The sequence below is a fragment of the Lonchura striata genome, chromosome 3, assembly GCF_050655825.1.
Source record: "Lonchura striata isolate lonStrDom1 chromosome 3, ASM5065582v1, whole genome shotgun sequence".
Lineage (NCBI taxonomy): Eukaryota > Metazoa > Chordata > Aves > Passeriformes > Estrildidae > Lonchura > Lonchura striata.
Genome location: NC_140705.1, coordinates 48,683,121 through 48,951,466, shown reverse-complemented (window position 1 = coordinate 48,951,466; position 268,346 = coordinate 48,683,121). Strand labels below are relative to the sequence as shown.

Sequence of the window (268,346 nt, the reverse complement as noted above, 5' to 3'; positions counted from 1 at the left end):
AATTAGGTAATGCATTATATATACATGGTAGACATCACTTCCCTTTTCTCCAGCATTGTGACTGAAGGTTGCATGATGGGCTTCTAACTCAATTAAAAACATTTTGTGCCTTGTGTAAATACATGCAACAGGCTGCACAGATGCCAGCTTTTCCTAGATTGCTGAGGGTCGCCTTTTGTGAGCTGCTCAAAGTCAGGTTTTGTTTCAAAGTACAATGACTACACTGCTAACAACAGTAGTGGTAGAAAATGTTCTGTTGCCTTTTATTCCACAAACAAAATACAACTCCAAATGTGGGTGAAAATGAAGCCTTAAACAAGAACTCTGCAAGTAACACCGCAGCATCTTGAATGTGTACAATTTGCAACAGGTAAATCTGGTAGATTGCCTTCCTTATGTAAATTAAGTCTGCATGCTGGGTAGTTTGTTTGTCAATGAATGGGTTCAGTATCGTTGGAAAATTTCCAAGTGGCAAGGGAAGTGGGGAGTATGAACAATGCTTTTTAATTACATTTTAGTATGTGCATATTTCTTTTCCGGCTTTGTGTCAGTTACTCCCCCTTTGGGGACAGCTGCTGCTTTCCTCCTCCTTTTCATGGTGTCACAGGTCTGAATTTCATGGAGATAAAGGCATGCTTCAAGTCATGGAGTTGGAGCCTGACTGTGAGAAACCTGATAGGTTCAGCTAATGTTTTGTGGTGCTTTGATGAGCAGTTTGGCAGCTCCCCTGAAAAATGCAACCTTGTAGGTATTAGTAGACCAGAAAATGGATTTAATGGCCTGCGTGCCAGCGAAAGCATTTGCCTGAAGGAAGGCAAAAGGAAACCATTGTATAGCTCTGGTTGGGAAAAATGGTGTCTCCTGCTGAGAGACTGAATTGTGACACTAAAGGTGGTTGTAAGAGAGATTTCTGGCTGAAAATTCCTCCTTGTGTGGGACCTGAATAGAATTCAGTATCAAAAATCTTGTCTCCCCTACATTAAAACATGGGAATACAGGTAGCCCCTGGCTGCTGCCAGGGAGATGCCAAAACCCGCTCCCAGACGGAAGGGGTTGTGCTGAGTTTTGAGGTGGCCCCAGGTGCCAAGGAGGGTGTTTCTGAGCCCCACTGCTGTCAGCCTCTGTTGGGCTGGGGCCAGCTGTATCCTGCCCCAGTGCTGGGCGCTCGCTGCCAGCCCAGCTGCCAGGCCAAGCTCTCCCTGGGGAGCATCGGGAGCCGCTCCTGGCCCCAGGGCCGGTCACAGCGCTTCCATGGGCGCTGGGCCAGAAGCCAGATTGTCCCGGTGTCTCAAGAAGCTGCCTCACCCTTGGCAGCCCTGCTGAGATGCATTCACAGGAGCCAGGCAATGGGGACAATAGGACTTAATGGACCGATGCATTTTTTAACCTTCTGCTATTTTTGATCTCATAATGGTTAAATGAGATGACGCCTAATTTATTGTAAATTAATTGGGGGCAATCCAGTGGCAGGGAGGGAGAGAGCTCTAATCAGAGTGAGCGATGACACAAACTTTAAGATGATCCATCTTCCATGAACGCAGAGACACTCGAGCTGTTCAAAAAGCTCTGTTTTAAGGTAGCCCGAAAGTAATGCTTGTTCCTGGGGCAAGTCCACACCTGCAGGGCAGCCTGCAGCAGGACAGAGATTATCTATCCTGCTGCAAACAAATCCTGGCTGTGAGATGGTCCTGGAGTCTGACACACCCCACACTGGTCCTTGAAAGCCCCACTCGGGTGCTTTGAGAACAACCACCCAAATCTGCATTCAGCTGAGCTACTTGAAAGCTCCCATGGGATTTTAGAACTGAGCTTTCTCCTCAGGAAACTCTGGCACAGCACTTTGGCACAGCAAGTTTATGGCTGTCACCCTCCTGTTCATCTGGACAAAGCATGGTTATCCTCTACATCAGAGCTGAGATGGCAGGACCCAGTTTCTGGAGCCTCCTTTCCTCAGTAACTTTTTTAATAAATGGTTTGCTGGCAAGTTAAAAGTCACAAAGCAGCCACCTCCCAGCAGAATCATCCCTGAAACACTATAACCATGTGCAGAAGATCATCAGCAGTTTTCATCCCTCGTGGGAGCTCCTCACTTTGGGAAGAGACAATAAAGGTTACAGTGGGGAGGGAGCTGGCACAGGCATACACTGCCCTGCTGAGAGCTCTGCTGCAGGAGGGAACTCTGCAAAGGGCCTTGATTGATGGCACAATCCCATCAGCCCACAGATACACCTCATTATACAAGCCTGTGACAATCAGATCATTAGTTACATTATCACCTACTGCCTTGGTGCCTAGGAAGTAGTGAAGATAAGTAATGGGAAATTTTTAGTTTAAATTGTGGTTTGAACATTTTAATTAAAAGCCTATTATAATCAATCTGTTTCTAGCATCCTTTCCCTCACCCTCATTCATAAAAATTAATTATCACCGTGGAAGGCCAGCAAGTGCATATATCCTGCTCCTGCCCAGTGGCAGCTTCAGAGCCTGGATTTCCACTGCCTGGGTGGCTACACGCACTGAGCCAGCCCAAACTGTGCAGTCACCAGGGCAGTTTGCCAGCCCAGTGCTGGCCCAGTATGTTGGCTGCTGCCAGCCACTTAAGCAAAAGCGATGATCTACTCAGACCTGGCTCTCTCAGACTTCCATTTATATCTTGGAGGTGAGAGCTGAAAACTCATAGACTTTTAAAAAGAAAATTGTCTTCTCAAAATACTAGCATTTTAAAAATGTCCTAAATCTTCCCCAAAGTTCTCATGCAGTGGCTATAAAGGTCAGCACAAAAAATGACCCCCCCAAATGGCTGAGAGAGCAATTAAGAACATGGGGGTACTGGGCAGCTTAACACTATGTATTTGCAGTGTTGCTCCAAAACACAATGGGTGTGTAAGAATAAGTACAAAATTGATCATTTTAAAAAAAATTATTAGACTTTCCCTTGACTTTCTCAAGGCTCATCACTGATCCCAGCCTTTACAAACAAAAGGAGACTTAGGCCTTTAGGCACCTCATTTGGGCATTGAACTTCTTCCAGCAGCTCTGGAGTTCAAAGCAGAAATGCTCCCCCTGCCGAAGAAAAATCAACAATTTTAACTGAGGACTTTTCTTAATTGCTAAAAAAAAAAAAAAAAAAAAGAATATTCAAAAAGTGTAATTCTATAGTGTTATTATCTCCTGGGAAATCCACACAGTGTGGTGTATCTATGAGCAGGGCTCATACACTTACAAATGGTACAGTTTTCTGAAGTCCTAGGAGATTGGTTTGTGTGACGTGGAGTTGGCAACAAACTATTTCCATAAAGTAAATAATATCAGATTGTTTGTACATTGCAAGTGGTAACTTTACAAAACAAAAGAGTAAGTCAAAGACCTCAATCACATAAAGTAAGAGCGCCTAGTTTGGTTAAGAAATACAGTCTCCAATAAGAAAACAACTACATTGTTACAGGCTATCAGATAAATGAACCAACAGCTGCAACAGGATCCATAATTAATCAGTTTGTGTGTGAGGATATTACAGGAGACAGTGCTGGAAGACTTCCTAAGCTCAAGGTGATAACATCCACTGTTCTCCCCTTCTCCACCAAGCAAATAATTCTGTTGTAGAAGTCTATCATGTCAGTCACACATGGTTTGCCCTTCATAAATTCATGCTGATTGGTAACCCTGCTAAATTCAAAGAGCTCTGGAGGCTGGGCATGCCATTTCTGCACCTACTCACTTTTCCCTCCCCATTTTGCCAGCTGCCTGTTTGCTCCTCTGTTCACTCTGTTCACTTTGCTCAGCTCAACGCTGGAGCAAAGCCTATCTGAACCTTTGAAGGAGGCACACTGTATTGTGGGGCACTCTGGACATGATTTTAAACAACTGTGTTTCTCCAAGAACTTTTCTTCTTTTAAGGGATGGGAGTTGTGCTTATGAGGCAACATAAAGACAAAACCAAACCCCAGTGTCACCTTCCACTGCTGGGTGCTCACAGCAGGCAGCCCAGCCTGCTAGGCTGGATATACAGGAATAAGGTGAATTGCTGCTTCTCACCCCCAGCCTGGGGTGGAGTGATTAAGGAAGCAGTGAATCAAATGCTCCAAGCACATTTGATTGTTCATCATGACCTTGTTACACAGTTCCTTTTGGAACATCACTTGGTGGCTAGAAGTCACACACACAGAGTCTGCTTTGCAGCTGGGCTCCCCACAGTACTTGCATCATTTGCATTTTGTTGGTGCTTAAGCTAACATTTCTCCACGTGGAAGAACATTTCTCCATCTCTCATCTATGGCAGGCTGAGAGAAATCCCTCATGCTGTGTGGCAGAGAACAGGAGGCTTGGATGGATGCTGAAACACAGAGCCAGGGGAGCACAGAGGAGCTGGCAGAGTCCTTACCCAAGGAGAAAAGGGACAGGGAGAAGCCTTCACTCATGATAGATGGATTCCAAAAGAAGACCATGGCAAGAAGTCAAAGCTGAGCCCTGCCTTGGATATTTGGAATCAAGCAATTTATGTGGCAAGACAGTCTCAAATGATTAAAATGGGGATAAAAGGAGCTCTCATGGAAGTGTGAGGCAGCAGTAGTGACATTTTCCGTGTCTTAGGTCTAGGGTTTCACACAGATGTCCAGAAAGAATATCTAAAAATATCACACCACCATAGTGCAATTATTTATGTGCACATTAATACAGACCACAACATGGTCTCTGTCTAATTAAAGCAAAAAATCTATTACATAAGCTGACCTTCAAATAAAGAGATTTGTTAGCTTTACACTTACATGTTCTGACTTTGGAATGTTTTGAATTGTTTCAGCGTACACAGTGAAGAATTTGTTTCTTCTTGACAACCTTGCATCTGTGGCATGCCTGAAATGTATTTCAGAGGCACCATGTCCTGGAAAATAGGCACAAAATGTGTAAATGCTGTTCTGGCTGATCTGTTTGGGCTGAGCTGGACAGTTTTGGGCAAGTTGCTCCTCAGTGTATGTGTATGTCAAGTGGCAATTACACAGGTTTCCCTGGAAAGCACCTTGACAACCCTGGATGAAAACTTCCATGAGAGCTAGACAGCATCTCCACTAATGAGCATTCACACACTAGTCTGTGTAAGTGAAATGATAAAAAATTAGATACTAAAAAAATTAGTGGTTTTCAATCTGACCACAAAACTGAGATACTCCATCTCCTGTCTTGAGTCCCCTACTACTGCACTTTAGTAATCCAGGAAAACTGTCCCACTTCCAGAACTGAGGTTACTGGAGTTGCACAAAACTAAAACTAGTACCTGAAAAAAAGTTATTTCATTTACCTACAGCATGATTTTCCTGAATTCACAGGTTCTTTTGCATGAAAACCTGGGATTTTTTTTTTTCTCCCGCTGTAGAGCTAACACAATACTCCAATTTTCCTTCATCAACTACCCTCCTGTTAGTCACTCAAATCTCTGCCGGATTCCCCACATTAGGGTCTGCATAGCCGTGGTTCAGAGATCGTCACCCTGTGCTTGTGCACCATGGTGGAGTGTTTCTGCCTCCTGTGCCTGCAGAGCAGTGGCCAAGGGCGTGGAAACAAGCCGTGCTTTGCTCGGGCACCTGGCTTTTTTGGGAACTGGCCCGCTGGGAAGGGAGCATTGAGGGAGAGAATCACTCAGCATCCCGGGGCTGCGGTGCAGGGATTTGCCTCCCGCCCACTGCAGGCAGCTGCCACTGCCTTGCCCACCGCCCTTTCTCTCCATCCCCCCCTGCATTACAGAGCAGCAGCTCCCAGCTGCCAGCACCCACCGTGCTGCTTTTCCCCCCCATCCTGTGATGCTGCAGCTCCCAGTGCCAGCGGTCACTGAGGCAGGGCCAGAGCAGGGAGCTCCACCACAGCCGTGGCTGCTGCTGCCCACTGGTGCTGTCTGTGATTTAATTCTCCTGTTTGAAAGGCCCCTGCTCACGTGGTCCACGGTCTGGCAGTGCTTTAGACTGGGTATGTGTAAATGGAAAATTAACTATAAGATATTATGAAGCAGAATTTAAAGAATTACACTGTGCTTCTGATGTGAGATGTCATCAGTCAAAGATTGACAGCTGTCCTATTTTTCTTGGAACAGAGGTGGCGTTGGCTGGGAGCTCTATGGCAACTTTCAAAAGCTCAGGCACAGCTGTTTGATCCCTGACAAACAGTGGACAGATTATATTCTTTCATTCCCAGCCAGGAGAAGAAACATCAGGATAGCAGAAATACAGTAGTTTCACAAGGAAAAGTCCTGGCCAAGCAGAGAGAGATATGCAGCACTGATGGGAAGAGAACAAAATGCACAGAATTAGTTAAAGTGGAGAGATATTGGATCATAACAGTCACAGGTGTTTTATTTGCAGCTCTATTTATTTCCCTCAGATTAATAAAAAAAGAAAAAAAGCAGTTGGCTTTGTCTGGCTTTGTCCCTTTGTTTCACAGCTGAGCACCAGCTGCTTGGGATATTATCCCACTCCATGGGTGCACAAGATCTAGCAGGACGTCCTTCTACCTGTGTCTCTTACTCCATTTCAGGGTCCAGTCTTTAGCTGTGGCAGATGAAGAATTCTGCCCCTATTATAAGCTAGATTCCTGCACTCCCCATGTAAATGGTGTCTGATGCACCTCAGCAGCAGCTGCAGAGGCTCCCATGCATCAGCAATTCCTCACAGTGCAGGAGCAGCATGAAAACAGGGGTTTGGCCTCAGTGCAGGCAGGTGACACCCCTCATCTTAGTCCAACAGCCACAGTGAAAATATTCCTCAGCCATGACCTAAAGATTTTTATTACTACTTAGTAATGCTTTTCTTAAGAATTGGCACCCTTCCTCTGACTCTGTACCCTTGCAATGCTAGGGAATGTTGCAAAGCCTGAGGGCACATCCCATGTCTCACCTGCTGTCATGTGCTGTGCCCATGCTTGGCACAGACAAACTGAAAGCAAGGGTTGAAACCAATCCTGACCTAAATCCCATTTTGCTCTCATGCACCTTCTTCTTGTCCTATCAATCACTCTTTCCACCACTTGACATTTTGCTAGCTAATGAAAAATATATCTGGCCTTCTCCCAAGGCAGACTCAACAGCACAACCCTTTCCATTTACCTTATGCAGAGGGAAAAGGTGACACTTATTTCAGAAACATCCAAATGTCTCTGGCTAAAGTGTCCCTTCACAGAGGGGTAGCCTTGAGGAGAACACCATTTGTTGGCCAAGCTAGCCATGAACTGCACCTTCAAAATGGAGATTTTTAGTTTTGAATGCTTTCAGTTCAGCATTCATCATGGCACTCTTCACTGTGCTGCCCAGCAAGGAGTCTGTCCTCACTGAAGACCACACTTCTACCACTGCTTGTTAAAATGTTGTCAGTACTGATCAGGAAGACGAAAATTTCCTTGGCAAAACAGAACCTGGAGAAATGACTATGAAGTCTTGAAGACTCATGTAAACTTGTAAGCATCTGTAACTAACAAGATCTGTATGAGCTGGTGGTACTGCTCTTTCATTCACTACTACAGAGTTTCTTTAAAGCAAAACAAACAAAATTAGACTGGAGAAAAATGTTCAACAGTACTACTAGTGAAATAGTGGATTGTATTCAAGAGGAAATAAATCAAATTCACCTGAGGAATAAAGACTATCCAGTCAAGACAAGACAATCCTGTGCAGTACAGATTCCTCATTCAAGATGCAGGCACTACATTTCTAACAAGCAGATCCTATTTCACCAAAGGGAGAATGGAGAAGCCTACAGACATTTCAACAAATACATCAACAACACAGATGTTGCTGGTTCAGTGCATGTCAGAATTGCTCATGCCTGGGTGCTTCTGTATGGCTCATGAAGAGCTTTGAAGCACCAGGGACTTTATTGAGATGTTCTTTGTTCAGGGGTTATCACCTGCAAATAAGCACACTTCAGGACAGGAAGAGAGATTAAACAAAGGAAGGAAACCCCCAAAACACCCAGTTTCAAGAAGAACCTTGAAAATTAAAAACCTGGATATTATAAGTCTGATGTTTGGAAAACCCCAGACTAAGGCTGAATGTGTGTGTGTATATGTAACTTCCTTTCTGCCTTTCTGCAATTTTCTCTGAGTACCCAGTAAAACTGTTCAGAGGCCTGGACTTTGCAGTAAGAAAAATAGGGATTGGATCACCCCAGTGGCTTTTATTGTTTTCACTTAATCTTAATCTTAATTTTATATTTTGTTTTTAGAATTTCATTTCTTCAATTATTTTTCCTGTCTCCTTTTTTCTCTGATTCCGGAATTTTAGTGGGAATAATTTTGGCAAATTTCAGTCCTTTTCACTGCACCTCATTTCATCTCAGTACATTTAGTTGTAGTCAGTCCATTTGCAAATTTTCTGTGATTTTTCAATCTTATCTCCAATTTGTTGTCACTTTGTCCAATTTGGAAGAATTTCCTTTCAGGAAAGGGAATGAAATCTTGCCATTTCAATGAGGATCCGTTGGGATCACCTTTTAACTTGGGTGAATATTGCTCTTTATCAGGGATTTATCACCAGTCACAGTTTAGTCACCAACAACTTTTACTCTACCAATGAACACATCAGTTACTTCACTAATTTGGGAAGAAATTTGGTTCCTTCACCTGCTATTCTGTTTCTCTTGCAAAGACAAGGAAAAAAAGTGTTTAAACCCAATCTTTTGTCTTTATTTATCTCCATAACAAAAGCTGGAAACTTATTAATCCTGGCAGCAGAGAGGGGTGCAGCTGGCCAGGCTGGTGTGCCCCATGCAGTTCCCAGGCCCCTGATTGTGTCTGGTGCAGAGAGGGGATACACAACTAAAGCTTTTTCGTGGTGACAGCAAATCAGCACTTCAGGCTGGGAATTTCTCTTGGCTGAAGATGGGCAACACAAATAGTGAACACATTTCACTAAATCATATATAGGAGAATGGTCCCATCTCAGCTCTCCATTAGGAGGTGCAGTAACTTCTAGAGATGTTTGGCACCAACCACCATCCATTCCCACCACACACACCACAACCTGTTTTCTGCAAGGATGTTCAGGGACTGCTATTTTTTAGCAGTACTAAAAAAAAAATCCACATTTAATTGCAGCAGGCTATTTATAAACCTGTATTTTCAAATCTAGGGGCGCAGCAAAATAAATGATGGTGGTGGTCACTCTTGTTCCTGGGAGGGTTCAATCTCTCCTACATCACACTTCTGCAGACAAATATTTGGAAAGAAAGCCACACCAGCCTTGGGAGACCTTGGAGAGGGCAGGAGCTGAACATCCCACCCATACTTGTGCAGCTGCTCCTCATGCTGCCCTATTCCCCAGTGTCCCAGCCACCCTGCCCACCCCTGGGCTGAAGGGCAGAGCCCAAGTCTCCATCACCCACCCACAGCACCACGGGGCTCTAGGAGACACTGCCCCTGGCTCTGGAAACAGCCTTTTGGGTTTGTCAGGAGGGAGTGGAAGAAGGGATGAGAAGCAGCTTGTGAGGAGTAGGCACAGCTCATATACATTAGTATAGCAAACAGCATTTCTCCCTCACTCAATTTTTGACCCCTCTGATGAGGCAGGGGATGAAGGATAGAAAGTTGTTCCTTCCATGGGGGCAAACACAGTGCTTTCTCTAAAAAAAAAAAAAAAAAAAAAAAAATTCAACATTTGCGCAGGATGACCCAAATTTCTCTTTTAAAATATGCATGAAGCTTTAATCTTGTTCCTTCCCCTGACATATAATTTAAATTCAGAGCAATGAAGGGGTCTATATCCTGGCAGACACTCAGCCCATTTCATTTCAGGTATTCATAAAATATTTCACACACTAAGGATGGTTGACACTACAAAGAGCAATTCCTACATAACTGTAGAAGGTGTTATGATAGCACTGACATTTGTATATTATTTGGCAATACTTTTATTTTACTGCCAGGGCAGAAGATGATAAAAGGAAAAAAAAATAATATTGAACACGAATACAACAAGTTCACGTGAAGTTCCTTAGCCTTCACCCTGTAAGCTACTGACAAAATATAATCTGTTTGCTGTACACATTCATGACTGACATTTCTGTTTTTCAGGCACCACTTGACTAGCCCCGCTGGGGTTGCAGTAGCCCACACTGCCTGTCTCAAAGCACCACCAAAGCCACAGAAATAACTTGCCATAAGATAAGCCACAGCGGGACCATGAGATAAGCACAGGAGGGAGGAGTTTGCAAGAGGAAGGTGCTGATTCCAGGCCTGATGGTGAGATCTGAGGTGAGAACATGAGGCTCTCCATCAGTCCTCGTAGCTTCCAGGAACTCTTAATTTTTTCCACATACTACACACATTACCTGGGCAGCATCCACATTTCTAAAGCAGAGGAGAGAGGAGCTCTGAACTGGTAAGACTGTCTTGACAGGTCTAAATCCAGTCCTTCTAGCCCCCATAACCATGATCAAAAAGGCATCTGAAATCCATTAATTAAAAATCTGCTCTCTTGCCTCACTGTCATTGAAATGCAAATCTCAGCAGAACATGGAGGCTAAACTGATGATTTCCCCTCTCAGTCACACAATGATGCCATTCTTAGAGAACAATTTGTTTGACACAAAGCACCCAGGCTCTGGAGACCTCAAAATCTACCAGTGCTTAAGCTTATGAATGTTAAAATTGTCACATCAAAACATGAGAAATTAATTGCTACTAACTGCAGGACTTGTCTGATGCACTCAATTTAAATATAATGAATTGCTCATTTAACAGAGTTTTACATGGGGCACCATTGTAGCAACACCTTTATGATGGCAAATATTCTCAAGAGCTTCAGTAAAAAACACACCACTGCTGAAATAATGTTTGGCACAGCACAGAATTTGTGAGAGGGGATAATCTTAAACATAATTTCCAGTCCAAAGAGAACCAGAAATAGCCAACTATTTCATATTTCAATGCATGACACCAAAAACTGAAATATCTGAATTGCTAAATATCAGCATTTCAAAAAGTCCACTTCAAATAAGAATAAAATTCTGGCATGAATAATACATTTATAATTGTAATATATTATGTACAAATATGTAATCTAAGTGCATATATATGTGCACATATATAAGTAATTATGTAGGCATAAAAATGTCTAATTTTAAAAAAAACAAACCAACAAACCAACCACTTGGGACATGTTTTAGAGATTTCTGGCAAAAAATATAAAGATGTTTGAGTACCTATACAAAAAGCACATTCCAATTTGATCTTTGATCATTCTGCATTTGTTATCTATATGCTTATATCTAATAGACTTCTTATTATTTTAAGGATAGGATTTCTAATGTTCTTGAGTTTCTCCAGTGCAATTTCTTTACACTTTATCTTATAGAGGACTGAACCACATGAATTAAAAACCTGAAAACAAAGGCCCTAGGCCAGTGTGCTTCTTATCAGTTTGGGCCTTGGAGTTTCAATAAGCTATTAAAGTGTCAGGAAGCACCACAATGTGTCCTACGAGCAGGTTGCCTGCTTGACCTAATGCTCAGTCACTTTTTGTGAGGACAGGGATGAAGCAAACAGATACCAGTAATTCCAACCTCCCAGAAACAACCTGCCACAGCAACAGAGAGCTTCTGAGTGGAACTCTGACTGTGCTAAAGAAATACAGAACAAGACCAGGGAAAAGTTGCCATAGAGTTCCCAGCCAACGCCACCTCTGTTCCAAGAAAAATAGGACAGCTGTCAATCTCTGACTGATGACATCTCACATCAGAAGCACAGTGTAATTCTTTAAATTCTGCTTCAAAACTTCTGTGACTTTTTTTGACTTCTGAAAAGCAGGATCAGGGCAAATTCACCTGTGGAGTAAACCTATTTATTTCACTCGATTTAGATTAGATATGAAATTGGTTCCTACCAGGATTTTAAATTATGATTAGATTTGAAATGTCACTATCAGGCTTCAGAAAAGAAAGTAGAAAGGAAGTGGTGCTGAGCCACCTGGAGAGCGGCCATCTATCTTCCTGAAAGAAAATCATTAAATTCTTCGACCAGAAACCTATCAAGGTAGAAGACTTCTAACAGAAGGACTTCTAAACTTCTGGGTGTCATACTTTCTCTCCTTGAGAGTGGCAGGACTTGCTAAATTTCATTCTGGCCAGGATACAAAAGTTGGACCGTGTGTCCAAAGATCTGTGGCATCTGTACGAGACCTGTAACAGCCACTGCTTGGAGGGGGCAGTAATTTCTCTCTTTGGTGCTGCAGCTGGCTGACAAGTTTGTGTCACCATTCCAGCTGTTCAGCAGCTCTTCAGTTAGTATAAAATGTGAAGAGGTTCTTGTGGCTTGAACATCTAGAGCCCTGACACCAACCTTTGTCCAGTCTCAACCAGGTAGCTCTCATCACTTCAGTGGTGCTCATCAGTGGCACCAGTGGGAAGGAAATGCAGTTTTGACTTATTTAGAGAGTTGCTCAGCATGATCTAGACTGAAACATCCTTCTTTGCATTGTAAAGGAATCATTGTAGGGGGAGGAAAATATTAAGACCTAGTGACTGTGTCCCTGTGCCCCTGAACCTTGTCTGCAAACATGTTCTACTTTAACAGCAAACAAAACCAACGATAAATCTTTAAAAATTTGATAAAACTCCTAGCTTTAAAGTCCTATGAAACCACTACACACCCTAAGCTTTTCTGACAGGAGGTATTGGAAACTTGGTTTCAGCAACTCCTTTGACAAAAATCAAAATTAATTGCCTTTCTTGTGCCAGCAGACTGTTACATTTCCCTCCCACACTGACAAAGATTAGAGGTGCTTTGGTGTGGACGCCTTTCCCCCAGGTGATGTCATTGTGGATTTGCTCCATTTTTCATTACCAGTGCCCAGCCTCACTCGCAGCACTAAATACTCAAGTGCCCAGCCCTGATCCACCTTCCCTCTCCCACAGAAGGGCAGCCTGTGCTGCAGAGCAGCTTAATGAACTGTGGATTCAGATCTAAGCTTACTCACAGCTGGCTTGTGAGCAACAACAGGGATGCTTTTCTTGCCTGAATTCCACTTTAACCTTGCAGAGTGCTGTTCCGGGGAGCATCTTCTCTGAGTGCTGTGTGGATGGTAGCGAAATGTTTTGGAGGCACAACTACCCCAGAAGGCCCCCAGTGCAAAATGGATTGTCTGGAAAAGAGTGCACAGTGGGCATGTGGGAATGCTGGGAGAATAGCAGTAAAAGGGGAAACACTGTTCCATCAAAGTGTGGGTGAGTAAGTTTTCAAAACATATTTAGGGACTGACAAATTACAGGATCAATATTTGGGCCAGAGGTTTTAAAGACTACTTCAAAGTTTTCCAATTTTGCCTTCATAAAAATGAAAGCTTTCCCATAACCCATGATAGGAGAAAATTTTGAGGTTAGTGCTTAGATCTGTTTTGAAACAGTTTAGTGGTGTTTTGAAACAGTCCAGCAATGATATCTAGTACGCTGAAAGAATATTATCACACTCTCTCAAAGAGAGTTATGAATTAGTTAAAAGCAGGGATAAATCCATATCTGGATTCATGTGCAGCTTTCCAGGGTGGCCAGGAGAGCAATGGAAAAGCTAAAATCAAATCCACAGACAGACAAAAGACAATTCTATTCTACCTCATTACACTTTAATTTAAAGGAATAGAATTAAAATATTCACCCAAAGAGTCAATCTTGCCAGTAAAATAAAAAATCCTATTGTCTCCTCTGGGCATCTGCTTCTAAAAGCAGGAAACTTGGCTATATGTGTCTTTGTTCTTTCTGGCCAAGAAAAGAATCTCTGATTAGTCTAGCAAACAGGAAGAAAAATACAGACCTGTCCTAAGAGGAAAATTAGAAGATGCCAGGTCAAGTTAAAGAAGTCTTTTATCCAAGTGCAAAACAGGAGTTCCTATTGCACCTGGGTATGAAACACCATGTAGGCAGTTTCTGTTTGCTTTTAATCAGATCCATTTTCATCTTTCACTTTGGAGTCTCAAACCCATTACTAAATTTCAGACAAGGTGCTAATCACTGGAAGCAGGCACCTGTAGGTTTTTTTTCCCCAAAAGAGCACAGAGAAGGCTAGAAGTTAGATGCATTAATTAGTCTTTCCAGTGGCAACCTTATCCAGAAGATGTCACCAAAGCACAAGTAGTGCTCACAGTCCCTAGAACAACGAACATAAATGGAAGAACTTTGAACTTGTACCAAAACCAGTGAAAAATCAAGAAGGATGTTGAGAGAACACCTCAAAATGTGTGATAGCTGGCCCCAAGCCACAGCAAAAACCAGGTGGCTGGGCAAGGTGAAACCAGTGCCTGGAGCAAAGGCTCTCAGTGCTTTAGAGAGCTTGGTCTAGATTAGCAGCAATGTGAACACTGCTGCAACCTCAAGCAGATCAGCAATTACCAGATGATATCTGCGAGGTTTATTATCATTTCACTTCTTTGTGAGAGCTGAATGCAGGTATGAGCCAGCATGACTCATCCTGATTAATGCACTGTGGCTCAAAGCAGGTCCTATTGTGCGAGAAAGTTCAACCTAACACAGACCAGGACATCAGCCAGCAGGAATTGTCCTGAGTCTTGAGCCTCATGTTTAAGGGTTTTCTTGACCCTCTCTGGCAGCAGGAGATGAACCCCATTTCATCACTTTTATCCTTCTCTGAGAAGAAACCCAAACAAATCCACCTGATAATGGTAAAATCCGCAGGTGCTCCAGGACTGACAATGTGTCCCTGACAAACGTGTTCTAGGAGCAATTAGAGCATGAACAACCCAGCTTTTAAACTCAACAGACCTTTATTCAGATCTTGCTTATGGCTGCCCAAATTACACCATTTTGAGCAGAGGGTTAAAAGTGAGACTTGCTTCAGTGGTATTTGTGCTGTCATGGGAAAAGATTTTGTAAGAGGTACTTCTAGGAAATTGTGCATAATAGTTACATAATATGAGAAATCACATTCTCATATCATTTGGCAGGTTTAGCCTTATTTCTAGGAAATAGGCTAATGGAAATGGTGTCCTTTCAGATTCTGTATTAATCAAAACAATGTAATGAGACCAGGTCTACACTAAAACTTAATCTGAAGATATATCTATATGGACTTCCAGTGTTCTGAAGCAAACTGTAGTCTAAATAAATTTTGTTATATGCATCTATATTATATACACACACACACACACAGACACATACACAATTAGCAACAATCCATATCCATAATTAGATTTTCAATCTACCCAATGCTGTAAGGAAGTCTTCCTTAAAAATTAATGCTGTATATTAAAAAAAATCCATAAAAATTAAAGTCTGTGCATCTAGCCACTGCATCAAAAACATTTTTCAGTCTCTAAAAATTTACAAAAAATAAATCAACAAGGAATAAGGCGAAAAGAGAACTTCTTTAAAAGCAGAATTAATTTGAATTTCAAGAAATGAATAGCATGATGCTTGGCTGAAGGAATTCAAATTACAGACAGGGATCTTAAAAAAAATCAATTTGTGGAACCTAACCTTGCTGCTCATGTCTGAAAAATCAAGCCACTTCTTTGTTTCAGATAAAAAGAAACAGTTTCCTTAGCAATCTCAGAAAGTTAAAAAAAAAAAAAAACAGCAACAGAAGAAGAGGTTTAATTGCATGCACATGCTTAAAGCAGGACAAAACTCCTGTTCTACTACCATATCAGACCCCAAGTCATGACAGACATACAAAATCAGCATCTTAGACACCATATAGTCCTGAAGTGCCCTACAAGGTTTAGTCTCAACAAGGTAAGAGGGTCAGGGAGTTAAAAGCACTCCTGGGAGAAGTCAGCTGTCTGGTAGTTCTCCAGTCTTGTGGTTAGGACCTGCCTGCTTCAGAGAATCCTTTCCAGAAAGCTCCTCTGATTTGCCTCGCTCTGTAAAAAACAGGATTTGCTTTCTACTTCTCTAAGTGAGAATAAGCAGGAAGGGAAGGAGTGGAGCAAGTTGATTTTTTTAGCATAAGCTAAAACTGGACATCAGGTCCGGTTATGAACAAAGATCCTTCTTCTTGTCACACATTCAGAAGGTCATAAAGCTTTGCATAAGGGTAAACTGACATCAAAAGCTAATGCCTGATTAGGCATAATTTGGGAGATTAGGCAATGTAAAGAGGCATCCAGCCTTTCTGTGTAGAGCAAAATCAGAATTTCAGCCTCCGGGAATCTCTGTCTGCAGATCTACCAGGCAATAAATCACTGGAAATACACAGACTTTTTACTACTACAATCCTCCTTCATTACATAAACTCATTTCTTGCTCTCTTTGTCATAAACTAAAAGAGGATGCTTGACAATAAACAAAATTCTCATTAATTTTCTGCTGTTTATGCAAAATCTCCCTGGTTACACATAGACCTGGGCAACCAAGATGATTAAGAAGTGAGATGACATTAACCAGGCAGAACCAGCATGGTTCAACTAGGTGACTGAGGAGATATTTACACTTTTCAATTTGAGTGAGATTTCAATGTATATTTCTGTGATCAAAGATACAGAAAAATTAAAACAAGCCAAATGATGCTGAAATCCACTTTTCCCTCTTTTGGTAATTTGCAAGTAGATCCAGATCCTATTCTGTGTAGACATCACAGATGGTAGACCCCAGGACCAACTTTCTTTTTTTATGTACTTCCAAATACATCTGGGAGCTATGAAACTGTGTGGAATTGAAAAGTGCCATTTTATTTCACATGCTGATCAATTACTCTACTGTATTTTCAACCTGTGCTTAGCGGAGTTTGCAGGTTGTCATGCACACAGCAATTAAAAAGAAGCCCTAATTAAGCGAAAATTACTAGTTCTTTACAACCAGTTTTATATTTTGTTCTATGCTATTGTCTATATTCCTAGAGAATACAACATTACCTACTACTCCTTTATGATGTTTTATCATACATAGCTGCCTGTTCAGATTTCTCATACTCTAAGGAGTTACAGTCTTGGAGTTTCTGTAGCTGGTGTACCCACAGGACAGACTGCCTAAAAATGGCAAGGATAATATAAGTAAAGAAGTGTACCTTTGATTTAACTCAGAGCACTCCTTCTTGAGGAGGATACATTAGAGCTGATCTCAGTTTCTTTTCTGAGTGCAAGTGAAATCTCATTGCAGGCAACAAAAGAGACACTTTAGTTCAGAAGCCACACTATCGTGGTGATGGTGATCTACTGCCAAATTTGGCACCGGTGCCAGAAACAGAGATTTGAGCTGACACTAAGTCACAGTGTCTTTTATATTCATTTGGCATCAAACATCAGGAAGATTTGCCATCACTTTCACAAGTATAGCAGTCTGACAGACACAGTAAACCTGTGTCAGTCTGGCTTCTCAGTGTTCATTTTTTCAAACATACTTCCATTATCTATGTTGCCCTGTTGGAGCTCTTGGAGGGTACAGAGACAGATCCTGCTCAAAACACAGTAGGTATGAGACTGGGTGAGCTCTGCCTCCTGGTCCTGGCTGTAGAGAGTGCTCCCTTAGCTGAGACATCATAGCAGTGATCAGAAATAGCAGAATTGAGGGTGATATGAGAAGGATCTCTCTTTTGCTGGTGAAGAACATTGGCTGTGTCTCTGATGAGATGTGGTTCTGAGAATTGTCACCCCAACTGCAGCACTCCACCCCAGAAGTACTTCTTACTCCAGCCTTTTGTTCCTAAATCAGGAATTTCTCAGGGACAGGTAGGCATTTTCTCTCAAAATTCAGTGAGGAAAAAGGATTCTGAGCAGCACCATAACTAATTAGAGACTACTATTAGGAAAAATGGAAAAGATGGTTAACTGAGTTCCTGTGACCATTCAGATGCTTAAGGAGTGGTAATTAGGATTGGCTGTGGATAACTCACAGGCTTAACCTGAAGTAAATAGTTAAGTACACAACTGCATGGAAGCCTGTATTGTCAGCCACTGAGACACTGGATCATTTTGGTATTTAAAACATTTTGTGGTACAGAATCCTGTCTACTAAAAACTGGAGTTTTTATGGGTCTGAATCCATAATTTATAAGCAAATTTATGAGGAAATTTATTTGCTTTATAAGCAAATCAATGAAGAAATTTAGATTTTCATAATTTTCTCTTAGCATGCATGTAGGATGGTTAGCAATAAATCACGGTAAGCAGGAGCATACTAGAAAACCTATAGGCTTTGATATCTCAATTTACACATTTGTCTTTAAAAAAAACCAAACAACGAAGCAGAAATATGCATGATTGTTACTTTTTTATTTGGTAAATGACAGCATCGTTTCATATAAAACAGATAAAGAACCATGCTGATCAGCCACCCACACACTTTCCTTAAAGCTTTCGTGAATTGGATCAACATTTAGAAAGCACAGCGAGTACTGGCATTTAAGTGATATTATAAAAACAGTCAAGCTGTGATAGTGAATGCGTATCCAGCCTTTGTACATTAGCTTCCCTATGCACACACAGGGTTATGAAACACTGCTCAGAAATACAGGAATATGATTTTCATGGTAATTTCACAATTAGAAATCACCTCTTCCTTTACATACATCAGCAAGACAGTTAAGTTTCCCCTCTCCCCAGCACCAGCTATTCATGGAGCTGCTCCCTCATCCTCTCTCTGATTACACAGTTGTGCTCCAAGCTCAGCATCTGCATCTTCCAATGTGAAAGGCTGGCCCCAAACTCCTGTGCACACTCTACTTGGTCCTCCCACACCTGAATTTAAACTGAATTGAATCCTGACATAACTTGGGAATAGCTACAGCTATTGCCATGCTGTATCCCTGCCTCTGCCAAGGTTCATTTCTTTTTAGGTGATATCTTCTGCTTACAGAAAATGATGAACTAAATACTATAAATCCTTTGCAGGATTTGCTCAACACCAAAACATAGAGTTGCCATTTCATTCTTTTCCATATAAAAGGCAGCTGCATGAAAACAAGCTTGTGTTGGTTTTGTATTCCAGGTATCTCCACAGCCATTGCCGGTTTCTCATTCTGCTAATCTGACTCTTGTTTAAAATTTGTGTAGTGTTTACATTCTTCTACACTGATTTTTAATGTAGTTTTATCTTGAAACACATACATACACACAAATTCAGCTTTTAGGCTAGTTGAGATGCATTGTTATCCTTTGCAAGAACCTCAAGTGTTTAATGTTTACACTTTTTATTGCCAATTCCTCTTTAGCACCAGCCTGATCTTCTCCATTTGATGGGATGTTGTGGAAGTGAAGAGGAGGAGGTTTTGCCTTGAATTTTCAATAGAGATTAAATTTAGTCAGTTATTTTGATTTGTTACTGGTCCAGCTGGGCCTCTCTGAACCAGTGAGGGTAACCCTTGTTATATGCATGGCCCAGGAGTGTGAGCTGGCTTGCCTGCTTCTGAAGCACCCCAAGGAGGGCACAATCTTCCCAAAAAGCCGCTTCATGCCTGGCCCAAAACCTGAGCAGGAAAGCTTAATACACATACCAGCATTAGCATATGCAATCAACTTGTGTCTTCAGCTCCCTCATATTTCAAAGCTGGGATACTTACCCTAAAAAATGGACTTATTGCAATTGTTTGGGTGGTCAGCTTCCCACTGACATCCTTGTGCTCCCCTCTGGAGCACACTGGCTCCTAATGCAAGGTAACTACCAGGCTTTTTTAGTGAAATCAACCTTACTTTCAGTTTGCATCCCAGTGTCATTAGCATCAGAGCTGTTGTTGGGCTGTAATTCTGATTTCTTTGATCTGTATTGTTTGCCTGCATAATCGAGAGACAGGCAAACACATGCTTGGTGAATGAGCAATTGCAACATATAACTTTATATTTTATTCCTTCAGGGAATGCTGTGGCATGAAGCAAGTTCTTTGTAGCCCCTCATGCCGCCAGGATGTGGGAATAGCACACCCTTGGCTGGCTGAGGAAGGAAATGAACCCACCTGATGCTGAGGCTGGGAGAATGCCCAGGAATCTGCAAGGCTTCTCAGGGGACAGAAAGGAACCCCCTCTCCACACTCCCCAGGGTTGGCCAGTGGGTCTGAGTAAGAACATTTTTCCTCCCTGCTACCCAAAGAGGTGCACAAAGACTTACATGTCTTATAAGCACATCTCATGGGAGTTAGGGAATGGCTATGGCCATGGCATATTCTCTATTTAAACAGAAGTGGTGATGCCTTTGGTGGGACACCAGATCCTATCATCTGCACTCAGGGCAACATCCATCCACTCATTAGGTGACCCAACAGGTTTGATCTGCTTGAGCTAAGCAAGGGCTATGCAATTCCTTTTGCTGAGAAGCAGAATTTAAAGCAGAGTTTAAAATTGCAGACCCAGAAAATTGATCTTAAAAAAACCACTCAGCTCTGTGAAGAGCTCATAAACCTAAAATTAAAGCTTTAAAATAAATGCAAAAGCCATCATCTACTGCATTATGTTTCTCAGTTATACCAATTTAAAATTTTCACACCGAGATAATCCGAGTAGCCCAATTCCATGTCGGTAATATCACCTACACTAACACCCTGCAAGCACAGCAGCAGACTCTCCCAGGCAGGAGGCCAGGTGCCAGCACCAGCCACTGAACTTGAAATCAATTTTGTCTCTCAAGTGTAACTTTATTCTTGTACTCTATGAATATATCACTGTGTTCAGGGACAGCTATACACACATTTCCAGAGATAAGTAAGATGAAACCACTGACTTAATAAATTCATTTTTATAGACATACCGTACTTCTGTGCAGCTGTGTAACATGGAGTGGGACTGAAGCAAAGTACTGCAAAGCAGGAAGAAAGAAAAGATGAGGAGATCTTTAAGATCTTTTAGAGTTTCTTTCTCTGAAAAGGAAATCTCATTTCTGTCATGTGAGCTTTATTACCTCATTGAAGGGTTGCTTTGAGGGTTTTAACCAGTGCTACCTGAAGGGGGTGGCTACAGGCTTAATTTCTCATCTGTCCTCTTAGCAGGCAAACCATTATTTGCATCCCTGGTTCTTCCATGTCACAAAAGTTTAGATTTACCTTCTTCAAAGTGTCCCATGATAAGTTGAACTTGGAATAAATACTCTTTGCAGCTTCCACAAATAGAGGAAAATGACCTTATCCTCCTCTGAGTTAATAGATGTAACTAATTGTTTCTAATATGGCATATAAGTTCACTCAAATATTTACTAGGAATTGAAAAAGAAGACAATATGGAATTAAAACAATTTTCAGAATAAAGATAGCTGACTGCAGAAGACAGAAGGTACTACTCAGGTGGAAGCAGGCTGAGGTATTATCTGCATTTATTCTAAAAACTAGCAAAATGGGAACTGCAAATTTAACATAGCACTGAAGTAGTGGAAAATGCCCTCTCACATTATTCTGTTTACAGTCACACTGTTAATAATCTGAACACCTCTTTTTTCACCCATATTAGACATTTTCTAATTCACCACAGGAGTTGGTTAATGGTTCCCTCTAACCCTGGGGTCACACATCCCAGCGCGAGATCATGCTTTCAGCAGAGGCATCCCTCACACGAGGCAGACCCCTCAGCATTTGCTGTGACCATTTGATGCTTTTAGAACAAGCAGAGGTGTTGTTCAGGCAGAGGTGCTGTGGCCATCCTGCTCTAATGGTGCCGCTGTCTGGCACCTTGCCTGGCATCTTTTGATGCCTCCTTATCTTGTAAAAGCTGAGCAGCCACACACGTGGTGCAGTTTTTCCAATGAACAAGTCACAAGACTTTCAGAGGTACAACTGGTGAAAGGCTGTTGAAATGCTCTTAGAATTATAGTGACAACTTATCAATGCTTGGAACAAAATCGTCCTTTTACTGATTAATTTGCAGGCTCCAGGAAGAATGTTTGCTTGTGAAATCTCTTCTGGTTTTTTAGTGTAATTTCTTCTTTATTTTCTACTGGTGGTCTCTAAAAGAGGAATCTTAATAACAGCAGAGTGCAGACTCTTCTCAATTTAGCTTGTTATCAAAGAGTTTTCTTGGGACACTAACATATAAGGGCAAAGCATGACTTTTCTCACTAAATAACAACTGCTTTGACATGCACAGTTTGAGAGATGAGCTGCCTGTGCGTGTCATATCTGCAGACCTGTGATCTTTCTACTGCAACTCTGCTGCCCAGAGGGTAGCCAAGTCTAAAATGTGGGCATCACCCCCACTGTGGCCACGCAGAAAAGGAAGCTCTTTAGGTATCTTCAGCTGAGTAGAGATTCCCTCATGTGAGAGCTGGTAATAAAGGAGAGCTCCAGATAAAACTGCACCCAGCTTTTTTCTGCAAGGATAAAACTGCACCCAGCCATCAATTAGAGATCCCTTACTCAGTGCACTCAGCCTCAGGAAAAATATAAGGTCTGACTTGTGCTGCTTGTTAGCAGATGCTTAGCTGATGGACTACTACCTCTAAAAATCACATTCTAAACAAAAAGACATGATAAACAGAGAACACTCAATATTAGTCAAATTTACACAAGGAGAAGAACTTTTCTGACGGGCCTGAGTCACACTGTCTGAGGACAAACAACAAACAACTCCACATCTTTTCCAAATAAGCTGCAACACAGCTTCAAGCAGAGGAATGACACAGAGGGTGCCACTGTCACCACGTCTGGCTGTGAGTCCTTCAGAAGTCACAGTGATACCCTCCCTGGCTTTGAACTCTGGATTTTGAAAGCCGGAGTGAACTTCACACTTCAGGGTGCTGGACAGCAAATTATTTTCATATGTATTTAACCCAAGAGGTACAACAACAGAATTTGTATATGGTAATTAAAAGGTCCTCTATGGTAAACCAAAAAATGCCCAGAAACCACTCCTCTCTGTTCAAAACCCAGGATATGGAGTTGTTGCAGAATAACTCCCTTGTTAGAAAAATCCTGTATGCTGAGACCTGGCCAGTGCCCAGGCTTGCTCTGTTTGCAAACAAATCATTGACAGAAGAAAAGGACACAGTGACGTGTTTCTTGGAAGTCAGATTAGGGGCTAGGAGCACTGAACCAACATTTGCCTGGCTGGAAGAGGAGGTGTGCCCTAAACACAAGTTGCCAAGTTTTATCTGTGGCACTTGTGTCGTGCTAGGGGAAGACCCTCAGGCCCCCACTTAATGATAACACCATGGTGGCCACGAGGTTATCACAAGTTTCTTGTTTTCAGGAGTGCTTTTCTCTCCAGGTCTGGCTACAAGGCAGGTTGAGGGCTGGCAAGAGATCACAGCTTCTAGAGGAACTCAGCTCTTTGAGGAAAGAAGCCCAGCTCACAGTTTGCCAGCCTTTTGAAGATACATTTCTAAAGGGGACAGAAAGCACTTTTCACTGTCTCCCCAGTATTGTAAATGCAGGCGAACCCAATGGGAACAAATGATGATGTCTGACTCATTTCAGAAGGCTGAATAATTTCTTTATTATAACTATGCTAAAATACATTAATATACTATATAAAAGAAGAATACTAAAACTACATACTACTTTAACTCTAGCACAACTCATGACTCACTCTCTCTCTCTCTCTCTCTCTCTCTCTCTCTCACCAAAATCCAATCAAGCAATCACCCCAGGTAAACAATTCTCCGAACACATTCCACATAGGAAAAACAAAGAGCAGAAATAGAACTTGTTTTCTCTTTCATTTCTCTCTGTGCACCTCTGTGAAAAATCCTGAGAGCGAGAGAAATGTGCTTGCCACACCCCAGGACAAGGATGAGCATTTCTCAGTGTTGAAACCTTTGCACCACTCACTGCTCTGGTTAAAACTTTCCACCTTTTACCATATCTGAATATGAAATCATCTCTCATCTTCACTTGTCCTTCCAGTTACAAATATTGAACCTTGCATTTTGGTTTCTCTGCAGAATACCTTCTGCTTACTGACCATTATTTATCAATGGTGAATTGTCTGCAGATGCCCAATATGATTATGAAAGATTAAGCAGTATGGGCACAGCTTGCAGAATCCCAAATACCAGTGCTGATGATAAACAAAGTCATGGGTTTATCATTGAAGAGGGCACATCAATAATGCAGCTGGTACAACTCAAAGATTCTCTGGTAATTAACAAATCCTGGAAATATCCTGGAAGTTTCAGAAAATAATAAAAAAACTCTCTAAAGATCTTTCTTGATGATACCATTTCCTAAATTTAAATGTTTCTTTAATTTCTAAATTCCCACTAATCTTAAATAAAGTCAGCATCTTTCTCAAAATCCAAACCATGTCCCTAAAACTAGAATAGCACTCTCAAAAAAAAAAAAAAAAAAAAAAATCTCCACTCATATATAAAAATAAGCAAGAAAATAGCTCTTCCATCTCTAGGATGAAGGACAGGAGTTTTCCCTAGCTGGTTTGATCATTATCTTTCCTGGCAGCCACGTAGCATGGGAAGCACAACCAGGTTGCTTTGTGCTGAGTTCTGCAGCAGGTGAGTTTTGACCCACTGCTCACCTTCCACTGGTTTCTTTGACATTTTGGCCAAGTTGATTTTATGGAGTTGTCTGCAGCTTTTTTTTTTTTTTTTTGCCTCCCTTCTCCTTAACCTTCCTTATTCAGCCTTTGAAAAGACTATGATAGAATGATGCCACACTGGTAACAACTATTCTGTGGTTGTTAGCTGTAGTGATCTCTTTCATCTCAAACCTGTTTCAAAGAACTGAGGTACATATTGATTAAGAACATAAATTGTACACTCTCATTTGAACACTGACTGTGCAGTTGAGAAGACAAAGAATGTACTTTATATAGTGAAGATTGATTTTGTTCGCTCACACTGCAAAATATTTTACTCAAAAGGATGTCTTGCCAGTACCAGTAGGACACTTATGCTTTTAGTCCCATTAGATCAGGCACTGGCTTCTTTCTAAAGAGAGAGTGCTGGAAGAGTCCACAATGAAAGGACTCAGCTGTGTAGTTCCAGAAGCAGCTCCACACACTGGACAGATTCTTACTAGAGTCTGAGCCTTTTTTTCTTTTTAGCAATAATTGACCTCAATTAACTGCAAGAGTTTTCCAACTTGGTAAAACTCAGAAAGAGTGAGGTGGCATTACTAATACAGGAAGGCAAATATTACATTAGGATATGAAATACAGTGAGCACCATACACATAATCTGAAAATCACAGCTCAGTGCTGACTTCTAATGAGATTTTGCAATTGTGCCAGAAGAGGCTTCCCCAACAAGGGAGTAAAAACCTGAGCTGTTTATAATTTACTAATGTGTTCTACAACTGTTAGAGACAGCTACTTCAAAATCTAATATTGCCATATCTATTTTGACAGCTGTAATCTTGGGTAAACAACACTGAACATAATGTGATTAGCAGTTATAATTTCCATTTGATGTGAATGTAATAACCCTAATTCAAATCTAAACCAGAAAATGAGGAACTGTGAAATTTTCACCCTGACAGCCCTGGAAATAAAGTTAAAGACACAACCCATCTCCATGGTGGGAACTGTCTAGGGCTCTTGAGACTGGATCACTTGAACCTCAAGAAATACCACTTCTAATAAGGCAAATATAAACATCTAATATAAATTTGACTGTAAATTGCAAAGGGCACATGTGTTAACACAATAATGAATTTTTGTACACGACATTAATTAGCATAGGAAGAACTGTATTTCCCGAGTAACAAATGTGTTATTATTGGCAAGCACCACTCTTGGAAATCAGAAACAACAGATAGGTTATTGACAGTGTGGTCTAATAAAAAATATTTTCTTATTCTTTCTTTTATTCCACTTTCTATTTTTGACGGTTTTGCTTGTGTTGCTTTAAACAACCTATCTAAGTAAGTCAGCTTCTTCATAATGTTTTAAGAAACCATTCTAATTTGATAGGTAATAATTACAATTTTACCTGAAGGCTAAATTATTTGCAAATTAGGTTAGTGCTGCTGTTTTCAGAATCTCTCCCTCTTTGACAGTCAAGCCTTTCAGACACAGTTATGGGCAGATAATGTTATATTACCTACTTGTATAAAGACTTCTTTTTTTCAGAGAACCAATCTTTCCACATTTCAGACATTCCTGACAATCCCTCAAAACTTCTTACCCTTCCTGCAATTACACAAATTTTCCAGAACCAGTTCTTTGTAAGTCAGAGATCAGAGCCCAGTCTTAGTGCAGTAGTAAGTAAACCAACCCTGCCTGAACTCTTCCTAATCACAGAAGGCAGCACACATCTGAGGAAGACAAAAACCTTATCCGAGATTTTTTTGTTAGTATTCTTCTTCCGAAGTGAATAACATTTTTCCCCTCCCTGTTTTTTCAAACAATCTGAAGTTAAAGAGCAAATTTTACTCTCTGAAAGATGTAGTTGCTATTGGAGAGTGAAATAAAATAAGCTCCAAAACTGAAGGGTGTGTACTGGAAAAGAAGATAAAAGGTATGTGCAGAGGTTTTCCAGTGGTCTTTGATTTATTATACATGTAATATAAGATTGCAGATAGAAGTTCAGCCCTCAACTTCAGAGGTCCTGTGAGAGCATCAGCAAAAGATAACTCCTCCATGATCTGAATATGCACTGTGGGAAAGTGACAGTAATGGCTATGACAAATTGTTATCTGAGGAGACTGTAAAAAAACCTGACACAGGACAAAAGCCCTACATAACCCTGCAAGATACTCTGTACACATAGGATAAATTAATCTTTATTTAATAAAGTCAGACAGCTCCACTAACACCTCATTCCTATGTGTCAGTCACTGACCTTTGCAACAAGCCACGAGCATAGTTAATTAAAAGAAAAAGAGCAGCATAAAAATTTAGGAAGAATTCAACTGAACAGTTCAGGTAGCAGATGTGATGTTCTAGCTCCTGCCACTGTTCCCAGAGCACATATCAGGTATCTCTTGCTAACAGTGGTGTGCATGTGCCTACAACTTCTGCATTGCACATTATGTCCAGTTCCTCCCCTTGCTTGTAGGGGCTCATTGTACTGTGTTTTGCATATCCCATTCCTTGTGACTCAGGAGCACTTGTAGTATGACATGTGTAAACCACAGCCAGAGAAGACTGGTGCATCCCACATCTTACATTGGTGTGGAGTTGATGTGTAGGAAGGGCATAAATGCAGCCAAAGCCCTTCTGACTCCCAGACATAGTCTCTATACCTTCCACTTCTTCCCTTCCATCTCTTTTTCCACAGCATGACTCCCTCCTCTCTCTCCTTCCTGCTCCTTTATAAACAGCAATGTGCTGTTTAAAGTGTCCATGTTGAGCATGTGGGATGCCACACATCCGTGCATGACTGCAGTGAAGCAAGGGAGATCTAGATACACACACTTTTTTGTATAAAGAATATACTTGTCTTATAAGAACCAGGTTAAAAGCTGGACAAGAGACCTTGCATCACATATAAATGTAGCAAGAGGCTACATTTTCAAGAGGTGTTGTGTAGGTCTTAGGTTTTCGTACATATGTAACACTTAAAGACAGGCAGAAAAATTTTTGACACTTATCAAATGTCAGTTGTCTGAAAGGTTCTAGCCAGAAATGATTCTGCATCTCAGTATTTCAGTTTTCTGTTACTTTTCTTTTAAAACCAAGTCATGTCTATAGGGCACGAAGGCACTCATTCATGTACTTCTAAAGGAACAAATCCTCTGTTTGAATAATTGCAAATGAAAAGTTAAATACTGAAATTCAATTGCAATCTGAGTTTTCACTGCAGGCCAAAATGTCCTAATAAGCTAAACATTAGAAAAATGGAAAATCTACATAGCAATATAATCTCCATGGAGAAAGAAAATACCAGATTCAGAACAAGTGCTTTTCTCTTAATATTGAGCACATCTTATTGGAATTTGTAATCCCCCATCGTAACCCTATGTTAACTATTTTGACAGAATGAGTAGTGTTTTCAAGCCATATAATTTTGACATTAAAACAAAACTATTCAACAACTGCAACAAATAGAAAGCAGATGAAAAGCCACCATTTGATTTCATAGTGAAGAATGGTGCCCTCTCAGCCACTGTGAGGTAAACAATTAGAAGTGAACAGAGATAAATGCAGATTTAACTGTCACTTGTCTGCCTTTAATCACAAGCAATGTGAAAATGCTTCAGGCTGAACAGCTGATGGACAGAAGATTACAGAATGCTTTCATTAACCCACAACAATGTCCTCAAACTATATGATTTCCCAAAGTGAGGTAAGGAAAGGAACTGAAAGCTATTTTTTCATAGCAGAAGCAAGAAAAATGTTTTGGATGGAGTAACTGCAAGAAATTTAAAAACTCAGTGTTGCTGTAGAATATAGCTAAAGAGTAGCTGCACAGTAACGGCCCCACACATTACAGCAATTTCCCCCCCCCCTTTTTTTTTTTTTTTGGTGGGTTTGTTTGTTTGTTTGTTTGTTTGTTTGTTTGTTTGTTTTTAAACCCCCAAACAGTTATTTCAGGTAGAAATAGAGAGTTCTGGGAAGAGAGGTGAGCATGAAGAAATTTCCTGTATTAATAATTTTTGTTTTTTAACTGTTGGAGTCTAAAATGAAGATGTTTTATTGCTGTTGAGACTGGAATCCAGTTCTTTCACTGTTTCAAAACAAATGCAGATAGTTTTAAGTTTGTTGTTTGTTTGTATTTGTAACCCCCAAATCAGTCTAGTAGAAAGGGGCAGAGAGTACTCTAAACTGATTAGTTGAAGGTGTATAGGATTTGTGATGCAAGAGACTTTAAATGCTTATGCTTTTAATATTTCACTTATTTCTTGCTGCTGTGTTAATAGCTGGAACTTCAGGTTTGCACTTTAGTACAAGGTAAGGGTAAAATAATCAGGTCTTAAGACTCATGCAAACAAAATTCTTCTAAGTCTTGGAACATTTAGAACTAAGGCACACAGGAATGAGGGCTTTAAATGATCTTTCAATCACTATGCTTTTCATCTCTTGAAATGCATATTTATCTATATATATATATATATATATATATATCAATATATATATTGATAATATATATCGATTGATCTTCCAATCAATATGCTTTTCATATCTAAAGAGCAATACTAGAAATTTTGGGCCTGAGAGAAGACTGTACTGTCTTTACAGAAGAACATCTTAAGGAAGCCAAGCTGGAGAGAGACCCAGAATATATATTTTCCACCAAAAGCAGCAATCAAATGATTTGTTTATTGTCGAAAATAATGTCAGAACCAGACTTTGTTGGAGGGAATGCGAGACTAACCCTGCACAGGACAGGATGCTGGGTAAGGAACATCTTCCCCACAGGTCTATTTTTGGTGGCAATTACCTCATCTGTTTGAAACAATACAGCCAAAAACTTCACCTATTTGAAACAAAACTGTCAAAAAAGGCAGTTCCTGGGAGACCCACCCTCTGCTCAGCACTAAGAATATGGTCCTCTTCTCCAGGCAGACTCAGTGTTGTGCAACTCCTGCATACAGACAGTTGCAGCTGATATTCTCTCAAGGGATACCAAGCACTTCACTTCCAAACTAGCTATCTACATAAATGTCTCTCTGCTTTCATATTTCAGGAAAGAAAAATAAATAGTTGTATTGGAAAATTGTAAAACAAATGTTATAACTATTTCTGCCCAATAAATAACTTCAAGCATTTCAAATTTCTTGGCTGTGGTGATTTGTTTCATGTTCATGTTTCCATCTTCAAATTTTTTATAGGTCTTTGCAACCAGGGAAGTATAACCCAGTCATGTAAAAACCCAAACAGAACTGAAACTCTGTATATCTGGTTTATGTCCTATGGTTTAAATATTCACAGACCATCAAAAGGATAAATAACCAAAATAAATTACCATAATTGCAAAATTCAGCTCTATTTCTCCATTCAGACTTTAGGTACAGAAATATTTGTAGCAGAGATACCAAGATTTTTCTGAATGTGTCAGCCCACGTGAGGGCACCAGAAGAAAATGAAGGGTTAAAACAATTGGACACAGCACTCAATAACCAAGTACACAGACACACACAGAGCAGTCAGCCTTGTAAACATACAGAAATGTGCTGCTGTTGGGATACAGGTCTTCTCATCTAGGTATAAACAAGATGATGGCAACAAGGCTGCATCACATGTGCCATTCTCACCCCTCTCAAGCAACCAGAAATTAATTTACAGCCAGAAAGACAACCAAAATGACAAAATAAAGGCAATGGGTAGCAACAGTGCCTAAGAATAATTGAAAACAAGATAACAAAGTTCAGAGGCAAAAGCTGATCCCATAGTCATTGCTGAGCTCTCAGAGGCACATCAGGGCTATCCAGAAATGGGTTTTCTTTCCTAAGAGATCCATTGAGGAAACAGAAATCCCAGCTTTTGGTGTCATTCTGTTATGATTGTAGACAGCCTGTGAACATCTGGGTGTGAATAAGTGCAGCCCACGAGACACTGAGTGAGACTGGTGACAGTTGTTATTTAAGGTATCTCTTTCCCATTCTGTACAGTCTTACACAAACTTGTCTTCCATTAGTTTACTGCAGGATTTCAGGTACTAGAGGATTGCTCAATTTGAAAGGAAATAAATTACTACCTTCCTTTAAAAAGAACCCTAAAACAACATCCATTTGTCTGATGCCAGTTGAATACACAACACTTCAGTGAAACACAGTGAGGAGCCTCTGCTGCTGGAGACATTTGTGCTAATTACTTTCCCCCCTTCTTATCTGCAGTGGAAGTGAAAAAGAAGTGGAATTGATCTCTTAAATACTGTGCCCAAAGAACAACCTTTAAGGAGAAACTACCTTAATTAAAACAAGATGAGCAGCAGCACTTCAGAACAAAACAGCACAGCCATCAAACAGTGGCTTCAGGACTGCAGAGCTCACAGTAATTAAGAACAGAGATGAGCAGCTCCAGTGGGAAGAGCGTGAGCAAGGCTCAAGTCACATTGTCACTTACAAAATTATGTTAGTGAGACACACAGACAGTTTAGTCTGGACAAACAAATCTGATCAGCACTTGAGAGAAAGGATTGGGAGTATTAAGTTGGCAGAGAGTATATGAACAAGTTTACTCATGGATAACATGTAGAGGGAAGAGAGAAAGTGACCAAAAATTTAAATCCCCCCAGATTTAGAGGAGAGCTGAAGGAAGTACAGTTGAGAGCATTCAGAGGATAAGTTGTAAAGCTGAGAAGGGTCAAATCAGAAAGACAGATTTCTAGATCTCAGGGGAGCATACAACTGCCAGGCTGACCGATTTTCAAGGTGTTTGCCAGTTAAATCAGAGACGTGTTCATGAAGATCTTCCCAAGGGCTGAGCAGGAGCCATCCTGAAGCTTCAGCAACATCTGGCAGCTGGGAAGAAGGCAAGGGGATTTGCTACTGCCCAGCAAACATATCTCCAGAAAAGGTCAGCATTTGAAGCTGTTATCGAGTAGTTTCCTGTAGAAGTTTTTCCAGGTGTACAGATGCCTGAAGGCATCGTCCATCAGGGGATTGAAATGGGATGGAGGCATCCAAAATGAGGGAGCTCATTTAAAAGAGAAACATTACTTGACAGCTCAAGAGAGCAATGCATTTCAAGAATAATTTGTCTGCATATTTGGCACCGTTCTCTTTTCTGCTTAAATGCAGAATCTATCAGGTTGCTCCTATTTTTAAATACATTACACACAACACCATACATTCATCGGAGAAATGGGTATAAATATGGAAATGTCAGTAAGAGCAATACAGCACTTTTAGCGTTAGTTTGTACCTCAACAGCATGTTTAAATTTTAAAGCCTATGTCATTTAAAATAAGGAAAAGGACAAACATATTTCAAATACTTACTCCCTTTGACATTTTCAATTGTGTCCTTTAGGGGCTTTTAAAAGTGTAGGACTTTTAAACCTCGAGTATATTCCAAGCAGAGATGTAAATATACAGAAAAAAAAATGGTTGTTAAGTCATGGCAGGTTAAATTATTAAATCATCTCAGTGACAAGACCCAGAACAAGACTTGGCTCTGCCATCACCCAGAATTAAAACTGGTCACTTCCATCAGCAAAAAGATGTATGAAGGCCAAACAGGGACACTACAAATGCCACCCAAAAGATACACGGAGCAGTACTTTATATACAGCTCTGCAAGCATAATAGAAGCATTCAGATCTAGTTATGTGTTTCTCCATGTGAAAATTCAAAGTCTTAGCCTTTACAAGAAACAGAGAAAATACTCTCTCTCTTGAAGCCCTGTTGGAAAGCCCAAACATTTGCAGAATGCAAATGAGTACCACTTGCTGCAGCCTCAACAGGCTGAAAAAAATTCTTCTTGTCTCTAGTTAATATAAATACAAATAGTTGTATGTTAAACTGCTAAAGTGAAAATCACTTTTACATATAGAAAAGGCAGGTTCAGGTCACCAGCTGTAAGCAAGAGCCCTACAGAAATATTTGTTCTGTGGAGCTGTGAATAAATGCCTTTGCCTCAGAACTGCAACAGCTCCCAAGGAAGATGTGTTATCCCGGCAGGTGCTATTGCAACCTGAGGACAGTTCTGCATCCACATCTTCCTTTTGGTGATTACACCTTCTGCCTTCTTCAGTGTATGGCAAGTTCATCTGGGTCATTTTCTGTGCACCACACCTTTCATTTCAATGGAACTCAGAATGCCTGAGCATTTCTGCTGCTCTATTCTTTCAAAATGCATTAGCGACATTTGCTGATTGGAGTAGTTCTTGGTTAGTGGCTAGAAGTTTTTGATCAGTGTGTTCTAATATGTTCTGCTTCATTCTTTTTTCTTTATTTGCATTATCAAATATGAGCATCCTTAGGCTCTGGTGTTAAACACTCTGATGCATCACCAGACAAATGGAGAAGAGATCAGAGAAATTGAGGCTTTACTGCTTTATGTACTCACAATTATAGAGGTTAAGCCATCACACAAGATGCCCACAGAGCCCCAACAGTTTTTTTCCCTTTATTTCTCTCCCCCCATCTTTTCTCCTTCCTGATAAATGAGCGGTGAAAGAAGTGACATGTTTATTTCCTAGCTCTGATGCAAGCCAAGTATGAGGCAAGCAGGGGAGAAAACTCTGCATTAGATCTGGGAGTTATTTTTTGTCCAGAAATGTTGATGTAACAGGACTGATTTATTTTATAAGTCTTAAAATTCTTCCAAACAAAATATTTTTAAATAACCAACAGAAGGTCCCTGGCATTTCTCATTAGATTAAAGTGTCAGTGTAAAACTCCAGACACTGCTCTTACAGTGCCACAAACACACTTACCAATTGCCATTCAGCTTGTGCAAAGAGCAGTCAGAACACAGCCAGTATCAACACTGGGAAATACAGAAAAAAACCCAAACTAGGATGGGTTATTTTCTCTCTGCTCAGACAAATTAACCATCTTTCATGTTCAGAGACTGAAAACTCCCCATGTAGCAATAATGTTCCCTCATACATTGATAGACTTTTTAAAAGTCAGTGTGGGGTGGCGGCTATTTGGGAGGAAAAAAAACTCAAAAAGCAAGACAACAACAATGTCTTGTCTGACAACAAAAATGAAGCCCTTTTTCACACTATCATTCTTGCTTAGGGAGTTTTTCTTCCATCTTGAATATCTGGACATGGTTGATCATTAATGGGCTTCAGCAGTGTCTGCTTTAGGTTCACACACATCCAACACAAGCACCCCAAGGTTCAGCTCCTAAGGAGAAGCCACCTATTCTATTTTCACTGGGCTGTCAGAGCACATCTCCCTTGCAGACTCTGCTGATCAGGAGGAGAGCTAAAGCCTTGGACTCCGCAGGGTTTTGGCAGCAGATGAGGTGATGAACCCCTCTCCCACCCACCTCTAACCTTTTAAATGACCCTGGATCCAGGCCATGGTCCCCCTACCCCAGCCTTTCTTTCCTTCACAACTCATGTTCCTTCTCCATCCCAAAAGACTTCCCTCTGTTTCTCTCCCTCTGTCCAAAATCACCACTTTCTTTTCTTTCCCATTGCCACATCTTTATCTTTCACAACTGTGAGTCTTCTCCCTCACCACCACAGGAGGATGTAGGACACTGCACCTGGCCTTGCAGACACCTTCTTGTCTAGGACACTTCCATGTGAGCAGGGTGTAAGGTGAATTTCATGTGACTGAAAATCTCTTGGGCTGCCAAAGCCTTTTTTTGGCTTTTCTGTATCTGCATTTTGCTCCAAGTGGTGTATCAGCATTTTGCTCCAAATGCTGATGTGGGAAAAGTGTCTTGGCATCATGTAAGGGCAAAAAGAATGGAAAACTCTCAAAAAATGCACAAGTTAAAATGGGAGTGCTATGGTATTTTTTAATGAATGTGTAGTTACACATACATTAAAATGCTCCCTGGTATTTTATGATGCACACTCAGAGTGAAATCCATCAGTATTCCCTTGCCATAATGAAACACCCATTCTGTAGCTGACAGGGATGTTTACCCCTCTACAGCAGCAGAGAGAAGCCTTTGCTAGTGCAGCTGCTGCAATTCCTTTCTTCAGATCAATAGCTTACCACAGTAGCTCCAATAAAGTAAACCTGTGACAGGTGCCAGGCTGCTGGCTCTGCAGAGCACAGCCCTGTATCCAGCAACCAAATCTGAACTCAAGTAGCTGTAGCAGGACAAGCTTCCTCGTTCTGAACTGAGCACGCATCTTTCCTCCTACACCCAGGGGAAATAAAAGGAGCTCGGCTGGATCTCTCCATCGTCTCACAGAAATGAAAGTCTGTGGTAGAAGTGAAGATTGAGGTTTGGGGCTAAGGACTCACAGTCCTCCTCCCAGCCTGTGAAGACAAATGGCCAGTTCAGCCACAGTTCATGTTTGCACCAAATGTAGCTCAAAGAAGGCATTCGTACAAGGAGAAAGAGAAGCAGTTATACTTTGGATAAACACGTCCCTTTATTTTTCTCTCTTTTCTTATATTTTTAGTGGAATTAAGCATTTCCTTGGTCAGACCAGATGCAGAGAAGCTGGAGAGGAAAACATGAGCTGCAGAAGAAGCCAATCACTATATATGTAAATGGATAATCAATGCCATCTCTGTTAATAATTTAAATAATTACAAGCTAGAGAGATATTTTGCTTTTTATGTTTGTCTTTTCCATGAGGACAGAATGATGTGGATTACCTTCACTTGCTCAATCCAAATAATATAACAGCTTTTGTTGCTGACTTGTTAGAGCCAATGACCCAAAGGGTACCTGTAGCTCATCCTCCACCAGCCACTCTTCTTTCACCTTCACTGTAAATCAAATGGCAGACAAATGCACATAGTTATTTGAATCTCCTCTGATCGGTTTCATACCAGACAGGTATGCCATTGCCTGAATATCATATACTAGAAGAGCAGGCATTTCAGTTTAATTTTTTTTAATACCTCCAGTTGCGATGGAGTGGGTCTGAAATCTGACATTTGTACAGAAACTGAAAGAAACTACTGTTTAAATATTCTGTGACCAGTAGCCCTCATGTTGAGGTCAGGAGCCCCTTTGGCTGGACTACACCAGCAATAAAGCAGCAAGATGTTGGCATGCAAGGTCAGTGAGTAGGCAGAGGACCCATACTATGGGCCTGACTGGGGGGGAGAGGCAGGATAGCTAAGGACCTCGAAGCTGTGAATTAATTCATTTAGGTCAGTGATTCAGAAGAGAGTGTAACTCAGACAAAAAAGGTGAAGATGAGCTTAGTAGTTGTTTTGGCCACATGGAGATTGGTGGATGGTGACCTGGGGAAAAAGACTGTCAGACAAACTGGGTAACGGAGAAGTAGGAAGTTAAGTGCTACCCTTTTAATATATACCTATTTCACTTTAAATCCCTATTTGCTTTTGTTGTATGTTGTATTAAAGCTCAAGGCTAAAATAAAGACTCAAATTTTGCATTTCCTAGTGCTTTGCTGGCTGGTGTAGGAGTACACATCATCCAAAGAGGTGGTGTCACCTGAGGATGCAAAGTAAAAACACATCCTACAGCATCAATGTTCCTAGACAACTTAAGTCACTAAATCAATCCTGCTGCAACAGTTTTAAATGAACAAAACTGTGGGTACTCTCCTTTCTTTTTAATTACAGTGTAGGCTCACAAACAGTGTATGGGGACATAAAGGCTCATAAAATATGTGGCTGCATACATGTGTGACCTATTTAGCACCCAGAAATCTCTTCAATGCCAAGAACTACATTAGATAGTTCAAGTCACTGCTCACAGTGCGTCACATAATGAGGTTCTTCAGATTATTGTTGTTTTCAGCCCATTCCCTTCCCCCTTCTCACTTAGGAAGTTTATTTAGGCAAGCAGTCATTTTAAGAACATGCAAATGCTGACTGCTGATTTCTATGGATCTGGCAAGCAGCCAGGTTTCTATGATGCTGGTTACTATAGGCAGTGGGAAATTAAATATGCATGACCTCACATAACGTTGATCCATGGGCTGGCAGGCGTTCTGCACCTGTAAAAATCCCAGCTATTCTGCATGCAAAGTGTCTCTGGTGTTTCATTGAATCACTTTGTGCTTCAGTGCTCAGTGATCAGGTAAACTCAGCACATGCTCATTATCTTTCTCTGCTTTGGTAAAGTCTAAAATAAAAAAAGTCATCATTTAATTGTGGTAAATCCAGTATTTTACTCCTGACAAGCATGTACATATTGCACATGGAAAGGAGGAGTTGAATTCATACTGATAACTTTGCAGTTATGTTAAAATCTGATGAGTTCGCTGCTATCAAGGTGTGGGGAATAAAATGCAATAGCTAATATAAATAATGTATTTAGCAGTAAGGAATTAATAATGCATTATTAAGATCAAGGCAGCTCTAGGAAATTGCCTGAGGACATCGTACACAATAAGGAGTCACAAAAGAAGTCAACTATAGCTCAAGGTTATAAATCAGAATCTAAGTAGAATACAATTTATAAATCTAATAAAATCAGCTTCACCTAGTCTCAACCTACAAATATTTGTATAGCATGTAGGATTGACAATATCTGTATTCTTAAAGAGATTCCATACATTAGACTATTAATAAAGAGACAAATTTTTACCTCATGAATACCAGAGGAACTTGGGGCATAATTTCCAATTAAAAATGGTACTTCTAGGGTAAGGGAAAAAAATACCCCCAAATAATAGCAAATGTATGGTTTCACAACAGAAAGGACTGCTGACCTTTCACTTCAGACCTCAAGATTTGCTTTTTTGCTTTTGATTTTCTTTCCTCCACCTGGTTGTTGTATCATAGCAGTGGTAGCAGTGGCGCTTCCTCATGGAGGGAAATGCCTCTGTGAGAGGCAGCACAATGGTAGTGGTTCCTCCCTGCACCCAGTCAAGTGGCATCACTGGGATCATGGGGCACCTGTGGTGTTTTCTAAGGCTGTGGAAGATGCACTGAGCATCAGAGTGATTTTGTAGGGTTTTGTCTCCCGTTGGTGGCTCACAACCAGTCTGACTAATCACTAATCACTGACAGAATTAATATCTATAGAATTAATATCTTCCATATAGCAGGATTTTTAATAATAAATACCACAGTGCATGAGCCTGCACTTCAAACAGGAGGAGGAGGCTGACAAAGACAATGCTCTACTCCAGTATTGTCATTATTGCTGCATTGCTGGCGTTTGGTATCCACTTTGCAATTGCTGAGGGAACAGGTCAATGGCTGCACAACAGAGGTGTTCCCTTTCAAATGGTTTGGCTTTGTTATTGTTTATTTGACAATTTTTGTCTATAATTGCAGAGCAGGCATAACAAAACAGCTTTTCTAGCTGTAAAAGCACTGCTTCCTTGTTTGTATGCCACAACATATTGCTGCTAAGCATTCAGCTTTGGGTTTGTAATGTTTTGGAGAACTAGTTCTAAATAAACAAAAACAAAGGAAGACTGGCAGCTTTAAGCTGATTGAGTGTCCTTCAGTGTTAAAATGTGTTTTATTTAAGAACAGAAAGATTCATTAATGTCTATTTATTATCTATTTTTAGGGTAATTCCATGCAATTACTATTCATATGACTCAAGCACCCAGGCTGAATTCTAGCCAGGCAATAAAAGGATAATTTTGTAATGCCAGAGAGTCTCTTGAGAAAATTTGGAGGAAAATGCAAATCAACTCTTAGTATGATAAAGCTGTGCACACTAACTCAGTTTCTGGAGCTCTGTATAACTTAAGAGACATTCACAGTGGAATATAAGACATCAACCAATGCATGGGTGCAGCACTGCTGGCTTTGTAACATCTGGGCTCTGTGCAGTGCAGGGAGTGGTTGGAAATAAGCTCACCACTCTCCATTCCCTTTTATACTCCCAGCAGTGAAGTATGTGAGAAATACTCATGCAAAGTTTCCCAGGGAGTCATCAGGCAAGGAGGGTGGAGAGGTGCATGTGCTGGCAAACACTCTTAGAAGTGAATGAATACATGATTATAAAATGCCTTGCTCTCACATACTAAGGATCTTCCTTTCCTGTCCATGTGAACTTTCAATGAGTCAAAGCCTTATTTTCTTTCTTATCCTAATTCTGCTCCTCCTGACACTCCTTCTCCCCCAGTGTCTAAACTTTATCTCCATCCTTTCTTTTCAGAGCTCAGCTGGGTGTAGTGTTGCAGCATAGGGCAGCCTGGGAAAGGCAGTGGCAGGCACTACATAACCTCTGCCAGAGAAGCCCTTCAATATCATGCACTTGTCAGATTAATTCTACACTGATTAATTTCCCCAGATTAATTCTAGACTAATTAATAATTTCTGGAAGGCAGTGGAGAGAGTGGATTTGTCTCCAAATGAGGGCAGTGGCTATCAGGATACCAGAGGATACCCTAGGGAAATGGCAGGTTAAGACAGAGGGAAAACAGGAGTACTCTTACCCTTCTGGATGAGCGCTCTGGGGCCAGGCAAGATACCAGAGGATGCCTGATGGCATCTATTCTTAGACACCTTGGAAAGAGTTCTGGGTTAACACCTCACAAGGGGAAGAAGCCCTGAGCACAGTGAAAAACTATTCCCTGCAATTCAGGATTTAGACTTCTGAAAAATCCTTTTAGGCTAAGATAGCAGAAAGGAACAGTCAAGAAACCACTAACCCCGCTTTCATAAAGCATTTATTTTTTTACTTGAAAACATTATACAGGCATTACATTGCCACAGCCAGTCCATATAGGTGCATGCAAATATCAAAATGGAGAAAGATTTATTCAGCTTCTCAATGCAGGACTTGGGGTTGGGATTTTGTTTGCCTGGTTTTGGTTTTGGTTCATATTTCCATCTGCGGTGTCAAGATTAGTGTGCTTTATTATGGCATTTAACAATAAAATCCTACCCATGGGGTAAAATTTATATTTGTAGCTAGCTCAGGAATACTAAATGGTTTAAAAAAAAAAAAAAAAAAAAAAAAAGGAAAGGAAATGATACTACACGCTTGTCAAAATGTTAATAGCACAAGTTAGCAATCTCTACACTATACATTGAAACTTCTTCTTATGACACAGTGGTGCAAAATTTTCAATTGCTTGGTCTATCGTTGTGTGTTTCAAAACTTTATAGCTGGAACAAAGACCAGGTCTGTCTCCCAGTGAGGGTTTTCATCCGGTATCAGAAAATGACATCAGTCTTGCTAAGGGCTGCCCAGGGCCAGCAGTATCAGAGGGTTTCAGTTTGTTCAGGCAAGGAGCTGTGCGGAGCTGGAGACGTCCTGCGCAACACGGAGAGTAGCTGCCGTAGGTAGCTGAGCCTTTGCTGGTGCGCACTGAGGGCTCCGACTGCAGAACACAAGTGGGCAGAAGGAAAGATTTCCTCCACTGAACCTCAGTTTTTCAGTCAGCGCAGTTATTTGTAAGGACATACTACTGCTTTCCTTTGAGATCCACCCGGGACTAGCGCACTGGCATTAATCCGAGCATCCGCCTTGTTTATGGGGAAACACAGACAGCGAAGCGGCCCTGCTTTGCGCACCCAGCTCCTCCTCACAGGGGATGGTGGCTGGTCACGGAACACTCGCTGAAACATTCGTAACTTACTGCTGTAAAACAGAGCCTTTTAGAATCGCCTGGTGGCACCTCTCAGCTACCCATGGATCGCAGCCCCTTGTCAGGAGAAACTCCCAGCCCCGTGACCTGGCCGGGAGCTGCCTCCTGCCCAGCTGTTTCGCAGAAGACTCTAACAAACATCTACAAGTTAGTGTCAGAAAAATGAGGAGGGGGAGGCCGAAGGACTACAAACATTTGGCTTAAAAATAAATACTAATAAGGAAATTAATCAAAACAGTTATGCAAAAGGAAGGAACTGTAAACATGAAACACACACGCACACGATCCTCAAGGTTCTCAGACCAACACGGGGACTAATGTTGAGAGAAAGGTATTTAATTGGTACAAAAGGTAGCAAAAAAGACAGATGACAGGTGCCCACCAGTGTGCCTCTGGGTACCTGAGGGAGCCATGATTGTAATCAGACCCCTTCTCCTGGGGAATGTATGAAATTCACCTTAAGTCAAAGCTCTCGAAGGGCTTGACCCAAGGATCTTACCCTGAAGTGTTAGGTAATCTTTCTTGTGTGGTTTTTTTTTTTTTTTTTTTTTTTGATTTAGGCTTTCCTTAATATCCCCAGAATATAGACTCTGTTTTTCTGTGGGAATCTAGTGGTGGTTTCTTTGTGGTTTTTTTAATCCTCAATAGTTTAAGAAAAAAAAAGTTTGGAAACATTAGTGCTAAAAAGATTTAAAAAACAGAAGGGAAAAAAAAAACAGCAGGGAAAAAAATCATACATTTGTTAGTTTAGCACCAAGGCATCTTAACCAAAACTTTTGGGCTAGTTTTGGGCATGATTTGCCAATACTGCAGAACCTTCCCTTAGGTACAGCAGGGTTGTGGCAGACAGCCTAAAGACAGTGGGAAAGAAATCACCTCTTCTCCACAGTAAGAATAAGATACAGCATACTTCTGCTGTTCAAGAGCATTTTGACATTTGCCATTTCATGTCTGTTATGCATATATAAACTTCTCTCAGTCTGCTTCAGGGAAGCTCCTTCTGTATTAAAGCAGAACAGGACTATAAAAAATGAATGTTACCTCAGCAGAAATTCATCCTGCTTGGTTGAACTGTGTGACCTTTCTAATCTCCAATGTATAGATTGACTTTTTTCTTCTTTTTTATATAGAAATAGGTAAATTGTATTTTTCAAACATGAAGGACTACATTTTTGCTTGAAACAGTCTTTTTCAGAAGAATAACATTCAAATCAAATTCACCTTCTATGCCCACAAGCAAAATATTCATCAACCATGCCATAAACTCCATTTTCAAATATGATGAATGTATACACACTTTTACAGCACTGTTATGTGCTTCTTAAACTCCTTCTTTCTGAAGATCCTGAAGCATTTTAAAATAACTTGGTCCCATAGCACCTCTGTGAGGTAGGTAAAATGTCATTATTTCCATATATAGTGATTGGAAAACTCAGCCACACAGAAGGTAAGTTATGCCCAAGGATTCATGTAAAGATGTGGCATGATTGGTGAATAAAACCAAGATCTCTCCTCGATTCCTCACCTACTGTTAGACACAGGAACATCTCATCTTCCTTAATTTTAAATTACAATAAGATAAAGGATACTGAAATAATGATTTCCTTGTATTGGGCTCTCAGAAGAGCAAACATACAGGCAAAGATGGATTTTTCATGGTGGCGACTAAGATTTTCTCAATTCTGGTAAGACTCCTGAGGCAGATGTACAGTAGTATACAGAAGTGTGGAGCACACCCTTACTATTTTCACATGTTCCCAGGAATGCAAGAAAACTGCTGAATTTTTCTGCTTGCTTCACAGTTAATGAAAAATAATTGGCTGCACCCTGCCAGTAAAATGCCTTTGTGCTACTGCGGCAAGATGCTACTGCTACCAGCAGATGGTCCAGTCTTTCTGCTTGTGAATTCCTTCCTTAATCTTCCTGATTTTTACAATCTATGGGTTTTGGTGAAAAACTGACAGATCTCTAACTAGCTATTGTTAGAATAATGAACCACGAGAGACTAAGCAAACTGGAAGAGCAGAAGGCACCCTCAATGCACTGAGTATCTAAAAAAATAAGTGCCCTGATCCACATGATATGTCATCTTTCCGTGGAGAGGTACAATACATAGGAAACTAGAAAATGTATTTTTCTTTCTACAGGTTAAAACTTTAAAAGTAAGAAATCTGTGTTGAGTCTCGACTACAGTGAAATCGACTCCCTGTCACCTGATGCAGAACCTTGGCCACTAGGAAATCTGCCATGGATCATAGAGAGGTCAATGCTTGAGTACTTCACTTCTGCAAATATAGAAAGGCTAAAATTCTCACCTTATACCTATTCCTAGAATAGAGACAGATTTTCTAAGTTGTCCCTTCTCTGGATTCATGGATCAGATAACCTAGAAAGGGCAACTAGACAGATAGCACAGAAGAACTCATTGTATTTCCCTCACCAAATCCAAGGTGCTAGCAAAAATGTGTCAGGGTGTTGTCACCACGACTAACCCATCTGTTTTGCACAAACAAATTTTAGAGAGAAATTAACAGTGACTGCATAAAGTGTATTTGCTGTAAAAAGGCGTTTTTACCACAACTGGTGTGGCTTAGGCATAATATCACTCTGCATGTGTAAAACACCCTTCTATGAATTCCTTTTTTTGTAATTTCATCTTACCCATTGAATATCTTTCACAGGTAATGCTACATTAACTGATTCCTATACAGCAGTTTGTTGCAAACATGCTGCTCATTTCATAAATGAGGGACTGGCATCTCCTTGCAAGGAACATCCTGGAACAATTAATTTGTGTTTGTATGAGCTTTCCTTATTTGCTACCTTGCAGCTCACCAGTGTAACTGCACCTGGTAAATACCTTTCTCTATGTACAATACAGAGATAATGGATATATGAGCTCCACTGTCAATAGGTGATGAACAGCCCTGGGTTTAAGCAACCCTAACGTGAGGCTCCTCTTCTGTCTCCTGCCCCAGGCTGGTGTATGTCACCGAAGGCTCCATCTGGCTGGTGGCTGGCAGGTCTACAACAGGTCCAGAGGGGTTTCGGAACTGCTTGTACACCCGAGGATCCTGGGCTACGTAGGTGGATGTGGAGGAGTAGAGCATCAGCCCAACAAGGATCGTGAAGAATGACAACAAGTAAAGTCCTGAAAACTGAGCAGAAATAACAGCAGAGTTGTTAGACACAGCACCAATTACCCTGAGTTCATGAAGACCCAAAGACAGGGTTAAGCACAGATCCCTGTTTTGGTATGCACTGCACAGAACAAGCTCCCAGTCATTTGGATGTTGAATTTTTATGGGAATGGCTCTTTGAAAGTTAATTTACCTCCAGCAATTCCCCTGTCCTCCATAACCAAGAGCTAAATAGTTCCTTTTCCTGGGCCAGGCATGTTAAGTATTGACTATGTGGGACTTGGGAAGGATGAGTTTTGGTCACAGATCCAAAGCTGATTTTTTCATCCTTTTAGACAAGCCAGCTACTCCTCTGAGTCCAAGTTTCTCCAGCTCCAGTGTGAGGTACCATCATCTACACTTGTCAGACAGGTAGTGGACAAATCTGAAGTTAGTTACAGCTAAACCACATGTCTGAGAAATTAACATGGTGATGGAAATATAAAAATATATTAAATATATATTATTTATATTATATATTTTATATATATATATATATATATATAATATGTTATTTATACTATATATTTATATATATTTGCTATACAATACATTATATATATTATATATTAAATAATAATTTAAATAAGGATTAAAAATATGTATACACTTAAAAATATATTTTAATAAAGGCACTTAAAAACTGTCTGCAGAATCTCTTGCTTGTGAACAGAAAGCAGGTGCTAGAAGATCTAATGTGAGTTTCACATTAGATTGTGACAGGACAAACTTCACCTGTGAAATGTGCTCTGGGTCAACATCACGAGGTTTGAAAGTACACACAGAGGACAGTTAACTGAAAGCTCAAGTGCACATGTTTTGGCACACAGCTTCACTAGGTCAGAGGTCAGCCTGAATTTTTTGACATATACAGACTTGTGTCTGAACTAAAAATACAACACAAAGAACATTTCTGGCAACTCATTAGCCCTTGCAGATAACGCTAAAGGCAAAGACAGGGTTTCAAAAGCACAGACCATTAGGTACTAGATTTAGATACTGGGTCCTGGCTACAGGGGACACAAAAATGGCTTTAAGCCCATATGACTTGTCTGCTGAACATAGACTACAAGTTATTTCTTCATGCATGCTCTGTGTGAGAAACTATGAAGGACAAATTGCACAGCTACCTTGTTGAGGATATAAATGATTTGTATTCAGTGGAACTTCTAGGAGTGCCTGTGTTCTGCAGCTGTCAGGAATCTGTACCTGAACACCATCAGCTACTTGCAGCCTGCTACTAGCTGCTCCATGAGGTACTTCAGTATTTTATACAAAGGCATCTACAAGTCTGTTAATCCTGACTGACTCTGTTTTGATGGATGCCCCATTTGTTTCCTCTGGATCACCTTAGCACAGCACAAAATAGACAGAATGGACTATATTATCTTGGAAATTTTTGAGTAAATATTATTTTTATGCTTAAAGAAATAATTGTGGAGAAAATACATTTTACTTAAGCTAAATTTGCAGTGATGTTAATTTGCTACTGTTTCATAAACCTTCAAAATCTCCATCCAACCTCCTGCCTGATGAAGCATTTGGACTCTGTACAGAATCCTCAGTATCTCTGAAAGCTTTGTTCATATAACTCATGGTGATATGTCTGTGCATGTGCTTCCCACATCCAGTATGCATGTTTGACATGGATAGCATAATGGGGTAAGGTTTTAAAGCATGTCAGAATGATTACAGGGTAGGAAGAGTTTTGCTTTTCATCAGCTTTTAATTGTTTTTTAACATGTATGTCACCAGGCCCTCATGTGTTGTCTGGCAGCACAATTTGATGAAACCACTCAGCTGTCCCAGAGTCACAGAGACACTGTTGAGCCTCATCCAGCGTCTACTGAAAGAGTCCTTCCATGTGACACAGCTCTGATAGGACTTTTTAAGCTTAGATCTCCCTCATGTGGCTATCAAACACAAGTCAATAATTTCAAACTTCTGGTTGATTTACCCCCCTCCATTTTCAGTGCAATTTTGTTCTCAGCACTTTCTTCCCCTCTTTCACTTTGTTTTTGAACTTGAGCATCACTTTCCAGCAGCGAAGCTGACTAAGCTCAAGAAAATCTCAGGAGCCAAATGCATCTAGTTCCCCATCCCTAGTTTCCCACTGTCCCTCATTCCCACCTTATGCTTGAATTTCTCACCCCAGCCAGCCAATTGGCTTGACCCCGCATAGCCAGAGTGCCAGCCAGATCTGGGATTGCCTTGTGTCCTGCTGTGAGGAATCTGTGGGGCTTTCAGGAGTTAAATGTGCTCTTTTTCTTGTTCCAGGAGCTGCCAGACAAAATCAACTCATTTTTGCTTTGGTTCATGGCTCCAGCTCTACCATACCCCCTTTCTCCTGGCCATACCTCTCATTCCTCTCTCAGGGGTTTCCTGCCAATTCTTTTGCCTGACAATATTCTTTCCATGGTAGTGTCCTCCCTCGTGGCAGCTCTCCAGTCTGGGAGAAAGGGTTTGGACATAGCTTGGGGAAATCTAAGCAAAGGTCTGTGAAACATTTGTCTTTGGTATCTGTGCACAGCTAGTTCAAAGAAACCTGGACTCTTGATGATCCTGTGACAATTCCTTCCTTTTTACCTTCCTTAGAAACAAGGTTCAGGCTGAATTCATTTGTTCAGTAGATCTCTGCAAGCTGAAGTAAAATGTAGTTAGTGAGGTTAATATAGGAATGTATACTGAAGTACATGGCAAATCTCTGTTTTTTGTCAATACCCTGTCAGACTGATCCAAAGTCCTTTGAAATAAATGGGTATTTTCCTCCTATTAAAACAGCAGTGAATCCATCAGTGCAATGGGAAGATGCATACTTAGTTCCCCAAATACAAAATTTGTTGTTCACTGTACTATGCTACTCAGACTCCAGCTGAAACCTGCAATTTATGGAAGATAAGATTTCCAGGCACACGCTACTGCTATGTAGGTTTTGGAGTTTTTTTTTAATCTTCATCTGCAAACCTCATCTATGAGATTTGCTATTAATAGACAGGAAAAAGGAACACATTCAAAGCCAGAAGAAAGAGCCATTCCTAAGAAATGAAGTGAGGGAGGATCACTTTTCATTGCCACTCCCTATGCAGCTGCAGTACCAAATGCAGGTTCATGGGAAGTGGGTAATTCCTCTCTCTGCCTAAAAAGCTACTTGAGAGTGATATTGTGTTTCATTTTACTGAATTATCTCTTTCTACAGAAACATATTTCCTCTAAGAAATAATATTTTTTAAATATCCAGATTTGTATGCCTCTCCAAATCCTGTTCAAAGAGAACAACTTACTGGTGAAGAGAAACTGGTTAGCTCAAATTAGCTAAAGAGTGTCACACACACTAAACAGACTAAATGTTTCTGTTTCACTAAACAGACTAACTCATGTTTCTCTACCGTTAAACAGTTTTACTATGGATTTAGTATCTACATTTATAGGCCCATATGTATTACATACATAAACTTGCTCATCCATGAAGCTTATGAGACACCAGATGACTTTGTGGTGAGGTCAATGATCTGTCTTGAGCCCCTGGACTTGATTTTCAACCTGTGAATTTATTTTGTGAATCACATTGATTTTAGATGATTCTCAGTTTCTTACCAGTTTAAAAACGATAATAACACCTGGTTACTGAATAAAGATGAGTTTACAGAATAAAAATGGGGAATAGGGATCCTATGAGAAGAAGGCAGAGAGCTCCATTGCAGGGAAAGTGCCTTACTTACAACATTTCAGATATTATCACTGACATGAAAAGCATCTGCCAAACCTTTTTTGCCAGTCAAATCAAATAGTTTAATCAGCCCTGATCTGATCATGTCTGCTCTGCTCTGACATATGTGTCTCTATAAATGCTTCCCCAGTCAATAGTATTCAATATTGATCATACAATGATAACCATAAATGTTCAAAAATTATGAAAACACACACAAAAAAAATATTCTCTAGACACTATTTAGTGCCTGTGGTAAAAATAGCCTACACTAAACTAACATTACCTTTCAGCATGTAAAAAGTGCCTGTCTTTGGTGCCTGTCAATTTGAAGATAAACACACAAAGCAAATATAGACAAAAAAAAAAATAGACAAATATAACAAGATAACATGCTTAACAAGATTTGGTCAGCCTATCAAAACAAGCACAGATTCTGGTGAGTGGACATTTCTGGTATTTATCTGAGTTGTTCATTAGGAACACAGCACTGCAATGGATCTGCTCAGTCAGGTTCAGCAGATGAGCTTGTGGAAGCTGCTGGCTTGGCTGCAGGAACAGGGTCCTCATGCCAGAATGTGCACCTGCAGAATCCCACCAGGAAAACCACTGCAGCAGCAAGGTCCAGCTGATCACAGCAAATGTAAGGAGAAATACTGTCCATGTGAAACTTGTCTTTCATATATCCTGAAATCACTAAAACTCTTCTACTATTTCCTCTTGAGACTCTTATGCTTTAAAGTAGTCCACTCGGAAAGGTGGAAGAACAGCAAGCTTCTTAATATGGAAAGGAGTGCATCTGATTTCATTGTCTTGAACAGTGATTACGCAGCAACAGAAGAAGATAAAAACAGAAAGAAAAACTATTTAGAAGGTATTAGATTCATGCCTTGGTCTGGAGAGAACGAGCTGTTCTTCAGTACACAGGTCATGAATTTAGAAGGGAAAACCCAAAGAAACATGCATGGAAAAATCACATGGAAAAATCAGCATGGAAAAATCTCATCTAGGAAAGGCTGTGATGACTGACTGCTGCCGAGGGAATCTGCAGACAAGTAGTTCTGGCTTTCACAGATGTCCATGTCCATGTTACCACTGACACCACAACAAAACTGTATCCAGAGTGACAAAATGAGACAGATGTGAGTCTGCAGAATAGCCCACACACACAAAGAAATTCAATGATTTGCTAATTTTGGGTTTTTGCTCAGCCATCATGATAATGATCTTGAACATTATTGCAATGGTTATGAAAATGCTAATTCTGTTTTACTCAGTCCATTGAACTGGAAATAGTTGCAGGAGCAGACTATTTGAGCTGCAGCACTGCAGCGCTCCATTTGTATTTCAAAACAGCGACCACACACTGAATCTCTTGGTAGGTGATATGAACTGCAGCTCCTAGCCTATAGCAACTCAGCTGTGCTTTTCAAGTCTTTAAAAAGGTTTTTTTGTTAAAGTACTGACTGAAAATTTATAATTGTCATGTTTCACATATTCAGCGATAAAGTATGAAATGGAATAACTACCTTTTTCTCTATCTCATCTGGCAATTCTTAAATTAATAAAGAAATCAGGTCCATTAATTCAAGTTTTAAATCTCAGAGAAAAGTAACCTCCTCAGAATCACACTGATGAAGAGGAGTAAAAATGCATGTATCAGGTGGAATTCATCTAGTTCCATATTCTGCTGGCACAATCCATGCTCTCCAGACAGGCAGTTCTCCTTCCCATCAGTGGGTCTGTGCAGTGCAGTGAACTCTGCTTTCCAGAGTTGTAGTGTATGCTACATAATTCAGTTTGTAGCATATGCTGCACAGCCCATCAAAGTTAGGGCCAATAGGTGTTCTTTCACTGACTTATGGCTTTTTCCCCTGAGTAATTTCACACATGAATACCTGAGCAGGCAGAGTGAAGGGAGTTAAAACCAAATTTCTCTCATTATCTTTTATATAGCAAACAGATATTTCCACTCTGTTTGATAAATTGATCGAGAGGCTGAGCTCAGTTCCACAATTTTCTATTTTCGCCTCCAACATACCAAATACAGATCACCATGACCAAGTGCAGAAGTTGCACTGTGGGATGCACACACTCTTCAGCCAGCAGCAGTACCAGAAGGCTGAGGGGTCTGAGAACTAGGAATTCACACAGTGTTTTCACTTGCATGGCTGGATGCTACAGCCATATAACTTTAATAATAACAGGAGCCAGCATCCTAGTCATAGCTTGCAGCGCTCTTTGCTGATGGCCTTGGATCACGCCCACAAGATCTGCCTAAGTCTGTCTTGGATCAGCACTGAAACTTAAACTACTGCTGCCTATGAGGAAGATATCTCTTTGGGATTTAGAGCTTGATCCGCTTGTCAACAGAAACTGATTTAACCCCCAGCAGTGAAACACTGAGTTTTGCAACCCCAAATGGCACCACACATCAGAAGGGTTGCATGAGTTTTCCAGACTGGGTTGAAACAGAAAAAACAAATACATCTGGAGCTTTATGCATCCTGCCAGATCTCCCAGTTTTTAAGAAATCTCCAAAGGGACCCAAACCACTGAGGTATGGTTTAGAGTGCCTTCCCTGCTCACCAACTGCAGAAGATGGAATGTCTGAGCAGAAATGAGGCAGGACGGGAATGGAGAGACTCTGCTCAGAAGGCTGCTGAGAGTAAAACAGAAATTTATTTCAAAATGCATTGCTCTTTATACAGAGCTTCATCCAGACTAATTCCATTGGTCTTGAAGTAAAAACAACCCACAGCATTGGTGCAGAGTGCATGATGTACAGTGACAGAACTTAACTAAAAACAATGCGAACAACAAGGAGATAAAAGATTATTTACATTCTTTTCTCAGCACTTTCTCAGGCTTCTGCCTGGTTAGAAACTTTCCGTTTCTCTCTTTGACTGAATTTGAGACTGACAGACACCTTCAGTATGATAACTTCTGGATAGCAAGTCTGTCCACTACCAGGAGGATTGCCTTATCTTCACGCTTTAATGACCCCTAGCTATTTCTTAAGCAAACCATGAGGATAAAGCCTTAAGTGATGACTTAAAGCCCTATCTTGCCCTCTGAACATAGCTGGGATGAAAAGTGAAGTGTTTAGCCAGTTACTCCACATCTTTGATCCTAACTGAATGAAGGAGGTTTGTCTCAACATATCACTCATGCCAGCAGAACCCAAAGCAAGAAGTTTCTGGTTTGCCTAAGCAACAGTGAAAACCTGACACCGCCCTTGTTGCCATTTGGTGAAAAGAAAGAAGCCAAAGGAGGTTTTTCCTGTCATTTCATGCATGGCAGAACAGCCATACATCTCAATTCCTGATGCTTGCTTGCACCCTCAATATGACCTAACTCAGATGAAATGCTGTCCATTACTATGGCTTATGCTGAATTGCAAATGTTGCATAGAAACCATGATGACAAGGAACCAGATGACACATTTTCTGTATTTTCCAGTTGCTTCTGTTCTAGTGCTTGCATGTTTTACTCCATGTAAAACATACTGATCTATGCTTTCTATCATACAGCAACATCATCTTTTTCAATTCTTGAACGATATTTGCTGGTGGGTGCAGTTTAACTGGTAAAACAGTGGGAAACACCTAAGCTTTCTTACCTTTTAGATGCTGAGGTTACTTACAAGGGAGAAAAATGAGGAGGGTTTACTGGAAAACTGTCACCACGAATTCTATTAAAATTTAGGAAACTTAATAGATTTCCTTCTCAAATGGCATCCTTAGAAAAAATTAATAATAACCTGTCCTTTCTAAATACATGCCTGATAGGGCAAAATGTTTGTGTGAAATGGCTTATCTTCATTTCCTGAGCACCAGGAGAGATGGGAACACTGCTTTCTCTTCTCTTTCCCTTTGTTGCCTCTGACATCAGACAGGGAGAAAAAAGGAGCCTGTGTTCAGTACCCCTGCGGTATCAGCAGTCTGTCTAATTAAAAAGTGCAAGGTAGAGTGAGTCCTGCAATCTGTTTTAATCTTATCTATCTAGGAAAGAGATTTTTATGTGTAGTTAAAACACTTCTATTACATTTCTCTAATTTCCTGCAAGCATCCTTACTATGGCATAAGGGGGCTTCATTTCTGATTATTTTATATCAATTACTTGGCAAGAAAGTGGTAAAGGACCTATCCTTACAGATGTTCTTAATGCAAAAAGGAGGAGCACAACAGAAAAGCTTATAAAATCAATTTACCCTCCCTGCTTTTACCTTTCAGTATTCTTTGTTGGTTTGCTCTATCAGCTGCCAGTTGCCATGTGTCTTTTTGTGTTTGTGTGCAAGTGCTTAATATAGCAGCAGCTGTCTGCTGTAACTGATTCTCTATTACTGTACATGAGGCTAATTGTGCTCAGCATGTTCAAAACCACATTTACAATAACAATCTTGGATTCTTTGTTTATATTTTTCTGCTGAATCAAACAATACATTCCAGTAGAAATTCCTTCCCAAATGGTGTTCTTTTCTCCTGGCAATGCAAATGGAGGGCACTCCCACCCGGAGAAACAAGGACTATGCAGCTGCAGTTACTCTTGCCATGAGTGACCACGCCAGCTGTCTGGAGGGAGTGTGACATGGCTGTTTCATGTCAGGGTTCTCTGCAGTGTGACACATTTGCTGCTGGCAATGAGAGGCCAAACTTCAGGAGCTCCAAGTGCTCTCAATTGAGTTGACTCTCAAGGCAGGTGCATGAGGGAATCAGAACAGAGAGCATGTCCCAAGCTGTCGAATCCAAGCCCCCATTACTGCTTACAGTCAGATGACATAGTCCATCTGGTAAATCCTTCTCATGCAAGCATTATTAGGGATTTTTTTTTCACTTACCACTAACCTATTTGAAATTATCCTAGAACCTCCCCGCTGTGATAGCCAAAAAATCCCCCTAATTTCTATACAATCTCAGTTTCCACTCATATATTCTTGTATGATTAAATCAAATAATTCTCATTTTCTCCCTGTGAATTTATAGATTAATTAGTATATGTTAAGATTCCATAGTCTCTCCCAAACCACCAAAAGCTATGTTGCATACAATAAAGACTTTTTTAGGGGTCTGCATATTCAGTACATTGTTAGGGGCCATATGGTACTCTGTCAAGGCTTTGGAGCACATGAGAAGCTCTGCTTGGTGCTCTTGAGCTGACAAAAACCCTATAGCTACAACTAGAAAAGTGCTGTCTCTGAGATGGTAAATTGTCCTGTCCTATGGCATTAGCACTACTCTATCTACCAGAAATACCTAGGCAGCCTCATTTGGAAACAGCTTTGTCACAACCATGCTCAAATTCTTCCCATCTGTTGCCACAGACACTGCCTCGCACTTTGTGCTTCACAGCATTTCTCAATGTCAGCCAGTTCTAGTTGCCTGATTATTCTAATTCCTCTTTTCCTACTGAGGGTGCCAAATCTATTACTACAGTCACTACACAAGACTGGTCTTCAGACCAACTCTTTGGGACCTCCATCAGTGAGTTCCTTCAAGCATGCTGTTTCTCTCTCAGCACATTGCCTTGTCCTTTATCCTCATTAGCCAGTTTCTCACCTTTACATCACTAATCCTGTTCTTTAGCTTAACTGATAATTTTCTGTGCTGCACTGTGCACAAAAGCCTTGCACATTAGATCTACCATTTGACTTTTCCCCTATAAAAATCTGTTAAATTATCAGACAGATATCAGATTTAGACAGGATTATTTGTCTTGTGTGAACAAGCTTGCATTTCATCCAATTTTCTATTTATCTCCATATTCCTAATTACGTCTACTTCCAATTTTATTGCCTAATCCATATCAAATTTGATGTATTCAGAGTACTGTGCTCTGTTTCTACTTCTGACATAGTAATTTCCATTTCTATTAAAGATGGTGAATTGTCTTCACATTAACTCTCATCCTTACTGAATATGACAGAAGGTCCCAATTTTGTTTTGATGCCAAGTGAAAGGTTGTTTAATTTTTGCCTCCACTGGCCTTGCACAGCAAAATTATTTCTTCTCTTAATAATACAAGAACTTTTCGCTGCTTGTTTCACTTTCTTCTTCATTACCAAGCTTGGTTTCTATTTTACAGTAATTAGACTTCACTCCTCTTTTTTACGTGCACAGTATTAGTTTTCTTTTGTGATTCCTTGTTTTCTGTTTATTTCTAACAATTCTTTAAACAGATGATTTGTCCAGTTGCATCTGGAGTTCTTCCCTTACAACTTGTCCTCTGGTCCTTAAGATATAAAATTCAGATTACTATAAGTTAAATCTATGAAAAATTTCCTTCAGATTTATTATGAGCCTTTTTAACAGTGTTCCTTGTTAAACTTAACTCATGTAGGTGCTGGGAATAATTCCAGAAGTTTAGTCCAGCTAATAAAATTGGTTGTCAGGAGTGCTGACATCAAGCATCTATCCCATATCACGGGTTTGAAATCTTCCAGTTTAGTGGGAAGGGGAAATTTAGACAAAAAGAAGATGTTTTTGTAGATGTTATGGAAGCTAATAAAATACTCCATTGCTTAGACCAAAAGCGTGTAAAAGTGATGCTTTCTAACTGTTTTTTTGTTTGCGTGTCAATCCATTCCTGCATTCTGGTAAGAAAGAGAAGCTGATGTGGATGTTTTAACCTGGTATGTCAGCAGCATTCACTGATTTGGCTGGTAGGAGGCACAATCGGAATAAGCACTTCAATTCATTTGTATACCAAAACCGATTTTATATATGTTCCTTTCTGGCAGCTCATAGACCATGACATAATGTGTAGGCCACACATAATTCTTTGCACACTTCCTAAATAGTCTACCTTCTTTTCTGGTCACGTCTTGAAATAAAGTTTATTCAGTTCTATAACAAATCTCCAAATTTATAATGAAATTATTGCATTTAACCCTTAGCATTTTCTTTCAAAGATTATTCTGTCTACATCTCGGAGGACCTTCTAGTCGTTTCTCTATGCAAAGGTGAAAATAGCAGCCAATTAAAAGAATCATAATTTCAAAATCTTGTAGATTTTCAGTAGCTGAACCTTGTTTAAGCTTTTGAATGCATCTGCTGCCTTGCTAATTCATTACTTTGTTTTTTTTGGCTTTCTCTCCTGGGTTGCAAATTATTGCTGAGATATGTAACTCAACATATTTATTGTACTCCCTTGTCTTCAAAAACATGCTTGTCTTGGGAAATGATGAGGTTTTTATTTATGCTGATTTTTTCCTCCACAAGTAATTACCAAACTTAGCCTCTTGGTCTTTGCTTTCATATTCATTGAGCATCATTTAGAAAAAGTATGCTGTCAGTAAGATCCATCTCTTTAAATAGGATGACTTAATTATGTTTTCTCTGTCTGCACTTTTTCTTGTGCTAAAGAAAAAGATTGTTATTTGCTACAATATTTTTTGCTCTCTGCAGTTTACAATCCGTTTGCTAGTTCTTTGATATTATGCATCTTTATTGCTGTGATCCCCCAGCCTTTCCTTTTCCAGTCCATATTCACCATCACCTTTAAAATCAATATGGTTTTGTTGAAGATTTATCATTCAAGAGTTAATTCCAATAAAAGGAAGAGTTCCCCTAATATGTTTGAGCTCTCATACTGGGTAGGAATTAAAAGCTATTTACTTCCTGCAGATTGTAACAACTACACTTCACAATGTACTCTTGTGGTATCCTTAAGAGATTTCTGAACAATTCCCTAATAATTTCTTCACTAATTCCATAGATTTTACATTTCAACACTTGAGGTATGCAGGAAGGTGTGACGCTAAGAGATAGAAAGATGTGAGTCGGAAGTTACCCACAATAAAAAGGTGTGGTGTTTGCTTTGGAGTATTCCAAGATCAAGACGTGTTCTTAGCATTTTTGTTTTGATAATTAGGCATTTTCAACAAAAATGTATTTTCCTAGAGAGCTTCAAATCAGTTCTGTTGTGTGCAGTCTTTTAACATGAGACCAAATGAAAAAAAATCCCAAGACAAAAGCATTGAAAACAAGCTAAAAAACTTTACATTTATGATGAGCTCAAAGCTTTTATCATAACTTCTGCAATGTGAATGCCACATCATTTAGACCCTTCTTGAAGATTTCCAAAGAGTGAGTATCCATGTTTCACTATTCATGCTTTGCAACTAATGAATCTGTTGCAAGATAGCACTGTGAAAGGAAGACATCCTTTTAAAAATGCTATATTCTGAAAATGCTTTCATATCCATGCTGTGTTGTTAAAAATCTGTCAGGCTGTGTAACATCTTGGTGGGAGACACTTCATTTTCCAGCTTCTACTCTCTTCTGTCATTTTACTTTGTAGGTTTTTTATTGTATGCCATCCTGCACTATCACAAAAAGATGTGGCCCTTTCTGTCACAGGAATTCATGTCACCAAAGACACACCTAACTCTTTTCCACCTCAAGACAGCTCTTTAAATATAGATACCTAATTATTTTCTAATTGAGTAGCATTTGAAGGAGTAAATTCAAATAGTTAATCAATGAAATAAATAAATTTAAAGAAATTTGAAAACTATGCTGCTTAGATGAAAGGCATGTAGACAGTACAGCTTCATGGGAGCAGAGCTGTTTAGAGGGACTCCCGATATAAGAAATTTAGAACTTTGGAAAAGAAAAGGAAACATAAACATAGCTTTTTTTGCACATTACCAATGACATAAAAACTTAGCTAGTAATATGACTTACCCTCATTATTATCACAGGCTTAGAAGTATTCACAAGGATAAAAGCCCTGTGCAATTAAGTTCCATTGAAACAGAAAGTTTATGGATCTAGCAGCTTGCATACCCAATTTCATCAGGAAAATGCATATAAGTATATGACTGAGAAGGTGATAGTATAAAAAACAGCTTTTTAACCTGCACTGCCTGCTTTCCTAGAAATAATGATGCATCACTGACAGCACCACTGACAACACCACTGTCAAAGTTTAAAATAGGTAGGTGTTAGCTCCCTAACAAGTGCAAGCAAAGAATAGGATCTTGGTGACTTCAGCTTATACTTTCAGGAAGTTTAAAAAAAAAGGTGAGAATATAAACTGAAGTATTTGCTCAGTTAGGTCAGAGGCCTCAGAAAAGTCTCTCAGACGTTTATGAATGGTTGCCAAATAAAAATCAAAGTAATAAACAATCCTCCCCCAAACCAAGCTAATTTTATTTAACTCCTGCTATCAAACCACAGACTTTTTATCCATCATGCCCCAAGAAAATCCAGGACTGCCTGAAGCATATAGAGTCAAGGTCAAAAAGAAAGCTTTCATCTGCATAATCATGAAACTGTGAATTTTTTTAAAGATTATTCCTTGAGTGGCAGGCTTTCCTAATTTAGAAAAATGAAATGTAGCACACCAAGGACAGCAGAAAAACTCACACTGTCTTCAATACATATTTCTAACAAGGGTCAAATTTTCACTAAAGTGAAGACTAAGTAAATCCCAAATTCACAGGCATTGCTCAGGATCTATGCTAGCCAAAAAAAATCAGGAACCCCCTTTCCCCAGCCTTCACCCTCTCTTCTCCACCTGGAAAAAATCTAGTCTTCATGGTTTGTTTCTTGATGTAATGGGAAGATTGTCTTCCGATTGGATGGATACTGTTAGAATTAGCATTGAAAAGTGATTTTTAGAAACATCACTTCGTATTAGCAAATGAGGTTTCACCTAGCATAATTTCAGATTTCTGCTCCTGGAAGGTTTTGAGTATCATATTTATCTGTCTATCCAAGTCCTTTGTCACAGATACTCTGAGATTCTAAATCAAGATACATGACTTCCCTGATTCACTATGAAATACATGCATTTTCTTCATTTGGGAATTGCTACTATATCCAGAAATGCTGAATTTTTATAGCTGCATCTTGGATAAAGTCATGAATGAATTTGCCAAGGCATAATGTAATTGATTGTGCTTGGCTTGCTAGGCAGTGATATAATATAGTGTGACTCAACCTGCTGGTCCAGAACACAATCAGTATTCATGCTCTAGCTGCTGGAAAATATAAAATAAGCTGTTTAGATTATTTAGTGAGAACCTAATTTGCTTAGAATTACTAAAGACAACATAGAGCTTGGAAAGGAAAAGTAACAAGTCTAAAAGTTCACATAACAAAAGAACTAAGGCTGAGACTAAAATATAAAAAAATACTCCTATGAAAAAATGCCCCCATATTTATATAAATGTTCTAACTCTGCACCCAGAGAGGTGGCCCTGAATTTTTTAGCACCACTTGTGTGCATGCACAAAGAATGGCCAAGGACAGCCCTGTTACTTGTGCTAAAAAAGAAGGTAAAATGAGAACAGACCAGCTAGGAAGGTTTTGAACATAAAAATTGTATAATACATCTCAATATGGCGAGAATTTAAAAAAAAATATTGAAGATATGGTGTTGTATACTTAATGCTATGGCAATGGTGGATATTCAGCTACCAAAGAGACCAGAACACATTTCTCCATCCTCTGGAATATTTGAAATCAATTTTTGATTACAGAAAAACTAAAAAGACATTTTTTATTTGGGGGATGCAAGAACGTTTAAGAATGCTGCATTAAAATCTAGTAATCTATCTCCATTTGAAAGTGATATATTTTTACATTTTAATACAATAAAATCTTGGAAAATTGACATCTTGAATTACACATATATCATTAGAATTGTGTCAAGTTAACAGGCTGAATTTCCAGCTTCCATGGGGCTGGGAAGTCTGCAATGTGCTAAGAAGATAAATGCATGTGGGGTAAGACTGGAGATGCAGCTGTTTATAAACTCACTCATGTCCTGCATGAAATGATATTGCAAGGCTGTATTATATAAAAATGAAATGTTAATGAATCAAAACACTTCAAACACAATCTTCTCTTCAGTTTGGTTTCAAAAGCTCTAAATTTCAAAAGTTCAGTTAAACTAATTTCCTGCATTTTCCATGGATTTTCACAGATCTACTGCTACAGGTGCAATGAACCTGTCTGGTGACTAAAGCAGCAGCATAGGGAAAAATCACAACTGTTTTTCAACAGCCTCATAAAATGATATTCTGCAAGGGACACTAAACCACTCAGTTGATCCTACCTTGAGCATAAACCGATTTGCTTCCCAGTGAAGTGGGGCTGTGCCCATTGCTCAGTGCAGAAAAAAGCAGAAGGAGCTGCAGGAAATGTACAGCTGGGCTAGGAACAAAGCAACTCTTTAAAAGCTAGGAAACAAGCAAGTGTACATAGTCCTGGGTGGGGGAATTAATTCAGATCACTTCATGCCAACATATTAGACTTCATTACTGAGTGCAAGTCACACATTTCACAGTTCCACTTCCTCAGATAAAATGATACCTGATATTAAACATAAAGAAAAGGAGGAGTTCATCTGACTATGACAAAACATGATAACTAAAGAAGAGACCAAATAACTAAGTGGACTTTTAAATCTACATGATCTTTGCATATAGCCTCTCTCTTCAAATTTCATCTGCAATGTAAGTTTGTAGTGTGTGAAAGGAGACACTGACAGCTTGAGAAAATGATGTTGAATTTCAGGTAAAGGTCCTTTCAAAAAGCCCTTATAAAGGTCTTCTCCTTTTCATCACTTCATCTGGGAAGAAGAAAGGAGAGACACCTGAGTTGTACGGGGTGCAGGATGAATATAAATTACAAAAGAAATGCAGTGATGAAAAATCCCAGTGCTGGTTTGCTGTCTATGGGGTAACTGGTTTCCTGGAGAAACAGAGTAAAAAGCATTGTACCAGGTGCTGGAGGAACCAGGATCTCGAGCTGAAGGGGCTGGCTCAGGGAGGATGAAACCCAACCAGGTGAGGTGCAGAGAACAGTTTGCTCTGATTAGTGAACTAAGGGCTGAGAGACAGTATGATTCCTCTCTACTGATGCACCAATGGAGTAAAATGCCATGGAGATGGGCATTCTTGCTGCTAATGGATACTCTTGGTAGAAAGATGAATGGACCAAAACTAGGCACAAAGTAAGTTTATGCTGGAAATAAGGAGGTTTGTAACTGTTGGAGATATAATGTTCTGAAAGTCTTCCAAGGACAGCAGTGGAGGTAAAAAAACTGCATAGGTTTAAATAATTGTATGTTATGTGTTTATGAAAGCAACAGCATGATACATACAGTAAGCATAGGAGGATGAGACTTTCAGTTTTCTAATAATTAGAGAAAGGGCCAGAGGGGACCATCAGTTACTTCAGATGTAGAACACAACCAGTGTACCAGGACACAGATGGATGCTTTCAACCAGAAAACCTTTCCATTCTGAGCCTTCTACTCTTGAGCACTTTTTCCATACAGTTTTTGGAGGGAGACCAAGATGCCATTATGGATGGGAGCTGACGTGCACTTACTGTAGAAAGATGGGGGTCAGTAAAGCTGAAAATTCTGCCTTCCTGGCTCTGCTAATGTATCCAACAATTTGACACAGGGAAGAAATTAAACCTTTAACTTACCTTTTGCCTTTCAAGTGTCTAAACTTTAAAGTTTAAAGTTTAGTGTTTGCAAAATTGCCCTTTTTGTTAGGTTTATGCAATGCTGAGCACAGAGCTGTTCACACTCTGATTCCTTTGAGTCTTTCCCTCTATTAAAGTTTGATTTTGCTAGTACACCACCACCACTGTTTTCAGAACAACATTTGTCTTTCACTGTGCAATTTAGTAATTTTTCTTAGAAATGGTGGACTAACACCACTAAATGTATTTTTCTGTGTGTATCAAATAATATGTTTACAGGAGATAGTTTTTAGATAACACCTAATGTCAAACACTTCGGGTTTGGAGCATGAGGCAGAAAGAAGGAGACATGGTATCACCATGAGACAGAGCTGCAAAGCAGCAGGCAACCCCTACATTGTGTTTTCAGTCAAATTTTTTTTTTCTAGTCTTGCTTTTCTTGTGCCTGCAAAATTCTCAAAGCTAAAAACCAAAATAAAAGACAGTAGTGACAAACAACTTTGTGTTGAACTCTGAAGATTTGAACTTTCACTGTCACATTCAGATTCATGCAGGTACTATTACTATAACAAAATCTGATTTAAGTTGATTAGACACTCAGAATTTTAAGGTTTTCTTTTGCCTAACACTTCTAACACAATTTAGCTATCAAGTAATCTCTCTCCTATGAATAAATGATGGTAGGAAGCAATTGCTTCCAGCACTGCAATGTTATTCACAGGATGGACACTGGCAGTGGATACTTTTGGATAATGAAGTGCCACTCCTCATAACTGAATGTCAAATGTGGTCCTGTACCACATGGTGTTTTAAATATTAGGGGACCTGGGACGTCAAAGTTTAACTTCAACACAAATATGCTGCACATTTTGGCATTTACAATAAGAGGCAATCCACTGGTATGGCCAAGAGAAAGGTGTAATTTATTAACAATTTAATTATGAATTCAGAATCAATATGAATGAAGCAACCTTGTTCCCAGGAAAAAACGTCTGTGGGAATTTTGGAAGAGACCTTCCCTTCATGCTGCCACCTGAGGTCTGTTCACAGCGGTTGAAATTAACCTTTGACAAGTAAGATGAAATTAATGATACACTGTCTGACAAACATGTACTCAAAACTTAAAACTTGTAGCAAAAAGACCAAATGAGCTCTCTTAGAAAACAAGAAATCATAAAATAAAATTGTTAAGCCTGAAGTAAAAAAATCAGCTTGCACTTTTACCATTTAGATCTAGCAAAGCTTGGAGGCTCCTTTTGTTTCCTCATTCTTAGCTGACATTACTTGAGGCATACTGCTATTACCCAAACACATCTCTCATTTCCACATACCTTGTAGTGGAATAGGAATAATCCACAAAAGAGGCTGTACAGGTCAGCTGTGAGCAGGGAGAGGTTGACGGCAGTAGCGCTGGTTTTCTTTATGACCACTGGCATAAAGCTGTAGAGACCAAACATACAGGCACTAAAGCCAACGTACAGCAAGCCTGCAGAAGAGAAACAAGAAGGAAAGTGACCTTACAGCCTGCAGGAATGACTTTGTTGGGAGGAAGAAGATTGTGCTTTAAGGAAAAGGAAGAATAATGCTTTTTCAAAGAAAAATTCAAATTAATAATATACACATATATATATAGAGTGAAAACCATATCAATAGTGGTTCTTTGGGATCTCCATAACAGCATAGTTGTTTCAAATTGGTGTCTTATACTACCAGTGACTACCTCATATCCAGTATAGATTTGGACATAATGATGCATTTGAACATATCAAATCTAGTCTGCAGGAGTTAAATGTCCCTAGCACCAAGTGAGTTCAGATGAGTTGGACTGAGCACACGGTATTTTCTGGGACTGGATGCAAAATATGAATGCAAAGTTATTTGCAGAGGAGTTAATGAGCAAATGGATGAATGCATGAGGACAGCACTCAAGTGTCAGAGGTCCTAGTCCTATTTTGCCACCAAAACTGACAAATCACTTCACAGTTTTGCACCTCTGTTCCCTACTCCTTTTTTTCTGCCTTCCTCAATAAAACTTTTGTGAGCTGAAACTCTTTCCTGCTACACATTTACAAAGTGCCTCACACAAATTAGATTGTTAGACACTAATAGAATAAAAATACATTACAGTAAAAATCCAAATTAATTTAAAAACCTAAATAACATATTGGAAAAGAATTCATTGCTTCAGTTTATTACTTGATAAATCCCAAGGCAAATTAATCAATATGAAGTTAAAAAAAACAGCAAACACTTTACTCATCTATTCTCATGCAAATGATATTTCTTAGGCTGCCGTATGTCGCAGAATTCCCAGCTGATATGTGCATAAGCCTAAATTTAGACTCATGCCAGCTCTTCAGAACATGTTATTTACTAAAATTTTTAGGAAATCTGATTGCCAAAGTCCTGAAAGGGATTATAAACGATTAAAAAAAAGGGCATATAATGGCCATATAACTGCATGTGGATCCATTTAGTTAAAAATTCTTTAGAAAAGCTAGCTAAAGGACAAAATCAGCTGTGACAGATTGGGTCCTCTGGAAGCATACGAACTGAAGTGTACATTCAACTGAAACAAATGTAGCAGACACAAACTATTAGCATCCATACATGTTATGTCATGATAAGGAATGTGAATTTGTATTCAGAATATGGACAATTATGGTAAAAATTGCTTTTACCCATAGCAAATTTATAAAGTGTACTAGTAAAAAAATTACGTTTTAGGCAGTGCTTGAAAGCTGCTTTATTTAAACTCAGTGACTCTTCTGTAGCAAGCAAATGATTGCACAATATGGAGTGTAGTTTTGGTCAGTGGGAAATTTTTTGCATACAGGAACATTAATCCAGCTTTTCTTCCAGGCTTAAGAAGAACATTCTGGATCAGGAGTCAGCATTGTCAAAGTACAGTCTGCAAATCACCAGCTGGTCCACCAAACTTCTGGTCATCTGGATTTAACACAGCTTCACTGGTTATGCACTCAACTTACAGTATAATTTTATGGTACTGCCTTGCTGTTCACGTTACTTGACAGCCAGCTTCACAGGTTGCTTTCCAAAGGGCATTTCAGTTCCAGTGGAAAATTGCTTAAACTGTAGCTGTCCTAGCAGAGGTGAATATAAAGTGGCATTTCATTTACAGCTTCAAAATATATGTAATATCCACCAGCTGGGTGGCATTTAGTGGTGACAATAAACAAGTGAAATTAACATCACATGATTTTCAGATATTGCTTCTTAGATGGCCAATTTTGAGAGTGAAAATATATTTTAAGTCAACAGCTTGGAGCATCAGCCTCCTCAGGTACCCATGCAGTGCAAATAGAAGCCTTTGGAATTGCCTCTAGTGCTGCAGTCCCAGCAGGCTCCAGAACCTCTCTGAGCAACCTTCTCTGATGCCTGCCTGCCCTCAGTGTGAAGAAGATTTTCTTTATATCCAGTCTGAATCTGCCACTTGAGCTTCTGTGTGTTGTCTCTCATCCTCCTGCCATGCACCTCTGTGAAGACCTCAGCTCTGTCCTTTTGATAACCTCGTTGTAGGTAACTTGACAACCTAGGTGTAGGTAACTTCTTTTCCACAGGCTGAACGAGCCCCAGTCCCTCAGCATTTCTCCATTTCTCTTTACACTTGGTGTCTTCACATGAACGGGCAGGATCTGTCCCTAAGGACCACTCCAATACAGCCCAAGCAGGACAGAGCCAAACATGACAAGAATTTCTGATCTTGTTCCTGAACAAGCTAGTGGAATGTTGCATGGTGCAATGATGCATGAATGTTGCCTGTGTGCTTTTATTCCAAAAGCAAATGTTTTATTGGCATGAAATGGAATCAGTTATGATCTTCCATACTGTCTTGGAACAAAGACCATTCAGAAATATTCAAACCCCTGGTAACAAAGGACGCTTCCTTGGAGCTACAAACTGTCTTTTCTCTTAAATAAAACTGATGTGAGTTTATTTGTTATTTCATCTATTGCTATAAAGCTTGTCATAGTCTCATATGAAACCACTCTGTCAAAAGTCTAAAATCATCCTCCTTTCAGTCTGGTTGTCAGCAAGTATTAGTACATAAACCTTCAAGGATACAAACAGAGCTACAGTGATTCATACTAAGTGTGAAGATGATGATTTGTATCAGGGCAATTTCCAAAATTAACACCAGGAGGGCCACAGCCTGTTTTAAACATGATAGACATAACAGATTGGCTTTAGATCTTTATATTCAAAAGTCATTTGCATCAGTTAAAAGGTAGTTCATTTGATCTTAAAAGCACAATTACGGCAGATGGTAACAGGCCACCTTGATTTATTTATTAGGTTGCCTGCTGTGTCTTTATCACCACCATTCAGAAGGCTGATGATTTAACTCTGCTGGACTGCAGGCTTGAGTCTGTCACAGTGGATAACTACTCAGGACAAGGCTGTGAACTCCCTGATAGAGATTTGTCAATCACTTTTTGACAATCTTGTATCACTACCGATGCAATGGAAAGTACACCAGGTGCAGGGGAAGCCAGGGAAGAACTACAGAACTGTCACCATTTAATCCATGTTCAACTACACCACATTTCCAATTATTGCTCTAACAAAACAAGTACATACCTATGATGCTTTTGCTAAGATGATCTGAGTGTTGTGAAGCATAAGGACTCCTCAGAATTAGTAATCAAATTTCAGGGAGCAGCATCACAGATGAAGTAAGACCTTATTTTAACTGAACGCTTCACTGATACTGAGTTTGAACAGAAATCTCATGGAAGTATACATGACATTTACATGGACAGTAGATTAATTCACTATGACTGCTGGTACCATCAGTACCAGATGAATTATGTCCCTAAGCTCCTTCTCATGAAATATAAACAATCACTGATGCAATTATGCTAACTATCTCAAATTAAAGAAGGCCAATACACTTATAGGACACAGTTGAGTGTGTTTCTCCATGGATACTTTAAATTGATTTGTCACGTAGTTTTACAACTCAACCATCAAATTTCCAAGATTTCTAGGTGCAATGTTTTGTGAAAAATGTGCTGTATTTATCAAGGTTTAAGATGATGAAAGGAAATTGCTAACCAAGTTTAAAGAAAAAAACCGTATTCCACAGTTTGTATCCCCTCCCCTCAGGGATTCCCTACATAATCAGTTGTTTTTGCATACTTCTGAGTTGTCATTTTGATGTGCAGTCTGACACTAGGTAAAGAGCTATTGTCAATGGATTGCCAAAGCTTGAATCCTCTGCAATCAACCAGCTCTATGCTACTAGTATTCTTTTATTTCTTCTATTGTCATAAATGGTGAAGGAGTGATTATATTACTGCCCTAAGGATTAAGGACTCCCCTAAGTATTGATTTACTTTTATACCAAATAATTCATTGGACTAATTAGAAAGGAGTCATAAACTCAGCTTCTAAACTGAAATGGGAAAATGCAATCCCCTGCTTGGCAGAACACCATAACTGCTTCATTGGGCACGATGCTCCCAAAACTTGTCTAAAGGATACATCTGCTCTATTCCACCAAGATTATTTGGAAAGCAATTAAAATACTTCCACAAAGAAATACTCCTCCTGGAAGTGAATTTATGAGGCTATAATATGCACTGCGAGTATTTTTTTAGGTTATTTTGTTAGGTTCCATTTTCTTTCTTTGGCTTTCTTTGAAAAGGTTTGGCTCTTAATGACTGCCTCATTTAATGCCCCAGTGTTGCATTGAATCTTAGAACTGGAACCCCATTATTGTTTTACTTCACGGCTGTCTGAATGGTTCTATTACAGCATTCATATGCTTAACCTAATCGTGCAAGGAAAGCACAACACAGCCGTGGCGGACAGATCATTTAAGAACAGTTATGAGGCATGTAGCTCAACCTTTGGTAGTAACCAGTGGAAAAGTCACAAACATTGGAAAAGTCACAAACATTGGCTCCCCTTAAACTCTGTGCCCTCCTCCCCAAACACTGGCTGTCACCACACTTCCTTCAGCAACCATCTTCCATGAGGTAAAGTGTGTTCTTACCTATTTGCCAATCCCAGGGGACTTTCAACAGCTCTTTGTGTTCCATGATTGCACTAGAACAGAAGAGAAGGTAAAATTTGATGGAAGAGAACAGAAGTTAAATTACTTTCACTCACTGAATTCAAATGCTGGACAAAACATAAATAACCTTATAACAAAAAAAATCTCTGTAGGAACCAAATGCAATCAAGAGTTTGCTAATCTACTCTGGCATTATCCCTGTGCCTGTGTATTTGAAAGATCTTCAGGGCAATAATCAGATCTGATAGCATACAATTTCCCCTGGTTTATTTCCAGCTCTATATATACCTGCTCTACATGCCCATTCCCCTAAATGTTCAATCCTCTTGTATTTTTCTGACTTAATATTCTGAAAGCTTTTGAATGTTAATTATTAATAAGGTATCTATCAGTTAGTCACACTTCAGAGTAGCTCTGCAGTGTAAAATAAATAGATATCGAGACTGGTTTGAGAAACATACGCTGATTTATTACACACTGAGAGAAACCAAATAGTCACAGCAGTGAAAGTCAGGATAACAAGCAAAAGATGGGCAAACCTGCAAAAGTCCACTCTCAGTATCTTGTAAATCTTGCACTGTATATTAACATCAAAGTCACAGATCCATAAAATTCTAAGGTGGCAACAAGTCAGTTCTTCCCAATCCAGGTCAAATATGCCCTTGGAGATATCTCCCATGCTAGGTCTTTGCTCAGATAACTGCTTTCCCTGTCTCTGTGATTTCCAGATAAATCTGGCTGTGCAGAACTCTGCATGCTGGTCTGGGCACTATTTTAAACAAGCATAAAACATGGAATTATACAGATTGAAAAACAAAGTATCTATTAGGAAAGGTGGCATGTGGAAGACTAAATCTAATAGTAAAACTGCAGGAGCTCAGCACCTTCCAGATTAATCTAGTCTAAAGAGTTGCATCCTGGAAATTCTAATTTGCTTGCTGCTGATGTGAGGCATATCTAATATTGTGTATAGAATAATAAGACTATAATCTCTGCAAAATAACTAAATTATAGGTGTCTTTGCATGCATAAGGTATGTTTCTTTTATGAGTAATTCCTGAAGAATATAATGAAAACAAACTGCAACAGCTCTTAGTCTGGAAAAAGAATTTTCACGTAACTTAAACATAGGAACATTGCATTCTTATTATTGCTTAGCCAATACAATATATATATATATATAAAACAATATGCTATGGCTTGTGATTCCTTTTGATCTGTGAAAAGAGAGGGGTGAGAGAGACTTTGTCAGAAGTGGCCATTTAGTGATGCCAGAGGCACTGAAGAATTGGAATCACAATGATTTTGAAAGGTTGTGGTAGTTGGAGGACGTCTCTGATGACTGAAAAGAGACAAATGCAACATTCAGTTTAACACAGAACAAAAAGTATAGCCTGGCCAGCCAGGTTATGCTAACCTTTTGGAAGATTATGGAACAAATCTACCCAGAAACCATTCGCAGGAAATGAAGAAGATGATGCCACTGGGAACAGCCAGCAGAGTGCTCTCAAGAGCAAACCTGACACAAATGACTGCCTCCTATGATGAGGTGACTGGATCAGTGAATAAAGGAGAAGGAATGGATGAGAGGATGTGGTGGAACCTACTGTTACTTTAGCAAGGTTTCCAACATGATTTCCTTAAAGATCTTCAGAGACTCAAGAGGTATGGACTAGATGGGTGGACTATGTAGAATGTTGTCTAAAGAAAAGGGCAAGAAGAAACCTCATGAAATTCAAGAAAAGTAAGTATTAACTCCTGCACCTGGGGTGGAGTGACACTGTGAAACTGTACAGGCTGGGAGCTGACAGGATAGAAAGTTGTTTTCCAGCAATAAACCTTAGAGTCCTGGTGGACATAAACCTGGACACAAGTCAGCAATGTGTCCTTGGAGCAGAGGAGGGCAACAGCATCTTCAGCTGTACCAGTAAAAGTCTGGCCAGAAAGCAGAAGGATGTGATTTGTGAGACAGTAGCTAGAGTCTTATATCTAATTATGTCTTTTCCAGAACAAGACAGACAATAACAAATTCAAGGGAGTACAGTGGAATTCCATCACAATGGTCAGGCAGGCTGAGGACAAGATGTAAGAGGAGATGCTGAAACATGAAGAGAAGGCTAAGCTGGAGGAACGGAGGACACAACAATAAATTTTCCATCTTAACTATGCAATGGGTAGTTACAGACAAGATAGTCATACTTTTCTTGGAGGTGCACAACAAAAGGATGAATGACAATGAACACAAGTTGCAATGTGGAAAACTGATTGAATATCAAGGGGAAAAAAAAAATTGTCGAACACTGGAACAGGTTGCCCAGCATGACTGGCAGTTCCATTCTTGGAGATACCAAAAAATCAACTGAACAAGTTCCTAACCTGATGTAACTTTGAAGTTAGCTTTGAGTAGGAGCTTGAACCAGATGACCTTCAGGGGGCCATTAGAAAATAGGCCATGTTATGATTATGTGATTCCATCAGATAACCTTATCTCCATTTGCTGCGTAATTGTGACATCCCCAGCTCTTGTAAACTAATCTCTTATTCTTCCTCCCTGCTTTAATCATACTCAACATACTAAACTTCTCTTTCCACCATGTCTGGGTAATCAGCCAACTCATTAATTCACTGTTTCCCCTGACACCTTAGCTATTCCTCCTTTGCTGCACAACAGGCATTACGTTTATTTTATGTTACAGTCTTAGACTCCTTCAGTTTAGAGGATCTAAAGGTCCTATATTGCATTACAGTGGCCAGTAGTTTTTCAAAGAGCCTGCAAATTCAACATGAATAATTGGCTTCTCTTTGAAGTAAGTGTTATATTTAGTTAGATTAAATCTCTGTGAACACATAACTGCAACTTCCACTATTCATTACAGGTAAAGGTATGAATTAAGTGTGTGTGGTTCTCCAGAATGTGCCCAAAAAGCACCATCAACAAAAAGCTGCAGAGGCTGGTGGAGAAAAATAAGTTCACTGTTGGAGTGAACTTATGGGCCAAAGGTTGAATAGAAAAACCTTTGAGTTTTCAGCAAAGAAATGGTTTCTTATTGTTTCCTTCCAGTTGTGTCTTCTTTAGACAAGGATGCCTTATTCCAAAACCAGATTCTCACCAGTGGAACAGCTCACAGGCCCTGAATTGTGACTAACTGCTTGGGTCAAGATGGAGCAATGGCACGACGATTGAATTCTGGAAAACCAGATATTTACATGACAGTTTACACACAGAGTAAGACAAGGACATTGCTTTGATGTTCTCAGAATGTTAGCATCTACTTAAACACAAACATATAAAAAATGCTTTAGCCAAATATACTAGGCACATTTATATTCTCTTAAATTCCATATTATTAAAAGGGAACTTTTTGTATGGCAGCTAGTTAATATAAATAATTTTAAGACACTTGCTCAGATTCCAAATAAATATATTAAGCTGTCTAGCTAAAAATAATAGGACTATTGAAGTAGGAATTGATGGGCTGTGGTTTTTTGATCTGTTCTAAGCAGAGTAGCTTAGATCTGTAGAGAAGCAACTTGTTTTGGACTAATAATCAAAAGTCATTTTGTGTTACAAGCACCAGTGACAGACCTGAACAAAATGCAGCAATCTTGGAGAGCTACTTTTACATCAATCACAGTACTGAAACACTGGAAACCACCTTCCAACTATTAGGCTTGCAGTTGAGATGCTCATTAGGTACATGTGGATAGACCAGACTGTAAATCCTGAAATACATGCAACAATCTCCTATGTGCTAAATATTTTTGAAGTGAAAAGGCTATTTTCTTAAAGGCTTTGTCATGATTTCCACCATATCATAATGCAGTTACATAGAGCAAAGTGAACCAGTAAAACACCTTCTGACTGGATGTGCTTTCTAGCTCTTTAGAAATCAAAGCAACTTTTTAAAAGTATAAAACAGAACTAGAGGGAAGCTGTAGTTTTGCTATTCACAGTTCAGACTAACACATGGAGCATACACTTGTCCTCCAGCAGCAAGATGGTGCAAGATGTCCTCTCCCTCTTCATGTGACTACTCAAGGACACTGGTCCTTGAATTAGAGTACTTGGGAAAAAAATTGTGTTATTACTCAAATCATCAATTTGAACTATGAAAACCAATGCAAATTCCAAGATTGGAGGACACCTACTCTCCACAGGAAAGGGCTAATTTTGCAGGAGTGGTTGGTCTCAATGGAGCCCATGGATACCCTTATTTGAGCCTTAGTGATCTCAAACCTGCCCACTTACAGCTGAATTCCACTGAAGAAGGAGCCAAAGAGTCCAATCATGCCCAGGAATTCCACTCGACTCAGATTTCGGACGATGTACTCTTCACAGACGTTTGAGATCCCGTACAGTGTTGCTCCACCAAGTACTAAGAGGTCCCCTATCAGTTTATTTTCACCTAGGGATAAATGGAAAAAAATCAGAATGCCTCAAAACATCCATCTTTTCTCCAAAACATTGCATGCTCTTCCCTACAGATTTCATTCTTCAGTCACTACGTAGCCCTCATCTGGGTTAACAAAGTGAATGCAAATATTCTGTCATTCGAAGAGTTTTCATTCAATACATCAGCCTCAGACAGACAGAGGGAAAGCATATTCCTTGCTGTAGAAAAAAAGGACCTAAAAAATTCTGAAAAACTTGTAAAAAAAAAGTATAGAATCTAAGTAGCACTTTTCAGAGACTGGTCCTTTATACTTTATTATTAATACTTTTTTTTTTTCTTTGCGGAGAGAATGTGACTCAGCTCTATAGAGCAGTTTGCATCTCATCTTGAAATTTAACCAGTCTAAAACATGTTCAGTACTTAGATCTGAGGACAACTGAAAAATTCTGTGTACCTGTGAAATGAGTGAAGAAATCATTACAACCTAATATTGACCTCATTCTCACATGGAGCTGTTTGACAAGAAAAAGAGGAGGAAGGATGGGGTGTAGACAGGGTGATGATAAGGACAGAATTTTAAAAGAGGTTCAATTAACATAGCAGTACCTAATGCATGCAAAGAACAACAAGATGTATTTTCAATACCTCCAGGTATACAGAATCACTAAAACATTTTTTTATCAAAGACTGTTTGAAATCATTTTAAGTCTTGGAAGATTTTATTATTGAGTGTTGGGTAGAGCTGCAGTGACTTTTGATCAAGTTCAAGTTCCAGCTTGAAAACTGAGGCCCTACTTTTGCAAACTGGTGCATGCAATTCCCTCTGCACATATGGCTTGTTAAATTATTTCTACAAGAGCTACAGCTTCACAAAGCTGTCAGATATTGCTGCAGAACCATATTCTGAAATGCTGGATTATAATGGATTTTTCTTTGAAATGTTTCAGCAGAAATGCTGAAGTACTACACAGTATTTTTTTAAAAAAGGAATACCATTTTCTTTTAAAATACTATGGTTTTCTTTTTATGTCCCTGTCTTTTAAAGTTTTATTTTGATTGATTTGCAAAATATACACTGCAGTAAATAAAAATGGAGACCAAACAGTCTAATTGGTTCAAAATTGTCTTTCAACATTTTTCTTTAAGAAGTTCTTTTAAGCCTTCAATTATCATTCCAAACTGTAGTGCTGAAGTTTCTATGGAGAAGAAATTTATGATAATGAAAACAGTCATAAGAGGACAGACCAAGGGTTCTCTCCAGCACTGGCTATAAGCACCAGAAAAGTATAAGTTGTTTAAGAATAATAGGAATGGAGTAAAGTGTAAAAGATTCCTAGTAATACTCTCTTAGTTTCCAACATTTTTCAGCTCAGATGAGATGTGGCTTCTGTGTATTTAGCCAATACTACTAGATTTGTTTTTCACATACTCTTCCAGCCTTTCCTAGAATTTCTGTTTTGAATGTTCCTTGACTGGCAATATGTTAATATTTGACCATTTCTCTTTTTATGATTTGGTTGTTTTGTTGTTGTGGTTTTTTTTTTTTTTTCTTATTTTAGTCTTCTTTTGCAATCAGTAATGGAAGATGTTCTTAATTTAAAATAACCATCACGACTTTACAAAACTTCTTCATACCCCTGATGCATTTCGTATTTCACAGTGGCTCCATTGATTCCTCACTGAGTTCACTTTTTTGGTATTTATTACAGCTACTCATTGACACTTCAGGGAAGGATTGCTGAAAAAGCTTTTGACCTTACAGCTTCTGCTGGGACAAAAATATCATCCTTTTGCATCTGTGAAACAAAAGGAGCTCAGAGGCTGAGCATTTTCACACAGATGGGATGGCCTCAAGCATCACACCCTGATAGCTCTTCCCAAAGTTCTCTCATGCTGAGTGTGAGCCTCAGCCTTCAGGGCTTTCCCAGAAGAGGGAGCTGAAATCTGTTCAGAGCACCAGACTGACGCTGGATCCTCCTCTGGTACTCAGTAGCACAGGGTGACTGAGGAAAGCATAAACAAATAGGGAAGTACAGAGGGACTTCTATCAGCCAGTTCTCAGTAGATTAGGCATTTTCTGAGATAGAAGTTGCTTTAGGCCATCAAATTTAATAAACCTTGAGGGATTCTTAATCAATTTGTGTAAAATCTGTATATTCTCAGCCTACAATTAAGAAGTACTTCATGCTTTTAACTTTTACCCTAAATACCTCAAAATAATATTAGTCATCCCATAATTTTCTGAGAAATATTTAAAAATTACTCTTTATTGACCCTCTGCATATGACTGAAGACTTCATATACCTTTACAGTATCAGTCTCTTTCTTGTCTTTTCTGAGAGATGGAATGCCCCAGTCTGGCTAAGGTCTCTTCATCTGAATCCATTGTATACCCTTGAACAGCTTCCTCACCTTTCTCCATAGCTTATACAGGCTTATTTTCTGGTGACTTCTTTTTGAGATGCAGTGACTAGAGTAATACATAGTACCCAAGGATTTAGCACACCAAAACTTTATATACTGGTGTAAAAATGTTGTAAAATATGTTTTTGTTTTATTTCTTAGAAATTACTTTTCAGTTGTCAAATGCCTTATCTTTGCTTTCTCGAGAGGCTAGACTTTGTAACTTTCCCCCAGGAAGACTGATATATCCCTATAGACCTCTTTTCATGGATATAATATCCACATGCATCTACTGGTTTCACTGCTAAGGAAACATGTGTCAACTAACTAGAGACATTCTAAAGACTTTTAGCATAATAAAGTTGTATTTCACCAGTTTAATGGTGTAGGTCATTCTTCAGAAGGCACACAAGGCATAGCCTGGCAGAACAAGATTTATATTACTGATTGTTACCATGTTTAATATTCTGTGGAGAAGTCATATGGTCCAGAGCAGAGTTAGTGTTTTGGGAACTAGTTATAGCATTATAGTGTAACACAAATTTTTAAATGTGAGTTGTGTTCTGACACAATTTATTTTCACAAAAGGCTCCCAATAGGCCTTTTGTCACATTTTTGTCCTAGCCCCTGCCATTAAGAGGTGTTTCTCTTTGCTTTTGCTTGTAGTTACTGATTAACATGATACCTAAAATCACTCTCAATGTGTCCCATTTTAAATTGAACATTGATATATGTACTAGCAGGATTGACGTGACTGGTTTTCAGAGACTGTTGTAAGTTAAAGCAATGAAGTGCTTTGAAAAACCTGGATGAAACACCTAAAAAGTGTTTTGAAAAACCTGGATGAAACCCGTGTGGCTTAGACCTCTCTGTATGGCAGGAGCAGAAGTATAAAAGTAGCTCATGGGTGTTAGCTCAGAATAATGTTATTTTCAGGTATACTTGGCATGTAAGACGATAGAGCTCTAAATACTTAAGAGTAATGGTTTTCCCATTGAGTAATGTGCAAAATATCAGTGAGGATACAATTGAAAATTGAAAGCATGTGTGCACATTATACCTAATTCCTGCAAATAGTTTGGAAAATAGCTATTGATCTCTCAGTGATACATTTTAAATTCATGTCCACTTACTGTAAGAATTGGCAGGTTAAATTGTCTTATGCTGTGGCTACCTAGCAGAGCCTTATGGCTCTTCTAATACAGAAGCAATATGGCCAACAGGAGCACACAGGTATCAATAGTTCTTGTCCACTAAAATATAAGTAAAACAGAGACATTTACTGAGGACCAAAGAAGCATCATTGCTTTTGGTGTCTTCCTTTAGTTTGTCCAGTCCTAGGAAACATCCTATAAATGGTGTACAACCTCTTAATTAAGAGTTTCAATAATTTTGTTCTTTTCTTCCTGCCATTAATTCTTTTTATTTATACATTCTAATGTGTAGTTTTAGCCTTTCAAAGAAATTAAACTAGTTGATCTATTTTATGATGTTAAAGACAGCATCATTAATAACATCATTATGCCACTAAAAAAGTAAAAAAGCTGCAGTCTCTCTGCACAGCAATAAGCGTGGACACAGTTTTTCATGTGTAGGTCCAAATGAAAAGGCAATAATGCATATAAACAGATTTTTCTGGACAAATTTACTTAACAGCTATACTCATGCTTCAATAAGGAACATGGCAAATAGCATCTAATTACTGCAGTTGGATGGCAAAGTATCAGTGCTCTTCAATCTGTTCCTTGTCTGCTTCCACTGCCCCACATGCTCCTGCTGAGCCACAGCTCACCCGCTCAAGCGCGTTACTCTCTAGACTGCTGGAACACAGGATGTTTCTTCTGGAACCCTGGTTTGGAATCTCAATCCCTCTGAAATCAGCCATTCCCAACACAGCCTTGGCTGGCTGGCTACATAGTACAGAGTATATTATTTCATTTTTAGCTGGGCCAAGGCTACTTCTGGAGGAGAAGTAACTAAAAGTCTCCTTTCAGGGCTAAGGACAGAGATAAAAAGGGGCAGGGAGATACGGTCAGCACTGTCACAAAGTCCATTGTTTTGTTTAGAAGCATTCTGGCAAATGTAATTTTTACAGCACTTGCATTTGTATTCAGAAAGCTGAGTCAAGAATTTTAAATCCCAGTGTTTTATGCTCTGCTCACAATTCAGTGCTTTTAATTAAGAATGAAAACTGTGCCTAATTGACAATCTTTGAAAAGAATTTCCAGCCTTCCCACATAATTTGGCTTGGCACTAGAGAAATCAATGTGACAGGGGAAGTTGATCGATGAAATCTAACTCTGTCTAGTCTGCATTAATAGATACACACACATTATTCATATGACGCCACACATAAAAAATAGAACATTTTACACACAAGGAGGTTCTTTTCAAAAATGTTACAATCAAGTCCCATCAAAGCTTTAGGACGCAACTGTGTGCAAAACCCAACTGGTAGTATACAGGTTTGATGTCTTTTAGCACCTACCAAGTGACCCCACCTCTGTATAAAAACAAACAAACCTGAGAAGAAGTAAGAGCACACAGTGGATATGAGAGTTGCTTACGACTTAGAAATGTATCCAGTTTGGAAAGGAAGCTATTGAAGTTTGTAGTCCAACAGCTAAGCCAAAAGAGAACAAAACAACAAATATTTAGCTTGTCCTCTTAGCTTGCAGAGGTTTGTAAGACATAGGGCCCAGGAAATCTGCTTGCAGCACTGCTGATCTCTAAGTAGTGACCCATTTTTGCCCTTCTGACAAAGAGACAACTCTGAATAGTGCAGTGCTTTGGATCCATGAAGGTACAGTTTCTTGGCAAATTTCCCCCTTTTTTGGGGGACACGCACTGGTCAATGGCTTCTCTGAACAGAACTTGGCCATACAAACCATTCATTCTTACCTGCTCCTTGCTGTCTCCCAACGAGGACATCTGCTCCTGCCATGCAGCCCATGCCCAGAATGCAGACCACAATCCCAATGAAATGAACTGCCTTGTATCGTACCAGTAAGAAGAACCAGGAGAGAAGTATCACCACTGGGATGACGAAACAGTCTAGGAGCTGTCAAAAGAGAAGAATAATCAAGAACCCAAGAACCTGCAAGTACTTTGCCCTGAAGTGCTAGGACAGATTCCAGCAGAGGGAAGCAGGGTTATTTAGTTTGTGATAGCATTTTCTACAAAGAGATAGTGTATTCAAGTGGCTCTTCATGCATCAGACACAGGGTAAGACTTCCATGACAATTCCATGAATTCAGGAGAGCTGTTGATCTATAACAGCACTCAAACACACTACTCTTGGATTCAGATGCGTATTTCAAAGTCATGGGAAGAACACCTGGGCCAAAAGAGAGTCACACCACTCCATCTGGTCCTCACCTCCAGTGATTAATAGACAAGGACTGAAGGTAGTTTTCCTACAGTCTAGATATACACTTCAATTCAGTCATTTCAGGTCGAGATATTAGGAATGTTCATAACACAAAAGTTGACCATATTTATGAAATCTCTCTATATAAATCAGAGGTTTTCTGCATGCAGAATGCTTGTGAAAAATCTGGCCCCTGTGGCCACTGTTCTCTCTGTGAAAATAGAGTCCCATATGCCTTTGAAGGGAAAAAAAGAAACAAAACCCCATCATGCGTGCAGTGCAAGAAACTCAGTCTTCTTGCCACTACAACCTTGGAAAGAACTTTCTCAAATAAATGCTATGAAACACAATTTTTAATTGTTTGGTTTTTTTCAGAGACATCAAACAACAGACCCAGAGAAGATGTGATATAAAAAGAAATGCACCAAATGTTTGTGAGACGATATTCAGATTTTCAAATTAAAATATATTTTAGAAACTAAACTGCATGTCACTAGGAAACAAAAATCCTGTGTAAGAAACACCCAAAGAAACTTGACTTTAATCCCACTTCCTAAAAGGATACAGGTAATGAAGAGTTGCAATTCTGTGGACTAATGATGGGATTTAACAAATTGTGCAGGATACACTCAATGCACCAAAGCTATATGACATGCATCTTCTTCCTAATGAAAATGTCTGGGACAACCAAAGAAGGAGAACCATGAACTGTGTCCATAGTTCTGGAAAACACACCAGATATTGTCACCTTTATTTTAGATTATGTTGTTTGATTTTTCCTCTCTTTGAACCTATCACATGTTATTTGCTTTCTCTGATTTAGCACTAAGGATACTGTTATCTAATAAAGATCAAACTCCTTTTAACTATAGTTAAAGTTTTAACATCTTTGTCCTTCCATGTGTTACTTGAAGAAAGAAAGATTTTTGGATTATTCCAGGAATTTTACTTCTTAGAAAACTATTTTTTGCATGTGGGATACATATGTAACATTGTATTTGTGGGATCAGCAAAAACATAAAAACCAGTTTTTGGACTGAGAACAATTTCCCTGAAGCTTCCTTTGAAAAACAGAAGTGAAAACCCATCCATTTCAAAGATTTCCCAGACAGTGAGAGGCAAAAAGCTTCAGAGGAAAACCAGTGTTTCAGTGGGACCATGCTGCTCTTGGCAGGCTTAAACAGTCCCAAAGAGCTTCAGAACAGATGAGGGAAATTACAAATGGGAACGGTCGAAGTTAAAAGCAGGTTCTGCATTTAAAGTGAGAGCCAATAATCTAAAAGTCATGGACAGGCCTCTTTACAGTGAAAACTTTCTGCAGCAGTCCTCAAAACACCATCCTTCACTGACAGAACACAAAAAGGGACAAAGTCTGAAAGAAGTGGAACAAGCTTCTTGGCCTGCATGGAGCCTCTGCTCTGTCCCCGCAGCACACCCAGCACGTAGCCAGCTCGCACTCAGCAGCTGGGCTGGGCAGAGACACGCACACGCAACAGGAACATCCCCAGGAACAGCTCCAGAAGCTGTGCTGCTGGGAGCAGCCGTCTCCTGGGGCAGGGAGGGCTGCTGCAGGAGTCCCAGCACACACATTAAATCCTGGGCATCTGAGGGAAAGGCCCCTTCCGTGTAACCTGTGGGATGTGGGCACAGCTCAGCAGCTCCCGTCGCACTCCACACTCACTCATTCTGCCTGCTCTCGCTGGGTGTCTGTCCTTCAGCAGCTGCACTGGCACTACACACGGACACCCATCTCCTCTGCCAAAGGTGGTACCAAACACAAGGAGGCAGGCACTTCTCACCTTGCTCACAGCTATCCCTGAAGGTTTGAAGGCCTCTGCCAAATTCTCTCCCAGTGCAGCATTGAACAGGTGAATTTAACTTACCATTTTCTGACCTCACCACAGTTTTCCATCACTTAATGTGTGGCTACAAAGAAGATGGAGGCTCTTTAGCAGAAATCACATGAAGAATCATAGAATCATAAAATTATAGAAGGATTTGGATTGGAAAGGACCTTGAAGATTACCTGGTTCCAAGCCCCCTGCCATGTGCAGAAACAGCTTCCGCTGGACCAGGTTGTTCAAAGCTCCATCCAGCCTAGCCTGGAACATTTCCAGGGATGGAGAATCCATAGCTTTTCTGAGCAACCTGCCTTGCCACTCTCACAAGGAAGCATTTCTTCCTGCTGTCTGATCTAATCCTGCACTCCTCCAGTTTAAAATCCTTACCCCTTGTCCTGTCACTACATGCCCTTATGAAAAGTTCCTCTCCAGCTCTCCTGTAGACCTCTTTAGGCATTGAAATGCTGCTACAAGGTCTTTCTCTTCTCCATTCTGAGCAATCCCAATTTTATCAGCCTTGCTTCAGAGGAGAGGTGTTTCATCCCTCTAATCATCTTTGTGTCCTCCTCTGGACTTGCTTCAACAATTCTATGGACTTCCTGTGATGGGGGCCCCAGAGCTGGATTCAGTATTCCAGGTGGTGTCTCATCAGAGGGGAGTAGAGGGAAGACAAGGGGCAAGGAACACAAGTTACACTGGGAAAGGTTTCATCTCAATAAAGAAAGAATTTTTTTTACAGTGGGAACAAACTCCATAGACACATGGTAGGGTCACCAGAGATTTTCAGGGTGTGACTGGGTGCTAAATAATCCCATCTAGACTCCCTTTCCTGCAAAAGGCTGGACCACTTTGGAGGGCTCTCCTAAGCAGGGCTGTTCTATGAGTCTAAATTGTTCTATGAGTTTAAAAATTGCTTGTACCTGACACATATGTACTTCAACAGTCTTCTAGAGGAAGATTTTAAAAATTCCTCTCATTCCATAAATATTTAAACTTACCTATGCTTTCAAGTATGTGAATCAGTGTCTTTTAAGCAGTAACTTGAAAGGACACATGAACAGAATCTTTCACAAATAAATAATTCTGATAACAGCTAGAAAACACCTCCTTGGCTGGCAGTCCAAAATCTAATTCACAAATTGTTATTTGGAATGCTGCAGTATCAATAGATACAAATATGAAGTGCAGGTAATGTTCACTGTCATTATGCAGTTCTTAAATTGTGCTTAGTTTGTAGCTTCAATTAAAAAATGAGGTAGACAGAAATAAATTAGGCTGCTACAATGCAAGCAATAACATACCTAACTTATTAACTGTTTTTCAGTGATTCCTTTGAATTTCACTTCTCCAGAACTAAATTCACCCTGCCTTTCTTTTTTTTCCTCAGATAAACCTGTCTAGTAAAAGAAAAAATGCACATGTATTCCACAGATAAAAGATGTGAGACTGAGGATTACCTCATCTGCAACAGGGCTTTTTTATTGATGGGGGGTTTTGCCTTTTTTTCTCTCTTTGTTTGTTACTAATTATTTCAGCTATTAAGAAAAATATTATACTGAATTGTAATTTTTCTGTCTATTACAGTAATGAAGACAGATTATGATTATCTGAATTTCATTTATAGTACATAAAGGTCAGTTGTTTATCAATATTTCTCAAATAATTATCTCCAATATTTTCCTTCCTTTTAATTGTTTATTTAAAAGGTATAACCTATACCCTGTCATTAAGGCAAATTAATGAGTGGTCTGATTTTAATCAGCATTCCTGTTAATCACAGAAGTTATTATACCTCGCTAACCTAAAAGAAAACATATTTCCTATGTTGCCATGGGGTGGTGCAGACCATGTGCTTTGACATTGCTGTGTTTGTCCGTGGCTTTCTTCAGTCACAGCTCTGAATGGGGCTGCTTTAGAAGGCGGGATACAAAAATATGTAACCAATCTATTGATATACTGTCCTATAGAAACTTTTTATTATAAGAATGTTATGTTGTTGTAGAAATGAAATATTGTTATTTGACTCTAAAAGATACCACACTGCATCTAAGTCTGTTGATGAAACATACTGTTGACATCTATTTCCTCTGATTACTTGTTAAAATATTATCCTTGTGAATCAAAGATAAATACTCTCTTGCTAACAGTAAAATTTCAGTCTCTGTTCTCACAAATTCAGCATGTCCCTGCATATCTATAGTAAGAATATTCTGTTAAATCATTGGAAGGGAGAGCTGGCAAGCTTTAGAAGAAAGGTCTGTAATACAGAGTGTGAACTGCTGATCTGCAGTGATATCAAAAAGAAAAAAGCTGGTCAGCAAACTCCCTATGGGAACAGCTGAGCTGAATCTTCCTTTTTAAACATTCATTGGATTTTTTTCCCCCCAGTTAAAAGCCCTTTTTTTTTTTCACATTAGGGGTTTCTCATTAGCGCTGCCCTCCAGCAAATCATGCAGAGAATCAGCTGCAGTCTCTACTTGCCCTGCTCTCCCGAGCAGGGGGATCAGTGAGACCAATGTCACATCCGTCAAACATTGCATGGTCAAGCACACATGGTGGCCACAGAATTTCAGCATGTGACCTGGAAATTTTAATACAACACAAATGCTATAGCCAGTGAGAGACATAGCTTCTGTTATTTACTTTGTTTTTTTTTTTCAAAGGAAAAAAGGGTTTGCTGCCTGTTCAAGGGCTTTTTCTCCTCCATTTTTCAGACCACCTCCACAATATCACATACACTTGATTCAACAGAAGCAGATGAGATGTGAACCCTCACAGAGCTGGATGCCAGCTGCCAGGGGAGCTGCATTGTAATTATGCTGCCCTGCAACCAAAATCTTCTGCAGGAAAGGTGTGGATGCTGGCAGCATCTCTGACATGGTTATTTCAAACAGTTCAAATAAAAAAGGGAGAACTGTTTTTATATTTCATGTTTCTATTTGCTACCTCACCACAACTTTACCGTTTTCTTGCATGGCTTTTATTTAATCACAGACTTATAATGTGAAATCATTAACTTTTCATTCAGTCAAAATGTACAGTACTTCAGGTATGGAGACTGGTGAAAGAACCAGTGATGAAATTTGTTTTCAAAAAATGTAAAAACATGTATTTCCATGATGTGGAAAAAACAAAAACCCAGAGACTGCTTCCAGTCTTCTCCACTTTGCCCACAAGATCTCAGTTTTTTTTCTTAATGCTTTTAGAACTGTTTCTATCAGTTTCTTTAATCTTTAATTCTTTAATCTGTTCTGTTTTCTTTTTCCCTGTGGACACAGAAACTCATATAAAACTTTGACTAATGAAAGACCTTCACCTCTATTTGACTTGTATGTATCAAAACATGAGATGAGGAGTCTCACAGCTTCAGCTTTCTGTGCACAAAGGAGTTTAGTGGTTTCCTGAAGTTATGTTAAATGAAAGATGGTGGTCACATCCAACCCACAGTTCCTCTGCTCTAAACTCTCAAGGACATGCTATACTACCAACATTAATAATCAAATCTTGACTCCTTTAAAAAAATACCTCTTCATGATTCCAGACATGAACTCCAGCTATGCTTATACAGATCTCCACAGATACCAGGAAAACTCACCAACAAATTGACCATGGAATTGGTCTTTCTTTTAATTGACTTGCTCTGATTCCACATACCATTGTCAGAAAAAGATCATTGTAAGACAGTTCTGCCAGCAGGCATGTGTTTCTGCAGAATCACCCCCCACCTCCATTTTCTGTTTAGCTTTTCTCAGAGTAAACTGACTGGACAAGAGCTTGGCAGATCATTTTCTCAAGGTTACTCATTAGAAACTTCTCCATGTCACCACCTGCTTTATGTATGTGGGGGATGAGATCCCGGCCTAAGAAAATTCATGGATCTCTCCTACAGGAAAACCTCTGCTTTTGCATGTCACCTGCCAGAATATGCAAAATGGGCACAGCTCCACTGAATTTAATGAGATTTTGCATATTTATGTTAGTAAAAAGTTTGGCTCTGGGTGAATTTTGCCAGTAGAGGCAGGAGATCTGGATATTCAGAGCTCTGTTGACTTCAAACCCACATACAGAGACTGTGGATACTGCACGCCACAGATATGTAATAAGTTAAAAGACAGAACAGTAACTCAAAGTCTCAACATTGCACTATTTCCTCACTGCCCTGAAGCAGAACAGGAAAATATGGCCAATCTTACATTCATAGGATGGGAGGAGGAAGGGAAGGAGTGGAATTTATCTCTGCTTTTGGGATATTTCACATTAGCAGCCACCAGAAATAGTAGATCAACAACTTCAACATTGCACATCCACTGCTCCCTGCCTCCCAGATTTGCTTCAAAACCATCTCAAACCTTTTGCCTCAATGTACTTTGAGTCCACAGGCACCAAGAACAAAGTAAAAACTATTGCCATCCAGCTCTCCTATAATAAGCACTTACTGCTGACTCCTTTCCTTTTCTGGTGGCTGTTGTTGAGATATGAAAACTGCCAGAGGTAATTGGAAGTGTGATGTACTGCTGAACCTCACAGTGATCTAAGAGTAGTTGAGAACATCAGCATCACAGCTTTATAGCCTGTCTCCTGGTGTCTATAAATCCCAGCTTTTACTACCTTTGTTTTCATCATGCCAATCAAAGGCTTGATTGCCCAAGGAATAAATTACCAGATAAATTGCTATTTGGAAACATCTCTCTCTCCTTGACAGTGCCTCTCTTCTTGTGACATCATATGTATACTCTGCAGTAACATTATGCAAGGTGATTCAGAAATAATCTAGATTTCTGTGTGATGTCATAATGTAGAAAAAGGATAACCTCTAAAAAGTGCAACATGAGTGTAATATGGAGATGAATAGAACAATGTATTGGAGTAAGGAGAGCTAATTCATTTGTGGAGAAAGGTGAGGTAAATCTGCCTCACAACACAGTTTGATATGATGAGAAAGCAAGTACTGGCAGAAAAGGTTACAATTGTTAGTATATAACCAGCTTAGCAGAAGACATTGTGGATTTGGGAGGATATGTGTGTGTGTGGTACACTGTAAATGCCGTACAGGAAATTTGAAGTTAAAACACAGTTTCAAGTAAATTTAATATCTAAGTAACTGCAATAACTTCAGAATCTTTTAATTCCCTCTGAGCAACACAATTTCATCCGCTGTGTAAAACTGTCTGTAACAGTATTTAAAACATCCTTCTTGAATAGTAATTAAACCTTCCACAGGCCTACACCAGGGTTGTTTTAAAACCCATTAGGATACATATGACATGCATTACCACATTAACAAACCTGAAAGTTAAGTACATAACTTTTGAAACAAGTCCAGGGGACCAGGTGCTAGTATACAAGGGAGTGCTTAGTGTACGTTCTGTATCTGGTATAGATGACATGCAAGAAGGCTGCAAAATGTACTGCAAATCAGAGTAAGACAACTAACAGAAACTAAAGATAATTTCAAAAGTTTGGACCATCTTGGAATCAGTAAATGTATGTCTAATTACATTAAGCATGACTGATGTCTGGTACTTCTTGAAATAGGTGGGTTTGGATATCAAATTGATTCACATATAAACTCCTGTGTCTTTTACTTGACTCAGTTTTTTAAGAATACCCTCTAGGGAACAGTTTTCATGTACTAGCCTGAGCATTTTCATGACCATAGAAAGCTTGAGTTGCCATGCCCTCAGCTGAGATGGAGTTAAACCTTTCTGTGGGCCACTGCTTTAAAAGCTATAACTTAATGAAAAAAGGTGGCTCCACACTTCAAATTTGGAAAGCACTGCAGGCTTTCTGCAAGCACTTAGGGCGTCCTAAGATCGTATCTAACAAATTGAGTTCCTTGGGGTACTTTGATGCAGGAATACTTAGCTTTTGAGTTTTTTAGTGGAGGCAGGTATTTAGACATCTATCTGTATCAATACAGAATCACTCTGGGCATGCAAAGAACCAGAGCTTAAAGTTACCAAAGAAGAAGAAACCTGATAGGCTAAAACATGTTTTCATGCCCCAAGATCATGCTCTGAGCAGCAAGGGAAGGGATAATAGATGCCCACAACATTTTAGACTTGCAGACAATTAGATGTGAACAATTGCATTGTTCCATTGAACCAAGTTGTCTTCGGATTGCACTGCTGATGCTGAAAAGGGGCAACTTGGACTTTATCCTTAGCAAATGACCTCCAATGAAATGACTGAAACATAAATAGTGCATTGATTTTCAATCTAAATTCTATGTCACATAATTTGTAAGGGAGGTGTTTTAGTTGTTTGTTGGTGTTTTTTTAGAGAGGAAAATTATGTGTTTCTGGGCTTCACAGTACTTTGGTTTCATTTTATGATGAAATTGACTGCCACATTCTCTGATAGTAATTATAGAGTGTGTAAGGATTTGAAATAATCAGAAGCATGTCCAAATGTAAAGGTTAGGTACCACATTCATTTTTGATTTCTGCCTACATGTCCTCATTCACTGCGATTCTGAAAGCATTTGGAGAAAGATATGTAGGAAGGTATATTAGAAAATCCTGTTTTCCCAGATCAAAGTCAAAAGAGAATCTTAACATATAGGAAAATTTGGGTGTGAAATACTGAGCAACAGTAGGGCACCATTTTCAGTCCATTTGTGGAAACATGATAAAATAATACTGAATATTAAAAAACAAAAGGATGGAGCAAAACCAAGAAACTCTGATAGTCGTAAACTTAAAAGCTACTTGGCAAACAAATTTGTTGAATGCTATGATTTTTTGGTGAAGCTGAAATCAAAGAATTTGCAATAAAGGTGTATTTTTACTTTTAAGCTTTGGCTTTCTGCTGACACCAATGTAATGGGTTTTTTTGCCTAAAAGCACCACAAGCACTGCACACTTGCATGTTAGCTTTGCATGATAGAGCAGAGATGTCATGTGGAAAAAAGGATATGCTGTAAAACTGACATCTTACCAAAATGGTCCATGTACCACCACTATAAAAATACTGCAAAATTTCTTATTTACTCAAATGACAATTTCAAAAACTCTTACATTTTCTCTATCAAAAAAGCCTTGATGTACATCCTGTTGAACATAAAATCCCTCAGAATTGACTTGAAGGGCTCAATTCTTAGACCAATGTGTACACAGGCATAGCTCCCACAGCCTTCAGTCAAAGCCATGCTGATTTGTGGCAGTTAAGAATAGCCTCTTGGTCACAGTTCTGAAAGGATTTGAACACTTTTTGCTATGTGCCAGCAAGCATTTATGGCCTCATAGGTAGAGCTCCTGCAGGATCAGGAGAGTTCCTTTCTCTTGAGAGTTGTTTCCTTCTTCAAAAATCAGATTCTATAAAAAATTTTCTTCATCTTCTATTTTCCACTTTTTCAGTCTTCATTTCATACAATGACACTCTTAGACCAATGCTGAATAATTCCCTGAGCTGCTTCTGTTTCATCTTTAAATAAAATAGGGTGTTTGGCTACATTTCAGAAAATGTGTCATTTGATTCAACATCTTAATGCATTACCTCATACTTGTCCCATTCTCATTGTATCTTGGGGCTTGTCTCTTAGAGGCTCATTCATATTAGGGCATGAAATGAATTAAAAATGCAGCAGGTATTCCCAGTCACTCCACATATATCCCAGCAAACAAAGACAACTATGGGAAAATGCCTGGAAAAAAGTTTGACAATATTTGAGCTCCTACCTGTTCCTTCTTTCAAGCTACATGGGAAAGAAACCTGAGCTCTGTTGTAATTTTGATGTAGAAGAGGTCTAAAAATGGACATAACATTGTCTGTGCCCTCTGACAGCTCTCCTGATTCACCCCTCCTTTCTCTCCCCCTCAGTTTAAAAGGAGAACATGGATGATTTCAGCTAACAAATTCCCTGTCAAGGCACAGTCAATGCCCTTGTACTCTCCTGCCTGCTTCCCTATCACACTGTAACTTTTCATCTCTTGACACAATACACTAAAGGCCAGGCTCATTGCATTGCTGGCTTGAGGATCTGCATCTTCTGGAAGTGGGGGAGTCACAGGTCTGGCCAGATGAACCTTTGATATGCGCTTGTTGGTGGCGTTGGGAGATGGGATTTAATGACCCAAATCATCCTGCTCAGTCCACTATTTATTCTTGCTGTGAGTGAATCACACCAAAGAAGCAATTCAGTTTGCTTTTCTCTTTGAGGCTTTTAGTGGCTGTAAAATCAGAGAATATGAGGTTTATGTGGATTTAAGCTTTATTCTATACTAAGTAATCAGATTTGGAAAAGTGTTAAAAACAATATTGCATTGTCTGGGCATGATCCAAAGAATCCTCAAACCCAGATTCTGATGCCAGAGGCACTTGTGAATATTTAGCATAAACCTCACATTCAGATTCCTTGAATTCATAGTTTTCTTCTCTTTTCACTTCTTATTCAGCTAAAGAAGCTCAGGATTTTCCAATACCGCTTTTCAGCTATGGAAGAAATATACTCTTAACTAGCTTTGATTCTGCAGAACATTAATTAGTACTCCTTTTTTTTTATTAACTCTAATGCAAACTTCAGGCAAGTAAGGTGTAAAATACATTGAATGCTACCTAGCATTGTTCAGTTATTTAAAAATTATGTAAAGAGGACCTAGGCTTGTTTTAGAACAAGTAGCAATGAAGTATTCAAGGATTTCCGAATACAGACAATTTCCAGTATCTTAAAAATGTTTCTGTTATTCACTTTTCCACTTACATTGGAAAGAACCTGATTCTTTTGTGTTTTATATATAAAATACCCAGATTGTATATTTGAAGAAATCTATACCCTCGCTTTTGTCCACCGTACAGATCATTTTTTAGCAGGGGCTATACTTTTCAATAGCTGCAGTTAAGCTGTTATATAACACATTAATGGCTTGCATTGAAGTTGGACTTCATAAAAACTGCATTCATTTTACTTAATGACAACTTTTGCACTCTGGTCTAATTACGGGATCCTAAACATCCTCTGTTTGGTTTGCTTGGCAAGGCTGTGACAGCAGAGCAGTGGGGGCTATAGGGGTGGCTTCTCTGAGAAGCAGCTAGAAGCTGACAGAGCCAAGGCCAGTTGTCTCCAAGACAGACCCGCTGCTGGCCAAGGCCAAGCCCATTAATGAGAGTGGCAGCACCTCTAGGATAACACAGGTAAGCAGAGAGAAAAAAAAGCAACCCTGTGCAAGAAACTGCAGCTGGAGAGAGGAGTGAGAACATGAAGAGCAGTGCAGAAGGAAAGGGCGGAGATGCTTCGTGTGCCAGAGCAGAGATTCCCGTGCAGACCATGATGAGTTGGAATGTCCCTCTGCAGCCCATGGAGGTTCACGGTGGAGCAGAGATTCACCTGCAGGCTGTGCAGAACCCCCTGCTGGAGCACTGCCCAAAGGAGGCTGTGATCCCATGGAAATCCCGTGCTACAGCAGGCTCCTGGCAGGACCTGTGGCCCCATGGAAAAAGAATCCCATGCTGGAGCAGGTTTGCTGGCACAACTTGTAACCCTGGAGGGGACCCACACTGAAGCTGCCTATTCCTGAAGGGCTGCACCCCAGGAAAGGGACCTGTGCTGGGGCAGTTTGTCAAGAACCACAGTCTGTACAGAGGACTTATAGTAGAGAAGTGGATGGAGAAGCGTCTCCTGTGGGAGGATCCCACACTGGAGTAGGGGAAGAATGTGAGTAATTTGACTGGTAATAAATTGAACTAATTTGTCTGAGTTGAGTCTGTTTTACTTGTGAAGGTAATCTGTCCCCATCCTTATCTTGACCCACAAAAGTTCCCTTATATTCCTTCTCCCCTGGTCCAGCTGTGGAGGAGAATAATAGAGTGGCTCTGGTTGACACCTAGTGTCCAGACAGAGTCAGCCCATCCTTGACCTTTAGAAACTCAGATCTAATTAAGCAATCCTAAAAGCAGTGCTTGAATTTTCTTGAAGTACAATACAAAGTGAGAAAAAATATTTCAGCCAATCTGAAAATATTTCCTCAAAGGATTAAATTACGTAGATAATGACAAAAACATGATTATGAATGGTTTAGCACAGAGAAATAAAATGAATGTCAGAATGTTTTTGTACAGTTTAGAAAATATTGAGCAATAAAAATAGTCCAATATGAAAAAATGTCTTGCAAGTCAGCATTAAAAAGTACACAGAAGTCAGAGGTAGCAATTGGCTCTTGGCTCATTAAAGCCAATGGATACTACACCACTGACCCCACTGGACCTATTATCTTGCCTCAAAAGAGGAAATCCTTTCAGTCCTTACCTGTACACTGGTAAGAGTTGTGTATTGATAAGCTTTGACTACCAGGTAGTTGGCTTCTATATCTATTATCCCCAGGATCATGTACTTCCACCATCTCCTCTTCAAAATTGCCAGCAAGTTTTCTTCTCCTGTGGTAGCAAACAAGAACAGTTATGTAAGAGTTAGGTTTACATGCCCCAGATAGTTGACTGTCCAGAAAAATTATCTAGATCTCTCACATTTACACTAAGCAGTTGAAAGCCACCATATACAAAGAGGTACTGCAAGGAAGTGAAAACTAACACACCCTATTTCTCTAGCAGATATTAAAACAGCCAGCCTGACAAAGTAATATGTGAGGGTCAGACTGACACTTCACTTCAGATGTAAACACCAGCAAGAAAAACAAGTGCAGCTTGAGCAGAACCAGGTATGTGCTCTTACCTTTAGTTTTATATATACACATACATGTGTACATATAAAGTGCTAAAGAATAGATCAGTTTATACATTTATACTTTCCATACACACTGATAAAATGTTGTATGCTGCACATATGATGCAACAGGTTTTTGCCAGGGTGGGAGATTATCAGTATTTTAAATATGTCGGAATATTGAGCAGGAATATGGATGAAATATTAAATATGATGGAATATTGAGATGGAATATGATAGAATAATGAGCAGGAGAGTAATGGCATCACGCTGGAGCATATGACAGATCCTGTTCTGAGGATGATTATTCTGATCCTAGAGGTTCAAAGTATCAGCCTTGTCTTGAGAAAGGCTGCACTGACACATATTTTGGGTGGCACTTGCTCCACTCCCAGAATGTTTTTTTCTAAACCAGGCAGGTTTACCTCCTTCTATGGGAACCCTATCAATCACCCAGTATTTAATCTTCACCACTTGAAAACTGACACTACAATACAGCCTGCAGATCAAACCCACAACTTTCAAAAGGTCAAAGCATTCCTCATGGTAGACTAGGGTTTATTGTTCTCCATTCAAAAGCAAACAGCTCATTAATGAGGGTGGGCAAACCTGTGACTTATTTGCATTACAGTAAGTTCCACACATGAGACTTCACTGTGAAAGGGACAAACTGTGACTGAACACTATACAACTGGAGGACTTTCAGAGTCTGTAGCCTAAAAAGGAATCTAAGTAGTGCAAAAGTACTATAAATGGTATTTGAACTGTCTTGAAACTTTCAAAGCAAACCCCAGTATTCTGAGACTTTGTCATATTGCTGTAGCTTTTCTAAGTGCCTGTGATCATCAAAATGGGTGATGGAAAACACTGAAGAAAAGGATCATTATTGTCGATTGCCACCAAAACTTGCTCAGGCTTCCCAATTCTCCTTCATCATTTTCCTTCATCTCAAGTGTATTCACTCTCTGGTTCAAATGGGCCCAGTGATATATGGGCTGCTATACCATGGCAGAAACAGCAAGCTCTATATAGCACAGGCATCTCAGATTGTATAAGACTCAAACACAGAAAACCAGCTGATTACTTCAAAAGTTAATTCAAAAATCATAGCTGTTAAAGCTTGGCACTGATGAGTGACTTGAATGGGTATCTACCTGAATGAAGCATCTGAATAATTCCACTTTTGTTCATTAGCAGGTGCTCACACATACCCTCTTTCAGTGGGATATTATTAGGCAACAGCCTAATTATTTGTTACAGTGATAATGACATTGAGTGCAAAACTGTAAATGCTGAAAGTCTTCTTTCCCTTTCTTCCCTCCTTCCCCTCCTTCCTTGTCTCCCTCCTTTCTCCTCTTTCTCTCTCTTTCTTTCAGTAAGCATCAGAAAAATAGCAGAAACAAGACGGTGGGTAGAGTAATACTTAAGACAATGAATAATGAATAAGTACATTTCATCACACCACACTTCCCTGTTACACTTACAAAATCCCATCTTTAGACATAATTATGACTACATCTACATACTTTTATGATTATTTGAGCATGTAAAATTATTTCCATTATTTAAAAAATATATTTATGGAGAGATTTTAAAAGGGAATTTGAGATTAGGTGTCCTAATTTCTACTGAAATCAGTGTAAACCACACAGAAAAATCCTTTACAGATATTGAAACTGTATCTCAAGTTTTTATGCTGTCCAGACAATGCTTTTAAAGCATCAACTGGAAAGCAACAATGGAAAGATGTGGTTAACATTGCAGAGTGATTTTTCATTTCAATTGTAAAGATAAAGCTAAAAAAAATTAAGATATCAAACTGCAGTCTCTGTTCCAACCGTGGAAATCCCACCTTATAGTAATTGTGGTGTCTGACTGGCGGGAATGATGATGTGTAGAACTCTATGATGTTAGAAGGTTAGTAAATTAATTATTTTATTATATTATATTAAAACTATATCATATTACATTAATAAAAACTATTCTTAATTAGTTAGAAAATTTGTGATTTTTTTGTTGATAGTTTTGATGTATTTGTATTTGTGATTTAATTTGTTAATTAATTTAAAACACTATTACTAGTATTTAATTAATAAATCAACTTGGGTAAACAATTTCTATAACACATTCCACATGTGCACAAACACAGGAGGAGTAAATGAGATAAGAATTGTTTTGATTCTCCTTTTTCTGCTTCTCTCACAGCTTCTCTCAGGAGAAATCCTCAGAAAGCTGTCTTTCTCTCTGTTCAGAGGACATGTGACTATCACACCACCTGAATCCCTTTTTGTTATGATAGGACCTTGATGGTACCTACAAAAGCAGCGAGAAGCAGCAGGCTCAAGAACTGCACTGGCAATAGGTTGCCTGAGCCAGGACTATGGGCAAATGCCTCTTGGTGCCTTTGGTTTGCCTGTGCCTTCTTCAGTTTCCAGCCACAGATCACTGTATGGCTCAGATGTGGCCAACTAAGTTAGCTTTAAAAATGAATGTATGGCTATGAGTTCTGGCTAATGGGCAAAGTTAAGAGTTTCCAGTGATGGGGATTAAATCTTCTACAATTTAAACTGGCACACACAGGTCTCTCTTTTGCTTTCTTGGTTCTTTCTTTGCTCTTGATGAAAATAAGAAAAATACTTGACACATGGTAGGTTATCTTTGATTTAGATGTCTGAGACATTCCAAACTGCAAAAGCGCAGCTTCTGCTGTGAATGCTGGGCAGAGCAAAAAGCTCAGGAATCACTTCCAAAGGGAGAGACCTTTTGGGGAGATGGGCAGTAGGAAGATGATCATTGCAGAGACTGTCGGTCCAATGCTGTGGACAAATCAAGGCAGAGGCACAGGAGTCCTGGTTTTGGCAGGTGGCTGAAATGAAGTCACCATACTCAAATGTCCCAGTTTAGCAAAAAAACAATAAAAACCAACAGTGGAAGATAACCTAGAGAAGGTGAGGGGCTGCCAACAGGACAGGACCTCTGAACAGCAATCACAGATTGCATCCTCAGTGAATTCAGAAAACAAGGAGAATGGAAAAGGGAGTTAAAGAGATAAGTGGGAAGCCTTGACTTGTGAAGATTAAAAGGAGAAGCAGAGACAAACAAGAGCTTTATTCTAAGATTCACATCCTGAATAGAAATAAACAATGCCTTTGTGTAAAAACAATGATGGGAACAAAACCATCATACTTCATTTAAAAAAAGCAAAAAGAGACAACCTGAGGTTTTTTGTTTGTTTTTTTTAATGTATTTCCCTTGATGACAACTCAAAGCAAACTAATTATTCATGTTTTTTTGAGCTGTAAGCACAGGAGACCAAATGTAGATGCCTACACATGAACCAACAGGTAAAGCATTTTAAAGAGGTTTTTTCAGCTTTTTTTTTTTTTTAACATGATTAGATTAGAATGAGATACAGTAGGAAGAGAGATTATTTCAGATCATGTCTTTTTGTTATTACTGCAATACATCTGTGACTAGGAGTTTCAGCCAGTCATATAAACAAATATTAAACCCTAAAGTGTGCAGGTTAGCTTAAGGGCAACATTTCCCAGGAGACAAAGCACGTTTCAATGCCAGTGAACATGCATTTATGTAAGTGCACACAGTAATGCTATCTTTTGACACTGCCTTCTTTTGATGGAGGTCCTCCTTCAAAAAACAAGCCCCCAACTTCTTTCAGCACTTGAGCTTCTGAAAATGTAAGTCTTCATATTCAGTCTAATCCAAATGTAATGTAGATTTAAAAGTAAGTTGCCTGTTAAGAATGTTTCAAGATTCAGAAGTCTAGCATAGTCTTACTGCAAAGAAATAAAAACCTTCTCTTCTTGCTCTTTCTAGAATGATATTTTAAGTTTTAATTTTTTCACTAATTTTGTAGTGAGACACACTTGACAGCTATAAATACAAAGAAGGTCTCAGTGTTTAGAAAAAAGCTACAGCATTGCATCTGCTGGCTTGAATTAAAAATCAACAAATAAGCTGCTTTGTAGAAGAGATGGTTTTACATTTGTAATAAGGATTTACCCCTAGGGGGGTTACAAAATTAAAAATAAATTAGAGAGAAAATTGAAAGAAGCTTTAGCTGTGCAGTGTCTACCAAATATACAAATATACATGTACAAAACCCTTTTTACATTTACCCACTCAGCCACAGAGGTACAATAAAAAAACCCAACAACCATTAAAACAGCAAATTCCCAATTATTTGTGTATGGTCTTGGGACACAGGTAGAATAACAGAGCTGTTAGACCAGAAAATCAGCAGATTGCTTCTCTCATCTACTGCAGTCTCTCTCTTTTACTTTAGATGACAACTTGCTTTTTAGATCAAGATCATCAAAGGAGCTGTGCTCTCCCTCCTTACAGAAGCTTAGCAGAGAGATCTAAATGAGTGCAGGAGACTTGTAGGGGGGAAGGCAGACTGGGGAGGGCTGCCAGGTACTCTCCTGCCTCTCATAAGAGTGCCAGAGTCAAGTGCTGTGTGGTAAAGAGGCAAAAATCTCACAAAGGATGAAGATTATACCAGGATTTACTTATTACCTTGCTGTTTGAAAAAGAATCTCAATTACAAATCAAAATTATAGGATAATTGTTTCTTTTTAATTTTTTTCCCATTATAGCCAGTCTTGCCGATGCAGAGCTTCACTAGTATGATCATTGTTTCTGTACAGACTTTGTAGACATCCAGCCCTGCCCAGGAGCGGGGGAAAGAGAGAGTCAAATGGGGCTACACTGTGTAGGGTAACAGTGATTTTTTTTTTACAAAGCCAAAAGGCTCCCATGCATGAACAATAAAACTTTGCTTGTCTTCTGCTTGGTCAAGTATCTGGTTCAGGAGACTGAAGGACTGCTGTAGGAGACTTTCATCTCTGCACAAAAGCTCAAAAGAACTGTTCCTCTTCTGTGTGACTTTATATCCTCTGACCCAAAAAGACTTCTTATATCCTCATATCCAGTTGTATTACTGATGACTACTTTATGGGAATACTGATGCCTAAAGACAGAACACCAACACTGCTAAATTATCTATGCAGCAGAGAAAATGCACTCTTACAGGAATACTTCAGTCTGGCTTCCCAAAACACCTGAAAATACTCTGGTCCCCTCACAGACGACTGCTTGCAGGCTGCACTGCTTTTGTCCTGTACCACATTTTCAGCAAGCCTTTGGGAGACTAGATGGTATCATTTCCCTTTGCCTCCTCAGAACATCTGATCTTCCCCATCCTGCTCTTATTCACAGCTCCCTCCTGTTTCCTCTCTCACAGTGGGGAAACTGCGTTTGTGTAACAGCCCCAAGTTGCTGCTGCAACTGGCTCTCACATGTTCCTGCTCCTTGTCCTGTGCCAGCTGGTGCTTGTGGGGCTGCACAGTGAGCCAGGGCACAGACCTGCCTAAAACCAAAGATTTGGGATTTTCAGATTAATTTTTAGACTGTGTCCTGAGCAGCCTGAGACCAATTCCATATTACTCTTGTGGGAGGCGAGCACCAAGTAAGCAGATCCAGACAAGGGACAAATTTCTCCTTCTCTGATACAGAGTAGGCTTAGCCTATTAACATGACACAACACAGCATCACCTTTACTAAATTACGAGCTCATCTGAAGTGTTTTGACTTGTTATTTCCTTTTAGAGATTTTGCAGAAAAGTCTGTTTTGACCATGGATGTAGATCATAATAGTTGAAGTTAGATCTAGGAATCTGAACGTGCATTTTCATAAAACATGAAAGGATCAATTTTGTTTCCTTGATTTTGATCCCGCCTGTTGTTAGATTTTATAATCTTCAAATGTCTTATTTCATGAGATTACTTCAAGGGGTAAATTACAATTTAAGCTACACAAATAAAGTAGCTGATCATGCTTCAGTTTCTCTCCTCCTGCCCATCCACTAGACTACATATAGTTTTGCCTTTGGTGGCAGACACAATGCTTGGTGTCACTTCCACAGATTACTGCAAAGAACAGTCCATGTTCATAACCATGTAAGACCTGATGAAAACTTGGAACAGCACACTGTTTCAAAAAACAAACTGCTAAACTCCTAGCCTTTTAATGTGTTAAGATAAAAACCACTGTGCTATTTCTAATACACTATTTTTTTTTTATTCAAGTTGGCTTATCTCCTAGTCTAAACTTAGGTAAGCACTTTCCCTTAAATGGCAGAATGTGTCTCACTCTGTAACGCAGAGGGACATGAGCACACTGAGAAGCTGAAGCCTTCCCTCAAACCTCAGAGTTGATTATATCTTTCTGCATGAAATCTTCAAAATTGATTTCTGGTCTACAATACCCTCAGTCTTGAGTTACCTCTGAGCTAACACTTTAGTCTGTCAGCTTTTGGCTCACTGTCATGCAGAACTACTTCAAAACAGGCTGCTGGACAGATCTCCTTCTTTCTCCTTCTCCTTCTCCTTCTCCTTCTCCTTCTCCTTCTCCTTCTCCTTCTCCTTCTCCTTCTCCTTCTCCTTCTCCTTCTCCTTCTCCTTCTCCTTCTCCTCTCTAATCTCTGCATTCAGGCACTTTTTCATTGCTCATCCTCTTTCATCTACTATGAAACTAGTTACAGCAATAAAAAGGTTTTTAGAAGGAAAAAAAAGCCCCCTCGTTTTCAAACTTACTACATTGTAAGTCAAATGATCAAATGAAAGAAATCTGTATATATATCTCTGTATATAATTTATAAATGTGTAATTTACATTAATAATTTATCCTTCTGGATAAACTTGGGCATCTTAATAATATTCAAAAGATTAATTAAAGTAAAATAATCTTAAAAAAAATTATATTCATTGTTGAAGGCTGAGGAATCAGTTAGAATGCATGAGTTTTCTTTTTTTTTCCCACCTTTCACAGACTCATTACAAAATGTTGGTCCAGCCACCTACCCACTCTGTGATATTTTTTCCCAGCAGACAGATATGAATAATGAATTATCTACTTGTTAGTCATGATTCCTACAAATTTTATTTCCCAAAGCATGAGATTTGACTGAGATAGCAAAAAAAAAAAAAAGAGCCAATACAAATTGTCATTACTATTAACCATTCATAGATCAAGCAGACCCAACTGAAATTGAATATGCAGACTTTCTCTAAAAGACAGTGAAAAAGAATAAGGAAGTAAAGAAGTGTATCCTTCTGCATGCTCCATCAGTAATGTCTGAACATACTGATTCAATTTAAATCTAATCTGACAGAGAGTGCAAAGATATTACTTCCTATAGATTTTATAGTTAACTGAGCAGCAGAAAGAAAACCTAACATTGCCACCACTATGTACAAGATTGGAGGTTCTCACACTACTTACTAGGCACCAAAGTTGTAACTCTGCATCTTCTTACACAGCAGTGCATTCCATACCAGCCACAAATCCTAAGAGATCAGAAAATGCCCATTCTGGGGATCATCAAATTGGTACTTAATAGCAGGCACTGGATTGAAATATGAACAAGGACTCTACCCAGGATATGGCATACATGAAGGAGAACAAGGTTTTTTTACAGGCTATGAAATCTAGAGGGGCTCATGCTGTGGCCAACAATGAAGGAGCCACGATTGGTTTCAGAATAAATGCAAGTAGATCACCATGGTATTAAGAACACTCTGAAAAAATGAGCTCTTGGTGTCTGTCATCCCTGGAAATCGCAGTCACTTTCTGCACACTCTTCTGTAATGTGTGTTACTGAATCATGCAGAGCTCAGCAGGGTGCACTGAAAATTAAACATCTCCCACTCCTCCTCACCAAGAATTCAAGAGAATGTGCATCTGAAAACACTGCTGAGAAGTATAGAAACTTGACATAGCAGCTGTGAGGAGTGATTGCGCCTCTCTTGATTCCAGCTGATTGCCACAAAGCTCAAAAACTCTTCTGTAATAAAAAAGCGGTGATACTTACAATGAAGAAACTTATAAAAAACTGTTTCTTTACCTAAATCCTGATTTATAAGCAAATTGCTGAATGTCTCACTGGCATTTATCCTGTCTTGCCCGAGTTTCACAGGTATTAACCCTGTAGCCATTCCACATTAATGAGAAGCAACACCTAACTAGAAATATGTCCAATTCATTTATAGGAGAGGCAATATTAATGTGCTAGGAAGATATTCTGGCTGATAAGAGCAACATGAAAGTCTATAATGTGAAAGTCAAGTTTAGAATAAAAGGAACTTGCATCCTATGCAATTAACATCCAGGCAGAAATTCATCAACTGATCGGGTAGCCAACCATTAATGTGTGAATTATGGCCAGATATCACAAGTAAGGGATGCCCCCTTACAGTGGTGTGCTGGTTACTTACACACCAACATAATGTTTACCATCTTGTCATCTATCATTTTATTCAGGAGCACATCTTTCTATGCTTACAAGCATGCATATCTGACTCAGACACATATCCTTTGACATCAATCCAGTTGTGCAAGAGTCGTGATTTTTCTTCTTTTCTCCATTCCACAGCTGAAGCCCAGTGGCAGCTACATCACACAACAATTGTTCAGCATATGAAAGAAGGGAGTCAATGCACCTTCCTTGCACAAGCTGCTAATAAAAGTTACAGAGCACCGAGGGCTGGGAAGCACAGGCAGAGCATTAGCTTAGTTGGTTAGAGCTTGGTGCCAATAATTCTAAGATTCTGGATTAGATCCCTGTATGAACCACTCACTTAAGAGCTGGACTCAATAATCCTTCTAGCTTGGAATATTCTGTGATTCTGTGCCTGATTTTTTATATTCTATATATGAGAGCGATGCATCCAATGCTGAGAAATGCATAAGCAAAATTATTCAAGAGAAGGAAATCATTCCAGATGTAGCAGTCACCTTAGCAATCCAATCTTTCAGAAAACCCATCAGCACAGGCAGAATGAAGGTATATCACACAAGATCAGGCAGCCAGAAAGGGTGAACAGGCTGTCTGACCCTCTCAGAGAAAAGATGTGTCAGTGTGGAAGATGCAAACTTCATCATAAAGGCCATGACAGATAAGTATGAAATCTCGCTTGTCAGCAACAATAAAACATCTTCTGTGAGAAAAGTAGAATAATAACTTTTCAGGAAATGCAGTTAACAAAAGAATTCCCATAAAACACTAGGTGGTATGTAGCATCAAGAAAAGCTTCTTGTAAAAACAATGGATGGATTTTTTATGGAAGAATATTTAAAACTGAGAGTTCTGTAACCCATCAAACAAGAGTGAAGATGCCATTAAACATCCCATAACTATTTCCATTATTTGATATTCAAATATGCATTCACATTTTTTTTAAATCATGGCCCTTATTTTCTGCAGCCTTGTGCCTGGGGAGTGCAATGTGGGTGAGGATGAGTTACACCTGCTTTGTTCAGTGTGGCAATGGCTCCACAAAGTGCACAACAGCAGGGTTGGGGCTTTCTGTGATGTGGCAGCAGCACTGGGTGTCCACAGTTTACATCTCCTACACTGCAATGTATTACTGTGTGAAGTCTCAGCCCTTTCAGCCAACTTTACCACTGACAGTAAGACAAGCCATACACACAAAATGTGAGCAGGGGTTTCAGGTGAAATTTGTGCAGGGCAGCCCAGGTGAATTAGATCATTCGGGTTTTTCATACATTTATGTGTTTCTAGTTGCAAACACCAAGCTGAGCTCCTATGAGACTCTGAACAAGCAATTAATGTTTAAAGGCATAGAATTCAATTTGCCAGCCTGATGGCAAAGGGAGAAGGAGAGAATGAAGGTAGCATGTGGACATAACTGTGCTGCTTGGACATATGCCTTCATCTGTTAAAACTATACATTCAGTGGCTGCATAGGAATGGTTGCTTATCTGCTTTGCTAGAACTGATATTAGGCTTATGGAAGTTGAAACATCTCCAAAAGATCTGGGAGCCACCACGATTTATTGTCTGGTCATGAGATCTCTACCCAGCAAGTACTGCTGCCGACTATACCCACAAGTGCACCAGCAGGAGCTCAAAAAGCTCTTCTTTTTATTTTGTTTTCCTGCTCTCCATTTCTCTCTCTCTCCCTCCTTCTTAAGATTTTAATGGGAAACAACAGTCAGCCTTTCCACAGTCTGATGGAATGCATCAATTTATTATCCTGCATATTCTCAATAATTTCTTCCTGGTAATTCAGCTTTTGCATAGAAGATCTTTGCCACTCCTAAGTGAGCTAGAAGACAACTTAGGTTGTTTATGGGGTTAATTACAATTTGGTTTAGTTTTAGGCATATAGATTTAAATTTATTTTCTAGATAGGAAAAGTAACAAGCCATTTTTAGTTCAAAAAACAGAAACCATCAGTGCTATCTTGTGTTCTGACAGCAAAAGACTACAGAGTTCTCCTGACAACCTCTCTATTTTTTGGTCTCTTCTTATGCCTTGCTCTATTTAATGTTGCTGAAGAGGAATGCATAATATCTGATCATAAAAATACAACATTTCTTCTTTAGGAGAAAGAATGGGCTTATATAGTTCATCTGTATGATACATACATCATTCTTACAATTGTATCCAAGACAGATAACATCCAGGAAAAATAGCTTTAAATAAACAAAGAAACAAACAAAATCCTTCAATATGTAGGTCGAGGAAAGCATATGCTTTAGCATATGTGTAGTCAAGATATTGAACTACATAGGCTCATTTACTGCCAAATTCTGAGTTTCTTAAATGCACAAGATCCATAATAACTATTCAGATCTGCCATGATCTGTCTTATGCATCTCCTCTAAAAAATTCCCGCTTCAAAATAAATGACTGCATTTATAACTGCTTTCTTGTTTACATAATTTGCAAATAGGAAAGGCTAAAAAAATCTTCCTGAGACTCAGACTTCTCCATCAATTTAACCAGTAAAAAAGCAATAAAATTTGCTTAGACAAAATGAACATATTTTTATGAAAATTGATTACTATCGCCAGCGACAAGAATGTGTAAACATTTTGCATTAGAATTCTGATTTGTTTTACAAGCTTGAGGTTTCATTTTGATTTTTAGCTGATTGATTTTGTATGGTTTTATTTTATTTATATACCTTTTAATAATTTCAGAGAAGGTCAGAAAAAGCAATGTGAACTGATGGACTCATGGTCCAATATTTGTAACATAAAACCTGTCAATAGAACAGTTGAAATACTTAGTATTTTTATCACATTATTTTAATAAACCATATAATAAATAGAGATTCTTTGATTTCAAAAAGAAGGTAAGATGTATCAAAATAAAATAAATAATATTGCAACTAATCACTAGTCAGAATATATACAGAATATGTGGCTTCATGTTCTCAGTTCTTGCTTCAAACCTTTTGCCTTCTAGTATGCAGTCCTTTGTCAGAGAAGAAGACTAAGGCATATGGATGGCTTCACCCAGGCAGGAAGGATAAAATTCAATGCACCATTATTTATCGTCTTATAGATATCATATCTATTTACCTATTGCAAGTACAGTGTTAGGTAGAGAATTTAGACTAAATATTGGAATGGAGTCTCTTTTGAAGGAGAGTTTGATACCAACAGGCATTTAATAGCTCCTGCAATCAGTATTTTGTGAGCTAGAAACACATGCAGATGCTTCCAAGTGTTGGTTTGATCTGTGATCTGAAAAATTCCAGCATTCAAATGCAAAATACTCCCCAAAATAATTACACTCTCTCCTTCTTTTTCCAGTTCACCTTGCATATTACTCCCCCATTTGTACTTTTTTCCTTACACGCCCACTGCAGCATTACCTTTGCATTTTTAAACTATTTTGCTACATTTAAATATGAATATATCCTACATTCACATGCCTACCCTTGTAGTTAGCCTGCAGCAGCTGAGACTTATACCTTCCACCACATCACAATTTGACTGTTTGGCAAGTGGCATCAGCCTTGAGCCTGATATTTCACCTTTTGTGTCAGGAGCTGGCACATGCCTTCACAGTCATACTTCATGGTCACCAACTCAGCAGTTTTACTTGCCCCCAACAGAAGAGAGCTGTGCCCAGCTTCTACATAAGAGCAGCAAATCCCCCCTCTTCTGACAGTTTAATTGCCAAGCATCTTTCCAACAATTATATAAAAATAAAGTTTTCCAGCCAGCAGAAGTTATGTGGGCATATCTTTGAACAACTTCATCTAGCTGAAGATGTCCCTGATCATTGCAGGGGGGCTGGACTAGATGTCCAGCCATCTAAGGTCCCTTCCAACCTGGACTGCTTCATGGTTCTATGATTCCAAATGACCTCTTGCCACCCCCACCTTCCTCACCAGTGCTGCTGTTCTCACAAGCCAGAGAAAGCTGCTCATCCCCAGCAATAAACACAACATAAACATGAGGATTTTGGTACATAATTTTAAGAGCTGCTTTACTGATACATGAGTTTATACTCACCTCACTGCAAAATACCAGTAGGTGCTAAAAGAGCAAGACACAGGACAAGACAACATCCCTTCCATCACAAGCCTGCTTCTCCCTAGTTTATAGCAAAGAAAACATATGCTGAGAAAGAAATTGCCAGACCAAAGAGTTGCTGTTGGGACTGGGAGTGGAAGGCAAGTTCCTGTACAGCTACAGGACCACTGAAATGCTAATCTGGCATGTTGTCAGTATTTTTATTCTTTACATTTCTATTCCAGTTAAAGATAGTGGTTTTTCTTTTCCCTTAATCACTGCTTCATACTTTAGCACGAAAATCTGGAAACCTGGGGTTTCACACATAAACTTACTTTAGATGGGAGTGAAAAGAAGTGAAGGGTACTGCCTGTCACCTGAAAGGTGAGTGGAGTGGTAATTATACAGGGAGAACTGAAGAACCACATATTAAACACCACAGTGCATTAGTGCCACCACCTACAGCTGAACCACACTATAATTTCATCACATGAGATGAATGCAGGCTTTCCTATCCAGCTATTCCTGTTTTGTAATCCTGTTTTCTTTGAGGCCGGTCTAGATATGAGGAAATCAAGCAAAGGGGAGCCCAAATTCCCAGGTTTCTGGACTAAAAAGGAAAAAAAAATTGCTTGTTATATGGGTTATATGGGAAATCCTGATTGAGAAGATACAGGTAATGAATGTCTTGCCAAGTGACTTTCTCAGATCATCAGTCTTCTAAATATATGAAAAAATATATTTTAATTTCCCCTTTGCATCTCCTTGCACAACAGCTCTTCGTGTGGAAATGTGTCATTCCTGACTTTCCCACAGAGCCTGTATGAAAAGGCCATCGAGGCCCAAAGCCTTGCACTCACCCAGGGTTTGAAAAGCTTTTCTGCTATTTCCTGCAATAGGTGGAACTTCTGATGCCAGGTTGTCAGCCTCGTGCGTGCTCTGACAAGGGTTTGCTCTGCAACGTCTCTTGCTCTTCCTCCACAAAGGTCCCACTGTCACCTGTCTGCTGTTGCTGCCTGGCTCCATGCCCTGCAAGACACCATTCCTGACAACTCCCCTGTCCAACTCTTCCCTCATTTTATAAATGACACCTCAAAAAAAGTCCTATGCTCATATTCATGTTTAATTCCTCCTCCTTAGACATGCCAGGCAGCTCATTGGAGCTCCCATCCCCTGAGCTCTCATTTCTCATCCACTCCACGTCTAGCACTTCAACACAAGGCAGAGACTGAGAAAAGGAAGAAGTGTCTACCCAAATATTGCTATGCCTCCTTTATTGTTTTACTTTCTATGTATCTGCTTGACCATCAGCCTGAGCAGCAAGGTGCAATTTAAATGAACTGTTGTCATTTATACATGAGCTGCCATTTAGCTGCTCATTAGAGGAACACAGCTTTAAAAGATTATGATGAGTCTGTTAGCTTCCCTTAATAACATCTTTCAAAACCAGCAGTGATACTGTTCTAAAAAAACCCCTTTTGTACTTCAAATTCTCATCAACTCTATCAGTACTAAGAGCATTAGCCAAGGTTTGAGCTGTTCATCATCTCTATTACATTCATTTACATGCTATTGTGCTTGACACTGGATAATGAGGGCTTATTCAGCAATACTTCATTTTTTGATCTGGTAAATTTACTAGAGGCCTTATTCTTTAAATTGATTTTACTTTATGCTTATTTTTTTTCTCATCACTTGCCTTCTTTTCTTGCAGCTTACGGCAGCACAGACCTTTGAATGTAAAATAGTAGGGGAAACATTGATCTACAAGTTATTTTACTTCCTGCTCTGGTTATCTTGACCATAGGCTCCCACTCCAATAACAAAAGTACTTTCTCTTTCCTTCAGACATGGTGTGAAAGCTTTTATACATAGGCACCATTTACTGGATGACAGACATCAATCATATTTCTAGTGTTGGGTCTATTGCCACCAAATACAGCAAACTGGCAGTGGGACCAGAAAAGATAATGTTTTCCCACTGGATTCACACGAATGTATGGTCCAATTTAACAACATGAACTTGACATGACACATGGGTCCACTCTGGAAAATGTTTATCTGAACCCTTGGAAAAGTTTGTGATCTGCTTATTGTTTAGCAGCTGCCTGCACTGTGACCATCACCAGCCTTTGTGTGCACTACAGGCAATTGTTCGGCTCTGTAAATTAATTTGGTAGAAAAGGATATTGGTTTAGGCATATGGCTGATAATCACTTCTCCTCTCAAGATAAATAACCCAGTAACTATGCAAAAGGCAGTTAACAGCTTCCCTTTGGGTTTTATAGAAAACAAACTTATTTTAACATCACTGAAACTATGATAAAACATTTCCATAAAATGCACACCAGTGCATTTAATTAAAACAGCTAATTTGCCTAGCTAAATCTGCAAAATACAAGTGCTAGCTTCTACAGAATAAATATATGCAGAACACTGAGCCTGGGTAGGGGCAGTAATTATTTTTTCTTCAGTGCTATCTATGTGACCAAGAATTGGCTTTTGAGACACCTTCATCCTCTTTCCCTACAGGTATGTCTGAAGGGAATGGGAGTGATCCCACACTTGTTACATGCTAAAATATGAGATTGAATAGGGAAGAAAATTACCTGGTGTATATGATTACCTCATCTTTTACAGCCAAGAATTAAAAACACATTTAGATTACTTCACATTTGGAATGGTCCTACTACAAAAAGTAAAGGCAAGCGAATTGCATCTGCTAGGTCAAGCTTCCCATCCCCCATCCCTGAAAATCACCAACCCAAATGTTACTTGTCTGTGTTGGTTCTCACAGAAGGCAAACCGTATGTTACGTTCCCAGTGTCCATACACTTCTGCAGCTCCTAAATAGCTGACTCCCCCGAATGGCTGTTGGCCAGACTTTGGTTCTCTTCCAGCGCTGAAAGGCAGAGAGGGTAGGAGATGTCCTGCTGCTACTCTCCTTTCATTTAGAAAATAGAGAGGCTGTCTGGCTGCCAACTTGTCAGTGCAAATAAGTCGCCTCTGCAGACTTTATCAGATGAATCCCAATGTGAAAACTTTTTACATATGAATTGCGACGCAAGGACGGCTCCACTCTTTTCAGAGCAAATAAGGAAAATAACAACATAAAGGAAGTAAAGAACCTGCACTGAAAGGTCACATCAAAGGAACAAAAGTCCACATGGCTTCTTTCTCCTGTTCTCTTTCTTTCTTTCTACACAATTGGCTCTCCAGCATCTACATGCTGCTCCCCTAACTGCAGCATCTTAGTCACCACAAGCCTTATCAGTGTACGATTAATTACTCCTGTTAATCAAAGCTGAAAGGTTGAAGGAACTACAGTGCCCAGCAGATCAGTAATGGCCAGAAGCCCACCAACAGCCCACTAGGTGAGCAAAGACAAGAAGAGCTCGTAGCTATCCAATTTTCAGCAGCTTAGGCAGAATGGCCAGCTGAAAGGAGTATCAATCTATAAAAGACAAACACTTGTCCTGGAAAATCACCAGCAGTGCAAATGGTAGCCAGGAATGTGGTTATATTAAATCAATATTGTCAGATACATTATTAAATATTAATCTAAGATATTAAAAAAGAGAGCATCCCTCTGTCTCTGCCAGAGACAGCTTGTGTAATCACACACAAATCACTTCATTTCAGTTCTACTCAAATTCCCATCTGTAAAACAGATAATAATATTTTCAACCACTTTAAGTAAGCTCATCTCTCTGGGCAGGCTCCCTGGCCACCTCTCATAATGCACATCCTCATCCTCACAGAGACAAGCACCTCCAGAAGCCACTGTCATGTTACAGACAAGACATGGCACTGAAGCTCCAGAATCTCACCAGCTCTTCCTGGTTGCAAAGGGGGAAGAGCTTGGGCTAGAAGAACAAAAGGGTAGATTGGAGTGGTTTAGGTAAATTTTTTTGCCTTAAAATAAGCTGACTCCAAAAAGCACTGTCCTCAACCACTGAAAACAGCTGTTGAGACAGACACTGAAGTGTTACTAGCTCTCTTGGAGGATTCACATTGCTAAGGGAATGCAATGAAAGATAGGTGACAGTGACAGAGTTGTCAAAAAACCCCCATGGAGGAGCACACTTATTTCTGTCACAGAAAAAGGAGTGTTGAGGACAGGAGAGAGGCACCAGATATCACATTTGAGAGGTTCCCTGCTCAAGCAGGGTCTTGTTAAAGTATGTTGCCCAGGACTGCATCTAGATGGGTCTTGAGTGATATTCTGACCTAATAACAGGCATATATGAAAGAACATAGATAACAAGTGAACATAAACCACAGAAATGCCATCTCAGCACATAGATCCTATTTCTGTCAACAGTATTTTAGCACCCCAGAATACTTCTGAAGCCTGAACTCCTTATAAAAGTTAAGCACCTGCCTAAATTGCCTGCTGAATTGACATGAGCTGATGAGATGTGATCCCAGAATATAATAACTGAAGGACAAGGAAACTTTGAGCTTAGGCAGTCATGGAGAAATAATGTTCTTTATGCTCTTGAGAAATTCCTGTACCATATTTATTTCTGTCTTCCTAAGAACATGCTGTGGATGGAAAGCCAGGTGCTGTGACAGTGGCTCAGCAGAAGGACACTGGGTGAGGTGGTGCCCAGGCATGACTGCACATGGCCCAAGTAGAGTCAAGCTTGGATATCAATGCATAGAATAACTCTATAATAATGCTTGTTCATGGTGATAGTTATAGCTCTCTAGGGCAGGAGTCTGTGTTTTCCAAGATTTTGTGATTTTTGGTGGATTTTTAGCCATATATTAAGAATTTGTAGAGAAAGAAAACATGAGGAAAAAGGGACACTGTTGATGGGTTACTGCTACTTTCTTTACTATGGCTGATCCTGTCCATTAAAATAAACTTGAAGCTGAACAGAAACAAGCAAGCTAATGTCTGTAATACAATAATTGCCAGCATGGCATCTACTTCATAAATCTGCATGTGAGAGATCTAAATAATAAAAGACAGATTAGTTTTCATTACTTCTCTCCTAACATGACAATTTCAATGGCTAGTTATTTTCTAACAAGTATGCCACAGGCATTGCACAGAATTTATGTCACTTCTTTAAGCCAAGACTCTCATAAACACAGATGTCAAGGTTTGTATATGTTACTACGTCTCATCTGAAGGCCAGGATGAGTAAGAATAAAGCTTTCAGAAATAGCTATTTATGTGAGGTGCTAAAGCACTCAGAAATAAAAAGATGCAGAGTTGCAGGTCAGTGAAAGAAAATTTTGGCCACTAATACAATTAATTTAACAAAAAGGCCTGAGTGCAAGGTCTGAACTTCAACTGGAAAGCCTCAGCAGTTAATGATTCCAACATCAGACAAGGTCAGACTGTTCCCAGTCTCTCTCAGAGGGAGAATGGATTTCTTTTCTTTGAGGGGCCTCTGTAAAGACATGTGGGAGGTGCAGGACTGATCTCCCATCCTGGGGAAAGACAGCAGAAATGAGAAGGGCTGTGGGATGCCTACGCTGCTTTGAAACCATGGATCTGATGTTCCAACCCATGGTGAGGACCACTAACTGGGAAAACACTTGTGCCACTGCCTTCATCGGTGGATGTGTCACAAGGACACATCACCCTCCAGCAAAGAGCAGCTCAGCTGGTGCTGCCCAAACACAGCTGCTTACACGGCTCTGCACCCCTGCTGTCACTCCAGCTGAGGTGACACTTCCACCACTTCTGGGACACTACAGCAGGAAAGGAGAGGACATCTATTTTCTTTTGAGAGGGACTGGCTGGAGAATTAGAGAGGAACAGAGCAGAGGGCACCAGCTGAAACACCTTCAGAACCAGACATCAGCTAGCAGCCAGCCAGATTCTGCTCTGGTTTTTGTGAGTGACCTCCCCACAGCTGCTCCATCTGTACTTCTGTCACTGCCCATTTGGCTGATCCCAGCATTGCTTCCCAGACTTGCTGCCCATCACTGTGATGGGAAAGCACCAGCCTAAAGGGGTTTTATTGAATTGAACAGAATTACAATGGAGGTTCTAGAGGTAAGGTGGCACCACTCTTATTTCTACCATTTACTATATTTTTATTTTTTCAGTTTGTCCTGTAACTGTAACTGTAACTATTAAAATGCTGGTCCAGACTTTGAGCCAGTCTTTTAAGACCTAAAGGATTATTCCAACCTAATAAAATACTCCTTTCTCTGCAGAAAATGGCAGCCTTCTACCTGCTCACCTGACAGTGGCACCATAAACCACTGTAATCAAAGTCCAGGAGCAAGCCTGACAGAGAGTTTTTTGTTTGTCTTTTTTTTTTGCTGCTCCCTATCAAAATAAACAACTGGACCAGAGACAGGTTTTACTGCTAAGAACTAGAGTAATTTACCCACAGGTTCTTTTGATCTGTTCAGTGCTATGTTTCCTAAACCTAGATTAAATTGTTCAACAGTCTTCTGTCTTCTTTGAGTGATATCTGGTAGGTAACTGCTGCCCAGACCAAACTTCTCCCCAGCCCATAATGACAGCATATCATCGGTTCTAGACCCCAAAATCAGGTAAATTTCTGAAATTAGGGAAATCTTACGAATGTTCTGCATTGGAATTAAGTGGTGAGATCCAGCAGCTATTGTGCAGTTTTTCATTCTATATCTCCATGTTATTCCCAACCTGGAATGCTATGAAGGGCAGTAGCCAAATTGGTCTCCTGTGGGACTTGCAGTCTTTAATTGGGAATGGGAATGGCTGTTCTCAGATGAGGGAAAGCCCCAATTCTACTCTTGCTTTTCCCCAAGGGAGCAAAAAAAAAAAAAAAAAAAAAAAGGGAGCCAGGGTAAAGTAAACAATAGCTTCAATCAGCCACACAGACATGAAACAAAGAGATTTTTTTTTTTTTTTTGCTGCACAGCCAGAAGAGGAGGGGTCTGACTGGCATTCAGAGTTTGCAGCATCTCACTGTGGGAGAGAGGTCTTCTGCAGTCATTACTCTCCTATGGTGCTTGTTATTGACAGTGCTTTCAGCTGACTCTGGCAGAGAATAAAAGTATCCCTCTCAGTAATATCATTCACTTTCTGTGCTTGCTGTTCCCCCTCTCTGTGCCTCTTCCAGAGCACATGTGCAGCTGACACTGAGTGAACATGGTGACCTCCTCTGAATATGCATAAATGCTAAGGATTGTCTGATTTTTTTCCTCTGCTGCTATGGCTGGCTGAAGCAATAGCCTGGCCAGCATTTTGCTGATGAAAGAATGCATCAGTTTGCAACTGTTAGCCCACAGATGGGCAGCTCATAAGTCTGGCATCCAGGCTTGGATTTAGTCACATAAGCAATTTAGAATGCATAGTTAAAACTGATGAGACATCGATGGTCAAATAATGTGCATCTACTTTTATTTTCTTAAAATGGTTGAGAGCTATATAAATGTGCTGAGCATGGACTAGATATCAGGGAGAAGAAAATTAATGTTACCAAATTGTTTTTTAGAATTTAGCTCTGTAGTGCTTGGCAGTCAGAGTGTGCACAACTGAAGTATACTGGATGTAAATGCAGATTAAAGAACAGGCTTTATTCCCACTGGAGCTATGTAGATCCAACACTGCTGATCTTCTGTAGGTTATACACATGAAAAGGCAGATTTACCATCTCCATTCCTTTAAAATCAAAATGGAGGTGTCCTCGCAATGATAAGAGTAAAGATAATTAATTTTGCTCTTGATTGCTGAGCACAATGCTCCTTTAGTCGCTTTCTGCTTTTTAGCACTTCAGATTATTATCTGAAAGCATTTTCCTTACCCATGAAAAGTTAAAGGCTCACTTTTTAGTTTTAATAGAAAATTATTATTTTATTATTTACACTTTAAGACCAGAATATCTAAAACAAACATAAAGCTGATTAAAATACCAGAAGAAACAGTATTGAGGTCTGCTGAGGCTTATTTGCTCTTCTGATAGTCACTGTCATGAGGAAGACAAAGAAAATGAGCAGTGCCATTGTCTGATGAGTGCATTGACACTGGAGTTGCTTCAAGGACTTCACAGCACAAAAGTAAGGGTTCAATTAATCCCAGACAAAATTTTAAGAAATCAGTAAGTCGGTGGAGTATTTGGGGATGTAACTGAACATTCATTACTCATCGTCTGCCTCCCTTGTAGGATAAAGTAATTCTTAAGCCATTTTTATATTGACCTCCTCCCACTTTTATCACTGAAACTTGAACAGTTCTTATATTCCTTTCACTTGTTCCTACTGTAGGCTCACACAATCTGTTTGCCACTGACTCCTTGGTTGTTCCACCTGGAATAATACTTCCAAATGACTGTAAACACCAGTGCCACCAACAAAGAGACCTGCAACAACTTCACTCTTCTTGGGCCTATGATGCCTATCACTTGCAACAGGTCTCCTGTAAACCCCACCAAACACCCAATTCTCATCTGATACAAACTGTTGTAGGTAAACTAGAGTAAGTGTTGATTTATACTGTGTAATTCATATCTGTCCTTAAATCCTGAACACAAATCTTGAAAGCAGCCAGAGTAATAATAAAGTTTTCCTTGCAAAAGCTTAAAAATAATCTAGGTTTCCATTATAGGTAGCTTGTCATTACTGTTGATTAAAGTCTTGGAGCTTTCATAATAAGAAGGTAGTTTAACAGAGTCAAACACAAGAATATCATGTCTTAAGCAAATGAAAGTAGTTCATTTGCCCAGTAAGAGAAAGCAGATGAAGCAGGCAGCTGGAGAATGGGAGGAAAAGACACAAAAAGGAGCACTTATAAGGACTTGTGGCAGGAAAGAGAGGTAAAGAATTAATCAGAACTGAGGTTTTTAGTGAGCTTTCAGCAAACTTGCTATTTTATACCATAGCTAGTTAGATAAAGCAAAAAAAAAAAAAAAAAAAACCCAAAACAAAACAAAAAAAACAAAACAAAACAAAAAAAAAACCCAACTGAAAAAAACCCACCAAGTTTGTTCATTCTACTAACAGTACAGTGAAATAAGAGTCAGTGGCACAGCTTTGTTGTCCAGGAAGAAGTGAGCATCTGAAATTCTGCTGTGACCCAAGAGACACTTGTCCTCTTACAGTCTGCACTGCAAGGTCCAGATAAGATGCCTGAAGCTTTAACCATGAAAGAAAGAAAAGAAAGGCTGAAAGACTGGGGAGTTAAAAGTAAATTAAAAGTAACAGTCAAAATCTGATGAGAGCGTTCATTACCAAGACTAAAAGTTATTGACAACTTTAATAGGTAATTCAGCATGCAATCTTTAACTGTTAAGCTGCCTTTAAAATTTGTGTGGTATAGCAGCCATGTAGCAATTCCTCTGTTTTGTGGCAAATACAGACAAAAAGTGTTAGTGCCAAGTTCTGTAAGTAATCCTTGAGTAGTGGTAGGACATTAAATAAATCACGCTTTATTCCACAATTAGATACGTAATCCAAGGTCATGAGATGTCATATCATGCATGGCTGCATAGTATCTGACTTGAAAGAATTGAAAGAACCTACATCCAGTTTATTTTGATGTAAAAATTATATATTGCAATTCACATATAAATGCAAACAGTTTCATTTTGGAAAATACTGAATGGGTAATCACTTTTAAATAATTAAACAGTCTGAAACATTCGAGAAAAACAAGTTCCTAAAACATTTCACTGCTGCTGATCAATATTTTCTTTGTAAAAAAGTGTATGCACAAAGCCATCCCTTAATTTTACTTACAGTATCTGATATTTTCATCAACACTCAGTTTTTGGCATAAATTAATTTTACTTTTATTGGGACCTCCATCAAAATCTGAACTCAAGAACTCACTTCATACACCAATATTTGAAAATGTGGCTTATATGTATCATAAAAGTTAAAACTTGTCATGAGTGAAAAGGTATCCTTTTTCTTATTTGTAGCTTGTTCTTAGAATTATTCTTTTTATATTTTTTCTTTGATTTTAATTTTTTTAAGATCAGGTTCACAGTGTTTAAGAACTTCAGGCTGAAAAATCTGGTACCATAAACACAGCAGAAATACAAATCCTGTTTCCTTGGGCTATAAATAAGAATTACTGCATCCATGAATTACCCTGAAATTTGTTAGAGAAACAAAAATAAGCATTGCTTTCCTAGAAATCATATCATTTGGGAACACTGAGAATTATCACTAACATATTGACAAATTTTCTGTACAATAAGAATATTTTCAGGGGAAATAAACTCTGTTCAAACCCAAATACCTTTGAACTGAGGCAAAGCTGAAGTTCAGAGTTTGTTTTTCAAATCATATTTTAATTAAAGAACTCAACAAAATATAGAGAAATTCAAAACAATTTATATTTTTAGCAATAACATTTCAAAAGTAACCTAGTAAACAGTACAAATCAACCAGATCTATAAAATACATCTACTATAGAACTGCAAAGGTAATTTGGGGTTTAATCAGAGGAAGATGAAGGAGCTGCTATTTAAGACAACACCTGCTTATATCTCTTTAATTTGAATTGTTTCTAGTAACAGCTGATTGTATTCGAGCACACAGCAGTAAATTAAACAGGTGAAAAGAAGACACTGAGCCTTCAAAAATCAGTATATGCAAATTGTCCTTTTATTTAGTGTTAACTGAAGACAAAAGGAAAAGTTTGCTGAGGTTGATTTTTAAATCAAGAGTCAAGTCTAGTTGTTGCCCAATGACAAAACAATCCTTATAGGATAACTTATCCACTAGGATAAACTGTTATCGCTTCCATGATGAACGTGTCTAAGCCAAAACTCTGTGTGATCTCTGTGGACAGAGCAACTACAGAAAACTGGTATTAGTAATAGCTTTTAATGAGACTGGTAAAAATCCCAACCAAACCAAACAAACAAATGTAATGTTCTTTTGTTTTTCTTTCATTACCGAAAAGGGACAGTTTTCTCTGCTGAACAGGCAATTAATGGACTCCCACTAGAAGGCAAAGGATGCATTTTGATAAACTATGTGTGAAATCAGGCCTGGTCCAGTCCTGGGCTGTCTTCCCTGCTTCCACCCTGCAGGATCCTGCTCACACATATATCAGATAGAAGATGAAGCTTCTTCTTGATAAGAATAACCTTAGCTGATCCCAGACTTCATGTGGGGATAAAAGTGCAAGAAAAAGGAAAGACAGAGCAATACTGAATCTGATGTGAGACAGATTATACTGCAAGGAAGGCACCTTTCTGTCCTCTTATGCTGGGAAGCTGTAGGTACAGCTAGAAAGTTCTGGGAAACTCCTTCAATGTGAAATTCTGGATTCAAACATCTACTGCCATAAAACCCTCTTATTGAACACTGTGTTGCTTGATTGATGTTTTATAGCTCAGAATGTGAAGGACTATATTGTGCATGATTTTCTTACATAATTACATTATATAAATCTGCTCTGCACTAACACAGAAGTCAAATGGTTTCACAGCATTATTTGAATAGGCCTCTTTGTATTTCAGACATACTTGCATTCCATGTCTGTTAGATTATGACATAATAATCTATTTTTAATAGGGTAGTTCCAGTTTCTTGGTCAAAAAAGCACTTTTAACATCCATTACATAAATAAATGCACTTTAAAAACAAATTTAGTATTTATCTATTATAAGACAGCATTTCTTAGATGCCTATGTTCTAAATTTTAAATGAGGATAGCAATTTTTATTGCTTTCATCTCAAAGAGCTTTAACTGATGAGACAGCTGTGAATGGAAACCTATCTATGGAACCTTATGTTGAGCCAAGTATGTTCAACAATCCACTACACAGATGAACAGAAAATGCTTCTTCTCCCTGCTCATAAAAAATTCACTGTATATTAAGCAGCTATTCTACAACCAAACTCCAAAAAGAAGCTGCCAAACTGCAAACCTCTAATAACCCTCAAGGAAAGTTTCATAATATTCTTTGCAATGCAAATATGGATGAACCATAAGTCAGGAGTAACTAGTTTTCAGAGTCTGTCCCTTGTTGAATGTACCTTTATAACACATGGTTCCATTACAGCAATTGCTTTCACAGAATATCTGTCTGAGAGACTTGGTCAGTTTTAATAAGAATTTTGTCCTGGAAAACTTCAATGCGCTGCTCCCTTTTTTTCTTTGTTTAATTTTCTCTCCTACATTACTTTTTAATCTCTCATCTTAGAGTAACTGCATCACAAAAGAACCTCATGGGCAGAAGTGACTGTCTCTCAACCACAATTTGTTGACTTTTGTATTGGAGCACACCAGGAAACCATTCAAGATGTTCTTAAAAGCAATTAGGGTATTGGCTATATTGGGAGGCCCTCAGGGTTTACAAGCTCTCTTAGCATGAGACCAATTTATGGATGTTTAAGTTGTAATGAAGCAGATAAGTATCGAAAAATAAACAATTTAAAAATATTTAAGTCTCTGGAGCATGCTTCTGACATATTTTCCAAGTAGCAAAGTACTCTATGATTTAATAATAGGCTTTTTTCTTGAGAAACACTAAAAACTTCTTTAAAATTAAACAGTAGCATGTAAAAGCTGAAAAGGCAGGATGATATTAAGAGAAAACAGCAAGGGACTTGACCCTTCATCCAGCCCAGAAGCAATAATCCATAAGAGCTAAGAAACTCTATGTAATAGAGATGAAATCCAAAATTTGATCTTTAGAGAAGCTGTCAAACAAAATCTCATTAAATCCACAAGCATTGAAAGTTCTTGAATAATAGACATAAGGCTATAATTTCAAGTATTCCAAAAATGTGATGAAGTCAAAAGTTCAACTTTTCCTTACAAATTCTGCTGTGATAATTCTGATTATGGTGCTCAGAAGAGTAGCTGTTTTGTGGACAAATATATATATATTTTTACAAGAGTAGCAAAACATGAAGACACAATGCTTTTAAGAAACATTCATTAGTAATTTCACATACCCAAACAACAGACTGGGGAGTTCTAAAAGACCCTCAAGAATGGAAGTTATCAGGCCTAAGAAGTGTTGAGAAAGCATTTATGTAACTAAGCTGTAACCTTGGAGTCAGAAATCTAAAAGGTAGTAATTCTGTTCTTTGATATTAATGTCTATCACAGCTTTGTGCAAAATGCTGCAAAGGTGGCACTAATGAGTATAACAGAAAATGAATTCTCATACAGATATGAGTTTGTTTGGGGTCTTATTTTCTGGAAGGCATAGAAGCAGTCCTGAGGAAACTGCTAAAAAGATGAACAAAAGCCAACTGCTGGGGCTGCACTGTCACCTGAGCTGCAGTGGAGGTGGCTGTCAGGGTTTGTGCAACAGGCTGGGTCATTCCCTGCCTCCCACCTTCTACTTTGTTTAAAACATGCTTTTAAATTCCTTTTGAATTGAGTGATTAGTAATGACTTCTTTTCCCTCCCCAGTGCATTTAGATTGTTAATATGGGAAGAATGCCCAAGACTGATACACAGTCATTCTAGGCCACTTAATTAAATTTCATTTTATTCTGGTTGGATGATGAGTATTGACCAATTTGCTTGCAGTTAGCTCCTGGCCTATTTAATTCCTTTCAAAATCCTGCTCACTAGCACAGCAAAAATCCTTCTGGCTATTAACACTACAAGGAAAATCCCATTTTGGTTTTGTGAACACTCTATTCTCACCAGAGTTAAACTGCAGAATTGATGTTGTACCAGCTGACTTACACTAGAGATCCAGAAACAGCAGAAATATCATTAGATGATGGTATGGGCCAACTGGGAGGGAAGTTGGAGATGTGGAATCATGCACAACAGGAATAGCCATCCAGTCTCCTTTACAGGGCACAGAAAAAAACCAAGCAGCAAGTTGCAAAGCCAAATGGACTATACGTTCTATTCAAGAAGGTACTACAAATTAAAAGTTGGATCTCTCTTCTCCAAAATATTGCCCTATTTATAGACTAATATGAATTCTATAAACCAGCACAAACCAGAAGACAAGAAGAAGCTCATTTGAATAATGTACTATTAAGAAAACCATAGCACACCTCTGATTTGCTGAAACGGTCCCCAAACTCTTTGAATCTAGGTCTTTCTTCCTATTTATTGCCTACTTTACAGCTAGCACAGCAATCAGCAGAGCCGTATTACTGAAAAGAACAAAAGTTTTACAGTCTCATTTTGCACTAGAGGACCCTCTAAAGAGAGCATGGAAACAAGTACCCACAAGAGAGGAAAAGCTGTAGGATCCCCTCCTTTGTTCACAAAGAGGACTCACTAGAGAGACTAAAATGCTTGCATTTAGACAGTGCCCTTAAGTGTTATTACTTATTACCATTTATGTGATTACAGGCTGTGTTCATAGCAATAAAATAAGGCTAAGCTTGGGTAGTACTAATAGCCCAACTAATTACACTGCTATAAAAGGTTTATGAGTGGTATAAATTTCAATATTATTACTACCATGGCATGACATTCACAGGCTTTGTCTAAAGGAAGGTGTTGGAAAGCCAGTCTCCATGTGCTCTATTTTTACTTTAATTCATAAGCAATTAGTGAAGACAACAGGATACAGGACATTCTCACCTGGCTGTAGGACCAACTTAAGTCACATCTAATCCCACAGCTAGAGTAGAAAAGCATTATCACTATGGACTCCTGTTTAGAGATGGAAAAGATCAAAAGGGGTTTTTTTTCTCATTTCTATGGTCATTTAAAATGCCAGCAGTGCTCCTTTAGCTGTGCCCAACCTTGTCATATCAAGAGCAATCTGCAATATTCAACTGGAAAATTAAAAACTCTCATCTTCTACTTTGTGAATTTGCTCTTATTAATGAAGAGACATGACCCCACTTTTATCTACACTCATAAATGGCAGAAGATCTATTTAGGAAGGATACATGCCACCTTTAATGATATTGCTTTGTAGAATACTTCACAGGTTCTAGGTTATATTAAAGATAAATTCAAAAGTGTCAGAATTATGCTATTTGGTGTTAGAAAATAAAGAAATATTCACAGAGATTATTTCAGCTCCTTGAGTAAAAGTAGGCAGTTGAAGGCAAAAGAATATAATGGAACTCCAAATTTCTAGAGAGTACAAGAAAGAAGACCCTGAATTCATTCTACACTGTTCTACCTCCTGTAGCAAAACAGACCTGCTGAAAGTGGATCATTGCTGTTTCTTCAGTAGGGGAAGGAATCTTCTAACAGGATAGCTAGAGCTGCCAGTGGGGCATTTGAGCCAAGCAGGAAGTGTGAAAGGAAAACACAGGAGAGCTTCTCAATCAGGTGGCTTTTCTTGCATGTTACCACAGAAATTGAGCTTTCTAATATGATGGATTTAACTAGGCAACTGGGAACAGCAGGGAAGGAGGAGCTGCTCACTTACTGGAGCCAGAAGACAAAAGGCAGTCTGCCAAGGCCAGACAAAAAAATATTGACAGTGATCATCCAGAGTCAGGAAATGAGAATTCACTGTTACTGGAAGGAACACACTGCCACATACTGTTGTTGAGTGGGAGGGTGAGATGGCAAAGTCATTATAACTGGTTTTAGAATTAACAACTGGGGCCATTGCTGGGGCATCAGGCCACCAAGACGGAAAAGGATCTTATAAATTGGATTGGAAATGCATGTCACCCATTACATAGCTGTGCCTACACTATCCCTTGCAAGACTAAAGCTGCAAGACCTGCAGGATATTCCAATACTGGATTCCAGCTGCAATGCCTTGTCACCCACAGTGGGCACGTAAACACAATTCCTTCAGTAGGTTCCTAAGAGTTCATTCTACAAGATAACTGTCAAAAGTGGCAAATAACAACTTGTTCTCCTTCACCAGCTGGACCAGCTGCCAGAAGTTCCTTTTAGAAGCAGAGAAAGCAGGCAGTCATCTCAACAACACTTCAGAGGCTGTGTGCTTTTGGTGGCGGGGGACACCTCTGCACTCAGTGAAGGCTCTACACTCTATTATGTTTTTAGAAGCTTGGATCAGTGGACAAACTCCATGCATTGATCATAACATCAGCAGCACTGTTCAGTCTTTTCACTTGTTTGCTACTATTTTACCTTCCTCTAACCAAAAAGAGCACAGGCATGTGTAGTCTTCTTTTCAGAGTGCCAACTACCAAACCCATCAATCAGGCAGGCACCCTTCTCACTACAGTCAACCACAAACACTCAAAAATTTCTTCCAATGAAATATCTCATTTGAAATATGAGAGCTTACAGAATCTCATTATGCTGAACACAGTAAACTTGATATTATAAGAAGAAATTGAGATTCCATGTTATGAAAACTTTACTTTGCTACCATGTAAGAAACATAGTTCTTATGAAACTCAGAGGAGGTATTTTCAGTTGACAAAACTAAATTAGGGTTTTAAGAAAAAAACAGACATATTTATTACCATGAATCTCTTTAAAACAGTGTTCTATAAAAGCTGGCAGCACTGTTCTGTACAAAGCACAATGTTTGGCAGTTTGCTTCATTGCCTCTGCTGATTTTCTTTCCTGTTCACAGCAGAGAAACAAGAATAAGATTATACTTTAAACAACTTGTTCAGTGTTACACACTGAATCAAAGCTTGAAATAGAATTCTGACACTTTAAACTTGTTGTGTAATGCAATTGAACATATGGCATCTAGAATAAAATAGCTTTTAAAGGCACTCAGCAACCACAGTAATGGACAGATGGACAGATAGATAATCTGTGTGCTTCTGGTGTGATTTACTGCCTTGTAGGAACCTGTGCTGTACAGAACTGAACCTGCAAATTCCTCAAGACTGTGCTTGACTGAACTTTAACCACAAGGGGCACACCTTTCAAACATAACTTCATTGGTTTTATTTCCATGGCAGCCACTGTGAAAAGGTTATGCTGCTCAGATTAACTGCACCAGTATTTGTGATTAAATGTTGAATCATCAAATCCCTATCAGATACTATTAATATTTACTATATTTCAAAAAGATAGAAATGCAAATTTGTTTGTGTTACTAGAGCATATAGCTCAAAAGCTGTTTGGGCTCTTCTGTGTTAATAAAATGCCTGACTTCAAAATAGTCAATGTTTCCTCAAAAGTCATCTATACGAAAAATTCTCATTACAGATTATACATAAATCAAATCCTTGTGAAATTTCATTCAATTTCTGTCTGTATTTTGGATATGGATGCTATCTATTACTGACAGTGAAAATGCAACTCTGGGACAGAGAAAATATTCTAAAAGGCAGGTATTTTTCTTTTTTCTCTTGCTCTGTGGTACATATTTCACCTTTATACATTTGATTATTTCAGACAAAGGCCCTGAGAAATTACCTCATAATTTGGTCTTATTGTATCATTTATTTTGATAACAGCATGCTTTGTATGACCCAATACTGCGGCTTTGATGTTCATTTCATTTCTCCTCCTAAAAATAGTAAACAAATTTTATCCACATGAAACTGCATTGGAATAAAAATGGTTCCTAACATATTAATGTGGAGTAAGTACAAATTAAGCTAATACCTCATTCAGAATCAAATACCTTGTCTGAGGATAATTTCAAAGATGTGATCAGTTAAGAAGCAATTCCCATCTATAAGTAATATTTGGAATAAATTACAAAAATGCTTATAGGATGAAGACAGGGAAGCAGGGAGCAGAGTCTAACACAAATGAAAGGACCTTAAAAGACAAAATCAAAACTAAGAACAGAAGTAAAGCTTTGGATGGCACTGACAGTAGGACAAGTAGCATAAAAATTATTTTGGTATGGCAAGGATAAATGGAGTCAGCAGGGAATTCTTCTGATCACAGATGCAACACAGGGCTCTCAAATTGCACAAAGGATGCGAACTGCTGTTCTCCAGGCATGTTGACTCACTCAGCTTTCTGCAAGCCTACATCACTGTTTTGGTCTCAGCTCCCATGGCTCTTTACAGCATTGTTTCCTTGATTTACATGTCTGTTTGTCTGTTCAGGCAACCTCTTCACAGATTTGATTGTATGCAACCTCCAAAATTTTCCAGGTTACAGAAGGATCATAATGTATTATGTTCTGAAGTTAAAATGAAAAATTGATTTCTGCTGCACTTTGCTTTTTGCCAGGTCCACAAAATTCTAAACATAAATTCCATGTTCAGTCTTGCGGCCATCTCTATTTCAGCCTCAATGTCATCCAGTCTTTTCAACAAGAACTGGACAAAATCAAAAGACAATTTTTCTTAGAACAATTATTCCCTGAGGGAGTCAAGGACTTAGAAAGAGGTACCATCGACTCGTCTATAAACAGTCAACCCTCCTACAAATTTGTAATTTGGAAATGGCTGGTCTGGTTAGTAATAATATAAAACCCAAACCTGACTGCCCAAACAGCCAGCCACCACGCAATCATCTGGAGACTGTGCCATCTGCAGTTTCATGCACCTAGAGCATTTGGTTTTGCAGCCTGTGCCTGCTTTTGAGTTTGACAGAGGCAAACCACAGATTTCTATTTCCACATGCAGAACTGAAATCCCTTTTGCTGCTCTCAGTCATCTCACCACTGGAAAGAAGGCAGTTTAAGCACTTACAAGAGATGATCACTGAGCATCTCTGGGGCCATTTAGAGTTGGGAGACCAGAGATCAGTTCTTCAGGAAATAGTCCTTGAGAAACTATTCTGTTTATGCGCTCCTGTCTGCAGTCCCTTTCCCCAGCAGTTCCCTCGCATAGTCCTTTTGTCAATCAAACCAGCAAAACCAGAGTTCCAGCAGTGATATTTCAAATCCTTTCTGCAGTGACACAGGGCTAATTGAGTACTACTTTCCCATGCTGGGAACACTTGACCACTAGAGGGGAAGAATGACCTAGGCAGGTCTCAGGGAGGAATCTGGGCAGTGCTGGTGGAAACACTCCCGTGTATTCTCTACTAAGAAGAAAAGGCTGACTGCAATCTTTGGAGGGTCTGTTTGGTGACTGTACAGTTCTGCCACACACCCACTGCCTTGGTGCTTAGAGCATAGTGAATGGACCAATACAACAAAAATAATCCTCTTGCTAAGGATTCTGCTGGGCTGCAAGAGTGGTTTCCAGAGCAAATATCTGTGTTTTCTGAGCTTTCTCACCTTGCAGATATCTGACAATATTCCTAAGAACTTTTTCTCTGACCGTAGTTCCCTGAAGCCTCACCAAACTTAATTTCTCATGTTAATATTTTCCTTACCTACTGGATGGTACCCACAGTTGAGAGGAAGCATTGGTTGAGCTTGGCAAAAGATTTACAGAAATACAAAGCTCCTAACTGAAATCCTTGTACCTATATATTATCTCTAGAAGATACTTTTCAAATATGGGTTCTTAAATTTAGTAGGTGACTGCTCTGCATTGAGTGGTTCAACTGGGTCACAAAATCTCCTCTGCAAATTTAACTTAGGAGGTCTTAGTACTTTTTATGATCCTATAATCACCACTAGGCAATATAATTTTGGAAGAAAGTGAATAAAAAGCCTTTCTCAGTATCATTTAAAGCTCTGAAATACTTATTACCAGTGTATCTATTAAAATACTTATTGTCCTTGCTTTGAAGTTAGCAATGTTAATAGGTAATAAAATTAAGTTCTAATGAAGAAATTTAGTTTACTAAATTTCTTGAAGGGGAATGCTTTATTCCTGAATGGCACTGTTGATAGGGGATATGATTTTCAGTTGAAAATCACTGTCAATAATTTGTTCATAAATCTTCACTGCAGATATAAATTTTGGCTTCTACAACTAATTAATTCCAATTATCAAATATTAATCTTTGACTATGAAACTGCAAAAGGCAATGACAAACATCACTGCTGTTCATCCCATCACCTGCTACTTCCTTAATTCTACAGCTTTTTATACTTGCCAATAATCTCTCTCTCAATACCCAGAGAGATAACTTTTTCAGTAAAAAATCCTGCTTCCCTAAGTGTTGCTTGCATCTATAACCAATAACTGGTCAAGTCCATTAAATATACCTCTGTAGATTTATAGATTAAATCTACAAAACATTAAACAGAGCTCATGAAATAAAAGCAACAGTGGAAAATATTAATAATATGATAGTTAATTTTTGAAAAAACATACTCAAGCAGTTTATCTCTCCATATTGTCATTAACAGAAGATAGACTGTTCCCTCAACAAAGCAGGATTCATTAAAATTATGGAAACAAACAAAAGCTTCACCAAACGCATATAAAGAAATGTCTCTGTAATGCACACAGGGATAGCTGACAGTTTCTATTTTTATATCACTGTTCAAAATATTAAGAAAAATGGAGATGCCATTCTGTCAGGTTACTGACAAAATCTGAAATATTGGACTAAAAAAACCTGATTCTTTTGTGAAAAGATAGAGAAGGAATATAAGATAGAAAAGGATATATATAAGATAGATAATATCTTATATATAATATAAAATAGAAAAGGATAGAACCTGAAAATTTGCAGTAAGCAGCTTCCAATCTTGAATGAGTTGCTGCGGTACCATCAGGTGGGCATGTAAAGAAAAATGAATGTAATTGTGGAAATTTCAAGCAGAAAGATCCTGTGTAAGTTTGGAGATGTGATTTTCTTTCTTGTGGCAGTTGGCTTGTGCTTATTTGACTGTTTAAGTTTGAATTTCTGATGCACATACTTAGAAATTATTTTTTAAATACTTACTGTGTACGTATGCTTAAAAATACCTATTGATAGAAAGCACCTTGTGCTTTTCCATACAAGTTCATTGACACAGCACATCTACATTTTAGACACCCTCCTTTCTCTATGAAGAGGGCTATCACTGTCTTCACTGCTTGACAATTGAAACAAGTAGCTTGCTTTTAAATCAAGATTGTTTTTACAAAGGTGGTTTTAAAGAGAGATTAATCAGCCATAAAGATGACATGTCTTCATTCAGCTTTAGGCATGGATACAAACCCTTATAGACAGAGGCACTGAAATACGGCCTATGTATGAAATGAGTCAGCCCTGCTAAAAATGTCTCTATCATCAAGGCATAGCAACGGTGCAACTCTTCCACAGACACTCTGGAAACTCTTCCTTGCAATCACACACGTTTGTTAATAGAAAAGTAAATGTATACAAAGGGAAGTAGTATGTATACATGCCCAAACTTCTGTGTTGCCTTGAATCTTATGTTTATTTCAACAGGCTACTGAAAGATCTTGGTGAGTGTGCTCTCTATTTTGAAAAAGGATTCTACTGAGCAGTCATTATATTACCGGCAAGAAATACTATCATAAATACCATCATCATTTGTCTTCTTAAAGGCAGGTTGTTCTGAGATTTGACTTGAGTTCTCTCACCTTGAAGCAGCAACACATTTCTTTTCTGCAGTGTGCCATATCCTTCAAAGAAAAAAGAACCCTACGCTCTTTTTTATTGGTTTTATTTTACTCCATACTTTAGAGAAATAGTCTTCTGATAAAAACAGACTATTTTATATTTTCTAGGCAAGCAACAATAGAAGAAACACATCCAATACCCTTACTAAATGAAAAGTGGCTGGATTCCCACATTTCTAATACTCATTTCACCAGAGAAAAGTATGTGGGTTTGAGTGCACAGATCTCAGACAATCATGCACTGCAGACTCACACGAATTCCCAAGTATTATTATCCATGCAATTTCAGTGCTCCAGCTGCATTGTGAGGAGAAATGTGAAAGTTTTGTCCTGTTTCTGCTCAGTAACTTCTAGTGATTATAACTTTCCCTATAGATCCTCAGGAGAGCACCTTCCCAGAGAGAGAGGCCATCTGCCATAGGTATGAAACACCAGTGGGAGGAGGAACTTGTGACTTGGGACATGACAGTGGTACATGCCAGTTGTGCTATCATCAGAAGAGGAACTAAAATATCAGGGCATATGGCTTTTGATGCAAAGTGCTTGGCCCTTGGCAGGGTTTCTCCACCTTGTCCATCTGACCAAAGTGGTTCCTCACACAACATACCTGACATCCACTTAAAATTCACTCAGACTTCTTACTGTGAAGCTGTTTCTATAACTTCAGCTCCTGCCAGCCCACCAATCCCTGAGCTACCTCGTTTTCTTAGAAAGCACTCAACCCCATGACCTCACACCAGTGACTGCTGGCTGCCTGATTCAGTGGCCAAGTTCATGCAGACCTCTTATCTCCAGCTTTAGCAGGGACTAGTTCCTAAAAAGCATTTCTACATCATGTTTGACTTAGTCATGAGAGCATCAGAAGTTCATTGGAATCCTTCAAGTGTTTTTGATGCTCTCTTCAGCTTTGGAATACAATCTTAACACAAGACATTTTGTCTTGAGACAAAATTTAACCCAATTTACATTCAGCACTATTGCAAAAGACTTCATAGGGTCCTACACCAGCATCCATGCATTCTGGAATTCACATCCATGTCTGGGAAGAGCTCACTGGTGACTTGGTTTTCCCAGTTGGTAAGCTTCTGTTCCCCTTGTGGCATTTCATCTCTTTGCCTTGCTTTAAAAGCTGTGAGTGGACATGTTCCTAGTCATGCTGTGGCCTGTTTCTTATCATATACCTGCCCAAATGAGCATGAAGCCTATCTCAGGAAAACATGAAGTTCTGGGATCTTGAGATGATAAGCAATACAAAATAATTTTAAAAATAAATTCTACTAAAAATACATACTTTGAGGTTTTTTATATGTGCACATGCATATAATTAGATGTGTGTGCATGGAAAAACTCCATCAGTATAAACTGCTTTATGTCCTTTTAAATGGAAACAAAGATTTTACATGCCAAACAATAAATAAGGACACTAGTTGCTCTTTTTCCACACCAAGCTGTTGAAACCTTAATAGGACTCTTGAAAGCACATTCAAACCAAAGATTCCGACTAGCAATGAAAACAAACAGCATATATCAAAATTTATGTTGATGAATAAGCCACTCCCTCCCTTTTGTCATCAATTATGCAAATCAGTGCAGATCCATTTTATTAAAATAGTAACAGTCCACATCTACTCTGGGGTATTAAAACCTCCTTCAGAATTAGGAAAAACAAAACCAAGTATCAGATCACACACAGATAATCAGAGCAGCATGGACAAGTGATATTGTGTAAACAGTCTAGTAGCTGCACAGAAGGAAGTTCATTAATATTTAACTCTGAAAAGGCACAGATGCATAATTTTCCTTTGAAACCTGATTTGCTATATTTCTGTAACAGTTACAAAAATATCCCTGTGAATTGTCACTGTGATATATCTGAAAACTAAGGGGTAAGTGCTCCTTTGAGACATGCACAAGGCCTCCTCTTCCTCCCCTGTGTATTTAGAGCACTCACTACTGCTGTCAGCAAAGCTCCCACCTTTACCTCAAAGCTCCCTCCTCTCATCAGGGAAATGTCTGCAAGAAAAGGAAGCTGATAGGCAGCATATTTTATCCTTCTCCTTTTGTCTTTAATGTTAAATCGGGAAAGATAATAATAGAGGGAGGTTCTAACAGAGTTGGCTGCTAATGACCTTGAGCTGCTCTGTTCTGTAGTGAATTGGGTCTAAAGCATCCTCAAAGTTTCTGAAGCAATGTTGCAGCCAAAAGGATTAAGAGGTCAGTCGCCAGCACCCTGAATCCTGAGCACCTTCCAGAAAGGACTTGGTGTCCTGTGACCTGTGCTTGGCAGCTCATAAGAAGAAGGGAGAGCACACAGCACAACTGCAACTTGAATATTGAGGGCTATATTTATAAACATTCTTTCAGAAGAAGCTGCAATTATTATTATAGCACTATCATCCAGAAATGTAACAGGAATTCAAAGCGAGCAGATGCCAGTACCTAACAGTTCAGCCAAACACAAAGGAAAAAAATGCTTACAAAGTGGTAGATAAACTTACAGGATATTTGTACATTTTTGCCTCAAAGATGTATTTAGTTGTAAAAATAAATATATGTATTACCTTGGCAGTAAGGGACATTAAAGAAGACAAAGTCACTGCTTGTGTTAGGACTAGGTATTAAGTGTGAAGCAAAAGAATAAGTTGAGAATACAGTTTTATCCTACTGACATAACTTTTATTCCCTTGATACATGCTGTCTTATAGTCCTTATTTTAGAAAAGGTAGTACTTCCAAACCTTCAGAAAGGATATGATCTTCACAGGGACTTTGCTGCAAGTCTTGTGTACAGTTTACAACTGGGCTCTGCAAAATGGGATGCTATTGAGTCTTTGATTTAATGAAAATTTAGGAAGTCAATTCAATTCACTGCAGGGACGGCTTTGTTCTTTCATTATGATTCTTTTTTAATGAGAAAGACGATCGCAAGGATAAATTCTACTCCTCTGAATTTTTACACTAATTACATACAAAGCACCATTCTGGCAGAGCGGGACTTATCTCCTTCAGGCAATACAGTTATCATCTTGTAACCACACTTCAAATCTCCCATATGAGCGCTGGAGCTACGTGTGCTGAATGTGGATCCTGCTACCCTGGCTCGCTGTTTGGCCTGATGAATGTTTAAATATTCCATAAATCACAAGGAAATACTGATACTGCATGAAGTGGCAGAGACAACCCTTGCATTCTGCTTACAGCTGTAGGATCAAGGGTGCACTATTTTATCAGAACCATTAACTTTCCTCGTTGAAGTGGGAAGGGATGGTTGGTTTTGTAAACAGTACTTTAGATGTTTATATATTAACAAGAGGCAGACCCATATACTACCTCTAAAAAGGATAGTTATCCCTTAATTCCACCAAAAAATCAAGTATTTGTGATTCAGCTCACATCCTTATGAGACAATTTATTATTTGACGTACTGTGAGGCAATCTGGGCTACATAGGGAGCTTCATTACCCTCAAATAAAATTACTGAGAACAACATTCACCACTCTGCAATACCCTGATACTGTGGACTAAGTTTCAAAGCTCAATTTGTGCTCATAGCCATGGTATCTCAGCACTTCCAAGCCTGTGCTACCTTGTTTCTACCTGCTCAAAAGCCTTGATTCTTTCACCTGCAACATCTGTGCCCCTATCTGAGCCTGTGGTACAAAATACATGCAATGGCATCTGCAGAGAAGGGGACAAAAATCAAGCAGCAAGATGCATGAATGGTAGGTACAAACTGCACTTCCTCAGAGCTTCCTCGAGCCTGCCCACTCATCCTTCTAGTGATGAGGTTTATCTTCTCAAACAGGAACTCACAGACTTGTGCTCAGATTGGCACTGTCTTCGAAAGACTGGCAGGGCTCCTGGAAAAGTAAGCAACAAGGGAGCTTTCCAGGCTCAGCAATAAAATCTAAATCCTTAGCCAAACATAAATGCTTGCAAATACATTTTGCAGATTTGCCTCTCAGACTTAGGTGCTGGCATCACTAAGAAAAGCATGACAGTATGAAATGCCACATTGTGATATTTTTTTGATTCTGCTAAATTCCACTAGCTACCTGTGATTTTGCAGCTGTGAGTTGAGTAACTGCAATGTTTCCCATTTTATTGCATCTGTGGTTGTTTCTATTTATGGACTTACTGGCATGAAATGGCCACAGCTGGCTAAATGCTCCTAAAATGAATGTACATTTACCTCCAGGGTAAAACTGCCTTTTTCTCAAGTAGTATACTCAGTATAGACATTGCCTCACAGCAATGATACAGCATCTTGATGCAAACATGGTTCATCACCCAGGACTTTGGCCAGCCTAAAGCTCAGCATCCCTTTCATGCTCACTGCACTCAGTGCCTGCAAGGTTTGCTCTCATAAAATATGCACCAGTCTTTGAACCATGGTGCAAATCTGAATGCTGTGTCTGGAAGGTACTGGCTGAGGGCATAAACTTGGCAGCCAGAAAGATGACCAGGTCTGAGCTTCCCAAAGTGAGGATGATCTGAACTGCCTGATTTGAATCTTCCAGGGTCTTTTTTACAAGGAGCAGTACCCCTAGTGCAACTTTAGAACAAATTGTGCGGACAAGATGTCCCATTCCCTCATTTAGGTCAAGAGAATGGTTAGAGAAATCCCTTTTTTTTCCTGTGCTCTTGTCTGCATCAGCAGCCACAGGAAAAATGATGTGTTCCCATCCTTTCACACAAGGCCCTCTTGCAGCTTTTGTCTCTGATGGCACAAAGGACACTTCTTTGAGTATCAAAGATATTTTAAAAGCAACCTAGTAACAAGAGGTCTCTCAGGGTTGAAAGAGCTGCATCAGGGATCAAGGAATACTACTACAGAGAATGCAACAGCACGGATGCTTGATTAGGCCAGGCCTTTATTGCTTTGGGGTTATCATGATTGTATTAGTGATTCCATCATTAAACCAGGACATACAGTGCTCACACTTAACTGCTGCCACCTCCATTCTAGAGGAACGGTGCTTTCCAATTTTCAGCTTGTATGTGCTATGGGATGTACATGATTTATTCCAGTGATACCATGCAGGAGCATATAATGTGCTACTTTGGCTGGGATTGAAAAAAGGAAAGATTTTTAAAACACGATGCATGCTGTGGGTTTGGATAGCACGTGCCTTACCTAACGATCAGGAGCACCTCATTGAAAGAAATACCTCTAGAAGGAAAAAGCTGAGGGCTTTTTGAGTCTTTACCTGCCATTTTATTTGCCCTAGGTTTGGGGCCAGGAATCCTCTCTGTGTTTATTTGTACCTTGTTAAACAGCTGGCAAAGCAAAACACACATGATGGAAATGAAAATTGACTCAGCCCTGAGATGCCTGGTCCTTTGTGTGGGTGGAAAGGAGCAGCAGAGCCAAAGCAGAAAGCATCTGTTTGCTGGTCAGTGTAACAAGAACAGCTGAAAGTGAAAAACAACCCCTGAGGATTAAAAAATACCATCCAACCTCTCTGCTAGGAATAGCCAAACAAATCAAAACAAAGGACAGAGGTCAAGTTTATTGGTTTTAACCCTGTCTTTGTCTATATATATATTTTTTTTTTTTACCCTGCCTTTCCAGCTATGTGGAATAATCATACTGTGCTGAAATTGCATCTGTTTTAGTATTATGGCTAAGAATGCAAGATGACTTCACTGGACTGGGAAGGGAAATTCTATGGTTTAGAGCAACTATCATAAAGAAAAATTACCAAGGTTCTGTATGAAAACTTTACATACCTGAAAAGTTTGACACCTCACTGAATTGTTATCACCTACAGAGTAAAAAAATGAAGGCTCATTCAGCAGCAGCAGTCAGCATTTTATAGCAGGAAATTTAAAAAACTCAATTGGAAGTAGAATGAAATTTCAAACACAATTATTATGTAAATAGAACTGAACAGAAATCTGGCTCTAGTCACATTGTTTTTTTTCCAGCTAGCTCACTGTGGTGTCCATGATATGATAGGCAAATCCCAAATACATAACGTATCATAATCCTTGCTCCTCTGAGCATGCTATCCAAAACTGAATATTGCACAATACAAAAAAAAAAATCTCTGCAATTTGAAGTGTCTGTAAATAGGCAGCATTCTAGTTTCATTTCTTCTAAAGTACAGAATTCCCTCTGAATATGAAAAGGGCTCTTCATATCCCAAACAAAGGGACTATTTGGCTGACCATTTTCATAATAAACATATCCCACATGGTTTGGCATCCCTAATTAGAAGCCCAGAGTAATTAGGAGAAAGTACATTGCAGACAGCAATGTGTAACACAGCAGGGAGATTCTGCAGTGCTGCTATGAGAATACCAAAGACCTGAAGGTCATTATTTTTCACTGGTTCTAAACCACACTTGCTGCTGTGTTTCATTTTTACAACCCAGAATGATTATGGCCCCTTGCACTGGGAGGGCTGTGAGAATCACAGAATCAGAGAATGGTTTAGGTTGAAAAAGACCTTGAAAATCTTTCAGTTCCAACACCCCTGCCATGAGCAAGGACACCTTCCACTAGACCAGACTGCTCAGATCCCCATCCAAACTAGCCTGGAACACTTTCAAGGATGGGGCATCTAAACCTACTTTCAGTCTAAAGCCATTTCCCTCTGTCCCATTTCTACATACCTCTGTCAAATCGAAGAGATGGGCCAGCTGGACTTGCCCTTCCCTGTGCTTCAAGAGCAATGTCACATCTTGCAATGTCTGCCACATGTTTGCAGGACACAGTGTGGGCTGAGTTGCTGCCTCGAGAATCCAAGGACCCCTTCTATCACAGGTAGAAGCTGCAGCTTTGAACATTTTATTTGACTGGAGGGATAACCAACCTCTTTGTTTACAGCAGTGGCATGAGCATGCTTAGGAAACTGAATAGTGATGAAATGAATCTCTTCTAATAAAAATCATTCCCTGTCATCCTCACTGAAGAGGAAATTCTGACAGGATCAATGCCTTTCCAGAAGACATTTCATCTCAATAGTACAACATATATTGTCCAAAGTACATGATATCTAATATAGTTTGATCAGCTTAAATAATATACTTCATTTGTTTCCCAGACAAACAAGATTGTTCTTACTGACAATTGACAAAAAAAGATGTTGGTTTAAAAGAAATTCTGTTATGTCTACCTAAGTTAAGTCCATAATACTAGCTTTGTATTAATATACCTTTACTAGCGGATTGCAATTAAGTAAAAAGACATTTACCCTTTCTATCATTCAATAAATAGTTGACAAGCACTGCAGTGAAAAAAAGCAGCTCCTATATAGTGCTCTATCTTCCTTCAATTAGCTGGCTTTGGTTAACCTTGGTGAAGTAGGAGTGATGCTGGGGAGCACTGCCACTATACAAATGGAAATACATGGATAGCAGATACATCAGGAAATTACATATGGCTGAGATACTAATGGCATAAAGCATCCTGAGATAAAAATGCTTAAAAACAATGATATGCCAGTAAGAGGTTTGCAATCTTACCAGTCTCACAGGACTCTCTGTCTTACTCAGGGGTACAGATCACCTCTAATTATATGTCAAATCTAAGACATTACAGTTACTCTAGGGAAAACTCTCTATTGACAGATGATATAACCTCATCACTTGGCCTAGAAGCAGAATTCATCCAGACATCCAGACATACATAAAAAATGTTTCTGAACTAGCAAATTGTTGCGCCCCTTAGTACGGGCAGGCTGAAAATACTCAGTAACTTGTTGCACTAAAATTCAAGGAACAGCTTGCAATGTGGAGCCCTACTCACGCAGAATCTGGCCCTCAAGGCTTTATGGCTCCCGTCTGTTCAGAAGACACTTCCATTGCTCCCTCATTTCTTGTTTTCCAGAATAACAAAAAAATAGCAGTTTGGGGTTTTTTGTTTTGTTTTGTTTTAATGATGTCTAGTAGAAGTGTTGTTTTCATTTGTAGCATATGTGACATAGCTTTTAGAAGTAATTTATTTTTGGTGGCAAGCTGCTGATGCTTGCTCCCATGTTGGCTGTTAGCAATTAACACCTTCTGGTCCACTATGGACAACTTCCCACTTACTGCTTTTTAAGGTGATAAAACTAATCTCCACCAGCTCTACCCCTCATAGCTCCATTTCACCCATTAGAGGTTTTTCTTACTGATAGCCAAGATTTTTCTTTTCCTCCACTAATAATGACATAGGACCCAGAGAATACAGGAAAGTATCCCTGAATGTTTCTGTTAAGCAGAGTCTCTGCTAACGAAGAGACTGAGGTGAGATAATATGTGTTAAAACCTTCTCAGAGGTGTTACCATGGACAAACACAAGTTTTGGCTGTGAAAACAACAGGAGTGAGAGGAAGCTACCTCAAGAGAAGGAACTGAGGACGACCTCGTTACCTCTTCAATGTTTGGCAGATTTATTTTTCATTAGAAAAATCCAAATTTAGGCAAATCCTTTCACTTTTTCATGATCTTTGCCTGAGTGGTATCCATGTTTTAAGGCCTGTATGAAAATCTCACAGGAACAAATCTTCTTAAATGCTTTTGTCACTTTTTATTTCTGGTCAGGAGAACAACGTTGCAATGATGATAAAAAGCCTTACTTACATAGACTTCACTGCTTACAGCTATCGAGTCCTATTGATTGTACTCTTACTCCTTGAAACTTTTCTCTTTAGGGGTTTTGGTTTTGTTCTCTGGGTTTTGTTTTGTTGGGTTTTTTTTTGTGCTTTTTGTTTTGTTTTGTTGTTTTATGGTTTTTTGTGGGTTTTTTTGTTTGTTTTGTTTTGTTGTTTTTGTTTTTGTTTGTTTTGGGTTTTTTACATGGAAATGAAGTTTTAAAAATTCAGAGATTCTGACATCTGCAGGACTGTGCCTCTCCACTATCCGATGATATGTTGATTCATTGCAAGGTAACAGTCCTAATATTTGCATCCATTAGAGCGAGTGCTGTGGTAAAATTGTTTTGGAAAATAATCTCAGCTCACAATATAAAAATGTAGTGGATGTCGCTGATGCTGGGCTAACTTTAGCTGCTGGAAGCTGAGCATTCACTGCAGAAGGCTTTAGTCAGAAAAGGTCAGGAGCTTTAATCATCTTCTAATGATGATTTATCAGAGACCAGTGCAAATTCTACCTTTTCATTATCACTCAAGGAGTATATAAGAACAGTGAGGAGTCAAAGGGCACCCAGAGTAAGTCAAAATTTGGAAGAAGCCTCTACAGAAAGAGGAACTCTTTATGTCTTGATCAAATTATAGCTATCAGTCCTAGAGTGAATTCAGTGTTTTTCTGGCTACATCAAGTGACACCTCCTTAAACAGGACATTTCTGCAAAAAACCCAAGGATTAATAAAGCAAGGAAAGAAAAAGACAAAGGGATGCAATTATTTTTTACTACAAATCAATTTAAGATGGTTTGATTTCTGAAGGAGAAAGAAAATGATTTAAACATTTTTCAGTCTTTCATAGAGAAGAACTATACTTGAAAAAAGTTTTTTGATGATGTCAGCACTCAGAACAGAATCATCATTAATATTATTATGTGATTTCCATCTGTTAATGAAGCCACATGATTAGAGCTGCTAGAGAAACTGCATTAATGGAAGAAACACAGATAATGAATTTGAATAAATACACAAGCAAAAAGACAATGTCAAGCTCAGTCAGCTGGCAACATTAAATGCTGAGTGAATAAATAGGCTGCATAGTGCTATATCATCCAGCAGGAATGTTATGCTGAATGCCTGGATCACTGCTTCCATGGCTTCTGTAGCCAATTTTATTTTGGATTTTTTTGGATGAAACCATCTTTTTGGGGTTTTTCTGACAGCTCTTTTTCCAGACAATTCCATTGGTACCCTTTACATGTACTCTAGTTTTTTGTATGGTCTGTAATCAACCACAGGTTTTTTAAAACACCTTCCCCAGCCCTCTTCACTTGTCCAGAAAATATTTTCCATATATTCCTAACACTTTACCACTTAGTTCCCAAATCTATCATATTGGCACAACAAGAGTTTTCTGACAAACTCCCTTTATTTTTAAACAGAATCAGAAAATTATTTATAAAGTACCTTTTAAACACATATTTATGTATGAGTAAAGCAGAGTGTTTGATAGCATTTTTTAGATGTCAATATACACCAGACATCAAACATTATTCTAAGTTAGCCTCTGTAATGCACAGCAGAATGCAGTTTCTATATGGGTATACCCTCTCACAAGTCAGCATTTTCAAAATTAAAATCTGTTAAAGAGTCCATATAGGGACTTGCCTTGCACAGTATTAAATCAGTCCAGAGAAGGACATTTTTGGGACAGAACGTGTGAACATCTAGGCAATCCCACACTCTGAATAATTATTTTTAAACACAGTTCTCCAGAAAGCTGCTACTAATAACACATTTTAAACCTTTGGCAGAGCGAAGTATATGGTGATGTTTCCCCCTACACAAACTGAAATACCAAGACAGTGAAACAGTGCCTGAGCAATCTCTCCTTATATAAGAGTCAACATTCCCTTTGCACATTGGTTTTCTCACCTCTGCAAAATGCCAGTGGGGACCAATGTTTATAAAACTTATGTTGTAATATGCTTAAGTGCTTTGTGCTGGAGTACAGAGGTATTTTTTTGACTGTTCATTTTTTGCATGGAAATTAAGTCCTTGTTGCTTTGGAACACTTTCAGCATTGTATCACAAGATTGTACTATGAGTGAAGAACTTAAGCTTCAGGGTTGTTCCCAAAACATTAAAAGAATGTTCCCAAAACATTAAAACATCAAAGAATGATCCAAAAATCATTGTTCCTGTAAGAAAACATGAGCTTTCCAGTATGCTGATAAATGTACCACGGCCTAATACATTTTGTAGAGTTACCCTCCACAGAGCCCTACCCTCCTTATGTCAGAAGAACACATAATTTTTCTCTTTTGTTTAGCTTCTAATCTGTGTGTTCCGTGAAGGTGAATAAATAAAATTATTACAAAAAGGAAGAATGGCTGAGAACCGTACTTAAATGCATTCACTTCCCATACCTCATCTAGAATCACAATCTCAAAGAAGGGAACGGTTGTGCAGGAAAGGCACAACCCCCCATAGTAAATATAGACTGTCAAATAGAGCATCTTAGATAAACAGTACCAAACCATCCTGCAATTCATTTCCCATTTTGGAGGTCAGATTGGTTACACGGGCCCCATGACAATGCAGTGACAGGGCCATGCTCTGCCCAAACCTCCCCCCCAGAGAGAGAGCACACCAAAATCTTTCCCTTCATCCCTGACTTCTCAATAGCTAAAAATAGGCTGCTATTTCTTTCTGTCTAGTAAGTGAACTATTGAATTGCCATGATCAGCATCTAGAACTAGAAAGCTCTTCTTTGCTTGTATCTGAATTCTCCTTAGTCTACAAAAGATGTAAAACATACTTGAAATATTTTCCAGTAAGGCAAGAACCATCAGAATTCATAAATACTGATGTTTACTTTAGCTTTTAGGTAGCACCCTTTTAGTCCTTTAGGTCTAATTACTCATTCTTTGCTAATGAAGGTTTGTTGGTGCTTTTTTCAGTTTCTCCAGTATGTATTTCCAGGTAATATAAATATGGAAAAATGTTGATGGGATATGTGTCTAAATCATATTGCTTGTTGTTGTTCTGCAAAAGCCTTTATCCCCACTGTTTTTTATAAAACAATTTTAGAGAGACACTTACCTTGTCTGACAGCTAGCGTTGTTGTGTAGACCAAGAACAGAAGGATGTAATTGAGGAAGCTCTGAAAAACAGGTGTGTTGGCATGGAAGTCTTCTGACAGATACTTGCTTGTGAGACCAATGCCACAGATAAGGAGGGAGAGCACCTGGCCAAGTGCCACAGACAGCAGGAGATCCCTGAAAGGAATGAGGATAACAGACATAAAACACACAGCCTCCTCACTAAGGAGGAAATGCTCATCCTCCTCCAGGAATCATGTTCAACATTTCTGGGACATTGAAGTAACATGATGCTTCAGTCAATGAGGGGACCTGCTGGGTATAGCCAACATAACATTTCCATTATTCCTGCTCTTATCATGAGCATAAACATTGTGCCAACATAGTAGCTTTTATTCACACGTTAAACAACAGCAGACGACACGTCCCTACCATTTAATTTTGTATTTCACATTTCATAAAGGATAAATTATAGTTTAAATCAACCAAAACACAGTGTTGCTTCCTTTGAGCATCCTCCTTAACAGAAAGGCGCAGGGTTATCACTCAGACACAGTGGGAAACACAGCTCTTTCAGGACATAGCAGCCAAAGAGAAGAAGAAGATAAATCATCACATTTCATCATCAAGATGAATATACATCTCATCATATAAACTATTCTTTCCATCTACTATGCAAATATATTTATGTTTGCTTTCACCTTCCCAATTGCTTACTTTCTCTTCTGCTTGATGGGAACAGGAGATTCCAATTTTCCCCTTCGTGCCTCCTTCTGGTTGTTAGAAACATACTTTCTGATTAGACTTTTTGCTTTAATCTGTTTTTTTTATTTTTCATCTCCAGTATCTTCTGCATTCTCCTATTACAACTCCATTCCCCACAGGTCTCAAATAGTTTCTTCTTTTGTGCATGTTCTCTGTCCTCCCATAATTTTTCCTTTACTGCAGAAATTGCTATATTTGAAAGACTTTTGCCCTCCAAATACCTCCATGTCTTTTACTCTTCTTGTAGAATTTATTATCTAACCACACAGCCCAACTGAGTCCAAACAATCCTTTTCCAAATTTCGTCACAGCATGACGAAAACATGCCTACAACACAGGAATATCTGTATTTTTTTAATTACCCTTAAGAGTTTTCCCAGGTCCCCCATGTGTCAATACTCTCATGCTGACCAGGCCTGCTCACAGATACACCTTCCCATGCAGAAGAATGAGATGCAAGAAGTGTTGGTCAGTAGAGAAGCAAGCAAAAACAATGCCAGGGAGAGAAAAAGGGCATCCAAAGGGAACATCTAGTCTGAGCCCTGCCCACTGCTACTGTTGCTGTCATCAGCCCCCAGAACAGAGGGGCTGAGCTCCCTAGGGGAAGACATGAAGGAGAGGAGCATGTTCTGCAATGTCTCATTTGAGCCTGGAATGAGGAAAGGGAACTAGGCAGTCCTATGGGAATAGAGGAAAGTGACCCTGCTCAGCTATAACAGTATTTCATGTGTGTTCTCTGCCAGACAGGAAAAAAAAATATTGCTTCAAGGCTTCTTTGCTTTCCCTGACAAATTTCTCTGACCTCGGCTCTGCGTGCTTGGCAGTGATGAGCATCTGTGCTCCCACAACTTGGTAAACTCAAGTGTCAAGCTTGTTTCCCTTTTTCTCATAAACAATCCTCCCACTAATGTGTTGTGGTGTCAGTCATGACGTGATTTAACCAAAGAGACACTGGAAAGCACGGGAGGCTGGGTAGTTATATTCAGCTAACATACCTTGCTGACAAAGAACCTCACACACAGAGTAAAGAACAAACTTTATTGTGCTAAATGCTGTGTTTTGATGGGAGACTGCTGAAGAAGTAGCAAGTAAGACTCTACTACTGCTACCTCTGCTTTCACATTACTCACTCTACTGTGAAACACAACCAAGGGAAACAAACACACATGACAGAGGAGACATCCAAGACCACGATGCAAATGCTGCCTACATTATTGATCTTCCTGCTGTTACATGCTCTGCTGTTGGCATGGAAGAGGAAATATGAATAGTGTCTGCAATTTAAATCCACATATTAATCTTGCACACTTGTTTACAGTCCTTCATTTAGTTGGATATTTTTTCCTACATCCTTCTATAATTAAGTTTCATGCAGGGGTGTCCTCTTGCTTACTGCCATTTCTATTGTTTCATTTCATTAGTAAATTAGATGTTTGCAAATTGGTTGCTGGCTTTACATGAAATGCAGGTGTGTCCCTGTATCTTGGCTGTGCCTGTGAGTGAAAGTTGTATTACATTCACTGGGGGACTGCACCTGCACTGAAGAGAAGCATCCTGGATCCTGCTTAGATTTACATAAAGCTGAACACACCCTCCCTGAGGAAAGGATTCTCACAATAACATATTTCTTGCTCCCCTAGGGCTGTTAGCTTTTGGGAAGCATGCTAATCATTACATTTTATCAGACTGGTGGGAAGTTTGATGAGGTCTTACAAAAGGCATATTTTTTAGCTCAGCTCTCTATATACAGGTGTGTCACCAGGTCTAACCAGTCTAAACTGACATTTGTATTAAAAATCCAACCAACAAAACCTGAAAAACACCAGGTAAATTTCAAAGCTGTTTGATAGCTGTTTTGATTATCTCATTGTTATTTTGCAGTTTATAAAACAACCATATATTTTCATAGTTGATTCTTTGCAAAGTCATTCAACCACATCTACAAGTGGCAGTTTTCCTAAAGAGTCAGTCTACAGCTACACACAGACACATGTAGCCTGCCCTCAGCTTCTGTATTTTACATTTCATAAACTTATAAACAAGAAGGTAATTCAAATGTTATGGTCTTACTCCTGAAAAGTCACTGAGAATACCTTTCTATATCTTCTGTCAATTACAAAATATGTCCAAAAATCCACTTGCTATTGTGTTATTGAAGTCATCAATTAACACAAAGGGTAATTGGAGTTCAGTAAATATAGACATGGACGAAAATCAAGACTGTGAACCTAAACACCTCCAAGTCTGTAGGTAAAGGTTGAATCCGTATAATCTCTGTAATTTGAAAGAACTTTTGAGTAAAAATTATCTTTTAGACAAAAACTGAATGTAAAAACTGCAGAAAACTACTTTGCAGGAGTCTAAGTGGAAGTAGTACCATCAATGACACCATCTTTCAAAACACTGACTACATAAATGATACTGAGTACACACATACTGCTTCTCTCTGATTTTTGCACACATTTGGTATTTCTAATTATGTAAGAAAACTCATTCTGAAATCAAGATGTTTTGATTCTCTTCCAGTCAGGACTTAGTTAAACATTTCACAGTTGATGGATGACACAGAAAGACAAAAATATTTTATTCTTATTTCATCAGTGCAAAGAGTTGCATGTTAGATGTTTAAGCAGAACTAATTCAAGTGACCATTAAATGCTCAGACTTGATTGAAAGGTGATCTATTTTACAAAATGTAACTGTTCATGCCCACATTAAACTCTCCTGCCATGCCTAGTAATAGGCCCATTACAGACATGAATGATAAAATGTGGCACAGAAGATTTTGTGTCCTCCCCTTCTCTCACCACTGTAGGCTCCGTCACACTAACCATTACAATGGAAAACAGTAATGAAATTAAAATTAAGTAAGAGAAAGCAAATCACAAGATCAGTAAAATGTTCATTTTTGCCTTGGCTGAATGGAAGAGAATAGCTCATCTCTCTCCAAACAGAAAAGTGGAAACAAATCTTAAATTTTTTTAATTGGTGACAATGTCAGCAACTATATAGAAAAAATTTTTTTTTGCTAAACCTAATAACCAATGTAAGATACCTGAATCTTAAAACATAAGATACCTAAATTTTACTAAAAATGCTGGTAACATTAACTGTATTTAAATTTTTTTCCTGCAAACAATGATCTAGTAATACAAGAGTCTTAGCTCCTGGGCCTTTAATACCTGGATAGGAATAATAACATAACCATTCTTTTTTAAGAAGAAGCAGCAAACAAACACTGAAAAGAAGATTTCAATGGCTGTGGAAAACCTACTATTTCCTTTAGACACTAACTCAGTGCTGTCATCTCTGTCACTCATAAATATCTACCCCAAAAATCATAAGACTGTTGAAATGTGCAACATGGCTCCTATCTGCAACACTTTCTGTGTTGCTTTTCATATGCTCCACCACTCAGAGACTGGCACAAAGGATGTTTTTTTTCCCTAAGCCTTTGGTCTATCATGCTGGCTTCAGTAGCACATTCATTCACTGAGGAAGCAACATTCATTCATATCTTGAAGAAAGGCTGTGTAGTTTGATGGCCTTCAAACAGTACACCAAAAAGAGAGTCGTGCTACAAAAAGCTTTATAAAAGTGAGGGTTTCTGCCTTTCAGGATCCAATTTCTCTTTAGCTGAGTGCTATTCTATTTCTCTACTTGTAGGCTATTTAAATCAAAACAAAGCAATTCTTCAAAAATCCCATTTTACCTCAGCAACACCAACAGTACTTTTTCAAGCCAAGTTAAAACAGGGAAAGATCTTCAGCTTGTAGTTAAGCTTTAATCTCATAAATGCATAGAATCATTGAATCATTTAGGCTGGAAAAGGTCATTTAGTCCAACCATTAACCAGATGGGTATTTGGAAGTAAAAAATAGGTCAGAATTACTCCTAAACCTCCAGGTGTCATGTTGCTAAGTAGGTTTTTCACAGCATACTAACAGAATTTTAAAAATATTTCTTTATTGTCTCTTTAGAAGTGGAGCCATTAGACAAAGCCTCATCTTTAGGCTGGGAGCCATTTAATTCTGTTTAAATGTCTGGGCTGGTAGCCGCTGTGCATCCTTGTTCCTCCAGGCTTATGGAAATTTCTGTCACTTGAGTATCTCCTTTATCAGCCATGACAAAGCCAAACTTCTGAAGGCAGACATTCTCATGTCAAAGAACTCTGGAGCTAGTGCTTGGTTCCTTGCACATACACACTGTCATAATAAAGTGTACTAAACAGCTATCTGCAGGTTATCCTGTAATTATTTTTCATGAAATTAAAATATTTAGCTCTGAATACTACTTAATTCCCAGAACATAGAAACACCCTTCACAGCACAAAATCAAGGCAGGGCAACATTGAGAAGGAGCCACACAATCACAGCTGCTGTATGCTGAAGAATCAGTGACATGCAGAGGGTGGCCAAGTGATTTAAACATGCAGGCTTATTTAATTGACACTAAATCCTGTTTTAAAGCACTCTCCATGTCAGTTTAATTTAACTGCTTTCGCTCCTCTCTTTTGCACTTTATTTATCTTTCCACTGGTAAGTCTCCACTGCATCAGTTTTAGAGTATCTCAGATGGGAAAGAACAGAGACTACCACTACTTTTAATCTCTAGCATGAGGTGTGTTAATCCTTCAACATGCCACCGGCTCCAGCAGACAAAAGATTGGCAGTCTGTTTTCTGAGCCAAAATTTCAGTAGAGGAGCGCATCTGTAAGGGCTGCTTTATGGCACTGTTAGAAAGGGCCTGCAGGCAGGATCCTGCTTTCTCCAGCATGGTAATGACTGCAAGACAAAGTTACCACTCCAAATGTTACAAGCATGTATTTAAAAAAAGAAAAAAACAGATACATTTCATTCAGAGACTGACGACTGCTATGCCATAGTGATGTTGATGATGTCTGTCACAGCACTGTGATTTTGCCAAGCTTCTTCACTTGAGTGCATTTTACCGTGCTTCTATAAAAGCGTGAGGAGAAATAAAACAAGGCCTTAAAAGCTTCCCATTGATTCAAAGTAAGCTGAAGTTATGCCCCTGTATCCTGTAGAAATTCAGTCAAGTTTATTTAAATGCTTACAGGTGGATGTGGAATCTTATTTTAAGATTCTAGTTATCTTGTAGGAATGTTGATGCATATTACCACAGAAAGCACAGGAACAGCACATGTCAAAAATCACAAATACTAACTCCCATCACCAGCATGGAATGCGACTCATTTCACTGCAGATGAGTTCCAAAGCTCCCACACCACCCCCCACTTGAATAGCTGCTTAATGAGGACATGGACATTACTTCCATATTTTGTGGTTCACACTTAATACTGACACAGGCAGCTTCTGAAAGAATAAATTAACAAGATTTGTTCTGGACAATCAACTGAGCTCTCACTGAAAGCTAAAGCTGCAGATTTTCTAATAGCTTTGAAGCATATGAAATCTCCTATTAGTCCTGCATTTCTCTGAAATTGATTGCATCTAAAGAACAAGATTCTACCCTAATTTTGCATGGAAACTTGTCTTTTCTTATTTTCCCCTTATTCTGATGTGCCTGTTATAGAGGGGAGAAATTCTACAAGTTGGCACATGCAACCCTTCCCTCGTCTCTGCCCCTCTCAATAAAGTAAGAATTGCAGCAAGTATCTTCAGGTAATGCACCAAAGCTGCTGTACACTGCTTTAGAGGAATATACAGAAGCAGTCCCAATATTCAAGAATTAAATGTTCACAGCACTAATAGCAAGCACATCACCCAGCACATATACTGATAATAACACCATGGGCTGCTGTGCCATGGTATTCTGTTGGTAAACTACTCCCGTAGTCTACATTTCCTGCAATCATTCTAGATGACATCTCAAGAAAATACAGTGGATTTCTAGGTCTAAATAAAAGACACTTATACTATTTCTGGCAAGGAAGAACAAATCAATATAGAATATTTTCAGAATATAGGTATCCAGCCATGGCTGAACAGTGAAATACCGGTCTGGATCCCAAATAAAGCCAAACAGTGCATTAAAATACAAACAACATTAATATTAACCAACAAATCAGAGAAAGAAACACCAAACCTATCCATCACTTAATTTCTAGTGAGTCATTATTTTGAAATTGTTATTTCATTTATGTGATGTACAGGCTTTGTACTGGATCTCCGCACAAAGGGTGGGTTTTTCACACGGTGAGTTGCAGACTACCTCAAGCTCTCACTGAGGCTTGAAAGAAATTCTCTGTGCTATAAGCTGGGGGTAAGAGGGGAGCTCTGCACCTCCTTGTTCTCATCATCCTCTCTTGCCACCTCCCCAGCAACTTGTCACTTGCACTGCAGCTCTGCATCAAGCTCCACAGTGATCTTCCTCAGGCGGTCCCAGCACCTCATTGCAGCATCCCAGGGACAGCCCCGAGGGGCAGTGAAGGACAGCCAGACCTGGCCACACAGCCAGCACTTCCCCAGAGCAGAAGAAACCCCAGCAGCCACTGCCTCGGCTGGAAGGACACCCTGGGCATGGGGAGAGCTGCCCGAGTTTCTTATCCTTTGCTTTTTGGCTATCCTAATTGCTTTGAAGTTTTCCTATTCAAGACATTAAGGTTCGAATTTGCGTTCAAATAAAACTGGCCTTGATTTCAAGAGTCTTTTGGCGATATCACTTAAAATCAAGGTGTAGGTACATCTGCCTCAAAGCTGTGGCAGAAACAGGCTCTGCTGCTTTTCAGTGATAGCTTGAGGGACCAGCCCAGATTGTTGACTTTGGATGAAAAAAAAGCAGAATCACATTCAGCAAGCCTTGGGAGTCTCTGAAGCAGTATCTTATTACCTTTTACCTAATAAACTTCCCAATTCTTGCGTATTGCCAGTTACAGCAATTCTACAAAATAGGTTTAATTTACCATACACTTATAACCCCAACTTCACACACAAACATGGTCATAGTTATGTGTGTTTTACAACACTTTAGTAAAGGGAATATTTTTAAGACTATTCTTACACAGATAAAACATATCCCTGCACTTAACAGTTAACAATATACTATTGAGACACCTGCTGCACTGACTCTTAAGTGCAAAGAAGGCACTCCTTTTTAAATTATTCTTATTGAATAAGATACATGTTTAAAGCTAGCAAAGGAAAGTGTGGTGACTAAACTTCCATGCTATTATCTTGATGGAGTCCAGTGCTAAATCCTTACAAGCAAATTGGAGGTATGAGAGTGTGTGTGTGTTGGTGCAACTTTCTTATAGTCATCTTCATCCTACCAGTGATCTAACAAAGAAAAGAAAACATTCTTATCCTAAAAACATGCCTAGGTTTTCAAAAAGCCATCTGCCTTCCAATCAGCAATTTTCTGGTTCCTTTTCAGGTAAAAATGACCAGACTTGGAGCCCCAGAGGCTTTTTCTCTTCAAAAATGATGGTCTCTCCATATAAAATTCTTGGAAACTTCTCAGCCTACACTGGATAGCTGAAAATGTTTCAATCTTTGTGATGAAATCAAAAGTATAATTATAGATGACCATGAGATAAAATAATTGTATTTCAGGTTATTTTAGTCAAATAAGTTGACTGAAGCTAGCTGCAGTCCATAAATTTTTATAGATTTCACTGTCTAGCCAACTATAACTAGAGAAATTAATATATATAAATAAATAAATATAATAATATTTGATCTAGATTGGAATAATAAATGACAGAATTCACTTTCTATACAAGAGCTTACAAAACTAGTTACAAACACCAACTGCTGAATATGGTACTTTTGAAAAAGTAATTTCTTCCATCATTATCCAAAAATCAATTTAAAAGTGATATTTTGAGTCTTAGAAATAGAGTGAGAGACTCAATTATGTATTAAGAGTGAGCTGTAATTTCTCAAGCTAGAAATCCATGTGACAACCACTGAAAATACCACATTTTTGCCAATGAAATCTAGGCAGTCATTGGGCTGCTGATCAGTTATTTTTATCATTCAAGAATAAAGCATACAAATAGATGTGGTTTTGAGATAGATATTTATCTTTACTCTCTTCCAAATGCACCAGTCTGAGCTTTCAGATGTTGAAAGTAATGAGGATGTGGAAGGACTGATGGCTCTCTGTTTCTTGTAGAAAAGAAATTCACTGTCAAATCATATTAGCTCATCTCACTTGCAGTGGTTTTTATGCCTAAGGCTCAGGACATTATAAATACAGTGACGAATATCTTTAAATAATATGAGGAAGAGTTATAAAGTTTCAGTTCAGCTAAGATCATCATCGGCTCCCAGTTTTCTCAGAGGAGCTGAAAGCCTACAGTAATAGACCTGGATGATTCCCAGCGTCAAGAAAAATAGCTCACCAGTGCCCAAAGTAGTACAACATCACTTCTTACTGCTCTCTTGCCATTACTGTACAGTGCTAATACAGCTTAAACTGATGGGGGTTTATGGACTCTTACAGCTACTGAGAGACAGTTGATAAAGGAGGAGATGAAAAGCATTACAGCTCCTGCTATACCCCTGCCACTGATAAGCCAATCTTGATTGAATGGTCTGATGGAAAACAAGTTCATATGACTCAAGATTCCTCAAGTGATAGATGCTACTGTGACTTAATTCAGTGTTGTCAGAAACACAGAAGTATGGGCTTGGAGTTCCTAGAAAATAGTATGTATGTGAGTCAAGATGATGGATGATTTCAGATTTTTTTCTGATGCTCCCAAAAGTGGCAAAAATAGTTTCTGAATTTCATAACTCTAAGCATATACACGTGTGTGTACTGACTGTTCATCTACAAATAAGCAACTAAAAAAATTATATTTACTTGTAAAACTGGAGATAAAAAAAAGACAGATGTTAATATTGGAAATGCAAAATTGCATCTATGAATATCATGGCTGGCTTTTGGAGAACTAAAGCTACTAATCCAATTATTACAAGAGGTAGAATTTCTTTCCTTTTTTTAAAATATCAGTGCATTTGCAAAATAAATAACAATGATTTTTCATTCTACAGAGCACTTAATATATATTGTAAATATTTTATTTAAAAATCAAATTTATCTCCCTGGATTATGCAAAATTTTTTGCTTGGATAAATATAACTACATTTAAAAATTCAGAACAAAACAGTTATTTTTTTTTCCCCTGCAACTCTTGAAAATTGTTCCAGAATTAAAAAAAAAAAACCCTACTTCTGTGCAGATTTTCCACCCAAGTAGGCATACACAATTCCCATAAGTTTGCATCATTTTTACAGTGAGTTTCTACTCCATAATCTATATGCTTGAAGCATGCAAAAGAAACCTTAAGAAAAATGTCCTTAAATTGGCCCCTGAATATTGGCCTCTTAATTGCGCCCCTGGTACAGAAAGACAAAGGACATTAGCATTTCATCAAGGACAGCATTAAGACATTGCACACTTTTGCAAATCTCCATCTGCTTCAAAGGAGAGATGCTCATGTGCCTGTGGCTCATTCTAACTTCACTTCTTTAAGGCTCTGACCTTCTTTTGCTTTTTCCCATGTGTGGGTTGTATTGCTGCTACCTCATTCTGCAGGCCCTCAAGCAGGAGTAATGCTCAAAGTTGCTTGCTCATGGATATTATGACAAACACAAGGACAAGAAAGTTTTATGCATTTTTTTTTCCAACAGTTCTTTAATGCACAGAGGCCACGATTTTCCCTCTCTGGGTGAGTGCCTGTCTCTATCCTATTCTTGACTGTGAAGCCTGTGTACTGAGTTTCAGGGTGGCACAACTTCATTATGTAGAAATAAATCTACCACTAATCTGGTGGCTGATACACCACAGGAGGCAGAATATGTTCATGCAAGTCCTCAGAACAAGACCACTGAAGCCACTTAGGCAAACAATTTAAGAGTTTGGCTGCTTTACTGAACTGGGTGTCACCTTCTGGAAGAGAAGTTTGTGCTCTGGCTCTAGAGAAATTGCAGAGGCACAGCTGGAAAGTGAATTCCTGGTCTGGATCAGTAACCACCCCAGGGCTACAGTAATGATGGGTTTCAGCAGGCAACACTCTTCCTGGCCCAGCTGGTTCAATTGTGAATGCCCTACTTGAAGGACTTGAAAGGTGTTGAGTTTTCTTCTCTGTCTGCTACTGGTCCTTTCTGAAAGCAAGGTCCCTCTAAGGCATTTTTGAGTTGGATGCCCAGAATTGATTCAGCAATAACCCAGAGGTGCTCTCACAGGTTCTCTCTGCCTTCCTACTTCTAAGATACAGAAGGGTCTTGCAGGAAAGGAAGCACTTGGTGAAAGGGGGCATGGCAAAACCAGCCTTACAGAGAGGTGGAGTGCAAGTACTTCTCCTTTTCCTCGCTTTTGCTGTTTGTTCAATACACAGCAGTGATAAAATCATTACTCAGCCAAAACTACACCAGAGGTCCAAACTTCTGCAGCTGTATTCTTCTGCATACTGCTCACAAGTCAAAAAGAAAAAAGTCATTTTAAGTGGAAATTACAACTGGTGAAAATTCAACTCCTGCTAAATGAAAAGTCCAACAACATTAAGTTCTTCATTTTTAGGAGTGAGTGTGGTTGTTCTGGTTAACTGCTCTACCCTTAGGCTCCAAGATAAATCTCTCCCTTCCTCTCTTCCTTTCAGTTCGGTGAAACAGCACAACTGCCTCTGTCAACACTGTAAATTTACTACAGACCTGACACACAATGATGGAACAGGCTCAGCTGAAAAAACACAAGGAACTGATCTAATTTTTCCTGTTTTATTAGAATTCAGAACTGCAAGGTATTTGAAGTAAATAAAAATAAATAAACTGTAAGTGGTCTGGGAAGTGGCCAGCTGCAGACTTTTAGTCAAGACAGAGAAATTCCTGGCCTAAAGGAACCTGCTGCAGTGCCGAATGTATGACTGAAATCACTGATGACCTAAAGAAGGATAGTGATTAATCACTTAAATTAAAATGAAAACTGTGGAAAAAATGGGAGCTATAAAGTCCTCTTGAAGAAAATAAACCAAGTGACATTTGCCAGAGCATTGCTCCCTGACTTCCAGGTTACTACAATTTCTTCACAATAGTAGTATCTAAATTTCAGATATGAAAAAAAAAATGGAAATAAAAAAAAAAAAACAAAAGAAAACTCAATCATGTAAAAGATTTTCTGAGTGGGTACAACTTTGCCTTGCCAACACTGAACTGCAAGCAATGAGCAGCCTGTAACCAGGACACTGAGAGTGTCCTCAGTGTGTGCAGCTGATGTGCCATCTCCTTCCCATATACAGGGCAATAGCACACCAAAACACACCCTGAGCCAGGAGAACCAGAGGACCCAGAGGACTTTTTGCCTCCCAGCCATATACAAGTGTGGTCACAACCTTCAGCTGGCAAGTTTATTCTATTTCCCCTCCCAGAGTGATTCACATCTGTGCTTGCAGCACAGAGAGCAGGGGGTCAATCTGACAGTTAAAAAGTGTGAGGAAAAATCAGGGATAAAATGATAAAATTATATTCCGTGTAAGCATGACATTTAAGACACTCTGCTCTGAAGCTTTAGACTGCTATTGTTACAAAAATACATGCATAAACTGATCATTAACATTAAAAATATTAGGAAGAATTTCCATGTTATTCAATAGCATTTGCTCTGCAGAAATCACCCTTCTGAAAGGCATCTGAGGCTGTTAATGTAACTGAAGGACAAATTCCCAGTCATAGCTCTCCATTTCCTTGCCTTTTGGAATTGAAATAAGCCATTAAATCAGATTTCACTGTAAGGATATGCATTATGTTTCCCATTGATGGCTTTTTATTCTTCCTAGTAAGAAATAAGAGAAGTTGAGAAAAGCCAGAAGTTCTCTCATAGGTGCATAAGTGAATCAAGTGACACACCCATCATGTACAGTGCACAGCTGGGCTAAGTGCTTATGGTCATGTGGGATATTCTCCAATATGACTGCTGATAATTTAACATGTTGCTTTTGAGCAACATGCACTGCTTAATTTATGTGTGGAAGGGATTATCCAACAAGGGCCATGCAAGGCTGTAAAGTACCTAAGTACTTCAGAGATGTAACAAACTACCTTTTAATTTACTGCCTTCATTTACTTATGGAATAAACTAAAACTTAATTCCGTTTGAGTTGAATTAATATAAGTCAAATGGTCCTGTTTGTAAACCCCAGTTTGAACAGATGGATCATTCTTGGTTATATCTGAGTCAAGCAAGCCATGACAGGGCTTGCTGGAGTGAGGAGTGAAGACTTTGGACTGAGCTTTCCTAAGGCCACTGACCTCAGCCCTGTTTCCCCCATGAAAATTTTGCTGCAGGTCTAACACCCCAGTGGCCTGCCCAAGTGGGAGCAGTGAAATCCAGACAAGACTGAAAAGTAGGTGATACTTATGAAATAACATACCATGATTTACCAAACAGGATCTCATTCTGCTTCTTCAGGTTCTGTCTGAAAGGAATAAGGTGAACATGTCTTTACAAACAGACTGTGTTAATCTGCTTGTAGATAGGGCCAGGTACTTATAGACAAGTAACAGAAGAAACTATTAGTTCTAGAAAATGTTACTAATCAACATGGACTGTTGCTTAGCCAAGGCCATGCTAAATCCCTGAACCTAGAGAAAAACAATTACTTACTAGAATTATTAATATTAATTATAAATATTATTAATTTTTTCTTTCTTTCTTTTAGATAAAAGAAGGGTGCAATTTGGAAAATCTGTGCTTTCTGAGTACCTCAGCTAATGGGGAAAAGGAGCAGGGTGATGGGGTTGGGAACATAGGATAAAACTGCTGCTGTGTCACTCAACAATTTTAGAGACTCCATGAGAAATGGCCCCTCCCTTTATTCAAATAAAATTACAGGACTCCTCTGTTCCCTTTTTGGACTTAAACCTCTGGCATTGTGGATTAATTTTCCTAATATGTTCTTTGTCAAGATTTATTTTCTTGGGAAGACAGATGGAAAGGACATCATAGAAGACTGTTTGCAGATGCAAAAATATCTTCACCAACCAAAACCAAATTTGGCAGGACAATGGCCCTTCAAATGTTCAAATGAAATTGATGAGTATGATTCTTCTCCTAGTGAATATTTTCCATTGCTCCCTAAGTCTGATTACTAGGCCACGTGCCAGGACAGACATCACAGGGCCTGACAGGGGAAACTGTCTGAACAAAACAGTGGCAGTCAATGAGAAAATTTTGGTATCAAATTATGTCACATTGCTGCTACAGCTTCCTTACTGCATGCACAGGTGGGCAGTATATGGCCCTTCAAACAGGACAGCAATCTGAGACCCAGACATTTTTTTTTGCTCACAGTTCACCGTTTATACTGTTGGGAAGTATCACACTTTACCTGTGTGCACTGTGCAACTACATGAGGTGCAGAAATCACCAGTATCATGTTAAGGTTATATATAAATATATTTATTAAAAAATAATTTCAAGCTCAACTAACCTGATTATGAATATGCAGGAATACTTGAGAGATATCATGGGACCAGATAAGAACAGATTAATGTTGTAATTAATTGTGTGCTTGAATTTAATTTATATGCTTTTGTTATTTAGTACCTGTGTCAACCATTTAATCTGCCTGCAAATCAATTCTTTATATAATATTAATGAAACATTCTATATTGAAATTCATCAAACTATGGAAATCAGATATTAGGAAGACTCATTATAGCATCAATTTATCCTCTTCTAGTTTAAAACAGTTCAAAACCTGTGGCTTCAGAAACCACTCCTTGAAGAAGAGTATTTCAGTTCAAGGAAGAGCATTCATAGTCAGAGATCAGAATCAAAAATCCAATTTACACTGTGAAACAAACTACAACAAGACTTTGAGAAGGAAGAAGTAACAACAGTAACATTAATTTCAACACAAACCTTGTACAAAGGTCATTGACTTTACAGCTCTGTACAGATGACATTCTGAGAAAATGAAGATAATACAGATTTATGCAGTAAGAGACCTACTAATTTGTCTGCAAAGCCTGCTCAAAACATTTCATGCCCAAAGATGAAGATGGGACTGCTTAGGGTGCTGAGGAGCTGCTGAGTGAGCACAGAGAGCGATCAAATCAATGAGAAACATCAAAGTAATCACTTGTTTAATCTTTGCCAAATTGCTTGCTTAATCTTTGGGTTAGTCTAATGAATGTTTAGGGCATTCCTGAACTACTCAGTTGGGAGGGTGCACTGCTGTATTTCAGAAGAAATATCTGGAAATAAGAATAGTTGGAAATTGGTGCTGTTGTGAGAAGGGGAAGAAATAGCTAAGATGAGAACAACCTGCCTACAACAAGGGTCCTTGGAGGTCATCCTGGGTCTGCCTGGGATCAATTACCTACCTTTGTCTCAACCCATGATTTTTTTATTCCACTTTCTCCCCTTGAACTGCTGAAGAGAAGGAGTGAGAGAGCAGCTTGGTGGGTGCCTGTCAGCTAGACAAGGTCAATCCACCACAGGAGTGCAGAAGATCTTGTTGCACCTCTCGTCTCACCTTAAGACACTTCTGTCCTCCCTCTGCCTGTGCCCAACACCAGGGGCATGAAAGCTGTAGCAACACTAACCATGCTGAGTTCACGCTGTCTGCTGAGCTTGGCTCATACCAGAGTCAAGCAAGTTAAAAAAAAAAACAGCAACCCTGCACCCTCTGACCCTGTGGCAAATACTTGTTAGATTTTTTTATTGTATCTGATTATTTCTGAAAGGTCAGACAGATGAAGCACTTTGGTAATCCAGGATGGCTTGTGGGATGGAAACTACAGTCCTTGGTCCAGAGGTCTGACCTACCCTTGCAGTGGGGATCAGGAAAAGCTCTATAACTGTCTATAGAGCTCTATAACTGTGGGATTTTTTCAGCACACCTAGTCCCAGTTCTACCACAGACCTCCCATGGATACCTTCAGCTCTCTCTGCCTCCATTTACTCTCCACTCATGTGTCTGTTCAGGTCAAAAAATCTCAGGGAAAGGACCCCTTTCTATATTAAATGAGCCTTTGTTAAATAAGCCTACCAGAAAGCCTTTATGTAGGAAGCAGAATAGGAACAGAGGGGCAACACAAAAATAGTCTCCACAAGAAAACCCAGTGGAAGATGCCTTCGTGTTAGAGATTTCACCCCTTCTAACTCCTTGAAGGCAAGACTTCTTATCCTGCAAAAAGTATATTTTATGGTCTCTTTGTAACTGCAATTTATTTTTTACTGGGGCAAGCTGATGCCTTACACTTTCCTCTTTTCCACTTTCAGCAAACCTTTTGTTGTGTGACACCTTTTGGTTCTTTGTAATAAAAATGCTTTCATTGCCTGGATATATTGATTTTCAGTTTCCTGAAGCTTTGTGTTTTTCTTCTACAGTTTCGCTGACACAGCTTAGGCTGAACCTCACAATCCCATTCCCCCTTGCTCCTGGTGAAGAAACAGCTCTCATCAAACTGGATGAAGATCATCAGGCATTTAAAACTTATGTCCCTTCGGTTGCAGCCTCCTCTTTTGTCCATTCTTTTAATCTCTTCCATCCCCCTCCCAGTGTTGCAGGACAGAAATGGAATACAATTTAGACTGGTTTTGTTTCAAAAGGAAACCTCTACCTTGCTATACTTCTTCTGTAGATAACTGGCCTGTTGAGATAGCAAAATGGATAATGGTTTTAAACTAAAATGGAAGACATTCAGACTAAACACTGAAACAAGCTACCCAGGAAGGTGGTACCAGCTTCATCCCTGGAAACATTCAAGATCAGGCTGGATGTGGCCCTGAGCAACCTGGTCTAGTTGAACACTGCTCTGCTCATTGCAGGTGGGTTGGACTAGATAAGATTTAAAGGTTCCTTCCAACCCAAACCATACTATGATTCTATTTTGTGATGCAAGTAAGACAACTGTAATTGTGATCGATACATATGGGATTTTATAGGCTTTTTTTTTTTCTTACTAATATACAGGTACTGGAGTCAGAATGTAACTTGTGGGAAATTCAGTGATGACATCTCCACTCTCACTAGAGGTGAACTTTATTTCTTACTTCAATCAATTGAAAAAGGACACAGAGAAAACCAGATTCTTTAAAGTGAAATCTGACTCAGGTTGAAAGTCTCAGCAGCCAAACATTTTTCTTATCATTGTGAATACTCTGGAGAAAATGGTGACACAGGCTGCCAGGGTAAGTGCTTTTTTGTTTCATTATCAAGCAAACAAAAGTCAGGTGTAATTTCCTACCCAAAGTATGCAAGGTTCAAAATTTGAGAGGAAACTCCAACAGAAAATAAAAGTTCTTCACACATCTGCTAACTCTAGATCTATTAATAACACCTAACATTTTTATATTTTTGTATCTCAGAAGATTTCCCTGGCTACATGCTAAGTGAATGCCTTCAACTCACCTCACCATACCTATTATCTCAGAACTTTTAATGTCCAATATTTCATGCTTAGATAACTTTAGAGAAGAATAAACCACCACAGCAGAGATGTACACAAGACAGAAGGCAACTTCCACTTGTTTTTTTCTTCATAAAAACTGTTTCCTCCTTAAGAAATCTGTTTGAGTTTCTGATTTTTTTCCAACAAAATTCTTTTGATCCCAGTTTTAAAATTCAGGCAGCTTCGCATCAAACAGTTAACTCGAGCAGTACAGGGTATTTAGAAAAATACACAGCTTGATACTTTACATGCTATGATACTATAATTAAAGTGGAAACAATCTGTTCATGCAATCTAACCTTGGATATCACATACCAAAATATTCTACAGAGCAACTCCAAAACTGAAATCACCACTTCTTGCACAAAATCGTCTTTCAGAAAGACATCCAGTTTTATTTGACTTCAGGGCATGGGAACCCATCAGATTCCTAATTAAGTTGCTTCAAGGAAAGCTTATTTGAACCTTATTGAACCTAGCATTAATTTTCATAATTCAGCTTTCTACAACCAGGTCATATGGCTTTTGCCAGCTACCTGCTGTAGGAACAGAAGTTAAAATGGGAAAAAGAAAAAAAAATATATCCACAAACTAAATAAAGCTCAAAATACATTGACTAAAAATCAGTTTATCAGCAGAGCTTTATGAGGGACCAGCAGCTGTCTGACCCTGTAACCAGTTGAGCTTGGCATGACCTGGCACCCTGGTTAAGCTGCTTCTGGTTAGGAAGCTACTGCAGAACAATTTTTTGCAAATAAAGGTTTTTCCAGTGAAGGTGTCTGTTACAGTGACAGCTAACATGTTTGAAATGAAAATTAAAATTAATACAATTATTGCAGGTATTCATTCTGTTTTATTTTTTCTCCCTTTTATACTTTTCTTTTGCACTAGACTAGGTTGAGATGTGTGTAAATTACAACAAAAGAACACAGATACAATAAGCTATAATGTCATCAAGGATCCACATGCCCATTTACTTTTACCTCCAGCATAAGACAGACCGCAGGACATCTCAAAATTAATGCCTGTTTGAACCAGAGTATGTATTTTATAAAGGTATCAAATACTGTCCATTGTTCTGCAATTGAGAGATTTCAGAGTCTTGACAAATTGCTCCAGAGATTAGTTACCTAACTACTAAAATCTGAGACTATAATTTAAAGAGGGATTTAGGTAGCATCAGCTTTCACTCTACTACTGCTTCTTGATGCTCTATTACCAATTTTTGTTTAACACATACAAAATCTATCAAGTCACTTTCTAATCTTATTTTTGTTTAAATAAGCAGACCAAGCCTTTCACTACAAAACAGTCTTTCTTTTAGCACTCTTATGGCTCTCACTTAAAACTTCTCTAGTTATCAGTATTCTTCAGTCTTGAGCAATGCAATGGGACAGTGTCCCAAAGCCAGTCATACAATAATCAAGACCTCCTCAATATTCCCATGTTCACCTATCAAAAATCTCATTTTCCCTTTTGCATCACACAGTCACAGTAGAGGTCATACCCTGCTAATTCCACACACAGTGTCTCAACCTTTTATGATATTGCTTTCTAGGACAGAGAGAACAAGTCTAACAGCATGGTCCACAGTATTTACTCCTATATATAGTCCTTTTACTTGGCCTCATACAGCCAATTTTTGCATTTTGTCCATAGCAATCAGAGCAGACCACTCTGTACAACAGCTGGTTCTGTTAACCATTACTACATACCCTCACCTTTGTATCATCTGCAAATTTTATGTGGAATAATTTTCTCTCTTCTTTCACGCCCACTGATAATAGTGTAAAATAGCATGCAATTCATCATCTTCTGTGCTCGAGAGACACATTTAGGTCTAGAAACTGCTACTATGCCACTTTTAACACCACCTAATGTGTGTACAGTGTTGACTTTGTAACATTCTATTTTCTTAATCAAAACATTCTGTATTAGCAAGTTGAAAAAGGTTGAGAGTTGTTCCTAAATTAGCAACAACCTCAGAAAAGGAACAAAGCTATTTTGACAAAAGATATTCACCATAAATCCACACTGATTAAAACTAATTACTTTAACCTTTCCTTTATATTTGATTAATCAGATGACAGATCATGCTGCAATGTCAGATCAGTGGTAAGGTGATAGGGCAATGAATATTTGAATCACCTCTTTGGTCTTTAATAAACCAGTATATGAGGAACTTATTTCCTCTCCTCTGCACCTCCTCACTGCCAGCCAGCACCAAGAGCATTCCTCTGGATGCAGACTGTACAATCTTGCTCATTTCCATGTGTCCAGCTTCTGGATGATAACTTCCTTAGCTACTGCTGGAAAAGTGTTTTGTTGCTGCCATACATTACACCACCTGGATTTTTCAGAGAATCCTACTTCTTCAATTTCTCTCTTGAATCAAAAGGACCAAACAACTTTCCCTCCTTCCCTGCAAAGACAGCACAGCCACCTACCCCCAAGCAAAGCACAACTGCTTCTCCTTCTGCTTTCTGCCACATGCTTCCTACAGCCCTCACCTTTGCTGCACATCAATTCCCATCTGCTCTCCTTTTCTATCATTGGTTATACATTCCAAGTCTTTTTGTTCATTTTTTAATGTAGTCATAAAAGCACAACTGACTGGAAGGTAGAATATTTTGGGTGCTCTTTTAAGAAATGCTACGAAACACTTTTTAGAAAAACTAAAAAGAAGACATGAGAAATAGCTAAAGAATGTGCTTAGAGAAATCCATTCAAATGCAAGTAATGTCAAGACTGGTGGCATTTCTCAGCTCCATCAAATGTTAGGAAGCTTTCAACCCCAAGAAAACTTCAGTGTAGTTCAAATCAAATTTGTTTTACTGTTCTACCTCTGTCACAATTTTTCACTATAAGGACTGAATACTGTTTTCCAAAACCTAATTTGCATAGGGATGAATACTCTGCTATGCTGGTCCACAGAGACTGTGCTTTTATGGTTCAGACCTTGAAGTTTTTCAAGATAGGTAAGAATAACACTTTTTAAGTAATTCCACACAGCAGGTAAAGAATGTTTTAACTGTGAGAAGGGTTATTAGAGTTACAGGAGTCTAACTGATCTTTCTGGTAATAAAAGACTCATTTTCTTTTAGCAAACTAGAGATTTTGCACCTGAACATGAAGGAATTCTATACTTTTTTAAATTTATTGCAAATTGTAAAAATCATCTTTGAAGAAAGAATGAGCAAAATTAATTTGAAAATACTACTTGAGCCATCCAAGAAGGATTTAAAAGGAAATTATCTCCTGGAAAGTTTTTGTGAGGCTCTTCATGCCATAGAATGAAATCTTGGTTTCCCTAAGATCAATAAGAGATCAATGTTGAGTATTGAATCACACAGTTTTAGCTCCTTATTATGGCCTGTTGAATTTCATTGTAACAACAGTTGGATTCAAATTAAAATAATTCTCCCTATTGCTCCACTGAAATAATAGTTATCTTGCTCTTTGGTGATCCAAGGGAACAAACCTTATTGTCACTGTTAAAAATAATGGCACTTTACCACTAAAAATGTGAGCTGATTCTACTTATAATGGTTTATACTTTGATTTTTAAGAAAGAGTGTGTAGTGAAAATAAAAGCCTAATTCATATGTATTTTACTGAGGAAGCCACATTATTGCAGAAATGTTGATTCAAAGGGATGTCTGGATGTCATCTAGTCCAACTTTCTGCCCTATCAGCTCAGCAGATTAGATCAGACTTAGTTTTGCTTACCCTAGACTTAAAAACCTCCACGGATGGATAATCTATAAGTTCTCAAGATAACCTGTTCCTGTACTACAGTACCCTCCTAGCAAAGAATTGTTCCCTAATGTCAAGTCCAAACATGCTAAGCCACAGTTTGTTATACTGTGGCTTTTCTGTTGGAGTGATTCAGTGTACTGGAACCAAATATAAGGTCCAATGTCACAGGACACCGCTTGCCATACCCTCCCACATAAGTGAATGGGAATTAAAAAACACTCAGGCTGTCAGTTGAAAGTTGTTGGCTCCTCAGGGCCTTTTTCCATGATTCAGCAGTATGTATTTAACATGAATAATGCAAAGGTCATCAGTCCATATTTCCAAACAGCCTAGTCAAAGCACTACATTCCCCTGCCAATGCAAGTCAAAACTGCACTTTGGGCAGAGTGCAGGGCTGGGCTCTGGTTTTGTTCTAAAATGGCTCAAAAGGCTGACAGCTGTTTTCTTTCATTCATATTTCCATTAATAATACCAATTATTTTCATGTGCAAGGCAGAATGTTACAGATGTGTCATCTTTTGGAACACAGGTGTGTGCTGTTCATAGTTACAAATGCAACTTATATCTCACTTGCCCCACTCATGTAAATAAATGCTTTTGATGTAAGTGAATAAATATGGCCTTATCCATGCTTTATTCTCTGCTTTCATCACTCTTAGCTCAGTTTGCTGGCATGCACTAAAGGAAAGAAATAGTATGCCAAGATGTGGAAACCCATAATCGTGATAAAGAGGATGTTGTTCAGCTTCTATGGGAAGTTTAGCTGACGGAAAGAGATGAGAAAAAAGCTTCTTTATTCCTGCTTTTTTTTTTTTTTTTTTTTAAAGAACTGTGCCTGCTACATAGATATAAAAGACTAGCAGTAAAGACTGAAAAAAAATTAGAACAATAGCAAGGAGATGAAGCAAAGCATGACCATGCAACTCTTTTAGAGCTATCATTTAGAATGTAATTATTTATATTCCTGATTTCAGTAGTCCCAGGAAGCAAATTTCTCCCCCTAACACTCTCAGCTTTTTGAAAGACTACATAAACACGCAAAAAATGTGTCACTGCATTTTGGGTCTATAGGCCTTCCCCAGCCATTACTGTCTTTTGCCCTCCTTTTGCACTCAGTGTGCTTATCTGGTCAGCCCTGAGCTGAACTACAACCACAAAACCAGATATGCTTGCAGGGCAACTTTAATAAATATTAAAGCTTTATTTCTCTTAGGAAAAGGTGCTGAAAATGAAGCCAACAAACATTATGGAAGGGAATAAAAACTGGTGTGACAAAGGGGGACTCAATCATCTGTGCCTCTCACTTTCAGGAAACATCTCCAGCACTAGGGGAGGATGAAGCCTAAATGGGCATAGCCCTGTCCTCTCGGGAAACCATTTTTTTAAATTCACCAACTTTATCCTCCACTTCATGACCATCATTGTGAAAGGGGCCATGTTCCACATTTTCTAAAGACAAGTAACACATTCCTGCCTTTCTTTATCCTCTTGACACTGTGTCTGTTTCTAAAGGCATACATGAAGTGGCTTAGCAGACATAGTGAGAAAGATAATTGATTAACCAAGTCCTGGATGAATTATCAGCAGCAATGGATGAAACCCACCTGCATGTAAAAAGTCTATAACATGGCTGGTCTTTTCAAGTGTGATTTGAATGGTGTCTAAGCTTTCTTTATTTATCTTTTCAAATGGATGTTCTAGTCCACCTTAGAAAAAGTGAACAAAGAATTTTGGAGAAAATTGCCAGTTGGCACCTTGATAGAATTTGATAATTAGTAAATGAAACTGAAACACTCCCTAAATTATGTAAATCCTATACAGACATAAAGTCCTCATCTTCTTGGGAGCAACAATAGCTCTTTGTGTGGAATGCAGCAATATTTCAATGAACAAAACTATGAATTTTCCTTTTGCTTTTGGTGAAAGGTAATGATTTTCCTGGATGAATAAGCTTTTGACATTTTAACGCTTAAGAGAAGAAAGTATTTGCATATAGTGTTCTGCCCCTATTCTCTCCCTGGTTGATGCTAAGCTCTGGCTGTCCCCCTCCTAAGGCTTTTCTCAGTGCTCCTCTTGCCTCACCAAAGTCAGTTTTCCCATGTTGTGATCAGCTCAAAGCACAGCTTTCTGGTCTGAAAAGGAAATCTTTCCACTTAGGAAAAAGGATGGTAATTATGTTAAATGAATGTTAACGTCTTGCTAATGAATGCATTGCATCTCTCCTAAACATTTCTGGAAAAAGAAGCAAGCAAAGAAACAAAAAATAATCAGACATGCCATTCATTTACCAGAAGTATTAATTACAATAATTAGAAAAAGTGACTCATTTTTGAAGTATACAAGATTCCTGAAAGGAAATACAAAGATTTCAGCAAGAGCTGAAGATATATATCTGTATCAAGAGGATAATCATGTGCAAAATTACAATATTACATACACAAAGGTTTTAATTTTGAAGGAAAAAAAAAATCCAGTTATGATTTTTAAATTTCCACTGATGGTAATTTATTAGTATCAGATTCTTTTCACTGTCCAAGATCTACTTGCATTTACCTTGACTCATTTACTATTGAATCTTGTCTGCCCTTGTTAGGCTAAAGATTTCTCCACCATTATTTCCTGCAGTTTAGGTCTACACTTACAGATAGCCCCTAGGAGAGTTATCTTTTTTCTCTAAGATTTCTTCCTTCCAGCAAGCATCAGGTACAGTAATGAATTAAAAAAAATCTTTATTTTTTCCTCCTTTTATCCCTACTCAAAACAGAATTTTAGCAACATCTCTTACATTGAGACTATGAATTTTTACAGTCATTGAAGCTAGGTATAAGTTAAACTGGATGGAACAAATTCATCAAACCTCTCCCTTTAATATTTTCCAGTCTCTCTTTTGATTCTTTTCTGAGTCACCTCCATGGTATCAAAAGCCTGGCTGAGCTGTGGCTCAGCTCCTAGCAGATCAGTGTGGCTCTGGGACACAGCCTGGTCTGTTTTACCAATTCCATCATATGCCCCAGAAAGAGCCAGATCTGCCCATCCCCTGTGGTGCTCAATCAGCAGGCACAACTCATCTCCTTTTTTTACTGCTGGATCTCCCTAATAATAAGGCCCATGTAATTTCCCAGTTTGCAAGTATAACATTTTTTAATCCACTGGAACACAAAATACTTTCAGCAACAGCAGAAAACATAAGTATATATTAACCACTTAATCTTGTTAGAACCCTTTCACCTTAACTATCTATATTGTGAAAATTCACAGCAATTGAACAACTCTGGGCAGCACTACAAAATCAGGCAGGAGAGAAAATGTCTGGCCATGCAAAGCAGGAACTGTGGGGAGAACTCAGCTGGAGAAGCTGCTGTGCAGGATGGGACATTCCTGCCTGCCTCAGCCCACGTGTCTTTCTCAGCGACAGAGGTGGGTGCAGCATCCCCAAAGGTGGCACTGAGGTGCCCCTACTTAAACATTCCAATGAATGTTTAATGGCTATTCTCCCTTTACTGAATCTTTAAAGCCAGTATGTATACCATAAACCAGAGAGCAGGAGCAAAGCTGTCAGGTACTTTAATCTTTGCTGCATGTGAATTTTTTCTATATCCACCAAAAAAAAAAAAAAAAAAAAAAAAAGAGTCTATTTTCTAATACTGTTGTACTTAAATTTCTACCTAGAGGAGAGAAAAATAAATGAGGTGACTGGGGGGGAAATGCACTTCCAAAACAAATAGAATACTCAATTATTTTGCTATAATACATTGTTACAGTATCATTTTGCTCTGAATGTGATACCAGCTGTAAAAATCACTGTCTGGCATAGCAAAGGGGAAAGGAGAGATCTTTTATTTGTTCTGCATTTCCTTGGGGCTTTATTCACTGTGTGAAGGACTTGAAATGGGATTGGTCTTCTCTTCAGAGGTCCTGGTGGGAATAGAAAGGGTTTTTTTACAGAATTGCAGGATGAATTCCCAGAAGTGTTAGAGAGAGATCAGAAAATGCAGTAGGGTTCTTAAAATACACATGTAGCACAACTCTATACAGCAATTCATTGTACATTCATATGCACAAACATGGAAATGTGGAAAATAGTGAATAATGTCAAATGGAAAAAGAGGGAAATGCAAAAATGAGTATTTCCTAAACTGGTACTTAGTTTAAGCTCCCTATGTATTTCATAGATGTTTTTTGTATTTTAAATCCAGCATGTTCTTCCAAACCAGATAATACTGAGATGTATGAGAGCCAGCCAACCAGGTAACTGATAGCATTGCTGGACTTGGCACTGTGACTTCCACTTGAAAATATTTATTCTGCCATGACTGCTCAGACAGAATGGAAAGACATAATCTGACATGAAAAAATATATCTACATTTGATTCTCAATAAATTTGAAGGAATAGGGTTTCTCTTCATGGTTCATCACCTTTATCTGGGAGGTTGCTTTTCCTACATGCAGTTTTATTTGTTCAGCAGTTTAGGATGAAAGGAACATGTTAAACCATCACTAGAGAAGGATTGCACATAGTCCCTGAAAGGCTTCTCCTGTCAAATGCTCTGTCCCAGAAGAGGAAGGAAGTCTGCATAATGATTATTTGCTTTTGAGTCTCACTGCATACAGCAACTCTTCTTTGATAAGTTAACAGTGTCAAACTATATGCTTTAAAATAATTTCTAAAACCCACATATTTTTGATGAGCAATCAAAAAATTTTATTATTTTATTAATAAACTTGCTCCCATCTTCCTACAACCATCCCTATGTATTGCACAGGGACAGTGTTTTGAGATCACAGAAACATCCCTGGGCTTTTGTCAGCTAAAACACCACTTGTTTCTATCTTTCTAACCCTCAGCTTACTTGTCTTCCCCACTATCAGTTACTGTCACAGCTTGGCTGCTTTGAAGTTCTGTACTCAAAAGCCTGGAGACATGAACTACATGCATATGCTATCAATAAAATTAAATTCTACCTTTTTGACCATTATTTATCAAGTCTCTCCATTATGCTAACAATCTCCCTGCTACTGTTGCTCTGGGGTTTTTTCCCCAATCTTTTGCAATCTCTGGATTTGTTTGGTCATGTCTCTCTCTGCTTGATATCAAAAATAATATATAGGCATGTATATTTATATACATATATATAAATCCAATTTATTTGCCTGTATTTTGCAGTCCAAATCTCATTATTAAAAAGAAACAAATCTCTATTCATACTGAGACCACATAAAAGACCCAAAACCAACTAAGCACAGAAGAAAAAATAACTCTTAGCTGAAATATACCAATAGGCCAAACTATGATTTGAAAAATTCACCTTAAAAATTAGAACTATTAATAGAAAAAAAACCCCAAAAACATTAATTTCAGACTCCGGAGAAAATAATTGTGATATATTTTATGTGTAGTTTACACATTGAAAAAATATTGCTTTTCCCCATGGCACCCTCAGGACTGTTCAGAGATGGATTTCAATGGACAACTACAGTCCAAGGACATTTCAATGGACAACAGCACTTGTGTTGTTGGCTAGCACAGCTCTGAAAGATTTGGTGCTTTTTTCCACAATTTATAAACTCTAACATTTTAGGCCAGGTTGTTAAGCTTCATGTGTAAGTGATCCACTCCATTAGGTCCACTGAGATATCGCAATTTCAACCAACTTGAAAATTGTACTTTCTTACTTTTGTTGTCATAGTAATTGACCTTGAGAGGCATCTTTTATACCCTGAGCACAGAACAGATGAGCGTAATGACTCTTCTTTCATGCACTGCAAATGTGTGTGTGCCCTGAAGGACTCTCAGGTGGCTCTGGACCTCAGCAAGTATACATTTCCAGAGGTCTGCATCCAATCCCCCATTAGTTAAGGACAACCTTTTCGTCTCTGGTGTCATCCATTCCTGTTTAAAATGGGAATGCTTGAACAAAATCAGAGATTGGGGTTTTTTTTCCTGTAAGAAGGGAGAATAATTTCCCTGGTGTCCTGTCCTATCAGCAAGTGTTGAAACTCTGCATTAAGGCACATAGGCTCTGCTGTTATTGTGGGGCAGACACTGTCTCACAAAGAGGAGTAACACCCTCAGCAGGACAGCTGAGGGTCTTGGGAGAAATATGTGGGTCAGAAAGTTTAAGCTGCTAGTGAATGCAGTAGGATGCTGTAGGGCCTCCAGGTCAGCTGTAAGGAATTATATTTCTATGTCTAATAAGCAGGATGAGTCAAAACTGACTGGTCTTATTCAACCTACATGAGCCCTAGTCTACTTCCCACTCCGCTCATGTGAAGTTGGTCACCCATCTCCTTGTCAGATTTCAAAGCTCTCTTAAGCAACCTGAGTTCTGTATTTAGGTATTCCCTGATTTACTAGTTGCCCACCTGCATTCTCAAAGTTAAAGGTTGCAACCTGCACCTGTGATGCGACAGACTGGAGTATGATTCCTCATCAGCTTTGCTGAACCTTCTTTCATGGGCTTCTACTATGACCTGCTGATGCTGCAATCAAAGACATACACAGCAAAAACTAGAGTGTGAATGGATGTTTGGGTATTCCTTTGGGTACATTAAAATTTCAGTCACGTGTAGGTTTGGAGGATTACTAATTTCACATTTTTAAGAGTCCTTTTAATGTGATCATTATAACTCTTCCTCTCCCCAGGTGGCATTGCATGTAGTGCTCTGTTCTTACAAAAAAAAATTTTTTTCTCCTTCTTTGTAAATACATATCTCAACCAGACACATACTCTGGGAAACAGAATTGCCTTTTTATTATCTAGGCTCCAAAACAATGTGCTTTCTCCTTCTTCTTACTAATGAAACTTGGAAATGAAGACTTTAGAGATTATATGGAAGAATAACATAAAAGAGGAATTGAATAGCAAGAGATTTAAGATTTTGTTGTGTATAGCTGGTATATTACACAATAAATTCTATTTGTATATCCAGAGCACAACACTGAGTGACACAAAAAAACCTGCAGCTTGATATATAATTGAAAGGCAAAAAAGTAAGATGAAATATTTGAAATTTAGTGTTCTGATTATAGCGCATAGTAGCCTCATTTAACTCACTTTTAAATTGCCATTTTGAAGTCTCTGCCCTTTATTTTCAGTGTGGGTGGTCAGCTTGCTTTAGAAGAAGCTGAGCACCAACATTATTCTTTCCTCTATCCTTTTATACATCTAAATTGAGAATTAATTCTATGTCTATTCAGCTGCTTCTTTTGACTGATTCATAACTGATATAATTAAGCAATAATACATGGCAGAAAAATACCTGTGGGTATCAATATCATACTACAAATAGCAGGATAAGATATTAAATTTTAACCACCCAATAATTGCTGCAATTGTCCAGAGTTAGTTTGAATTTTCTGCACTATTATTAAGAAGAAAAATCTAACAGACACTGAAAAAATTAGGAAGACTGGAAGGTTTGTGTCATGTAGTTTCACAATGAGTAGAGATGGCCGAATCAGCTTTTATGGGAGGCAATGAGTGGTCTGCTTTTCAGCTGTGCCCAGCTTAGCCTCAGAAATTCCTGCTGAAATCCTCTGCTTCCACTTTCTCTGAGCTTGCTAGAAAGCCTCAGACAGAGTGGATGGGGCTGAAGGCATCCACAAAGTCCAGCACTAAACTCCAACCATCTACTTCAGCCAGAGCACTAATGACGAGGAGTAAGCAGCGTCACAGGACACAGCGCTGCAGCTGACCTTTTGTTAAAGGCTCCCCCCACTCTTCCCTCATTGTCCCCAAAGCAGGTTTGCGGATTCATCACTAGACAACACGAAGGATGCTGTGGGCAGAGTCCTGGGTCACAGCCAAGGGACTATGAGCTATTCATCCAGGAATTATTTGCAATTGTGGAGAGAAAACTAGCGGGGCTTGGATCCAAGCTAAAGGTGGTGGGAGGCAGGACTGCTAGGCTTGTATTTCTGTGGGCTGTTGCCAGGTGGGAGGGAGGACAGGAGTGCTGCTCAGGGGCACCAGGGGGTCCCACAGGCAGAGGGCAGGCAGGCTTGTGTGTGGAGACACAGGAGCATTCCTGCCTGTGATGGGCCGCCAGGCAGTAACACAACTTTACGAAAAAGAAATCAGGTGAGAAAATTTCCTTTTGCCCAGCTCGTGGTGACAGCAAACCCAGAGTGGCTTAAAGAAAGGAAAGAGAGGCCTGGGGTGCATGGCCTGACCTCTTTTATTTGTAGGAGAACAGATATTGGTTTCAGTCCATGAACTGCTCTCATTTTCAGAGCACAGCCATTGAGCAATCCTAAAACATGCCACTGTAACTACAGAGAGCAAGCATTTGTCACTGGTCATTTATTTTATGACTAACTAAAGCACAGCAACAGCAGAGAAGCACAGGCACCAAGTCTTAGACCAAATTTTATTACATTTATTTTCATACAAAACCTTTACTCCTCCATTTTACTTAAGTTCCTCTGGAAACAGCTCCTTTTCACAAATACCATCCTACTTCTAGTTTAGCATTACATCAGGTTTTGTTTTTTTTGCCTTTTAAACATAGCTACTGTTAAAATTTCTAAAGCCCAAACTATGCAAGGTCCTGAAATTCAAGGGCAATACACATTCAGAAAAACCTTCCAAAAATGCCCATTTATTTATTGCCCATTCATTTCCATGATTGTGTTGCATAGGTGTGCAAAGGAAAGGGACTCACTCCCCCACCCAGCAGTCTTCAATGCACCTACAGCAGCTCTGACACTTATAACTTGACAGCTGCATCTACCCACTGAGACAGTTGGATTTTCTTTTTTCAAAAGAAAAATTTTGCACAGAAGATGGCATTTGTCAACACCAAGATAAAACATCCTGATGATGAGCCAGATTGTGCTCAGGCATTCATACCAACCAGAAGAAAAGAAATAAAGAAATGGGGGGGGGGGGGGGGAAGAGAAAAAGAAAGGGCGGGGGGAGAAGAGAAAAAATCCAACAAACGACTCAAGAGACATTCTTTTTCAGGATCTCAAAGCCAAAGCAGCCTACAGTAGTCACCACTGCAGAAATGCCTGCTGTTGGCATGAAGGCAGGCATGGGGGAGGGCCAACAAAGTGAAATTTTAAAAATAAACAGCAAATACCACTTAGCCACTAAACAAGAGAAGTACAATTTTCAGTCTAGGAGCAAAGCATAGTATGTCTATTCAAATTTAGGAAGCAAAACCCATGTTTTCTCAAATACAATAGGATCTGACCAAATATACTTGAATGAGGACTACCAAGCTGATCATTTGCAACATGTAGACCAAAAGGAAACCCTGAGCAGCTGTGGGGAAGCTAAGGTTTGTTTCAGCTGAATCTTGGAAACACATCTTTCCATATTATGTATGAGGTGACACTGTATACATTCCAAAACACATGCAGTACAAGATATTTTATATTTGGCAATTTGGGCATAATTATCCCAGCATACAAAGAAAAACTAGTAAGGGAAAAGAAAGAAGAAGGAAAAAAGGCAGCCCTAGTTGTTTTGAGTCCACCAACATTTTCAACAGAGTTAGCAGGAAAGAAAAAGAAAAGGAAAATTAGGGGAAAAGAAGAATAGAAAGGTCTTACAAATGTATCACGGTGTCTTCCCACTATTTTAGTGAGGATGCAAACAGTTCTGCTTCCAGCAGTAGCACAGCTCTACCTATGAGCCACAGAGCTACAAGTTAGCTCTATAGCACTATACCCGCACCCAACAGAGGAGAAGATGTCATGCACAGTGTAAAAAATCCAACAGTCACCAACTGACAGAAAACAGCAGGGGTACAATGTCTAGCACAAGGACAGTGAAGTCAAGATGAACTCTCAAAGGAACACCCTGGGCTTCTGAAAGGGAACTAGTCCTAACTGACTGGACACACTAGTCCTGAGAGTCATAGCAGGCTGTCACCATACCAAAAGCTATGATATCTGTAGGTTCATTGTTCTTGGCAGGTACCATCAGTCAAGCAAACAACAGAGACAAAGAAATCACAGGTGACAGCACAGCCATCAGGCACTGGGCCACACACCCCTAGCAGAACTCCTGCTGTGCCATCCCATGTTAGAACTCTGCAGTTTCCTTACCGTGGTACAGCAGCTGGACCTTTCTTTCAAGCCTGTACTGTGAACAATGCATATTGCTGGATTAATGAAAGGAGAATTGCATGAACTGTGTTTCTGTCCTGCCCTATACTCCTGCCTAAGTAACTGCTGATTCAAGCTGCCATGCTCTCTGCTGCCACAGTGCTTCTAGGTCAGCTAGGTTCAGGCTAGTGATGTCTGCTCTGTTCTTAATCCAATCCACACAACAGCTACAGTATGTTTGTGAGTAGACACCTCACTATTCTTTTGGTGTCTTTATGTTGCTCTGATGGCGACCAGGAACCATCTCTGCTGGAGCACTCCTTAAGATTTCTCTACCCAGTGCTACTCTACTAGCTCTTGACCTCTGCCTCTGTCCCCATCAGTCTGTTCAAACTCAGTGGCTCTCCACTCCTTTGTGTTGTTATCACATTACTGTCATGTCATTAATGCTTAAAGACTTTGTCCAAGTTTTCATAAACAAAAGCCAGGGGACAATTATATCACTTATGGATCAAATCATAGAGAGCATAAATGGCATTATACATCCAACAACGTTGGAGAAGTATCAGATTATGCTAACAGAGAATTTGGTTCTTCATATGAAATTTTCTCATAACTGTAACACATCTCATCTGTCCATATTTTAGGAGGCTTTGATTTGGAGTTTCATTGCATCATATAAACAGACAGCACTGTAATCTGCAATCCTTACAGCTCAAATCCTAATTTTCCAGACACAGAAGATTAATTCCACAGAAGTCAGAGAAATGTTCTTTCTGAGCACTTCTGTCTCACACCTTTTCTTTTTTTAGACTCTATTTAAACAGCCATTTAATCTACCCTGATATCTGCAATGCCTTTACAAAATGAAGAAGAGTACTAGGAAAAGTGATTAAAATAGACAAGTAAGAAGGCATTTAAAAGGAAACCTAAAAGTCATCAGGCAGTGCACATTCAGATAGACAATATAAAATGGTTGCATTTTTATTACCCAAGAGAGGGTCTTCTCCCACCCCTCTAAGATTCCCTCTTTTGTTAGGTCCTGTTTTCTCAGCTCAGCAAGCACCTTAGACTTGAGCTCTGACTTATGCTGCTGGTGAAGTGCACACTGCAGCCCTACCTTACATCTGCCCATCTCAGACTTGCCAATGGCTGAGGCAGATGGAATAAAAAATTACCATAATTAGACTGCTTCCTTATTGAAACTATGAATGGGTTATTATTAAGAAAAACATATTGGTTTGGTCTTTTTTTAAATGATGAAATATGAGAGAAATATGTCTGTGGTAGACACAAGAAATGGAAAGGAGGTGCAGAATGTGTGCTGCTTACACTGGAAAACAGCAGGAAAAGTTTTGCACATAACAAATTTAGCATCCAGCACCATTAAGTTTTTTCATCCTAGCTAACTGCAGTCAAAAGTAATGTACAGGCAGCTGCAGATGCTTCAAGTACAGGCTTCAGATAGAAAAGATAGCTATGAAGTGAAGCTGTGCTAACTCTGAAAACAATTTCTCCAAGAGCTATTGATAACTGAGTTCTTCTTGCAGCACTGTGGCTGTTTTTCTATCTGAGAAATTGAAGGATTTTACCTTTGATCTCAAGCAGAGCTTTAAAAAAAATTCAATTCACAACCATTGTAACTTTTAAAATTTGTTTCCACTAGATAAGCAACTGTGCAGCTAGTATCATCAAATATTTTTCCATCTTATAAATAAATACTTACTGTGATGCTATTGCAACACCCAATCTGATGATAGCCAAAGGAATTATAAAGAACTCAAAAGAAATCCATCATTTACTATAAAATCCACTTTTCTTTTTTTTTTTTTTAATAATCCTTTAATACAAAAACAAAGAAAGAAAACAAACAGGGTCTTATCTCCTCTGCTTCCAGAAGCAAAGCATACCTTCAGGTCCATCTTACCCAGGCTGGATGAAGAGGCATTTCCCCGAAGCACCCACTGCATCCCCCCTCCATCTAGAAATTCCTCCATGGATCACCTGTGATCAGATGAATGAGATGTGTACAGACAAGAGAAACAGATGTGGGTAATCTTTAGAGAATTCTCTGTCTTGAGAAAACAGATTCTTAACTATATATTACAGCCCGGGGAAATAACACTTTAAAAGCAATATTCAGTTTGGCCTCCATTTTTTTTACTCCTGTCAGAAAGGAAGGAAGGCCATGTACATCAGGGTGGATGAAAAATGGATTTACAGGAACATAATGAAAGGGTCAGAAATGTTTAAGTAGCTTGGTAGATAAAGCAGTATTTTGAAAACTAAGAGACATTTGGACAAGTCTCCTCATGGAGAGTAAAGAATTCATTAAATTTCTAAATCAAAAGTATCTAGCAAATTATTCCAATAGAATAAATGTACCATTTTATGACACATGAAGCTAAGTTTTTCACAAACTTATTATTCCCTTTCTCTTGAGTGCTAGCTAGCTGTGATTTGCATGCTTAAGAATCTTGAGTCTTCAGACCCAGAGTCAATGACTTGGAAGACTTCATCCAGTACCTACAAGCTGCACATGTGTGCTAATACACAGGAAAGGAAAATGAATAAGGTTGTGGTTGATTTTCCATGCCACCAGGAGGGGACTTTGACTCCCACTTTTTTAGGGCAAAATCCAAGAGTTTCCAGTACTCCCATAAAAGGATTTTCTTGACCTGTTATCATTAATGAGAGATCATTTAGAAACTGAAGATTTTTACGGTCAATGCTGCTTAGACCCCTACAATGGAAGGATTACTATTGATTTCATTCAATAAGAGCAAAATTAAGTCTTCCATTGATAAATAGCTATTTATTCTATGGTAAACTTTTTCTTTCAAATTTCTATGCTTATCTAGAACATTCACATACATTTTATATATGAAAAACCTTCCAACAACAAAACAGTTCTCGGTATTAAGAAGATATGACCCCTACTTTGCTGTGAAAATTCAACACAGCATACACACAACACAGCACATGTGCTCAAATGTATGCATGTAGGTTTTTGCTGCTCAAAATGAGCACACAAGGTCCCTACACAAATAAACACATTGTGACATCCATCAGGATTACTTCATGCAAGAAACAAAATATAACTGGAAACAGACTTTCACTTGTACCTAACAGTGACTCATCAAATTTCTTATTTGCATCACTGTTCTTTTTGGTGTCTCCTTGCTCAGGAATGCTCAGGACTGCTCATTGCCATTTTACATGCTGATTTTGTTTTTTGTATACGAAAAAAAAGAGTAGAATTTGGCATTTCACTGGGTTTTGTGGCCAGAATCAGGCCAGACTCTGTGACATGCCTATTTGGCACCCAGTGCATTTCAGTTCAAGAATGAACAGTACATGCGGTTGCTGTGACTGAGATTCCGTGTACCTGGACATTAATCCCCTGTCAACTAAAACACCTACAACTTCTTTGGCTCATCAGCAGCTCCTGCCATCAGGAACACTGACAATACCCACACTTCTCTACACATTCTACACATGCCTGAACTAGATTATCTTTTTTTTTTTTTTTTTTAATCCTACACCAGAATCTTGCATTTGAATGACTGAGTGCTCATAAGCAAAAGACAACAGCAGCTTGCTGTGCTCTGAGCTGCCCTAAAACTTGAGGCCCCCTGCTCCACTCAGGAGAACAGAGGAGAGAAACAAATATATTTCCAGCTCCAGAGATTCCTCAAAAGACAGCCTACAGTCCTTCCTCAGTGACACCCAGCTCAGCTTGGGGGGCTGCTGGACATCTGTAATGCTGCCCACTGTGCACTAGATGCCACTGCTCTGATTGTTTTTAGCAGGCAAAGAGCCATTGCCTTTCCTCTGGCTGCCACACTCTACCTATTAGGATTAATTCTGACTATCTCTGGCTTGGAAGTTTGACACAGTCTAGCAAAACTCCGAGCACTCAGGACAGGGCTACCTTTGCTTTGCAGGTGACAAAGCGGGGTACAGAGACTACAGCATGATTTAGCCATGGGTTGGGAATGCAAGGCTGGCAGTGTATGCACTGAGGCAGCAGTCACCTGTGCTCACCACCAGCCTGAAGCCCCTGTGAGAGCAGATTTCTGCCTCTCTCCCTGTGCCACTTTTACAGCCCAGTACAGACAGGAGATCAACAAGGAGGCAGGGTGGGGCAGATGGAGCAAAAAGATCACATAATGGTACCAGCAATGTAAACAGCTAGCTGCAAATAGATTCCAAACTGCATAGAGTTTCCCACAGCCAATCTCAGTTTCTCAGCCTCCTATTGCCTGCTCAAACCCCTAGACATCTTCCCAGGAGCCACGTCCACAGGTCTCACAGCCAGGCATCCTCTTGCCCCTAGGCACATCTCCATGGTCTTGCAACAGCAAAACTTTCTGGTGATGAGGAAGGAGAGGTATCAGAAGAGATTTCTTAGGAAGCCTAGAAAATCTGCTTCACTCAAGGTTTTTAAGAGGGAGTTAAAGGCAGCAGAAGATGGTGTTTCCAGATTGCGACACATTCCACAACCCTACCTCCCCACTCCCTCCTTTCTTCCCCTGCTTCCAATATCAAAGCAGCTGTATGGTCTGGGATGAGGAAGAGCTACTGCAACTGCTAGTGGCTGTACAAAGCAACTGAGGTGCTGGGAACCTCTGTAGTACACAATCTCTTTCAGCCTCACTTTCCTTTGATTATGAGAAGGGATAATAGATCATGGAGGGACAACAGTTGTTCCTCCTCTACAGATTTCCTGACAGGACACTGTCTGACCCAGATATGGCAGCTTCTCACAGATGCCTTCCACACTCTTCCTCCCACCTGTCACATTGAGCTTTTACATGAAGCTACTCAGGAAAGATATAATAAGCCTTGTGAATCTCCTTGTCCAACGCCTGACACAGAGAGTGATGGAGCATGTTCACCACCTGCTAAAAGCTGTGCAACATCTAATTACTAACCTGTCATGTAGCTCCCTGGAAACAGCTGTTTACAGCTGTGGTGACAGGGTGCCACTGGTATTTTGAGGGCATCTCCTGCAGCAAGAGGGGGTGAGCCCTGGCTGAAGGGGGCACAGCTTTCCAAATGTTAAACCCTGCCTTCTACTTTGCCCCTCCCAAGACAAAAGCCTTTGGTTTAGGGACAGGCCAGAAGACACTGCTGTGTATTACCTCAGGGCCAAGAAATACAGAAGCAGCAGTCCAGCATCAGCTGAGAGCATGGACTGAGAGTGTTTGCACACCTGCAAGGCTTTTTTATATTTGCTCTGCCAACTGAGTTCACTTGCAAATTCTGTTTCTACGGCACATTTTGCTGTCTTGCAGGAGATGAGCAAATGAAATTAAGGATTCTGACAGAAGCAGGTTTCATCTCTATGCTAAGATGTATGAAATAGGGAACAACCAAAGCATCAATTGAGGTCCTCCTCTAGGTCTAAATCAATTAACGACAAGATCTTTCAAACTTAGAGCTATGTTAAAAAAAGATTCAGCAATGATAAGTACACTTGAGGCAGCTGTTTCTTGCCCAAACAGTGAGATTTTAAGACATACTTTTATGGCCATGGTAACCTGGAGTTCTGTTTTTGTTCTTTTTTCTTTCTGCTCAACAGCTTTAAAATCTTGATTTTCTTTGCTGTGTGAATTTCAAAGTTTACCCTCTCTTGGGCAGCCACTGAGCAGGTCCCCATAGTGGAAAGAAGGCTGATCCAAGAGGTTTCCAAAGGCTGAGGGACAGTGTAACACAGCCATACATGTTAGCCTAGACCGGGCAGCCACAAGACCTAGGGCTGCAGTGCAGGAGGGTGAACGAGCCTGGCTGCTGATGGGACTGGGTCCAGCAGCCCCTCCTTACAACGCCCAGAGCTCTTCAGTGTGGTGTAATCAGTAACTCCTGCCACTGCACTTCCCCACAGATCCTGCACACAGCTTCTTCCCACAAGGCCTCCCGAACTTCCCCCTTCCCTCCTGAGCCCGCTGGAGCCAGCAGCCATGTGCTGGAGCCAAGCTGGTTCTTGGGACACGTGCCCATCCAGCCCAGCAGTGAGAACAGCCACGGCAGGTGCAGCTGCAGGACCACTGAGTTGCCACTTTCAGCCCACACTGGCTTGGGCTGTGCAACAACTTCCATTAGTGTTATAAAGAACTACAGAATGATTTAGGCTGGAAAAGACCTTTAAGATCACTAAGTCCAACTTTAAGTCAGCATTGCCAAGTCCACCATTAAACCATGTCCCTAAGCTCCATATCTACATGTTTTTTAAATATCTTCAGGGAGGTACACTTCCCTGGGTAGCCTTTTCCAATGCTCAATGACTCTTTCCATGAAGAATTCTTTCCTAATATCCAATCTAAACCTTCCCTGGTGCAAGCTGTATTTCCTTTCAGGTGGCTGTACAGAGTGGTAAGGTTGTCCTTTTCTTGAGGCTAAACAATACCAGCTCCCTCAGCTGCTTCTAAGAACAGTGCTCCAGACCTCTCACTAACTTTGTTGCTCTTTTTTGGGCACTCTTAGTGTCTTCCTCGTTATGAGGGGCCAAAACCTCTACACTGTCACAACAAGATATACATTTGCACTCTGGAATAACTACTGTGCAAAAGGTATTTTTTAAATTATGATTATTAAAGCTTTTACCTGGGTGATATTGGTTTGTTTTATAAATTAGCATATTTTGCATAGCTGATGTCAAGCATTGCTGTCACAGGTTTGCCAGTTATCACTTACTGCCAGGTACATAATTCTGTAAATGAGATTTATATAAACTCTCCCGCAGAGTAAGCGTATGCATGCAAGTGTCACTCCATGAAAACTCTCTCTTGCTCTTTGCTTGTAGGTAAAACTGTGTGTGCACACCCATCTGACATTCGGGCCATAAACAGCCCTTGCTGCTGAACAAGGAATTGTAGAAAAAATATAAAGCAGCTTGCAGGAATGCATGTAGCATTTTGTAATCTGTAGAATAAAGAAGGCAAAGAGGCAAAGAAAACTGGGAAAGACTGTAGGCAAAAATCTTAAATGATACAGAGTGAGAGAGTAGTTACTAGAACAATAAGGCTTCTCTTATATTTCAACAGTATCTCTAACACCAGCATCCAATTTATGAATTTTACCACCCAAAACCAGAATGACACATTTAGTGGCTCATTGCTTTGAGCCCTCTTTTAAAATTTACAATTCCAAACACAAATCACTCTCATCTTGCATTCCAGAGCTCAAAATTTATTCAATCCAAGACTTCCAATGGCAGTACACCAGTGCTGCCCTAAATATCTGAGATGATTCACTGTCTTTTGTAGTGTAACCAACTCTTACACAAATTTTACTGCACTGCAATGATTTTAGTCAATGTGCCTTATCCAAGTGCTGGCATCAGCACATTAGCCACAACCTAAAAAAAAAAAAAAGCTACAAAGGCCAGGTAGCTTTGTATAAACCTTTGGTTACAGGTTCTAATGTATTTTAGGCATGGAAATTATTTGGAGGGCAGGCCAAACAGAATAGCCTCCCACCTTTTTCTCAATCACCATTTCAACCACAGAGCAAGCACTAGGAAATGCTGCAAGCACTTTTGTGCTATTTCAAACCTGGCCCAGCTTCTAACAGCTCAGTTAGGACCAGAAAGCCAGTACCAATCAACCAGAAGAAATACCAGCATGGACTTTGATTGGTCCCTCCAGCAGGTGTCTGGGTTATTGTACTTTGGTTTCTTTACATTCTGTAGTAGCAAGGGCATGGAAAGTACCATGTATGAATCCATATCAAAATGCCGGCTTGGGATCATTTTTTAATATTTGTCCTTATATTTTTGCCCTGGCTGTGGGCAGAACAGGGTTATTTTTTTGCATGAGTGGGCATGACCAGGTTACTCTATCACCTCATGTCATTGCATGGGGCAGGGCAAAAAGACTTTCTTTGGGGAAGAAAGGTTTCCTCTCAGTTGAGTAGGTGTGGTGGAGGGACCTGGACCAAGCATAAGTGTGATGGAAAAGAGACACAAAGTCCTCTCAGATGAGACATCTGCAGTAGCCAGATCACAGGGCAATGTAATACTATTTTGCAAAAACTCTTCTGAAAAAGAGACAAATTTTCTAAGTTACAGCCTGCAATGCCCACAGTTTCAACAAGACTTTTGAGGTACTGCAAGAACAGTTTTGACAATTCCATCACTCACTGTAATTTCATTCGCTGATTGATCCATTTAGAGCCTAGAATTACTTCTCTAAGGACTGGCTGTACTATGGTCTTCTCTTTTCTAATATCCCTATAGATGTCTCTTGCTTTTTTTTTTTCTGTCGTCATTTAAGTGCATACACCTGAAGAACAAGCCTTCTAGGCTGCTGACCATGAAGAAGGCTTTTGCATAATCATTTCACTTAAAAGAAAGGAAAGACAAGGACTGACAACATAAAAAAAAACCCCAAACCTGTCATGTACCAAATAGAAAACCTGACACCTGATGACATCAGTGAAATCCAGCTGAGAGCTTTAAAAATCCTGTATGTCATCTGTCAGTGCTCTTTTGCACTCAGGGCAATATATACATGTATTATTAAAATGTGTTTGTTTTATTCACATGGGCCAAAAGTGAACCGGAAGTCATCTTTCCAAATAAGACAAAAAAACCTTAAGTTTCATCAAAATTATATACACTGTAGAACAATTTCACTTCTGCCCTGTGAAATGAAAGACATCTCTTTTCTTTAGGCTAAGTATGTTGTGTAAAGAAGAAATACATGTCTGTATGTCAGCCCCAGTTCACCATGATATGCTTAAAGAGATTATACTGCATTAGAAAATCTCCTAATTAAGAGTTCAGAGGCTTCATGCAACCCAGCACAAAACTAAATGAATATGTGGTATGAATGTGCACGCACACACACACACAAACACAAATACTCGATTAGTCGGTGTTAGCCTGCCAATGCTCTTTGCACACCTAATTATAGCATTAGTCATCTTAACGTTTTCATTACTCTTTCTAATGCATACTGGGCTGCAGTCATCTAAGTCATACAGCTCCTATAGGAAAAACGTGTTTTATGGAACCACTGTCTCCAGTGTACAGTTTAATAATGTTAAAAAGATATCAACATAAAATTAATGACTAAATTTTTCATGAAGGGAGCATTACATTCCTACCTCATTGTGGTTTAAGCAGTTATTTCTCTATTATTACTGTAGTGCTGAAACTAATGTTCAGTAGCCCATTGTATAATCCAATGGAGAATCCAAACGACTCTTGGTGCTAATGACAAATATCCTTAGAGAATAAATATCTTCTGGACACTGTGCCAGTTCTAATTTGACTGACTGCATCTCAGCTAGTGCAATGACATCTTTTCTGGTGGTGTTTGAAAAAAAAAATATTCAATAAGACTTCAGTTACTTTTCTGTCAAAGGAAATATTTTCAGGCTCTGTAACTTCAAGTCACTGCAAAGCAGGAACTTCCTAACTGGTGCTAGGCTTCAATGTCAACATACTTGGCATCAAAAATCCAGCACATTTACCCTCATGCAACTGCACAAGAAGTCAAGAGCAGTGTGCTGCCATGAACCATGGCTGGCTTTGCTGCAGTACTCCCTTCCCCTAAAGGGCAGAGCAGTCTGTTCTCAGCACAAAACAGAAAAGCCAGAATGGTCTAACCAAGAAAACAGTGTTTTAAATTCTTCTGAAATGCACATGGCAAGTGTTTTACATTTCTTCTGTGTTTAATCTAATGAATTTCAGACACCCATATTACCTATATTTTGTCATGCATAATCCAACAGTGAGTATTTGTTATATAAAGAGAGAAAACATTTTGCTTTTCTTTCTCTTGTCTCCCATTCCCTTCCCTAAAGTGCAGGAAGAGCTGACCCAAGAGTCTGAAGAAACAAGTTTTGCATCTCTCAAGAGAAGGCACAGCTTGGAGAGCATGTGCACAGCCTCCCCCACACAGTCAGACCAGGTGCTTCTGCTCCAGAGGGATGCAGATACCTCCTTTTCATCTCCTCATCCTTTCCTAGGAAAGCAGTTTCCAATCTCCTTAGCCACTGCAGTTTCAGTTCCTCCACATATCCTTACCTATGTCCTATTTTTACTGATCATTCCTGCATGTCTAAAACCTACCCTTCCCTTCCTCCACTGCTCACATAGCATATGCTCCCATTTATGCCTTTTCCAAATGTGATTTCTGTGAACTTGTATCCTTTCTAATTCCACATTTTACCTCATTTATACATAAAAATAGATTTTCTTCATAGACATCTTACTTGCCTTTTGCTATGCTCACATTACCTCCTCATTCTTTATTGATCGCACTCCTCACCTTAAAATACTCTCCTCAAAATATTAAATATATCTTCTAAACACTCCTTTTCTCCACTGAGGCTATTTTATTCCCTGACACACAGAGATGGATGCTGTCTTACAGCTTTGTTTTGCACATTTGGCTCACTGCAATCAGTGTGTTTGGTGCTGCACAAGTTACTTTAAGCCACTATCTGTTTTCTCCTAGAACTGCTCAACCTCCACCTTCCCTAATGTCTGCAAAGTCCGAGGTGACTGGCAGATCAGTCATCTTCTTCTAGCTTCTCTACTTCTAGTACAAGACAAAAAATGCAGAAAAAAGCTATTCCTACACACGAATGTGCAAAGATTACCACCTAATTTACCAGGTACAAGGCCTGTGATTTCCCACTTAAATTTGTAAACAGCCTAAATGTTTTTCAGGACAATATGACAAATATTTCCTGCAAATTTGCATTGTGTGATGACTTAGAGATGCTTTTGAACACAGAGACACCTCCCACTCTTTTTAAATACTTGCCTTTATGTGACTCATTTTAATTCATCACATTTCTCCACATTGATATTTACAGTTTTTCCATCATTGTCTTAATCACAATCATTTATTTCTAAGGTTTGTCCCAACTTAACACTGTCTGTGATCCAGTACTGCAAGAATACAGAAAGCCTTTATCTGATGGGCTCCCCAGGGAGGTGGTGGAGTTATTGACTCTGGATTTAAGAAAAGACTTGGTGTGGCACTTAGTCAGCCATGGTCTGGTTGACAAGGTGGTGTTAGGTCATAGGTTGGACTCTATGATCTCCAAGGTCTTTCCAACCTAGTTAATTCTGTGATTTTCTTTTCCAAATGGGCAGAACTGTACCAATTAATAGCTACCTATTAATATATGGATTTATGTTTTTGTGTCATTAGGAACAAAACAGAATGTTTTTAACTTAATGAAGTGAGCTGATTTATTTTATCAAAGTGCCAGAGTTAACACTAGTGCCCTTAAACTGGCAAAGAGACACACACCATAACCGTGTTTAGGAAAAGCTGACAGAAAGATCAAGAAGTTCTTTTCCCTCCAGTTTAAGTTGGACTCTTTCTACTGACTTGACTGTACTGGGCTGGACTGTACAGCTCCCTGGAGGCTGAAGAAAGAAGGTGTCTATCATGCCTGACATGTACAGTTTGAAACCTGAGGAGGGAAACAGACAGTGATATTTTACTGAGTGTATGGTCAAACTCAACAAATGGGCTGAAGTCTTGTTTCATATTTTTCACTTTTCAAAATTAACATTTTTATATAAGAATCCCCAAGGCACTGCAGAAATTAGCCATTGTTCATTTTTTTAAATTATATTAGAAACACAAATAAAAATATTTTTGTGGCCGACTCAGGATGCATCAGCCAGGCTGTAAAACAAAGGGTGCCCAGAGCTATTCCTTTGTCTAAAAGATAATTTGCTTTGTGTAGGATGCTTCTTCACAGCAGGGAGCATGTAGCCCAGATCCCCTGTAATTCTTCTTCACTAAACCCAAAGACAGAGCCACAGGAAGTAGAAATCATTGCATAACACAAGTGATAATTATCTAGCAGCTTAGATAGTGGTAGAGATGTCAAACTGCAACCCACTCTCCAAATGTCCCCCTGCCACTTGCCATAAGCATTCATTCCTGTTATAAAATCAAACACTTTTAAGTCCCATCAAAGCACTTGGAAGGGTGGCAAAAGCTGGTAAACCATGCAAAACTACCCACAAACTTTATGGGGTCTACAGGACAAAGAGGGGCTGTAAGGTGATAGTTAAAGTATCAATAAGGAATAAGGACAAGGATTTCCCTTGTATATCAGATATACACAGTGCCACCCTGGTCTGAGTTCTTACCTAATGGTCAGGTTTTTCTTGCCTAATGGTTTAGGACCACAACACAGCTCTCCCACTGAGACAAAAGAACAAACTCTACAGTGATCAATGTTCCCACACTACCTACCACAATGTTACTTAACTGCTGAGAACTTAAGGACTTAATAAGTAGAATAAGAAAGCTTCTTGGACTTCTGACAGACTTGTGACCATGAATGCTGGAAACAGCTTAGCCATGGACCTTAAATTGAGCAAAATGAAAAAACAAAAAATTAATGAAAACCAGAGCTGACACCTCTTCTGCACCTCTTCAACACCTCTTCCATACATGGGGGAAGCAACCATAAGATGTTAAAGGGTGTTTACTGACAATGTGAAGCAGCTCTGAATTTTAAAAACATGTACATTTAAAAAATTCCCCCCAAACCTTAAACTTTCAAGACTTCCACTTATGTTCTGGATATTGCAGGCAATTCAAAACATTTCCTACATTTCCCATCACCCCTTACAGATATTTCCCATCCAGTCCTTAGAGAATTGCAATAGGAAACCAGGACAGCCATATCCCCTGTCAGACTAAAAAATATTTTCTTCCAAATCAGATGGCAGCAGCCCTGGTGAGATTAGTTTTTCTCCATCTTATACCATACAATCTCTGCTCCTAGAAGTTCAGACAGCAACTACAAATTTTGTTTGCCACACATCCTAGCAAACCTCCACCAGCAATGCCTGTCTGATCCGAAAGGGTACCACAATTAATCAGAACAAAAGTATATCAGGCCAGCTGACAGCAAGGCAGGAAGAAAGAGTAATGTCCCAACCATGAAATAACGCAGCAACAAATTTTATGTATGGTTTCATTTGTTAATGTCCCTTTTCTTGCTGACATTTAGACCTTTTTCTCTAGCTTAATTTCTTATAACATTAGAGTATCTCTTGAAATTTCAAGGTCAAGTGCAGTGCCGTCTACACATATTCCTTGTGCTGGGTTCAATTTGCAAGATCTCTCTACTGAAAAATACAATTCCATCAATACAAGTTATTCCTTTTTTTGTATGCTTAAATACATAACCCATTATTTTAGTGGTGTAGCTGAACTCACACAAAGGTGGCAAAAATATTTTCATTGTATCCATATTATATATTACTGCCATGAACTTAATTTTGTAATCACAATGTAAAAGAACAAATGGGAACTTTTTTTAAAACCTGAACTGTTTACATGGTTAGACAAAACCTCTCAAAGCAGTTAACTATATGGGAAAGAACTGGATTATTAGTTTGAAAAAAATACTTCCAAATCAAACTGTTGTGTATATTAACTTCTCTTTCAAAATTATGAGAAAGATGGGAATGGGAGAAGCTGGGTGGATACTGCTCCTAGATGTGGCTGGTCTCCTGTGCTGCACCAGCCAAGGGAAAAATGAGCTTCAGAGAAATGACCTGGAAGAAAATCATCCTTAGGCTTCCTCCTTCTAAGGGCCAAATAATGCTAAATCTCCTGCTGGGGCTAAAGTCTCCTGAGCTCTGACACAGTTTTGCTCAAGGCCAAGTGTCTGACTGCCCAGAAGTACCAGCACCTCCTCTGCACCTGTGTCCACACACACACATGGGGCCAGCATGGAGCAGCGCTTCCAGCACTTCTTCTCTGCAGCCCCACAGCCAGACCCCACCAGGAACACAGGCTTTACATTCATAATATACATATCTTGATGTGATGCTAGGGCACTTACAAGGTACCAAACACAAATTGCTATCCAGGGGAAGCTTTTCTGAAGTTTTCCTTTTCTGCAAATAATGTCTTTGAGGTTTTTATTTGCACATGTCTTCATGCTGAAGTAATTTTCCTGTAGAACCGTGCCTGTTCACTCCTTGGTGATTTTTTTTTTTTTAAATCTCAAGTTAATTGACTGCCAATTAACTGAAGCTATTTAGAAAAACAAGTCAGAACTCTCCTCAAACATTTGTAATGGACTGCAAATATTTGTAGTCTGGCTTAATCTGATCCCTAAGGTAAACTAGAAATGTTTGTAGTATATGTTTTAAGATTGCTATAATTCATGGTTGACAGGTTTTCACTTTCTGGAGAAGCTCAGCATTGAGTTGATTTACCCTGTGGCTTTTTAAACTGTGGGGTTTTTTGTAAAAACACCAGAAACAACTTCTGAAGCTCCAGCTCTGGGCCTATTTCTTTATTTATTCAGCTTCCTCTGATAAATTTTTCATTTAAAAACTTCTGGAATTTAACTATAGTAGATCCTATAAACACCCAAAGATAATTTTGAGGATCTCAAATTCTTAAAAAAAATTTTAAAAAATTAAAATCATTTCCACCTGAGTAGTGTGAGATACAGGGAACAATTTTAGGATTACTCATAAGCCAGAATACATTATGTACATAAACAATCGCACAAGTATTCTGTAATGTGTGTTAATTGATTATGTGCAACCTCTAGTTTCATATAACCTAGAGTTTGAACCCAGATCCTAGTGCTTCCTACAATTTATTAATGTCAAAGCATGGATATATGCAATGTCTTGTACCGGCATAAATACTCAGTTTACATGTATGTTCACTTACATGACTGGACAGAGACATTGTGCATGCTGCAGTAATCAACTTTTCTCAAGTTATGGACCAGAATTGCAAGAAATTCTTTCTCCATCCTCATATGAACAGACCCTTTTGTCAAGAAGGTAAATCTAAAAGGGTTCATACCAATTTTTGTTTTCCTTTTTTAATCAATTCATACCAATTTTTGTTTTCCTTTTTTAATCAAAAGTCTCTTTCTTCAACTCTACCTAATGTATAAAGTAGCTTTTCTCAAGCCAAGAAACAGAACTGCCTTCTTGAACACAGTAAGCGGACAATAATCAGAATTAACTGTGACTTCTCTATGTGGGTGGAATCTATTTTGTAATATCTAAATGTAGTAATTTAAAACTTCAGTACCTAGTTAAAGATTGCTGCTTAGGTGCTTTCCCTTTATATAGACACACATATATATCCCTATCCATATAAAGTAGTTGATGGGATGGATCATGAAGCAAACACAGAAGAATTTTCCGAGAACTCACCTTTGCATATGATTGTTTACCTGACTCTCCAGACTGTAATGCACACTGTGATTAAATGAGGATTATTTCCAGTGAATTCCAAGGTAGTAATAAAGAAATCTCTATGTTTACAGGGAAGTACACAAAAATGCAGCTATATTTAATATACTGTTTAGATTAACCTACTACTGTTGCTTTGAGCTGGTGAAGTGATAGAAACACATAACCCTAAGTATAATATATATAATAATAATAATTAGACCAAGTTGCATAATGGGTATAATCTAAGCATCTGCACTCCCAAATGTTTGGTTTTAAATTTCCTACTAATTCTAGCCTTATGCTGTTACAGATATGCTCTTACACAGAATGATCAGAGGATATATTTAAAACATGAAAACTGTTAGTAAAACATTCATTTCAAGCCCAATTAGCCTTCCCAACAAAAGATTATACATTTTCCCCTCACATTTCATTTACTGTAGTCACCTGATAAATCATACAAGCTCCTCAGGGCTTTTTAAAATTTTTAAGATTCATATGTATCATATAAATGTGTTTTTATTTTAGCCATTTTATTTTAGCCAATTATGTACAGGAATGACTCTTCAGAGTCTGAAATATTTTCTTGCTGGCCCATCTGATTGCAACAACCCATAACCAAAATTCTTACTTTCTGACAATCCAGGCTTTCTGCTAGCAAAGCCTTGGAGTTCCATAAAAAACATCCCCAGCAGCTGAAGAACTCTGGTGGAATGTGCTTTCCACAAATCAAAAGATATACAGCAAAACCAGAAACCAGATGCCACAGCTGGTGATAAGTATCTGCCTCTTATGATGAAATAACTGCTCGCTGTATTGCGTATGACCTTTAGAACTGTAGAGAGAGCATCAGAGATGGGTGGTTGGAAGAAACAGGCAGACTAAGGTGTTCAACACCTGCTGCACAGGTCCGTTTAATCCTACAATCCTGGAAGATTTAGTCTATGTGTTTTGGGACCATGGCTTTGTTGAGACTGATGCTGTGATAGCCTCTGGAGTTTTCAGGGTAACATCCACAGGGCTGACAAGATCCCAGAATTCATAATCAAGTTCTTCCCTGTTGGCAGCTTAGACAGTAATGGCAGCTGTGGCTCTACCAACATGCACTCCCATCTATTGTAGCAGCCATGGAGCCTGAAAGCACTCTTGGGGTCCTAAGACTTCTTCTTCTGACTAACAAAGCTTTTTTGGCTCTGCAGAAAAAGTTATCAGAACCCGTGGCAGAGAAGTTTGCTTCAAGCTACTCCTGTATCTGGAAAGACCACAGCAGTGTCAATTGTGAGTTGTAAAAGCAATACAGACATGCCATTTTTTTAAAATGAGAACATCTGGAGATGTCCAATACAATTATGTTTTTCCTGGTGATGAAGCATAAGGTTAACTCACACAGCTTTAACCATTGATGTGAGCAATTTGTGCAGCCTGTCAGAATTGTGCATCCAGTTGAACAATAGGCAATGGGTAGGGAAGGGCTTCTTAAATGCTGTTGTGAAACAAGTAAGATGCAAAAGGTGTATTTAAGAAGCTAAGGTGTATTTAAGAAGCCATTCTTTGTGCAACCTCCAAATGCTCTTCTCCCAGAAGGAGTCCATACCTGCACAACTGAACCTCAGCTGCTGGGCGATGTCAGGAAAGGCTGTCCCATTGACTCCCAGTTGTAGGTTTCACCCCAGCAGCAAGCACACAAGCAAGGAAGTGTCACCCATCCAGAATATGCCACCAAAACAAAGAACAAACAGAAAGCAGGAAAATGAAGGAGGCAGCAGACCCACAACAGCTTTGTCAGGAAGGAGATGTGCGACAGTAGCTGTAAATGAACAATTCCTATTTCTAAATCAGGGTGGAAAAATCCATTTTTGTGAACCCAGGAGGAAACCAAATATAAAATAACTTGAAGAAACCTCACAAAGTTTGAGGGCACATGAGCTCATGATTCAAAAGAACTAAACTCATTACAAAAAAAAGGCAGTTCATGAAAACACAAACACAGCTCCAATGAAGAAAACAGGTTGCACAATCCATTACCCTAAAAAAAAAAAAATAAACAGAAGGGCTGTCAGCATGTCTAAGGTATCAGCAGCTTCCCTTCATTAACTGTAATTGCTGTGTATTAGTGATTCTAGGTGATGTACAGATGGTGGAGTTTTCCGTCAGGCTGGAACAGAGGTGGATTCCAGACACCTACCTAAACTCCCCTTTGATCATTGTTAACATCAGCCTTAGCACAAACAAAACATACTGGTGGCAAATAAATAGAATTTCTTTGTATTCTTTGAATTTTAAGATGCAAACACCCTTCACCAATGCTTGGCCAATGGAGCAACTGGAGATATTTTCATAGTTGCTGGTTGACAGTTCACAAATTGATCAGATGAGTAGATGAGACAACACTTTTTTCTAAGGTTGCAAGTGTGGGGTGGGTTTGAAGACTTTGCACACTCATGTACAGACAACAAATTTATCTCTGAAATAATATTAATTAACTTAGGTTAAAATATTTATCAGGAATCAACCCACACTAATGAACAACATACAGAAAAGAACTGCTTGTCTTAAATTTTGATTCTGCTCCTTTGTGTATTTGCAGAGTATTAGTACAGGAAATTATTCCAGCACATGATTAAATCTCTCTGAAGTGAAAAGACTGTAAGTGTATGCTTAAAGTTAAGTGGATACTTATGTAGCCTTCCTAGACAAGGGAGTGCAATTGGGGCCACAATCTTTAACTGTATATCATGAGCCTACATTCCTCCAGTGTTATGACATTTCTTAAAGGCTGATAAGCAACTATGTCACACGCACTCTTTGGCTGGAGTTAAGCATAACTCATGAAAGTAATCTCATATCACACTAAATTTTACTTGCAGGTCCTACTCTAAATTAATCAAAATCAAAGTGTCAGTGCAGGTTGGTTGCACACAGAGCCCATTTTGGCTTGTACCCCCTGAATTATCATGGCTTTACAGAGTGGATTCTAAGACCTAACTGTCAGTCCCTCTGAAATGGGGAATTCTGCTGTCAAAAGACCTGTGGATACCTCACTCTCAATGTCAACTGGATCCACACTGCAATAGCTTGTGTAGTACCAGTGCTTCTTCCCAGAGATTGCAAACATTTTTCTGTAACCTACCCTTTTTTCACACTAGTTTTTGATCACTCCTACCTCACCAATGGCACATATCTCTTCTGGCCTCTGTTTTAGAAAGCTGATTTCCATTCTCTTTCACTCCAACCTCTTAACATGTCAGAACCAATGATCTTGCTCAGAACAACAGTATCCTGCAAGACCTCTATTTGTGCATATATGTACACAAACTCACACATATATAACAAAAAACAAAGAAATAAATCATGCAATACCCAAAAGATGCCACTCAAATGGATCAGTGCTATTCCTGTATCTGCCTCTTGCACAGAAAGATGATTAATTTCTATTTGTGGAATCAAAGCAACAGGTTGCTTAACAAAGGAACTCAGTATATTAAGGGAAGAGGAAACCACACATGTAAGTCCTTGAATTTGGCTTGTTGTTGCTGTGACCAGCCAAGAGGAATGGTGGGATGCTTCTAGGTGTACCCAGTGGTCACTAAGATATGTTCCACTGTTATTCAGATTGGAGGCAGCAGGATTGCCAAGCGACGTATGGCTTTCAGGACAGCAGGAACAGGGATGCTTTCCTAGGAAGGCATACTGACCACTGGTGAGTTCACAAGAAAAGACACCTTTCTTGAGCACCTGACTTAATCTGTACTTCTTTGTCTGAAGCTATTTAAAGGCCAAAGAAAATAAAGAAAGATGAGAAAAGAATGTGCCCTGCTTCCATTCATGGAGGCACTCCTACTCAAGAGCTACTATTAGACTTAAGTAACAAGCATCATCAGCTCCAAACATTAACTTCTGTATCTTCTAGCACGAGCTTTTAACTGCTCATAAGATGGAGGCAGAGTACAGGTTATTGTAAAGAATCCTTCCCTTAGGCACCCCCTTCCACCTCCAAGCAGGTCTTGGACCAGACCCAAGAGTGGGACTAGTTTGGGGCTGCTCTTTTATGCCACAGCCATGCATGAATAGGGGCCAGCTACAAAGGCAGCATTGTACCAGCTTTGCTGGGGAGGTTGTAGCCTCGCTTTCCTCCTCCAAGTCATCCTTCCAAGGCAGGCAGCTCGCGTAGGAACACCGTGTTACGGATGGAGTATTTTTAAGGTTCCAAAAATAATTCCTGTGAAGAGTGAGAAATTACATTTGAATCCTGACAGAGCAACAGACAGGCTGAAGCTGGATGGAGAACATGTAGATCAGAGACAGAGCAGTCACGACAATGCTACTGAATATCAGAGGAGCCAGACAAAGTAGAATAACTTCAGTCTGGGGGAGAAAGAGGCTTTTTTTTTTTTTTTTTTTTTTTAATTTCTTTCTTTCCTACACAAGGCTAAAGAAGAGGAAAAAATAGCAGAGGAGTCTTGATAATCACAGATTTCTGAGTTATATCTGCACTGAAAGCACACTGAACAAGTGCTAACTTTTTTGATGATGTCTTCAAAGCCCGCTTCTAAAGAGGCTTGAGGACAAAGAATAGTGCTGTTAAAATCAAGCCTATCAGAGAGGCACATCCAATGCACTTCATATAAACATCCCAAAAGGCATCTATTCAAAACTTAAGAGATCACTTTGGACAATTTTTGAAAAATATGACTCACACTTGAGCAGATTGATAAATAAGAGAGCTGCAGACCACGCTCTAAAGATCTGCAAGGCTTAGATCTCCATTCTTGTCTCAAGAGTTGGTTGCAGGTTTGGTAATGTTCTTACAGGAACTTTCCTTGAATTGCACATTCTGGAGTTCATCCTCCCATTATATTTTCATTGCAGTGAAATTAAATTAAAACTGATCAAACAATACCGGAGGATTACAGAATATTTAAAGAGGATGTTCTTTCACTTTGAGCTAAAATGAAACATTGCCAAGGGCTGGCAGAAAAACAGCAAAGAAGGAACATGATTAAAAAGGAAAGCACTATTACAAAGACAAATGGCACATTCTGAATGTTGGCTATTTAAGATACTTACAGACCGTACAAAAATAATACACTGAGCTACTGAAATGGTGGTTTTGGGCAGGCATATGAGATTACAAAAAGGCAGTGGGGCTGTTGAAGTGGGAAAACCCTTCTCTTCTAGGCAAGGAAAATCAGAGAAATGCTTTGTAATATGCACTGCTGCCAATCCATCAGGGCAGAGAAAGAAACCATCCCAAACAGCAGCTCTCACCAAGGTGTCAGGGGCAACATGTCTTCACGCTTCACTCCCTCTCTTAATTCGCACTGGCATGACCCATATGCCGAGTCCCCATCTGTGCCACACATGCAATATCCCATTTCCCCTGTATTGGGTGGGAAGTGGAAAAAAAAACAAGAGCTGGTCCAAAGGGCTAGAAACCTCTCTCACTGCACAAAGTAACAAGCAGAGGCAGCTTGTTTTATTTCCCTGCTTTTTTGAAGGGCTGTGAAAATTCTAAAAGTGTATTAAAAAGAATATGGGATTTTCCATTAATCCTTTAAAAAAATTCATTAACACCTTGACTAACAGCTCTGCTCATGTATTTCTTTTGAGAGTGACAAATACTGACAGCATTAAAGTATGATTTGACCTTGGTTTCTTTTCTGTTTGTTGGTACATTTAAACTTGAAAATCAGGGTGCCATTTGGGTCAGGCAATAAGCATGGTGGAAAATCATGGATCTAGGCTTTCAAGAGAACATTTTGCTGAGTGCACCTCGAGTGTTTCTAATGGGATTTCCAGGTGGCAGCACTAACCTGCCCCTGAAGAGGATACCCAGACAGGCAGTGACACCTCAGCAACCATCTGGGATGGATGGCAGAGAGCAGAGCTGGAAACCACTGCACCACCATCCAGCACAGCTGTACTGAAGCCAACATCTCATCACTTATTAAGATGAAGAAAACCTATTTAGCTGACATTTGCTTTGTGTGCCATTAAGCCAGACTCTGCCTTTGCCCACACTTTGCCCAGTTGGCACGTATGTTAATGCACAAAAGAGTACAGACAGGCACCCACACTGCAGCAGCCTTTCCTTTCAAAAAGGAGCTAGGCCTGGCACTGCCACCCCAGGTCCTGCTTTATTCCAACTGTAAATAGCTTTTGCAGCGTGCCCAACTGGCACGTCCTTTAAAGTTGCGACAGGGGGTGGGATGGGGAGTGTTGGCTTTCCTAACTGAATTAATTGGTTCTGAAGAAGCCAAATTTGCAATTCAGAGAGCCAGACTTGTGTTAAACTGCAGCCTGGACAAGGGAAGTGCGAGGAAAGCAGCCTTTCCCACACCTTCTCCCAGCACCATTGGATGCCAGGTGGATGCATGAGGCCAGCCAGGGTGGATGCTGCTCCTGCCAACCCAGGAGGCAGCTCAGCACCACCCAGGATGACACTTTCTGTCATACAAACAGCTGTCCTGGAGCAACCAGGCTGCTGTCACCTACTTGCTCACCACCAGACCACCTATAACAGCTGCCTAGTTACAGCCTTTGTTGCTCATTACTGGCTTAAACCAGGAATTCAGAGGAGGAGGACAGATTGAATTACTACCTCCCTGAACTAGACTGCCTTCAGCTAATATTGTTAAAGGCTTATGTGAAATAATACAGGATGAATTGTGAACCTCTTTATTGGTTTTGGGGTAGGCAGCTTTAAATGATAATCATAGCGAATTAAGTTACTTCATTCACCTCTGCCAATGGGCCCTGTGATAGGGTAACTTTGGAAGACAGTGCTCTTGGAGGCTGTGGCTCTAATAAGTTACACCAGGGCAATGTTAATCACCAAAAAATGCTATTATCTCATTGTTTCTATACTCATCTGTAAGAAATAAAAATGAACTCCAGCAGCAGGAAGATATGAAATATCCAGCTTCTTGAATATTTATATAATATATTTAATCTCCTCTGAACACTGAAATCTTGGTTAGTAGGTAAAGCTCACTGCAGAAGAGGAACATGTTTATAACCAAATTAATGTTTAATATAGTTATTATTTTGCTAGCACCTTTCTTCCACGTAACACTGCTTGCTTTCTGCTGATCAATACCATGTTCAAAGCCTGAAGGCTACTGTCACTGGCCAGCTGTGCCTGTCAGTTGCTTTTATCTCTTCTACAGTTGTGGGGCTGTCATTTAAACCACAACAGTGCAGTTGAAGCACCACCACCACTCTGCATCAATACTGGTATGAAAATGTTTCTGAAAGATGACTCTCTTGAAGTCAGAAATAGGAGTCATGCACAGATCATTGGCCAAAAAGTGTAATTTGAAAACACCATGTGAATGGCCACTGAAATTCATCACTTAATTTCCATCTCTGGCAACTGCCTTCTCATGAAAACTCCTTTCCATTGCTGCCTGGCATATTGACTGCTCCAGTTAAAACAGCAAAACTTAATCACATAGCACAGGGCTTCAGTCCATGAGTCTTTGCTAGGGCTATCAGCAGCTCCCCAAGAGTGCCTGCTTTCTCTCATTACTTTTTCTTTGTTTGGTTGGTTCGGGTTTTTGTTTAACATCAGCATTTGTTCACACTGCTCCCTTTTCCCAAAAGTGGAATTTTTCACATAGTGGTTTCTCATTCAGCTGTCCTCTCATTGTCTCCAACACACTGCTGAGTGTGACTCCAGCTGGGCTTGATCATTCATTCCATCTGTCCTGTGTCCATCACAGTCACTCTCACCTTCACTGGAATCTCACAGACCCTCTACAGCCCCGCCTCTGTTAAACAACTGCCCAGCATGTGAAACACCGAGGCCTGGAGCTCTGCAAATGAGATTAGCAGCTGTCCCTTTCCACACCAGCAGCAGGATTTGTGATGCTCTGACTCCATCGCTTTACGAACGTGATATAGAACACTCCTGCTACTTTCTACTAACCCATCCAAATCCAGCATCTAATAACACCTCTACATCACATGGCAGCTGGGAAAGGAAGTGCACACATCCAGGTAATTCAAGATGGAGAAAACTTGTGCAGAAAACAAGCAACACCCTCCATTGGCACAGCCTGGGACTCTCACCAGTTACTGCACAGCAGTGGGGTTTTGTCAGTCTGCAAGTCATGGCCTGGCAGTGACATTTCTGAAGCACATGAAAACACTATCCCCTGAAAATTAATAGATATATGCATATATACATCTATCTATCTATCTATCTATCTATCTATCTATCTATCTATCTATCTATCTATCTAATCCCTAGCTTTCCCTTTCAGTCATTTTAGGAGATCATGGAATTTTCACAATACCTTTCATGTGGATAGTAACAGGAAAAATGTTGAAGAGTTGTTACTTTGTGGTATCTTATTAACCAAGAATATAGTGAAAGAACCTATTTCTGATAATATGTCACCATGAGGCACTTTTAATCAAGAGCAAACTGACGAAAATGTTCAGCCTGGATTTAAAAAATACTCTTTTGCCTTAAATATGCAATCAATCAAAGCGACACAATTACCTGGCCTGAATTAAAACACTTGGTGATTTGTACTGCAAACGCAGATAACTCCAGAAATACAATTATCCTGTTAATATTCAGAACTGAAGCAAAATGCTTCTGAACACTTAATAAATCTTCAGATGGAAAATTTAACATTCAGTAACATGTTTTATTGGTTCTGCTCTCAGATGTATAAGTACCAATTTGTCTTTTCAAAAAGAAAGGTAAGACTGACAGCATTTCTTAATTGAGTTGGCAACTTTGCCAAAGGACTCCATGCCACTTCTTGATACAGGGTGAGGGCAGGGAGGGGGAGCCTTCTTCAAGCAGAAACAGTTGTGCCAGGCCAACTGCACTGTAGAGGGCCTGGTGAAATCCCAAGCTCATCACAATCTGGTGAGGACAAAGTCTTGAAGATCTGGTGTTATTCTGTTTCCATACAAGGATATTGGCCAAAGCACAGTAATGCACCTTGGCTTGTTTTTCAGCGACATTATCAAGCTGCAGAAGAGAGTTTCACCTATTAAGGTAATAATGAGATACATGCTAATTGTTTAAAATGTGGTACATAGCTTTTTCTCCATTATTTCTTCTTGCTATGAATGATAAAATACAATAATAACTGTTAGAAATAGTTGCAATTAGGGCAAAAAGACACAGTCTTGCTTTCACCACTGAATTAACCAAATGCTATCTCTGTCAAAAAGAAATGAAAACATGATCATGCAGAGTATTAATCAGCATTAATAGAGAGATTAACTGTACTTAAATCACTAAGCTCAACATAAATGTTAAATTCAGTTACGTGCCACGGACCATACATCACTGTCACAGAAAAACAGGCAGTTTGCAAGCTGCAGATTAGATGATGATGAACCAAGTATTATTGTGATCAAATACAGCCCTCAGCCAGAACATAGCAATTTTCCATCAGCAATGGGGTTTTAACTGAGAGCATTTGAGCAAGTTCTTTTTCAAATTTCATAGAGTGATTTGGGTTGAAAAAGCCTTTAGAGATCATCCAGTTCCAAACTCCCTACTGTGGGCAGGGACACCTTGTACTACACCCAAAAGAGTGGCTCAAAGACCCACCCAGCCTGGGTTTGGACACTTCCAGGGATGGGGCATCCACAGCTGCTCTGGGCAACTTATTCAATTTTTAAGATAAAATTGTAACCCTTGATTGTAGCAGCAGTCACACGATGTATGTGCTTCTACTTCTGAGGGAATAAAAATCCCAAATGACAAAACATTGAACTAAATTTGTCACATTTTAAAATGTTCTTTAGAGTGAAATCTTAGCAGGAAGGGCTTTGTTCACTGGGGAGTCCATCATCATGCTGCCTCTAATGACTGCACACAAATTCTCAAGTGTTGGCAGGCAGGCAAACCAAAAGGAAAAATAGAGAATAACACACCTGTACATCACATTTGTACCAATGTGATATATTTCTGAGTAAAAGCCAAAACCTAATTTCATTTGCTGCCAGTTCTAGAGAGTGAGAAAGGGGGTAGGAGTCTTCGCTGCAGATGAAAATGAGTCAACTCCATGCATCATTCCCAGGGAGCTGGGCACACATATCTGCTTCACCCTGAAGGGATCAAACAAGACACTAGGCTACTTTCTCACAGCAGCAATCCTGACACGTTTTACATCATGATGATGCAGCTGAGAGGAAAAACTGTCTCAGTAGCAGGATGTAAGTCAAACTTAGTAAGCAGTAAAGAGATTTACAAAACGTAAAGCATTTGACAAAAGTTGACAGCAAGGATGCAGGGAAGGGGAATCCCAGACTATTTGAAAATCTTTTTCTCTGAGTGTACAAAATTTCTAAATAGCTGAAAATATGATCAACGTATCTTGCTTTTGAAGGATACGTCATCATGCAGTACACACCACAAAGTTTCATTGGACAATCTTAGTTATTTTACACACTAAAATATGGCTTTAGATTAGAGTTTAGCTTTGCAATTCATAATTTAGCTGAGCTGTAGAAAGAACATGATCTTACAGGGCTTAGATAGCAGCTTTAGAGCTGTAGCAAAGTCTTTTCACACTAAGAGTTTTTGGTATTTTGAAATAACATTTATCATGTAAAGAGCTGAATTGATAACCTTTACAAAGGTATAGTCTCTTCAATAAGATATGCTGTAATCCTGTGCTTTTGCACACATACACTTACATAAAATAATAATCCTCTCCAAATCTAATCCAGAATTATAATAATGTAATATTTTAATTAGTAGATCTGGGATAAACTAAATTTTTGTCAGGTAGAAATGCAGAAATAATAGCTACCCAAGTCACTCAAGTGCTAAATAAATTTAAAAGAAAACCCCAAACAACAGGAGATAAGAAAAGAGAAGGCAGAACCAGGGCTAAGCATGGGAGAAAAAGGTGTTGATGTTTTTGTGAGAGGCAATGCTGTGCATCCTTGTGCTACATATCTTACAATCAGTGAATGGTTTGGATTGGAAGGGACCTTAAACATGATCTATTCCTAACCCTGTGTCATGGGCAGGGACACTTTTCACAGACAAGGCTGCTCAAAGCCCCATCCATCCTGCCCTTGAACACTTCCAGGGACTGAGCACCAACAGCTCCTCTGGGCAACCTGTTCCAGTGTCTCACCACCCTCACACTCAAGAATTCTGTTTTAATATCTAATCAAAACCTATCTTCTTTCAGTTTAAAGCCATTACCTCTTGTCACAAGTCCCTCTCCAACTCTCTTGCAGCATCCTTTAGGTACTGCAAGGTGCTATGAGGTCCCACCAGAGCCTTCTCTTTTCCAGGCTAAACAACCCCAACTCTCAGGTTGTCTCCACAGGAGAGATGTTCAAGTCCTCTGATCACCATGACTCTCCTATGGACTCACTGCAACAGGCCCACATCATTCTTTTTGTTGGGGGCCCCAGAGCTGGTTGCAGTACTCCAGGTGGGTTCCCACAAGAGCAGAAGAGAGGGTCAGAATCACCTCCTTCAATCTGCTGGCCATGTTTCCCTTCATGCATTCCCTTGACTCCTTCTCCAAAGACTCAGAAAGTGCAGAAAAGGCTGTGTAATAAAAAGCCAGTAAAAGGGCTTCAGATCTTGGAAAGCACCTCATTGTGAAAGTATAATTGGTTTAGTATAAAAAAAACCTGATTATGCTCTATAAATGCTCTTATAAAAAATGAGACTTTTCCCTGGCAAAGTATTCTTTAATTAAGTTGAGAAAATGGGGAGAAAAGCCAGATAAACTGATCCTAGCTGCTGAGGCAAACAGCTGAGGAAGATGCCACATTTTCCGACTGCGCGCTCTTCAAGGCAAAGCTGGGCACCCTTCCGGAAGCCATGCCTACCTCCAAATCAAATTTGTGCTATCACAAAGGGAAAACACAGCAAAATTGTCTGTCATGAGTTATCTCATGCTCATCAGCATGACTTTCTGGGTTAAGCACCTCTTCATCCCAGCAGACACCACAGATCTGTCTTCCTGAAGACTGGCAGCAGAGACTCCTCCCTGGCTCTCATACTTCTCATCAGCAAAAGCACAGAGCAGCCAAGACAGAGTTAAATGCATTAAACAGGCTAAGAGAAAACAACCAGAAAACATCAGTTTTGTAACTTTTTAAAGGCTTTTAAAATTAACATTTAATTTTAGTAGCTATGGTACATCATCTTTTAGAGTAAAAAAAAGAAAAGTCAAGTTCACAACACAAATTGCTTATAATAACAGACCAAGAACTTCTAAATCTCACTCTTGGACAAATTCACAGATTGAAAATTTAGCTCAAATATGGGCATCCTTCACATTTTTTGTATATTTTTACTATATATTATTACAATATCATGGATATATCTTACCAAAGCTAGTCACAGTATGGAAAACATTTCCATTAAACTTTTTGAAAACATTAAATTTTACCCTAAACACCTGAATACTTTTATTCAAAATTGTTCAGAATTTTTCTTCACAGTCTTCCTCTTAAAATTATTTGACTTTTTTTTTTAAACTACAACCATTATTAATAATTGCAATAATTTCTATGGATAAGGAAGAAGCTGGAAGTCTTAGATTTTAGGCAAGGTAGTTGTTCTGCATCAAAGATATTACAGTCTTATACTGAAATATACTCTGGTCTAATTGCCTTCACTCCTTTCTGCTCTGGTCTCTGCAATAATAGCTGTGTGCTTCATTGACCTTCCCTTATTTTCATAAACTGTACCAGCCATTTACCTTTATTTGCTCCTCTATTGCTACATTAAAACAATTCAAGAAGATTAACTATCATAGCACAGGCTGCCTTTGCAGAAGTCATGATATTTTGACCCCATCTTATCATGATTTTCCAGCTGCTAGATAGCAGTATTTTATTTTTCAGTTTAATCAGTTTGCCAGATACTGAGACAGGGCACACCAGTTTATGATAGCCTGGATCACCTTCAGTGCCTATAAAAAATAAACACAGTGTGCTCTTTGCCAGTGCTCCAATACACATTGCTTTAATTGGAAATAACACAATTTCATCAGTCAGCAGGAATGTTCCTCAAAGTGTATTTTGCCAAATTCAGTGCAGAGGCCAGGCTACTGCTGCACTGTGTATCTGTAGCAAACAGAACATCAATAATTATGGCTACAGTGCAGAAAGACAGCACAAAGAAACCAAGGCTGGTCCTGACAGAGCACTGGAAACAGAGCTTGGGCAGGCACCTGCCTGTGGTTGACTGCACTGTGCTGTGCACAAGCCCTTGGGGGACAGCTGGGGTGATGCTGCTCTGTGTGGTTCAGAGAGTTAAAGGAGTTGTTGCTGTCATGTTTCATAATGTACTTTTCTTTAGAACCGAGCAAGGAGTACAAGCCACACATAACTCTGCAGGAGTCTTTGGACAGAGGTGCTGCCACACAGATCATGGAAACTTTTTGTTTTGTTTCCATGCTGCCACACAGATCATGTCTTATCAAAACATTAGCAGAAAATTCCTATACTGCTTGCCATTTTTAGAAGCTTCTAAAAATAAGCCGTGGGTATTGACAAACTGGGGATCTACAGAAAGAAGGGCTGCTTGTCAGTCATGACTGAGCCCATCAGACACCACACCATGGCATCTGCTCAGCCCTACCTGCAAAAGGCAATGTGGTAAATCTGTCTGAGAAATTAATACTTGCTAAGTTTGTAAGAGCTTGTCAAGAAAGTTAAAGGCATCTGCAAAATCAAAAAAAAACTACTACTCTTTTCAACATTAAAAAAAAATACAGGTAAAGCATGGCAGATTAAACATTTATCCAAAGCCACCTTTTTTTTCTACTCTGATGAGAAAACAAAATATAATTCTGTAGCTGACCTGAAATATTTTTGTTTCCAGTTCAGAAAGCTAACTCACAAAAAAATAAATTATTCATAGAGTATTCTTTTTAAAAATTTGTGTGTGTGACAACCTTGCTATGTTTCAAGTCTCTTGCCCAGATCCTAGAATTACATTTTAATAACTTCAAAATATGTTTTTTCTAAATCTGTTTTAATATATAGCTGAATGGCTTTTGTAGAAGTCAAGCAAGCAGATATGAACTCCCTCTTAGGTTAAGCTCCCACTGACAGAGGCAATTAGATGGGAAAACTTCAGCCCACTTGGTCAGAAGTTACAGCCTAGCAGAGAAAACCAACTTCACACTGACACCGCTAGGTAATATCAGTGACAATTATGACAAACAGTGAGATACTGCACAAACCCACAATGTGCTCCATGCACTGAGCAGCTGAAAGGGATCCCCCATCTGACATACCTGTCACAGAGTACTTCTGCAGTCATTAGAGACTGGCATATTAGCAAATCACCCAAAGATTATTTTAAGGTTATGGCAAAATATTTCTGAAAGCAGCTCTTCTTAAAGTTACCACGTTAATAATTCTTTTATTCCAAAAATCCAAAAGAATCTAAATCAACAGACAAACATTATTCTTTCAGGGTACATTCACAGATGGAAGCCATAGAGGCTATGCAAAACACAATTACATAATTAATATCGTTACTTAAAATTTCTCTTTTACTTTATATTAATAACTTTTAAAGGTGGTCAAATTTATTCTTCCTTCACTTGTTTTTTTTCAAGACTCCAGAGTAAAATGCTGACCTCTAAGAGATGTGTCACAGCAGGTTTGTTAACACTGTCCTTCATTAAGCCTGTGCGATGCCTGACTGATTTTAGCAATGTGATCTGTACGATTAAACATGCAAGAGCTTCATAAAACCAAATGACAAACAAATGCACATTTACATTGTCAGGTGTCTAATATATAAATGCATTTATTAACTGGACTCCATAATCTGCTAATAGTGTGCAGTCATTAATGATGCAATCACTGGGAAAAAATAGGCCTATGAATCCATTAGATAATAGTCTGCAAAATAATTAGCTGCTTCAGAGCATTTCAAATTACTGCACTCAAACTCCTTTAAAACCTTCCAAACAAAGAAACAAAAAAAACCAAAACCAAACAGAAACCACAAAACCCAAACCTAAATCTCTGTGTGCCTAAGAGTATATATTTGCCACAGCTTTATTTAATTGAAGAATGAAGTGAAAGATATTCATTCCATTAGAAAATGTTACTAAATATCTTCCTCATCGACAGCTTAAGATGACTGAACAGTCTCATTTTGAAAAGCGTAGTTTTTCAGACACATTTTTTATCCTTTTTATCCACCTTTTTTCTGGACCATTAGTAAGCTCCAGGTGTAAAGTGGTGCCATAGCAGCTATACAGACCTGGGAAGAACTGGTGACAAAATGTTCAGCTGTGCTGATTTGAGCCTACAATTTACACGTCAAGTGTAAAGTATCTGTATCAGTAACAGGCTATGCCTATAAGCCTGTTTAAATGCCTGCCTACCCTGGAAAACCCTCCTTTCTATACTGCCTGGCTATAAGGAAACAAAACCTCACTACACATCCACAACAAAGCAAGGCACAGAGCAGATATTGACCTTAAATGTCAAAAAATGGCACTAGAGAGGAGAGTGAAAAAGTCACTGGGGCATTATACCCTCTCCTTGTGGCTCTCCTAATCAATCTAATGGAAATACACTATGAAAAAGTTCAGGAGGTACATTTTTTTCAAGGCAGCACTTGGAAAAGTGATGTAATTTTCTCTTTGTAATTACAGCATCTGCACTGCAGACTGATAAAAGTTAAAACATCAAGCTTGGAACTACAGTGAACCTTGTGATTTATGTTCTCATCTGAGTACCAGAAACTGCACAAGCATGTAATTATTTGTCTGCATTGGGGAAACATGTCAGGGGGCAGAAGTGGAGAAAAGAAGGGGTTTTGGGGCAGGAGCATACATCAACCATCAGAGCCTTTCTACTAAGAGAGAAACAAATTTCCTGACAGATTTGAGTGGTAATAGCTAGAACATTAAAAAAAAAAAGAAATCAGAATCTCCATCCTAAAATTTGGATTTATCCTCTCTGGCTCGTGCTAACATCCCAGAAGACTGTACTTTGAAAACATCCTTTGCCACTGCTTATATGAAAATTACCATAAAGATGTTGTGTTTAAGAGACAGGTAAAGTTGTTTATTCTCATGATTTGTTTTTACTGAAAATGTTCTTGTTCTGTGCAGAGAACACATGGCTTTGTTTTTTGTAGAGCTCAAGCTAATTTCTTGTACATATTAAGAATCTGCTCCAAGGCAGGAATGCTTTCAGGTGGGCTATACAGGAAAGATGACAAAAGTCACATGATACTGCAGACTGTTTCAAATATTAGGTTTTGAAGCACTAGTGTACTCCTGGCACTCTTTTATTTTGAGCTGGGAAAGTACCAGTATTCATCAAAACACAGCAGGAGTCAGTTCTAAAGCCAGGTACCTGACATTTAATCTGCCAATAAAATGCTGCTGGTGCACAGTGTTTAGGGCAGCCAGGTTAGCCGATAAAGAGCCCTTTTCATCCTCTGCTGTCTGTAATTACTGCATTCCTGTCGGGAGCAAGCAGAGCAGCCCCTGTCCTGCACATGTGGCAGTGCAAATAGAACAGGGTAAATTTAGCAAACCTACATCAGAAAACCTATTAAGGAAAACAGATTACTGCTACAGATCAACAAACATCACACCTACTTAAGTGCAACTTTTCATGGCCAGTAATTCAAATCTTTAGCAAAGTAACTGCTTAATAGCACTTGCCAGCAGACATGGAAAAGGCAATGAGAAGGCAGAAAACAGCACAGAGAGCCTGGCTATGCTCCAAATGTGGCGTATGAGGAGGATTCTAGCTCTGCTTCCTCAGATGACCACTGCACACCTCCTCCTGCTTTCTGCAGTGTACAAGGTTGGCTGCAGAAGTGAGCTTCATTAAGCCAAGACAAAGAGTAAGAGTCTTAAAAATGAAAGCACAGAATATAGATAAAAAGGGGGAAAAAAGAAAGACACAACATCTAAGAAGTTCATCAATCTTTTACAGCCCCACCCTCTACACACAAAATACACGGGATTAGAGTACTTCAGCAAAGAGAAAACAAGTGTAGAATAACCATATATGCCTAATTTTAGTAATTTTTGGTCCACTGAATACAGGAGCTTTCAAGGACATAATGAAATTACAGCATTCAACTTATCCAGTGTCATTGCCCTTTGCAGGAGGGATCCAGAAATCTGCTTTTGAATTGTGCAGTAAAACATGAGTCACTTGAGATGCTAACATGAGAGCTCAAGCTCTGGAGAAACTAGTCTAAAGCATTACAGGGCAGGCATCACCTTGCATAGTGGGCAGAAATCTATGGCACAAAAGCATGTGGAATGTGCCAGTAGTGAAAATCTGGTAGGCTAAAAGATCTAGCTGATCAGCAAACTAAAATGTCTGTTGCTTCTATTGTGAATCCTTTTAATAAAATACAAAGAAAACTCTTCATCCTATGCCTAAGGAAGGTGCTCCCACCCACAAGGCTCACTAAGGTCATCTTCTATATTCTTTCCTATCATCCTCAAGCAAGTTTGAATTCTTGGGTCAGTAAGGCTTTAAAGGTTTCAGTCTTGCAAGGTATTTTGGTAGAAGAGCTGTGCAGGCAGTATTACTCCTAGTCCTGAGAAAATTAGTTTACTAATTAACCTTTTACAGTCTCTCAAATTTAATTTTAAAACCAGCTAAATTTTTGTTTAGTCAAAAGAGACAGATCTATTGAGCTCCTGGGACCTTATGCAGTTTGGCAGTCTCCAGAAAACTGAAAGGCAGACTCCAGTGGAGGTGGAGACCAAGTGTATCATTGACTACTTTTCATAAAGACGTATATCACAGCTTCAGCAATTTTGAATTCAAGGAAGACTGGGTAGTAGGAGAGGAAAAAGATGACCCAAGAAGGAAGGCAGGCAAACGAACAAATGGATATTTTAAACTTTACAGAGAACATGTGCTCAAGTGTCCTCACATCACATGAAATTCTTTCTTCAGTGTCCTCATATCACTTTCTTGAAAATTTGTTCTGCCTCTTAGTTACCATCCCAAGTAACAACCTGAACGGCAATCCCTGTGGGCTTTCCATCAAAGCACTACACACAAGTATTTTTTCCTCTGGTTGACAACATGAGTGACAAGAACAGTAGCAAGGTTCTGCATGTATCAGTAATTTGATTCCTGAGGAGCCAGCAATCCATCACATACTCCTTGGCTTAGCCCCCCCCAAAAAAGCTGCATAATCTATTTCTGTGACACTTCATGCTGAACAGCTTAGCACAGGTTCCAACACAGCACCAGTTGTCTTTGCCAACTTCCATCACACTTGGCATTTTATGGATGCTCCTCTGAAAAGAATCAGTCCAAAAAAAAGTGATAAATAGGTAAGGAATCTCAATACAGTAATCAGGGCCAAAAAAATCATGTAAGTTGAACTTGTGGCCTTCAGGAAGATGTAGCTTCTCAAAAAAAGTTATTTTAAGTGCATAGCCAGTGGGAGTCAGGAGCTTATAAGGTCATGCAGAATCTGCCACCAGCTGAATACACGCTTTTATGCACAGAAAAATTGATACTGCCTTAGAATGCAATATATGAAAAAATTACTTGGTAATGGATGGGCCCTGAGAATGAGAAGGCAGAGCAAAATTTTGTTGCCTGGAGGAGTCCAAAACTGGAAATGCTCTGCTGCTTTGAAAGAGAATGACAAATCTCACAACAAGGACAAGTGCCATCACCTGCTCTAGTGCTCTTCTGTTCTTAACATGAAAACTAATTCTGTGCTAGGTCCACTGAAAAAATAATATATTGCAAAGACAGTATTCAGCTCTTTCACGTGCTTATTTACTTCTAGCTAGTCTACAGAAAAAAACATTATGAAATGATAAATGAAAAAAAAATTAAAACTTAGGAAGGAGAAACATCGTGAGCTAGATACCAATACTGTGCAACCTTAACAATGGATATTTTCTGTTCTCAGGGATTTCACTATGGAAACTTGACATTTTCTTGATAAAGGAAAGGGTTTTTTTTTACTTTCCTTTAATTCCTTTACTATAGTAATGGAAATATACACTACATATAAGTGTTTTGAGAATGTCTTAGCAGAATCAGAACCTTGATTTCTACTTTTTTTTTTAATCACTATACCACTTTTCCTATTTCATAGGCAAAAAAAGCAGTCAAGAGGATGCTTCTAAACTGTCATTGAAGTTTCTCCATCATGATCCATCAGTTCTAGCAGATAATCTCTATTTCCATCACAGCTTCCCTGCAGCTTGGCTGATTTTGTCAGGCATGTAACAGAGACTTCATTTATGCACTTTTTTATGTAAAGTTATATCTGTGTACCAATTTAAAGCTTGAAGAATAGAAACTTCATATAACTTAACAGGTAACAGTCCTACCATGTAAGGCCACCCAGATGAAAGTGGGAATTCAAAAATTATCTCTCTGATATAGTGTGAGAATGGAAGTTTTCTGTTCCAACTGATCTATTGCTAATCTTTGTCTCTTTCAGTTTCATCAGAGTGACTGGAATAAAAATGCAAATCAGATTTTCACTAATACTTTCAGCAGGCATGGCATTTACAAAGCAATTTCCATTAGGGGCTCCTAGTCATGTACTAATAATTTCAAAAATAAATCAATTTCAGATTTAAAATTTCCATGGTCCATCTCTTCTCAACGTTGTATACTTTATTTGAAAATCTGAAGAGAGAAACTGTACAGTTAAAGAGGGTGGAGGCTTTTTCAGGCCTTTAATGCTTGCTAAATAAATTACAACCATATTTTCAAGCTATCAATCTTCTGACTTCTGACACTTGGCATACTGAGGCTTTCTCCTCAAAATCAGAGCTGTTAATCTTGCTACAATCATGTGACTGAGGAGCAGGAAGCATCCATCCATACACATATCCCTCTCCCTGTGCCCTGAGGCTTGCATTGCCTCCATGCACCACACCAGCCGCTGCCCTACAGCAGTGTCATGGATCCGTCTTCTGGTCCCACCCTGATAAAGACAAATGACTGCATCAAAGACGACTGTACATTCAAAGAGTTCAAACATCCAAATCCCTTGAAAGGATCTGGTTAGTGCCAATTTTACCCCTGAAGTTAATTTAAAAGGAATAAGGTATGCTAAAAAGGAATATGTATGCTATCTCATTTTTAATATTCTACTTATCAAATGCAGAATTGACAATATTGAGTTTGGGGTTTTTTTACTGATTAGGAGTTAAATAGAAAAAGAAGCATTAATAGACTCCCATCAGTAGTCAGAAGTGTCAGTAAACTTTTAAACAACTGTTCCACTACTGATATTAATTCAGCCTTATTTTGTATATTTAGTATTTTTGTCTCATTTTTCTCATTAACTATGTATCTTAACATTGTACTACATTTAACATAATTTAAAAATATGCAAAATAAGACAATGTTAACCCTCTTAGCACTATTGCTGTAATCTTACTTTCTGGTGTTTAGTGATCTGTTTTTTTGCCTCAGAGTTACATTTACAGTTTAATATTAGTACTGCTTTGATCCTGAGCAGATCCATCTCCAGCACCTGTTTCTTGTGGAAACAGCCTGATTTCTGATCATTGACTGATGTTGGCCTTCCTGAGTGAATGCTCAGCCATCAGCACAAAAGACCTTCAGCCCATATTGGGAGGAAGTTTCTGCATCTAAATTTAAATTCGTGTCTTCTTGCACTGGCACTATTCTCATATAAGTAAACATATAAGAGATCACGACCAAGAGCAGGAAACTTCACTTCATTTTTGTGGAAAATCATGAGATGACGCCAGCATTAACTACTTCTTTCAAGATTTTTTCCAGTGAATGATGAAGTAAGCAGTGTTTTTACAAAATCCTTAACACAGCCTTGTGGGAACCAATTTATATTTTAAATATTATTTTCTTATTATTTCTAATATATTTATTAAATTGATTTAAGAATACAGTTGAAAACGAAGCTTTTGAAAACAAGCCACAGCAATAATTTGCAATCAAACGAGTATGTCAGGCATAAAATGAGAGTTATATGAAGCAGATGCATCAATTTTAGAAGAAATGTATGGATAAACGAGTACACAGTAGTGCTATGACAGCATAAAATGCAAATGGTTTATAATGAAAATATAGGATGTAAGCTATGTTTCTGAGATTGCACAAAAAAAAATGTCAAGTGCCTATACGTAACTAATGAAAAGAACAAAATCAAGACTATGACAGATAATGGATTCAATTTTTATAGTCATCTGGTGCCCAACCTACAGAAGATGTGACATTTTACTTCAAAGCCTGAAAATCTTTTCATGGAAAAGATTATTCTGGGAGGTATTGAAAAACACCTGGAAGACAAAAGAGTCATTGGTCACAGCCAGCACAATTTCATGAGGGGAAGTCCTGCTCATCAAATCTAATTTCCTTCTATGACAGGGTAACTCACCTAGTTGATCAAGGGAACCCAATGGATGTAACCTTTTTGGACTTCAGTAAAGCTTTTGATACTGTCTCTCACAGGATCCTTCTGGACAAAATGTCAGGCACACAGCTGGATAAACATCATGCCATGGATGAGCAACTGGCTCACCACTCAGGCATGAAGGGTTATAGGGAATGGGGTGACATTGGACTGGTGACCTGTCACTGGTGGGGTTCCCCAGGGCTCCATCCACTTCCTGTGCTCTTCAACATCTTCATAAATGACTTGGATGCAGGACTGGAAGGGATAATAAGTGTACTGATGACACTAAATTGGCAGGAGCTGTTGACTCCCTCGAAGGCAAGGAGGCCCTCCAGAGAGGCCTCGAAAAATCAGAGAGGTGGGCAATCATCTACTGTGTAAACTTTAAGATGGGCAAGTGATGGATTCTGCATCTGGGATAAAACAGTCCTAATTGTGTGCACAGACCGAGGAACAAGATAAATTTTACAATGAGATGGATTCCTATTACCTTCAAGCAACTTTGTTAGTAATATGTATCCCATTTTGAAGAGGGAGAAAAAGGAACAGCCACCAAAATGCAAAGAACAAGAGAAACATCATAGAAGTTGCAGAACCCAGAAGAAAACCTTCCAATTGACAATGCTGCCAATTAGTGTAAAAAGAGCAAGTCCTCCTCTGTATCCATAGAGATCCTAAGAGCAGTCTATATCTTGAGAATAAAGTGAGAAGAAAAATAGTAAGATCAAAAAGGTGTAAAAATTCAATAAAAGTGCTCAGTATTTGATATTGGCTGTCAGTCAGGAAGAAGGAGCCTCGCCACTGTCACAATGGCAGCAAACCCTTCATGGAAAAGTAGTCCTGTATAGAGGAGTCAGACTCTCAAGAAAGCCACTGCTGCCAGCAGATCAACAAAATCAAGAGCCCTCTTGTCATTCCTTGAAGATTTCAACAAACATATGGACTCACATTTGCTCACTTGTATTGCGAATCTTACTTGAATATGTAGATTGAGTGTCTCCAGATTTTTATGAAAGGCCATCATTTTAAGCCTAAGAATAAACAATCTGGGCTCTCTTCCAGAAGATTTAAATTGTTTATTTTTCATAAGGAGAGCCTCCTTCAGTAGAAATCCATCTCGGCTGCCATATCCACAGGCAAACCTTCTTAGGGGAGTTTATGCCAAGCCAAACAACTTTACCCACAATGGTTCCAGGTAATTTACCAGGGAAAATTACATTTTTCTGGAACTATATTTAATATTTTCACTGCCTAGAAATCATCCAGCATTGAGCAGAGGTTAACAAAAACCAAACCTAAACTTCAATAAAACCTGTGAATCTCTATAAAAAGTGCAGCCATTCTAACCTGTGACTGAATCTTTCCTCTACAGGAAAGCTGCCTGTGGTCTCAAGCAGATAACTCATGCCCATGAATACGGGTCAGACTCAAGTCACTGTGTTTAAAACAAGACTTTTCCTTCTTTTCACATGAACTGTTTCAGCCTGACAGGCTTGCAGCCAGCCACATCACAGCGCTCCCTAACAAGCAACCAGCCTAGTGAAGCTCTGCATCCACAGCTGTTTGGTGGCATCAGCAGGGCTGATGGCTGGAACCAAACTCCTGCCATCGAAATTGATACCTGCTTCTAAATAATAATTTGCAGATCCATATAATGTGACTCACTGAATACTTGCTAAGATATTTACAGCATTAATGAAGATCAGAGGCAGACACAGACACAGACCTAAGCATTGTGTGAGACCCAATTGTCTCACAACAATAGGGGTGGGTAACTACTTGTAAGCCTACCCTTCCACTAGGCATCCTTCTTCACTCTGCCAATAAAAGTACTGGGCAATAAAGCTTCTGGAAACCTGCATGTTGCTTTAAGGCCCATTACCAGAAATAAATTTATTTTATTTTCAAAATCTTCACAATCTCCTTCTCTCTTTTCATTCTTTCCAGTATTGGGAAGGTACTTGACACTACAAGCTTTTATCAATTTTGAAAGACTACTCAGAAATGCTATTCCATTATGTATTTCTGTGGCATTAATTTGAACAGTTTTACCAGTAGCCCAGTAAAGTACTTGAAAGCAAAGTTTTTTGGGGTTTGCATTTTGTTAGTGAAATCTGATCAACTGTTGGTTTAATAATTTTACCAGTGTCTCCTCCCAACTACTGATACTCTCTGACTTTGCCTACAAAAGTATGTTGCTAGCTTTCTGTATGTGAAAAAGCTAAAAGAACAACTTTATTAAAAGGGGAGAGTATTTGCTTCTACAGTGAAAGTAGAAGAAAAATAATAAAACCACTTTCCACAAAAAGTAATTGAGTACATTAACACTATTAACACTTTGAGAAAACTTGAAGAAAGGTAAAGAAAAACACATAAAGAAGACCTGAGGATGGTAGAGAAAAATGTATAAATAAGGTCTGAGCACTAGAAGAAAATAACAAAAAAGTTATTTTCTTTTTCTTCTTCCTACTACTGTGTAGTATGTGTATCTTTAAGAGTAGTAGGTGCCTTATGATAAGAGTTCATGAATCTTGCACATAAGATACTCCAATATCCAGAAAATAAAGAAATAATTTATTGTACTCATAGGAAAATGAGGAAAGTGATTGTGAGCCATGAGATTTTTGCGGGGAGCAATATGCTAACCCCTTTATTGACAACACATTATTGTATGAAAACATCTACATGAACTGCAATCATATTTCCAATAAACATTTAGAATTCAGACATCACTGGGTCAAAGAGTATAAATTTGCTTTATGCAGTCTAAGCTGTAAAGCTGAAAAGCCAAATGCTTAACATCATGTCTCCCCAAAGCAACATTTAGTTCATCGCTCCCATCTTCATTTGCTAGCTCCATATGCTGGCTCTCACTTTCCAGATTTCTCACGTTCACTACTTCACGAGCAGCGTCTATAAGTACACGCTAAAATCAAACTGAAGAAAAACCTTTGAGTTGCTGCATTTGTAGAGCTGCTTCTGCCCAAATGGGTGACTAAGTGATGGCTTTGAAACTCAGGAATGTAATGGAAAGGCAGGAGAGCTGAGATGGGTGGCATTTAGGGAACACAGGTCAATGTCTACCTAGTGACAGAACAGTGACTTCTTCCAAGGTACAGGGTCACCTTCCCATCCTGGCACACTACATAGTATGTGGGAGAAACCTGTGTCAGCTGCAAAGCTCATACCTGAAAAAAATACTTCCAAATCTGACCAAAAAAAAAGAAAATGTAAAACATTTCTACTAACTCAGATTCAGTGATTTTCAGAGCTAACCAATGAAACCACAATAGTGAGGATATTTTAAAAGGTTGGTTTGTCACTAGTGTCTTTGTTTTATCTGGAAGCAAAAAGACACAAGGGTCTCCCCAAAGTTTTTGAGTCCATCTATGGAGTGACTTTCTGATTTTCATTGATGTTCAATTTCATCCAGGTTCCTGAATTACCTCCAGTGTACTCAGAAGACAGAAAAGATTGTATCAATTGAAAAAGATTGTGTCAATTTCAGTAATTCCCCCTTTTTTCAGTTTCATCATAAATAAAGACGCTTAAGTCTTTATGTTGAACAGGAAGATTCCAACTAAAATGAACTCAAGTCTGATATGCTACAGCAAATAAGCCTGTCTAGTAGGCTTATTTCTGCACGAAATAAGACTGAATCCAGGTTGGTTGGGTTTGCCTGATGTTGGATTGCTTACGGAAGCACTCTTAGAAGCAGAGTGACATTGTTGTGATATAACACCTACCTGTCATTTTTCATTTAAAGAAAGTGATTAGACAGCAATTTCATACACCCAAAAGCTTCTTCAAAACTCATCACAATTTTACAAATGCTATTTTTGCCTAATTATAAAATGTTTTACTTTACTGGACATCAATGCTCTTTTTTAATGTTCTATTGATTGAAAGTCCAAGCAATCATAAAGGAAACTGTAATTTTGATTTGTGTGTTGTGGAAGTCAACAGTTTTAATTTTCATTTCAGCCCTTTGACTTAGTGACAAAAAAGGGCATCATTCTGTAGGAAATACACTAAAATAAAATTAAAACTTGTTAAAAATGACAAGACTTCAAATTCTGTAGCTGTAGCACACTAAAGTAAAATTATTGTAATGGCAGGGGGGGAAGAAACCCACCACTAAAGACACAAAGGAAAAAAAAGCCAATTCCATGTAAAAGAAGCAAACTTTGAGAAAAATGTTTCAGATCTGTACTTGAAGATTAAAGATCTGCAGTGAATCTAACTGCCACAGCAATGACATGCACCAAACTCATGTATTGCTCCAGGCAAAGGAGGGCCAGTACTTCTATTTAAGCATGGACAGCTTAAATGCCTGTATTCAGAGTGTCTGTTGGGCTTCCTTATTTCCCTGGGGTACGTATTCAGGGGTGCTTCAAGATGTTATGCAGCATCCTTTTCCAGTTCCCTGTTAGAAAAGAGGAAAGGGCAGCCAGTGCTGCTGTCACAATCCAGGCAGTGCAATCATGAACCACCATGCTCCAGATCAGTATTGTTATGTGAAAATTTACCAATTTTGACTCAACTTTAAAGGCAGCCTTAGACCTAGGGAAGTACAAAATTGCTTTTTCTAAATAACTCACAGCCCACCTCTACCTTTTTATTAGTTCCCTTTCATTAAATTTCTCTTTATAAGCTGTAGTTCCTGCTGCATGAGCAAATATAACCAGTGTAATACTACACTTGGATGAGGGATGTACAGAGTCCTAGGGGCCCTTGGCTACAGCATCTTGCTCGAGGTACTGCTGTAGACAACCCTAAAGATTCAGGGGACTTGTTCAAGCTAGTCCCAGTTGCACAAAGTAACATTATGGCTCATGTAGTAATTAAACGGAATGGAATTCAGTTCAACAGGGATCTGAAATGCTCACAGTTTGGAAGATGTCCGTGCAAACACAAGCGTAACACGTGCACTGAACACATGCCAGGGAGAAGGAAAGGTCCCCCTTGGGTGGCGAGGGCAGAACTTGCACAGCTGCAAACCTGACAGTCACACTGGTACGAAGCCAAAGCAGCAGCACACTGATCAACCAGCAAAGTAAACTAAACTTCCCTTCCCCCTAAAACTTCAAGGGAGTGGTGGAGCACTGCTGCAACCTCTCCTAAAAAAAATGAGCAGCAGCCTCTAGGCATCGATAATGTGCTGGCAGCAACATGGGCACCAGCCAAATCAGCCTGAGAGTGAAGAGCCCCTACCTGGGCACAGGATGGAGTGTGAGGGACCACTTTACGTCCTCCCTTTCAGCACTCACCTTAGAAATGGGAGTGAAGGGCATGCAGGATATTGCTAGCACAACTGAAAAGGTTCATCTAACAAGTTCATAATATTACCATTTCCAGCCTTTTTTCTTTTTTTTTTTTTTAATCAGTCACAACAGCACAATCATCCTTAAGAATCTTTTTTCTTATGAACTCTACAAATTATTTTTAACATTTATTATCTACAAAAGCAAAATGATTCCTTCATGTCTATTTGCATTTTCTTTTTAAAGCAATAAAATCTTTCTTAACAGGCTTTCAACACAAAATAAATGGGAAAGACAGTCAGACTTAAGTAGCAGCTATTACTCTTTCCTGGAGCATCTGGATCCTGTTTGTTAAGAAAAATTCATTCCAAGAAAGGGATTTGAGAGGGAACAACAAGGAACCCCAAAATATACAAAAACACTACTGATGCTTTTCATTTGTTGAAAAATAAGAGAGGTAGCACAAGACTCAATTAGCTGTCCTGAGATCCCAGCTTTATTTCCCTTGGTTCTCAGAACATTTGGTTAGGCTTTTAAGGATTTTCCTACAGGAGGCAGATCTTTCATATGAATATTGGACTCCTTATATCCCCACTGCCAAAGTAATACAGTAAGGCATTGCAAGGTTCAATATGTCCTCCCTGGCTGAGCTGCTTAAAAGAAATGCTTAAAAGAGAAAAACCAAGGGAATAAAATGAAGACACATACTAACAATGCTAACAGGAGTCAGCAGATGGATTAGCTTCACAAGGTGGGACTAGTGTACAACAGTGAAAAGATGAAACATCTTGTTCTCCAGCCTTGAAAATACCTTTCAAGATGGTATGACACGAACTCTAATAGTAACTTCCCTTTTATATGTGCTTATATACGAACACAGGAAAAGCCAAAGGAATATGGCTTTATAGATGACCTGAAAACATTTCCAAACCTTGTGTGGGAAAACGGCCTAAAAACAAAGCAAGAAATGGGAAACCAAGGAATAACTGAATGAGACAGCAATACAGGAAAGACAAGGAAAACAAAGTAGAAGTTGTTCTGCATTCTCTCAACCTTAAAAAAAACATGTCATTTCTTAAGACTTTTAACATACCTGTATTTATTTCAAAATTATTTCTATTGTATCAAAAACTACCTGTCTGCATCAGCTCCATATATCTATCTATATATGTCAAGTCAACAAACGGGACTTGGTTCACTCAAATTGGCTGCTAAATTAAGAAGGCAGTTCCAAAACTGGCAACTAACAGCTGCCCTCAGCAAGCAGTGCTCCCCTGGCTGGTGCTGCACCCCTGTCTCCCCACTGCTTGCACCCAGCCTTGGCTTGCCAAGCAGCGCTGGAAGCCGAGGTAGTGGCAGCACACCCTGCCCACACCACCTTCACTCCAAGCAGCTTGTCCTCCTGACCTGACCCCAAACCCTGGCCATACTGCCACGTCTTCTTTTCCCTCCCAAACCAACTGATATTTGTTTGGCTGGCCATCCCTATATTAAGGAGCAGTTTGAAGAAAAAAGATTTAGTTCCCCCTACTGTAAAAATTTTCACAGCAGCTTAACTTCAACTGCAACCTTTCCCACATTAAGTGGCTGTGGCAGTAAATGAAAGGTTGTGCATGCTTGTGGTCCTGTTACAGGCAGCTACACTCCCCACCTTCTGAAGAGGTCTGGGCTATAAAGAAACAATTACTACCTTTGATCATGCTGAATGACTCTCAGGATAATAAACAGAAGTAATTGCTACAAATACCAAAGGAACTTCCTTACTATTTACTGTGTGTATAAACGTAGACTGGAAACTGTTCCAAGACCAATATCCAGGAGGATATTAAGGGCTGCTGCTGTAGAGACAAAAAGTCAAATTTTTTTAAAAAGAAAACCCCAAAGACAAAAGAAACAAATGTGAGAGAGACACAAAGAGAAGGTGTTCCAAGGGTGATTTAGAGCAAAACCTTAACTCAAAGCAGGGCTTCACCTTGTACTCCATGCAGCACTAGCAGGAGCTGCAGCCAGAAGGGGTGACTGCTCCTTCCTTTCACTCTCCTTCCTGCCCCTGGACCTGGCACTCTCACAGCTTTGATACAGCTCAGGCCCCACCAGCTCACCCAGCTGAACCCTATGCAGCAAGACAGGGAGCAGGTTTTTCTTCTTGGGCACCTGCTTGCTCCAAAATACTCTGCAATACACAGCTGCTAGATTTACATTCTTTCACCTAACAAAATATTTTTCCGTAAAGTGTTTAACATTTTTGTTAAGAAAATGTCAGAGAAAGATATTTAAACAACTACTTGGTTTTGCTTTGAAATGAGAAACTTGAAAACAAATCTTCTCCCACAGTTTTGATTTCTATGAATCAGCAATTTCAGACAGGAAAAAAAAAAAAAAAAAAAAAACTCTGGCTGGAAAATTCCTGACAAAGTTTATTTCAATTGTGCAGCCATGCAGTTAGTGGCTGCACCAATACTTTATCTGAACTGCAGCACCCGATTTATTTTATAGTTTCTTCAGCCACATGCTGAGAGCTTTGATAATTTATTACTTGAACAAAACCCTATTGACTTAGGAGTAAGGATTAAGTGGTATTTCAGCATCCTTAGTTGCCAAGGTTACTGTTGTCTTTGCTGTCAGAATGGAGAGCAGTTGAAGTAGTCTCTCCATCCCCCAAACCAATCCAAAACAAATCTTGCCAAATAAATGAAATGCATCACTGATCCATGGATAAGCACATGCTTCTCCAATATAGAACCACCTCTTCAGTGCTCCTTGCCCCAGTATGAACAAATCTAATTCTAATCAAGTGCTGGTGTCATGAGGCAGCAGAACTTAGTCAAGCAATGAAGTGGAGAAAATTAGTTATAATAACAACTGATGTACACATTCATTTTGTATAATCCTGCACAAACTAGAACTGAAAGGGCACTAGAGCGAAAGCAACAATGTTGATGTCTGACCTAGCATATTTAAACAAAGAAAACTACTTTACTGATCCCCAAACTCTATTATTACTGCATTAAAAAAGTGGAGAAAAGCAAGCAAAAAATAGCATGAGGTAGAAGAACAGTGTTTCATATGGCCTTTTTGTGTGCAAAGCCTTGAAAACTTCTATTAAAATCACAAAATCAATATACTGTTATTGACAGCATAGTATTGGCAGTTTCATGCTTTGTGTCTAAGAACACGACTGTATCTTAAACATCCCAGATACTATCTACTACCTTTTATATTGCCTTGGCTGACATGTTCTGCAACAGTAAACAGAAATGGCAAGGCTCAGCAAGTCGACAGCTAATGACATACAAGGAAAATGCAGGAGAGAAGCAGCACATTGTGCTCCCAGGAATGCCTGAAAGCAGAGCAGCAGCCCTCCCTGCTCCCTAAATACACATCCTATTTGCACAGAGAGGAAAGTAAGCCATCAGACAAGGTTGATGAGGCTCAGAGAATGCACAGAACACAGCAACTTCTATGCACCATGCATGCAGCAATCCAAACTTGAAGAAACACAGGAAGAGGGTTTCAGCAATTAAAGAAACTAATATAAATGTGGCAACTGAATAGCTCCCAGCAGCTCTATGTAACTTTTGCATGTTGTCTAAGCTAATATCTGTGATTGGTACTTAAAACTGTTCTAGCATCACTTACACTGCTGTAATTAGGACTTCTTTTCCAGGTTATCATTTCTGCTCCTTCAGACTCAGCCAGATCCACTTACATCCACTTAGTAACATGTAACTTATGCCACTACATCTGTCAACTCTGAATCCTGCACAGTAACTTGCCCGCTAGTGCATTTAAATTGTGCTTGGCCTTCAATTTTGTAGTGCAAGTAGCCACTTGTTCCTTGCCGTGGCTCATACATCTCTCATTTCTTCTTAGACTACACAACAGCTCCAGCAAAACAACATTAAAAGGGTTGATTTCAAGCACTTCAGGCAATGAGTACCTTCTACAGAAGAGCACTAAAATAACACCACTGGGCTAGAACAATGCCACTTCCACATTAGGGCTAACACAAAAAGCCTACCATTGATGATTTAAATGTAATTAGTAGGAGTTCACAGCATTGCTTAAATCACTATTATTTAGAAGAGCCCTCTATACCTGCAGTTGGGCTTTTGACACGCTCTGAATTTGAGAACCAGCAGTAACCAAAGGAGGAGTGTCCCGGAGGAGCTCACAAGCATTGGATGAAATCGGAGGGATGTCATTAGCTGATCACACACCAGGCCTTGCTGCTGCTGTGAGCTCTGGCAGCCAGCAAGGTGTGTTTGTGACCTGGAGCTTTGTAGCATGCTGGGAGGGGAGGAGGAGGCAAGGGGAGTTGTGCTCTAAAGGAGTGCTGCAATTTCTGTCCCTGCTTTACACAGCTGTTGAAGAGGTGTTGCTCCACCGCCAGGCATCCGCGTATGGGCTGGTACCAGGGCAGGTGTCAAATTCCTTCTGGGCCACCTGAGAAGAACACACAGGCATCTCTTAGCAGGATGGCTGTTCTTCGTATCTTTTCCAATCTCCTGTTTTTCTCTTTATTGTGGTGAAAGCCACAGATGCTGACAATCTTTCCGACAGTATTAATTAAAAGCGGTAATTATAAAATCTTCAGGAAAGTTCCTGAGCTAAAACTTGATGGCAACCCGCAGATATTCTGCATACAGAGTTAATGAAAGGTAGGAAGAAAGAAAAAAAAAAAAAAAAAAAGAAGAATATTCAGAATATTCTCCAGGGTAAACAAAAGCATATTCCAGAAATTAGTCATGTAGCCAGACTCATTCTAGCATTTTATTAACCACACACCTTTGGTAACACAAACACAAATCATAACTCTAAGTTGCCTTTAAAACTGAAGCAAATCTAGATTACTTTTATGTCTTCTTGCAATTTATCTGTTTCTGAATTTAATCTTGTCATATTCAAAATGTGCCTAATCTCTCCAATATTCTGAACTGTCAATTACTCTGACATTGATTTTTTTTTTTTTTCCCACAAATCTAGGCTGGAATTTTACAGGCCTTTACTTGGTATAAGTAATGCTACTTTGGTTTTTATCTTTCTGGCACATCAGCCTATTTTTTTTTTTACTTTACTAATTGATCTGCTTCTACATTACATCACAGCATACATACATTAAAATAAACTCATAACTGGAAACAGAATTTTTGAGAGCTTAGTCCTTACAAAGCAGCCTACAGAATAAAAATTTGTGTTCTCTAAGGAATACAAGTCTAGCAGTTCCAGCACTATTTTGAATATTTTATTTCTTTTTTCTTCAGGGAGTTTATTTTCTATTCTGACACCCTGCATACACCCCCCCAAAAAAAGTCTTCCCTATAACCTTCAAAATTAGAATAGAAGAAATTATGCTATTTCTTTGAGGTTTTTAACAACCTTTGATCCTGTTGGTTATGCAACATTCACATTTTACTCTGGTGGGATATACAGAATAAGAAATATTTCTGCACTCCGCCTGCTTTCCCCAAAGAAAGGATTCAGCACAATAAAAAGGTGGAACAGCAGGACAATGGGACAGCACCCACCCAATCCTCCTCTGTTTGCCACCTGCATCAGATCACAAGGGAAAAAAAAGTCGGGTTTAGAGCAATAAGCAATACATGTCCTACTTTTTTTTTTTTTTATTAGAACTTGCTGCTTGACTTTCTAAATGTCATCTTGGGCAAAAGACAGTTATGTGCCAAAGAGATAATGAACCAAGAGAAGGGGCATCTTAGTGGAATAGGGAAATCAACATAAAAGGTTACTGAAACAGAGAGAGGAAACTGTAAGCTTTACAGGATTATTGAGTTTGAAATCCTGCTGGCTATCTCACTATTTCGAAATCTCCAAGCCACAATGACAGTGTCTTTTTTTTTCAAATTTTGTAATGGAGTAAATTTATACAAAATCTCTGGTTATCACAGCATTTGTCATAGCTCATGAAACAGAGCAGTCATACTCTTCTGGTCCTTCCTGTTCTGATAGATGGGTGGGCACTGCAGAGGAACAGTGTGTCAGGAAGGCACAATGAGTCTTTCTTGGATTTCACTGACCACACACCAAAATCCCAGGATGAGGGTGTAAATTCTGCAGTTCAAAAAACCTGGAGGCAAAACTGGTTTTAATTAAACTGACATATTTTAGACATTTATGCAAGATAAATTGAAACAGTTAGGGGATCTCAAAAAAAAAAAAAAAGGCCTGCATTTCTTTATTTAAGGCAAATTTAATATTAATTCTTTTCACAGCACCCTGAAAGCTCAAACTATTGATGGGAAAGGTGGTTTTCTGGGAAATTGCATGCAAAAGGATAATTACATGACATATCACCCAATATGACCTTGAGATTCAGGAGCAATGAATCAGTTTAACATTGCCCTGTTCAGCATTCTTTTTAAAGTTCTTTCTGGTATGTCACATATGGAAAAACTGGCACCTGAACAAGCATCAAAGTCTCCCAAATTGGGGATTAGGGTGAGCTCATCCCATCGTGGTAAGAACTAGTCTTTGTTCTCGATGTGACATCTTGCATTTAATAGAAGATCATTTTCTCACAATCACCACCATTCATCTGGAGTGCAATGGGGTCTGCATGGAACAACTCCTCATTGAATTGCAGAAAACAGGGAAATAACTGCCGAGTTTTCCCGGTTACGCTATTGATATTTAAGTGTCGTTCTCTGTGGGGACGTAACAGCTTAACTCCAAAAAGCCTGTGACCTATTTCCATGATTACTGCTGCACTAATGAACAAATGGTTTCTAAAAGGATATAGCCACAACACAAAACTGGAGAAAGATGGACACCCCCAATAACAGGGTGGGTTAGACAAAAAACTTAATTAAAAAAAAAGTGTTGCTTTTTTAAATCTGTACTGAACAACAAAGTAGATGTTTGTGTATACAAACAAATACTTTCATATTAATCCTATGTTTTAGCTATGAATCTTCTTGGCTTTGAAACTATTCTAGCAGCATCTTAGGTTTGCAGGAGATGAAAGGGTAAAGAACTGAAAACAAATATATTGCCCACATGCCCAGCTCTACCATGGCTGGAGAGAGTGATAAAAAAGTCTCTACTAATGTCAAAGATATCCTTTTCACATAACAATGTCTTCAGTGCTATATCTGTTTCACTAATGAAAGCTTAAATCACAGACAAAAATCTCATTTTCATTGAGAATCTGGCTTTTCATACTGTTTGGCACCAGGGATGTCAGGACTAAAAGGTCAACAAGATCACGGAAGCCTATGAATAAGCTTAAAATAGCACTTGAGCTCATTCAGGCTCTGAGATCCTAGCTTTACATGAAACAAGCATCCAACTTGCTTTCTTCATGAAAGCACAGTTACATGACGGAGTTCTTCATCCCTACAAAAATCATGCTCAGTCTCTCATGGCTGTGGTTTGCATTTGAGCTGTACTAGGTGGGAACCCAGTTCAATCATGTACGTGAAAAGCCACTCTCGCTCTCTCAAACACATATATGGAAAAACTCTTAGATTACTAAAAATTTGCACGTTTTACTTGAGGGAGCAGAGGCCTCTGTGCTTCTAACCATGGGCTGGGATAAACAGGTGACAGACAAGACATTGCTACATGAAAAATTTGCTCAACTTTCTCTTGATGGTAATGGATTACTTCCAAAGAAAACCAAAGAATATGCCATTGCAGTGTTAATCATTAGAGATCTGTAGCTGGTAAATCCTGGAACAAGGTGTCCCAAGAAGCTGTGGATTCTCTTGCAGACATTTTTATGTGAACTACACCAGGCAATGAGCTTTGAAGTTAGTCTGACTTTGAGCAGGAGACTGGACTCTGTTTGTCAGAGACTCTCTCTTTGTCAGAGATCCCTTTCAACATTATGTTTAAATGATCCTATGAGGTGTTACAAAATGGGTTTGTATTTTTTGATACACATTCTCCAAACTGAGTTTGTCATGGTGGATGAAGCAGCTAACATTAAGTATAAAAGTGCTTGCTTAAGTTAATTGCTTTGCCTTCACTTCTATTTACACTTGAAATTTTTCATTACTACAGGGTGCTGGTGATTTTATAGAAAACAATCTTTTAATATATGATAATTTGAACTTTTAATTTTTTTAACCCATAGAACTTCATAAATATGCAAGAAAATATATTTCTTTAAACTTCTCTGTTTGAATATAACACTCAACTCAAGGATAGAGATCTTAAATATACAAGTAAATATAAATATTTACTTATATACAATATAAGTAAATATAAATCAGAGAAATGTATATATACTGTAAATTTTCTGAGATAGGTCTGTTTTGTCTGCATTTGTACTATAAGGCCCTGACTTTTCTGGGCACTACAGGAATTATTGTAACACAAGAGTTAAATTACACTCTAAATATTCCACTCTGGTCACACTGAAGCCCACAGTTTTTAGCAAGGGTTGCAGAAGGCTTCAAGATTTCTGATTTGTAATAAGTCTATTCAGAGCTGTGTATGATCTCATCTCTTTGTGCTCTTTTTTTGCAATCAAGATAAAAAGCATAGGCAAATACCTGTTCTGTAGCCAAGAGTAAGTCAGTGAAGCTGAGCAGTTCAAGATTTCTCCCTTGTTTTTTAAGCAACCAAAAATGTTCCTGGGTACTCTTTTGGGCTCCCATGTTCTGGGATGTTTCCTTGCTAAATGTCAGAAAAGGGATAGACTACTACACATTAATTATTTCAAAACAATCTTAAAATTCAGTGGTGATAAAGAAGTACTTTAGAGAAACAATTTTTAATATTTTTTTCTTCCCATTTGTAGTGGGCTGACACTGGCTGGATGAAATGCATCAATCCCACAGGTGCCTTTTCTGCATGAGCTTAGGTTTAAGTGCCTACCTTTATGTTGATCTTTCCCAACACTTCTGCTAGTCTTCAACCATGCATTACCTCTCCCAACAGATTTTTCTAACATATCAACTGATTCTCAGCTCAGAAATATGATGAAATTAAGATCTTCCAAGAGTGGCTGGGCAGAGAAACTTTGGATGATTTTGCAGTGCACTGGTATACAAGAGTACAATTTTCTGTATTTATTGACACTTTTTCCCATGCTGCCTGAACTTGCAATTGATAGTACTTTCTAGAAATCATCTGCCACACAGAAGGAAAAGAAAGAACTTGAAATCATAAATGGTTTGACAACACTGATGCCTCAATGTCATTAAATGGGAATCCCTTAAGCATTTTTTGACCTAGTTTTCCTATTTCTGTTGTGAATTACCAGACTGCAGACAACCTTTGTGACCCTGGACTCAGAATCAAGGGATAATCCCTAAATGTTACCAAGACTGGTGCTTCTGGGTATCCATCTTGACATATGGAAACAGGGACAGACTTTCATGAACCATAAAAATGGAGGTGTCTGAAATCACTGGGTTTTTCTGAAATCTTAGAGCCAGCTTACCTTCTTGGCATATTTGCATGCCAAAATTTCCTTATTATACCAAACAGAAAATTATCTTGATTCTATTTTTGCCTCATTCTTTCCCTTTTACATGTATGTTCTGTGCTACAGCAGTGCAGTACATCTAAGAGGACCACTATAGTAAAAAAAAAAAATACTCTTGCTGCTTCCTTTGATCAAACCCTCACTCTCAAAACACCACCACTCATTGTGGGTTTGCTCAAAATCCATACATGGATTTTGAAAAAAGGTTACAGATGCTTTCAGTGCAGCACACAAACAGAAATTACACAAACAGATTACCTATATATTCAAAATCCTACAATAAAAAACTCTTTGTGACAGAGAAGTTCTCCCCTTCCAGACTACATTTAACAAACTGGTGCAACTAAAGACTATGTAGCAAGAAGAAAATAATTCCCACCTTTCTTAGTTCCGTCACAGTGCCAAGGTTTGTGTTATTCATCTCTGCCTCCAAGGCATCTCTGTCAGAGCAGAGGGATGCCTTTCCCTTGTCCTTTCTGGGCCCAGTCTCCTGAGACATAGACTTCAATAAAAGCCATTGATACTCAGCAGGAATGGACTTTTGTTAACAAGTGGTGGAGAAATACAATCCTACAACTAGGAATTTTGCTGCCAGCTAAGTGAAGACATTAGCAGACTGATTCAATATATCCAGAGGAGCTGCATTTAAAGTGCCAGTCTGCTGGGACCTCCTACCTTCCCCAAAACCCTGCATTTGATCCTAATCACCCTTCTGAGCTGCTTCTAGGATTCCTTCCTCCAGTCATTTGTAACATAAATTCAGCAGTGAAAAAACTGCATTTCACTCCTCGGATTTCATCTGCTGTTCCCAGCAATTTCATGGATGTCTCTTTTATTGGTTTTGCTGAGACTGAAGTCTCCAGCAATTCCTTCAAATTCAAGGCTTTGGCTTAATTTCCATGTCCCTTGGCCCATTTATGACTTTCAACATTTCCACTCAACACAACATCCAAATCACACCATCCACTCTCCTCCAGCTACTTCAATGCCAGAGTTTTGTTTTGTCTAATGATTCTTGGTACACCTCTCTACAAAGCAACACAGCTTGTCCATTGCTTCCTCCCTTTCCATCCATCTCAGTAAGTGTGAGAACCCCGGGTTTGGTCTGGGGTCTCGTGTGGTGGCAAAGTCTCTCCTCCAACCTGTGCTTCCAAAGAAAAACTGCGCAGCCTCTTGTTGTTCAGTCTCAAGGCAGCTTATTGCGAGTTATCTAAAAGATTGTCTTCTCGGGCTACTGAGGTTTGGTCAGCAGCCCAGGCAGAGGCACACACACACTCCTGACACCCTCCCTGTCTGCTGTCTTCTTCTTCTCTCCCCCGGCCCAGGGCTGCTGCTATCTTTTATATGATATATTACGTATTACACGTTTATAGTTTCCCCCCAATACCTACTACCTATATTACAAGGTGCTTTTCTACTCTAAACCAATCTGTGAGTGCCAACATCACCAAGAACATGGAGGCAAGGAAGAAGAAGGAGGAAGAACAGGATCAGCCCACTTTCCTCCATCTTAGAACTTCTGACCCCCATGTACAAAGTAAAAAACCCCCTGTACAGGTGCTAAAACCTCCCTGTACAATACTAAAAAAATTTCCCCTCTGTTTTGTAACTACTTTTACTATACTATCTAACCCTTTGTGACTGCTTGCTTCACCTTCAAAGTTGGTAACTCATTCCATGGCTGAAACTCAAAATCACAGCTGTTTCCAGCTGCCTGCCAGGGTCTAAAATGCTCCTGACCAAGGCCTGGAACCTCTAAAAATGTCTGAGAGACATTTTGAGTTCCAACAAGTAAGTCTGGGATGAATGCTATCAGTTTTATTTATTTAGTTTCTCAAGGGAGTACATTATAAGGTTGCTCTGTTCTATGCAAGTGGGATGAAGGAAGGGAGGGTCTCTGCCTGCCTGTTCCCAGTTGTACATGCTGCAGGGGGTGGAAGTCACTAGTGGGAGCAAAAAACTGTTCCTTTCCCAAAAGCAGTGGGCATGCTAACCCGGGAAAAGCCTTCCAAGCCACAGGGCATGTAAAAGACACATGGGAAGGACGGAGGAAGCCAGGAGAGCATCCTAAAGCAGTGCTCAACCTGCCTTTAAACACTTCCAGGGACGGGGCATCTACAGCTTCTCATGGCACCCTGTTCCAGTGCCTCACCACCCTCACACACATCCTTAGAACAGACTAGATTATATGCTTCTATAATCTGTTCCTGTTCAGGAGTCTGTGTTAACAGAGGTAACCATGCCCTGGTCACTTTCAACATTCCTCAGTCAGTATTTGGAAAACCTCCACATTCTCACATTCCCAGATCCATCGCATGGAGGCTGTATCCAAACACTGCCCTATTTCTCTCTGAAAGATTAATTCTATCCATGAAGACCCTCTGACACAAATTTCAGCATACTCTCTCTCGTTGACTCCAGAACCCTCTCTGGCATGAATAAATTAAAATGTCACAGGTGTGATAACGCACACGTACCCATTTCAATCCTTCCCTACGCTGCCCTGCAGAGCTGAAGGTGGGCAGGCAGCAAGATGACCCCATTTAGGGGTCTATGCAGAGGTCTCCAGGGATGCCCCAGCTGTGCACACTACCATTATGATCCATGTACATCCAGTCAATACTATCAGTGCACAATGATTAAATTAATGTTTAAGTCAACACCTAAGGCACAACCCACATGTCACCAACACTGCACACAGACAGGCAGGCAAAATTCTAGTGTCCTATTCCCTAGAATACTCCCCTCAGCTCTCAGCTGCCTGTCCAGAAGGGCATGGAGCAGGTCTCCTGCAAGCCTGTACAGCACCTGCCTGTCCATGAAGATGTCCCAGCTGCTCCACAACTCATGTCAAAAGCCATTATATGTTTAGGTAATTGAATTGAGCCCATACTGGTAAACAGCTCAACCATTGCTCCCAAGGCCTTTGACACAGGCTGAAAGCCCTGGCCCAGCACAAACTGTTGCACTCAGGGTGGGTGTCTTCACCTAGCCCACGTCACACCTGCTGCATTCAGGGTGCACTGGCAGCACTTGGTGGCTGTCAAAATAATTCAGCAAATAACAGCAAAAACCACTTGACCTTCTTTCATTTCACTATACAAATATTTACCTGATGATCTAAAAACCGAGATGGACATTTTCTAAGGATCCATCCCGTACCTTGCTCACTAGATGAACAGAATGTGGAGTTTTGTCCTCAATGGTAACAAACATCTGAAGCTGCCTGGAGGAAATGAGAAAATCTTGCAAATCTAGCATGATAAATAAGTCACTTATCTTTTTATGCATGAATGGATTCATTATGTGCAGATGTTCAGTGCACATCTACAAGGTTTTATGGATGAAAAAGTCACATCATTATTGTGTTATCTGACTAGAAATGAAGCATGGACTAATGCCATCAAGGAAAACAATTAATTAATTAAAGCTTCCTGTGTTTTTGAGTTAGAACCCCAGGTGAATCTCAAAGATACATGCAAAATTACCAAGAATATACCTGGAGAGTCTAAATTACTCCTGTGATGAATAACAATTCATGAGAAAATGAATTTTTCATCACACTGCTGTCTCTATAATATACTTTCATCTGCTTTGGCAATTTTACTACAACATCCAGAAAATCACTTTAAGCTGTACCCTAATAGATCTCCAAGACAAAGGAAAAGAAAGAAAACCAGCACAAACTATTTCATTATAGCAAACAAGGAAACTAAGCATCCATTGCAATTTTCTGATTTCATTTATGTCTTGGATTAAAAAAAGGACTCGTGTGAGTACTTGCACTGGCAACTACAGAAAAAAAGCTAATTATAAATTGTATCTCAATACTTTTTTTGAGTTTTATGACAAAGGGCTCCTTATTTTAAAATCTTATTGCAGCAGAGTACAAAAGTTGTCTTTCAGATACTACTGACATCCGTGAAAGTTAGACAGAACAGTAGCTCAGAGGCATATCCATATACTAGCAAGGACTCAGACCACCACCACAACCATGAGTTTTCTAATTTCTTCAACAACAGACATGGTCTAAATAATAAAATATTCCCTGGGGCAAAAAATACCTTAAACACTGCAAAAGTAGTGCTAGGGCAAGGTAGTTAATGAAAAAAAAGTGTTTTATGGCCTGTAAGACTACGTAATCAGTAAGTTGTCTCTTAGGAGAGTCATACTTCAGGGAATGCAGGAGCATATTCTGTCATGGCACAGTGAGAGCCAGGACAGCTGGGAGTTCCCCACCAGGGCAGAGCTACCTTCCTCAGACTTTCTTTGATTAGTCTATTATGCTATTTCCTGTTGAAATACACAATTTCTGAGGGAGAGTGAGAAGGAGATATAGGCTGAGCCTGGCAAAACTGAGAATTCCAGTTAAAAAAAAATTATTTAAAAATGCTTTAGCAAGAGTATAATGCCATATCATCACATTTATACAGAGTTAACTTGTGTGCATCCTGTATCTGACACTAAGGTGCCTCAGCAAAAGACAAAGAACACAAATAGAAAAATATTCCATTAGAAGTACCCAGCTCTGGCTTGCAGTAGGGCATTTGGGTTTGGGCTTGCAATTCTTCTATTCCCTTGCTTATTTTGGCATGTGATTCATGGTCAGGCTCAAAGCACAGGCATGGTAATACTGCACAACAGGGTAAGGAAAGGTGCTAAGTGGTCAGCTGTCAACTACAGTACAGGAAAAAGAGCCAGAAAATTTATCCCCAAATCCATGAACACTGTACATAGCAAACTAGCCGTACCTACTTCCTGGCCACTCTGGGTTTACCAGATTTGCAGGACTTACTCATTCTAGCAATTGCTTCCCAATTGCATGCAACAGGTACACTGCCTATCTACCAGATACTCCAGTTAACCCAGGCTCAATCTAGGAAAACACCAAAACAGTAATTCTACTGCAGGCAATAGATCCAGTAACAATGCTTAAAATTATGATGGTGTCTAAAAGGGCTTTTGGATTCCTTCCTATTACAGCTTCCTATCATCAGCTAAAAAAAAAACCCCTCAAACAACTGCTAAATCAAAGCATCCAATGTGAACCGAATTCTACTACACAGTATTTTGTTTCCATAACACAAGCCATGGCTGAAAGAGATACTAATTATGGCACTAGTACAGCTGTATTAATTACAGCTGCATTAATTAGCACAAATTCCTGTAATTTAACTAGGTTGGCACTTAGAAGTGCTTGTTCAATTATGATACATTTCAGACCTTTGTCCATTTTTTCTCAACACGTTGGTGAACTTTTAAGTTAGTGCTATGGGGCTTACACAGGTACCCATTCCAAGGATGTGATGTTTCAAAAATGTTATGTCTTCAGCTGCCCTTGAGTTATCAAGGGAGCTAATAAAACTGGATAGAGGGCAGAGCTCAACCTCTTTCTACCTATTATCTCCTGCAGCCCAGGATTTTGTCTCTCTTTTCGGTCCTGCCCTGACAAATGTCAGTCTACAACATTCTGAATTGCTAAGAAATCTTTTGAACTCAAAGTGATAATTTCAACAGCCAGTAAAAAATCCCAGAACTTCCCTTTACAGGTTACATGAAAAAGGGTAGAAAGAAAAGGGTAGAAGAAAACCTCTGGGTCAAGATTTCTCGAATGCTCAGGATCTGCTGAGCTTTGAATTAGCCAATGCTCTTATTAGAAAAACTCAACACTGCAAGACATTTCCTATGCACAAATGGGATAAAGTGAGCAGGAGCCAGATCTCAGCACTTACCTCCTTATCTACGGTCAGCATCTTTTCCAGACTTTTATGTTTCAATATATTTGCCAGATGATCCCAGTTCTAAGCTAGCAAGCAGCTAACAGGCTCCTCTTAGCAACTGGAGACTTTGGTATATACCTGAAGCATTTAAGGTCTAGTAACACTCTATATCTTAATAAGGAACTGCATATAACATCGTCATAAATATAATTAAAATTTTAAACCTTTGAATGTGTAAATAGATATTAATAACAACACGTGCAATCATACTGTTTCATTAGAATTAGTGTTGAACATAGGTGTATATTCTCCGATTAATTTTTAGCTAGACTACAATAACTCAAAAAGACAGAAAATTGTAGATACTCACTTTTAAATGGCACATAGCCATAACTAATCTAACCAGATTTTGGGAAGTTGTGATGACTAATTAAGTGTCACTGTCTACAAGAACACACATTAACAGAAAACTCTTTTCATGAGTATATATATGTATATGCGTCCCTGTGCAAAACTCAAATTCATGTAATGGGTCTCTGCTAAAATACATCTATACAAAGAGAAAGTTAAGCAAAAATACAATCTCAGGCTTGATTTAAGAGGCAGAAAAGAGGCTAAAGCTGTAGAAATAGAATGACAACACAGAAAATTATTTTACCTCCTATTTTACCTACCTTTACAATTTAAGTAAATTGTCAGGCAAGGAAAAACTTACTAATAAATATTATTACTGATAACACTAGACAAACTTTGCTTAACAAAATAATGACATAAATGTAAAGAAAAGCATGCTGTCTCAAGATACTACTGGCCTGAGAGAAAATATTGGTTGCAGTGAAGTTTGAGACATAAACTGCCCACACAGCACACAACTTACACGCATGTCAATTAACCTCCTATAAAAAAAATCCAAAAAATGCATTTCCCGCACTTCAGCCAAAATGCACATAACAGAATAGTCAGAACAGCATCAGGGATCCATGTAACCATTTACATGCATCTCAATAGGCATTAGGTACCCTACTCCTTTACATTATAAACCACTCATAACAATGTACATTAACCAGTGGACACCTTGACACAGACATCTGTCTACTGTACCCCTGATAGTCAGCTTAAAGTACAGCACTTAATATACCACAGATGATATGCTGTCTGAGACACCAAGAGCAGCTGTTAACTGCTGGCATGGCAATGAAGCAGCAGCTATGGATATACCACCTGCTGGTCTGCTCCAGTTTAAACACAGGTAAAATTGTCATTATCTCCTGAAGAGTGACCCAGAGATATTATTCACCTGTGCTACCTGGTAGCTGAACACTGCTTTAGATTTGAGCTGCATTATGCTAAAGAGAAGACAAGAATAGAACTCCTTATGCCACTAGATATAGACAAAAACTAATCACTAGTTTATAATATTGTAACCCACATAAGTTACGTGACCAGGTTCCCTACCAAAATTCACTTCTGGCATCTTCTGAATTGGCAGCACAAGCCACTTGTTTCTTCTATGCTGTAAATCACAGTCAACTACACAAAAGCCTTCAGGTCACTCTAACCTGCCCAAAACCACACAAAACTTCAGCTATTATAATGCTCTTCCCCTAACAAAACCTAAATGTAGCACAGTCATTACTTAAAGTAGAAATGGGGCAAAACTTCATTGACCAGAATCTATTCAGGGATAAAGTCTGTGCACATAAGTATGATTAATGCTCTTCAATCTTAATATAAATTGGAGGCCCACAGATCCCGGAGCAAAAATAACCCACATTAACTGTTTGTAAAGGAGAGCTGGCTAGGTGATTTATCTTCTGTGATCAAAATAATACACTGACTTTTTGCTTTGTTATAATCATTAAGTTTCCTTCATTCAACATTCTGAACTGCCTAGTGCTAATTCTGCCCTTTCCCGTACGTGTTACTTCAGTGGCCACCTTCCTTTTTTCTAACTCTTACCTTGTGCTGCTGTTTCTCCTAGAGTCTTGACACACAACACTCTTTGAGAGTTGTTGACACACTGTTGACACACAGGATCCACATCAAACCTGGTTTGTGTCTGGCTATCTTTCTCTTTCCCAGATGGATAGCAATCTCTACTGGTTACTCAAAATGAAATTTCTGCCCAGAGCTGATGAAAAGAATGAGGCAGGTTTCAAAGTCCCTAGCTGGGAAATAGGAACAACCCAAGTGTTAAATTTCATCTGCATTCCTTTATGGAAAAAGCACACAGACGGTATTATGGTGGAGACATTTTCTGCATCATAAAGGAAAAAATCTTTGAAAAACAAGCATGAAGATTCTAGCAGAAGAGGTAGTTTCACCTACTGGCACCACCAATGCATGCTGCACTTCCAAAATGCACATACAGGCCTACGGAGATTAAACCCCAAAGCAGAGACTGAGAGCTGCTGCTCATGGGCAGTCTCTCCAGCTGATCAAAACTGCCCCTAGTAAAACAAGAGCAAATGTGAGGAAAAGATGAGGCTGGCTCCAGTCCAGGAAAGGGGTGAGGTCAGGTTGCTGCAGGTAAGGAGGTTTCAAGGAGCCAAAAAGAGGTGTCTCTCAGATAACTGGGTGGCCTGAGTAATAATCACATCACTCAGATTCTTGCTGAAAAAAAAAAAAAAAAAAAAAAATCTGATGAACTGGAATTTATTTGCAACACAAGACCAGCCAGGTTTTTCATCTCATATCCTGATCTCATAAAGTAACTTTGGACACATTTTCATTTATTTATCTGTGCTGCTGGCACTTGTTGATTGATACAGGAAAAAAAAAGAGCTGAATATTAGCACATGCTGTCTCTCTCCTGCAAAAATGAGGAGAATCCAGCCCACTCCTGCTTCCTCAGAAACCCAGCAGCCACAGCACAAAATTATAGGTCAGTACAATGGAGTATGCAAAAACTCTTTATAATCCTGTCACCAGTGAGACTACAGAGAAATTTAATCTCAAAGTCTAAAGAACAGATAACCATAGACAGTCAGCTTAACCAACAAATAATTTCCTACCAGCATCACTGTAGCTAGTGCCTTGCATCCCAGACATTTATTACCACACCAGAAAAGGAAAAACTAGCAGATTTGGATTTTTAAGTTTTTTTCTCTGCATCTGTAAATAGCACTAATTAAATGAAAATAGAAGAAAAGTTTTAAAGGATAATGTTCTCCTTTTTTGTCTTCAGTATAAATGCCAGCAATTCATTAAAGAACATGTGCAGGGAGCCAGAGCCAAAGCATTCCTACAACGGGAGTAAGTGAACAGGAGCTAAGGTCTAGTAATTATATAGGACAAGGAATCCTTTCACCTTTCCATTTTATGGACCATTTTATGACTTTGGCATTACATGGGATCCTGCTAAAAGGAAAAGAGAAGTACACAATACTTAAGCCCTTATTTTCTCTCTGCTTATTATCCTCTGGTTACTAAAACTCTCCTGTTTTGAATTCCCCCCAGGGTGTTTGCATGAAGCTGTATACATAAAAATTAAGCCACTACATACTGCACAGACTTCGAAGCAGTACTAAGAGATCACTTTATGAACTGTTGCTTCAGCTGAAAAAATTGATAGGACACACTGAAACTTTTAGTGACAGAAGAAGCGCTGCCCTGCAGCACAGGCAGCATCAAAGCCTTCTTCCCTCAGTGACTGGCCAAAACTCCCCTAAAAAGAGTACTATAGGCCACCTCTGTTGGGTGAAAGTATTGCAGATTTTTAACCTTTTCATTCATGCCTTTGTGTCTCAACATCAAATTCTAGATTACAGCAAGCCAGCTCACATTACCTCAACAGCATGTAACCAAACGAGCTCACTGCACATGAGGTACTAGTAATTTTGGGTTTTTTACATTTTACTATTTAGTTTAGCTATACCATTTATCTTGGTATGCAAACTATGAAACATCTCCATTTTTAAAGTACCAGTAAGTATTTTAAGTATATTTATTCCCCTTCTTCCTGTACCATGAAGAAGGGGAAGAAAGATACTTAAAAAAAGGATTTTTCTCTGAAAGCATAAAACAAAGCAAAGAACTGAGATAGGTCAGAGATTAAATATATGGTACTCTTCTCATCCAGGTATTACTGGAAGACTTTTTTTGTTGCTTCAGACACTAGCCTCTAATGTCACAGCAAAAGCACCACTGCTCAATATATCAATGACACTTGATTTTATACTGGTATATGCCTAAAAAAAAGTTATTTCTAACCAGTGTGACACCAGAACTGATGCAACCAAATAAACCAAGTATAACCAGAGATGCATCACTGAAAAACTATGACTATCAAAGTAATAAACATCAGAGAAGACAACTCTTTGGTAGTTCAGATATAGCTTTCAACCACATTTCAACAGATGACATCAAGCTTATTGTCCAAGCTGTTGTTTCACACCACACTGGATGTCTGAAAATTTCATTGTTAAAATTTGCTCACTGGAAAAACAGAGCTCTACACAAAAAAAAAAAAACAGAGTTACAGAGCTGTAACACTAACTGTTATTAATAGCTATTGTTATTGAAAGCATGTTGATTTTCACAGATTAAAATTTTATTTTACTCATCCCACATTTTAGAGGTTTTAAAGTTGAAGCCAAGCCCAAATCAGGAGCTAAGATGACACCAAGGATCTATGCTCTAAGAGCAGCTCAGAATACAGTGAGGTAGTTGATGTTGTTCCTGCTCATTGCAGGTGGGTTGGACCAGATGGTGCCTTTAGAGACCCCTTCTGACCCAAACTATTCTTTGAAAATGCAAGCTTGTACATTGTAAGTTTGCTATTTAGATAGGAATTAAGTACACTAATTTATAACCTTCCAAAACCTTATGACCTGTATAAATTAACATAGCCTGAATTAAGAGGTCAAAGTTCAAATGAAAAGTCTCTTTGAGACATAAGAAAGCTACAAACTTTGGAAAGTTATCTTTTCTCATCCCTTGCAGGTACTAATACTTTTAGGAAAACTGAAATACATACTGAAAGATTATTTCTCTGTATTCTTTATTCTTTGAATAAAGAGTAAAATTTTCAAAGTCAGAAAAGACATCAAGATGCCTGACTCTCAGTGAAAGTCAACAGGAACTCAGAGCCAGATTGTCATTTATATTTTATTCTAATGAAGAGTAAGACCCTAATTATAGGCCATCATGGAGCATCCTCAACATTCAAACTGACTTTAATGAGGGGAGGAGAAGAGGGTGATTGGGCTTTTTAGTTAGAACTGCCACACCCAAAACAAAACAAAAAAAAACCACCCAGCAAAGTGTTGTGTACAATGCAAACTAATTACTTTCATGGGAAATTTAATTATTGTGACCCCAACCGGTAAGAACTGTCACTGATCAAAGGGACCCAGTCCTCCCCAAATCGACTGAGCCCATGAACGCTAAATTGAATTCTAGCGGCTGCAGTGTGCAACTGATCTCCCACTCATTATGAATCGTGCTATAACCAAGTGTCTGCAGTGAAGTACTGCTGTGAGAGTATCAAAGTCCTATATTCACAGGAAAAAACATATTACTGAACTTGGTTTTCAACACCCACTGGCTCTCCCTGCAAGCAAGCAAGCAAAAGTGGGCAACATCAGACCTTTGTCACTCTCTTTTCTTTTTTCTGACATGCTATGAGCAAACCACAAAGCCCGAGTTCCTGCACTAACACAGAGCTGGAAGCACTAGCTCTCAAATCCAGTCAATAGGCAGGCAGGCTGCTCTAAAGTCCCCACACCAACCAATTTGAGATGCATGAGCTCCTGGCAGCAAAATAATTATTTCCTCAGAGGTTCTTATTGTCTACAGCACACCATGAATTCTGTTCAAGTTCAATGTCAATTTATCACTCTACATTACTAGCAGCAGCTGACATCATGGGTGCAATTGTTAAAGAAAAGGGAAATTATTTCTGCCCTCATACATTTAGATTCTCTTCCCCTCAATAAGTGCAGTGAAGGGAAAAAGCTTTGAGCAATCTGAAATCTCAGAATGACTCTTTCTATAAAAGCATTGCACTTGTCCAGCAAACCTCTCTATCTACCAGCACTGAATAATATCAGGTACCAGACAGACCTGAAAGGGAATAGGGAGAGGAAATATGACCTGCAAAAAGGTAGTATTTTTAGAGTACAATGCCGTTTTTCCCCTCTAATATGCTGTACATTCTTGGCTCAATACAGCGGGGTGCTGAGTGTCCAGCCTCTCTCAAGCAAAGCACGGCAGTGTGTGCTACTTAATAATCACAGCCTGGCACAAAAGAAAGTGCTCTGCTGAGGGAAGACCTAAGTGCCAGCACCTCACAGAATGGAGTCCACCAGCATTCATGTCATGACCCTGATACACTGCATCTCACATTACTTTGCTTGGAAATAAATATTTGTGTTTTTTAATTAAGTGAAGTAGTAGCTGGATTAAAGTTAATGAGATCTTCACAAAAAAAAAAAAAAAAAAAAAAACAAGACTTCTCACACAGGATGTGTTAACCTGTATCAGTACATAATTATTTTGCCTTTGCATACCATCAATATTCAGTATCAAAAAGCAACTCAAAAAGCCACAATTTAAAAAGAAAACTACAACACTGAAAGACAGGACTCCTTTAAAATAGTAATTCTAAAAGTTGGTATTACTATTTTTTTTTACAAAGGAAGCAAGTAACTTTTCAGATGTTTAGATTAAATTAGTATCAAAGCAGTGCTTTTTCATGGAATCCAAAAATTCTATACCTGCCTTTGAAATCTTGCAACTTGTTTGACAATATGGAAACCTTTCCAAATGGTGTAAGCATTCCCTGGCAATACAGGAGATGGAGGGGAGTTAAATGTGACAAGACTGAATCTGAATCACCACTGAAAGGGGAAACAGCAGCACCTATTAAATTCAGTGAGCTGAAACCTGCAGTGAGAATGGCACAATCCCACTGGAAAGCAGCTGCAGCTCAGCTCTTCTCCCTGGTGCCCACTGGCAAGACAAGGGGTGGTGGATACCTACTGAAACATCTTAAGACAACTTTACTCCAAGAGAGGTCAAACACTGGAATAGGTTGCCCAGAGAAGTTCTGGAGACCTGACAGCCTGTTAGGCTTATGTGCCTACCCCCAGTGTTATTAAAATTTGATAAAAGGATAAAAAGTTCTCTTAAAAGTTATCTTGCAATACCAGGTATTGTCACAAGAGGCACAGAAATGCTCTTCTGTTAGAAAATTAATCTCCATGGTTTTAGAAACTTCAAAGATGCTTCATTATTGATTGCCTAAGCTAACTTTCCATGTCTTTAAGGCACTTTTTCTTTTTTTCACAATCACCCTAGCCAGATTCTTAAGCAGCAGCTTTGCCTGAACACAGCAAATTTTGATAGCCTAACAGATGTCCACCCTGACTCTGTATTTAACATTACAAGCTAAAACACTAAATCCATAAGTACTTGAATGCTTGTCACTTTGAATCCTGCATGACTCATCCTTCAAGGCAGCCTGTGACAGTCCAAACTGCCAAGCATTCCTGTGGCACCCTGAAATTCCCTCCTTTGCTGCACGTTTTCCAGTTTCTGATCCTTGGACTAGGTTGAAAAGGCAGCAGCCACCACAAAGCTGTAGCACAGTACCCAAACTGGTCCTGAGAAAATCCTTCTGCTTGCTTAAGGGGTAGGGAATTTGCAGTGCATGCCTGTATTATCAGAAGCTCTGCTCTAGAAAAAGGAAGTAAATTCAGCCTTTACAAATCACTCATTCTGGCAACTGAGATATCCTTCATACATAACTCTAATACGTGAAGTTCCCTCTCCATTTGAGTGTTTGCAATTAATCATTTAGATTTCTAGTAACAAATTGCAAGCTCAAAATGTCCTCACTGACCATCCTATGCTGCTGAGGTTCACTGACACAGTGGGAACTTACTAATTTGCCATCTGGGCTAATGAAATTACTGAAACTGTTGTCATTCTCTTGGTGGATCACCACTGCAAAGAGAAGATGCTCTCTGTCATGAGATTTCAAGTTAGAAGCTCTGTAGCAATGAGAATCAGAAAAATCATGTCCTCTTCCAGACCTAGACAACAGTACAGCCATGGCAATGTATGCTTACTGCCCACATCTGGAAAACATAACTCCTCCTATACTCTTACCTTTGCCCTCTGCCCAGTCTCCATCTCCTCCTTCCTGCTGTTGGGATCACTCTCCTTTCCCACACACACTCATATTTTCTGATTTCTCATTTTCACAAAAATCTCCCTGACAAATTATCACCCTTGAGCACCACAGACTCTCTCAGACTTGCCCTCATCCTCCAAAAAAAGTTTCTTCCAGTCCTCTACATCACATCCTCTCTACATGTGAAGGGGGGCTGCCGGGAAAGACATCACCTCGGGGCAGTATTGAGCATCATGCCAAGGGGGACAAGTGCCAGGCCCCCACCACAGGCAGAGGCAGCAGCCCCAACCAATACACCTTCAGAGTAATTCCAATATACTCTCAGGCTCATGGAAGCTCTGCCTGCTGAAAAACACCCTTATCTTCCCCTTTTCTTCCTTTTCACACTCTGTGCTAGTCAGAGCAAACAGAGCTTGAGTTGAAGGAGTGGAGAAGAGTTCAAATATTATGGGCATCCATGGGAAGAGAGTGATGGGAGCTAAAGGACAGCCTTAAGCTCAGGAATTTTTAGGCACACCTGGTGGCATCATAAAGGAGATTTACCTGAATTTCTAAAAGTAAATGGATAATCCCTTATAATGAAGGGGGGTGCTATGCACTCATCAAAACCAGACCAGGCTTTTGTACTGCTATAGAAAAGTAGATCAATCCCCTCATCTTTTTGGTTTTCAGTATTTGCAAAATAAGCCATTAGTACTGCCGTTAATTAAAAACAAGAAGTAAAATTAAATGCAGACAAAACCAAAATTCATATATGCTGTTGTAGTACTTATTCTTGAGGCAGTTAGTACGGCCATTTCTCAATTTACATAAAGAAGCTGGGAAGTACCCAAATTCCCACAAAATCAAGGATTTTTCTGCATCACTTAAGTTTAGTCATAGTCAGGCCTAAAATTTGCGAAGAGATGACCATATAACAAAATAAATGTATGTCACAGTTAATTTGTAGTTGCATATTATGGAAAAATTTTATCCTGCAGATGAAAATAAAATTACAAATGCATCAGCATTCTGAGTAAGCAAGACCTTATGGAAGAAAAGCAAAGACAAGCCAAGGTTTTAGATAGAAAACTAGATGCTTTCTGAAGAATAAAAATTGCACTTCTACTACATTAAAAAAAAAAAAAATTGATCACTTAAAAAAGTTTATTTGAAGATTTGAGGCTTGATCTAAGGGCTGTTCTTACTGTTTGCAAAGCCAGGGCAATGCAAAGGTACAAAGGTGACTCCACTGCAGATAAAAGAAGTTAAATTGGTTCTCCATCAAATACTGACTTTTGTCTCTATTATGTTATATATACACACACTGCACTTCTCCAGCTTTTTTCCATCCAAATAAGCCTAAAAAAGACAGGAAGAAAAAATAAAATATAGAATATAAAAAAATTTCCCATAACTGCAAGATGGAAGATCTGTAACCCTGTAAAATCTATTGTTTCTCCTTCTCAGCCACAGTCTTTGACAGAAAGTTGATGTGAATTTGAAACATGCATCAATGAAACATCTTAGCAGTAAAAGGAAAACTCAAGCCAAAGGAAATGCTATTGGAGCACACACTTAATAGAACATTTTCACCTCCAGGTTAAAAATAACACCAGAGGTTCACAAGAAACTTGTATCAATGTAAAAACAGCTTTGTATTGTGGTTCTTGCAACACTTTAGTGTGAATTTAGGAGGAAAAAATCCAATTATTTCTACCACATAGTCCCTAAAACAGAGTTTAAGACAGTTAAGAGATTAAAGACACTGAAGTCTTTTCATATGCTCTTGACAGGTGGTGTTTTGGTTTTGTTTTGGGTTTTTTTAATGTGCAGAAAAACCCTCCAGCCAGCAAGGCATCCATGCAGCTGGAAAGGCTGCGTTCTTCTAAGCTGGATTATGTGACAGTTTGTTGCACCTATTTCTAACACTTGCCTCCGAGATAAAATGCAAATACAAAATCTCCCAATTATTTATGATCATTAAAGAAACCATACAATTTTGGGATTCAGTAGTCTATCGGCTTGGAGTTATGGACAAAATCCAGCATCAGTAAGTACATTGAGATGCATCCTGTTACCCTTAAGCTGCATTTAGCAATATTAACTTGTTTTCACTTTCCTTCCTACAGTTACAGAGAAAATGATGTTGATGTTGTGTGTCTGAGCACTGTGGAGGGAATTTTAGTGAAGTTTTACACATGTATGGAGAGACCCTCCTTCAGAAACCTTTTTATCAAATCTATAAATCACAAACAATAAAATCTTGAGTAAACCCACTTCATATCAATGATTAAAAATATAATCAGTCTTAAACACAGCAAAGAAACACAAGCTGGGAGACAGCTGCAGCTACTGCTGGTGGCCTTCAATTGCTCCCAAATGGATAGGAATTATATTTATCACCAGGATAAATGAAAAAATTACTTATTGTTCTCACCTGCAGAGTTAGAAGCTACATCCTTCAAAAAAGAAAGTGTAGCATAGAATACCTCTGTGTGCGTTTTAAATGCACTGAAGTCACGGGAAATCTGCAAGAGAGACTGATTGTTCTTTGGTTTTTGTTTAGAAATTATTATTATTATTCTTAAAACAGCTTGGTTTTGGTGAAGAGACATGTATGAGAGCAACAAGATATGCGAAACTCATTAATTCAAAGGAGAGAAGCATGAAGATAACAAGGTGATTAAAAAGCATGACAGAAAGGACCAGAGAACCTAGGGAGAGCTAGAAAGCCAGGCACAAAGACAGGGAAAAAAAAAAACCACACACAGAAACAGGTCAGGACCAGGAGTTCACAAGGCAACCAAAAGGTACAATATTTGAAAGAAAATCAGCGATGGAACATGATGCTCCAGATAACATTCACCCTTCTGCTGAGCAGGAAAGAACCCCAGGGAATATTCTCCTCACCAACCACTAGAAAATCTTCTCTCACAGCAGGTGGGGTTTTCTCTGACAAAGCAAGAGCCTAAGTGACTGACCCACTCTTATTTATAAGCATCCTGACAAAGGGACATCCAGCACCTGCAACATGTCCTGGCTAGACACTGGGCACAGAATCACTTCTTCCTATGCTTCAATCACCACTGAAAGAAAATCACACTGTACCTGATCCCAGTCCCACTAAAGCCAAGGAAAAGGCTGCTGCTTCAAATGACAATTAATAAAATCTGAAATGCACAAAGGAACACAAGATACTGGCTCAGACCCTGCCCTAGGCTACTATCCAGGTGATGGGACCTGTGCCCCTTCACAGCTGCCTGCCCCACAGCACAGGCTGTGCTGACTGCAAGTCTCTGCAGGTCTCTCAAGTCTCTTCTGAAACCGAGAGCACTTTAAACTCTTGCCTTGCACAAAAAATAATAAATACTTTAAATTCATTTTTCTTTAAAAGAGAACTGCAGGGCATTTTATAATTAGCTACTAACGCAGGGAGCCAATACTGCTGTGTATCTAGACATTTTTTATGAAATGGCTAACTATTCAGAAAAGGGATCAATGAGAATATATCACTGTTTCCCATTGGTGCCGGCTGACTTTCCTGATGCCCCAAGATTTATAGCAGCCTGAAGACCTGCATTAGCTACAGACCAAGCAACCTCAATGCCTAGCAGCTTTAATGCCAAATAAAAGCATTCAGCATAACTTCAGCCGTAGCAAAATATGCCTTTGGAGAATTCACTGGACAAACAAGGAATGATACTGGATAGGCAAAGAAGCATCCAGTTGATAAAGGTTTCTAGGAATACTGTATTACTGACAGCTACTGCAATTATGACACTGCAATTACTGACAACTGCCTGCATAGATGGTCCTTGCTTACAAAGCTCATATTCTATCTTCTCTGGTACAAAACACATAACTGAACATAAAATTAAACACAAGAAGAAACAACAAGAGGAAGAAGATTGTTCTTTCAGATCACAGGTTTTGATGTGGTTATCTATTGCATTTTAATAGCATCAAAGTGAGTAAATCACTTCTATAAAAAAAAATCCACACAGATATACTTTAGGGTCTATAATATTTCTTGGAAGTATTATTTGTTTTTTATTCCTCTGTCAGCATGCGTATCACTTCACCAGCCTCACTCCTATTTCCTTTCTCTCTGGAAAAGAACACTTCCTGCCTTGCCCTAGAAAGTAGGAAACCTTTGGAACAGAAAAGCTCATTTTTCCACTTCATCAGATGCTGCCCCTGTTCAAACTCATCTCAAGAAATACTCCCTGTGTTAGCGGTCTGCACACTCTCTTATTTTCCCATGCCAAGAAGTCAGCTAATAATGCCAAAGACAGAATTTCTTCCTGCTTCTGTCCAGTTCACGTGAAAGTCAGCTGTGGTTGTTGTATAAAATCACGTAGAAAAGCAGGGGGGAAAGGGTGATGCCAACTTCAGTAAAAAGAATCTCTGTTCTTCTGTGCAGCCCTTCGAGATTTAAAAAGGGACAAAAAAAAAAAAAAAGAAGAAAAAAGCAGCTGTAGCAACATTATTTTAAATTGAAAGCACAAATCAGATTCAGAATCCAATATAGCCCATCTGTGTCTAACATCAGAGGCTCAGGCCACTCAGTTATTTTACTGCTTTTGCTAGGGATGCTGCCCACAGCACTTTCACAGGTGCCCACCACTGGTTTGCTCTATCAGTACCACTGCAGCCTGCTCACATGCCAGCATCAAGCTCTGGCTGCCACTGCAGGTACCAGCACTGACAGCTCTCCTGAACAGCACTGGAGGTGGCATCTTCTTGGCAGGAATTGGACCTCATACACCAGCACTGAAGCCTGGCAGCATGGGACTTCCAAACTTTGAACCATGTGTTTATTCACAAGAGTTGAAATCAAAGGAGAGAAAGAACAGGGGAGTAGTTCAAAGCCACATCTGGCTACCACTTGGAGAGATCAGCCTGGAGAAGGCACTCTAAAACACATGCATATAGAGTGCAGATGGAAGCAGCAGCCAGTTTCATCTTATAAAATCTCCTCTGGGGAATGCTGATCCCCAAAATGATACAGTAGATTATTTAGGCTTGCTGTGTGATCTTTACAGTACCCAAAATTTGTATGCAGGCACACAGAGACATGTTTAGTCACGCACTCAGTACATCCAGGTGTCTACAGTTCACCAGTTACTCCCTTCAGAGAAATGTGTTTATAATAAATGACAACTTCCCTTTCAGTAAGATTTTCACCATATGATCTGTATTCAGTGGAGAAGAGCCAACAAGTGGGTTGAGTTACAGTTCCCCTCCTTGGGGGAGGAGTGTGGAGAGGGAAATCACAGCTTTTTAGTTGGAACATTTAAAAAATGTAGAAAATAGCCTGATCTGTTATCCCTCTTTTCTCAAAACATGCATCGAGCACCCCACATTAGAGAAGTTCCTTTGAAAGGTTTCAAAGCTGTTGGTAGCAGCACACCCCTCTGGAGACTAAACAGTACTCAATTTTGTTAAAGATAGAAACTGCTGTTCTAAATATTCTGGAGGGTAACAACTACATTTTACAGGACCACTGTGGAAATTTTTAAACGAGGCTTTAAACTTCCTCATTGAATTTCATGTTTGGTTTTTTTTTAGCATTGTCATTTCTGTGGCTGGTTGGTGTTTGGTTTTATTTTAAAACAATGATTAAAGGAAAGCCCATTTGTAAAACTGGAAAATTTGTAATGGGACATAACATGAGTCCAGAGAACACAACATTTCTCAAGATCTAAAAGGTGCATCATTACCAACCCACAGCTCAGTTTATGCACTGCTGGTTTTTTTTTAGCTATCAACATTTGCAGCCACTACAGTGCCAGGGAGCAGAAAACCCAATCTCTCTCTAAGACTGACAGGATTAATTTGATTAACTTATTGATTGGATGTTTTATATTCTTCAGAGATTGTGAATATTCTTTTTTTTCTTGTAGGGGCATTAAACTATTAGGAAAATCTTTTGCTAAATGTATTTGGCAAGATAACAAACCGTTATTAGAATTAGCTACATTATTGCAGCTAAAGACAAGGGAGATCTTTCCCAAATTTATAGTTTTATAATTGAGTATGTCAATTAAGATCCAACCAAGATTTAGCAGGCAGTAGCTGAGGGTAATTACTGCAAAGTCATTGAGGTAAAGATATGTGCCTTATTTTTCTAGTAGCTGAATTAATTTTATCTAACCATTTGGTACAGCACCCATCTTCTTTATGCCACTTTGCTGCTTATTTGCAAGATACCAGACTTTACATTAGCAGGCCAGAGGATGGTACTTTCACATTATGGAAAATTTTATCATATGTGTCGTTAAAAATCATCCCCCTTTTATTTACTGTTGGGAAATCTGAATGTATTTTCCTTTTTGTACTCTCGTGATGTTATTTATGGTACCACACTTCCAAGTAGAAGATAGATCTGTGTTACTAGATGGACACTTAAGTCTGGCATGGTGTCAGATACAAGCTGTATTGTAGCACATCTCATTGTGATTTGTGGTTTTCTAGACATGTGAATCTTGGCCAAATTAGAACAAGTTTTCATCAAAAAAAAAAAGTGGATGGTGTCAGCCTCCACACACCATCTCAGTATTAAGATCTCACTGAAAGCTCTAAAAGGGCTCTATTGATGGGAGACCCCCCCATTAAAACTAAAAGAATTAAGTGACATAAGTTTAATACTCATTGCTGCTTCTCCATAACACAGATATTCACCTAAACTTACCTAAAATTGATAAAAATTAAATCTGAAGGAACATATTACCTGTTAGCAACAAAGATTAGGTCTGCCAGTTTTCCCCAATAACTCACTCGCCAGCACAGGAAAGATCCTCATCTGTCTCCAAGTATGAGGCAAAACATGGGTTTATTTTTGCTGTTCAGAGCAGTAAGATTGTATTAGCTGTACAACAGTCCAATATTATCACACAGCAAGGCAGCATGAAATATAGCAGAAGTACAGGGGCTGAAAGAAGGAAATCAATGGGTATTTAAAACACCATTTAGTTGATTTACCTATGGCATGAAGCACTGTCGTTTAAAAATCTCTCATGGATATGTCTCTTCTCCAAATAAATGCCGGTACTGAGGAGATTATTTACTAAAAGGCTTTTAAAAGCTGCCATTAAAAGCAACACATTAAAATCAATTAAAAGGTTTTCTAAAAACACCAATCTTCTTTTTCATTTCCAATGCTCTTGCCATCATCATTTCACCCTTTCATACTCCAGCTAAAGCCAACAAGGTGCTTTTCCCCAATTCAAATAGCACAGAAGGAACCATATTCTAGCTATTACAACAAAACCTTTTTCTAGGCACCACTCAGTTATTCCCAGATTGGGGGGGTGGTGTATGTGGGAGCACTTTCATTTAACTTTAGGGCTCTTCTGCATAACACAAGTTTACCTTGTGTATGTGTTGGGGAAGAAGTAGACTGAGTCTCATCAACTAGAATTTGTCAAAGATTTTTGACTCCCCTCAGAAGACAAGAGCAACCTACTAATTTGGGAGTGGAATGCATCCCCTGTAACTTAAACCATAAAAAGAAAGACTTCTCAGGTCACTTCTCACTCCGCCACAAAGAAGAGGGGAAGGCACACATCTTTATTAAAAATGCACCTAAACTCAGAGCTCAGAGTGCATAAATTTAAAACAACAAAAAAAATCACACTGGCAATTCATCAATGAAAATTATTCAGCTGTCAGCACATTCCAGCTTACAGGAATAACTCATGTTCCTGATTGTGACAAGTCTCCTTCAGGTAGTTGAGCTTGCTTAGGTGAAAAACACAACATTTGCACCAAGAAGAAAGGATGGTAAAACTGATGGCTGCACCACAGCTAGCATCTTGAGATAGCAAAAAAAAAAAAAAAAAAAAAATCTTCCTTTATACTTATTTCTTCTCCTTCTTTTTTTGCTTTGGCTAACTAAAGTGTTCCTCCTCTCTTCCAGCATGAAGATGTATACTCTATGCAGCAGTTCTATATCTACAACAATAAAATATGTCTACAAGGAAAACTTCTCAAGCTTCCTCTATCTATCAGCACCACCAGTCTGAAAGTCAAAGCATCATGGATTCAGGCCCTACAACAGTGGGGGGAAAAAAGAAAGAACAAAAGGGAAGGGAAAATAAAAGGTGTAAGCTCTGCGCTATTTTTCTGTGTAGCACATGAAAAAGAAGCAGCCAGAGAAGGCTCAAAGGAATAAAATTTAAAATGCCATTTACATCTCAAACTTACTTGTGAATCTCAGAAAATCGTCATGTGTTGAGAGTGGGTGTGGTAATTTGGAAGACATGCAATTCTCCATTCATAGCCAAGCAGTTGGATTATCTTCTTTGGAAGAAAAATTCCACTTATTCAGCCTTGGAGCACAACTGGGGCTTCCATAAGAAATAATAATTAGAGTGGGGAAAGTGAGACCTCAGGCCGGTGCTTCTCTGCTAATTCAGTCAAATTTCACCCATTTGTTCTAGATGCAGTTTTTGCTCTCAGGCTGGCAGGCAATGAAACACCTCACACTCAGTTCATTTATTGTTTGGCTACTAGGACATTTCCATTGTTTCACATTTGTGTTTGGGGCCGAAAAAAACCCAAACAACACGCTACTTTTTGTCTGGTAGGTTGCTGGGATCTTTTTTAATCTTTCAAAGCAGCCACAAAATGCTGTTTCGCTCCTCCATGCAGCAGGTCTCTGCTATGTTTCTGCCTCCCAACTCTATGGAGAAGCCCTCAAGGGCCCCCGAGTTCATGCAGTGTTTTGTGAGGACACATTACTCGCACACAAGAGGTTTAAACCCCAGAGCGAGTCGGAGGCGGCGGGTTCCCGGCGGCGGGCCGGCTTGCGGAGCCCGGGCAGCGCTCGCACAAAGGCATCGCCGCCCTTCAGGCGGGGTTTCATCAATGAGCCCAGCGCATTCCAGGCGCCGCTGCCCGCGTTGCCTAGCGTGGGGCTCATTGAGGCTTTCATCGCAGTTTAGGCGCCACAAAGGAGGGAGCGGGGACCGCGCTGCGAGGCAGCCCCGCAGCACATCAAAGCAGGGCGGCTGCGGCCCTGCCCGCTGCCATTGCCTCTCCCCGCCGGCAGAGCCCTGCGGGCAGCGCCGCTCCGCTCCCGGCACAAAGCCCAGCCGGGCCGGGATACGCCCCGCTCCCCATCCTGCTCCGGCGGGACAGCCAGAGCCCGCGGCTCAGGGTCCTGTACTGCAAGCACAGGGAGGATGCCTGTGACAAACTGTACTCCTGTGCCACGGGAAACCGAAAACAGCACGCCACGGTCTTATACAGATCCTTCATCCCTCTCTTTAATAACGCTAAAATGTCATTCTGACAAAGAGCTATCGATACCAGAGCTACAAAGGATGTTTTATATCATCAGTACCTCTCTCTTCCTCCCATCAGCAGAGAATTATTTCCTCCAAATGCGTTTGGGAGGGCTTTCTATGATTTAGTTTGGATGATACCTCTTCTTCTGAAAGATTAGTCCACATACAAATAGACACCTCCATCGAATCCTGCTTTCTACTACCTAGTTTTTTTATCTATCCTACTAGTTCTAATTATGTCTTCTTTGAGGCACCCCAAAAACCTTCTGCTACAGCACAGAAAGAAGTAAGATTTTCAGATTTTTCCCTTAAAAATAAAAATAAGTAGCACATAAGGTTGGTTACTACATGTTATTTCACATTCTTCGGTATCCCTACCAGAAAATAACTATAACCTTTTTTCCTAAGAGCACACAAAGCTCGGGCTTCGTAGAAAAAGATGATATCACAAAAACTTCAGTGAAGGGAGCAAGGAAAAAAGTTAATTAAAAACTAAGGAGCTTTGGGGGGCTAAATCAATCTTTGACATACTGGAGGGTACAAATCTCTTTCAATGCATTTTGGGACTAATTTTTATTCTAGATCAGCCACCAAAATTCAACTCAAAATATAGAGAAGTATAATATTTTATTTAGGAAGTTAATAAATCCTGTGTTAAGCTTATTACTATAGCACATAGTGAACAGGCAAATTTTGTGGTGAAGCTAGTTTTCATGAGTATGCCACACCGCCCCACGCAGAAACCAAGACACTTGGGAATTGTATTCTGATTTCTTACCTTCTTCAGACACCACATAAGATGGAAATGTTGATTTTTCCAAGCTCTGTAGGGACAAACACTGGAAGTTTCACTGCAAAACCTATGTATTTTCTAACATGCTTCACAATGATCTTTATTTTCTATATGCTGAAGACAATCTTTTTCGAATATTTAAAATAAAAATTTCAGGCTCATTAACTGCAGTTAACATGAATTTGCCAACTCTTTTCTCCTTGTTCAAACAACAGTCTGCAAAAATTTTCTGTAACCTGAAATCTGAATCCCAATCTAGTTTATCTGGGCTTATGAATGCATGTATTAGTCTTCATATCACGGCCTGACCACTGCATTTGTAGATGGTTATTTCCCTCTGACAAGGGAGAAAATTGTGTTCCATCTCTGAAGCAGTAAAGATAACAATGCCTCAGAGATGTGGAGCTGAGGCATGGAACAGAGGTTTCCACAAGTTAAGGAGGATGTGGATGTGTTGCAAAGTAGGCAGAAAAAATGCTCTTGCAGACACATCTGGATCTGAGGCTGGACAAAAACCTTCTGACGAGGTTAGTTTTACTGTTACCAGGTCAACTTGAAAATGTAAAAGCTCTATTAAGTACTGTGTTTATAGAAGACTCTCGATTTTACTTCTGTTGAGAGGGTACCTTCTACTTAAAACCACAGAGGTCATTCTTATTGTGGCAAGCAATTCCATCGGTAAGAAAACTGACGGAAGGCAGTGAAACTGTCAGCAGAATGGCTTTTCCTGGTTTTGGGGTTGAACCATGTGCATTTATGTGGTCAGTTAAAGCAATGAATATTTCAGATGAAATCCTAGAATACCCAGCTGAGCCCACTACTAATTTAAAAAGTCACAGCAGTCAAGGGATAATTGTATATAATCAGGCCATGCAAGCAAACAAGGAAGCAGCTTATTTACAGAGACTATTCTGTTGGCAAGATAGAAAGCATTACCAAAATTAAACTGATAGGGAACTTCATGCCAGTATTATACATAATTCAACAGCATCCCAATTACATTGCCCTTTCATGTTTTTCTGAGCTTGCAGTGAGAGATAGAAGAGACTCTTCCATATCTGTGCAATGGCCTTTCTAGCCTATTGCTCTCCTGGCCAGCCAGTATTTCCAATACAAATTAGAAGCATCTATCAATATATTTCTGGTTGTTTTATTAAATAGTCCAAATCTCCTGATGAAGGGCTAGTGCTTGCATCCAAGGGGGAAAACCAGAATCAAACCTGGAAAATGCCTTGCTCAAAAGGCAGGGACTGCATGTCAGAACATGGGTTAAAACTAAAGCGTTTTTTTTTTCTTTGTTTCACACTACTGCTTTGTAATTATCCCATTACAGCATTAATCTTTCCAGTTATGTATACTCTTGTTATGTTAAAACTGCTCTTCCACAAGAGGAGATGTTGTGCCTCACCTGATTTTCTCTGCAGCTGGAAGACCCATAGCACTGAGACAAAGCCAGGACAGGAGAGCAAAACCCTGCACATGATGACAAATGAGGCTGCTGCCACAAAGACATCATTTGCAGTCCAATGGTTGCCACATCAAACAATTTCAGTTGCAAAAAATCAAATCTTAATGTAAGTTTGCTTTTATTTTTAATTAGACACATTTCTTTTATAAGACATTCTAAACAGATTAAAGCCATGGGAAAACAGACCCAGCTCACTTCTGCTTTTCAGAGCCCCTTCAAACCTACACATTTAAGTGGGACCAAACAACTCCATGAGAGCCCAAAGAAGTTGGGGGAGGGGACACAGGCTAGTGACTCCTCCCAGCAGGCACCAAAAGCCACTGCACTATTTCTGTCTCAGAACCCTGAAGTACTTTCCCCAAGAGACCCGAGCATCTGACCCTTGCCTAAGAATATCTTCCTCTGTGAGAAGGGCGAGAAAAAGAGGCAGCCAGGCTGGAGAGAAGAAAGGGGATGCTGCAGGTGAAAGGGTGAAGGGAACAGCAGCCACACAGCGAGCAGGGGAAAAAGGACAACTACCTAATGCTTCACAAAAGTCAAAGAATTAAAAGGACAAAGATAAAATAAAAGTGTTTCCCAGGGCAAATGGAGCTGACACAATGCTGCAGGGCTCTGTGCTGAAGCCACCCTGCAGGAGCAGAGCAAGGCCATGGCTGGCAGCAGTGACACAAGTGGCAGCAGCAGCTCCTGCCATGCACCACGGTGGCTCCTGTCAGACATCTGGTGGCCCTAAAGTGTCGAGAGCCCAGGGGTTTTAGTAGTGAGAACTCAGAGAGTTTCAAACAAGAGCAAGTTTCTTCTTGCACCGCTAGCAGAGGTAAAGAAGCTGCTGTCATTCTGCTGGGCTTCAAGGTCCTTCAGCTGGAGAGAATGCTCAGCTTTCTGCCATGGCGGCAGGCTATCTCCACCCCACCTCCATCAGCCTCCCAGTACAGTTCCACTGGGACCTGGTGGAACATCTCCCAAGAAAAGCCTTAAGAACCAGGCCCACCGTTTCCACAAAGGGGAGTCCTGGCACTGCAGTGGATGCAGGAGAGGAAAAGAAGTTTCAGGACTCCTGTAATATCCATACACAGTGATGGCTGAACAGGATGCACTGCACAACACCAGGACCTGTGTAATCACAGTGATGTGTTCAAGGCAAGGACTGCTCACATACGCAGGGCTGCTGAAGCAAGAACCCCACTGTACTATTACATTGCATTAAAGGGGAAAAAACCCAAACAAACATCATATTGGAAAAAAATTAAAAGATACTGGCTTGAACAAGAGTTTCATGGGAAAAATGGAGCAAGAGGCTAATAGTTTAATAGTACTAGCAGCAGTATGGGTAGGCATACACAAGTTCAGGTCTTTGTCTGGATCACAATCATCATGATGCAGAGCCACTACACATATGACAGGAACTGAAAACTCTTCTGTCTCACATCCCCTGCAAGCCAGTTCCGGATGCTGAGATGGGCTCTGAATGTCAATGGCAAGGCAAGGCCAGATGATGTTATTTTCTTCTCTGAATAGTACCTCCAGGGCTATTAGTAAGTTGAACAGGTACTACCTCAAAAACACCACCTGTCCTGGGGCCTTTCACAGTCCTCTGCTGACCAGGAATAATGTAGACTTAAGAAAAGGTATTCCATGGGCACCATGAAAAGGAAGGAAGGGAGTGTACTGCTATTTAACTAGTTCTTTTTCTTCCACACAGGAAAGCTGATCCTGGAGGATACAAACTGAATAAACAAGTCCTTAGCCTGCAGGCCTTGAGCAGCAATCCTGCCCACTTCCAGTTTAAAACTCTTTGATAAGGGAAAGAAATAATGGCTGCAGAGCCATAGACTGGGGGTTGGGTCCATTTTGATTGCTTCTCCTGTTGATGCTCCAGCTTGACCAGTTCTGAAAGATCATATCTATTTTCCATACACAAGATGGAACACAACGATTTTTTCAGCCACGGCTTAATTATCAACAGTACTACTTGATACTCCTCAAGTACTGAAATTACAAATGAAAAGCAAGCCAATGTTATACACCTATAATGGCAGATGGTACATTCACGTCTCTGTGACCAGTGGGACAAAATTAGTCACCCAAAACTAGAATGTGCAGCATGCACTGAGTGCACACAGCTATTAATATTTCTGATAATCAAAGTTACCTAATCTATTTTAGTACATTTGACTCTGATGTGACATATCAAACAACGCCAACATCTTGCCCACTGTCTCCAGTAAAAGCAATTTTAAGTTTCCTCAGACATATGTTGTGTACACGACTATGTTTGTATCAAGGTGACATTCATTAAAAAAAAGAGAGACTCTGCTGAATCACACCTCTCCTTTTGTTTAAGGTTGAGAGACAATATTGTGCATTTGATAACTTATCCCTTTAAACTTGTTTCCCTTCATGGGGTTTGGTTTTGGTGGTTTTTTTCTTCCCTGAGAAGCAATATTAAAGGTAACAGAGACTTTAGTGACTTCAAGGAAGAAAAAAGACTTCTCAAACTTTTGGACATATTTTTCCAACCATTCTAATAATGTACTGAGTTAGGACTGCCTTTCCAATGAACAGGGCTTATAACCTACAGGAAGACTTTTAAGAATAACTGCATTCACTGCTGTTCAGGTTTCTGGACTAATGACATGGGAAACATCTATTTCTCTCCCATTGCCTTGGCAAACAGGCAAGTACAGAGGACAGTCTTGCTGCAGGTTGAGACACCACAGTAATTCCCTGTTGCTCTTTTTTAATGTACAAAGAAAAGCCAAAGACATACACATTAATGGCCTAGTGCAAACCTTCCAATAAAAACAAACACACACAAAACAATCCATGCACACCTCTTGAAGACTATACTACTTACATTTCCCAGGCACGCACAATCTGCTGGTCACATGAAGATTACATGCACAGAGCTAGAAGGCATCACATCCCTGTCTATTTAACAGTTATTCTTCAGGAAAAAATTCATGTCTCATCATGCTCAGGAAAGTGAAAGCCAGTCTAAAAGCATATACCAAGTTACTCTGGCTTTTTTTTTTTTTTTTTTTTTTACAAGTAGGAAGCAGAAAACCTCTCCATCCCATTTTTTGTGGGTAAAGGCAAATAAAGGTGCCTGAGGAGCAGCTTTAACTAGTCTTTCAGGCAATTTACAGGGATCTGTAGTCGGCACCAGCCCTTAAAAGACGCGATTAATTGTCATAGCAACCAGGGCATGGAACCACACGCACTTGGGCTGGGATACAGGGACAGCAGTGTGCCCTCTTACCCACACACGCATCTCAAAAGGGTAACCGGCTCCTCGAGGGGCTTCATTGTTTGGGCACAGTTAATCCTCTATAATAGACCCTCTTAACCAGGCATGAGGGACTCTCCCCTTACTCCCCCTTCCTTTACAGGAAATATTGAAACCATGGTGCTGCTGTGGCTGTGAAGGGAGGCTGCATGTCATGTCGGGGGAGGAGGAGGAAAGGAGAGAGTTGGACAGGCAAAGGAAACAAAACTGGGGATTATCATGAACTTTGGGGTCCAGCTAGGAATTCATCATAACTGACATATCACTTTTCCCTGCATTGATGATGTATTTTGTTTACTCACACCATAAGACTTTCATCTTCTTTCCCTCTTTCAGGACATCACCATCACTGCGTTTATAAAAACAGGCAATGTGGTGATACCACAGCAGACCTGCAAGTTAGTTCATTGGCCATCTCTACCTAAGAGCAGAGCCATGGTCATCAGGAGACACCAAAACAGCAAGAAGCAGGTCCTTCCCTCCAGGATAACTTATTTCTATGCCACAGAAGCATACCTGAACACAGACAGGCAATGTAAGGTTTTCATTGTTTTGCATTTCTCTACTCCCAACAAATGTGATTCAAACACTGGCAGAATTTACCTGAAAACTTCTTCGCTTTCCCTTATTTCCCCTTCCCTTCCTCTTCACTCATTTTGGTATCAAAACACAAATTGCTGTATAATGCCCTGTAGCAAGGTTGCTGGGTTTGGTGGTATTTCTTTGTGTGGCTTTGCTTTTTTTTTTTTTTGTTTGTTTTTGTTTGTTGTTTTTTTTTTTTTTTTTTTTTGTTTTTGTGGTTTGTTCTTTTTTTTTCCTGGGGGTGAGAAGGGTGAGGTGTTGTTATTTTGTTTTCTTTAAAAATCAACAGGGCCTGTACTCTTAGTAAGAGACACTTTCCCGACCTGAAGACGATCACTCCCTTTTCCTCCTTACCTGTGCTTTTGGTGCTTTAAATATAAAAACTTTGCTTCCTGTAGGAGAGAAGAGGTTGTTGTGAACTGATACATTGGAACTGTGCAGCACCTCTATGCAGCACTACTGCAAGTGAAAATACAACATCTAGGATGATACAGGATTGATTTGGGAAACAGGACTAACAGAAATGCTTCTAGAAAACTATCTATGACAGTACAATCTTGTGACCATTCCCAAGGTGGCCAAATTGGTGGATATTTTGCTCTTAAAGAATTCTTTTGGTAACTGAAGTTACAGGATTGCAGATCAGAGGCACAGTTTTGGGAAAGCTTGTGCATGGCTGCTGGCTCCAGGAAGAAAGAAGTCAGGGAATGGCAATAAGCTTCCAAGATCACATCAACAAAATAAAGTTATTCACACTGGACTATAGGAGAATACTGTAATACATCAAGGCAAGCAAGGAAATGCAGACAAACCAGTTCAGTGGCCACCACTGATTGGGCTATTTTTCTAGCCAGCCACAGCACAGAAGTTACTGCACACCTTGGCAGGGAGGCAGAAGCCAGTCAAAGCCCACAGGAGCACACCAGAGATCATGATTTTAGACCTGTTGAACATGCATCTGCTGTTTTATTTACTGAGAAAAAAAAAACTGTTTCATGGATAAGGCTGCCCTTCCATTTTCTATCAACAGGGAAACACAGAGCATGAGTACACTAAGGTTTTCCACAAATACCTATCCCCACTGAATTCAGGCTTGTCTAAAAATAAATAAATTTAACCTGTAACAAAGAAGACTATTGTCAATTTAGGGCTGCATCACACCTCCACCACCACCTCCCGCAGCAAGTACTTACAGGTCTGACAGCACACATTTTTCCACCGCCCCCATTCAGAATCAGACTACCAGCCAGGTACCTGGCAACATTCTTTTTCCTCTCTGAGTATATTCACACTATTTCCCCCCTACCTGAGGGAGGAATTGGCTACAGCTGATTGTTTACCAGCTGTCAATAGCCAACAGGTCTCACATGTGTTCATTTTATCAGGAACATCACCCTAGGGTTTGTAACAAGAAGGCAGGAGGAAGCTGAGGACTTTAGCAATAAGTAGTTAGCTCAGGCATGGTATTACAATACAGGTGAGCCAAACAAAAAGTTTGAGACCACAGACCAGTTTCTTTTACCTCCCATCCCTGTTTTCTCCACTTCCTCTGCCCTTGCTCCTCTCTGCTCCCTGCTAACAGCCTCCTTCCTTTCATCCTCAGTCCAGTTTAATAAAAAGTTAACTAAAAACCCAGCTACAACAGCAACTTCTTTCAGCTGGTTTAATGATCTATGATTTTAGTGATCTGCCTCTGACAGAAACCAGACCTGGCTTAGCAAAAGCAGAAGGAGTAATTTGGCCAGGAGCAGGGAAGAGACAGAAGTGGAACCTCCTTTTGGTAGTTCATGATATTCTGTTAAGAACAAATTCATTCCTCAACTTTAGCTCATGTTCATCTTACCTAGCTCTGTAAAATGACTGAGAAGTTGAATCTTCACATGAGGTAACTTGTGACCCTCTCCTAATAATTTCTAGGTATCAATGAAGGAGTGATGGATTTGGAAATGGTTTCTTCCCTCCATCACTGCTTCTAGCTTTTTTAACAATCTCCTATTAAACCAAATCAATATGTGTACGTATATATATTATTCATATAGTGCACATATTCACATTGTATCTCAAATAATAGTCAAGAAGTAAATCTCAGAAATTATTACAAGCTTGTCTCTAGCACATTCTGTCCCTTTTGTTAGCAGATTTTCACATATAACATGATGAGCTTCAGCCAAGATCAGCTCTGCACCAAATGATTGTTCTCTGCTACCATACACGTCTCCAATGAAATCAGTATAACTTGTCTTTGGAGGCAGGAAAAAAGGTTGGCTCAATAACACACCTTCTAAGCTCTGTGATGGCAACTACTTTTGTGTCTGGGTAACATGGCTTGTGGGATCATCTCCGGTGTCAGGAGAATTGCAACTGCCCCAGACTCCTCTATGTACAAGCCGCAAAGCCCATGTGTGTGTAGCCACATGATAAACCACACTGGAGGTAAGATCCATCTGGAAACACAAACCAACAATGGCAGAAACGTTTCCTAATTTTTATCCAATTTTTTCCCCATCTGAATCCAACCTGGTTTTTGATAGTACTGTGCAAACAGTTCCACCAGAAAAAAAAAAGGAGGAAGAAGCTAGGCAGGGTCAAGAATAAGAACAAGAAGAAAGGAATGGAGTAAGCTCTTCTGCCAACTGCTAGAGCCTCATTCTGCAGCCTCAAATTCACCTGACACTGCTTTCAGTCGCAAGCCACTTCAGGTGCTCTTGGGAAACCTCTTGTATTTTGAGAGAATGTACCTGAGGAAAGTTAGATGCTTCTGAAAAGCTGTCTGTCCCTCATCTCTCAATGCCTACATGTATTGCACACAGCAATAATTTTGTTTCTTGGCAAAGTTTGCCCATAAAGTTTCAGAGAAGCACTATAGTAACTGCAAACCAGATGTTTCTGAGTACTATACTCTGTTTTATAGCACTGTGTAGCATTTTACAAGCATTAACTAATCAACAACTCTTCTGGGTAGTTAAGTTTAATTGTCCCCATTTTACAGGTGCTGAACCAGACACAGCGAGGTTGAGAGATTCACCCAGAGCCAAAAAAATCAATTGGCATTCAATTCTGGACTGTAAATCAGAAGCTACTGATTTACAAAACAAAACAAAAACACCCCTGAAAACAAACCAAACAACCCTTCCCTATCCTGCACTGCACACATTGGTAAAGCTGCATTTTGTCTACCAGCTGTCCTGTAACTTGTAGTCATACACAGTCAGGATGACACAAATCACCCTGCTCTGGCTTTGGTCCCAAACCCCATAGCTGGTCAGGCAGACAGTATTCATGGGGCAACTCACCACTTTTTTAACTCTGATGCCTACTTCTGCACAATATTTAGATATGATATTTTTGGGGGTGATTCTTTCCCCTCAGTTTCCCTTTTTCACCTGGCTGATCCTTTGTACATGCTGTATTTCATTTTTCAGGCTTGAGCTTTTGATGCCCAGTAACTGCAGTGGTGCACAAGCAGCAACTACAGCAGCAATAGTTAACTACAAGCCAAAAACTGGTCAGATAAGAAGCATACTCAGTGAATATAGCAACTTTTACCATAAAACAAGAAAGAAGTACTGTCCAGAGAAGAATGAGTTTTACAGAGTTTCACCTTTCAGACCACTGGATGAAAAATCATCTCTGTGCATATGCAGCTGCTGGAGATTTCTCCATATAAACGTCTGGTGAGCTGCTTAGAATTGCATTTAAAGGCTGGGATGAGACCAAACAGTCCCTGCAATTGTCTTCCTGAGAGTTACAGAACCTTTCTTGTCCATCCAGAGGAAGGAAGGGCATTATCCCCAAACACCACTGGAGCTGTGATGGGAATAGAAATGCCAGTGTTAGGACTATCTGAAGACTTGTCTCTCCCTGCCATCAGTGCTGTCTACCAGTCTTGAATTGCAGCAGAGGCAGAAGTGATCAAACAGCTTTTTTACCCCATATTTCTCCTGTACCCCACTTCTTATACTTCCCACCATGAGCTTTCAACAGCTCAAGCTCTGGAAGCAAGTGAATGACCTCCACATCAGTAACCCATTTCAGCTGGTCTTTGCCACTGCTCCTCAGCCAAACACTGCTGCTTCTGAAAGATAAATGCACGCATGGCTGCTGCTCAAAGGAAAACATGCAAATACACTACATTTGGCAGGCAACTTAGGAGAAGTTACATTTGTTCCTTTGTTCCCTCTCCCACTTTGGGCCTGCCACACAGAACAGCAGCCAAAACGCATCTCAAAGGTTAGGTCTGGTCTCAGAGCCCTAATTTTGCACACCTAACTGCTAGACTCAATGACTGAAGTATGATCATGACTCATTTGAAGCTTGATGCATGGCATTTTGATCAAACAATTTCCCAGATAAATGGAAAAAATAATCATTAAAGGACAAAGAAAAAAGACAAATTTAAAATTGTTGAAGTGTAATGCTTCACAATAAATGGCAGCTAAATACTCTTGAGTGTAACAGTGTTTTGGATGTTAGTAAGAGCATTCATAAATGAGGAAAGAAATTGGTATTGATTCTGTGGGCTCATGTCTCAATACATCTATAGGCTGTAATGTAGGGATAAATCTAATAAATTAATCTAGCTGAGTAATAATAGTTCCATTAACACAGTAATGCATACCAAATCAATACGTATGAACCATTTCAGACATCACATTTAACAGAAATTCTTCTACAAATTAGAATGTGCTAGAATTTACTTATTTATAATGGGAAGTTGATTTTAGGTAACTAAAACATATCACATACTTACAGTCACAGACAGAATTTTTCAAGTGAATTACTAGGGAATTACTTGGTGTCTTAAACTCAAGTAACCTCTCTAGAGCAGGACGCTGAATCCCAGAGATTTTGCTTGGTTAACACAAATTCAGTGTAACTATTTTATTTCTGGCAACCCCTCAACCACCATCATGGCACTGCATCTTACCTTGACCACTCTGACCCAGTCCTTGAGTGCAGTTCTGATACTGAACAGCTGTTCTGCTGTCACCATTATGTTTAAATGCGAGAAAACTTGGAATTTTCCTTTACAGTGCCAGTAAGAGGTGCCTTCATGCATGTATGATAACCATCACACCACCTTGCCCCTGTGCTTCTAGATTAAATCCTCCAAATATTCTGGAATCTACTGGATGTCATTGAAGACATGATTCCCACATCACAGACTGGACCCAAAAAGAAACCCTTAAGTATACAGCCAAGAAAGTGCTGGTGAGCACCAACAAAAAGCAAAGCAGTTTTGGCAGAAGAATGTGAGGAGGCAGCAATGGAACAAGGTCTCTAGGACTATCCACAGGTGCTGCCTGCTCTGGGACAAGCTGGACAGCACCTCTGCAAATGAAAATCCTTTTTTTACAGTGTTCCACTAAGCAAATCAGGTACCTGACAGCAGAAGTCAGGTATCAAAGTCTGACTGGAAGTTACCTGTGCATGTCTGGTAGGTTATGCAGGAAAAGGAGTGTCCTGGGGTAACTTTTTGATGCTGAATTGTATCCCCATTCATCTGTTTAGCCACAAAATAAGTTTTGTGCTGTTAAACTAGATCCGAGAGCAAAGCAGGGGAGAAGGAGAAGAGGTGGAATTTTTTCATGGTGTTTTCAAAAACACAGAGATAAGAACTTCAGCTTTCCTTCTCACAGACTGTGCTGTCTGCAGCATGTTTGGACAGCAGGAGAGAGCTCTCCTTTGCTTTTAGTTAGTTTTTTTAGCTAGCTGAGGCAGTGAAGTACCCTAGACTGCAGCTTTTTCTTTTCTGGAAATTGTTCATACCTGCTCTGGACCAAAACCCAGAAAAAACATTGGAAGCTCACACCTATGGCCACTGGGGCCAGGACAGTGCATTCCAGCACCAGAGGGTCTGAGAGACACTGAGCTGAGAAAAACGCATTTGCCATCTCTTCAGAACAGCAAGAGGTTTTATTGTTTAATAGTATTCAATTTTTTATGCTTGTGAATACTTTGCTTGTTGAATAAACAGTTTTTCCACTTTTCTTGAAGGAGGTTTACCTCCCAAACAAGTGGGCAGAAGAGCCGCTGAATTTTGCCCTTTAGGGCAAAATCTCCCCTTTGGAAGTTCCCTTCCAAATTTGTCCCAAACCAGGACAAGGAGGCACTTCAGTTTATAATTACTTTTTCCCCACTATATGGGATGAAGCTTGGAAACTTTTTCTGCCTAAGGGTATTTAATCCTCATACCTAGCCTGATGAAAATTATATCTACAACATTAAAGTTTTACTTCCTTAAAGTATCAAATCCCATACCCATTAAAATATTTTCCAGCTCACTGCTCAACTCTACCCATCCTACTTGCTATTTTCTGTCCTTTCTCACTTTCAATCTGTCCAGGACAATCCCTACAGACCTCAATATACTGGCAGGAGGGAGTAAAAAAAAACATATTCAAAAGCATTTCATGTCTGTAGCAGCAGCAGCAGAGAGAGAAAAGGAAAGCACCAACATGAAAGAAACCCTTAGTTTCATTACACTACTCAGCTTCAAGTAAGAAGAGATTTCAGAAGACAAATGGCCCAGATCAGGCTGCAGAAGCCACCAGAAATGCAGAGCTGTTTAAACTCCATAAAATACCAGGACTTAAAATAATCACAAGGTAATTTATTTTCTATCATTTGTCTCACCATCATAGGAAGAAAAAAAAAATTTAAAAAAAATAAAAAAAATCAACCCAAAAGATCCATGCAGAATAATATTGCACCCTGGGAAAGCCACAGAGGCAGCTGGGTAGACAAAGACTGAAATCTTGGTATAAACCAGAAAGCATCAGACAGGGTACAGTTTATGTCTTACCCCTCCTTGGAGCATTTGGCCCCTACGTTTCAGTCACTCACTTCAGGTCTTCAGGTCCACTCTTGAAGAGTTAGACATTTACCTCCTCTCTTCAAAAAAAAAGGAGAGAGGATTCCCCCAGCTTTTACCTTGCAGCCACCACTCTTATTCAGCCCAGCCCAGCTCCCTCAAACTTGCCTTTCCCCTGAAAAGCTCTGAGATAGCTACCTCAAGGTTACATTAAGGACCAGAATTTTAGTTATTAGGCTGGAAAGATCCAGGAGTGGAGCTGTGGAGCTCTCTTCTGCTTTGAAGAGTTGTTAAAGAGGTATCAGAGCAGGAACAGATTCTGGAATCTCTGTCCCACAATGTCAACAGCTTCTACTCTATTTCACTAAATGGGGGCAAAGATTTACACCTCTCTTAACTCATATTCCATTTCTACCAAACGGAAAGCTGGAAAAGCCAACTCACATCAAAAAATACTTGCCAGATGAGAAAACTAACAAGAATAAATGTGGCACAGAAGACAGCACCCTTTTAAAATCAGTGCAGCCGAATTACATACAGTGAAGCTTCTGGACATGGACACAACAGCTCCTTAGACAAATGAACACCAAAGAGGACTAAGTAAACTAATGGCCATCACTAAAAATGTTTCAAATTTTGTTTTCTTTCCATTATCAGCTAATGCTGGCTTACAGGTTGAAATTAACACTAGGGTTATGGTCTTGTTTTTGGACATAAATTATTTCATTTATCTGTATTAGAGAAGCAGCAATCTGTTTCAAGCATAGCGAGCTTTTGTAAATTAACACCTTGAAGCCTGAAATGCCTTCAAAGATGATCAGGGGGTAGGAAGGGCATGGGGAAGCATCTTCTGGTTGTAAGCTTTTAAGTTTCAAAAATTCTCGTGTTTTGCATCAATACAAAACCATGACCTTGTCAGGTTCTTCATCCTAAGGGAACCTCACAGCAGATGTGCTCAGAGCAGCCTCCAGGGATGGAGCAAAGCAGAGTTAATCATGGTCTCCTACATATACACTCCCATCACCAGATTACCATGAAGTCTTACTTGCTCTCCAACCAGAACAATCTAGTCTGGACATAAGAAACCTTACTAAACACACAGTCTCTAAAAAGACCAATCCTTCTTGAGGTTTTGACTCGTCTACATTTTCTGTTAGGAAAAAAAAAGTTATAGCAAAAGAGAAGATTATCTATCCAGCTCCAAAGCTCCTACAGGTTGCCACAGGTCAGACCTATCTGAAGGTGGAGTGTGACCTCTCATATTACATGGGGAACAGGCAGTGTAAGGAAGCAAAGGTGACCACCACACAAAAGGGAGTATTATGGACTGAAGTTACTGTATCAGCTATAAACAGAAGACTGGCTTAGTAAGCATCCCTATTTTTTACCATGGAGCCTGCATATCATCATTTGTGGACAGACCTTTCTGGTGAGATCAAGGGTCACCCCCCTCCTCTAAGAAATTATTTGGTCATCCCTGTGTGTCATGGCACATTCCAAAAAGCAGCACACTCCCTGCAGATGCAGGGCACTGTGTAGGGCACTGAGTACGCGTGTGCTCACCCAGCACTGGGGCTGCTCCCTCCTGCACTGAGGAAAAGGTAATGCATGGGAGTCAAACCTGCCATGTCAATCGTTTGGTGTCTCCAAGAAAAATGACCGAGAGTGAATATGTATTGAAGAAATGTTTTCTTAAATCACGAGAGAAACCAAGCCGGAGAAAGCTGAAGGCAAACTTCAAAACTTGAAGTGTTTTCAGTAAAAATTTCAGCTAGATGGATGACAGACATAAATAAGCACAGACAGGTAGAGTAGGCAGTTCATAACATGAATCTCAGAGCTACCAATACTTACACACTTTACAGTCATAGCAATTTATGAGTCCCCATACAGCTGTTTTTGCAACAGGTGATTTCAGATGAGTTTGAGCTCTGCTCACAAGCCTTTGAGCACGAGACTTCTGTTGTTGTTGGGCTTGCGGGGCTACTTTTTGTAGTTTTTAATGTCGAGCTTCTTTAGCAACTTCTTTTTCCTAAGTAATTAGCCCTAATCAGTATTCAAGTGCTAATCTGTAAGGCTATCTGCTGACTTAAAGGAAGAGAACACCTCACTAATAGCCCCAGTGTTTCCCTCTGCCTGCAGAAACAACCCCGATAAGGACAGAGACTCCAGCCATCTCCAGAGAGACAGAGCCACAAAGAGCCCTTCTGATCGCTGCTGGCATCTGGCCTTCCCCTCATTAGCACATTAAAGCTGCTCTGTCCATCCCATAAGAGCCACTCTGTCCATTCCTCCCGCTTTCTCTATGGAGCCATTTATGGTGCTGCTTCTTTGAAACCCCCCTAGTTCAAGAGGCAGTAACCCCTTCCCAAAGCTCACAGCACAGCCAGTGTCAAAAATTCCCACTTACAGACAGGCACCCAGTAAGTAGTGGCATTTTGAATGTCATAGGTAGACAGGAGACACCCACATATTCTGCCTTACCGAAATGCCCCTCCTTGAGAAAGTCTTTTCCCACTCAGTACGGGGGCTGTCAGGTTTGGATTACAGTGCATTTAGGATATCACATCTCTTCAAACAATTCCTACTTCAGAACAAGGCTTGTATCTCCTAAAGGGCAAATTCTCAGGAGCAAAAGCAAGGCAAGAGGGACAAAGCTTCCCAATCCTGGCTTCTACACCTGTTAGGAAATGACACTCAGACACTTTGAAACCAAACTTGTACACATTTCTAGGGCATGCTACATCAAAAACATGGAAGCTTTTTGTATTTTAGCTGATCTTCGCTCCTAAATCAAAGCATTTGGGGTTTGCTATGGCATGCCAATAAGTAAGTGTGCATTCACTGAAATAAGCTGTTTGGAGAAAAGGAAGAGCATCCTTTTCTCCCATTTTACAGGTATCTCCCTTATGCACCCTAATCGTTGGAAACACAGCTAGTTTGCAGAAGTTGTTTGCTTACAAAATGGTGATTACAAGCAAACTAATGAGAAAAGGAAAGAATGGACAATTTTTCATCACTTCACTTCTTTATCCTCTGCCAGGATGCTTTCCTACAGGCAGATATGACCTTCCCATTTCCTCAACCAAAAAGAATAATACTAACAGGCACAAGAAAGCCAACCTAGTTGCTTTATTTATGCTCTGATCTCATTTTCTTTGACTTACTTCAGAATGGTATAAATATTTTTACCTAAAAGGAGAACTGTGGCTGTCTGAATTGAGCTCAGGCTCATTTTTCTACAGTCACTGTTATTCTGAGTGGACTTTGAGGCGTTATTTGTACTTTTTAAGAATAAAAATCCTAAAGGAAGCAAATTCTTTTGTTTTGACGAAGAAAGCAAAGCAACTGAAGGTCACGAATACTCACTCTTTTTTGGATTCATAAATGATATGTTTGATCCTTGACTTGCTTTTCATTAAGAAAAAATGCCATAAATTATTTGCTTTGTTTGCCTCTCTGATCAGTCAACTGAAAGACATTTTTGCTTTGGGGCAATGAAACATATCATCTCAATTTTATTATTATTCAGCTCCAAGTTCTTTTTAGTACATAAAATCCCCATGCCTGATTTATTATGCAGGTGCATGTTATTAGAAAAAAAAAATCACATTGGGCTATAGCTTTCGATACTTGCAGTGCCATTTAAACAGCTCGCGTCTCTGAAGAGTCAGTGACTTTGACACACAGTTCAGGTTTAAAGTTAGTCACCTAGTGGGCCAAACTCTTCCTCAACTCCAGTATTAGGGAGGAATTAGGCCTATAACACACAAAAAAATCAAAAGTTTTACTCAGACTGAACCCAAACAGAGGAGCTTTCTTTCAAAAATAATCTAAATTGCTTTTCTTCAGATAATTTTGCTTAATACATCACTGCCTAATTTAATGAATTATACTTATTAGAAACACTTTTTTCTTCCTTTTTCTAAGACAGGAATTAGACCATGCAGTGGCTTTTACATAAGGCTGAAATTTACTTGACAAAGTAAATAAGCGAGCAAAGAAGCAGAGAAAGTCACACTGCTCCATAGATAACTTCTGCAATTCACTAGTGCAGAGAACATAACTACAAAGCTATTTAAAAGATGAGATGGGACTGAATGGCTGAAATAACTCTTATTCCATTTTCTGATTCAAGTTCAGTATGTCTCTAATATTCTGATATGATTTTTAGGAAAACTTCTGAGAAATACAAAGTGCCATTCAGCAACTGCCAGCAAGAAAAAGCCCATGAAGACAACCTTGAAACAGCAAGATAAGGCACAGCCAGACTTTATAACTGGTATTCCTTAAGGAAGCTCTAAAAGATAGAAGTGGGTAAACCCAGAAAAATGCACATACCATCCAGCCGTCTAAAAAAGTCCTTGTCAAGGAAAGCAATACACTAGCAGTGCCTTAGACATTTCTCTGGAGACATGAGTTCATCGACACAGTTATGGTATTTTTCGTTTCCACAAATAATCTTATTTATTTAGCTAAAAAAACTTTGTCATAGTACCTAAAGTTGTTAACTCATCTTGCTTGCAGAAACTTCCTTTTCCCTCCCTGTCCTGTGCCCAGGACTACAGAGATAATGCCCATGCAGCTATCTCACTTGTTGGCTTTCATTTAGAGACAATTTGCAAGAATCCCCCAGAGATTGCTTGGCAACCTTCTCCCCCTGTGTTTCAGCAATGTTTGTTGTCTGTCCGGTTCCTCTCAAGAGGTGATAACCACACTTCCCAACATGAGATCAACCTGTAAATTAGTTCAAAAGGTTTCAGGGGCCACAGGAGAATCTGCCAGGTGAGTCTCTGCCCCTCAGATCACCAAGGGAGTGCAAGAAAGGGAGACAAGCTGCCTCTTGTGATGGAATACAGCCAGATGGAGTAAGCTGGGACCCACCAACAGGTATCTGAAATCTGTAGGTTCTTGCTGGAGCAGAGGCAGAGAGAACCACAGAACCCCAAACCACATAATTTATTTTCTATCTTCCTACTAGGTGGAGTCAATGAGGAGCAAGTAAGTCACTGCTTATTAAGTGCTTATTAAGCAGACAGTTTGTGGAGTCCAATTTTGGCTTCACAGAAGTTTGGGGAAGCAAGCAATCAAGCAATCAAGCAGCCATCGTTATTCTTGCTCTTCTCTGCAACATAGCAGGGCACAGTCAGTTAAGGACACCTGCTCAGCAAATGTCACAAGGCAGGTACCAGGCAGATGGGATTTATGGACTATGGGTGTGAGTCACAGGTCCAGGAACATATCTGCAGCACAACATTTCCCCTTTGAGTTACTACAGCAACTCAAAGCCATCCTCTCCCAACTCAGAACCATAGAATCATTAAGATTGGAAAAGACCTCCAGGATCCTGGAGTCCAACCATTAACCCAGCACTAGAAGGTCCACCACTAAACCACATCCCTAAGCACCACAACCACTTCAAAGATCACATCAAGTTTGATCCTGTTGCAGCAGGTCCTGTTCACCATCACTGGCAGCCCAGAACTTATACACAAGCTATTTCAGTAAATCCCACAAATGTGCTGAGCATCTCCAGTCCTTCATTATTCCAACCATTCACTTTTGTGTTTGAATTTCCTTCTTCTTCCTTGTTATGGACAACTTTTTTCAGAGTGCAGTGTTTGCTGTATCGCTGAAATAGACTTTTACAGGCAATCAGCTCTGCTTTCAGTGTGTTCTCTCCCAGACACCCTGCAGAGGTTGTTCCAGTGTTTCTCTATTACCTTGGGAGCTACTGAGTGAACAGAGAGAAGAGGTTGGAAGGTGAAGTTAAAATAAGCTTCCATAGCTTGTAAAACAATTTTAATTTGTTTTAATTGTTTAATTTTAATTCCTGAATTGCAATGGAAGGCAATTCAGGAATCAGGAAGTGAGTGGGTAACTGAATTGCTACAAAGAAAGTGAGAAAGAAACAATGACTTGCCAGTGTCTATATCCTTTCTCCTGATGTCTTGTTTCCTCCTTGACCACACCAGAGTCTGTCCCCTCCCTGGGCACAGACTTCTTAGCAGGGCCTCTCATGACAGGAAAAGGGTTTTAAATTTAAAGATTTTATACAAGGAAGAATTTTTTTATTATGACATTGGTGAAACTCTGACAGGGGTTGCCCAGAAATGTGGTAGATGCCTCGTCCCTGAAAAAATCAGGGTCAGGATGGATGTGACTCTGAACAACCTGATCTAGTTGAAGATGTTCTTTCTGATGGCAGCAGAGATTGGATTAGGTGACCTTTAAAGGTCCCTTCCAACTCAAACCATTCTGTGATTCCACCAGCCAAAAGCAGGTTTCTGGCAACCCCAGTTGTTGTCAACCTTTTTATTTTGATGCCTGCCTGAAGATCCCCTACTTTGTGTAGCAGAAAAAAGAAGCACAATCAATCACTCAGGAGCCTCCCACTAATGGGTCTCAAGCAAAAGGAGCACACAAAGTATAGATAGCACAGAGAAAAACAATCGGAAAAGACAATGTTTGGTTTGTTTGGGGTCTCCTACTTCTTTAGGGATATGGCATATCTGTTTCTTTCTTTCCCACATGTATTTTCAGACTATGGTTTCCATAGAGAATGAAAATATAAACATTGTGTCAGAATTCATCTCACTGTATCAACAGAAATACTGAGGAAAGCTGTGAGACATCAGTTCCCATGCAAAGTTGAAAGAAACTTAAGGAAATCTAACTTTTCAAAAATTTCCATTGATACACAATGTGGGACTGGCTAAGAATTTAAACATCTCAGTAACATGTCTTCTTCTTCTCCGTAAACCACATACATTTGGAAAAATTGTACTCTTATTTCATGTTTTAGGAGATAAGAACACAATCATGAAAAAGTGCCTGACTCGTGTTCTTTAGGCTGCTCTTCTGGGCTATGGGAGATCTCATTTTTAAGTTCTAGTTTATGAATCAGAACAGATTTGAACTTTGGTCACCACAGCAAATTTCTACCCTTCCCCCCCTTTAAAAAAAAAAACCAAAAGAAAATTTAAAAAAACCCAACAAAACAAAACAAAAACCCACCACAACCTAGGTATTCTCATTTCAATTATACAATCATATATAAAGAACAACAAATATTGATTTGACATTTTATCTACAGCTCAGTCATGTACATGCATAAGCATGGTAGCTGTTTAAAATTTATAAATTAAGCCAACACCTCCATGAAGAATGTGGTCAATTTGTTGACTCCCCAGAGGTCATTATTACCACCTTTGCAAAGGAGAGCCTATGGTTTTTGTATCTGATCTCTTCACCACATCTTCAGTTTCTCTTGGTGCCCCTGGGAAAATATCTTGTCTCTAGTGTCTTGTTTCAGGACTCACACACACCTCAGGATGACCAAGCAGAAGGAGGGCGGGATCTTGCAAGCACAGGACGCCTAAGATGACACAGACTGTAGGGTTGAGGAATTGAGTCAATCTTTCAATACGGAGAGTTGCAAAATGCATGTGGTACAAGAAAATGTGTAACTGAGTTGAAGCAGCTCTTACTTCTTTCAACTTCTTTTCAACCCTTGTCATGCTCAAATAACAAAAGATAAGTATTTCCTCTGTCACTGAAGCTTTGGGGAATTCTCCTGGAATGGTAACAGTTAATTAATTGCGTGTAATAGGGATGTTCTAAGAGCAAATAGCTTCATGTATTTTTAACAATGTAACACTTGTAGGAATTTTAATTTTTTAATATTGAAAAGCTTCATCTTCAAACCTAATACACCCATTTAGAATAGCTGGGTTCAGCAGCTTGTCCATGTTACATGAATCTGAAACTAAAGCCGGGACAATGAGGCCAAGGCTGGTACGCACCATCCCACTGCTGCAAGCAGTCTGCTTAGCACGTAAGAGTCATTAGGCAGAAGTGATGGCTCCAGCTGCCTTTTCAGACAGGAGCTCCTTCTGGGGAAGAGCAACCAGTTAGGCACTGGATGGACTCTGTTTTGTAGTAAAACCCTCTGCTCTAATCAAATGCAATGCAAAAGAAACAACTGACAGAGAAGGGAGCGTAAAGGATTAACTAAGATGGTTCCAGCGTTTTCTTGTGCCTTCGGTGAAATAATTTACTCCGAGTATCCTGCAGTTTTCCCATCTTTGCACTGACCGCTCTGAGCCACCCGCAGGAGCGAGCCGAGTCGCCAGCTGCTCCGGGGGCACGCGAGCTGCTGGGAACCGGGCAGGGATCCCACACGACGCCACCCGGCACCCCGGGGCATCAGACCGCGCCCGGCCGGGAGCCCCAGGGCCGCCCCTTCCCCGCCGCCCTCTCGCCCGCGCTCCAACTTCCCCGGCGGGGCTGCCTGCCGCCTCCTGCCGCTGCCCGCGGCTGCCCGTGACGGGCCGGGAAAGCCGGAGCCGGCGGGAGCTGTGCCTCTGGACACGGCAGGTGCGACCGGCACCGGCACCGGCGGGGAGGGCGCGGGCTGGCGGCTCTCGCCACCGCCTCAGAGGCAACAATGGGCCGGGGAGGCTCCGCGCCGTCGCTCCCTGCCCGCCCGGGGCTTCTGTGGGGAAAGGCGCTACCTGCCCAGCCCTGCCCGGCCCGGCCGAGCCGAACCGAGCCGGGTCGGAGCCCCTCCGACGGCTGCCCCTCGGGACCTGCGCGCCCCAGGGCGAGCGGCACCGTGCCGTGTAGCCAGAGCCCCGCTCCATCCCCTGGCCTCACCTGTTCAGCACTTTCCTGATCCTCTGGCGCACGCTGGAGGAGGGCGCGGAGATGCCGCTCCTGCCGCCGCCACTGCCGCCCTCCGCCGGCAGGTTCTCGATGGTGGCCACGACATGGCTGGGCTGCGGCGGGTGGTGCGGCGGCGGCAGCGGCTGCGGCGGCGGCGGGTGGCGGTGGTGGCGGTGGCGCTCGGGGGAGAGCATCGCGGCGGGGCTGCGCCTCAGCGGAGAGCGGGGCGCATCCCGGCGGAGGGCGGCGGGCGCTGCTGCCGCCGGCGCTGGCTCCCTCGGCTTCCGGGCAGCTCCAGACCCTCGCCCGCTCCTCCCTCACTGGGCTGCCATGCAGCGAGGGGCGGGATGCTGCCGCCGCCGCCAGCGAGTGCCGCTCACGGCCGACGAAGTGGCAGCAGTTTGGCGACCCTCCTCCTCCTCCTCCCACACCCCCCGCGCCCAGCCGGTGCCTCCCCCCGGCGGAGCCGCCGCCGCTGCGCCGCCTCGATCCCCTTTGTTCCCGCTCGCCACCGCCCCGCGCTCCCCTGGGGCGAGGCTGCTGCCGCGGCCCGGCCCGGCCGAGCGCGGAGCCCCGCGCAGCCCCGCGCAGCCCCGCGCAGCCCCGCGCAGCCCGGCGCGGCGGCGGCGGAGCCCTGCGCGCCGCGGGGCCGCCGCCGAGCGCGGCCGGGGCCGCCAGGGGGAGCCCGCGGCGGCGGCAGCGCCCCGCGGGGCCGGCGCGGCGGGAGCCGGGGCAGCGCGGCCGGGGCCGTCCCGCCGCCCGGGAGCCCTGCCGGCGTCCAGCTGAGCTCCGCCGTGGGGACGGCGAGCCGCGGCGGCGGGGCCCACAACTTTGACCCGTTAAATGCTCATCGGTTTTCTTCGGGGTGTCTAGTTGTCTTTTTGGGGTGGGTCTTTTGGGGGTGTTGTTTCTTTGGGTTGGGGACGCTCACAGCTGGGCGGCACGGCACTTCCTTCGCTGGTCGGTGCTGCGTGAGCACCCGGGAGCTGCCGTACACTTGTCTTCAGAAACGCGGTACGGCCGGTGTCGTCCCCAGCCATCTGGGAAAAGTGTAAAGAGAAAATCGCCTCTGAACAACGCCCTGGCTCTTACACTGCCAGAGGCACCTAAGGGACTGAGAGAGGCATGGCAGTCGCTGTAAAGTTCAGAGCTCCATACATTTTTCATAGAGACAGTGCAATTGAAGTTCATGCCTGGGCGAGCCTTGTTAAAGTGTTGGTTTTCTCTCTTTCAAATACCGGGAGACTCCCCAAAGAGAAATGGAATGAACGTGTGTTCAGTATTTCTTACTCTAAAGATAAAGATATTTCACTTCAAAAATTGAATTAGGCTCAGAGGAGGTGTCTTTTTAATCAATCATGTCTCTCTGAAACATATGACATGTTATTTTGCTAAGTCCTTTAAGTGACATAAATCTGAAATTTCACCTTTTTCATTCTATTGTTCCCCTCTGCTTATTTTTGTCAAGGATTCTTTCCCTATATTTCTGTTTGTGTGAACATTACACAAAAACCATGAAGATGAGATGAACGTTCATGGTAAGCAGGGAAATGTGGTTGTAAAGCCATGCAGTGTCTCCCAGGGAAATCAGATAGATGTGATACTCAAAATTATATTTGCCTCTTTTTTTTTTTTTCTTTTTTTTTTTTTTTTTTTTTTATGTTTAGGTTTTAGGTCGGTAATGTCTGTTTATAGGAACTTTTCCTTTTGCCAGTATCAATGTTTAATATGTCAGTTTACTCTGAGTACCTGAACAGTCTCCATCTAACAGGTCTTCAGATGAGATCCAGTGGAGCATGTTGCTTTACCAGAGGAATGCTTTTGAAGATGGGGGCTCGCTCACTCGAAATCCTGTAAAGTTCATTCTCTGTTCTGGGCAAACAGCCAGCTGTTTTCAGTGTGAGCCGAATCTCAGTTGAATCGGATTATGCTGCTGAGAGATTCTCTTCTCTCCTAGTCCCCCCATGGCAATCACATGCTTCCATAAGTGGCGAGAAGATGAGGTTCATTCTCCCTGGCAGCTCTTGGAAGTGGAAGGGGCAGGGGCTCGGGAGCTGCAGTGCCCTGCAGCCGGGCGGTACAAGGCTAGCTCGGGGCTGCCAGCCCCGTGCTGAGAGCCGGCACCGCCTGGTGCAGCTGTAGCATCTCCCAGGGCGCACACTCATCTGTGTCCTGCGTACCTCTCGCACCTGTTTGTTAATGTTTCCATGCCCTTTGTTAAACAGGCTGTTTCTCCACACTGCGGCTGGATGAGTATTCTGGAAGCGCTCACTGTGACGGTGGGAGAGGGTTTAGGTCAGAGATGTGTTTGCTTCTGGGTGCTCAGTGGCCATTTCAGACTAATCCGACAGCTGAGCAGGTCAGAACAACAGTGTTTGTGTAACTTTATTCCCGCTGATTAAACCAAATGAATGCATACCTGAAGTCCAGTTTGGGATCTGTCCATAAACGGGAGGGGGGAGCTGTAGGGAAGCCCTGGGGGGCTATAGGGAGGTCCTGTCCTCAGAGCAGCTCCCTTATTTGGCGGCCCCCTTTTTGGCAATGAAGAGAAAAACTGTAGGTCTGTATGCACAGCCTTACTCCCATTGTGACAAATGGATTTCTTGCACATGGAGGTCCATCGTAAATACAATGCCAAAATTTTGCTGTGTCCAATGAAATTATTTCCAATTACTTTTCACTTTGTCTTACCACCACACCATACCACACACAGAGCATTACACCATCCCACGGTTTCATGCTTTTAATATTGCAGCTTAGCTATGCAGTTTTTTTTCCATTGTTAGACAAAAGTACTGGGAGGAGCAATGATACAGGATGCATTCTGTTTAGTAATATCAGCAGTGGACTGCATCATACAATCAGTAGGCACTGATAGAGAACAGCATTTTTTAACAGTTTAATAGTTGCTCAAGATGCTGCTCCTGTGGCTCAGTATCCCTCACTCCTAGCATTCCTGGCCTGATTTCAAACAAAGCGCTAAGCATGCTCTGCTCCCTTGTAACTGTTACTTCCCATGCTGACATTCAATTATGGCACAGCTGACATTTTCATTTATGTAGCACCCAACTGAAGTAGTTTTATCAGAATATAATCATAGAATCCATATAATTGTGAAAATTTATTTTTTGTTAAGCATTTTGCCCCCCAGGTGAACATACAAGAGGTTAGTTTGATGACTCCTTTTTGTCATTTACCCTGAAGAAGCAATTCACCTTTTAGCATTGAATCTGGTTTCTAGTGTAAGTTTTCCAATATTGTCACATGAGCTTAAACACAGACTCTCAAGGCACTGAACTGTCTCAGCCTTTCTGTTCTCCAACACTCTCCATGAATAAAAGGAAAAAAAGACTCTCCATGGCCACCAGAGTTCACAGGGGATCAAGTCCTTTTAACTTTTGAGTTTCTGTCAATAAAGGTATACAAAGCTGTTAAAACAGCAACCTCAGTGACTGCCTAACACACTGCCCAGGGGTCTGGCCTAAGCCTAAATCCTTGTGCCTGAAGCACAATCCTTAAACTGGGTGGGGAAGTCCTCTCCTGGGGCTCCAAACTGGCAGCTGTGCTCTGATCCCACTTGAGACCTGGAAGGACTTGTGGCAGGACCAGAGGCTAACCAATAACTAGAGGGACAACACAGTACCAGTAAAACTTGTAAGGAGGGCAGCAGTACTAACAAAGAAGAAATTTTTATAAAGGCATGCCCCTATACCTCCAAGTAGGTTGAACAGTTTCCCTGGACGCGAGGACTTGGGATCTCACCTCTGATTAGCCAAATTTTAGAAATTTTAAACTCAGTTTTTCCTTTCCCAGCTGAGTTTCCTGGAACTGCTGAAGTTGCTTTTTCTGTTGGCATCTCTTGGTTCCCTGCTCCAAGAAAAGAACCCCAAATTTCAATGGTTGCATATCTGTGGAAAAACTCTGGGTGTTGTACTCTCAAGGCTGTTTGTGTTATTGCAGGGATTCAGCCAGACAAACTAGACTCTTCTGTCACATTTTTTCAAGGACAGGAAAACTGAGGTACTGAAACAGCTCTAGCCAAGACAGGACATGCACTGTCATTTCTCAATCAACCACCAAGGATGCCAAGAGGAACAATCATGACCTCTTTTTCATCCCTCTGAATGACTATTATATAGTTCTTGTTTGATTTTTATTGAATATATAAAATTTATGTTGATATGTAAATTTTAATATTTGATATAACATTTTGTTTATCTTAAACCTTTTTATTTTATTAAAACATTACTTGATTATGACTAAGAAATCAAATATTACTTTTTTTTCTTTATCCCTGGAATGAAATAGTTGCAGCTGGAGGGAAAGAGATCTTTCATTAACACACTCTGCTGCAACACCAGATGGATCAACATTAGCTCATCCCACTTATTCCTGCATGATGCTCCAGAGAGGGTTTAGTCATATTTCTGGTGAGTTTGAGTTGAGCACTATCCCGAAGCTGTAGTGCTTCTGTCTAGCTTATTTGAAAGAAACCCAGGTATCTCTAAAGGTAGAGCTGCATTGGGAAATGCTATCAGCCTTTTTTATGGTGCTTTTGGGGGACAAACAACAGCCATGGAGGCAAAGTGTTGGCATGCACAAAAGTCCTTTGCTGAAAATCCTTCCCAGCCTCTTCTTGGGTAGAATTTACTAGGAGACTCCAACTACTCCAACCACCTCCCAACACACATGAGAAAGACTCACAGAAGTGTCAAGTTTCCAACATGAGAGGTTGACTATGACAAAAAAAAAAGGAAGAGTAGAGCTCAGCAGCACAACCTTCATGTTATTCCTCAGCCTCCGTGAGCCCCTGTCCCACTTTGGCACCATTGTTACAGATAATCATGGCCTCACAGGACAAGCGGTTACAAGATGAGAGGTCATCAGTCATGAATGATGAGAGCAGTGCGTTATTCATTCACGTTAGTGGATGAACATCTATGGAAAGGCAACATAGCTGTGGGGAGCATCAGCACACAGCTCATGTACAGTCCCCAGCCAAGAGCTCTGCATCTCGTGAAACAAGGAGAGAGGAGCATGGATGCACAGACAGAGTTGCTCTCCCCACTGGTTCTCTCTTCCTTGCCTTGTATGCCATGTGAGACACCCCACCCGCATCACAGAGAGAGTGAGGAAGGTTGAGGGTGGTGATGCCTATTATTTGCATCCGTAATAAAAATACTTTCCATTTTTCATTAGCTGCAGAAGGGAATGTAACAACTGACTAATAATTTTCTTTCTTGTAGTGGAATATTCACACACATGCACAGAGACAGGGAGAATTGCATTGCAATGCCTTTGGAGCCTGAGACCAAGCAGCTGCATCCATATAAAGAAGACAGATTATACAATACAGAAAAGGTAAAATTAAATAGAATTTATTCAATTCCATCACCTTCAGTGAGCAGCAAATGCACAATAAAAAGTACAATAAATAATCTGCGAATGCCTGAGCTTACAATAGTACAAGGTTCACAAGCAGTTCAGAAGCAGAACATCTGGAATAGCTCAGTTTCTCTAAGGAGGAGAATGGGGAGAGCTCCTGCCTCACATGTGATTGCCTCTTCTTTGAGATTTCCTTGCTTCACTGCTGCAGAAATCATTTCAGCATTATGTCACAGCTGTGCAATCACCGGCAGCTTTTTGACAGTTGCAGACGTTTACCTACTTGTCCTCTTCCTAATTTGCATAAACATAAATTAATCCTGCAGAGATTAATTAAGAACAGTATTAACTTTCCTGCTTTGCTTGTAGCATAGGTCACTCACAGACTCAAAACCTCAGACTGGAAAGAGAGCTGAATCTCGAAAGCAACAGCTCATCAGCTCATCAGCTCAGGAAGCTGCGGGGAGGCAGACTGCTATTTCCCTTGCTGATATTCAGTACTGAAAAAGCAAGTGGGAAGAAGTCCCTAACCTGGTAGCAAAAGAGAAATTAATTTACAATAAATCATGTATTGCTTGTTTTGTGCAGCTGAAAATGCAGGAGCGTTTTCAGTTTACTTGCTCTTTTCACAAAAACATGTTAAGATTACTTTAATTTCTTTGATTGTGTGATTCCTGTCCTTCTTCATTGCATTATTAAATGTTAGCCTACAGCATGGTCTGATTTAAATGTCTCTACTTGTCCAGAAATAACAAGTTTTTAAATAATCCTGTTCTTCTGTGGAAAAAACCATAATTCTTTTCAATGTTACTGTTTAGCAACCAGAAAATGTGATACACAGATGAGAAAAATCAAACCAATTCCTTTTGATTTTGAGGAAGCAAGTCTTGAAAAGTCAATTTCAGGAGAAATATGACAATTTGATATTGCTTTATTTCCTTACTTATCTGTATTTTATAGAAAACTCTCCAGTCCTGCAGGATCTTCTCTGCCTGGGCAGTTCAGGGAACAGGCTGGAGGCATGCTTCAACACACAGCTTAGGAAATATTTTTGGAAATTACACCTCACAGCAGAGGTGGTTTATTTGTCCATTTGCAAGCCAGATAATTAACATTCTGTCAAGGAGAGGCCTGGGTTTCCAATAATTAAGTTGCTCTTGGACTGAGAAGCATTTTAACTGTCCTGGTTTCAGCACACCATCTCCATATAACAGTAGCTCAGTGGAATGTAGAAGCTTGTGATGCACATGAGATTATTTAAGGTGATCTCGAGGTCCTCCTGGCCATGCCCTCTCTGGGTAGAGCAATGTCCAAACAAACACTCAAGGTGAGAGGTCAGAGATGCAGAATGACAGAATCATTTCAGTCGGAAACCTTGAAGATCACCAAGTCCAGCCATTAACTCAGCACTGCCAAGGCCACCACTAGACCATGGTCTCAAGCACCACATGTATGTGTTTTTTAAATGCCCTCAGGGCTGGTAACTCAGACACTTCCCTCTTTCAACATCTTTCAATGCTGAACAACCCTTTAAGTGACAAAATCCTTTTAATATCCAATCTGAATTGCCCCTGGTGCAACTTGTCCTGTCAGTCTGGTGCTTATTATGTGTGAGAAGAGACCAACCCCCACCTTGCTGCAAAACCTCCTTTCAGGCAGCTATAGACAGCAATAAGATCTCTCCTGAGCCTCCTCCATTCCAGGCTAAACAACCCCAGCTCCCTTGGTTGTTCCTTGTAAGAATTGTTCTCCAGACCCTTCACCAGCTCCACTGCCCTTCTCTGGCCGTGCTCTAGCACCTCAATGTCTCTATTACTGAGGGGCCCAGAACTGAAGAAAAGATTCAAGGTGTGGCCTCACCAGTGCCAAGTACAGGAGTACAATCACTGGTCCTGCTGACCACACTGCTTCTGATACAGGCCAGGACTGCCAGATTCCAGGGCAAAGTGACACAGCGGTTTTGCTGGACAAGAATTCCATCTGGAAAAAGGATTTCAATATTTAAAGCAAACCACCTCAGGAGAAAAATGAGAGTTCATTTTGTAAGGGAGAAAAGCCATTAGATGGACTGTGGAGAAATTAAAGGGGCTTCCCAAACAGTATATGTGTTAACCTCTAGAGAAAACCAATCATACATATTGTATGCCTTAGCAGTATTGTAATATATCTCATTGACAGACTTTTGTCCTAGTTAATAACACCAGAGGCCTCCGGGTTTCTAATTATTGCCATCATATCCCTATGGGGAAACAAAATGGTAGTGTTGAAACTGAAATTAAACCCAGTGGAGATGCCAGCAAGGTCCCAGGGAGTGCAGCCCCAGCCCTGACTGAGTGCAGGTGCAGTGTGGTGCCCCCTCCTCCCCCGGAGCCATGGGGAGAGGGGTCAGCTGAGGACAGGCTGCAGAAGACAGCAGCAGAAGGGTTGTGCTTTCAAGCAGTGGTCATGACAGTGGTGCAGGTTTAGCTTTTCCCTCTTAATTTCACCTGCACACACCACTTGCAACGGTGATGCTGTGACCATAGCTGTGTCTTTGCTGGCAGTGCAGACCCTTCATCATCTATTCAAACTTCTCATGTCTTCTCTCTCTGGCCTTGTGTACATCTAGTCCCACCTGCGTCACCTCCCCTGCACAGTCCCACTTTCTCAGATCCAAAAATCTGTGACGGGCAACACAGCAGCACTTTAGTTAATCCTACACGGAAGGAGAATGACTGACCTTGGCACTGC

At 39.7% G+C, this 268,346-nt stretch overlaps 1 protein-coding gene across 3 annotated transcripts; it reads right to left on the bottom strand.

Annotated features, from left to right (window-relative positions):
* Positions 1–38,920: 38,920 nt before the first annotated feature.
* On the bottom strand, positions 38,921–260,673 carry SLC35F1 (solute carrier family 35 member F1). Of its 3 annotated transcripts, none has more exons than XM_021540851.4 (8): positions 260,223–260,673; positions 133,189–133,364; positions 87,491–87,618; positions 74,938–75,097; positions 69,489–69,645; positions 65,219–65,271; positions 60,528–60,682; positions 38,921–43,020 (listed from the first exon to the last, which is right to left on the bottom strand). In XM_021540851.4, the coding sequence occupies exons 1-8, from the start codon at positions 260,423–260,425 to the stop codon at positions 42,796–42,798; spliced, it is 1,257 nt and encodes a 418-aa protein (XP_021396526.3). In that variant the 5' UTR covers positions 260,426–260,673; the 3' UTR covers positions 38,921–42,795. The 3 variants fall into 3 exon arrangements, with proteins under 3 accessions (XP_021396526.3, XP_085431200.1, XP_085431199.1); XM_085575074.1 differs by lacking the exon at positions 260,223–260,673 and adding an exon at positions 243,737–243,875; XM_085575073.1 differs by lacking the exon at positions 260,223–260,673 and adding an exon at positions 210,125–210,472.
* Positions 260,674–268,346: the final 7,673 nt, after the last annotated feature.

Bases quoted from the DNA above. Each gene is read 5' to 3' on its own strand.
- SLC35F1 (XM_021540851.4), bottom strand. From the start codon at position 260,425: ATGCTCTCCCCCGAGCGCCACCGCCACCACCGCCACCCGCCGCCGCCG. The intron at 75,098-87,490 runs GTAAGGACTGAA...CTCTTTTGACAG, and splicing joins CAACTCTTACCAGTGTACAG to CTCCTAGACTGTTTCGTCAT. The intron at 69,646-74,937 runs GTAAGAATGAAT...ATTTATCCCTAG, and splicing joins TGGGAGACAGCAAGGAGCAG to GTGAAAATAAACTGATAGGG.